The 288,358-nt window shown below is 37.9% G+C and overlaps 3 protein-coding genes across 8 annotated transcripts; 1 reads left to right on the forward strand and 2 right to left on the reverse strand.

Annotated features, from left to right (window-relative positions):
- Positions 1-12,888: 12,888 nt before the first annotated feature.
- Positions 12,889-29,460, reverse strand: KCNJ2 (potassium inwardly rectifying channel subfamily J member 2). Its single transcript, XM_008011959.3, has 2 exons — positions 29,291-29,460; positions 12,889-24,131 (listed from the first exon to the last, which is right to left on the reverse strand). Exon 2 carries the CDS (start codon positions 23,913-23,915, stop codon positions 22,632-22,634), a length of 1,284 nt encoding a protein of 427 aa, XP_008010150.1. The 5' UTR covers positions 23,916-24,131; positions 29,291-29,460; the 3' UTR covers positions 12,889-22,631.
- A 129-nt stretch (positions 29,461-29,589) lies between these two features.
- LOC140708777 (uncharacterized) lies at positions 29,590-34,894 on the forward strand. Its single transcript, XM_073005570.1, has one exon. The coding sequence runs from the start codon at positions 29,593-29,595 to the stop codon at positions 30,154-30,156; it is 564 nt and encodes a 187-aa protein (XP_072861671.1). The 5' UTR covers positions 29,590-29,592; the 3' UTR covers positions 30,157-34,894.
- A 26,486-nt stretch (positions 34,895-61,380) lies between these two features.
- Positions 61,381-232,423, reverse strand: KCNJ16 (potassium inwardly rectifying channel subfamily J member 16). 6 transcript variants are annotated; one of them, XM_008011963.3, is made up of 5 exons: positions 232,257-232,412; positions 229,529-229,593; positions 212,776-212,877; positions 200,775-200,946; positions 61,381-64,985 (listed from the first exon to the last, which is right to left on the reverse strand). In XM_008011963.3, the coding sequence occupies exon 5, from the start codon at positions 64,890-64,892 to the stop codon at positions 63,636-63,638; it is 1,257 nt and encodes a 418-aa protein (XP_008010154.1). In that variant the 5' UTR covers positions 64,893-64,985; positions 200,775-200,946; positions 212,776-212,877; positions 229,529-229,593; positions 232,257-232,412; the 3' UTR covers positions 61,381-63,635. The 6 variants fall into 6 exon arrangements, 4 of the variants coding, with proteins under 4 accessions (XP_008010154.1, XP_072861186.1, XP_008010152.1 ...); XR_012088850.1 differs by lacking the exons at positions 61,381-64,985; positions 200,775-200,946 and adding exons at positions 210,575-210,733; positions 211,687-211,820 and having other exon boundaries at positions 229,529-229,699; positions 232,257-232,423; XR_501003.3 differs by lacking the exons at positions 61,381-64,985; positions 200,775-200,946 and adding exons at positions 210,580-210,733; positions 211,687-211,820 and having other exon boundaries at positions 232,257-232,423.
- Between the last annotated feature and the right edge of the window lie 55,935 nt (positions 232,424-288,358).

A 288,358-nucleotide genomic window follows, 5' to 3' on the forward strand; every position in this document is an offset into this window, starting at 1 on the left:
CTCAATTTCTTCTATAGCTCTCCAAGAATCCAAGGATTTTTTTTTCTTTTTTAAATATCCCAATTTTTTATTACATATTTAATAATTCTTCATCTTCTTCAAACAAAATTTTCAGACAAACGTAAAATGAATCAGAGAATCAGGGCTAGTTCTGGAGAATTGTGGGGTTGATAAAACTTGTCTTGGTCTTTCCTACCATTAAGTCACCTACTAAGTTACCTTCTGCTTCTCTTTGCAGAACACTTGCTGTTGGTTACTGTAAACCTCTGAGTATGTAAATAATGCAGTTCGTGCAAAAAATGCAAGTGTCAAAGGAGGGACTTATGGTCTGGAAGCCATTCAAAAATGTCAAAGAGATAGATTCTTCAATGGTGTGGAAGAGATATAACCTCACAAGATGTTTCTCAGGATCTGGGGTCAGGCGAGGGACTGATGTGTCCCTTGAAAAAAATGTCCATACTAAGCATGGCAGACCAATGGCAACGATCAGTCTCTCTGCCTAGCAGCTGTTTCATTCCTGGCAGATGGAAGGTGAGAGACTAGAAGGAGATAATTTCTCCTTGGTCATTCTCACTTCTGGGAAGGGCTTCACATCAAAACATTCTCTCAGCAGGTTAAACAGTGGATCACCCTGGTTTATGTTCTTTTTGCTTTTGACTATTGGGCATGAGGAGGAGTACCTTAAAGACCTTAATTATGGAACCCAACCCAGCCAACAAAACTCATGAAATAGATGTACTCCTGAAACTGGTATAGTAGTTTAATAACTCAGTTGACAGAAAACCCACAGGACAGACACAAGGAAGTTTTGCCATTGACCAGTGTAGTTGCCTTATTGATCATGCTTACCCTTTGTAGCATAGACTTAAATTGTATGGCAAGAATGTAGTTGGAATGAGTAGAATTCATGCATTTTAGCATTGTAGGATTCTTTATTTTTTGTTTGTTTGTTTCTTTGTTTTGTTTTGTTTGTTTTTTGAGACCGAGTCTTGCTCTGTCACCCAGGCTGGAGTGCAGTGGTGCCATCTTGGCTCACTGCAACCTCCACCTCCCGGGTTTAAGCAATTCTCCTGTCTCAGCCTCCCGAGTAGCTGCGACTACAGGCGTGCACCACCATGCCCAGCTAATTTTTTACACTTTTAATAGATATGGGGTTTTACCATGCTGGCCAGGCTGGTCTTGAACTCCTGACCTTGTGATCCGCCAGCTTTGGCCTCCCAAAGTGCTGGGATTAGAGGTGTGAGCCACCACGTCCGGTCAGCATTACATGATTCTAGGGAGCTGGAAGGTTGAGGAAATCCTACAGTGGAGGATTTATGCCTTGCATAAGTCAGAGGGAATTCAACTGGCTATACTTCCTTGTAATAAACATATCAAAATGCCTGCTTTTGGCTGCTGTATACATCAGCTGTGGGCAGTGATTAACTCCTGGCCTCCTCTACTTCCACTCATGCCATAAGAGGAGGGGAGAAAGAATCTTTACCGGCTGTAAAGTAAGACATATAAAACAAGGCTAACAAAGCACTGTGTGTCAAGTTGCAGCAGGAGCGATGGCAAATACATGGGAATGAGTCAATGTCGGATTAAAACAAAGAATGTAATTCATGGAAATCTCTCCAATGTACATGTTGGGATGTGCTGAACAGTTGACTTGAGTGGATTTGTAGCAGCATGTGAAGGTGATTTACATAAATGTGAGCTCATGCCCAGAACACAGATGTGACTTGCAAATTTACAACCCTGGTATCATGGAAGCTGCACACAGAAGCAAACCCAATTGATAGTAAACAAAACATTACTCCTTTTGCCTGCTGTTAAATATTTAGTGAACTCCAATACTAAGCTGCTAGGATGAGACTTGAATTAGTTAGCCCCACTAGTTGAATTTCTCTGAAGGGCAAAGCCTGTGCCCCCATCCTTACCTGAGAGTGAAAAGATTACATTGTTGCAAATGAGGGTGGTAACTTGGATTCAACTCAAATGGAAGAGTTCAGGAATGCGAACAAAAATAGCAAGTTGAATCAATCTGCATTCTAGAAGCCTATTTGGTGTGTCCACCTACAAATGACCTGCCCACACCTCAAAAATCAAAGTGTATTTGTTCCTCTTCAGTTCCCTCCTCTCTCCTGACTCTGTTTCTTAATTCAGCCATGCTGTGATTTTTCCAGCCACCTTCTCCCTTCCCATGATTTAAACAGATGCTGAGTCATAAACATTTCTCCTCTGCCATGTCTCTGGAATTGATCATTGCCTTTCCTTTTAAAGTTCAAGTCCTTTTCACCCCTCATCTGAAATATTGCCATACACTCATAATTGATCAACCCATTTCCTGTTTTCAACTTTTATCCCTTTAATCAGCTCTATGTTTTGTGTGGGGTTTTTTGTTGTTGATGATTTTATTTTATTTTATTTTGAGATAGGGTCTCCATCTATCACCCAGGTTAGAGTCCAGTGGTGCAATCCTAGCTCACTGCAGCCTTGATTCCTGGGCTCAGGTGATCCCCTTGCTTCAACCTCCTAAGAAGCTGGGACCACAGTTGTGCACCACTATTCCTGGCTAATTTTTGTATTTTTTTTTTTTTTATAGAGATGAAGTTTTCCTATGTTGCCCAGGCCAGTCTCAAACACCTAGGCTCAGGTGATCCACCCACTTCAGCCTCCCAAAGTGCTAAAATTACAGGTGTGAGCCACTGTGCCCAGCCAACTCTATGTATTTGACAATTAAGTTTCCCACAGGGCACTATGGTTATTAAAAAAAAAAAAAAATCTTCTGTCATTGCTCAGAACCTTCTATTTCAGGTTACTTTTCCTTGGCCTACCATTTAAAATCTGCAAGCTACTTTTCCAGTTGCATTCCCCATTAATATCTAAATTTAGCTCCCCTAGAACAGGGTTTCTCAAGGAAGCACTATTTCCATATTGGACTAGATAATTCTTTGTTGTTGGGGTCTGTTCTGTGCATTGTAGAATGTTTAGCAGTATCTCTGTTTTCTAGCCACTAGATGCCAATAGCACCAACTGCCCAGTTGTGACAACCAAAATCATCTTCAAACATTGTGAAATGTTCCCAGGGGGTAAAATTCCTGCCCCAGACAAAATGGGTCTCTTGTGGTTATCAAGATATGCTTTAGGTTTCTCATGTCTACATGTGTGTTTGTAGTGGGCCATTTGCTTGGAACGTCTTCCGTACCACATCTACCTATTAAAGTCATATCCATCATTTGTGGTTTAACACAAGGCTCCTTATTACCAAAGTCCTCTCATTGTTTTAACCACTGTCCCTTAATACAAGTGGTTTCCTTTGGAATGACATAACATTTTACATATTTCTTTTTATTTATTTACTTCTTTATTTACTTTGGGGTTTTCTGGTTTTTTGTTTTTCAACTTTTATTTGAGAATTGGGGTACACATGCAGGTTTGTTACAAAGGTATATCGCATGATGCTGGGGTTTGGTGTGTGAATGTATCTGTCACTCATGTAGTGGGCATAATACCCAATGGGTATTTTTTCAACCTTTGCCCTCTTCGCTTCCTCCCCTCTTGTATTCCCCTGTGTCTGTTGTTCCCATCTTTTTGCCCAACACTTTACATAGTTCTTAAAACATTTATCTTAATTTTTACATTTTTCTTTTAATTTGGCTGCTAAAAAATTAAACACAGAAGCAAAGTTCTGGCCTTTATTTAAATGTGTAAATATTTATAGCCTGACTTATGTAAGCTACTCTATATTTTGAACTTTACTTTCTCATTTTTTTTTTTTTTTTTTTTTTTTTTTTTTTTTTTGCCCCTAACAAGCCTATTGTATCTTCTTGTATGAAATTTTTGTGGGTACATAAGTACTAAAGTAATCGTCCTTATGTAACAATCTCAAAGTTATCTCACTGATACATGCAATTATATGATGCTCTCTTTCATCAAATGTGACAGAAAATAAACCATAGCCTCTTTAGAGAGAGAAAAGAACATACACAAAAACTAGAGCTGGCTGGATTTTAGAAGCCATCTGGTCCTTCATCTTCCCGTTTACTTGAGGTAAAGGGAATAGGAACATTGGAAGGACAAATGGCTTTCCCCAGGCGGTAGATACAGTCTCTTACCCACAGTGCCTGCTCAGAATTTATTGTGTTAGACTAGCTATTCCTCATGTGGGGTCTTCAGACCAGCATCATGTGAACAGCTTGGAAACTTATTCGAAATACAAATCCTCAGGCCCATCCCCAATGTACTGAGTAATCCCAACTCTTTGGGAGGCCAAGGCAGGTGAATCACGAGGTCAGGAGATGGAGACCATCCTGGCTAACAGGGTGAAACCCCCATCTCTACTAAAAATTCAAAAAATTAGCCAGGCGTGGTGGCGGGCACCTGTAGTCCTGGCTACGCAGGAGGCTGAGGCAGGAGAATGGCCTGAACCCGGGAGGCGGAGCTTGCAGTGAGCCGAGATCACACCACTGCACTCCAGCCTGGGCGACAGAGTGAGACTATGTCTCAAAACAAAAACAAAAACAAAACAAAACAAAACAAACCTCTGGGGATAGGGCCCATCTATCTGGGTTTGGTATAGTGTGGGGGTTCTCAAATCTGAGCTTATCAGGATAAGTTGGAGGATCTGTTCATATAGACTGGTTATTTACTATGTGCCATATTTAGTGAAAGTTAAATTGTTGTGGATTCTCAAGACCAGATTGTGAAAGGCAGCTGCACTGAATATCAAATTAACCACCTGACCTATTTCTTGAAATATAAAACTTAATCCAGAGATCCTCTGGTTATACAATAAAACGTTTTACTCTAATATGGTGGTTTCTGTTTCATCTTAAGATAGCATAATAAGTTTGCATCAAGTTTAAAATAAAGAGCTAACATTTATTTGACGTTGATTTTTATCATGTACTACAGGGAGCAGAAATTCTAAGACTAGGAATAGGAAGGCAGGAGAGAGAGTTGAAAGCATGTTAAGCTTTTGTCTTAGTGAGGAAAATAGATATAAATGCTAACAACTCATAGGCATCTTCAGAATGATTTGTTGTGACACAATATAAATATAAGACAGCCACTAAAATAAAAGAAATAATATGTGTATTTATAAGCCAGTAAAAGAAAAAATAAAGGCAAATATGTCAATACAGTAATGAATGGGAAGGAAAGAAAGAAGAAAGGAAAATACAAAACATGTCAGTGTTTATAATTATTGTAAATATTCTTCTGAAATTTTGTATTAAAATAACACACAAAAATGGCATAGAAAGGTAGAAAAATGAAAGAAGACAGAAAAAGTTATACTGGACCAATACCAACAAAACTGAAATAGCATTACCATATTAACATCTGACAAAAAATAATCTCAGACACAAAGTAAAAAGAGGGTTATTTTATTTGGTAAAGTTACAATACTCTGATAAGATTTGACAATCATGAACATGGATGTACCTAATTAAAATATCAATAAAATATACAGGAAGCAGGTGCCATTAAAAATACAAGTAAAAACAGAATATTTAACCATCATGGTAGAGACTTGAACACACTTACCTCAATACTCAAGAGATTAAACAGATAAAAAGTATTTAAAATTTTGAATATTTGAATTATATAGTTAACAGCCATATAGATATTTAAAATGTGTACCTAACAAAAGGGAATGTACTTTAATTTCAAATAGCCATGACATATTTATTAAAGTTGGCCATTAGATTTTAAATAAAATATTTCATATCTTCTGACACAGTTCAATAAAACTAGATAATAAAAATAAAAGGAAAGAGATAGCCTCCTTTCACAAAAATAAAACAAAACAATAAATAAATATCCAACTGGACATATTAAAATGCTGTTTTAAATAATCTTTGGGTTATTAAACTACATAGAAATTTTTGAAAACCATGAGAATGCAACGTGCCAACACCTATGATTTTCATTCAAACGGTACTCAGATGATATTTTAGAGACTTTAGTGAATTTATTATTGAACAAAAAAGAGTATAGGAAATATCAACTATGTGTTCAACTCAACAATCGTGGATAAGAAACAAAAAGTTAAATATTTTCATTGTAGAAAATATTAAAGTGATAAATAAGTTATTGGAGAAGAAAATAAGAATCACCTACAATTATTTTTTTCTTCCCCTGTAATTATAACACATATAATGGACATTATTTTTTTCCTCCCCTGTAATTATAACACGTATAATGAACAAAAAATAAATCAGGACAAATGCCCCAAATTGTGTGATGTCTCTACAGTTTCAGGGCTGAATTTCTCCTTTGATCTTACCAAAGTCACAAGAGAGACTCAAGAATGAGGACTCTGACAATCGCCATGGAGTGCCTTTAGTGTCATGCATGTACACGTATAAGTTGTGTGTGTGTGTGTGTTTGCACCTGCACGTGTTATGGTGAAGTGATGGACAAGTTGAACCTCCTCAAACCTCTTTTCAGGAATACTACTTTCTTTTTAAAAGATTTTTGCAAAGGAAAATACATGATTCATTTTAGCAGATTTGCCAGAAGGATTTCAGTGACATGAATATTTGGTAAAGATTTAGCCTGCAAAATGAAGTCATGAAAACAGCAAAGGAAAAAATATACCAAAAGAAGTACTAGGAAAAGAATCCCCTGAAGTCCATTGAGGAAAAAACCACCTTGGACACAATGTAAGAAAGGAGATTTTCTTATATAAGGAATCCTGATAGAAACACTACTAAACCTCTGCCAAACAGTAGGACACCCTGGTTTGGCTAGAAGTTCTGTGAAAGGCCACCTCCTTCCTCTTGGAAGGCAGTAGTTTTGTTTTTGGTAAATAAAGTCATTTGGTTCAGCAGAGGGCATCTAAAACACTGAAGGCATTTCTTGTCTGGACATTGATTCTACTAGGATGTAGGCCAGAAGATTACACTCTTCTTTTCAGAAGAATGAGAATAAGAAGTGACTAGCATGTCCAAACAAGCTGTGAAATCTTATCCCTCCTGCCCCCTGAATAGAGTCCAATGCCCCAAGATAAAGGAAATCCACTCTGTAATCCGATAGGCTTGTTACTGAGCATTTTGCCAAGAACAACACCTTCCCTTCACGTAGTGCCAGGGTCCAGGTGCATAAACTCCAGCCTAATAAACTCAAATACAAAAAAAAAAAAAAAGAAGTGAAACCTCTTGACATTTGATATAATGTGACTATGGATTTTCTTGGCAAAGATGGAGAGGAATGTGCTTACATGTGTTGCACAAACACTTTACTGTAGGTCTTTTGGCTTGATTGCTAAGGTCAGAGGACAAACACAAAAACCCAAAATTAGGTTACTGTAATTGTTCCCATTCTCTCTCATGCCACTGAGAGCTCTTTGACAAGCCTACCTTTGAATCTCCAACACCTATCATAGTTCTAGTCATTTGACGGTTGGTAAGCATTTTTCAAAATGAGAAAAGCGCTTTGTTGTGGTTGTTATTGTTGTTTGATGGACTTAGGTATTTGTAATTTGGGTAAAAACTGTCTATCTCAGAAAATGAAAAACTGCTACTACAAGTATAAGATAATACATATAGTGCTATATCATTTGTAAAGCACTTTTACATAAACCATTTCCCTTTAAATCTCACAAATTCTGTTTTTGTTTTTATTTTCTAGTGAGCCAAACAAGGCTCAAAATTTTTAAGGAACTTGGGGAAGGCCACTTTTTTTCACAGCCATTTCTCTGTAGAAAATGAATGAGCTTGCATATAACATTTTACTAAGTGGAACTAAATATATTTTACTACAAAATAAAAAGGGGAGACATCAAACCTGCTGCAAAAAACCTGTAGAAGTTCATTTGAGAATTTCTTAGAATTGTAGATTTCCTTAGGAGGAATATACGTTAAATCATACACACGTGTGTGTGCACATGTATATATACATACATATGTACACACATATGTATATGTATGATTACATTTAACATATATGATCAAAATTTTTTCAACAGTTGTGCTACCAAACCAAAAAAGGTGTCGGTGGTCCAGAGGGTTGGACTGGGAAGTAGGTAGGGAACTGGACAGAAGTAATATGTACTGAGCACTCAATTTCCAAAACTTGAAAATTAGTAAAATTCTTCTCTAAGAGTTAGACAGCAAAATCACGGCATGCTGCATCAAAACAGAGATAGACAAGTCCTTTAAAAGACACAATAACAAACACAAAAGATGTGTGCAATCTAAAGAGAAACTGGAGTATACATAAATATATAAAAATCAACTCAAACATTGAAAACATTAACTCAAAATGATTTAAAGATTTAAGTGTAAAACTCAAAGCTATAAAACTACTAGAAGAAAATACAGGGGAAATGCTTCATAATATTGATCTTGGTAAAAATTTTTAACAATAAGATCTCAAAGCACAGGCAACAGAAGCAAAAACGGACAAAGGGAACTACATCTAACTAAAAAGCTTTTGCACAGCAGAGAAAACAATTAACAGAAGGAAGAGACAACCTACAGAATGGGAGAAAATATTTGCAAAGTTTACATCTGTCAAGGGATTAATATTCACTTGTATAAGAAACTTGACAGCAAATATATATATGCTCGAGTTGAGAACCTCAACTCTCCCTCCCTGAGGAGTTTTGGATGGTGTTTTTAAAAAAATCTTTGGCAGGTATGGGGCTGAGAAGCAGGAGGTCACTGATTAGGGCATGGGAGATTAAAAAATTGGGAGATATATATATATATACACACACACACACACACATATATATATATACACACTATATATATATATCTCCCAATTTTAAAATGGGCAAAATATCTTAATAGACTTTTCACAGAAGAAGACATACAAGTGGCCACGAGGTATATGAAGAATACTCAACATCACTAATCATCAGGGAAAGGCAAACCAAGACCACGATGAGATACCACCTCACTCCAGTTAGAATTGTTGTTATCAAAAAAACAAAAGAAAACAAGTGTTGGCGAGTATGTGAAGAAAAGCAACCACTTACACATTGGTAATGGAATTGTAAAATTAGTACAATCACTACATAAATGGTACAGAATTTCCTCAAAAAATTGAAGCTAGAACGACTGTATGATCCAGGAATTCCACTACTGGATATATATCCAAAAGAAATAAAATCAGTGTGTCTAAGAGATATCTGCGTTCCTGTGTTTATTGTACAACTATTTACAATAGTCAAGATATGAAATCAACCTAAGTGTCCAATAACAGATGAATGGATAAAGAAAATGTTCACACACACACACACACACACACACACCATGTAATACTATTTAGCCATTTTAAAAAAATGAAATCTTGTCACTTGTGGCAGCATGGATGGACCTGGAGAGCATCATGCTCAGGAAAATAATCCAGACATGGAAATACAAATACTGCATGATATCACATATATGTGGAATCTAAAATAATAAAAATGAAAGTTAGTATCATAGAAGCAGCAAGTAGAAGAGTGTTTACCAGAGACTAGGGAGGGGTAGTAGCGGTAGGCGAGGATAGGGAGGGATTGATCAATGGGTACAAAGTTATAATTAGATAGGAGAAGTAAGTTCTGGTGTCCATTGCACAGCAGGGTGGCTATGGTTACGAATAAAGTATTGTATATTGCAACATAGCTAGAAGGTGTTATAGGGCTGTTATGTTCAAGTGCTCATCGAGCAGTAACAATTCAATATACCAAGACAGCGGGAGTTGCTGCAGAGAAAGAATTTAATAATCATAGGGGCATCCAAATGAGGAGGTAGGAGAGAACCTCAACTCTACCTCTCTGAGGAGCTTTGGATTGTGTGTGTGTCTCTTTTTTTTAATTATTGTTATTGTACTTTAAGTTCTAGGGTACATGTGCACAATGTGCAGGTTTGTTACATGTGTATACATGTGCCATCTTGGTGTGCTGTACCCATTAACTCATCATTTACATTAGGTATATCTCCTAATGCTATCCCTCCCCCTTCCCCCCACCCCACGACAGGCCCCGGTGTGTGATGTTCCCCTTCCTGTGTCTAAGTGTTCTCTCATTGTTCAATTCCCACCTGTGAGTGAGAACATGCGGTGTTTGGTTTTCTGTTCTTGCAATAGTTTGCTGAGAATGATGGTTTCCAGCTGCATCCATGTCCCTACAAAGGACATGAACTCATCGTTTTTTATGGCTGCACAGTATTCCATGGTGTAAGTTTGGCAAGTATGGCGCTGAGAAACAGGAGGTCACTGATTAGGGCATGGGAAATAAAATCATAAATATGTAGAAACTGCCTTGTTGCACTTAGTTCCTTAGAGGGTTCTTCACACTGTCTGGTGTCAGTGGACCCTTAGAATGCAAGATCTGGAAAACAGCTCTTAATGGAAAACTTGAGGTTTCTTAACATTAAAGAAGTTGTCTGTAGAAGTTAGGAGCTTGTGATGGGGCTACGTGAATTTTAAGTAGTAGGAAGCGAGAAAGAAGTAGGCTCTAGGGAAACCTGGTTAATGCTTAGCCATGCTTCTACTCAAAGCTTATGCTTTTGGTAAGAAAACTGACAATTTAGTTTTATTAATTTTATGAGGACAGTTTTAGGGCTAGGCTTTTAAATGTTCTCATCACAAAGAAATGATAAATACCTGAAGTGATGTATAAGCTAACTACCTTGTTTTGATCATGATACAACATAAATATTTATTGAAACACCAAATTGTACTCCATAATTATGTACAATGACAATGTATCGATTTAACAATTAAAAAAATAAAGATCAAGGAATAAAAAAAAAAAAGGATAAGATGAAATCTCTGGAAAAGGTAAACTTACTTTGTTAGTGGTTTCCTGGGGCCAAGGTGGGGCTGAGAGGGGAGGATTCTCTGAATTGAGGTACAAAATAAATTTGGAAGATGATGGTAATGACTGTGGTAATAGTTACAAGAATGTATAAATTTATCCAAAGCATAGAAATGTCACTTAAATAACTGCATTTTATTGCATGTAAAATATACTATAAAGAGATAATTATATAAAAAATCACAGATGAAACAAGAGAAAGATGTCCAGACCTCTGAAATGTAACTTCAAATGGACTGTGTATATTCACTTATGTAAGTAAAGAATGTTTTAATTAAAAGGGAACAGAGAATGATGATACTAGTTGGCCTTGGAAGTATCTGAAAGAAGAATCCCACAAGCTAAAATGAATAGTGCTGATCCAAGCATTGTTCAGGGTAAGAGAGTTCCATCTGATGATTCAACATGACCAGTTCTTTAGTCTGATTCCCAGTTGAGTTAGATGAAAGATGCTGTCTTTGTTTGCTAACATCCTACAATCCTACAATTAATTCACATGACTTCTCCTTGCTCTATTCCCAAGCACCATGAAAAATTCACAAACAGCAAACATACACTGACTGTAGTCTTCAAGTGTGTGGTTCCCTTAGCATTCATACTTCTCATTGTGAATAAATATTTTAAGTCCATACACCTGGCTCCTAGGGCCAGATGTGCTGATGGAATCAGACGTTTGAGCTTGTGAGACTGGAGGCAAATGCTGGACTGTGTTAATTAAACTTTATTACTTTATATACCTTAGTGGCACAGTTATTGTACAATTTTTCTTTTAATCTGTGGAGTTTTAAAGCTGGCCATTTCTAACAAGGGTCTTGCTAACCACAGGGTTCTTTGTTTTGCCCAGCACCTTATTGGGTTTCAAAAGGCAAAAAGAGTAGATCTCACTCTTGGTGGTGACAGATAAGAGAATGAAATCCCCATAGAAGTCCAACTTGCAAGATAAGTTTGATGTTTCGTGCAGAGTGTGTGCTGAGAACCCCTCTTCCGTCTTCCATATAACGTTTTCTATAAAAACAACATTTCTTAATAATGCATTTTCATGCTATTTTGGAAAAACTCAAAGAGGAGTTGAGTTCTCATTGTGGGTTGATGTGGGGAAAAAACCAAAAAACAATCAACAATAGAACAAAACAAAACAAAAATGCCAGAAAACAATGCATCGGAACTCAAAGACAGGAAGAGGACATGGCTGACATTTAAAGCTTTATTTGAGGAAACTCCTTTTGTGCTTGTTATGTACCTCTAGGTAAAAAGATCTGGAAATTCTAGATTCATTTAAGTAAAATTTTCCCACCTTAAACAGCCAAGGACGTTTTCCAGTTCCATTATTTTTCTTTCTTTCTTTCTTTCTTTCTTTCTTTCTTTCTTTCTTTCTTTCTTTCTTTCTTTCTTTCTTTCTTTCTTTCTTTCTTTTTTTTTTTTTTTTTTTGCAAGCATGTAACTGGTTTCAGTAAGCATTTAAGAAACATGGCCAGTCTAGTTTTACAAACAACACTAGCTGAACCAGCCACATTTTTTACCTGCAGGCTGCCAGCTTTCCAAAAAGGGAAAAATCCTTTCATATTTTACTTATACAAAAGACTTATTTGCCTTGCAGAAAGTCTCAGCCTTGGGTTCTCACATGTAGTCCTCCAAATCAAGAGAACAGACAAGGCATATTCACGAAGAACACATAGGATTATATTTTTGCTCATCGGACACACCTTGTACCTTTGCATTTTCCTTTTTAAGTAAATTCTATATTGCACTCAACTTCATGCAAATCACTAGCAGGAAGTAGCAACCTAAGAACAAGTACATTTCAAATCATGCCAGCACGCAGGTTCAGGATTGCCGTTTCACTAAAGGATACTAGAAAGAAGATGTGTCATTTTCTACAAGCAAATTTAACTCATCAGCCCTTCAGAAGGTATAAAGACCAGAGGCAGACCCTCTAAATTCTAAATTCTAAATTCTAAACCCTATAAATTCTGAATATTTCCCCTAGGTAAATATTGCAATGGGACGACTGTTGAGGTACTCTCCTCCCACCCTCCCCTATTGTGAAAGAAGCTGTTTATTGCAAGTAGCAACAGGATTTCTTTAAAAAAGGATTTTGTTGCCCTTCTCTGCTAATTGCTTTTTTGGCATTCTCCTGTCCACCTCTTTTTATTATCCTGCAAAATGATCATAAACCTATAGAATGTTTTAGACTACAAATGCCAAAAGGCAGAGCAATTTCAGTAAGCCTGGTGAACCCAGATGGCCTGATATGAAGATCCCCTGGAAATAGACTTTGTTAGAAAAGACTCCACATGCAGACGTCAAATGTGAACCAGGGAAAGACAGAAAGGCAGAAAGTCTCACTCCCCTGTCTTGGTAAATCTGGGCCTCACTTCAATTAAAACTGAAGTGAAGACTCCTCCTTGAATGGTTCAAATGTCTTGAAATGGAAGGGAGAAATGAGCTGTAGACTGAGGCAAAAGTACATACTGTATTTATAATCGAACACAGCTTTTTATATAATTACATCCTTGTGCACTTTTTATTTTTGGTTCTTAAACAAAGTCACTCAGATGAAATTAAAGAGTGTGCAGGAGAAGGTGCTTCTATGCTTCCTCCAGTTTCTATAGCAACTCGGGGGCATCTTATTCAGCTGCCTCATTGACTGAGTATGCTCAAGTGATGCTGGCTGCAACTTTAGCGGAGCCTGGAAAAGGCAGGGAGAGTGCTTGGTTGACCTTATGGCCACCAAAAGAACTCATGATAGGACTGAAGAAAACCTCTGACATGTTAATTCAACTTTCCCTCATTTTGTCATATATGGCGCCATCTGAGACTGCTTTTGCCGAGAGTGTTTTGGTAGAAATGTGTGTATATTTGCCTTTGAAATTTCTCTATTGGTAAATAATCTGTTTTTATGCGAAAGTTCCTAATGCAGCTATCTATATAATGTAAAGAAACCTCCTATATACTATTCAACGAGACACTGTCTTTGCAGGACCAAATGAAGAGTTGCTTAACTGGGACTTTAGATGTAAAACTGTATTAGCAAAAATGTAAAAAAACAAAATCCAAGTAAAATGACAAAGTCTGAGACTTGATTCATTTGTTTGTTGCACTAGATTGAATGTTTGCCAAGGGATGTCTTTCTGTCCATGTGTCAGGACTGGGGAAATGCTGAGGCGAAGATGATTCACAGAACTAATAGGAGCAGAATATGAGGTCAGAGCAGTCATTTAGCAGGAGGGAGGGAAAGAACAGAGTTCATGGGAGCAAAGTCCTTACAAGACCAATTTAAACTTTAAGAAGAAATACTTCCAAATTTTAGGTTAAACATTGCATTAGGTAACCATGCTTTATTATTGTAACTTATATTAAGAGTCACTTCTGAGCACTACTAATTACAGCAACAGCAAACAGAGTGGCAGGCAAATGATAGAGAATTAAAAGTGTTTGGGAAGAAGGAAGAAAAGAGGAGAGAAGGGTAGAGGAAGGTAGGAAGAAAAGGAAGGAAGGAGGAAAGGAAGGAGGAAAGAAGAAAGCAAGGGAGGAGGAAAAAAGGAAGGAAGGAAGGAAGAGAGGGAGGGAGGGAGGGATGGGAAAGGGAAGGGAGAGGAGGGGAGGAAGACAAGGAAGGGAAACAAATAGGGAGGGAAGGAAGGAAGCAAGAAAGGAAGAAGGGAGGGAAAGAGGGAGAGAGGAAGGAAGGAAGGAAGGAAGGAAGGAAGGAAGGAAGGAAGGAAGGAGGGGAACATACATGCTATTTTTGAAATGTCTCTGGCTTTGGAATCTCTCTATGCTTAATTTTCTTACATTTCCCTAAACCAAGAAATTGTCATAACATTTTTACCTCACAATTCCATAACTTTTATATTAGTAGAAGCTTGTTTGGGTGTGTATGTTTGTGATCAGAAAGTAGTCTATCAAAACCAAACCAAATATACACAAACATTTAATTTTTCCTTGAGGGACTGTTTGACCTATAGAATTTCCATTGTAAGAGTAAAAAAAAAAATAGACTGTAAAGTAATGTATTCTGATTATGGCTGTGTGTCTATACAAGTATTATGTTTGTAAATAGCTGTTTTTTAACTAAGTTGATTTTAAGGTTATTGTTACTGATATATGGCTAATGGTTTCAAAAGCAGTGACTAGAAGGAGGCTAGGAGGGGAAGAAAATGGTATATATTATATTTTAAAGGTTTTACATATTTTAATTTTAAGATACTTGAAGTTGAGAAAATAGGTTTGTCTCACCAAACTTACAAATTAATATGAATGTTTGCAGATAATGTTTATCTAGAATTCAAGGGTAAACATCAAAACAAAAGGTAGAAGTTACCATCATGAATTAGAAAAGAAAGTGAGAGGGAAGGAAAGCAAGAGAGAGAGAGGAGTTTTTTATTTAAGCCAGGTAAGATTATTTATAGACATTTGAGATGTCCTTCCAAGTTATCATAGCAGAAGGTTGCTTACTTAATCCAAGTCTACTCTCTTGGTGCAGCATATTTTGTAAAGCCTCCTGGGTCATTTGAGCCAAATCAGAACCATTGATAATTAAACAACCAAACCATCTCATTAATTACACGTTCTTTATAGTCACTCATTGGTTGTTTTGTAGGACATGATATTTGCGATCTTAATTATCCAACTTTGTCACTTAAATGTGGTTCCGATTGAGTTCTGGATTTTTCTAAACATAGAATTTAACCTTAACCAAAAAGTTATAAAAAAATTGTCACAAATAAAATATTCAAATGATGTGCTCTGAAAACGATTCCCAATAGGGTGTTTCAAAAATACTTGAATCCACAGTGACTTCCCTGCAAAGATATTTAATCTTCCAAATGAAGATGTCCACACATGGAGGAAAAGAACCGTGAGTCTGTTCAGTGCCTAATAGACCCTAAGTACTCGGTAATTGGTAGTTATTGTTATACACAAACTTTTTATATCTAAAACCCAGTTACTTTTCTTAGTTTTTAAGACAAAATAAATATATAACCATACCACCCATTTTCTAAGTTGTGATTGATTGGAGACCAAGTTCATATAGAAAACTCTGAGTGCCCAGTACTACATAATAATTGCTTAACAAATTTTTGGTTGAGTTGAATAGAATTTTCTAAAGTCAACCTCCTTAATTGCCTCAACCTCTTAGAATATAATCTCGAACCTGAAATAAAAAAGATCTCCGAAAATCAATACAATGAAAATAAAACCCCTGCACTGAAGCCAGGTCGTTTGTGTGTCCTCTGGGCCTTCTGAACCTCCCTGCTATTACCTATGATATTAGTCATAGAGGATTATGTGATATCCTCTCTGATAATCTATATGATATATGATATATGACAAACTTATCATATATGCTATATTATATCATACATGATACAATAACCTAGGTCATAATGGGTTGTTCTGATTTATTTGACACAAAGAGTAAGAAGCAGAAAACAAACTAGTACTAAGGGACTTCTGGCAGTGGACAAAATATTAGCTGCAGGTTTCACGCTAAAAAAAGATTAAAAAGCATATCCCATCAGAAAGAGGTGCACATATTAGCTTGAGTCACATAAGGAAATGTTAAATACTATATATTATCTTTTGAATAAGGCAGATAATTGTACAATATTTTAGAAAACCATTCCTCCAAAACAAAACAAAAAATGCCCTTGAGGCGACAAATTTCAGTTAGTTGGAGAGAGCCATTTCCTAAGTCACTATTCACCATTATTATTCTGTTTAGTAACACTAACGTGCTACCTCTGGTTTACCTTGCTTCAATTCCTGCTTTCCGCATTCTTAACTAGTGGGTCTCCCCCTTTCCCCCAGCCATTCTACTTCTCTACTTTCCAAAGTAGGATGACCGACTCCCTTGGTTTGCCCAGAGCTTTTCCAGTTTCAGCACTGAAAGTCTTGCACTCTGGAAAACCCCTGAGTCCCAGGCAAATCAGGACAGTTGGACACCCAATTCCTAAGCCAGGCATTCTGATACTCTTATTCTACTTGTGCTGTGCAGTACTATCTTGTAATTAGATATTTCTCTTTTTATAAAATCATTATAACAACCCTCAGATAGTGACTAATCATTAGGTCACTCAGCTCCATGGTCTGAAATATTCTGAAGAAACACTGAGGTCCTGAAACAAGCTGATCATGGATTTGGTTCTTTACTTCATTTAAAGCGCATAGAGCTAGCCGTCCTTTATTTATTTATGTGTTTATTTATTCACTCACTCAAATTTGGGCAAACAAATATGATTTATTTAATCAGTTTTGCTAGCTTGAAAATGAACATTTCTAGACAGAAATTTGTTTTTTTCTTTGCGGGTATGACCTGGGAAGCTGCTGCTTCTGAAGGCTAGAGCTTGGAGGTCTTGCCTCACTTGTCACTCAAAACACAGTCCAAGCAAAAGGACTCTGAAATTCCACCCTTGCCTGTTCTTTTTGTATACGTATTTAATAAAATAAAAAATAGAGGCCTTTATAGCATGCAACTCACTGCCTAGCGTTACCATAACCGGTCTTGCTTAATTATCTCCATTGCCCAGAGGATTGTGTTACTCCTTTGGCTGTCATGGGCAGAAAGCAAAAGTGTGAATGTGGTCGGGTGCCTGCAGCTTGGTTAGTAACAGAACTTTGTGGTTTCGCCTGGAGACAGACCTAAACAATTCCTCATTAATTGAAATTAATCTTAAGTTTGAAATTTACCCAAATCCCACAACCAGTGTTTGTAATTAGTCTACTCCTTGTAAGTTGTTCTCTTCTCACCAAACATTAAATGAGGAATTTAGGAACAGGTTATGAACAAGGCAAGAATTCTGCACTAATGTATGCTGTGCAAACAAAAAGGATGTGTTTTCATTACTGAAAAGGATAAAAACTGAAAAGCAGAAAGGCCTTAAATGGTGAAGCTTTTACCAAGCATATGTATGAAAAGGAAGTGCATAGAGTAGTCGCAAAAAACCACCACCTAGTATTGAGTGGCCTCAGTTTAAGTCTCAGCACTAATAATTCATGTATGTACTTGGACAAGGTGCTTAACCTCTCTGAGCCTTAGTTTCTTCATTTCTTTAATGAGGATAATAATACAGTCTATTCCATAGAGTTGCTGTTAAGACTAAATTATTTAGTACTTAGAAAGAATCTAGAGTCATATTTGGAACATAAATAATAATTGCCATATTAAAGAAAAAATAGCAAGGTACAACCCATATTTTAGAATGCAAATTTTCTCTGTATTTCCAACCTTGAAAAACATTTATTTATTTCAAATCTGCCAGAGAAAAAGTGGCATTTCCTTCGGGACTACATATCCTTGGTAGCTTTGTGATCTGAAACGATATATAGTTGAGTGGATAAAACTAGGTTTAGATGCAGGTAAAACCGGAATCCAAATACTACCTCACTGATTCATTAGCTTTAAAATTCATACTCAGTTTCTTCACCTAAAACAGGGGTCAACACACTACTGGCCATGAGCCAAATCTAGCCCGCTGGCTGTAGAAGTTAGTAAAAATTTTTTGAAACACAGCCATACCATTTGTTTTCATACTGTCTGTAACTGCTTTCACATTACAAGGCTGAATTTGCATAGTTGAGACAAAGACCCTCTGGTTCATAAAGCCAAACAATACTTATTGCCTGGCCCTTTACAGAACTTATTTGCCAAGTCTTAATCTATAATACAAAATAATAACATCCTGATTTGGTTTCTGTGGCAATGAGATAAAAATAATATGTAATGCAAGAACTCTACACATAGTTGAGACTCAATAAAGAGTAACTACACATTATCACCCATTAAACAGAGAATGAAAATCTAAACTTCATAATATTTTTGGTTTTTTTTTTTTTTGCTAGTTTATTGGTCTTTTCTACTCCCTTTCTACCTAGGCTCTTGTATCCAAAAAAAAAATATGAGCTTGACTTCCTCAAACTTGAATTAAACTAATCTGCCACCCCACTGCACCTGTCTGTTGAGGCCATTTCTATGGCTCTATTCATCTAACCTCTCAGGGTTTATGTTCTATTGTTTGGGAACATTTACTTTATGGTGTTTCTAGAATAATCATACAGGAAGCCCAAAGATTCTTCCACCAATTTGTTTTCAATTTTTAATTTTTTTATTTAGAAATAATAAAATAAGACATAATATATAAAAATATGTACAATCCATGGTTTGTGCAGTACAATAGGAAGACTTTAGATACAAAAAGACAGCAAATGGGAAAATAATAACTATCACGATTGTCAATGGCTAGGATTGTTCAACTTGCCAGAGCCCAGAGCTGAAACTCAAAATTACTAGAAAAGAGATTCTACTTTGCTGAGGATTAGGGATGGGCAGGTAACTATGCCACACTTTTTTTTTCACCTGAACATTATTAGACACAGAGTGAAAAAGAACTCACTCTACTTCTCAGGACAAGCTTTTGCTTTTACTGAGTGGTTTATTATAAAATATGAAGTGACATTTATTAATTGTAAGGGAAATACGATTTACGGGACAGAGCTCATCAAATAAACATCAAGGGTTGGGGTAGGAGTGTATTGGGAAGAAAGGAAGTAAAGAGAAGAAAGAATGCATTAACAGAATAAAAACAAAGTAAAACAAACTTTTCTAGGAATTTGAAAATGACAACAGTGCTATAGTGACATCCTTAAAATGTCTGATTCAAGTATACTCTTAGAGGGATAGAAAACTACTCCTTTCTCAATAATCAAAATAGAATTCACTTTGTCTACATTTTATTTAAAAATAGGATAACCAGGAATCTATGGCTCCCCCCAAAAATATAGTGCCCTTCCAGATATGGGCAAAAATTCTTTAAAAGGGAATAAATCCTAAGTAAATTCAACAGGGAATCTGCTTGCAATAGAGAAGCAACACACATCTGGGAATCGACCCCAGATATTCACGGTGAGTCCCCTCCATCTGCATTCTAATGACATGTGTACACTAATTAAGGAGACCCAGTCAAGAAGGACAAATATTTTGAAGGTAAAATGCAGCAATCAATGTCGTGCATTACCTGTGTCTTGGCTCTTGACAAAAAAAAAAAAAGAAAGAAAGAAAAAATTGCCATTTAAAGCTTGTAACTGTTAAAATGCTAATAACTAGAAAAAGGTTTCAAATGAACAGTCCATGCTGAAATAAATAACAGAAGAACATAGCAATACGAACCTTATAAGGCTGGTATATATTTGCTAAAACCATGCTAACCCGTAGCATATAGGTACTAGCTCTCAGAAATTGCTGCACTGACATTATACTTTCTATGGCAATTATTTTTCTTTACAGACCTCTATTTACATTTGGCTTTAAATATGAAAATATCTGATAAACTTTATAAAATGTACACTTTAAAAACATAGCTTCTGCAAAATTTTCTTGAAAAAACAAACCTGTGCACCAGAAATTTTATATTTTTTTCTCTTTTTCAGAAATAAGTTGAAAGATTTCCCTCCCTCTTTCTTGCCCCCCCCATACCCACCCCCTTTCAAATTTCTCAAGTCTTTTTAAAGTGACAGCACTCTGTGTTTAGGGGGAGCCTCTTTTGTGGCCACCCCCGTTCTCCACTGTATCTTCATTTAATTTACATATCACTGAATACTCTTTGGTTTGATTATTTTCCTTTGCAAAATGTCATAATAGCAGCAGCTGAAGCCCTCAATATCCTCTCACTGTCAAGAACCAAATTGTTGCCTCTTCTGTAAGTTTTCTTGTCCACTCAATCCCCAATTCCTCCAACTCTTTAAACACCTTCCCAAACCTGCCTTAACATTTGGATCTAAAACAACCACTTGCTTAACATCTCTTTCTCGGTTTCATTGAAAATAACACCTCAGTTTTCAAAGCCATCAAATCTGAAGGCTGAAAACAGCAAAAATTGTCATAGTTTTGCAGGCACGGCATTCAGATATGGCTGTTCAAGAACCAGAGACCATCACAAACATCAGTTTACAAAATATGTGATTCTAGAACAAGCTGTTTTTTAATGGCATACAGAGATATAATACCATAAGAGAGTTGATTTTGAGACTCCAATTAAAAAGAAAAGTCAGTAACCCCAGAATTCACAAATAGGGAATTTTAAATTAAAAAAAAACAAAAAACAAAAAAAGAGTTCCATTATTGAGCTACAGTGAGAAGAAAAAAAAAAGTTTCTAGCAAGGCAGTCAGCCAGGCAAGCGAGGCTTCTGGAAAACAACGTGTCCGTCCTTAGTAACCTGCTCTAGGGCTCCACAGGAGACAATGCTTAGCTCACATTCAATCACAAGTATGCACACAGAAAAGGGAAACAGCCTTTTTAGACCATTATCTCCTTTACTTGTCATTACGTTGTATTTTTATGACTCTCTTTGACCCTAAAATACTGAGACATTTTCATTACTCTCCTCTGCCATAAAAAAAAGCCAAGTTTCCTCTTCCTCCTAAATACTTGATCTGAAGTGCTGCATCAAATTGGCTAGTCCACACCTCCCTGTTTCCCCCCTTTGGCATTCGCCGCCCTATCTGACACTGTCGGACTCACTCCAGACAGACTGATCAGAGGAACAAGCGTGGAGGCCAGGTGTGGCATCTCCTCTAAGGTGAAGGTGGGCTGGCAATGTCCTGACAGTCCAGGCAATTTCAGCAGCAAGGGTTTAAACCCATTTATCTTTCATGCTGGATGGCTCAGTTTTGAGAATGCCAGGATGCCAAGGAGGTCCTATGAAGATCTTATCTTATGAAATGAATTTTGGAATGTGCAAAAGGGAAAGCCCAGAAAAACGTAAGAGTACATCACCATCTCGCACACTACACATGAGCCTGGCCAGCACTGCCTAGCAGGAAAGGATGGATGTTGGTATTGTATGTGTGTGAATTTTACTGCCCCTTTCTTTTTCTTCCTCTTAAAATAAAAAAAAAGTTACATGAAAGGACAAAATTTTAAAAAGCACTACACTGACTAGACTCGGTGAGTATGATGCTCTATTTTCTGAATAAGGTGCAAAATGAACCGGCGGTTCAAGGTCTTGCTGAGGTTCAAAGTTATTGTCACTTGATTTCAAGGCAGCCCATGGGGCTTTGTTTTCTTTTAAGTGTAAGCTCCACTGTGCAAAAATATGCATTATCTTTGGTATTTATTTTAGGTAGTTTAACTTAAAATTTGAGATAACCCATTAACATCATGGAGGAAAAAAAAAACAACAACAACAACCCAGAGGCTACCATTTGGCTAGTGTTACATAATGCCCTTATGTAACAAAGAGAGAGAGAAAAAAAAATCAATTCTAGCAAACAAATTACTGGCCTCAAAAAATCAGGCTCTTGTTTTGGCAGTTAATAGCCAAATACTTGCCACTTTGAAGCGCATCATGAGCTTTCAATCAAGTTCAACACTGACTTTAAAATTACACAGAAGGAAAACTACACTGCAACAAAAATACACATTTGTGTTCATGTAGTTAGCAGCTTTTCAAAAATTAAGGCAGAGTCTTGCCTTTGTTATGCCATTAAAAACATCCTTGTTCCCTAAAGAGAAGCATTCTGGATAAATCAAATACCCAACCAAGGCTTGCCTGCAAGTTCAAGTTTTGGAAAAACACAAAACAAAACATAAAAACCCATAACTTATTCTACAACATCTATGTGCCATTGGGTCACAATGGAGGCATGGTTAGTGCTTTATGCTAATCATGGAGCTTACAGTCTTTCTTTGAAACCATTGTGCTTGCCTCAGTCCCTTGTGGCCGCTTGCTTGACCCATCTTGACCAGTACCGTCATCTGTATAACTGTTTTGGGCCTCTGACCAATAGACCATGTTGTAAAGTAACTATTCCAGAGAAGGAATCAGTCAGTCATATCTCCGACTCTCGCCGTAAGGGCCTGGGCTCTAGAGGTACACTTGCCTGGTTGTGAAGGTCTATGTCAGGGGGTGTGTCCGTACTAGTGCTTTCTGGAACTCCATTTTCACTGTCATCTTCCTCTTTGCTTGTGAGGGCAACTTCATTTTCATAGCAAAATGAATTCGCATTTGAGAGGATATATTTCTTTTCTGCTAAGTCTCTTGCACTACAAAGGGGAGTGTTGGGGACTTCGTAAGTTTTGTGGAACCTGGAATAGTCCACTTTGTAGTAGTGCTTCTCTTCAAAGAGCACAGGCTCATAGCGGTGGCCCCACAGGATTTCATTTGCCAGATAAGAGCTACGGCACTGTGTCGTCATGGCAGTGGCTTCCACCATGCCTTCCAGTATGACCACGATTTCAAAGTCTGCGTTGTCAATGTCCTGTTTACTCAAATCATATAAAGGACTGTCTTCGTCTATTTCATGGACTATAGTGATTGGGGACACCAGAAATATACGATCGATTCCACTGTCAAACCCAACATTGATGTCTATTTGATCCAGAGGGATATACTCCCCTTCAGAAGTGATTCTGGATTTGAGGAGCTGTGCTCGGACATGAGCTTCCACCAAGTGGCTTTTCCGAAGATTGCCCACTCGCCACATCAAACACAGCTTGCCATCTCTCATGGCAATCACAGCATTGTGACTGAAGACGAGAGTCTCGTTTCTCTTCTTTGGCTTTGCCATCTTGGCCATGACTGCACCAATGATGAAAGCATCAATGATGCAGCCCACGATTGACTGGAACACCACCATGAAAACAGCAATTGGGCATTCATCCGTGACACACCTGAAACCATAGCCTATGGTTGTCTGGGTCTCAATGGAGAAGAGGAAGGCGGCCGTGAAGCTGTTGACCTCAGACACACAAGCTTTGCCCTCTTTGGATGCATCCAGGTCCCCATGGAGCAGAGCTATCAACCAAAACACACAGCCAAAAAACAGCCATGACAGGACGAAAGCCAGGCAGAAGATAACCAGCATCCACCGCCAGCGAATGTCCACACACGTGGTGAAGATGTCTGCGAGGTACCGTTGCCCCTTCTCACCCACGTTGATGAACTGAACGTTACAGTGACCATCTTTCTTCACAAAGCGGCTCCTGCACTGTTGTCGGGTGTGGACTTTACTCTTCCCGTTCCCAAAGCCATTTGCAACTGCCATGGTGGCCAACTTCATACCGTCTTCTTCTGAAGAGACAATGCTGTAGCGGTTGGTTCGCACACTGCCCATCGCTTCTGCTGGCGACTCCAGTGCTTCTGCTTTGGAAAACAGTCTGAGTTTTTGCAAAACGCTTTGGAGAAACAGTTTTGAATGTTCGGTGAAGACACACACACACAAAAAATGAGGAGAGATGGGTGTCTCTGGGAGCCTCGGGGTTCTACCAAGGTCTGTCTGCTGACATGCAGAGTTACTTTAATAACTCAGCTGACATCCAGAGAACATGTCCTGCAAGAAAAGAGAGATTGTGCATTACAAAATAAGCCACTCTTAAAGAATTCTACTGTCTAAGACAATACATCCTAACAAAAACACATAATCAGGTAAAGATAAGTATACTTCACATTACATTATAAGGTTTTACATTTCTTTGTATCCTAAGCATGCTTTGTAAACCTTTTATTTAAAAGCATAAAGTCGTTAAACATAGGAGAGTTGTCTGTGACAGTTGTTCAACCAAAATGTCAGGTCAGGTCCCCTTTCCCTTATTTTTGGCCAGGGATCTAGAATATTCTATTTTTCAGGTCTACCTCTTCTCTTATTCTCTTCTTTGGCCTGCCCCACCTGCTACGATCCCTGTTAAGCAGATGAAAGACTGTCTGATCCCAAGGTTTGTCGTAAAATTTTTGGAAAGAGGACATGTTTAGAAATCTTCACGTGGACGCAGTATTGATATTCACTGAGTTGCATGTGCACTACGGGAGAATATGAGAGCCCCTGATGGCAAGGTTGAAATCGGAAGACAGACTCTTTTGTTTAAATGATATAACTAGCAGACCGGATAGGCTGAGGAAATGCTAGAGGACGAAAGTCAGATTCCCACCTACAAATATAATAGTGATGTGGATTTTGGAGTAGGCTTGATTGAGTGTATCCTGAAAACAGAGGGAACTAGTGGACAAAACCTCCTACGATGGTGAATACTGCCCCTATTGCTTATAATCATCTGAAATGGATTCCAGTTTCTGGATACTGTTTGGGCTTGCTTCATCACTTCTCACACTTCAAGCAACCACTATGCAGAAATGCCTGCTAAGTCTCTATTAGTGCAGGTAATTCTGGCTTGAAGACTTTGAAGATGCAGGTTTGCTCTGGGGGATAAAGAGCAATTCTGTTGCCTAGCAATAAGAGTCCTGAAATTCTCCTGAGATGGGGCTGTCATGTGTAATGACAGGCTAGGAAGTAAGCACCATTGTGCCGAAGGACCAGGTCTTTAGCGGATTGAGATAAGGCAGGAACTCATTTCATGTCAGTCCAATGCTGTGTTCTCTCAGACAGAGACAACTGTGTAAGGACAGATCATAAATGCCAGTCCGCTTACTTTCACTTCCAGCGCTGTTATTTGCTACAGGTTCCTATGGAGAAGGCACTCACCTTTACCTAATATGTGCAAATAGTAGTTCTCAGTTTTCTCCAATTGCCTCATTCTTCCCTAGGTAAGAACTATCTATTTACTTTAACTTGCCATCCTCACTCCTAAGAAACTATTTTCCTTGACTAACTAACAAAAAACTAAGAGAAAGTCTAAGGTGCTTTCTTTACCAAATGTGTGATAACAAAACTAATATAAGTTAGAACTGAAAAATAAAGCCCATCCTTAACTTTTCATACAACCAAATCCTTCTGCTATATTAAAGGGGGGCAATGAATAACTCATGAAAGGAGTCAGAGATTTGTTGATGCCTGATAATGAAGACTCCATTTTTTTCTTCTCTAAATCCATTAAGATTACACAGTTAACAGAACCGATTTCAGCCAAGCCAGCTGCAAACAAATAAAGCCATCCATTTACATTGTTTTTGTGTGATCCCTTAAAAAGAGGCAAGGTGCATTGCCTTTGAAAATGCCTTGTTACTGTCTTTTGACTTCTTCTTTATCCAAGTTATTATGCAAGAATGTGCCCCAACACATTTTTCCTGAGATTAGTCATCTATGAAAATTGCAATGTGTGTTACATTTTGGCAGCTTTTGACACCTAAATGATGCTTGGTTTGAAAGTGCCTTTGAATCACTTTATAAAAAGAAGTTACTGTGCTTTCTTAACCTTCCACCTGCTTCAATGTTTTGTCTGCTTCCCTGTGAAGTTTGCACTTGGACCAAAGAAACAAGAATCCTACCCCTCAAGGTTCTAGATCCTGTACATGGACAGCATTTTTCAATCAATTAGTTCATCTCAGTTGCCTCACATTTCTCAACAGACACAGACAGCAACACCACCAAACGCAGGTGTACATTTCAAAAAAAAGGGAGAAGAGCTTCATTTAATGAATGCTTTGTATTCTTGAGTTCTGATTGACTTCAGAACTTTGTATTATAAGCTGACACCAAGAAATTCCCTTTTCATGATTCAAAACAATCCTTCCTTGTGAGTTACCATTAGGGGCCATGAGTAGATAGTCTCAAATTTCTTCTGACTTATTTCTGTACTCCTTCCAGATTAAAACATAACAACCATATGAAATCTAAAGACTGAATTATGACTTTCCAAAAATCTTGACCCCGGGACATTTGTTTGAATTCCACAAATCACACAATACCAGCTTCCTATGAATAGCTTTCCACATTTAGAATCTTGAAAGTGGTCTGGATTGAGAGACTATTATTGCCTTATTTCCATTGCTAATAACAGATTTTGTCCCACATGTGGAGCATCATTTAGATATTTTACCATTTCTTCCTGGAAAGAGAAAAAGAGGAGTTTCGCTTTTTGGTTTGTTTTGTTTTGTTTGGCAAAATGAAAACTTTTGCCACTTCAAATCGATATGCCCCAAAACAGATTTATGTGTGTATGCATGTGCACACACATATACTATGTATTCAGACTTTTTGTGGAGCTGATTACATAGCTAAAAGCTAGAACCTGTCAGGGTTTGATGGGGTAACGATCTTAATGTTTCATGGTAAAAATTGCTTTCACTGTTAACCTGTTAACCTGCCTGAGCGACTTTAAGCGAACAGAAAACTTCCTTGCCCGGTCCTCTCTCACTAGCAATTACCAATTCGTGAACAAGCTGGGAAAAGCTATCATTTAAAAAACAGGGCTTACATGCAACTTTATTTCAAGCATATATTCAGAATAATGTTTTGAGATGCAATCAATTAGGAATAGATGAGAACACTAAGTGATACACATCCAGAGAATTGAAATTTGATTTGATGAACAATGTGTAAATTTCCCTTCCAGCCAAAATATTTAAGGGCCTAGATGTAAATTTCATGGACACAAATAATCATTTTTATCCAGGCCATAACCCATGATGTAGAAAGTATTTTTGGGAAATTGAGAGGTTACATGTGGTGCTGTTCATGTTAAGACTATTTATAGGCTGAGCCAAAATTAAGCATAAGCAATGGAAAAAATAGTTCAGCGCTTTAAACTTAGGTAGATGTTAAAGCAGAAAGAGCTATGGATAAATGTAAGGTCAAGGAGATCACATGGTACAAATGGGGGATCTAAATTGCTTTGACTTATAGAGGTAATACTTCCAATATGGTTTATGAATAACTAAAACAAAATCAAATGAGAGTAAATGTGTCCTGAAACACGGTCATGATGTGCAATGAATAAGAAAGTTTCTAAGGATAGGAAATAAAGATAGCAAAAGAAAATGTACTGGGCTGAGAGGTCTGCTAATGAGTGTTTAGAGCAGCTATTTCCCAGCTGACGCCATACAGACCAGCCTGAGTGTGCTCTGGGCACATGTTGCTATGTGAGCACAACTGCTAGGAAAGCAACCTCTTAGAAGCTCAATAAACATAAGGGAGGAGGAGGGGGAAGAAGGAGAGGAGGGAGGATACCCATCTATCTACGTGAGCCCCATGTCTAACATTTATAGTCAACGACACTTGGCTTGTAGCACTGCTCAGCACCTGCATATGCTGAAAAACAGACATGTTTGGTAAATAAAAATATACACTTAAAAAATTGAAACATCCAATCTGTGCAGGTAGCTCTTTTCAATCTTTCAGGCTACGCAAAAGTCATACAAGGACGCTACAGCTAACCAGAGATTCTGCAACTGAGGAGTCCGAAGGATGTAGAAAAACTGTGTTCTTTTATTTTTTTAAAAAAAGCAAAATTCACAAGAGTTTAGATCAAATATTTCTTATGGAGACCAAGAACATTAAAAAACAAAGTGTCATTAAAATATGAGAAAGGAGGGCAGGAAGCTAAGTAAAATGGTCTTGACCTTATCCTCACCCTTTCCACCATGCTTCAATTAACATCTCTTACCCCTTCTGAGCACCAGGATTTTTTCCAGATAATGGCAAATAGAAATGAAACATTTGGAAGTGAGCAGGAAAACGCTAACAAGTGTACCGATAATGTACATCAGACACACAACAGTGATTGGCGAGAGGAAATCTGGCAGCCTATTGATTATTCATGTGAAAAGAAAACAAATGGCAAAATGCAATATGGATTCTCTGCATATCCAAGGTTTTCAAATAACACCTTATTTCCTAACAAGTAAAATCTGAATTTATGAAAATCGTCAGAATGCACAGCCTTATCCTAGTGATCATCCTATGATATCCTTACCCAGACACAGACATTAAACTGCCCATTTCCTATCCCTGGTTTTTTTTTCCAATTGTCATGATGAATCCATGCTATGATGCAATCATTTTGCAGAATCAAGTCGTTTTGACTATTTTGCTTCCCTAAAACCACACTGTCTTCAAGCCAGGTATTACCATTATTACTAAAAATAACAAATTGATTAAGGGAGAGTGATATGTAATGTGAAAGTTTTGCGATCCTCAGGCTCAAATCCAACTCGGGCTCCCGCTCTTCTTTCAGGAAGGCAACTTTGAGACACTCACTCTGTTTGAAACTCACAGCTATACTTTGAAGCAATGACGAAAAAAACAAAAAACAAACAACAAAAAACAGAAAACAAAAAAACCCGCCAAGGATCAAGAATAGTGCTAAGTCCCAAGATTTGCCAAGGTTTAAGACCAGGGTTCAAGACGCACGCCCAAACCCTCAACCACGTTTTGTTTTGTTTTCTTTTTTTTTTTTCCCCCTTAGACTGAGAACCGAACACAGACACTCTCGCCCTTGCCTCCAAACCCAGTATCTCGCTACAGCTGGTGCACTGGAAGTTATGAGCACAAACAGATGCTGCAGAGAAATCTGTTTCTATTGCTCAACTGTTCCAAGCATGTCTCAGTATTTTTAGCTCTGGGGATGTTCTGGTGCGCACACAAACTATATAGGCATGATCTGGGACTCCGGAGCGTGGGTGAGCGCTACAGCAGTGTGACAGCTGGGCACCTCTGGAGCAGCGGGGCAGGGTAGGGTAGGGGACGGGGCGGCCAGAGTCCATTCCCCAGGACACACCGGCAGCGAGCGAAAAGGAAGAAAACACAGCAGCCCTTACCTGTTGCTGGCGCAGGAGCATGGGGACATGGAGTGGAAGTGGGGGGTACAGAGGCATGTAAGATCCAGTGGTTTGTAAAAAGCGAGTGAGCCAAAGCAAACCAGAATTCCCAAGACCCAGCCTGCCGGCGCCGGGAAGGCTGCGCGCTGGCCAGGGCTCCAGTGCGCTCTGCAATATCCTGGGCTCTTTTGAGGCGGTCCGTGCGACACCGGCTCTCCTGGCCCCGCCCCCGGCCGCTGCCAGCCAATCGCAGCGCTCCTGGCCGCGCGGCCGGCCCCGGGAACCGCGGCGGGGAGGGGAGGATGCTGCGAGGCGTTGCCAGCGGAGGGAACCTGCCGCCGCCTCCTCCCCCTCCACCCTCGGAGCCCGGCCGGGGGAGTCGGCCCCGGGCCGGGGAGAAGGAAGTTGCGGCCCAGCTGGGACAGCAGCAGGTGGGAAGCTCCGCGCCTGGCTGTTGCGGCTGCCTGATTGCAGCCTGGCCTTGGGCAAAGCTTCCTACTCCGTCTGGAGCCCCACACACTTCCCGGTTCCCCCGCTCGGGGGCCGCTTGCCCTGCGTGCTCCTCGAGGGGCCTGCGAGGTGCCAGCGCCGGGGAGAGACATTTACCGCCGGGGCAGGATTGCTCGTCGGCCCCGGCACGTCTCGCTCTCCCTTCCCTCTCTGCCGGAGCCCCTCGGCCCTTGGAAGCCCCCCGGGGAGGCTGCAGCGCCCGGAGAAGCCGCAGAGTCAATGGGGCGAGGGACTGGGGCGGGCGAGCAGAGCACCCAGGATTGAGACGCGCGCAAGTGCGGTCACTGCAGCGCCGCTTGGCTGTTTCTTCTCCCGACAGTTCGCCAATTACTTACAAGGAGCCTAGGCTTCTCTGAAGGGTGGACGGCTCGTTCCCTCTCGCCTTGTCCGCCCTCAATCTCTCCGCCGCCGCCCGGCACGCTTTGCTGATCTAAAATCAGAACAATTAGAGAGTAATGATTTTTTTGGAATAGCAACTCCTACAGACACTCAGATCTGCCCTCGCTTCAGCGCCTCCCAGCCCTCATTCCCAGCAGCCAGGCGAGATCGCGCAGACCCCTAAAAAGCAACTTGTGTTACCCGGGTCTGGATCCTGGAACTTTATAAACTAATCCGTGTGTGTGTGTAAACCGAAGAGTAAGTGCCTATTATTTCTGAGTACTTCGGTGTCCTAACGAAGCTTTGCTTCTAAAGGACAGGATATATTTTAGGAGTCTCCTTCCACTGAGTTTTTAAAATGTTTATTTCCTCGAGCGATCAAATGTGTCTTTTGTGCAGTTTTATTTAAACTTCGAAAGGCCTCCTTGAGTCGCTAAACGAATTCAGCAAACTAGCTGGTATTGTGGACGGCGCAGTCGGGATAGATTTTTGTGTGTAGGAGAGGTGAAACTGACAATTCAAGGAAAGGTTCTGTGCGAGTCCCCACCTCCCATCCTCATATCCACACGTGGCCCCTAGGAGGTGCTGGTGAAATATGGTTGCTTAGGTTTTGCAGATACGCACTTAATCCTGCCTCACCAAGTGTGCCTTTTTTCTTCGCACTGAACAAGGTACTTAAATTAAAAGGGTGTGCAAGAGATGATTCATTCAGTGTAGCTGCTCTGATAGCCAAATGGCGATGTGGTTCCAGTTAATTTGTTGAGATTATACTGTTCACCAAGTCCTGTTACCAACTCTGTTGCCATGAACGTGGGAATAATACCTGCCCCAAGGGAGGTCTTTAACATCTATTGTCATGTGTTATTTATAAACAGCTTGAATTAACACTGTAAAATAGATGGATGTCTAAGAACCTAGGCTGTATAAAAGAACCTGAGGTTAGACAAGATAACTCTATATTAACCAAAGGATAATGAATGAGTTCACCGCTCAGTTCAATAAGCTTCTGAAATATGCTTCCTCCTGGACTTCTAAGAAACAGGCCAAAACTTTAATTATCCTTTAAAACATGTTAAGCCTAAATAGAAAAAGGAAATTAATCACTTATAGATTTTCTCTTCTTTATTATGATTCAGTTGGTGCATCTGTTGGTGGCTAAGAATTTTCCAAACCATGTGAATTCAGAGAGGCAACACTTTTGTTGTTGTTGTTCCAGGTAATGAGCTCTTTTTGAAAACCAGTCACTCGGAAAGGGATGCCATTTTTATGCAACTTGGATTGAAATGGTTTTGCTTTAGTATTCTACTCTAATTAGGATGAATACACCACAGGCCAAAATAGTTTCATATGATAAGAAAATCTTTAAAGAAAGGAACACAGAGTTATTAGGTTATGGTTGGCTGTATAAATTTAGCTGGGCAGGGGGAGGAAGGTCATAATAAATGTATCCTGCTCTCTCTCATTAATTATCAGCATCATTCCCCCAACATTCTCTCCTCCCAAAGACTGAAGGATGTGCAGCAAAGCTTATTTCTTGAAGGAGAAGGTTCGGGAAAAATTAATGATTTTAATTAGAACTTTCCAATCTAAGTAGAATCATTACCTTAATTAGCTAAATAAGGAAGTATGAAGGATGAAATTTTGCAAATGAAATTTTGTAAATGCATGGTAGCATAGAATACCCCCATTGCTTCATTTTAAAAAAAGAAAATATAAATGTATTTTAATTAATAAATGACTTTTCATCATGTCCCTATTAGGAAAATTCTGTCTGCCAATGCTTTCAGTGTTTGAGTTAATACATCTTTTGAAGTGATGTGTGATACAGATTTCTGTATTCAGAGTCTATCTTTTTTGGCTGAATCAGGCCTTATTTAGCAAAAATCCCCATTAGTCTTGGACATGAATGCAATTGGGTGTTGGGATCCATCTGTGGATTAAATTTTTCCAAGGAAATGACAATTATGCTCTTACTGATTCTCTCCACGGTAACCACCTATAATATTAGAGCCAAATATTAGTCACAATCTGGATCTGCAGTCAGATTGTGAATAGCTGTGTGACGCAGAAGGTGATTGTTTCACTAGAAGCACAAATCTTTCCTTTGCATTTATATAAAGATCCCCAACAATTAGACATACTTTCAGACTTCCATTCACCATATATATACAGTTCAATTTCACACTGATAAAAGATGAAACGCTCCTGGCATTTGTATCCACTGGATACTAAAAACCACTTTCTAATCTTCAGAGTAATCATCATTAGCAATAAATAGTAAATAAATCGTTGTCAGATTGCCCGGAAATGTAGACAGGCTGAGTTTGCAATCTGCTGCTATGAGAACAAGCCACGTACTGTGGTATTTTAAGGCACTGTATGTAATCTTATTTATTGGAAAACAGTTTTGGCCTTAAGTTTCACTTACCACATTGGTAATATTTAATCTTCGTATTTTTAAATTCAGTGAACGTATTTGTTGAAATAACTACTTTGTGCTTTGGCTATATGCTAGGTGAGATGAAAGACAGAAGGGTCCTAGGGGGAGCAGTACCTGTTCTTAGGAGTTCAGAATGTCCAACTGAGAAGACAAACAAGGCAGAAGTGAAACATTTAAATGATCAAACAACAATATAAGGCAGCTTATGATTATGCATTAAAATGGATCAAGCAACAATTAGAACAATAATTTTAGAGAGATTTTAAAGAATGGAATGAAGCAGGGTAAGACTTTGTAATGGAAGACTTAATAAATACAACATATTCCTATGTGTAGTGGTATCAAGGATGCTGAGAACACATCAGAAGATAGGAGTGTCTCCTCATTCAATTAATTTCCTAAATGCCCACTATGCCCCAGACCTTTCTATATACAGGTAATCAAGCATATACATTATAAGTTGTTTCTAAGAATAAATGTCAGTTACATGGAAATGAATGAAAGGAACAGTATGTTTTAGTATAACTTTTGATAATTACTCAATATGATTATAATAAACATAAGCTCTTTCATTTTTTACCTGTAATACAGTAGGCCTATCAGGGCACAGTAGAGCCTTTTCTCCTGCATTAAATGACCCTAGACGAAGCTTATTTAAGCCTTTCTGCTTGTTTTTCCTTCTCCATCAATGTGAGCCTTCCGTTCTCATTTTTGCTTCTGATAATGTGCCTTGGATCTGTCAGGCTGTCACCATGCTCTGCCTAATTTGTTGATTCTAATCTGTGCTGGGCTGATAAATTATGTAACCAAGGTTGCTAAAGTAATGTAAAAGCAAATATGATTTAACATATCTAAAGATGCATTTTTGAAATAGTATGAGCAGATGCTGAATTTGGAGTTACCTTCACTTGCTCAACCTCCTTTTCGGGTAAAAAAGCTTCAGGATTTGGATTGATGGCATCTATTTTGCTTCTCAGAGCATTTAAATGGCTTGGTCTTTGTATTTGCTGTTATAAATAGCTGAGGAAAACTTCTGAGTAAGTGAGATACCTGTGTGTTTGCAACTATCCATATGTTTATATGTATACATAAAACAAAATCATCTACTCATTTATTGAGAAAATATTTGAGTGCTTACTTTATCCATTTATTATTATGACCTTCATTTTCCATCAAATGTGTTAAAACCCAAAACAATAAGTGGCGCTGTTCTTTAAGAAGCTCACACTTCCAGAGCCTCCATGTTATTAATTAGTAAATTAACTCTTCTGTCATGCTCTGGAAGACGTCATTTATCTCACATGAGTGAGACAAGTACACTCTGAAAATACCATATTCATTTTAGGGCCAGACCCTACGTTACTGTGTTTCTCGATTCCATGATTACAATGATCATTTCATCTGTGTTTTCTGGGATGCATTAGGTCTCCCAAAGGTAATAAGTTTACAGCTTCGGTTTACCCTCTATAACCACAGATAGCAGTTCCTTAGATCAGGTAGCCTTGCCGTAAGCGCAGGTCATCGGTTAGAAGAGGTGCCAGCTGAGAAAATATCAATCATTATGCACAGACTCATCATTGCTACTGGGAAAAGGCAAGCCTTATAACTGGAAGGGTATAGTATCATCATTTAATCATAGTAATCAAGCAGTAATAAGAAGACTAATAATCAGCTAGGCTGTATGGAGGGTTTTCCAGGAAACAAACACTGCTTTTGTGCTTTACAGGATGTGCTATTCTGATATTCTGTATTGCACGTACATTTGCATGGGAAAATAATGAAGAGGGGGAAGATAGGAAGGAAGGAGGAAGTAGAGGAGACAAGAAAATATTCATTAGAAATTATTGGTTCCAAAGGAGACACAAACACGTTCAGTAGCCACCAGGGAAAGTGAGACTGCCACCAGCATCCATAGTCCCCCTCTACAGCACAGTAAGAAATGCTTTTCAGTGCGAGGCGCCACCATCAGCAAACTGAATCTCATGTTTAAAACACCTGTAAGAATGTCTCTTTGCTTTAGTAATACATCTTTGGAAGATCGTAAGAGTCACGCAACTTGACTTTTTCCAGAACTTATAAAAACAAAACAAAAAATTAAAACAAACAACACAAACTTCAGATAGCCAAAACGAATCACTATTGTAGACATTTATGGAATATGCCACAAGCTACGAAGAAAATGCAAAACATATTTTGACTAACGTCAACAACACTGTAATGATACTCTTGAAAGAAAATGTACATACTTGAATGTCTAGATTTTCAGATGTGGGCTTTAAGAGTTTGTGGATTTTTTTTTTTAAAGAGTATTTTTTGGTATTTTAAAAAATTATTGCTAAAATGATGTATGTCTATTTTGGAAAATGTAAAAGATAAGCATTTTAAAATGTAGAAGAATGTAGGTAAATGTGGAAAATAATATAAATTCATATTCCCACCATTGAAAGATAACCATTATAAATACTTTGATATATCTTACTGCTTTTCCTGTATTTCTGTTTCTATTTTTAAATCTATGTTTTATATCTTTTAAAAATTAACATAATGGGTTTTTTTTAATGATGAGGTCTCACTATATTGACCAGGCTGTTCTCAAACTCCTGGCCTCAAGTGATCCTCAAACTCAGCCTCCCAAAGTGCTGGAATTATAGGCATGAGCCACCGCACCTAGCCTCTATAATTTTAAGATCAATTATGTCATATTTTCAATACATGAGCATCACACTTTTTATATCATGCAAGTATCTGTCATGCTTATTTGAAAGTGTATATTTTAATGCTCACATATATTTTATGAATTATAATTAATTCTCACCTATTCTTACACCTTTACATTCATTTTTTTGTTATTGTTTTTTTACCCTTACAAGTATGCATTTACCTGGCCTTGGAGATTTTTTTATCTTCATATCTTTCTCCATTCGTTATAGATTTCTAGATGTACAATTACTAGGTCAAAGCTTATGAACTCTTAAAGGTGTTTTTTTTTTTTTAATGCAGATTTTTTCTAATGAAATCCCAATGGATTGAATCTTAAGGATGTTCTAAATTATGTGACTTTGCATAGTGGCTGTATTGCCCAGTGGGAAGAGGTTGAGCTTTGGGTCAACTTGACATGTGTTTGCAAACACAACTAGTAACTAGCCACTTACTAGTTGTGAAAGATTGTTATAGGAATTAGAAATAATAAATCTAAAATGCCTAATACTTTGTGATCAACTAATCAAAGGTATCTTTTTATTTTATCACTATTGCTCCTGCCACTAATGATGATGAAAATGATAAAGTGAATAAATCAAACATGTTAACTAGGATAATAAGACATGCATACAACAAGTCTATAAATAAATAACAGAAGTTTATGGAGTGCTTGATTAAGTGCTAAAGTCATAAATGAAGAGGTAAGCATCTGGGGAACTTAGCAACAGATTAGTTCTATATTTGATAGGACAGGTTGGCATGAAACAAAGAAAACAGTAAAATGAATTTCACAATTGATCATCAGAATTTGAATAAATTCATGTATTTAAAGAAATATTAAAATTGAACATTAAACTTGGACCAGAGTTTCGTCTTTCAAGACAAAGATGTTGAGTTGACACTTGATTCTTTGCACAGGGAGAGATCTACAGATGACTGAGCAGAAGGATAGGGTGTGTAAACATGGCTGTTGGAACATTAATCGGACTGTCATTTCTTTGTCCATTGCCTCTGGCTGCAGCCCTACCATCTTATCTTTGCTTCCATTTTTGTTTTCTTAATGTGATTTCCAACATTCCAATTTTTATTTAAAAGGAAATAGAGATACAGAAATTATGTTCCAACTGTTCATGTGAATAGGACCTATACATGTGGACTCCTAACTTGCTGATACCAAATTCAATGTTTATTCCTCTACTTTCTGCAGAGTATAACTTTTCCTAGCATCTCTGCCCAGACAAATCTAGAAACCTAAAATAAGACCTCTGTTTTTCAAAGCCACTTTCTAATTCTCCCCGACAGATCCTCCACATTATTTCTCTCCTAACTCTGAAATATATGAAATTTGAATTTTTGCTCCTTATGCAGGACCCAATTCCAAATGCTTGGCTCAATTTTCATGCTTCCCTGTGCATGAGTTTCTTCCATTTTAAAAATAAATTTGATCAGTATCTACAGGTTTAATTGAATGTTTCCTTTATCATTGACCAGCTTCCATTCTGTAGGCACTTATCCTCAATTGAGATTTAATTTCAGTGTTCCAATAATTTTATGTTTTAATATTCAAAGTCCTAGTGTGTAAGTTACAAATAAATAAAACTTGTATTGCAACTATGCAAAACTAAAATGCTATACCCAACTACTACCAATAACATTAGTGATTTATGATAGCACCATAATATTCATAACATTATATGACTATTAAAAGAAAATGCAAGTTTTCAGGTGAAACTTTTAGCTCCATGACAGACCAGCCTGTAGTTATCAGTATATACAGTTTACAGCTACAAGAACTGACTTTGCTATTTATTGCAGAAAAGTACTCAGTTAAAAGTAAGTATTGTTCCTTCAGCAAAATATTCACTGACCCAAAACTCTTTGTGACATTTTACAATGCACACAGCCTCATGCACGTTTAGACAAGTGGACTTACACTGTCTTATGAGTGCCTGCCCCTAATAAACTACCTCGTAATGCAAAAGTAACATATCTTTCACGACTATTTTGACAAAAGTTTAAAACACATGTGATGAAGTTCAACTTTCAGGAACCAAGGACTGCCAGAAAATATTAGTTTCTACATTATATATGCATTTAGAAGTTTACTTGAAATCTGCCTTTTATAAAGGAATGGTATGAATAAGTGAAACTGTACATTTTTTAAACTTGATTGCCATTAAAGCAGAAATTATAAGGTTGAAAAAAATAGGTGCTTCATGAGATTTTTTTAATGTACTTATTAGGCTCAAATCCAGACATTTCATCTGCGTCATTTGGATTTGAGCTACATACAATTCATTTTAAGTGTTAAAGAAATTTAAATGAATTACTATTATAAGCAAATATTTTTAGAAATTATTTCTAGGATTAGCGATAGAGCAACTCAGAATTTATATCATAGACTTAAATTCTATCACCAGTGTTTCAGCTTCTGATCTTTTTATCACAAAGATCTCATTTCAAAACATGTAGTAATACAAAAGTCTATTCTTTTGTATGGTTTGCATAACTGAGTCACCAAGTTTTAGCAAGGCAGGAACTGACAGTATAAATAATGTTTTGTTTTGTTTTTTTTTGCAATCTGATTGTCATTTCCCTGCATGTAAACAGAAATATGTGAATACTCACATCTTGCCTGTTAAGTCAACTTGGGAAAAAGTTAGGAGAGCTAGCTTTCCCATTTACTGAGATTAAACCTCTTTTATGTGTTAGCACGTGTAAGAATGCTTGAAAAAAAACCTTGAAAAATAATCTGTCCTACCTATCAAAGTCCAAAGCTATTGCTTTTACTGTGTATTATTTTTATATAAAAAAGTAATGCCGCCTTTGCACAGATTAAGTTAAGGAAAGTATATACTTAATAGTTTAATTGGCAGAAAGCAAATTCAAAAAGTATATGAACATGCAGGCACACACTACAGACTCATGCATATACACAATTATATCTGTTGACCCAATGATGACACATCCAAAAACCTCATAAAAAGATGAAGAGGGCTAAGATTTGATTTGCAGTTGATTAATTCTAACAGAAGAGCTGTGGTCAGTTCTAAGACTCTTTGTCGTAACCTGCCTTCATGATCTTGATTTTATGATATTTAGAGTCCAGTTACATTTTGCAATTTAAAAAGTCACCTATTCACTCGTTGCACACATATTTATTATGCACTAAATTATAAAACATTCAAAACAGATACTGGCAGCTCTCAATATTTTTGAAAAGTAGAACAATCTGTAAAGTTCTAAGGCCAAACAGCTTCAACATGTCAGTAAAACATGAGCTAAGTACACATAATTTAAGCAGTTCCTTTAGACTAAAAGACAATGCACATATTATTAAAATTTTCTTTCAGAAGTAATCTGAATATCTACCTGGTCAAAGTATCATTTAGCCCAACAGCTTTAGTCCCCAATGCCGTATCCATAGTTTCAAAATCCAGATAGTATAATGGAAATTTATACAAGTCTCTTTAATCCTGGGTTCAAAATGAATCAATGCTCTTCTCTAAGTGAATTAAACACAGAAATTAGTTTACTCCTCTCTGTATTCTATCTTCTTTCCTTAAGCATTGCTTGCCTTTGTTCCTTTTTTTTCTCTCCATAGTCCATACATTAATTCAAGTCCTACATAAAGGGGATCGGTACCAAAAAATAGCCGGTGATCCACACGGAATGCTCTGAATTATATTACTACCACGATTTAGCATTGAGTTCATTCTGAAAATACAGCTCAAGACCTGCATGATTCCAGCTCCACAGGCTCCACTGAAAAGCATTGCCTATCAAAGCAACACACAGAAAAAGCACCAAACATGCTTGATAATATAAAACCACGCCATACCCCCACAGAATGAGACAATCCAGTCAGCAAGAAAAAAACAATCATTGTTGGAATTATTTCTCCATAATGGAAAGCAATTCTCTGTGAATTGACTTACAGGTCATGACATAAAACCAAAGAAACAAAGAAAGAACTCTAAGCATTGACAGATGTTCTGTGCTCGCTCCTGCCTCCTGAACCCCTCCGAGTCTCCATCAGAAGGCAGCCTGACCTGCAGCCCCTTTCAAGCAACTTAGGAACTGGAGAGCTCTCATACAAAAGGTTTTACCCCTAATTCCACTGAAGACCCCCTCGAACCAAGAAAAAATTTTCTCACAGGAGAATTTAAGAGAGTCTATGGATTCATGCTCGATTTCATAATTTCCTCTCTGTACAAAAACCAGGGTATTTATTTCTCTTACGTAATTTCCAGGGAATCAGTTGCATGACCTGACTTGTATTCTGTTGGTCTACTGAGGGGACCTTACCGTCAGTCACCCTTGGTGAGAACATACCCAAGGGCTGAAATATGACTGCAAAGGAACTTAACAATTCCTGGAAGGAAAAGGGTTAAGAGCCAGTAAAAACAGCATAAATTTACACATGACCTAGTGCGATTACACTTTTATTCTCTTCCTTGGAAGAAACAACAACAATGACAACCTCCATAACTAATGCTTCTGGTCTAAAAAACCTTCTCCCTAAAGGACATGTTTTCACCCACTACCGATGATCTCAACAACTTTCTGGATAGAAAGGACCTATAGACAGAGAGATGTACCTGCCGGTGAGTTTTCTTTCCAAAGGATCTAAAAAGTCCATTCCAGGTCATGGGAAAATCATCTCAACGATTGTGCTGAAGGGAGCAGCCTTGTATGATTGGTTTGTGATGGTTCAATTCAAGCTGACAAGTTCTAGAATGATCATTGTTTTGTCCCAATCTTAAGTTGCTAAGAAGGGAGATGGCTTGAATAGCCAGAGGCCTTGACTCCAGAAAGAACTGTGAGTAGATAAAAGCTACTGCAGTGGCTTCAGTTAAAAAAAAAAAAAAAAAAAAAAAAAAAGCTGGTCCTGATACCATTGCCTTCCATGAGGCAGAGTGCTCTGCCTTTTTCTTTGCAAAATATAGGAAGAGGATTGTCTAAGCAAGTGAAAAGTAGTTGGGGACAAATAAAGGACACGCGTTTTTTTTCCTTTTATAGGTGAGATTAAATGCACCAAAGACTAAACGAAGTCAATACCTCAGTCCTGTCTGTCCTAGCCCTGGCATAGAGGTGTCACTAGGTGAATAAGCTAGTTACAAACTGAGCTCTCAGTATAGGGTTCTCTGGGGCCAGCAGAAAGGGAGCAGACAGGTGGGTTGCAACCTCTCCCTCCTACTATCTCTCAACAACCCAACAATCTCCTTTCCTCTTTGTCTTTCCCTTTCTTCCTCTAGGAATTTGTCATCAGCTGAAGAACAGGGGCATCTGCTGCCACAGAGAGAAGTTGCTCTTTTGCCTTTAGCCATGGATGTATCAGGGTGGTCATGGATTCACCTGGAGAGCCCACAGATGCCACTGACACAGCAGCTGCTCTGACAATAGCCCATCAATGGTACTCTCTTCTCTTTCTCCCTTCTCCTCCTCCTTCCTGCTATCCACACACAAATCCTTCAAGGAAAACCTCTACGATGCTTCCTGACAACAGGGCTGAAATATCTGGAGTAGCAGATACCTTAGAAGGGCTATCTTGGAGACTTCTGAATGAAATTGATGGTATTAGAAGTGCTGATGAAGAACTAATTTAAATGGAAAATGTAGACATCCAGAAAAAAGTAAACATTTAGAGATAGCGTTAATTGGAAGATTTTTATTTTAAAATCCATTCTTAAAAAAAAAACTTCAATTTTTTTGTGTGGAGTGACTTTCCTTGCACCGTACATATGGGCTATTCTAAAATACATCTCTCTCCTTTTATTCATGAAAAATAATACGACGAAGAGAATTACTGATGGAGAAGTATCTGGGTCAGGAAAATGACCCAGAACCGAGATTTACGCTTTACCGGAGAATATCCTTATATTACTAGACCTGTAAAAAAGAAAACTCTGCATTTTTCTAATATATTTAAGTAAGGGCACCACATGTTCCCTTCTGGAAAGAATAATAAGGGTGTGCAAACTGTGTCCACAGGCCAAATCAAGCTCACAACGTATACATACAGCTTGTGAACGAAGAATGTTTTTACATTTTTAAGGTAGCAAAAAAATCAAGAGAGGAATACTATTTTGTGACATTTAAACATTTTATGAAATTCAAATATGTGTATTCATGAATAAAGTTTTATTGGAACACAGCTATGTTCATTCGGTTACAGATTGTCTCTGACTGCTTCCCAGCTGCAACAGCAGAGTTGAGTGGGTGACACAGGGTGTGTATGTGGGCCCATACAATCTAAAACACTTACTATCTGATCCTTTATTTTTAAAAAAGTTTGCTGATTGCTGATCTAGAGTAATGCGATGAAGCATCAGGCTGAATTGAGTAAAAAGGATGTGAGAACTGTCTCTCATTTTGATTCTTGGAGGCTGAGTAAATTTGACTAATTTACTTAAATGTTGGTGCTTCCTCATTAAAGTTGAGATAAAATTCAGGGCCAGGCGCAGTGGCTCACGCCTGTAATCCCAGCACTTTGGGAGGCTGAGGCAGGTGGATCACGAGGTCAGGATTTCAAGACCAGCCTGGCCAAGATAGTGAAACCCCATCTCTACTAAAAATACAAAAATTAGCTGGGTGTGGTGTAGGGCACCTGTAATGCCAGCTACTCAGGAGGCTGAGGCAGAGAATTGCTTGAACCCGGGAGGCAGAGGTTGCAATGAGCTGAGATCATGCCACTGCACTCCAGCTTGGGCGACAGAGCAAGACTCCATCTCAAAAAAAAAAAAAAAAAATTATCTAATTTTTTTTTTTTTAGGATGCACTAAATAATGATTGTAAATATGTACACAAACAATAAATGTGTCTGACTGTGGTGACTCAAGCCTGTAATCTCAGCACTTTGGGAGGCTGAGGTGGAAGGATCACTCAAGCCCACGAGTTCGAGGCCAGCCTGGGCAACCTACAGCAACCCCATCTCTGCAAAAAATAGAAAAATTGGCCATGTTTGGTGGCACGTACCTGTAGTCCCAGCTACTCTAGAGGATGAGGCAGGAGGGTCACTTGAGCCTGGAAGGTCAAGGCTGCAGTGAGCAGTGATCATGCCACCGCATGCCAACCAGGGTGACAGAGCGAGACCCTGTCTCAAAAACAAACAGAATGAAAACCTAATACATGTTATTTTCTGTTCAGACTAATTGTAATTGACATGCTTTGATCAAATGCCCTTACATATTAAGTGGCTTCCAAATGGGTTCATAAAATAGAATGAGAAATATTATTAATATCAGTCAATAAAATCAATGAATGTGAATGATTCCATGAAGATAAACTTTTGACCTATTTTTCGACGCTGTGTATTTTCTTGATTTTTGCAAATCTATCACTAGACTGTTGTAAGCCAGCTGTTCCACAGAGGGATATAGGAGTCTGTAAAGTTTTCAGGCAAATGTTTAACTTTGGGTTGTTTCAACTAAACACATCATGAATTTGATCTCATTGGAGATCATGAAATGCTGCATTTAAGAACTCAAAACACCTTGAATATGATCTCATTAGTGATCATTAAATGTTGCACTTAAGAGTACTTAGTGATTAAAAAGCAACATCAAAAACAATAATTGAATAAACTGGACTATTTTGCAACCAAAATTATATCCTGAAAAGTGTTTAAGAACTTCACTTAATTTTGAATGCATATTGTACTATTGTTTGATTTTATTTCTTTTATTAAAAAATAGATCTGTTTATACCAATGTCTATATTTTTATCTTTTGCTATGTTTGACCTCAGGGCCAGAATTAGGATGAGGTAAATAAGGCACTACACTCCTCAGGTGTAAAATTTAAGAGGCCCAAAAAAAAAAAAAAAAAAAAAAACCCGCCAGTAATCAAGATAAACAATACTGTAATGCACTATCTTTTAAATAAAAAATTATGCAAAATAACTTACAATAAGCAAAATAGATCATGTGTATGTGTGCATATAGATTAGTTGGAGTTGTCTACAATAGAAAACTTCAAAATAACAATATACTAACCCAATAGACATATTTTTCTCTCATGAAAAAACATTTAGAGATGGGTATTCCATGGCCGGATGGGGGCCCCATGGCATTTTGTGAAGGTCAGGCTCCCATATCTTTGCTCCAATATTATACACACACACACACACACACACACACACACACACACACACACAGGCACATACATATGTGTATATAATTTAACAAGTGACATAGTTGATGTGATTATAATTTGTTTTTTTTCTTATGTTTGTTTTCTATTTTTCTCTAAAAATTTGTTATTTCATAATAAGGAAGAAAACCTGATACACTCTATTACTTTACAAATACAAAAGAAATATGATTCCATATTCATTACCTCTTATGTTTGTTTTTTCTTATTAAGGCCATGATGCAGTTTTGATCTTCCATTTGCTTAGGTGGCTACAAAGAATGCTGGTAAATGCTCTTTCAGGGCATGCAGAAGTCATATTTCTCTACTCATTAGGAGAAGAAAATCTTTTATCTGTCTAGAAACAACTAAATCATTCATGTAATATTTTGATTTTTAGCTATTAAATGAGTGAAAGCAGAAATAGTTCTAAACCAACATAAATTCACTAGTGGGAGAGGCTCGGGAAAATTCCCTTGCTTGATTTAACAAGGAAAAATAAAAAGTAGAATGCATATTTTCACCATAATTCATTTTGCAGCTTTTACCACCATGCCTCATAGAAAGCAATTCTTGGTAAACTTTCTCTAGGAACCTAACTACAAAGTCATAAATGACTTGTTCTTACTGGATATTTCTAAAAATTAATAGAAGTTTGTTGATTTCTCCCTGAGCCCCTTTAGACCTACCTTTAAGCCTAATGGAATCTTATTCTGTCAGCGTCAAGTTGTCAGTTTATTTTAATATCAAAAGCTCGGTATTAAACAAGGCTTTTAAAGCTTCTGCTCATTTGAATATTTTCTTTAAAAGCAAGAGGAAAAAACACATCCTATTATTAACTCTCCTGCCCTAGGTTTGTCATTGCACTGTTAATAATATGAAATGCTAAACCCACAGACAGCCCCGGAAAATGAGTGAAAAGCTTCCTGAAAATATTAGTTTTCAGTGAGATCATGTCTGATGGGTTTGCTTACCTGACATGGACTTTTTTAAAAGTTTTCACAACAGTTGCATAATGGGTATGCTTCCATAGAGGACAATTAGCCAATCAAACCATGTGGCAGATGTGGGTAAAAATTTCAGAACAGCTTCGAGGAATCAGTTAAAGTAAAATGCAACAGAGGGGGGGAAATAAAATATGAAGATGAATGGGATTACAAAATAATAAATGATTGCATTTCATGAGAAATTCTAGGAAGGGAATTTATCAAACATTAAAGATAAATAAAACCGACCCACAAATTTTGGTGAAATCTTGATGTTCAGAATCTATTCCAATGAAATAGAAACAGCTATGCTAATTACCTCAGACAAAATGGGATACTTCTGAATCCTTTATATTTTAGGACTAAAAAGTTTTCTTTAAAAAAAGATTCAGTGGCCAGGCATGATAGCTCATACCTGTATTCACAGCACTTTGGGAGGCTGAGGCAGGTGGATCACTTGAGCCCAGGAATTTGAGAACAGCCTGAGCCACACAGTGAGATCTCATCTCTACTAAAAATATTTTTAAAATGGAGCAAGGTGTGATGGCATGTTCCTGTAGTATTAGCTATTTTAGAGGCTGAGGCAAGAGGATTGTTTGAGCCTGGGAGATCAAGGCTGCAGTGAGCAGTGATCATGCCACTGCAGTCCAACCTTGGCAACACAATGAGATCCCATCTCAAAAATAAAATAAAATAAAATAAAATAAAATAAAATAAAATAAAATAAAAAGGGATTTAGTGATTATTGAGGTTAAATACTTATCAGAGCTCTATGGACAAGTTAATTCATTTATCTTATCCTGATTTTAGTCTCCAAACAAAAGAGGGAGTTGAACAAGACCTTCCTTAAGATTCCCTCGTTACTTTTCTCTGTGATATTTTTGGTATAACTAAAATGGCAGAAATTTTGCCTGATGTCATTTGGCCATCTTAATAATTTGATTTACTAGAAATGTAATTGTTAGTATCCATTTTTAAACACTTCTGCATGAATATAAGTCCCCTGGGGGTCATACAATGTAAATGATTATGATAAGAACACAGTTAAATAGAAGTTATTAACTTAATTTGCCCTGACCTGGTGTTTTTAGTCATATAACAACGGCCCCTAACATTTGGGCACTAGGGACTGGTTTCGTGGAAGACCATGTTTCCACAGACAGGAGGGGGCGGTTGTGGGTGATGGTTTCGGGATGATTCAAGCACATTACACTTATCCCTAGAGTCTCATAAGGAGCACATAACCTAGATCCCTCGCCTGCACAGTTCACAATGGAGTTTACACTCCTATGAGAATTGAATGCTGCCCCAATCTCACCGGAAGCAGAGCTCAGGTGACAATACTCGCTCACCTGCCACTCACATTCTGCTGTGTGGCCCAGTTCATAACAGGCCACAGGTCATGGACCAGTACTGGGGGTTGGGGACCCCTGTCCTATAACATTCAACATGACATCACCGTATGATTTCTTCTGTTTGTTTTTTATGTAGTGACTTTAATCTGATATCTCTTAGGGTCCACCCAAAGATGCTATTACTATTATTAGTATCATGATAGTTTTCAGTAGAGTATGCCAAACTAAAGACAACTACTTACTTTCTTTATGGACAGTAATTGCATATCAATTTAAAACCGTGTTTCTCTGTATCTTTTCAATACAATGTTCTTAACATAGATATGGATTTCCTTCATACCGGCTCCTGGAAAAACTTAGTAGACTGGCAGCTTTCATTGCAAATAAGCAGGAAATAAGAAGACAGTGCATTTGATATTTTCAAAAGAGTTTCCTCTGTAAGTATTTGTAAACAAGCATGCCAACAAGTTTTTGCGAGCCTCTGTCTTGCTTATATGCTATGACAGCTAACAAAAATCAATGATTTGCTGTAGCCACCTGATAAACATCAACTTTACTGAAAACTAAATATCCCTCATTCATATATTGTATCAAATATCCCTCATTCACATATAGCAATTAAGTTTATGGCAGTCACAAAAAGTATATTAAGGTAGAGATTTTTTCCACTATAAATGTCTTTTTTTCAATACTTTAAAAATATATTGAACATTGTTCATTGGGACAGTAGCTACAACGCCTGCTCTAACATACGCCCATGCTCCTCTTCTTTATGAATACTTCATTTATTCACTAAAAAGCTATTGTCAGACTAGAATCCATTCCATCCCTTTCTCTCATTCTCACTTTTTTTTTTTAGAACACTAAAAGTGTTCTAAAGGGATATCAAAGAATATATCCCAGAGGAAGGCAGCACTAAATCCATTAAGGAGGCCTGGCATGGCATCTCATGCCTGTGATCCTAGCACTTTGGGAGACTAAGGTAGGAGGATTGCTTGAGCTCATGAATTAGACAACGTAGGGAGACCTTGTCTCTACTTTAAAAAAAAAAAAAAAGAAAAATTGCTTCTACTCTCACTCTCAAAAGTGGGGGACTGGCTTTAAGGGAAAGAACCAGTTTTGACATTGTACACAAGTGTGTAAGAAAAAAACAGCAAATCCATGGATGGAAAAAGTAAGTAAAATTATTATGAAGATGAAGAACTATTTGACTGAAATCTTCATTTCTCAATTGATTGCTATTTATCTCCAGCATCAACCCACATAGCCAGGTGGTTGCTGTTCTAGGACAATTTTAGTTTAAACAGCTCTTGGTTCTCTAGCTCATGTATTCAGCACTTAGTACCTTCTATTATGTCTTAATATGATATACCAGAAAGTTTGTGAAACAGTACATAGACCCATGGGCTAGGATAAGTGTTTCTGATAGAGTCCCAACCACTTTTCCTATTTCCCTTCAACAGTTTTTGTAATATGTGACCAAATAGATAAAAGGATGAAGAGCTGGCACACTGCAGAGACAGTGGATCCTGCTCTGTGTTATACTTAAGTAGCAAGAGGTTCTTCTTGAGCTGTAATGGTGATCTTGTCACGTATTTCCAGATCCTCACAATTAATGTTTCAATGGCAGATAAAATTAGTCATCTCTTTTATTGAATTGTGAGTGCATGTGTCATTCACAAAAATGAAACGTTATATTGGAAAGCTGGATTTTTTTCAACGGATTTAGTTTCTTGGAAACTAAAGTTTATAACAAATGTTATAGATGAAGAGAAACATACAGCCATGCTCAGTCTTATTTACTTTAAAAGTACAGTCTTGGCCGGTGGCTCCCACCTGTAGTCCCAGCACTTTGGGAGGCCGAGGCAGGTAGATCACTTGAGCCCAGAAGATCAAGATCAGTCTGGGCATCATAGTGGACCCTGTCTCTACAAAAATGAGCTAGGCATGGTGGTGCATGCCTGAAGTCATAGCACTTTGGGAGGCTGAGGTGGGTGGATCGCTTGAGCTCAGGAGTTAGAGACCAGTCTGGGCAATATGGCAAAACACTGTCTCTAAAAAATATATAAAAATTAGCTGGGCGTGGTGGCGCACACCTGTAGTCCCAGCTACTTGGGAGGCTGAGGTAGGAGATCACTTGAGCCTGGGAGGTCGAGGCTGCAGTGAGCCAAGATTATGCCACTGCACTCTACCCTGGGTAACAGAGTGATATCCTGTTTCAATTTAAAAAATATTAAAAATACAATTCTGTTGTATTGCCTGACAATCCTATTTAATTGTCCTAATCTATTTAATCTCCTAGTCTCTGACATGAGTATTTGAACCTTTCCTATCTGCGTTCAAACCTCTAACAATATCCTTCACTCTGATCTGTTTACCTTGCTTCTCATTGCACTGAAAAAAAATGGAAGCAGAAAGAACAACTTCAACCTTTAGTTCTCTCTCACCCAACGTGAAATCCACCTCTGCGTCTCTACCTGTGTGTGCTTTTCCCTTTCTGTGTCTGTAGCTTAGATGAGCTCTCACCACTCCCTCTACTTGTAGACGAGATCCCTTCTCATGTATTCAAGGACTCTGCATCTTTAATTATCCTTTCTCTCCTACATTATCTATTTTTTCCTTAGAGAGGGATCATTCCCATCTGTTCATAAACATACTGAACTACCTCCCACTAACAAAAGAAAGCAAAATACAAAGAAAGAAAGAAAAAAAGAAAGCTTCTAATGACCCTATATCTCCCTCCAGCTATTACTTCATTTGTCTTCCTTCCTTAGCATCAAGACTTTTCAAACGTTTTCTCTGCTTTCTCACCTCTCATTCTCATTCTCTATTGAACCATCTTCAGTTAAGCATTTACCCCAGATATTCTTTCCAAAGTATTTGATGCTTGGTTCTGTCACTGACAATCCATCACCTCTCTCTTCCTTGGATCACATTCTTTATTTCGCTTTTAAGTAACCATTCTTCTCTGCCTTTTCCCTTATGTCTTGCAATCATTTGAATATAGTCCCTTCCAAATCTTACGTTAACATTTGATCACCAATGCTGGTAGCGGGGCCTAATGCCTGGTATTTGGGTGATGGGGGCAGATTCCTCATGAATAAAATAATGCCTTTCTATTTACCTATTCATGAGGAATCAACCCCATGGGGAGTGAGTTCTCACTAAGTTCCCATGAGAGCTGGTTGTTAAAAAGAGCCTGGCACCTCCCTCTTGCTCTCTTGCTTTCTCTCTCACCATGCGATCTCTGCATACACCAACTCTCTTCCACCTTCTGCTATGAGTGGAAACAACCTGAGGTTCTCACCGAATGCAGATGGCAGCACTATGCTTCTTGCACAGCCTGCAAAACTGTGAGTCAAATGAACCTCTTTTCTTTGTAAATTGGCTAGCCTCAGGTATTTCTTTATAGCAGCACTAAATGAACTAGGACATGCCTTAACCTCACAGTGTTACAGTGATTCTAGCTCTACCTCACAATCTAATTCCCTATCTCCATTTGATTCCTAGGAGGTGTCATTCAAGCCTATGTCATTATCTATCTATATCTATCTATCTATCTATCTATCTATCTATCTATCTATCAATCAATCATCTACCTATCTACCTACCTACCTATACAGATGGTTTCCAAATGTGTGCATCTTATGGATCTTTCTTTCACAACTCTAAATTCACATATACAGCTTTCTAGTCTTTGTCACCCTTTGAGTATAAAATGGGTATCTGACACATAACCTGGCCAAAACTGAATCTTAATTTTTACTGTCCCCCACCCCCTGCCCCCAGATTCTCAAATTCTTCTTCAGGGCCTTGGCATGAGTTAAGAATTCTGTTTCTTCAGGCATCCACAGGCTTGCTTTCTCTATTCTGGTTATCCGGGTAAATATTACTGAGAGATCTCTATTGACTACCCTACCTAAAATGGCAACTTATCTTTGCACCGGTATGCTTCTTTATTTTTTATTTCATTCCCCTTAATGGTACCTGACATTAAATTGCAGTCATGCATTGCTGAGCATGGAAATATGTTCTCAGAAATCCATCATCAGGTGATTTTTGTCATTGTGAGAACCTCATAGAGTGTACTCGCTCAGAGCTATTAATAGATGATATAGCCTACTACGCACTCTGTGATATGGCCTGTTGCTCCTAGGTTACAAACCTATACAGCATGTTACTGTACTGAATACTGTAGGAGTTTGCAACACAATGGTAAGTATTTGTGCATCTCACTACAGAAAACAGCACATTAAAAATATGGTTTTATAACCGTATAGGACTACTATTGTATATGTGGTCCATTGGTAATGAAACATCATTTGACTTAGCATGAGTAAATATATTTGTTTCTTTACTTTCTGACTCTCCCACTATGTATATATAAACATATGTATATTTATATTTTATACTATATATATATCATACATATATATATTTGAGATGGAGTCGCAAATGGCTGGAGGGCAGTGGCGCAGTCTCAGCTCATTGCAACCTCCGCCTCCCAGGTTCAAGAGATTCTCCTGTCTCAACCTCCCGAGTAGCTGGGATTATAGGTGTGCACCACCACGCCAAGCTAATTTTTTTGTACTTTTTAGTAGAGATGGGTTTCACCATGTTGGCCAGGCTGGTCTCAAACTCCTGACCTAAGGTGATCTACCTGCCTTGGCCTCCCAAAGTGCTGGGATTACAGGTGTGAGCCAATGCACCTGGCTGCTCTTCCACTGTATTTTAAGTTCCGTGAGGGAAATACCTTTTTTTTATTTAGTTCATTATTACCTTCAAAATGTCTGTAAATGATCTGACACATGATATATATGAATGCATGAATTAACGAATTTTATAAAAATCGAGTACTTGTTGAAAATTGTTATCTCACTGACTGCATTAATTTAAGAAAGAAAGAAATATTAAAAAAAGGAAGGAAGACAAAGAAAGAAAAAGGAAAGGAAGGAAGGAAAGAAAGAAGAGAAAGAAAAGAAAGACTACTAAAAGAGACATGATTTACATTGGGAATTATTGTTCATTGCAATGAACTGTGTGTAAGGATATAGAAGATATGAATTCTTGTATCAGATCTACTACTTAATAATTATGTGATTGTAAGTAAGACATCTTCTTCTGAGCCTTTCATTGATAAAGTGGTTAGAAGAAGTACATGGGAGATTCATTTTTAAAATTCTGTGAGTTACATCTGTCACTTATTATACCTATAAATAAGACAGTATTAGAGCATCTTATGATGGTACAGATTGGAATACTAAAAATGTATACATTTCACAGACAACAAAAATAAAAATAAACACCATATATTGGCCATTTACTCTGTGCTAGATTTTGTCTTAAGGGCTTTTACAACATGTCATGTTTCATTTCATTGTCAGAACAATTTTATGAGTTAAGTACTTTAACCCCTAAGTACTTTAACCCCTATTTAACAAGAAACTGAGGCTTAGATGTTTGAGGAGTTTTCCTAAGGCCACACCATTAGTAATCCATTAGTAATTAGATTACTTGACTTCCTAGATTTCAATGTAAATTAAATGAAAGAGTGAAATGGACACAGAAATGGACAGAGAACGAGAGACTAATATGTAGAGAGTAAGAATAAGAAGTAGAAAAAAATCAGAGAAAAGAGAGAAATCGATACATATAAGGTCAAGAAACAAAGAAACAGAGACAAAGAGACAGAGAGATGGATGGAGAGACTTAAAACCAACACTAGCATGGCAGTATATTTGTGAGAATGCATTAAGTTATCTAATACACTACTTCTTTCTTTCTTTCTCTCTCTCTCTCTCTCTCTCTGCCCCCCCTCCTCCTCCTCCTCCACCCAAATTCTACACACACACCCCAACGTACACCCACAGCCACTACTTACAATGACAGAATTATGGAGACTTTGTTGTTTCTAATATTTTTATCTTTAATTAAAAAGAAAAATCACAGCCTTAATCAAATAAGCACTGATGGTATAAGATGGTGGCCATTAAATATCTGAGTTTGTTACAAAATATATTATTTAGTTCCTAGCAGACAGTACTCTATGGGAAGGTGGCCAATCCTACCTTTCTCTGTTCATCACATCTGGATACTGACACAAGTAGGATTTAGAAAACAGAAAAATCCTTTAAACAAATATCACAATTATTTGAAATGCATACAAATTATGAGATTATAATATACATATTTATAAAGCAAATATTCACTCCTGCCATTAAAATCATGTTTATTAAGCTATACCTATATATCCATTAGCGTGATTATTTTAACACAATATTGCTAATCGATGCCTAAATTTTGGCTGCCTTCCCTTGCGGTAAATAGAGTGTTGAATTATCTATTAGATGATGCCATCCAGATTTTCATGTCTATATTTGTAGATTGAGAATGGCAGTCTAAAGAAACTACAATTTTATCTTCTAAATATGTAATCCATGTTGAAGTAGCTGGGGCAAATCCAGTACACGGAATCTATACTTAGAACAATGTTGTTTGTTGCTTTTCAGTGTCTGCTATTTTCTGACTTGAATGGTGTCCATTATATTTTGTTTATCGGTATGATTGACCCCAAGCATTCCAAGTTATTTTTCCAAATATCATTCCATAGCAGTGGGGGATAAATTAAAACTTAATGGATTTACTTCATGGAAAAAACATGTGTTCTCTTGTGACCACAAGGTGGCACAATAGTGACCAAAAATACTCAGCCTTCTAATAGAATTGCAATTACCAGAAGCATTTACATAATTGTTATTATTAATATTGTTATCACTACAATTATGACATTTCACAATTAAATATCACCCCAACCTTTGGGGAAAAGGCAGAGTGCTTTTGTTTATTTTTTGTCTTCTTTCTGCCTGCAACATCATTAATATTTGTTTTTCCTCCAATCTCCAGTCCCACTAGGACAAGCAGGTCCACAGAGTTATCATTTTATTTATTGTTCAAAGGTTTAAAACAAAGAGTAATAACTTAAATAATAAGTTACACTTTTGAAGAAGGATAAACACAACTTAATATTGTTCAATGGATCTAATACTGCTCTCCATTCAGTCTTAATTATTTCATGACCATGCTAACATTTATTTATAACGTAAGAATAAAAATACCATTCCAGAAACTTCGGCTTACACTACAGATTCAGATTTGTCCATTGAAAATTGCTGCTTTTCTGCATCTCATGCCAGGCACAATATTGGAAGAGATCCCAGAATAGCCCAGTGTGCCCTGAATTTATTTTGTGATGGCTTTGTATTGAGAACAGGCCATCTCTCATCATGTTCAGGAGACTGGGAGACCACTGATGCCTGGGAATCTAGGTGTTGCAATGATGGTGAGCTACACTCACTTGAAAGGTATACAAGAGAAACCACCTTTTCCCCAAGTTAAAATGAAATACAGGCTAGCCAGGTACAGTTTGCCATTCATCAAACAAATCACCCACCTGAAGATGCACTCCTTTTCATTATTATTATTATTACTATTACTATTATTATTGAGACAGAGACTCTCACTGTTGGCCAGGCTGGAGTGCAGTGGTGCAATCTCAGCTCACTGCAAGCTCTGCCTCCCGGGTTCATGCCACTCTCCTGCCTCAGCCTCCCGAGTAGCTAGGAATACAGGTGCCCGCCACCACACTCGGCTAATTTTTTTGTATTTTTAGTAGAGACAGGGTTTCACCGTGTTAGCCAGGATGGTCTCGATCTCCTGACCTCATGACCCACCCGCCTGGGCCTCCCAGAGTGCTGGGATTACAGGTGTGAGCCACCACGCCCGGCCCTGATGCATGCACTCCTTTATAATAACATGAAGGGTTAGTAGCATCCATAAATCAGCATTTTTCCCCAACTTCCCTAGATTAAGAATTCTGGTATTTTACAAAATAACATGCATGAGGATGCCTTTTATTAGTTTATATCATGAGTGTAAGGTGTCCCCATTGGAATTTTAGTGTTCTACTACAGTTATTACATTTTTCATGATGCTACTTTCTTCCTGCTATTACAATTGTAAAAGTAATATTTCATCTTTTTTTGAAATCAATTTTTGTGATTTTTTAAACAGCTTCAATTTTCCTGTTTAAAACAGACCCAATTTTAGAAAAGGGCAGTAATAGCAGAACTGAAAACTAAATTCAACAAATATTACTTCAACTGAGTTGTCAAATTATTATCATGGGATGTATAAAGTTGCACAAAGTGTTGTAAAGTTGGAACTTTCCAGCTGAATTCAGATGATGCAGTAATTATGAGAATAGAAAAGACTGCACTAAATTACGTATGTACCTAACCCTGTTCAGTCTGCTGTAACAGAATGCCATAAACTGGATGGCTTATCAACAACAGAAATTTAATTCCTGGAGTTCTGGAGACTTGACAGTCCAAGATCAAGGCAGATTCATGGTCTTGTGAGATTCTACTTTCTGGGTCAGAGGCAGTACCTTCTCACTGTATTTCCACAGGGTAGAAGGGGTGAGTGGTCTCTCTCAGGCCTCTTCTAAAAGGGCACTAATTTTACTCATGAGGCCTCCACCCCCATGAGTTAATCACCTTCCGAAGGCCACACCTCTGGATACCATCGCCTTGGGGGCTTAGGATTTCAACATGAGAATTTGGAGGGGACAGAAACATTTAGACCGTAGTAATATGCCCATGAAATAAAAGCATTGTAAGCCAACAACAAAAAAATCGGGGCTACAAGTAGAGCGAGGAAAAATCAGCACATTTTGTGGCTGTAAAGAACCATAAAGTAATTTAAAGAACATCCATGTCATCAATGTTCAGAAATAGCGGAACAAGGAGGTTAATTTCCCCCAAACCCACAGCTCATTAATGGCAGCCCTGAGATGGAAATCAATTTCCCTTGGGTGCAGGAGAAGAATATGATCTCATATATTAACCTCCATATCAAGATGAAAACATAAGATATTTTTTAAAATTGTGATAATCAGTAGAGCATTACTATCCTACTGCTAATAATGCTTTGGCTTTCAAATTCCTCTAAAATACCTTGATATTTATGGATTATTTTCCATATTTTCCATAATACCTTGATATAATATATATGGAAGAAAACAGAGAATATTCATTTACTGAATAACTCCTATCTGCCAGATAGTTGGATGTGTGTCTGTCTATACATACACATATATACATGTATATTAGCATACACACATATATTTATAGGTATGTTCATATATATGTGTTTGTGTGTAAGGGTATCCTAATATACTCTTTGCAATTAGCCCGTAATATAGTTTGAATGTTTGTTTCCTCCAAAACGCATGCAGGAATTGAATTGCCATTGTAACAGTATTACGAGGTGAAACCTTAGAGAGGTGATGAGGCCATGGAGGCTCTGCCTTCATGAGTGGACTAACGCCTTTATCACAGGAGTGGATTCGTTGTAAAAGGGAGATTTTGTCACCTTTCCTCTCTCTCTATTGCCCTTTCTTGTGTTTCCACCTTCTACCATGGGATGACACAACTAGGAGGCTATCCCTCAATCTTAGACTTCCCAGCCTCCAGAACTGTGAGTCAATAAATTGCTGCTCATTCGGTTGGTGGTATTTTGTTGTAAGCAGCACAATATGGACGGAGAAAGCCCACAGGTAAATATGATTAACTCCATTTACACTCACAAAGAAACTAAGGCTCAATGACAATTAGAAAATTACCCAAGTTCATACAGCTGCCAAGGGGCACACCTTTAAAAAAGGAATCTGAATCCACTTCTGCCTGATTTAATCATGATCTTCCTACAAATGTATGTCATACATTAGAGAAAAAAATGAATCGTTCTTCTCCCATCTCAAATGTGCTCAACACACCTCTTCTTTCCCATCATGAGGTGTGGTTCTGTCTTCTGAGCAGTTTTTGAAAAGCTCTGTGGGATCCACCAGCACATCACAGGCCAGTGAGGTTTTTCAAGTTCAGTGAGTAGCAGCTTAGTTGAGTAGTGATATGTTATTTTGGGATGATAAGCCTGCTCCTCTCAGGACCCCTCCAATTTAACTGGAACATGTTGAACAGTTTGAGAATAACACATGTTATTATGATATGAAGCAGTTAAGTACTTTTGGAAATGGCTTTAATTTAATGCCCAGTAAGTAGATAATGCAGGAGGATTATCCTGTATTATATGCAGTTTGATTTTTCCTCTGTTTGGTGCTATTCACTAAGCCTTAGGTGTATCTGAGTAGAGTAGTATTTTATTCTCAAAACTGTATTTTACTTAATGCTCATGCCTCCCACAATGGAAATGATATATGATATAAATCATCCAAAGTAATTTTGGTCAGATAGTACAGAAACCATTTACACTTGGATTGGGAATAATTTATATTTCTTCTACTAAACCGTTGCATGATTTTTCCTTTTTAATTTTTTGGGTTTTTTTATTAGGTCAATGTTAAAAATTAAGGAATGTAAATTATGAAACACCAAAAGAGATGAGTTTGCTGCTGGCAGTATTAATTGCCTACAGTGTATTAGCATTCATTATGTGCTAGGCATTCTTCTAAGGACCATATAAATATTTTCTCACAACCCTTTGAACAATTGTAAGGTGGGTACTGTTACTTTCTTTACTTCACAGTTGAGAAAACTTGGGCCCAGAGAGGTTAAGTAAATTGCCCAAAGTGACACAGTAAGAAAGTAGTAGAACTAGGCCGGGCGTGGTGGCTCACACCTGTAATCTCAGCACTTTGGGAGGCTGAGGCAAGTGGATCACCCAAGGTCAGGAGTTCAAGACCACCCTGACCAACATGGCAAAACTCCATCTCTACCAAAAATACAAAAAAATTAGCTGGGTGTGGTGGCACCCACCTGTAATCTCAGCTACTTGGGAGGCTGAGGCGGTAGAATCGCTTGAACCTGGGAGGTGGAGGTTGCAGTGAGCCAAGATCGCACCACTGCACTCTAGACTGGGTGACGGAGTGAGACTCCATCTCAAAAAAATAAAATAATAATAATAATTAATTTTTGAAAAAGAAAGTAGTAGAACTAGAATTCAAACTTAAGGCATTTGATTCTTAATTCTGCACCCTTAAATTTGTAGCTTAATACAGAAAGGAAATCTATAGCTAAGGAAACTGAGAATCAGAGACAGCAGCTCAGTTGCTCCAGGTGGCACAGTTAATAAGCAGCTATACCCAGTCCAAGTCTGTGTGATTCCCTCAGGTTGGGCTATCTTCTTCATAGCACTTGTTTCAAGAAGGGAGTACATCCATTTAATGATAAAAATGAAAACAACAACAACAAAAAAACTCCGTTGCTCCAAAAAAAAAAAAAAAATCAAACAAATAAAAAAACCCTGTTGCTCCTTGTGTTTGCTTATTCTTTTAGGCTGGCCCTGCCAAAAGACTAAATATTTCTGCTTCCAAGGTAAAAGGCTTGGTGGCAATAAATCAGTGTACATAGGTGATAGGTGTGCCTCACTGTGCATTAGCATTTCCCTGAAAAGGTGCGAGCTTTTTTTTTTTTTTTTAGTCAATCATTGTTTGTGCACATTTTGAAGACGTTTATCTTCCTTTATCAAGGCTCTTAGCAGCTGCCTCCCACATTTGTTTGTTTTTTTTTTTTTCCTTTGCTTTCCCAGCTTCTCTACTTTTTTTTTTTTTTTTTTTTTTTGAGATGGAGTCTCGCCCAGGCTGGAGTACAGTGGCGTGGTCTGGGCTCACTGCAGCCTCTGCTTCCTGGGTTCCAGCAATTTTCCTGCCTTAGCCTCCTGGGTGGCTGGAATTACAGGTGCATGCCACCACAGACAGCTAATTTTGTATTTTTTAGTAGAGACGGGGTTTCACAACCATGTTGGCCAGGCTGGTCTCAAACTCCTGACTTCAGGTAATCCACCTACCTCGGCCTCCCGAAGTGTTAGGATTACAGGCGTGAGCCACTGTGTCTGCCACTTCTTTAAATACTTAATGATCAACAGTACTTCTAGAAAATACTGTCTTGAAATGATCATTTGTACTATTTACTGATTAAAAAATAGCAATATTTCCACCTTGGGCAGCACCAGGTCTGCTTGTTGCCCCAGGTTGGTCCCCGGTAATTGTGTTTTCTTCTTCTGTCCCTCCATGTCTGTCACTCTTTAGGCAGATAACTCCCGGGTTGGAGGTTTCCTCCTACATAAAAAGGGATCTGATTAAATGAGCTGATATCCTCCTGAGATATCCTAAAAGTCTTTTGTTCTGGAATTGGCAGCTAGCAGAGGTTAGCCTCTGTCCTTACCCCAGCCCCTAAGACTGGCCTCCCTTCCCCAGGCCAACTAGTGTCAGAAAGAATCAACCAGCAGCACAATAAATAATTGATCTTCAACATGTGCTTCTAATTCAAATAAAGGGCATTTAACCACAGTGAGTATCGCATGTGACTGAAGTATTTTATGTGGAAATTTGAAGATTTCTGATAACTTGCTGTAAAGAAGTTTTCACAGTGACTAAATCTCCAGGGCCCTTTCTATCTCAAGTACAAGTTACTTAGACAGTGATTAAAGACCTTTTATAGGCCCCTGTGGTAAGTGATAGCATAGAGGAAAAAAAAAAAAATAGCATTCGTTGGCTATGTAATTTAGCAAGACTTAATCTATTTGTTTGAGTTTTCATCCATCGGGCTTGCTGAAATACTTTAAATAATTAACCTGTTTCTCTGCAGCCTGAAGTATCCCCAGAGTTTCCATTCCAGGCCTGAGATGAGTGATTATCCAGCACAAGATTGCCTTATTTATTTGGAAGACTCTCCATCTCAGTCCCAGCTGCTTTTTCTTGGGACAGCAGACAGACCCTGGACGTGGTATCCTTTTACGTTACAGTATTTAGAAAGTAGAATAAATCAGTGAGATCCAAGAGCAAAAGGCTATAGTTTTCTTTTATTCACTTTATTTTTGTTTTTTTCTACTGTCCCTGCTAGGTGCTCAGCAACTGAATCGATCGAATTTCAAACATGTAGAGGTGTCGACGTAAGTCTCCAAAGTCCGCACAGAGAATCCCAAACCACAAGTTTGGACATTTCCAAGGAAAGAAGCACAGGGTGGCAGGATGAGGCAAGAGGCCTGCTTACTCCAAGCCAAATCTCATGACCCAACCACACAGTCATTAAGAGGAGTGCGTTCAGTTGCTTTAGGAAACCAAGAGCAGTGAAAGAAACACTTGGGAATTTACTGGTAGATAAGGTTTTTCTGATCGAAGAAAAGCTACAAAGTAACGCAGACCAAGGGTGGTTTCTGGGCAGCATTATGATTATGTCTTTTTAGGAAAATGCCCCTTCTTAGGGACCTTACTTGCTGCCTGCCCACAGATTGATCTGAACTGAATCTCGGTTACTAGTTTTCGCTTTCAAAGACCTCCTATCTAGGGGAACATTTGAAAATAATTTACCAAGCACTTCCCTCTGCTGCATAATCTGTCTGTGTGTTCTGTGTTGACGCCAACTTGCATTTTACATGTGGAGCCAAAAACTCTCTTCTCGGGAGCCTGGGTCATACTGCTCCTTTAAAAATGAAAGTGAGAGAGAGAGAGAGAGAGGCCACACTGATTTTAGAATTGAGTCAGGGTTTTGTGATTTATAGTGTACCCAGGGTGAATGGGCGTGGCTTCTAGATATCCACAGGCAAATCTTACCCTAAAAGACACAGGCCTTTGCACACGCCTTGCAGAACATTCACAACAGAAGAATCGAGGCTTGTAACCGATGAGACTCATAGATAGAATATATTAAACGGAGTAGAATCTGGTGCCTAATAATTTACATAAAAGTGGCCCAGAGAATCTACTCAGCACATGTCCTGACCAACTCAGAAATTAGGAAATACAAATATTTAAAGAGAAATCTGGATTCCTCTGTGTGTATTTGAAATCCTCTCAAATATGCTAAATGGATGCAGTTTGGTCTTGGTAAGGGATAGAGGGCCTGAGACAGTATTAGCGGAGTTTGATTTTTTTGCCCAACTTGTGCAGTGCCTGTTTTATCGAGGTTTCTGTGATTTTAGACCATTCACCCTTAGTGAAAGTCCCAATAAAACACAGAATGTAATTATGTTGGGGGGAAGAAAGAAGCAAAAGAGCAGGAGGCCTGGTGAATCCTTTTATCAAGGTAGAAAGAAAGAAAGAAAGAAAGAGAAAGAGAGAGAGAGAGAGAGAGAGAGAGAGAAAGAAAGAAAGAAAGAAAGAAAGAAAGAAAGAAAGAAAGAAAGAAAGAAAGAAAGAAAGAAAGAGAAAGAAAGGAAAAGAAAGAAAGAAAGAAAAGAAAGAAAGAAAGAAAGAAAGAAAGAAAGAAAGAAAGAAAGAAAGAAAGAAAGAAAGAAAGAAAGAAAGAAGGAAGGAAGGAAGGAAGGAAGGAAGGAAGGAAGGAAGGAAGGAAGGAAGGAAGGAAGGAAGGAAGGAAGGGAGGGAGGGAGGGAGGGAGGGATGGAAGGAAGGAAGGAAAGAGAAAGAAAGAAAGAAAAAGCAAGCAAGCAAGCTAGCTAGCTATTTCCACAGTGATTGACTTCATCAACTGTCATGGACAAGCACAAGTTGGACCTAAGTTGTGCATCTTTTTTTTTTTCCTACCAGGCTTGTTTCTGGGATAATTTCCCTTAGATATATTGCTCACTGTGTCAATTATAAATCATATTTATTTTCACTCATGAAAAAGATGTCTAGAGATATGCAATCTAAGGCTGCAGTCTTTCCTACCTTTCTAGTTTCCCTTGTAGGGGTGTCCTTGATTTGCATTCTTACAAGGTGGCTTCAAGAACATAAGCTACCAAGTTAGAAGTCCAGATGGAAAGAAGGGTGAGCAGGGAGAGGAACAGGGCATCTGCCAGCCAAGTCAGCTTAAAAGCTTTCATAAAAGCCGCACCCAAAAATTCCTGCTAACATCTCATGTGCCAGAACTATGCCAGTTAACCCTACCCTCCAGCAACCTGCATCGGGACTGGAAATACAGCTGTAATTTTTTTTTTTTTTTTTTAACCTGAACACATTGTTTTCCAATTAGGAATTTGTTAGGGAAAAGAAGATGATTGGAGAGTCGATGAAATGGAAATTTAAAATATCCAGCTTACTATGTTATTGTGGGGATTAAATCTATGCGTAAATCACTTGATAATACTCACTAATCTGGCGGCACATGAAAATAATATTTTCTTCTCTCTCCCTAGTCTTACTCACTTCTCCAGGGCCCTGTTCAGAAACCAGAGCACACAGTGGAGCAATACCTTGATGCTACAATTTGTTTTTTATCTAATTAACCTCACAGAATAATTTCATTTTGGGGGAAAAAGTAGATGGCATAAGAAGAAATACTCACCCAACTTCTCATTATTGGTAGGGCATTTGAAACTAGAATTGCCATTTTACATAGGACCTGCTCGTGATACTTACAAAAACAACCAACTTTTACTTCAGATATACCTGTTCTACAAGCTTTTAAAAAAAAAAACCATAAAAATGCTTTACAATGCTGCCTATGTTCTATTTATACGAAGCAGCATTCTTATTTTTGGTGCACTGTACCCAATGCTGACCGCGTCAGCAAAGATACCTTATACCACTGAAAATATAGGTATATGTACACACTTTTTGCATTAAGATCTTTATTATTAAGTAACTCACTGGGGTTGTCAAGTATGTTATAATATTACACAGATAATTAGAGATAAATATCACATAGAAATGCTGATTTTACATTCTCTTCTGAGTATAAGCATTTGATGATAGAGGCTCAGAGCACAACAAAATGTATTTCACGGGACATTGATGCCCCATTCTGATATTGACAAGGCAAACATTAGCAGTAGCGGACTCAACAAAGCAAAGCAAGGTGACATGAAACTAGATGTAGGTCAAAGGTAAAACAAGCTAAAAAATGTTTAAGTGTTTTTGTCTATTGTCATGGTGACTGTTTTCTACTTACAAGATTGCAGTACTCTAATTTAGCCAAGTAATTGCTGCTGTACAATCCAAATCTACGGTGTGCATAATTTTTTAAATGGAGTGTGCATTCCTCAAGCAGGACTAAAAATCATCGTACTTGGGTCTCTGATATTAAGCTTCAGAACAGTTTTGCAACTTTTGACCTGAACAAATCTCTTATCCATAAAACAACAGGAATAAAAGATGGCACATGTGCATTTAAAAAGTAACTTTATTACTCCCAGGCCAAAAAAAAAAACACAAGGGAAAAGGAAGGAGAAAGGGAAGAATGGGGGAGGAGGGAAGAAAGGAAAGAAAAACAAAAAAAGAAAAAAAAAAGAAAAGAAACAGAAAGGCACTCTATCTACCTATACCTATATATTTTACTTTTATTTATAATCTTGGACTATGTAATTTCGTTCATTCACTTGTGTGTTTTAATTTAAATTGAGAGACAGAGAAAGAAAGATTTTCCAGAAAAAGCAAAAACTGGGTGTGTGTGTCTGTGTGTGTGTGTATTTAAATGAAATAAATAATAAAAACTGTGTCACATACTTATTGCCAGTGGAGCAACAATGTAAAACAGACACAAAACACATAGAATTCTGAATGTACCTAATATTTCTTTGATTTATAAAATTTAAAGTAACTCTTTACTCATAGGCCACTGGGTGTGGGCTTAAAGTAATCATGATTAACATCTTTTAACATGAAAGTAGAGTATACAACTTTATCTCGTGTTATAAAATTTAAGAAATTTCATTGTACTCAGATTATCCACTTACTGTGCATTAAAATCACTTTAATTGAATTCTATCTCACAAAATCCTTCATTTAAATGGTTGTTCCAAGTTCAATAAAAGAGTTTCTTGCAATCCACCACTTGAGGCATTTGTGTCTTGTACGGTAACCAAGATTAGAAGCATACATAACTGCTTCTGGGCACAAATAAGTATCTCCCTCCCCACCTTCCCCCAAAAAAGGTTCTCTCCTTTATGTAGCAGCCAAAGTTGCAATCTTTCGACACTAGCAAGCTAGCAACAGTTTCTCTCCAAGGGTCTGAGAATGTTTCTCGCTGCTAACCATCCCCTCACCTCATCTATATGATCCTGTCCTTTGGTCACGTCCTGGAAGAAGGTGGGACATGAACATAGAACCTCTCCTTCTCAGAGAACCTAGCAAGGTTACGGTTGCCTTATTTCTGGTCTCCATTTGTTGGAGTCAACCAGAGACTTTAAGAGAGAAATGCTGCTCTAAATACTGTTAACTTTTCTTCGGCCTCATCGGTTAGAGAAAAAATCGCTTCTAGCTCTCATGGATCACTACCTGGGCAAGTGGCAGTGGAATTGGTGGCGTGGACAATTTCTGACAGCCACTAGCTATGCTCACTGAAACGAAGACCATCCAAGTGGCAAACCAAGTGACTTGAACTGGTGAGCTGATTTCACAGTTACATTTCTCAACATTACAGCTTACTGAATGCATCTTTTGCATATCTTGGTTAGATATCATACTTTTTATAGCAAATCTTCATTGTATTATCAATGTTGACATATGTAAAAATGTATTATTTATGCTGTCTTACTTGTCTTTTCATTTTTATTTATTCTAGCCTCCTTCCTGCCTTCATATCCCCATATTTGAATACTACACCTCCAACTGAAGATACAAGTATATAAGATAACAAAAAAGATACATTTTAATCAATTATTAATAGCATTCTTAATACAAAATTGGCTAACAAGAAAAATTTTAATAATCGAGAACTATGGAATTTTTAGATTATCTTTTACCAAGTTCAACTTACTCTACTTACCCAGCATCATCACAAAACATAGCTATAACACTTTCAAAAAAGCCATGTTTACAACAACTTGCCTACGGTGATTGGCTGGAAGATAAAATGATTTAGTGGTAGCCCTCATAATCACAATTTAGGACTACATTTGGGATTCCACAGAGATTCTGTTTAAAGTCAGGAGAGCTTTCTGATAAGGTGTTTCCCTATACTCATGTGCGGCAGAAGTGGTGGTTTCCTCAGGATTTTCACAGCTGCTGACAATGGCAATGGCACTAAATGACCTTCGTCTCGCCTTGGTGTCTGATGCGCAGGATCCTCGAACTGGCGGTGCCTTTTCTATGTGGAGCTGCTGGTCTTTCCAGTCCAATTGCTTGGCACTGCAAAAGGGGGCATATACTTCCACACTTCCTTCAAACTGTAAGCAGTTCACTTTGTAATACTTCCTCTTAACTTCCAAGACATCATTAAACCTATGGCCCCAGAGAATTTCTCGGGGAACATAGGAGCTTCTAGATTGGTGGGATGTTCCAGTGGAATCACCAGTATAGATAAATGTCACCAAAATCTCAAAGTTATCTTTGGCTACTGCTTTGCGGTCAAGGGCATACAGAGGGCTCTCATGGTCAATTTCATGGACAATAGTTACTGGGGTGACCAGGATGATTTGGTCATTGACTAATTTGAGGTCTTTAAATGCCATTGTCATCCTCCCTTCACTGTCTTCTGTGTAGCGGAGAAGTTGGGCTCTAACTGTTCCTTCTACCACGTGGTTTGGCCGAAAATCACCAATGCGCCACATGAGGCAAAGCTTCCCATCTCTCATGCCTATAAGTGCAAAGTAGCTGAAACGAATGGTTTGGGCTCTCTTTCGAGCAGTTGCCATTTTGGCCAAGGCAGCTCCAATGATAAAGGTATTTATGACGCAACTTAAGATGGACTGGAGGATCACCATGAGCACGGCCACAGAGCATTCTTCAGTAACACAGCGATAACCATATCCTATGGTGGTCTGGGTCTCAAGGGAGAACAAAAAGGCCCCTGTGAAAGAATGGACGTTGTCAACACAAGGTGTGATGTCTGGATCATTTAACAGATCGCCATGATGAAGTGCTATGAGCCAAAAGACAGAGCCAAATATCAACCATGAGAGAATATAAGATAAAGAAAATATCAAAAACATATGGCGCCACTTAGTGTCCACAAGAGTGGTGAAGATGTCAACCACATAGCTTCCCCATTCTCCAAAAATGTGCTTGAAGTAGACATTACAGCTGCCATCTTTGTGAAGCAAGCGTCTTCTTGCTCTTCTCTTCTCAGCTATAATGTGCTCTGGTGGGTAGCCTGGGTATTTTGCGTCCACATTGACAATATGATAGCTGCTGCCGTAATAGCTCATTCTTTGCTGTGCCCTTAGGGATCCAGGTGAATTTTGTAGTAGTAAGAATTCTAGATGTGTTGCTATTTCTTGGTTTGGGTTTTCAGTTAGAACCTAAACAACAACAACAACAAAAACAGACTTTTTAGCTTTTGATGTCCACCTTCATAGAAACTTGCCAAATTTGGAGCAGTGTCATACCATCTAAAATAGCTACTACTTCATCTGAACATCAGCGGCACAGTATTGATTACTCATTTCAGTTTAGAATTCAACCAGTCATTATAGAGGTAAAATATGCAATTAGAGAAAATAACATTTTTATATATGAATAAGGCTTGAGTAAACACTGTGATTATCCCAAATGATGCCTCACTAACTTTTCTGACCTGATATAAAAAAAAAATCTGCTTTATTTTTGTAAACTCTTCTTGCATGAGGGTATTTAGAAAACAAAGTAATCGCTAATATGAAAAGGCAAAATACAATTCAGATATGTGTCTAGCAGTCATAAGCTTCCTAACTGTTTAAATCAGGTTTTTCCTTAAAAGAAGGATGCAATAAAGAGTTTCTACTTTCATATCATAATGTAACTTTCAGAATTGTTACTGTTGTAATAGGTAATCCCTCACCTTCAGCACCTGGCGCTTCCTCTCTCTTCCACGGAGGCTTTTCTTCCTTGTGTACTTCCCAGGACAAACAGAACTGACAGGGGCACTACTTCACATTAAACCCATTTCCCCCTAGCTCCAGCTTTAGTCTTGAAAGAAAAGAAAAAAAAAATGCATCTTTCTTAACCTCAGTGGAGCTAAAACTACTCCCAGGTAAGCTTTCAGAAAGGTGTAAAATTGCCTCTGCCTTTGTCTCATAACATTCATCCTTTTTTTTTTTTTTTTTTTTTGACACTGGCAGCTCTTCTCTTTCCTTCTGAATAGAGTCCCAAAAATTTGCCAAAGTTGCTAATCTCGTTTCCCTCTTAAAGGGAGCATACTACAACTGAACCCTTCTCTCTGGCTTGTCAGTATTTTCCTGATACTTTCACAGACGTCCTTAGGCAAAATAATTTTTCTCCTTCCAAATTCAGTCTTGAAAAGATCAAGGCAGAACATGCAGCTCTCAACATTTTTAATCCTTGGTATAATAGGTCAATGGATTTCCCAGCTCAAGTCAAAGTGAAATTTAAAACTGCAACATCAAACTCATCTTGAGTTACTCCTATGCAAAACAAAAAAAAATAGAAGTATTGTAGCCAATTTTAATAGCTTAGTAACTATTAGAATATGGGTTTTACACAGTCTACCTGTGCTAGATGGGATGAAGGGAGTATAATGGGGGGACTCTAGGGAATCTTGCCTCTCTATTGCATAGAAAATGCACTATGAATAAATACTATTCCTGACATAAAGACCCCTTGGAAAGAACCAGGGAAATTCATCACTAAATACGTGTTCAGCACCTTCTCTGCTGCAAAAGGACAGAAAGAGTTAACTTCCCTCCAGTGAAAAAGAATCAATTTTCTTTTCCTCCAGGGATCAGGCCCACGTTACAATAAACTCTTTGTTTAATGCACCACTTATAAGGATGGACTCCATTTAAAGCCAGAAACTCCTGTAAGGCATGTATGGGTTTCTCTCTGTCCTCTACCTGCCTGTCGGCCACTTCAGTCACCCATCGTCCACATCGGTTTTGATCTGTCACATCCTCTCCTTTCTCAGCACTTCAACCAGGTTCTGGCGGAACCAATTGTATAATTCCCGGATGTGACCTGGGGCTGCAAAAATGCTTACTGCACAGTTCAATGTAAAATATTTCCACAAATTTTGTCCACAATAACAACCACGCTTTGGAGGTTTCTATCCGTCTGACTTGTCATTGAACAATATTTTACAAACAGAAGAAGCTGATGTATGGTTCACAGTGTCCACTCTCTCAACTGGTCATAGGAGGCATGAAAATGGAGATAAAGTATAATCAAAGGCCCATATGATTTCAAATTAAAAAGCAGATATGGAGATAGAATTATTTTCTTGTTAAATGTGTCCAACCTAGTTCCTTCAAGCGAACTACACACATGGTGGGAGTCTGAGAGTTAGAAAATACCGTTTCATAAATCAAGAGCTACTGTGTGACTTTGCTCTTTTCTGCTGCCAAAAATAAATAAATAAATAAACAAATAAAAGGTTTTATTTGAAATGGCATTCAGTTGGCATCATTTTGAATTCCAGGGGTACCAGCAACTGTTATAAACAAGCCTCTTTCAAAACACCTTCCAAAGTGAATGAATTTTCAATTAATACAAGTTACAAGTGAACAAATTTGAGTGTGTGGAAAATGTACCGTTGAATAATGTAACAATTTGAGAGATACAAGTTACAACTGAAAATTTGGCCCCAAACTCACCGTGTTTCCTGATGTGGTTTCGTTATTGTGATCATTAACTTCAACTTAGCCAAAGACAAGCATTCAGATTCTGTTTAGGTCTATACACTTATCCTTTTCTTGAATCTCCAACTATATAAATAATGCATTTTTAAAAAGACAGTTGTCTTTAGGCCAAATGATCAATTGTAACCAAATAAATCATATATAATCTGAGCCGTTTCTCAGCCTACCCAATGAGCAAAGAAGTCTATGGAGGCCTTTCTGTCACACTGACTAGACGAAATATTTATTAGTCTCCTAGTTAGTACTTCGTGTTAATTTGAGCTTTTTTCCAACTGTTTACCATTCAATAATAGAGGCTAGCACCTGTTGATTGACTGGAATTTTATATTTACCGTTTGTATTTCTTAGGATTAAAACTCAGCCTTAAAAGTGCTTCGATGCTTTCGTAATTTTCTTGTCGCCATCAATTCCACCATGAGAAAGCATTTGCAACGTTCCTACTTTTGTAATTTTTTGCATGCTGCTCCCTAGACACCGATGGTGGCTATTGAAAGACTTTCCCCTGGGCCTGGAAGCTGCCAGGTGGGTGGTGAATAACTTCCCCCTTCTCAGGCCCAGTCCCAAGGCTCAAGACCACTTGCACCAGCAGCCTGCGTCAGCAAGATAGCAGAAACAGGAAGAGAGGAGCCGGAAGACACGTACCTGCTGAAGACCGAGAGAGAGGCCGTCCTGGTACCGCATAGCAGTTACATCAGGCTAAGACACTTCCTGTTTACAGGAGACTATACAAACCCCTGCCCCTACTCATTTGGTGCTGACGCCATTTTAGGCCTCAGCCCGTCTGCGCCCAGGCGCTCATTAAAACAGCGTGTGGCTCCACACCGCCTTGTGGTGTTTGTCGGTGCGCTTTTGGGGTTCGAACTGATACAACAGCCTTGCAGCTATTTCATTGGTTTAAAGGTTTTTTTTGTTTTTTTGTTTTTTTGTTTTTTTTAATTGCAAATGAAAATTACTATCAACTATCATTACAAAGCTATAGAATATAAAGTTCAAAAGAAAACATTGAATCAGGTAAGGTCTATTCTGCCATATGATAATGACAAAGGTAGTAAAAGCACAGCCATTTCTTTGCCTAGAAATGACTTACAGTTATTTTACAGATGAGGCTAGAGAAGAGGCAGTGCCCTCGGGATGGTGAAGCGTTTCCTCAGAATGCCATCAACGTTTATTAAATGCGCACAGATACTGAGGAAAGCAGCGAGAGACTCCCTGATTTACTCCATCCCACGGGGAGGACTGAGAGAGGGGAAGGTAGAAGGGACAGTAACCCCAACCCTGATAACCACTTTTCTCATATCTTACTCATTGTCTTAAGCTCAGATACAGAAACATTTCTTAAGCTACTGTGACTAGCAGGATCTGCTTTTAGGCTTCAGCTTTCTAAATCTTTGAATGTATTTAAGGAGAAACTTTTAATAATTTAGCACATTTCAAATAAGCTATACACAGCAAGGAACATTCTCAACATAACATGCACATCTTGCTTATTTGTCCCCGTTTCCAATACATAAAAGCATCTCAATTAGACTCATCAATTTTGAAACAATTCCTCTGCCATTTTGCCACCTCCTCTCAAAGTCAGCAACTTACCAGGTAAACTCCTCTTATAGATTGCTCTTCAAAGGTAAGCTCAAACCCAGAGTACCACACAGTGGTTAAGACACTGGTGATAAAACTTGATCTTTCCTGTAGCATCTACTTAACATAATATATTAATATGAATTGTGTGTTTTGTATACTTTGAGATACAAAAAAGGTCTAAAATTTCTTCAAAAAATCCAGTTCTGAATGTCTGTGGTCTTTGAGGTAACAAGTGCCTTCTTTACCACGTAAAGGACCTGAGGTAGCTAATACATGAAGTCCTCAGTATTCAAGTTACTTTCCTGACAACTATAAGATGAGATAAGTTTTGGTGGAAATTTGAGAGCTGATGGGGTGGAGAGTAGAAGAGATGGCCTAATTCTGTATGCAGGTCATTGCCTTTGAAGATAGGCTTAGGTGGAGCTCTGAGGGAGGGAGAGGAGATGGGGGGATGGGACCCAGGGTAGGTGAAGAGTAGGCCAGTAGAGGAAGGTGCAGTTGGATGGTACATTTGGGTGCTGAGAAGCAGAGAGAAAGAGGTATTAAGAGTTAGGACAATGCTGGGCCAAATTAGGCTATGTGGCTATTTTGCTCAAAACCTGTTTTACAACTTTTTGCCTTTGCCTTAGAATTATGCAGGAGCCTGAGGCCTGGAATCCTCCTAAGACATTCAGATCCGCTTAAGTGGAGCTCTTCATTTGGCCACTGAACTCTTGCTTTACCCAGAACCTACTAGATAACTGTCCATGCTTCTCCAAATACTCCCTGACTCTCTAACTTAAGTTTCTCCTTTGGTGACAAGTCAATGGCATTCTCAGGTTTCCTTCTCATCCCCAGAGCAAGTTGTCCTACACCTTTTCTTCCCTTTCTGTTCTCTTCTCCCTCTCAACTCTAACCCTAATCCACCATTTTGGTGAATGTGGATTTTACCCCTCTCCTGATATAACTCTACTATTTCTCCTCCTGAATCAGTTTAAGAAAACCTTGTGCCAGTTTGCTATAGAAAGGGGTTATAATATGTTATGAGCAAAAAACTAACTGAAAGCTGGAGCTGGGAAGAAGTCCAGTGTGACAGCATCACTAATAACATCTGGAGATCCTGTTTCTAGCCCAGTTTTTCCTTAAGTAGTATCTACATCCTGATTATAAATCGTACCTCTCCCCAAATGTTGCTCTGTTTCATAAAGAAGTAGAAGAAATGTGGAATCTGGGATTACGTTTCTCCATAGTTCTGGATCTCAAAATTGCACCAAAACAATATAAATTGTAATTTTAAGTTATCTAGTTTAGAAATCAAATTCCCACAATATTAGTTTGGTGCAAAACTTAAAACCATGATTATTTTGCACCAATCTAATGAATAGTCTAAAATAAAATGGTTTTCGGTATTGCAGAGAGGGCCTGAATTAGGAGGCAGACCCCAGTTCCAGGTCTGCCCTCAACTTCCTGAGCATCTTACAGAATAACTTCTCTGAGCCTCATGGTACTCATTCATGGAATAAGGTCATGATACCTATGTCACCACATTACTGTGAAGTTTGAATGAGATAATGAATGGGAAGCCACCTTTTAATGGGTCAGACGCACAGAAGTCATTCAATAATTACTGCTTGAATCTGAACCCCATTGTCAAAGGCATTCAAACCAGGGGAACTCCATCTTGGAACAGGAGCTGGGTAAAATGAAGCTGAGACCTACTGTGTTGCATCCCCAGGAGGCTAGGCATTCTTAGTCAACAGGATATTTACAGTTAAAAGAATAAGGTAATCATGTTTACTGAACAGACCTACGACCTAACAGACCCAGGAAATGTCCTGATGTCCTGATATCTTAAGAACAAAAGCATTCTTAAACTAAGAATCAGTTTCACTTTAAAGATAATAATATAGATTCTTGCAGAAGACTGTAGTTACACAAAAATTAACAATCCTTTGTCAAAAGCTCTTGTAGTAAATCACATCTCCCCCATGATTTTCTTCCTTTGTTATCTTATATATATAAAAGCATTGCGCCCAAGGTGGGCATGTTCCTCCATCTGGTTTTTTGAATGCTCTGCCCTGTCTATACAGTACCTATTCTTTATTCTTTCATTCTTCTGTTTTCTATGTTTCTTTTCTTTGAGACGGAGTCTTGCTGTGTCTCCAGGCTGGAGCGCAGTGGCATGATCTCGGCTCACTGCAACCTCCACCTCCCGGGTTCAAGTGATTCTCCTGCCTCAGCCTCCCGAGTAGCTGGGACTACAGGTGTGCACCACCACGCCCAGCTAATTTTTTTGTTGTATTTTTAGTACAGACGGGGTTTCACCATGTTGGCCAGGATGGTCTTGATCTCTTGACCTAGTGATCCACCCTCCTTGGCCTCCCAAAGTGCTGGGATTACAGGCGTGAGCCACGACACCCAGCCCATTCCTTTGTTTTCTTAATAAACTTTTTTTCACTTTACTCTGTGGACTGGCCCTGAATTCTTTCTCACACAAGATCCAAGAACCCTCACTTGGGGTCTGGATCAGGACCCTTTTCCAGTAACACCATGAGAGCTGAGTTTCATCCTCTGTAGAATATCAGAACACTTGCTTTCACTCTCTCAAAGGGTGCTCCACTGGCAGAACACTGGCAGAGAGCATGTGGTTCCCAGTATATATTTCTATCTAAGCTCAGAAATGGTACCATTGTTTCCTACCACAAAGCAACCTGGGTTACTTTTCTGTCCTTCCACTAGTTCCTCAAAGCCTCAGGGATAAGGTGACTTCTATTCCTTTCCTCTTTTTTTTTTTTTTTTTTCTTTTTTGAGATAGAGTCTTGCTCTGTCTCCCAGGCATAGTGGCATGATCTTGGCTCACTGCAAGCTCAGCCTCTGAGGTTCACACCATTCTCCTGCCTCATCCTCCCAAGTAGCTGGAACTATAGGCGCCCGCCACCACGCCCAGCTAATTTTTTTTTCTTTTTTAGTAGAGATGGGGTTTCATGATGTTAGCCATGATGGTCTCTATCTCCTGACCTCATGATCTGCCGTCCTTGGCCTCCCACAGTGCTGGGATTACAGGCATGAGCCACTGTGCCCAGTCTTTTTTTTGAAACAGGGTCTTGCTCTGTCACCCAAGTTGGAGTGCAGTGGTGTGATCAGAGCTCACTGCAGCCTCAATCTCATGGGCTCAAGCCATCTTCCCACCTCAGCCTCCCAAGTAAGTAGCTGGGACTATAGATGTGTGCCACTATGCCTGGCTAATTTTTAATTTATTTTTAGAGACAGGGTCCCGCTGTGTTGCCCAGGCTGGTCTTAAACTCCTGACCTCAAGCAGTTCTCCAGCCTCAGCCTCCCAAACTGTTGGATTATGGATGTGAACCACTGTGCCCACCCAACGTTCCTTTCTTTTTACAACCATCACTACATGGGAGATCCCCTGCTCCTTGTTGTCAACACACACATCTGAACAGACACACACACACAAACACACACACATCTATCCAACTCAGTTTAAAAATTTTATTACTATTTGCTCCTTTGCTCTGTATTACTTTAGGAACGAGCCTAAAGGAGACAGGACTGACGAAATTGGCAAAGTTGACAGGTTAAAGAAATCCACAAGGTGTTTATCATGCTTATTCTTTGTCTTAAATTGTGTGTACATGTTTTACTAAGACGGTTCTGAAACTTTCTCTTATTCTTATCTTGAAAATCACCCTGCCCATCCCTGTCTTGGGTGGATGTTAGCCCAAGTTGCTTAGATTTTTTACCTTGAGCTGGATCTGGGTTGGCAAGGAAGTCAGATAACATGGGATCTGATGTTCCTTTAGAAGACCACAGCTCAGTCTCTTTTCGTTGTATAAGGAAAGCACTTCCCCCAACAGCCTCTACATTCCCCATGGGAGTATTTGCTACTAATTATTTTCATTCTTGTTTTCTTTTCATTCATTTTTTAAAAAAACTCGAGTTCCTACTATGTTCCATCCACTTTTAGGCACTGGAAAACAGAATTGCAGCATCTTGGAGTTTACATTGGAGAAGCGGGTATCAACAAACATGAAACATGAAAGCAATACAAAGGAAAAATTTCGGATAGTAATGACTATCATGGAGGACACAAAAGAAAGTGCTACTATGGAGAAGGGCCTGGAGCAAGGAGGGAGGTTATTATTGAACCCGGCCATCGGAGAAGGTTTGGTCAGGGCCTGACATTCAAGTTCAGAGTGAGCTCTTCATTCCTAGCCTTAGGTTAAAATGCTCTCAACTCAGACCTTGCTCCCTATCTTGTTTTGTTTGTTTGAGGTACAGTCACTATCTGGTTGTTAAGGCTCTCACTATTTATAGGTATAACTTGGCTGCAGCCTCCCTCTTTCTAATCTAACTTTAAGACCTGGTTCTCATAAGAAGTTATCATTACAGGAACGCATCTGCATTTTATCATTGAATGCAGGCTTTCCAGATCGCTCACCTGGCTTCACCTGGTTTACATAACAGCCTTTCAACTACATTTATTGCCTCTTTCATCCAGAGTGATCATTTCTGAACCTGAAATGTAAGTATCTCTCCTCCTGCTACCATGGGTACAGTCCAAGCTCCAGAATGTGGTCTAACAGCAGAATAGTCAAAGGGCAGGAATATGAAGATCAAAGACTTGGATTCTCATTATTATTATTATTTTTTTTGCCACATCTTAGCTGCATGGAATCACCATCTGTAAGCCTCATTGTATTTATTTAAATCAAGTGGACAATAGTTGATTTATCTCAAAATTTTTTTTGAGGATTAAATGACATAAAATGAAAGCGCATAATAGCTAACACCTGGGAAGCTGTCTTTTATTTATAGTCATCCTTATCCCTTAACTTTAATAAATCTCGCTCCTGTGATAGCTTATCATACAGGTCTTATCTAGTCTGGGAGAGATGCATATCCAAGCTATAATCTGAAAGAGGAAGAGGAATTAACTCCATAAGAAGAGGAAGCAAAAATGTTTTCCAGGCAGAGAAAACAGTATCTGCAAAGGCTCCATGACTCAAAGGTGCATAGGACATGCTTTCCAAAGACCTGAATGTGGGCATGGGTTGAAATGAGGGAGAATTGAGGCTAGAAAGAGAAATAGAGCCAGAGCATAAAATACCTCATAGGGAAAGATTTGGGTCTTTCTCCCAAGTACAGTGAAAGCTATTGAAGTATTTGAACCAAGGGCATTGCATGATAACTTTTGCATTTGAAAAAAATCATGCTGGCTGTCCACTGGAAAATCAGTTGGGGAAATTTAAGAGCAGAAGGAGGGAGGTAAACCAGAAAGCTATTTCAACAATGAGGTAAGAGATGATCATGACTGAGATTAGGATGAGGCCAGGGAAGATACCAGAAGCCACCTCTCACACGGTGCTTTCTCACCCTTCATGTGCAGAAGGGCCACATGACCTAGGAGTGGCCAAGCAGAACTTCACAAACTAGGCTGAATCTTGAGGAAATGACACAAGAGTTGCTGACTCCTATTATTTAAGGAATGGCAGGCAGTCAAGAGGTCAGTGGTGACAGAGAGAGGCAAGTCACAGCTCCCTAAGAGGCAGTCTCTGAGACAAGATTTTTATTTTGCCTTGCCTCTTGTTTCTGCTCAAATCGGATTCTATCTTCTTATATTTGATGCTATAAGCTAAACTGTTATCTTTTCAATAATATTTTCTTCTGCTGGTGTTAACCAAGGATAATTTTTGTTGCTTGAAAAATAACAACAACAAAAATCAGTTAAAATTTAACTACATGTACCTTTTGAAAAAGTATCCAGGCTGGGCGTGGTGGCTCACACCTGTCATCCCAGCACTTTGGGAGGCCAAGGTGGGTGGATCATCTGAGGTCAGGGGTATGAGACCAACCTGGCCAACGTGGTGAAACACTGTCTCTACTAAAAAAAAATACAAAAATTAGCCAGACATGGTGGCGGGTGCCTGTAGTCCCAGCTACTTGGGAGGCTGAGGCAGGAGAATACTGTGAGCCTGGGAGGCGGAGTTTGCAGTGAGCCGAGATCATGCCACTGCACTCCAGCCTGGGCGACAGAGCGAGACTCCATCCCCCCCAAAAAAAAAGTATCCTATATGCAAGCATATGGTCTCATGACTCCCTTGAATCATCACGCCAACTACCAGCAAGCCCTTTAGTTCACTTCTAAGTAGATGTTAAATCTACTCAATTCTCCCTGTTGTCGAAACCACTATGTCTTCAGTGGGCTATGGCAACAGTTTCCTAAGAGGTCTCCTATTTTTGCCCTTCCTACACGTCAATCTATTTTCTATTCTTTTCTTTTGAGACAGTCTGCCCAGGCTGGAGTGCAGTGGCATAATCTTGGCTCACTGCAACCTCTGCCTAACAGATTCAAGGAATTCTCATATCTCAGCCTCCTGAGTAGCTGGGACAACAGGCACGTGCCACCACACTCAGTTAATTTTTTTGTATTTTTTTTTTTCAGTAGAGAAATGTCTAAGCAGCACAATGTTCACTAGGGGTTTCACTGTGTTGGCCAAACTGGTCTTGAACTTGTGGCCTCAAGTGATCTACTAGCCTCAGCCTCCCAAAGTGCTGGGATTACAGGTGTGACCCACTACACCCAGCCCTCTTTTAAAACAAAGTCAAAACATGTCACTCTTTGCTTAAAACTCTCCAGTTTCATTCCATTGCAATTAATTTGCATAATCTGTATGGTAAGCAGATTGATACATCTAAAATCTGGCCACCTCTCTAAAGTACTTCCTACTACTCTTCTCACCATTCTGTGATAGGTAGAGATCTTCACCGTATCTTCCGCTTTCACTAACAAACACAGGGGTCAGAAAACTGCAGCCTGAGGGCCAAATCTGAGTATTGAGTTGTTTCTGTAAATGAAGTTTCATTGGAATACAGCCAGACCATTGTTTAAGGTCTCTGGCTACATACTGTTCCTGAAAATGTTCAGGAAATGCCACCCCAAAATATGCCACTTTGGTAGCTGATTACATTAAACTGGGGTTTCTGTGGGACAACAGATGCAGGCAGTCTTTCTCTGGGATCCCCTTATCTGCCTAGGGACAGATCCTCCAAAAAGAACTTCTCAATTGTCATTGATACTCCTGCCGTCCTGCAGTTTTATCAACCAGAGATTAACTCATATCCAGAAGGGTAACTGGAAGTTCATGCCACACCCAGACAAACTTTGTCACAGACTGTCACCTCTTCTCCTATGGACCCCATCATCTTTCCCCCAAATCATTTATACCCCCCAACTTGTCTGAATCCCCACTCTCTTCTCTCTTATAAAGAGGGTATAATAAGCTTTTAAGTCTAACTGGTTTCTTGAGTATTCACTTTTCTTTCCTAGAAAAGAAAATGCACTGGATAAATGCATATACACTTTCTCCTGTTAATCTATGATATAGTTTGGATATCTATCCCTGCCCAAATCTCATGAATCTCATGTTGAATTGTAATCCCTAACGCTGAAGGTGGGGATGCCATGGGGTGGGGTGGTTTGGATCATGCAGACAGATCTCTCTTGGCTTGGTGCTGTCTTCATGACAGTGAGTGAGTTCTTGCAAAGTCTGGTGATGTAAAAGTGTGTGGCATCTCTCTTCTCCCCAGACACTTCTCTCTCTCGCTTGCTTCTGCTTTCACCACGTGGAGTGCTTGCTCTCCCTTCACCTTCCTCCATGATTGTAAACTTTCTGAGGCAACCGCAGAAGCAGATGCGGGCACTGTGCTTACTGTCCAGTCTGCATAACTGTGAGCCAATTAAACCTCTTTTCTTTATAAATTACACAGTCTCAGGTATTTATAGCAATGCAAGAACAGCCTAATATAGAAAATTGGTACTGAGAGTGGGGCATTGCTACAAAGACACCTGAAAATATGAAAGCAGCTTTGAAACTGAGTGACAGGCAGAGGTTGCAAGAGTTTGGAGGACTCAGAAGGCAGAAAGATGAGGGAAAGTTTGGAATTGCTTAGTGTTACATGGTTGTGACTAAAATGCCAATGGTGATATGGAAAATGAAGTCCAGGCTGACAAGGTCTCAGATGGAAATAAAGAACTTACTGGGAACTGGAGCAAAGGTGACTCATGCATGTTATGCCTTAGCAAAGAACTTGGCTGCATTGTGCCTCTACCCTAGGGATCTGTGGAAGTGTGAACTTTATAGTGATAATTTAGGTATCTGGTAGAAGAACTTTCTAAGCAGTAAATTGTTCAAGATGCAGCATGGCTGCTTCTAACTGCCTATTTTCAGATGCAAGAGCAAAGAAATGACCTAAATTTGGAACTTATATTTAAAAGGGAAGCAAAATGTAAAAGTTTGGAAAATTTGCAGCCTGGCCACATGGCAGAAAAGAAAAGACTTTTTGGGGAGACAAATTCAAGCAGGCTGTGGAGCAACCACTTGCTAAAGATATGTGCATAACTAAAAGGGAGCCAAGTGCTAATATCTAAGGCAATGGGAAAAAGTCCTCAAAGGAATTTTAGAAATCTTCTAGAAAACCCCTCCCATCACAGGCCTAAAGGACTAGGAGAAAATGGTTTTGTGGGCTGGGCCTAGGGCCCTGCTGCTTTGTGCAGACTTAGAATACTGCTGCCTGCATCCAGGTCACTCCAGCTCCAGCCTTAGCTCAAAGGTCCCCAGATACAGCTTGCTTGAGTTGCTGCTTCAGAGAGTGCAAGTCATAAATCTTGGTGGCTTCTATGTAGTGTTAAGCCTGCAGGTTCACAGAATGCAAGAGTTATGAGGCTTGGTAGCCTCTTACTTGATTTCAGAGGATGTATGGGAAAGCTTGGGTGTCCAGACAGAAGCCTGCTGCAGGGGTGGAGCCTCCACAGAGAACCTGTACTAGGGAAGTGCAGAGGGGAAACATGGGTTGGAGCCCCCACACACAGTCCCCACTGAGGCACTGCCTAGTGGAGATGTGAGAAAGGGTCACCATCCTCCAGACACCAGAAGAGTAGATCCACCAGCAACTTCCACCTTGCGCATGGAAAAGCTACATGCATTCAACAACCTGTGACAGTAGTCTCAGGAACTAAACCCTGCAAAGCCACAGATGTGGAGCTGCCCAAGGCCTTGTGAATCTACCCCTTGCACCAGTGTGCCCCGGATGTGGGCCATGGCATCAAAGGGGATTATTTTGGAGCATTAAGATTTTATAACTGCCCTGCTAAGTTTTAAACTTGTGTGGGGCCTGTAGAGCCTTTATTTTGACTAATTTATTCCTTTTGGAATGGGAATGTTTATCCAATGCCTGTTTGTACAAGGCCCCTATTGTGTCTTGGAAGTAACTAACTTGTTTTTGATTTTACAGGGTCATAGGTGGAAGGGATTTGCCTCGTCTCAAATTAGACTGGAAACTTTTGAGTTAGTACTAGAATAAGTTAAGACTTTTGGGAATTTTGGGGAAGGAATGATTGTGTTTTGCAATCGGAGAAGGAAATAAAATTTGGGGTGGGCTAGGACAGAAGTATATAGTTTGGGTATTTGTCCCCACCCAAATCTCATGTTGAAATATAGGGGGGACCTGGTGGGAGGTGTTTTGATCATGGGGTAGAATCTCTCATGGTGTGGTGCTGTCTTTACGATAGTGAGTTTTCATGAGATCTGGTCATTTAAAAGTCGTGGCACATCCGTCCTCCACTCTATCTCTCACTTGCTCCTGCTTTCACCATGTGATATGCCTGTTCCCCCTTCACTTTCCATCATTTTGTAAGCTTCATGAAGCCCCCCAGAAGCAGGTGCTGGCATTATGCTTCCTGTAGAACCTGCAGAACTGTGACCCAATTAAACCTCTTTTCTTTTTTTTCAGCATGCATTTGTTTATGTATTTTTATTTTTTTCTTTTTTAAAATTATACATTAAGTTCTGGGATACATGTACAGAACATGGAGGTTTGTTACGTAGGTATATACGTGTCATGGTGGTTTGCTGCACCCATGAAACCGTTATCTACATTAGGTATTTCTCCTAGTGCTAAACCTCCTCTAGCCTAGCCCCCAACCCCCGACAGGCCCTGGTGTGTGATGTTCTCCTCCCTGTGTCCATGTGTTCTCATTGTTTTCTTTAAAACAGGTTTAAATTACCTAGGTTTTAAATTACCCAGTCTCAGATATTTATAGCAATGTATGAATGGACTGATACAATCTGCCTCTTGTCAGCTTATTTTGTAGACTCCAGTTCTGAACAATCATAAGTTCTACTGAATTACTGAACTTGAGGCTAGAGGGAACGTCTTTCCTCTGCTACATCACACAAACTTACAAAGTTGAGTAGCTGCATCAGAGGCCATGTGGTCCACAAAGCCTAAAATATTTGCTACCTTAAATATTATCCTAGTTTATTTGAGTCTTTGCAGAAGAGTTTGCCATATCCTGCTCTAAAGCCCAAGGATGTTACTGCCACTGATTAACTTTTTTGTTGATTAGATTGTTCTGTGAAATAAGTTGTAAACTCCATGAGGGCCATGCTTGTCTATTTACCACTATATCCCTAACAGCTAAAGCAATATGTGATGTGTAGGCACTTACTAATTATATTTTGAAGAAATAAATGAATATATAATTGAATAATACAAAGATGATATTTATCCTCAAGGAAATTTCACCCCTCATAAGGTAATCAGTACTCCTAAAACTACAAAAACATCAGTGCTGACAGTTCTCCAAACACCAATTGTCAATTCCTCCCATTTATCCTACGTGTTCCCTGTTGCAGATACCAGCTCATAAACAGAAAACACAAAAGTTATACTATTTGCTTTCACTTATCATCTTCCTCAGGACCGATGATAGATCTCAGTAAGAAATTTTGTATTATTATTATTTTTTCAACTTTTAGATTTGGGGGTACATGTGGAAGTTTGTTATTCAGGTATATTGCGTGATGCTGAGGTTTGGGGTATGAATGATCCTTTCACCCAGGTACTGAGTATAGTGCCCAACAGTTAGTTTTCCAAACCTTGAAGCCCTCCCCACTCTGCCCTCTAGCAGTCCTCTGTGTCTGTTGTTGCCATGTTTATGTTCATGAGTATCCAATGTTTAGCTTCCACTAAGTGGAAGTGAGAACATGCAGTATTTGGTTTTCTGCTCCTGTGTTAATTCACTTAGGATAATGGCCTTCAACTGCATAAATGTTGCTGCAAAGGACATGATTTTGTTCTTTTTTATGGCTGTGTAGTATTCCGTAGCATATATTGACCACATTTTCTTTATCCAGTCCACCATTGATGGGCCCTTAGGTTGATTCTATATCTTTGCTATTGTGAATGGTGCCTTTATCAACATGTGAGTGCATGAAACTTTTGGTGAATGATTTGTTTTCTTTTGAATATATACCCAGTAATAGGATTGCTGGGTTGAATAGTAGTTCTGTTTTAGGTTACTTGAGAAATCTCCAAACTGCTTTCCACAGTGGCTAAACTAATTTACATTCCCACCAACAGTGTGTAAGCATTCCCTTTTCTCGGCAGCCTCACTAACATCGGTTGTTTTTAAACTCATTAATAATGGCTGTTCTCACTGGTGTGAGATGGCATCTCATTGTGGTTTAGGTTTGCATTTCTCTGATGCTTAGTGATAGTGAGGATTTTTTCATGTTTGTTGACTGTATGTCTTCTTTTCAAAGTGTCTGTTCATGTAAAAGCATTTAATTAAATTTGTTAAGTCTATAAGTGAATTACTAGAAATGTGACTCCCCTAATATTAATGTGTGTTGTCATATTGTCACTTTAAAGATCTATTCAAATGTATACTTTTAAACTATTTCTGGAGGTAAGCTAGCTATGTGTGACAGTAGTCTATGAATCTGGTACACCCTCCAATGCAGCAATTCCTTTCTCAGCAGTTTTTTCTAAAGAAATTATTATGGATGAATACAAAGACATGACTACATTGGAGGGCTATTCGTAGTGACAAAATCTGGATGTGAATTAGCTGTTTTATAAATGAGAGGTTGATTTCGTAGGTAACGGTACAATCATATGATTATATATAGCCATTAAAAGTAATGGAGTAGAAGAAAGACAGGAAAAAAATGTGGGCTTTTTAAATGAAAATAAAAACAGGGCTACAAAAAATCTCATAAAATAAATTTTTTAAGTTTAAATATATTTTAAAATGGAGAAAAAACAATGATATACAACAAAATGTTAATTTTGATGTGATTATCTTTCTCCTGTTCACATATTTATATTTTCTAAAATTTAACAGTAAACATGCATGACTTTTGCAGAAAGAAAAACAGGTATTTTCAGTTAATACTTCAAAAAATATTAATTCTGAGGCTTTTGTAAAGGGGAAACAAATCAATAGCAATCTAAAAGCATTTATTGACTGTTTTAAAGGCAGCTATAAATAGCCCAGCGAGGCAGACAGTCATACAGACATTTAAAGTCAGACATTGATGCTGTAATTTTTGCTGGAACAATTTACAGAAACAAATATAGTGACATTTAATTCATCTAAGTAAAACCAGATCTCATTTAAAACAAGGAGGTGGGGGGAAGAGGGAGTCAGATCACATTTGGCCACTGGAGACCAATTGGGGAAATCATGAAAACAGTGGATAAAAATTGGGGATGAAGCAGAGTTAGCATTAAACGGGCATCAAATGCATTTCCCCTTTTTGGTGCCTCCTTTTGTGTCTTCCCCATTCCAAACCATATTAAACTGTTAATACCTTTATTTCTTGGCTTGTATAACAATGTCTGTTTTAAGAATCTTTCTTTTATCTTAGTATTTTCAATAACTTTGGAAAGAAAATGTTAAAAATTGTGCTGTTTTGCAACTTTCCTACTTTAAGGTCTGTATTGCTAGATGTACAAAACTCAAGTAAATGGTTCTTTAAATGACTGAGTTCTGAGGAGGGCAATTACGTATTCATGATGCAGGTTTGCCTAAATAGCTGTCCCTAGCTAGATATTCATAACCTCAAACTACATATTCATAACCTCCAACATCTCATGTAGATACCCCTACAAGCAGTATAGTATAGCGGTGTTTTTTAAAGTGTAGTCAACTATTTGCTTTCAGATTCTAGGGGAGCATCTTAACACTTGTAGATTCTTGAGTTTCACCCCAATCCTGATTTGGTTGGTCCATTATTGATTCTTATGTGTTTTCGAGATTGAGACCTTAAGTTTCAAAAATTGAGACCTAGATTCCAATACATAAGAATTTGAGTTTAAATACCTGCTTGATTGCTAGTAAGACTGTGCACTTTTGCACCAACTAATCAACCTCTTTGAGCCTCTGTTTGCCCATCTGAAAATGCAGATCAGTGGATTGCTATGAGGATGAAAAGAAGCTGTGCTTCCAAACCTCCTTTCATACTAGGTAGTATTGTTTAGTTTTTAATCACAGCGCATGTAGCTATGACTACAGTCTTAGCCAAACCAAATAACGAATGGAAAGTGGAATTATCTTATGCAGATTAATATCATCGTTCAAGTGTTAGATCCAAATGGGGAAGAGAGTTAACTGGCATTTTTCCACGACCATTAATTATAAGATTGGCAATTTCCCAGACTTGTTTCAGAATTCTGTTTAGCATCTAATTGCCTTGACCTTCAGGGAGACATGACAGAACTGCCCAGAAGACCTACAAGTATTGCTAAGAATAGAAGTCATTTTGTACTAGTTACCTGCTTTGTGTTTTTCGACAGAATGACAACACTCTCCATGGTGTTTCTAAATGCCGGGTTACCTATGACTAATCTTGAATGGCTCCCATATAGTTTTGTATGGGAGCTGCTTTGGTCGAACCTAACTGTTCATTTCAAAACAAATGTAATTTATGGAAGGCATATGTGTCATGACTTTTGACCTTCTCAAAATTTGGTATTTATGGTATGCCAACAGAAATCCAACTCCTATCTCTCTGTTGCTCTTTTCCCATTTGTGAGAACTGCTTGCAAACTGTCCTCTTTGGCAATTTACAGGGAGTCTATTTATTAGTCTATTCAATCTGCTGGGAATCACTGAACTCACAGATGTGATTTACTCGTAGACCAGAAACTCCCTGGATAGTGTCTACAATTTCTTTGACCTTTAAGTGATTGAGTTTCTGTTTTAAGCTGTTGCAATGAAAACTCAGGACATCTTTATTGGAAAGGAAAATAAAGTAAGTGTTATTGGCTGATGGCTCAATTCCCATTTTCCCTGTGGATATAGATAAATTACGAAGGTCGTAATATATAAGATAGAAGATCTTCCTAGGAAGATCCAGATAGATAGCATCTTGAGACAATACCTTAAGCTATATGTTGCTTGTCACGTGAGATTAACTTTCTATTAGTGTGTGCCTTCTCAAGGCCTCTTAGCAGGGAAGCATTACCACTTACTACACATAATAGAAGATTTAGAGCGCTGACAGCAGTTAGTGTATTTGATAGAATCTTGAATTTCCATATATCTTTTTTTTTTTAATACTTTCTCTTCCAATCACATTTTTTATTTCCATGATAGTGCTATAGAAGAAGAATGAATCATCCTGTCCTGATTTGGAAGGTTGGAATTTTATTATCTACGAATGTCTATACACACAGCAGCAACCCAAGTTAGTAATATTTTCCTTAAAAAGAGAAGAAAATACAGCTCTTTGAGAATATAGTCTTCTATGGTGGAATAATATCAAAGTGAGAAAGACGCTGCTAGATCCAAAAGAAAGGTGACTAAGGTTAAGACTTTTCCCAGCATTTAAGGAACAAAGGATGCTTCCCTGGTATTTGACTTGGGTGGTTAATTCTTGATTTTCTAGGTAAATGAAGGAAGTTGGTGCCATAGATAAGCCATAAAAGGAAAGTAGTGATAAATCAATTTGCATTTGTCTTGGAATAAATTATATGCTTTGAAAAGAGTGCCCCATTAAAACTGAATTTTTGTTCCCTTGAAATCAAGCTATCAGATGAGAAAGACGTAACCAAGGAGAACATTCTGGGTAGTTGCGCAGAAGGAAGTTTAGGAATTTTAATTTTAATTCCTTGGGCTAATTCTTCCAGCAGATAATCTGCCTAAGAAAATTTGAGTGGTGCTTGCCTTGAACAAATAGGTTTCCTGCATCTACAACATAATTATTTCTTAGCCAAGAATGTGTACGGTATAGCTACATAGAGAAAGATTTCCAATATGTATTTAAAAATCAGTAATTTTCAAAAAACTAGCCAGGCGAGGTGGCGGACACCTGTAGTCCCAGCTACTTGGGAGGCTGAGGCAGGAGAATGGCATAAACCCGGGAGGTGGAGCTTGCAGTGAGTTGAGATCCAGCCACTGCACTCCAGCCTGGGCGACAGAGTGAGACTCCATCTCAAAAAAAAAAAAAAAAAAAAAAAAAAAACCAAAATCAGTGCTTTTAGATACTGATTTAATTAAATATTATTTATAACAATCTTAACTGTAGACCACATGACCTTGTTTTATTTGAGGTTGATTAGAGAAGGGGACAGGGATGAGATGAATATTTTCTCTGGTGATAAAATTACCTTTTGCTTCACCTTAACCACAATGCCATTTGTACTCATAAATGATAGATAATATTTATGAAAAGATCATTCAACTGATGGGTTTGGGAGTACTGCAGAACTTTCAAACACAACTGGAAGGATTATACTATAAACCAACACTATTTTTTTTTTTTTCATTCATAGAGTTCAAGACAGGAGAAAGAAATACTGGCGCTTTAGCTGAGAATTATAAACATCATTGGCATTTGAACTCCCAAATCTCATGTAATTTTCCCCTGGAAACATAGACTGGATGCCCTCATTAAAAAAAATTAGAAACCAGTCCTCAAAGACAGATTGTCAATAACTTGTGAATGTGCCCCTGCCAGATCCCTTATCCAGAAACATTTATGAGAGAAGACATAATAGGCTGAAGGAATATTTGTCCTGTTATTCATATTTGGTTATATGTCACTAAAACTTCGTGAAAACCAAAAGAAGTGCAAGGCCCTGCCCATCAACCCCTAGCCCTCCAGGATTCACAGTTGGTTCTTGGGTGGTCCCAGGGGCACCTGGGTGTGGCAAGACACCGTCTACGCTGTGCCATCAAGCAAAGCAGGCCTCCACTCCCTCTCCTGAGCAGGACCACTCTGATTTCTATTTTTCTTATTTGAACCAAAGAATGTTCTTTATATGAAAGCAACACATTGGGATTGGTGACCGTATTAGTTTTCACGCCGCTGATAAAGACATACTTGAGACTGGGTAATTTGTATACAGAAAAAGAGGTTTAACGGGCTCACAGTTCCACGTGGCTCTGGGGAGGACTCACAATCATGGCATTTCTTACTTGGCAGCAGCAAGAGAGAGAATGAGAGCCAAGTAAAAAAGGGTTTCCCCTTATAAAACCATCAGATCTTGTGAGACTTACTCACTACCATGAGAACAGTATGGGGGAAACTGCCCCATGATTCAAGTATCTCCCATCTGGTCCCTCCCACACACATGGGAATTATGGGAGCTGCAACTGAAGATGAGATTTGGGTGGGGACACAGCCAAACCATATCAGTGACCTTGCCTGTCTGCGGACATATGTACCCCGTTCCTTTCCCCAAAGAGATTTTACTACCAGTTTAATAGAACACTAATCAAAATCTCAGCTATCCAAGCAGTAATGGTCAGGAAGTCTAACAGTACAACCAAGCGTTCAGTGTGGTACAACTTTGAAGGTCCAGCCCGCAGGCAATCTGTGATGCTAATCAAGGTTTTTCTGTGTACTCCCAGCTTCTGCTTTTAGTGACACCTTCCCCTTAGCCCAGCTCCATCTCCTCTATTTTGGGCTCAGTGCTGCGTCACTCTCCGATAATCCTAACAGCCATCTTGAAAAGCAGGTTGTATTATATCTTTTGTGTTTTGCAATTTAACAAGCTAAGTCTTAGGGAAACGAAGCCATTGACTAAATGCCATTGAGTTGGAAAGCAAAAAAACTAGCATTGCAACCCAAGTCTCTATAACTAGTGTGAGTGGTGCATAATGGCTAATGTCACACTCGGGCCCTCAGGTGTGCATATCTTTTGCATACACAGCTTGAACCATGTTTTCTAGAATTAAGGAGATTATATCCTATTCCCTGCAACTCCAGACACCAGGGTTGCAGTGAACTATTTTAGCATCTGAGGTTATCTTTAATTTTTCCTGAGATACATCTACTCACTCTCCTGACAATATCAGCCCTTGATATACACACTGGGGGATGCAAATACAAGTAGCAAGTGACTGTAACAGACCTCCACCAGATCAAACCATTAAGAATCTAAAACATCAGCAAGGAAAGAGGTCAAAGGAAGCCGAGACTTGGGAGGGGTGCTCTGAGTGAGAGCTAATTGAGTGATGCTTTTTCATGCAGAAGAATGTTGCCAGTTGTGGGATTACGTGGCCACGGGGTAGACTGGAAGGAAGGCTTGTTGTCTTCAAACACCCTTTGGAATGAAGCCAAAGTGTTTTAACACAAAAGGAAAAACAATCCAGTGTGGGTGATGTCACAGGGCATCCTGAGGAAAGCAGCAAGCATAAGCTTCCTACTGCGTGGATCCAGAGTACACAGAATTATCTTGGTATTAATTCCTTCTGCAGCCAGAAGCTGGACTCTTATGGAAGAACTAGCTCTCATCATAAAGACTCGATGCTGGAAATTGTGTGTGTGCATGCGCGTGCAAAGTGTGTAGGTGTGTAAGTCTAGTTCCTGATCAGAGAGTTAGAGATCAACATTCCAGTCTCCTCACAGGCTCTAGGTTGTCTGTGAAATCACTGTGAAGAACCAAAGGTGGTTTTCACTGGGTAGACAGAAAATCGTCCTGTTCGCCTCAAGGACACTATCAAGCTGTGATCAGAAATTTGCCTTCTAATATAATAATGGTGATTATTAGATATGGGAAGGATGGGGGTACAGAAGAGTGACCCAAAACAAAAAGCACTTTATGTCAGTGGCAACCTTGCATTAATGAAATGAAGAGACATTCATACTATAACAGATGACGATGGAGAGTCTGTTTGTGATGCCAAATTAGAGAAAAAAGAATGCCTGAGACTGGGAAGCGGAAAAGCACATTTCCATCTTCGTGTCTGGAGAAACTTTACAGGACTGAAGTATGTATTGTCATCACAATGGAGAACTGTTTAAGTAGAAGCAGTGCCTTCCCCTTTGAAGAGGTTATATCTCCTAATAGCGTAGGTCTGGACAGCCAAGTTTCTGGGTCCTTCAGCCTTGGGAGATCTTTGCTGATGGAATACAGTTTTCCCAGCTCCATGCTAGCAAACTGTGGGGCTGGGGAGCCGAGAGGATCATCCCAGTGACTGGCAGCAGTTATTTAGGGAGAAGATAGTCAATCTTCAACTAAGTATTATTAGATCTGACACGTGGATTAAAAAGCAATGTAATGGCCAGACTTCTAAGGTCAAAAGCCAAGAGTTTAGGATTGCCCACTGGAATGTGGCATATTCTGTTCTTGGGGACACATCCAGCTGTGATTGTAAAAGGACAGAAATTCAGTGGAGCTGCTGGAACAGGGAGTAAAGAGGGGCAGGGCTTTAGTTAATCAGCTTAACAGACACCCAGTGAGAGAACAAGGGAAGAGAAAGGGGGGAAACCCCAGTGTTGGGGAAGTTAGGAAAAGGATAATAGGCAGTATGTAGATATCTGTGTAGGTAAGAAGTCTGCATCAAATAGGTATGGCAAAAAAAGTAACTGGGATCCAGATATGGAGCTGGGGTTTAGGACCTCCAAACTGAGGGAGGATAATCAGATAACAATTATCAGCCAGAGAGAAACACTTCTTACGTACCAGGCATTTTATATCCATGAAATGTGTTTAATTCTCCCAGTTACCCTGAGAACAAGGGATCAATATTATCCCCATTTTAAAGATGAAGAATCGAAGCTTAACTAGTTTGGGGTATTTATTCAGGGTCACAGGATAATAAATGTTGGGGAAAAAAACATGAGAAATGTACCTCATTTTATTGCTAAAGTTCTAAGCCTTAGTAATAAAAGGAACTGTTGGACATGGAATCAGAGTAATGGTGGCTATTTGGACCTGAACTCTGGAAAAAATAGAATGCTCAGTCACTAGGACTGGAGCACAGGTTCAGAGCAGAACTCCCTACAAGAAATGCTCACCAAGTCCCCTGAGATGAGTTTTAGAGCCACTCACTTAGGAGTTCTAGGAATGACCCATTCCATGACCTAGAGCAGAGGGGCCTGTGTGTGGAATCAAATGCCCTCAGCTCTAGGGATTGGAGAAACTCACAAGCAGGGAAATTTAGGCAACTGATTATACTAAATAGTTATCAATGTCAAGCTCAGAGGGCTAGCAAAAGTGGGCAAGGGGAAAGGGAGGGAGGAAGGTGAATGGTGTTAAAAATATCTCTTTCCCAGAAAACCAAGGCAAAGATTCAACAAAAATAGTTTTCTAGCCACAGAGAATTCCCAGTGGAAGTAGTGAATGCTGGTTTATTGGGAGATATTTCACATGTGAAATGTAACGTTTGATTCCTGGTACCTCTTTTGTTTAATAGAGGTCACTATAGTGTTGAAGAAGTGGAACAGAGCCCTCCTTCAAAAGTGACAATGGTAGAAGAAGCCACTGGGACACAGCTACTTTAAAGCAGATAATTTGATGTGGCAATTTATAGAGATCAAAATGCAAAATGACTGATTTGTCTTTACTAAACTATGCACACACAAAAGAATGTCCCTAGCCCTAACTTTCATCTTGACCCTCATTACCCCTCATGTCAGCCCATCCCAACATAACTTCCCTGACCTCAACTGCGTGACTGACCTGCAGAGATTGGACTCACCAGACGGGCAAGGCCCGGGGTGGAATGTGGATGTGTGAAATCAGGAAAAAGAAAAAACAGAGAAGAAACTATTAAAGATGATATAGACCTGCTTCTACAAAGCTATTATTGACACCAACTACGCTCCCTGTACTGTAACCTAGATACGCTGAGATAGTCAAAACATGGCCCTGGATCCAATTGGTTCACACCCTTGAATGCAGTAACAAATACTCTGTATTCGTGTAGGAGAGACAGGGGCCCTGCTCTATGATGCTACAAAGAATGGGGCTAGAATCTGCTTACGAATTTTATAGGGATGTAGATTTAATGTCTGTATCATGAAGAATGTTTTTGTTGTTAGTACCTTACGACAGAAACAATCTACTGAGTATTAACTCTGAATTTGGATCAACTTGAAGAATTTCTGGAAGAGTTTCCTGAGTTTGCTAGATGGCTGAACTAGAAAACTATGAAGTTCTCTTTTAACATTAATATTTAAAGGTTTTATATTATGCCATTTTCTTATTAACTGGTAAATAGCACTCCAATTTTATGAGATAAACAGTGGTGAAAGTCTTTCCAAGAAGACTGAAAATAAACAATGTCAGACTTCACCTTCTCAATAAAGTCAAAAGACTTGAGTCTTCTAATTTTTTTAAAAAAAATAATTGTGAGCCATATTTGTCACGCCAACAGGACAGATCATCCTGACCCATGTTTTGGTACTATCTGTGCCTTTGCTCATTGCACTGACTTCTTAATTTTATCTGACCTGTTTTCATTTTCATTTTGTAATTCTGCATATGGCTCAAAGAAAACAAAACACTCAGACTGGATCAAGGATTTTCTGAGCAACAATTGAAAAAAAAATGCAGCTCAGCAGAATGACTACAAGGGAAGTTTCTAAGGATAGAGGTTTCTGTTTCTTACTCCTGTGTTTCAGGGTGCCCCTGAATCTCACTGCGATGTTGGGTGTGTTGCATCTTGAAGGTGACCCAAGCTCAGGTTTTGATGATATGGCTGCTCTTAGGGTCTTATCAGGTTCTTATCGTGACTTGTGATTACAGATGTATTATTAAGTGATGCAAACAAAACAGTGCCTTTACTTTCATCAGTTAGATTAGATTTTTGAGTCAGTCTAGTTTGTTTGAATCTCATCTCCAACATTTACCTATGCGAACTCAGAGCAGTTATTTTACCTCTGTGTTCTCTGTCTTTTTAAAAGGGGCAATTATATAAGAATTAAATCAGATAGCATTGTAAAATACTAGGTATCTCATAAATGTCAGTAGTTTTTTGCCTGAAGCTTAAGCTCTCAAGCAAAATAGGAACTTCTACTTTGGCTGGTTTGAGGCAGCTACTGTGACAATGGTAGAAGAAACCATTAGGAAAAAGCCACTTTAAAGCAGATACTCTGATGTGGCCTCTTAATAAAGATCAAAATGAACATTGTCTCTATTAAACTATGCACACACAAAAGAATGTCTCTGGCCATAACTGTCTTCTCAACCCCCATGACTCCTCATGCCAGCCCGTCCCAACATACCTTCCCTCACCTCATCTGCATGGCTGACCTGCAGAGATTGGGCTCACCAGACAGGCAAGGTCCGGGGTGGAATGTGGATGTCTGAAAGCTGAAGATTAAATATTGCAGGTCAGAAAACCATGGCAGAAGCAGGTCAGGGCTGGTATGAATTGTTAGGGGCACCTTTGAGATTACAACTGTATCCCACCTTCCTCATTGCAAAATTGCAATTGACTTGTATTTTCTTAACTTGAGAGCAAAACATGTATTCTTTGGAGTTGCACAACTTGGTATATTACTGGGAGCTTAGCTCTTAACCCCCTATCACTCTCTATATCAGTTTCTCTCCTCTCTAAAATGGAGCTAACAATAATTGTCTCCATTTACTTTGTGCTCCTTGTGTGCCAGGTACCATATCAAATGAAATTAAATAATATCTAAGATATAGATGCTAGTAAAGGCTTTTGAAAAGGAGGCAGAGAGAAGTTTAGTAATTTGGGGGAAGGTCACACTGCCAATGCACAGACAATTTGGTCTCTACCTTGCCGATTGTAGACTTTCAGAACTTCCAATTTTTTAAAAACAATAATTGTGAGCCATATTTGTCATGCCGACAGGACAGATGATCCTGACCCATGTTTTGGGTCTATGCCTTTACTCGTTGCATTGACTTCTTAATTTTAGCTGACCTGTTTTCATTTTAACTTTGTAATTCTGCATATGGCTCAATGATAACAAAGCACTCAGACTGGTTCAAGGATTTTCTGAGCAACAATTTAAAAAAAAACCCCACTCCATCTGAATTCTCAGGATTACTTCAAGATTCATGGGGAGTTTTTTAAAAGGCAGGGGAGGGATTTTAAACAGAAAAGCTTAACATGTTTCATAAATAAGTCATTTACGGCTAAACCCATGGCCATGCGTCTATGCTGTCTTAGAATTTTCACACAGATAAGTTGCCTTCCTTCAACTTGTGCCACTTCTTCTAGTGAAATGGAAACCTGAAGGCATGGAAAATAGTAGGTGTTGTTTACTCCATAGCAACAGTCCAGATTACAGATTGAAAGAAAGCAATGAGTAGAAGAAAAACATTAAAAGTTCAAAAGCCACGTGCTTTTATACTTAGTCAGATTTCAATGCTTGAAGGGCTTATTATTTATTGAAGTTACCTTTTTACAGTTGTTTTTCTAAAGAGTCTTTACGGCATTTCTGTCTATATTTTTAGTTGTGAAGAGGTAATTAATCCCAAATTGATGACAATGTATTTTATTACACAGTTTCAAATTCCCGATGCTACTTTGCTGTCACTTTGCAACAGTGGAAGAGTGACAAAGACATAACAAAAAAGACAGCTTTATGAATGACTGTTTTCCACAGGAAATGAAAGATTCACCTCTTCCACGTTGCTCCACGTCAGTAAGTTATGTCAGCTGGCTAAGTCATCATCCTTTTAGTCTCTCTCTGTCTCTGAATGTTACTTCCCTTAATGGATCTGCAAATGGCACTGACATTTTTAATCTGTTTGGCTCAGCGTTCCCCAGAGATTATATGAGAGAAAGAAAACCTATTCCCAGGCATAGACCATGCCTCCATAAAGCATGACTACTGAGCCAAAAAAAGCATCATAAAGGTGCTTATTAACAGGGATACATACAAAAAGGATGAGCTGAAGAGAACAGATAAGCAATTAGTTCAGGCTTGGAACACTTTTAACCCATGACACGATCTTACCTTAGTGAAAGATGATGAAGTGCAGATCTGAACCCCATGTCCTTTTCATCTTGTAAGAGTGTCGTAGCTGAGCATCTCAGGGGCCCTTTCCTCTTGGCCCTGTTAGTACCCTTCTGAAGCTGTCAGCACCTACCGCCATGGAGATGAGAAACCCCACAGGAGAATCTCTCTCTTCTTTGCCTTTCCGGATACATTCACCACAGACAAAGGCCACTGAGTTCTCAGCCTCGCTCTAGTGAATCAACACTTTCTTTAACTGGTTCCCATGCCTACGCATAGTAGATAGTCTTGCCAATGGTGGCGGACAGAAAACAAGAATCAAGAATAGCCTTCTTCCATGCCCATTTACATCTTTGTTTTCTGATCAAACCTCTGGAAGCTTATATAATAATAAAAATCTTTTCATATCACAAAAGTGGCCACACATTACCCCTAAATTTCTTACTGTCCTAGAAGGCTGGATTTTCTCTTACTGACACCTCCAGGTCCTGTACAACCTCTTCCAAGTGTGTTCTTCTTAAGTGTAGGTGCTCTGTGATTGTGACAGCACAGATTTTTGTATGCAAATGTACACTTTGTCTGACTGTGTAACCCTATACCTATGGCAAACAGCATCTTGCCCCACATCATTTCATCTGGGTTTCAAGGAAGCATGTGCCCCCAGAAAGACTATCAACAAGCTCAGTAGTGACTCCAAGGACAAAGTGTAGATGTTCTTTCAACATGCTGGTCTTGTTTTGCAGTTTGTTTGTTTGCTTCCTCTAAATTTCAGAGACGGAGGAAGTTTCCTGTTAAGAAGCATTACTGGCCAGGCGCAGTGGCTCAGGCCTGTAATCCCAGCACTCTGGGAGGCTGAGGCAGGAGGATGGTTTCCGCTCAGGAGTTTAAGACCAACCTGGGCAATATAGTGAAATCTCGTCTCTACTAAAAATAAAAAATAAATTAGCTGGGTATAGTAGCATGTGCTGGTAGTCCCAGCTATATGGGAGGCTGAGGTAGGAGGATTGCTCGAACCCAGGAGATCGAGGCTGCAAGTTTGCTAGGATGACACCACTGAACTCCAGCCGTGGTGACAGAGTGAGATCCTGTCTCAATAAATAAATAAAATAAAATAAAAATGAACCATTACTCAATAAATGGCACAGTAAATACTTGTGCTGTTTACTCAGATGATGGAACTGATAGAAAAGGAGTTTTGGAGTGAGGGAATCAATAATTGGTGTTTTATTGTGGAAAATTTGATATGCTTTCTGACAACAAAATGAACATGTCAAGGAGACAATATATTAATCTGGAGTTCAGGGGAGAATTTCAAAATGGAAATATAAAATTGGAAGTTATCAATGTACATAGAGTATTTGCAACCATGAACATGGATGAAACAATACAAGAATCAGAGTAGTTAGAAAGGAGAAGGATTCCAGTGACTAAGGCCTGGGACAGCCTAATTTAAGATTGGGAAAATGAGGAGGCTCTAACTAAGAAGACTGAGAAAAAGAATTGCTTGAAGTAGGAGGAAAAATTGTGACATGTGATATGAAGTAAAAAAAAGTGTTACAAGCAAAAGGCAGTGTGGTCAGGCTTGGTGTCTCACCCCTGTAATCCCAGCACTTTGGGAGACTGAGGCAGGAGGATTGCTTGAGCCCACGAGTTCGCGACCAGCCTGGGCAAAATAGTGAGATGCTGTCTTGACAAAAAATATATATATTTTAAGTATATATATTTATATGTGTATATATATAAATATATATAATATATAAATATATAACATATAAGTATATAATATATATAAATATATAACATATAAATATATAATATATAAATATATAACATAAATATATAATATATAAAAATATATAATATATAAATACATAATATATAAAAATATATAAATATATAATATATAAAAATATATATATAAGCTGGATGGTGGTGCACACATGTAGTCCCAGCTACTTGGGTGACTGAGGCGGGAGGATCATTTGAGCCCAGGAGGTCAAGGCTGCAGTGAGCCCTGATCATGTCACTGCCCTCCAGCCAGAGCAGCAGAGCGAGACCCTGTCTCAAAAGAAACCAAAACCAACCAAATAAAAAAGCAGAAAAGGAAAAAGAAAAAGGCAGTGATCATCGGTGTTAGATACGAACAATAAGTCAAGATAAAGACAAAATTTGACCATTGGATTTCGCAGTGTGATGTCACTAGTGACCTTGATGAAAAATGTCACAACAGAGTTTTGGAGATAAATGCCTGATTTGACTAGGGACAAGTAAAAACAGAGTGACAGGAAGTGTTGGAAGCATGTAGGAAGCCTACAGAGGGTTCCACTGTCAAATGGAGTAGAAAAATGTGGTGATGGATGGGAAGGGATGTGGAGGTCCAACTGGGGTTAATTTTTCAGGGAAATGGTTATTTGTTTTGTTTTAATTTTTCACATAAGATTTTGCCAACTGATTAATTTTTTAAATTAAGTAAATGTCCTGCAATTACTCTTGTGTGTCATTGCCATTAAAAATAGCTACTTTTACAGGTAGCGGTGGCTCACGCCTGTAATCCGAGCACTTTGGGAGGCCGAGGTGGGCAGATCATGAGGTCAGGAGTTTGAGACCAGCCCAGTCAATATGGTGAAACCCCATCTCTACTAAAAATACAAAAATTAGGCAGGTGTGGTGGTGCATGCCTATAGTCCCAGCTACTCGGGAGGCTGAGGCAGAAGAATTGCTTGAACCCAGGAGGCAGAGGTTGCAGTGAGCAGAGATTGTGCCACTACACTCCAGCCTGGGCAACAGAGAGAGACTCCATCTCAAAACAAACAAACAAACAAAAACCCAAAAAATAAAAAACAAAACAAAAGTACTTTTGGTGAACATGAAAAGGCGTCCTGATTGGTTTCGTAGCTTCATTGTAAAATCATGGGGAGAGAATGAAATACTATTTTGAATCAGCCACTGGGTCCTTTGTGCATGTGATGTTACTAACCACTGGTTTCAACTAATCAGGTGAAAATGAATAATTCAATCAACTCTTTTCCATCTTTTTCTCTCTTTTTTTTTCCACATCATGTAAAATACTTCACTTAATTTATTCTTAAATAAAACATTGCTTTTATAATCAGATAAAACAGCATAAACTATAGAAAATATAAATTCTGTGATAATACTTTTCAGTAAACATTAAAATGTCCTAAAATCCACAGTTTAATTGTAATCTAATTCTAAACTACTTATTCACTAAGAACATTGCTTGATGAACAGTGAATGCTTAATACTTAATTCTTTAAAATAATGGATGAGTGGCTGATTAACATGGCACTAAGGAAATCTTCAAGTATTGGTAGCGGGAACCTGTAGTCCCAGCTACTCAGGAAACTGAGGCTGGAGAATTCTTTGAACCTGGGGGGCAGAGGTTGCAGTGAGCTGAGATGGTGCCACCACACTCCAGCCTGGGTGACAGAGCGAGACTCTGTCTCAAAAAAAAAAAAAAAAAAGAAAGAAATCTGCAATTATATATCATTTATCTCAAAAATGATAATTAGCATTAAAACTGTGATATAGGTCTGAGTCTTTTACAAATCAAAAGCAAAAATGAAACACCAGATGGTCAAATTGAGTCCACTTACCCTAGCAGATTGATATATTAATGATAGCTAAAGATAGATAGATATAGTTTTTATATACATATAGTTTTTATATAGCTTTTTTAGTACTATTGAGAAAGTACCTAAATTGTTCTCAACGGAATCATTTTAAATGCACAGAATATTCTAGACCTGGATTTCTCAACCTCAATATTTAGGGCCAGAAAATTTCTTGTTGTGGGGAGATGACCTGTGGTTATGGCATTTAGTTTAACAGCATCCCTAAACTCTTCCCACTAGATGCCAGTATGACCCCAAACCCTAGTAGTGACATCCAAAATTGTGACCAGACATTGCCAGATGTCCCTTGGTGAGCAAAATCACCCCAGGTTGAAAATCAGTCTCTAGACTCAATGAACCAAGTAGACAAGTTTTATTCTTAGTTAGTAGAATGTATAATAGACTATGGATTCACAAAATATATAAATAGCATTTCTTTCATAAAATACAGTAAAGGTGAATTATTTAAGGAGGGGGTAAATGTGTAAAATGTGAACAAAAGGAAGCAATGTTTGTACCACCGAATTTGTGCTGTAGCAAAGCTTATGAAAATATAAACATATAAGTAGAAAGCTGCACTTCAGGAAAAATGGGTAGGGATAAAGCACATTTTCATGGAGGAAGGAGTGCAAATATTGGTTTTTCAGCGAATCGTGTTAAAATTGGTTTAATTTCTTATCTTTAAAGTGAGAGGTGACACAGTGGTTAAGAATTGAGATAAAGTGTCAGTCTGTCAATTAGAATCCCAGGTCTCACTACTTTAACACTTTGTGCCTCAATCCCCTACTCTGTAAAAGGAAAATAATAAAAATATCTTAGCTCTTAGCAGAAGTAAATGAATTCATATTTGTAAAGCACTTAAAACGGTACCAGGCAAAAATAAATGTCATCTAAGTGTTTGTTAAGTCTGATTGGGTGAATATAAAGAGAGATGTACATAGTTCAGTGAGTGAGAGTAATGTTTTCCGGGTGGTAAAAAAAAAAAAAACCAGAAAATAAAAAGTACCAGAGGAATTTACAAGACTGAAGAAATGGGCAGAGAAGCATCAGGTAAGATGAAAGATCTGCAAATGAAAGGCATTGATCTTGGAGAAAAACTGTACCACGATTCTTCTGACAGTCAGTATAATAATCAAACTAATTCAGTAATTTGATATGGTGAAAACAGTTGTCTGACTTATATGTAATACCACATAGGCACTAGGAAATGAACACAATTTTTAATTTTTACCGATTTTTCTTATCCAGCTGAAATTTTTAAGTTGTTCTGTACAGCCTCAGGCCCTGCTGAAATCCTGCCTTCAGATAGACCCAAACAAACTTCACAGGTGCCATTTTTGCCGGCCTGAGGGATTCCTGTTATTCTAACTGCCTGGTTACCATAGGATATAGAGGAAGTGTCTGAAGTTCTCACTGCTAAACGGACTTTCCTCCTGTAGATCTCTCACACGACTTACGATTCTAAAGTTATTTGAATCCCTCTGATGTATTTTCCTTTCTTTGACCAAACTGCACTGTAGTGGAATTGATTATCCTAATAGATTTCAAAATCTGAAATCATAAATAAATCAGTGATGGGTTGGCTAACATGTAGTCCTTCCTCTCAAATTAGTGATCATCATATAATTTTAAAACTTAACAGTGAGGCTTAATAAGGATTTTGGTTTAGGTCACTTTTTTTGTGTGAATTTGAGTGAATTATCTTTTCGTCTCCTTGTATCTACTCCCAAACACACATAGCACCAGGCAAAGACCCTCTGAGGATTGCCAAAATGACTGAGTGAAGTAATGCCATCAGAAGATTCAACCCACAGTATGAATCATGAGAAGGGCATTAACACCCAAGTATTTATTGCCCCAGTTCCTCCACAACACCCCTCAAGATGGCTATCTGTCTCTACTTGAATGTTTTCATGGACTAAGACCTCATTCACTCTCAAAAGCATTCTATTCCTATTTTATGATGACTCGACATTACCCATGAGGAAGTCCTTCCTTAAACGCAGATAAAAATGTGTCTCCTTATAGCTTTCACAAGATCTTCCTGTCCTCATGCTGTCCCCTGAAGCTCTGCAAAGCAAGTCTTGTACTATTCCAGGAGCCTGTTCCTCACATAAACAAACATTTTGTAGTTGCTTCTTTACCTTCTAACCCAGTCTTCATTTCTTGCAGTGAAAAATCTCTAATTCTATTATTTTCCTTAATATCTATAGTGATTATTGAATCTGTCACTTTTGACAGAGAAGAGGGTGGGGACAAATGTGAAAATCATGGATCAGAAGTACAACTGGCATCAATCAATACTGCTGTGATATATGGTCAACTTATTCATAAGAAGTGGAGTGCTGGTGCATTTTAACTGCCTCTCTGGAGGAAATCAAAGGACTGATTTGTAGAGTTTCCCATTTCAGTGGTGTAAATACTCCACGCATGGCTGCTGTCAAGTCACTGATAATGAGGCTTCAGAATGTGGATTTGATAAGAGGTGTAAACAGTTAGCTCTTGTGAGCTAGTAGGAGCTGGCTCAGGCACTTAGAACTTGCTCAACACCTGGTTAATCTTTGAATGTCTTTAAAAAATGTTATATATTTTAATCCATAATTATTGAGGTGCTGTTTGACCAGCCCCATATCAGGCCAGATTCTGTTCAAAATTCTACTTCAAAGCTTCCATTCCATTAAAAATTCAACTTCAAAGCTATGAGTGGAGGAAATATATAAAGTCATAGAAAAAGCCTCTAGCTTCTAATATTTGAGTCAGAAAAAGATTAATCTTTGATGACAGTGCTAGAAATAAAATTGGGCAAAGTTCACATATCAGTGTACATTATTATTAAATTAAATATGTACATTTATATGTACACACACACACATATAAATGCAATTATCATGTATCACTAGGCCATAAAGGTTTTTTTTTAATCAAAGGGAAAAGAAAGATATAAACTGCTGTTTTGTTAAGAGGCATACTGCAAAAATGATTTGTCTCAACATTTTAAATTATTTTCCTAAACTCAGTAAGCATTTAAGTCCTTATGATAAATTAAGAAAATTTTATGAATATTCAAGTTAGAACTGTACTCATGAATAAGATTATTTTTATGTTTAGCCTTTTCCACTCTTGATTGACTCCTAAATTCTTCAAAGCATGAATATGTTTGCTTTTGTTCTCCAGTGAATCCATTCTGCAGTAGTTACTTGTTGAGTCACATTTCCCCAAGGGTGCAATTTACACCCTTACTCTATTCATACTGAACCAAACTCGTTGAGACAAACTGTGTTAGCACTGAATGAGAGTTAGCAGGAAAATTTTTTTAACTTATTACTTGGCTGCGTCATGGGATCTAAAATGGGGAGAAGTATGAGATAAAGCTGGAGTGGTCAGCAGCATCTGGCAAATCATGTTAAAGTATTTGGATTATTCTAGGAAAGCATTAAAGAGCTTTGATCAGGAGACTAACACAATCTGATTAGCATCAAGATAAAACATTGAAGATTTGTATTTAAGATTCTGGCTGCAGTGGTGAGAACAGATTGGCCAGATAAGTGATGGGGAGGTCATGATGGAGGATATTTCATGACCTAGGGAACAGATTCAAGAGGGACTTGGGAGTCACAATCAACAATAATTAGAAATCCATAATGGAGAAAAGCGAAGAAAATGGAGGTGAAGGAGCAGAGTAGAAGGATGGGAAAGAGTCAAGGTTCTTTCCAAGGAAAGAATGGATACAGATGCAATCAAGTCTATGGATGGTAGACAAGAAGTTTGTGATTTTATTTTCCCTGTTAAATAGGGGTAGTGGGTAAAGGAGACAGGAGTAGATATTTGAAGACAATGGAAAATATTTGAAATAGTCACTGTAGAAAAGTTGAAAACTATGCTATATGGGGCTGCGATGAGGGCCTGTTCTTAGTCACATTTCCTCGAGAATCTAATAGAATATGTATGTTTTTAAAAAGCATTCCTGGTGCTCCTGATAGAGCTGCTATTTCTCCATCCTCCTGCTCCTGACCTGCTCCTCTGATTTCTACTGAAACCCACCAAGCAATATAAACACTTTTTAATTTAAAAATTTTAATAAGGTAACTCATTCCATTCTTGGTTCCTAGTTAGACCCCTAGATGGCCTTTCTAACAAAAACAGTGACATTCTCACAAAATACTTGCTCCAAAAATGTTTGCTAGAGACTTCCCAGGACAAATCCTGACATCAGCGGGGAGACAGGAGCGCATGGGTCATGCCACTGACGTGTCCTTTGTGTGGATCCCCGTAATGTAGTCAACGAACAAACCTCCCAGTGAGGTCATGTCTCGTTTGGGGTTGAATGGCTAATTCTGTATCTGTGATCACATTAACAAAAATGCACATAAAATGCCCAGGAATTTTTCCTTTGTGTGATTCTGAAATTAAACTTACACAATGCCATGTCTGCAAAATGAGCATTTCACCATGGAGATTTCTTTGACTGTAATAGGGTTCAAAAGAGAATAGAGAAAATTTAATATGTTAGGACATGTTACCTCTTCAGTTGGCTGTGTCACGTACCTTTCTGTGCTTCTGAAGTATCACATTTTAAATGTAGGTTGGTCTACACTCTAAAAAATAAAGTTTATATCCAAAAACCCTGACCAAGTTACTAGCTGTAACTTGCTCTACTGGTAGAAACTGTTGAGAACACTGAGGCAAAAAGTCTAATATCCATTCATGCTCATTCTGAGATGCTTGATTCCCAATAAAGGAGAAGGTTGCTATCACCTAATTATGAAGACAATGCCTTCATTATTCGCCCCACTTAATGTACATATTGTCACATCAGTAGTACAAGAGATTAATTTAGAAATATAAGCACCTATTATGATGTAATAATCATCATCATCATCTTAGTTAATATTTATTGAATAAGCATTACATATTGGAACTTTGGTAACTGTCTTACAGAAATTATGCTTTAATCGTCAAACAACCTTAGAAGGTAGGTGCTAATGTCACCATAACAATTTTTAAATAAACAAATTAAAACTTAAATAAGTTCATAATACTTTTCCAAGCTTACAAGATGAATAAAAGGTATTGGCGGAATTTCAATGGAAACAATCTAATATCAGAGACCACACATTTCTCAGTGAATAAGGGCAAAATGGACCTAAGAAAATAGAGCCAATTTGAACTGTCCACAGCTAAATGTCATATGACCTCTAAGTAGTTCCACAAAGAAAACAACCACCTCAATCAGACTGTATGCGGGACACTCAGAAGCAGTGAGGCTTTTTGCTGAAATGAACTGGAAAGAGAATTGGGTAATGTAAAATGCCAAATTATCACAGATTTGAGCTAGATCAAAGGGATCTTGACCCAAGTTTGAACCAGCTTCAACACCTTTTTTGGTACCACATTTGATATCCAGTGGCCCTAAATGATTTCCTAAATCTGTACAGGGCTAATCATGCCATTTAAAAGATTCTGTATGGAGATCCTAATAAAGATTGTGGAAATCAACAACGACCATCTGAACCAGAACAAGCAGAGGTTATTTATCCGGAGCTTGCAAGGAAGTCAGGTACTATCACTTTCGTTTGCCAGAGACTCATAGGCAAGCTGAGGAGTGGACAATCTTTATAGTAGAAAAAAAGGGAAAAGCTTCAAGTTTGCCCTGATCAAAAGTTGTTGGCCTGGGGAAGCTGGAGGTAGGCTATGTGGAAGCCGGACATCCTCTATGAATGGTTTGGGGAGCACATTTCCTTTCTCTGGTTGGTTCTAGGTTAGAAGTGAAGGCAAACATAAGGAAAGCTGGGAGTCATTGACCAAGTTCTGACCATTTTGAGCCAATGGCTACAAAGGTTATGATTGGGCTTCCTGGGCTGGTTCCTGCAGAAACTATGGTCAGAGTTGTTTTGTCTTATATGGTCTGGCCAGTATTTATTTGTATATTCAGCCTCTCAAGATAAAAAAAACATAGTATGGTGGTAAATGCTATGTGGGACAGCAGCTTTGCACAAATACATTTCTTAAGCCTGTAGCTCACACCAATACTTACAAATTGAGCTATTTGTGAATTAAACAAACAAAAGTAAATTACTCAGAGGCTCACATAAGTTGAATCAAGAAAATAATATCCAATTGCTCTTTTTTTAAGGGAAACTTGGTTTTCTTAGAAGTCTATTAGCCAACATATTAAAGGTTGGTTGATTTAATTATAATTGAATCTGTCTGCAAAACCCACTGTGACAAATGCTCAGTGATGACTGGTGATGGTTTTCTGTGGACAAATTATACGGCCTTGCAATACAGGATTTGGAGAGCAAGAGTTCCTGCCATTTCTGAGGACTGGTTAACTCTAGCCAGTAAGATGCGTCGTGTTCTTGGAAACATGCTTTGCCTACAGTGCATTTACTTTCAAGTGTAATTCTATGTAGTGCCCTAAGTTGTTTTAAACCTGCAAGGGATAATGGTATAATAAATTTCAGCCCTATCAAATCTACCACCTCGATTTTGTTTAATGACAAATATTAAGAAAATATATATTATCATTCCCCCCACCTTTCACCTCATTAATAAATAAGTGCAATGGATGGTTACGATAATTTAAATACCTCACCTGCCCATCCTTTCATTCTAGATGATATCTGTAGATAAAATACATACTTTTACTAATTGTTAGCAGTTCAAGTTTTTTCAACTTTTACAATTTCTCAAATTTCTAATTGTAACACTAACTACTGTTTTCATCATGTAGATGTTTTCTCTTATAGAAAGATTCAATTGATATTCCCACCTTTCCAACTTCCCTTACCCTCCAAAGCTTGAAACTATTGCTATTCCTGCCATGAAAATAAAGACCTAAAGACAGTCTTGGCCAAAACAGTTGAGACAGTTATTCCATGGAGACAATTCTTGAAGGTTACTTTTATTTTCACTTTGAGTTTTTCCAAAGCCTTAAGTAAATGCAAATGTCACAATTGTTATTTCTCTTTAGGCTATGAATTCTGGAAAATATAAAGGAAGCTTCAGAACACAGGGCTGTCTGGGGCACAGGAGACATTATGGAAGAAAACCTGAGTCATGAGACGTTGCGTCAATACCAAGTCCCAATTTAAACCAAGTTTATAGGATAAATATTTTTGACAATGCTTCATGTCTTTCACCTTTCCTAATCCATGGTTAATTCTTCCCCTTATTTGCTCTTTTTATTTGTTTTTTTCCTTACTCCTTGTGAAACACGTTCTATTTTGTTTGTTATCTGTACTAAGATCGCCTGCTTGCTGACACCTAAGCATATTCCAATAGTTATGGCAAATTACAGAACAATCGGTCATGCCTCTTGAAAAGAATGGAAGATTTAAATAATAAGTAGAAAAATAAGTGCTTCCATGTGGTATTATTTTAACTCCCCATAATGGCCATAAAAAACTAAATGCACAGTAAAAGAAAGAATTATTAGTAAGAAAATGAAAACAAAGTCATCCTTCATTTCACTTTGTTTCTCTACTCTTTTCTAAGGAAAGCATGGACTCTCCTAGAGTCTCTCATTTTCTGGTCATCACTATCTATCATGGGTTAGATTGTGTCCCGCAAAAAGAAATTTTGAAGTTCTAACTCCTAGTACCTGCAAATGAGACGTGATTTGGAAATAGGGTCTTTGCAGATGTAATCAAGTTAAGATAAAGTCATTAGACTGGGTCCCAATCCAATATGACTGGTGTCCTTACTGGAGATCTGGACACAGACACATACACAGAGAAGTTCATGTGAAGATGAAGGCAGACTTTGGAATTGCACTGCTACAGGGAAGGAATGCCTGGTGCTAGTGGAAGCTAAAAGTGGAAAGGGGACATTCTCCCTTAGAGGCTTCAGAGGGAGCCAGGCCCTCCCAACACTACACCTTGGCTCAGACTTCTAGCCTCTTGAACTGTGAGAAAATACATTTCTGTTGTTTGATGCCACCCAGTTTACAATACTTTGTCATAGCAGCCTTAGACAAATAATACTGTAGAGCATCCACACTTGCATCCAAAAGGTTATTTCACCTCTTTTAGATTTTCTTCCACTTCTTCCTTTCTGAGGAATATTTTACTAACTTTCGACCTTTGCAAATTGATGGATGTGTCGGTTAATTTTATGTGTCAGCTTGGCTGGTGAAGGGTTGGCCAGATAGCTGGTAAAACATTACTTCTGGGTGTGTCTTGAGGATGTCTGGCATTTGAGATTAGCAACTGAGTCAGTAGACTGAGTAAAGAAGAATGCCCTCGCTAATGTGAGGGGCATTATGCAATCTGTTGAAAGGTCTGGATGGAACAAAATGGTGGAGAAAGGACAAACTTTTTTTTCTTTTTCTGGAGATGGGGCATCCATCTTCTGCCCTCAGCCATCAGAGCTTCAGGTTTTTGGACCTTTGGACTTCACATAAAATTTATACCGTTGGCTCCCATAATTCTGAGACCTTCTTAATCAGACTGAATTTCAGCACGGTTTTTCTAGTTCTCCAGTTGCAGATGGCATATTGTGGGACTTCTTAGCCTACGTAATTGAATAAGTCAATTTCCATTATGAATCTCCTCTTATCTATCTATCTATCCATCCATCGATCCATTGATCTATCTATCAATCATCTATCTATCATCTATCTATCTATTGGTTTTGTTTCTCTAGAGAACCTTGACTAATACAATGGACTAGTACATATTTCAATTATTTTGAACTGTAAAACCAACTGCCTCTTACATAACTCATGCTCTGAGTTTGTTTTTCAGAAATGTCATTCTCAGGTTGTAAAACATCCCATGGTCAGGAAGTGATAAAAATCTTAAAATGTTCTTTGACTTCACATGGTATCTACAGATCACTGCATGCATATTTTCTTGGAGGAAGGTAAACTTGCATATATGGTTTATTCTATAATTGTAAATATACAGGCTAAAAGTAGAAAACACTTATGTAAAAGATGTGATTTGAGTCATTTTGATCTTATATGGAAACTAAGACTCATAAAACAATAAAAACAAAATGAAAAGCAAAATTAGGAACTTGGTATGGTTCATCCCAATGTGCTTTTAGATAGATGTTTTAGGATTCTGTTATTTATAATGCAAAACAAATTTTAGACTTTTGGTGTTGTGTAACATTCGTTTTTCTGTCTTATGAATGAGGCTTAGCTTATACAACGCAAATAACCACAACCCCCTTCCAACCCAATAAATTACAGCTCTCACCCAAGCTGTCACAGGACATGGAATGTTAACATTCAGTTACATAGATTGATGAACTCCACACTCCTCAATTAAATGTAAATATTGCCCTGGAAATAAGGGAGAGGTGACGCTTGGTAAAGTAGATCAGGATGATTCAAAGGTATATGCTCAATTCAAGCAAAGCAGCCCCTGAGTGTCTAATGAAGCCTTACCTAGGTAATAGCAAGAAACTAAAGGCTTATCTGGGACAATAGCAGAAAACTATATTCTGCAACCAGTAGAATAGATACAATAGAAACATCAGAGGAGGGGTGTGTGTTTGTGTGTGTGTGTGTGTGTGTGTGTGTACTAGGACAAAGTGGGGTGCTGATGGAAGGAGCACTCCAAACAAATACTGCATGTTTACTTGTTTGCAGCAAATCCTATCAAGGAGAAAATCCCATTATTTATCATTCCTAAGCCTAAATGTTGATGCTTTGACCCTTGTAAATACGTACTATTCCACAGGCCTATCCTGCACCGTGCTGGAGGAGGGTAGCTGGTTGTTAGCAAATTTATGATGTATAAGACATGATTCTAGTCCACAGGAAGTTAGTAAGCTATTTAGAAGGCAAGATATAACAAACAGGAAATTATCTTATCACTTAAATTGTGTTTTGACTTCAATTTTATTTTAGTTAATGGTCAAATGAGTGGGAAATGGTCACAGATGATGGTCAAATGAGTAGGAGAGGAAGTAGACAGCATGAATGAGTTCTGAGAAGGACCTACTCACGATTGGTGTAATTCTTCTGGAAAGGTGTCATGTAAAGGGTAAATTGGGCTATCACTTTGAAAGGCACGCTTAGATGGATAAAAGTCAAGTAGGGGAGAACTTATATTCTCCAGATGGAAGAAAGAAATAAGGCATTTTTGTAAAGTGGGAAGGCTGGTGTCATATAAGAGAAGTGGAGACAGAGAAGGCCAAAATATCAACCTGGGTCAAAACTGGGAAAACATTCACCAGTTAGGCTAAAAATTTTGAATCTTTGTTTCTTAGCCACACATGTCCTAAAGAATACTTCTAAGCAATATTTTTGTTACATTTCTGGCAATTGAGCTAGACAAAATGGTTGACACTTTCATTTTTCAGGTGATCTAAGTGGTTTAGCAGTATTGTGCACTATTTCATATATCCCTGCTAACCCGGGTAGATGAATCAAAAACTACTGAAGAGAAACTGTAGAGCCTAATCATTCAAAATGATACTCTTGGGTTTTTAAATGTCTATCATATGAACTTACTAAATGCACCCAATGCATTGGCAACACATTCAGTAAGTAGGACTCTGTGCCAGAATGAGGTTCATAATTTAGGCTAGAAAAGAAAAGTACCTGGGAAAATAATGTCCAAGTGTTTCCATTGACCTCAATTACCCAAATAATGTGTGCAATGTTATCCAGCCAAAATGTAACAAAGGTGATCTGTTTTCTACTAGCTAAAGGTCTGTGGGATGACAGTGTTTGTAGGTCAGCTTTTCTCCTTATCTTAGAGTTTTCAAGCCTGCAGAATTTTCTTTAAAGGGAAAAACAAAAAACCCAGAACAATTACCCCCATTCAATTACAAAATCACCGCCATCAGCCCTTCCATCCCTGTCCCTTAGGACAGAAGCAGAAACAGCAGGTTCTGCCTAGATCCCAGCTGCCCTATTTTACCAGCACAAATACTTTGGCAGGAAGGTAAGTAAGTGATTAAATCTGGGGTGGAGGCTAAAAAAATTAATGCTTGGGCAAATGATTTAACAGTGTCCTTGAGGTGCAGTGAAACAGCTGAGCCTGGATGGAAGTGGATTACACTAGTTTCCCCATCAAGATCCCCTCTTTTAAAGCAGCAGTGCATAATTTAAGCTTGGACCCACAGTGGTGGAAGCAGTTATTGCCAGGGTTACAAAGTGTTAGCAGGATCTGCCTTTATCTTGAGTGTGATATAATTAGAGATTCTAAACAGAGTTAGTCAGAGCTGTGTGTTCTCTGTAAATACTGGAGTAACTAACTTTTAATCTTTTTATGTACATATAAATTTGATAAACAGAGATGTGGTAACCTTTTGAAAAAATGTCCCATGCGGTTGTAAGTCTAGTTTATAGCTAAATATTTTCCCTCCTTCCTAGCAAGTTAAGATTATTTAATAGAGTGCCCTTGGGTTATAGACTACAGCAACTATGGAAACCCTGTAGTTTTATGCTTCAGTAACTGCAGGCATTATGTTTTTTTTCACTGGCTCCCTCAAGTCACAAATTCCACCTTTGGGAACTATTAAAGCACACAAACAAACAAACTAACAAACACTTTAAATGGCTTTGGGTGATGTTTTTCAACTTCAGGAATCTGGAAATGCTGAGAGTTAAATAAAAGTAAACATACTGCTTCTCTCCTTTCTAGTAATGAAAACTCATTTGCAAATTATGCAAGACTCTTAAATAATTTACAAATAAAAACTTACAGGGCCAACCGAAGTGGCTGAGACCCCAAAATTCCTGCTGTAGAACAGTCCCCAGAAAAAGAGTGAAATAATTGAGGATAGCGTGGCCCCAAGCATATGGCATGGTACCTGGCACAGAGTTGATACATAACAACAACTGTATGAATTGAAACCATTTATAGGTTCAGGAAGAGGACATACAGGGATAAGAAGAAGAAATTGGCTTGACTTGCCTGTTCGTACCCCTGTGTTCCACATAGCAACGTAAGACCAAAGTAGCTGGTTACAACATGAGAAAAGCAAAAGAAAGAAAATTTTCGTATGTTCTGGTGGAAATGAGACTAAAAACCTTTTCTCATTAAGTTTTAAAATCGACTTTAACTTTTTAAAAGTCAATTTTCAATTCAATTCAATTTTAAATTGAATCGACTTTTTAAACTGAGGACTTTTATATTACCAAGCCATATTAGACCTATGTATTTTAAGTCATTTATAAGTCATAGGACTGAAATTGGCCACTGGGCGAAACTACTGGGGTACAATGGTCAGAATCACACAAATAAACGGGTCATGCCACCTCCTTAATTTTTTTCCTAAGGTTCCTCGTTAGAAAAAAAAAAAAAAAATCACTTGACTTGACTTTATTTGATTTCTTTTCAATGGCAGCCACTAACCATTTTGAACATAGCCAAAGTGTACCATAAATTACCCAAGAGAGGTAACTTTTCTTTCCATAGAGGACAAAATTTATTGAATAATTTGGAATTAACTCTGGTGACAAGCTTTAATCCCCTGGGAATGTTACCATTTCTAAAGTGCCTGTTATGAGTTAGTTGTTTCAATTTCATTGCCTCAATATCCCTAAGACAGGGGTCCTCAACCCCCAGGGCAGGGACCAGTACCAGTCCATGGCCTGTTAGGAACCGGGTCGCACAGCAGGAGGTGAACAGCATGGCCAGCAAGCGAGCATTACCGCCTGAGCTCCTCGTCCTGTCAGATCAGCGCCAGCATTAGATTCTCATAGAAGCACGAACCCTATTGTGAACTGCACATCTGAGGGATCTAGGTTGTGGCTCCTTATGAGAATCTAACCAATGCCTGATGATCTGAGATGGAACAGTTTCATCCCCCCTCTCTCCTCCATCCATGACAAAATTGTCTTCTACAAAACCAGTCCCTGGTGCCAAAAGGGTTGGAAACCGCTGCCCGAAGAGCTCTTTATCACAGCTGTCATTGATCCAACTTGAAAAGAAAATAGAAGTTTTGTAGTGGTAAGGTGCCTTGGCCTAGACCACTGGTTTTCCAACTTTTTTCTTTTTCTTTTACTTTTTCCTTTTCTTTTTCTTTTTTTTTTTTTTTTTTGAGACAGAGTCTTGCTCTATCGCCTAGGCTGGAGTGCAGTGGCGTGGTGTGATCTCAGCTTCACTGCAACCTCTGCCTCCGGGGTTTAAGCGATTCACCTGTTTTAGTGTTTGACATTTCCTTTTACATAATCGCAGCTGTTAAACTAAAGATCAGATCATACATTGTCATATTCTTGTTATTCTTCTTTTGTTCATTGTTGGTACTTTTCTGATTTGATTCCTTATGAAAATAACAAATAACATTTGTAGTAGCACTTTGGAACTTAAATAAGCCTTTTATATCAATTGTCACATTTTGTTATTTATTCATTTATTTATTTATTTATTTAGAGACAGAGTCTCACTATGTCATCCAGGCTGGAGTGCAGTGGCACAATCTTGGCTCACCACAACCTCTACCTCCCGGGTTCAAGCGATTCTCCTGTCTCAGCCTCCCCAGTAGCTGGGATTACAAGCGCCTGCCACCACATCCGGCTGATTTTATTTTTGTATTTTTAGTAGAGACAGGGTTTCACCATGTTGGCCAGGCTGATCTCAAACTCTTGACCTCAAATGACCCCCCACCTTGGCCTCCCAAAGTGCTGGAATTTTAGGTATGAGCTACCGTGACTGGCCTCCTTAAGATTTTTCTCTGACAGAAGTAAAAGAGGAAAGAGGACACTGTAGTGGTTGGATAGTAAATGAAAGAAAAACAGATGCTGGAATTGAAACCCTAGAATTTGAGTTTCCCTATCTGTCATATACTAACACATCGCTTAATTTACCTGAGTCTTAGTATTCCTATTGCCATAATAAGAATTCTACTACTACTTACTCTCACTACTCTCACAGAGTTGTTTTAAAGATAATGTCTGTAATCCCAGCACTTTGGGAGGCTGAGGCAGCTGGATCACCTGAGGTCAGGAGTTCGAGACCAGCCTGACCAACATGGAAAAACCCTGTCTCTACTAAAAATACAAAAAAAAAAAAAAAATTAGCCAGGTGTGGTGGCGGGTGGCTGTAATCCCAGCTACTCAGGAGGCTGAGGCAGGAGAATCGCTTGAACCCTGGAGGTGGAGTTTGCAATGAGCCGAGATTGCGCCATTGCACTCCAGCCTAGGCGACAGAGTGAAACTCTGTATCAAAATAAATAAATAAATAAATAAATAAATAAATAAATAAATAATACAATGTGACAATTGATGTAAAAGGCTTAAGTTCCAAAGTGCTACCACAAATATTGTTTGTTATTTTCATCAGGAATCAAATCAGAAATTGTACCAACAGTGCACAAAACAATAACAAAAAGATGCCAGTGTATGATCTGATCTTTAGTTTAAAAGCTGCAATTACGTAAAAGGAAACACTAAAACGAGGTTTATAAGGACCTTCAGAAGCCCAGTCATCCTCAACGTGAATGCACTAATCGTTTCTAGGATAGGAAAACTGCCACATTTTTTCCCAACTTAAATAGTAAACATCCTATTTCTTCAAGAGGCATTCTTCCATGGATGTTGGAAAAAAATGATGAATAAATAACCTTTTTTATAAAATAATTTCTTGATCAGTAAACAATCTTAACAGCTTTTTGTCTTAAGCAGTGCAGTTTTCTTTTATTCACAGAACACTGAAAATATTTTACCTTTAAAACAATTTTCTTGGGCTCACCTCTGGCTTTTGTTTGATACTTTTTCTGAAAATATGCATTCGACTTCACTAGTAATATGTGTTCTGAACCAACGAAATGCAGAATTTACTATGCAATAAATGGCCAGCAAAATATTTTAGTGGATGACTTCAGACCATTGTTACTCTTCATTAACTAATTATAAGAAAAAATAAAAATTAAGATTGCTTCTACTTTCTCACGAAAATTCTCATTGTTAAGTATTTCCATATCAAGAGCAATGTTTCTAACAAATCAATATTTGTATAATATTTATATTATCTTGAATTAATTAAGTAAATACTTTTTAAACTAAAGAAACCTGTCAAGGCCTATTGGGCTCTAATTTTACTGACATTTTCCCCATCAAATAAATGCTGTCACAGTTCGATATTTGGTATAAAAGGCAACGAACTTCCATCTGTCATTAGGACCATAAAGAATGGTTGCCTTTTTCCCCATTAATAAAACATTACTTTCCTTAGATTTGGTATTATCCTTGCTCAATGGAGTGAAATCTTTATTGATTTCTGTTGGTAAAGTTCTGTTTGTGTTTATTGATTTTGATGGAAATAACAAATTCTTATGCTGGAACATCTAGTGTTCTACCCATTGAATAAAGTGAAGATCTTCTCTGTGGTTTGCTTTTTTTATTCCTTACATGCTTTGATAGAGAAAGAAGAAGTTAGTGGTTGATGTGTGAAATGGAATACTTCAATAAAATCAACCATCAGAGGCATAGAGCAGAATCGAGGTGGTAGGGTTTCATTCTCCTTTATTATTTCAATGCCTGAGGATTTCTCAGAATTTAACTTGGAGTTATGTACAAAGGTGTCTTGACTAGTGGGTATGTAATCCAAAGAATGTGTTCATATAACTTAGCATCCCCAGTGATAACACAGATATGAATTTATGGGGAATCAAGGTTCTTTTTTTTTTTTCTCATACCATTGCTTTTTTATTTGCATACGTTTAAGGGGTGCAGGTGCAGTTTTTTTTTAATTATTATTTTACTTTAAGTTCTAGGGTACATGTGCACAACGTGCAGGTTTGTTGCATATGTATACATGTGCCATGTTGGTGTGCTGCACCCGTTAACTCGTCATTTACATTAGGTATATCTCCTAATGCTATCGCTCCCCACTCCCCCTACCCCCTGGCAGACCCCGGTGTGTGATGTTCCCCACCCTGTGTCCATGTGTTCTCATTGTTCAGGAATGGAGGGTCTTTAGAGGACATACACTACTGGTTAAAAGTTCATGCCTTTACTACAATGACTACCTAGTTCAAATCTAGCTATGTCATTTACTGACTGTGTGACTTCAGAACATCATGACCTCTCGGGGCTTCTGTTTTCTTATCGTAAAAAAAAATAAAGTCTGTTATGAAGACTCAATCAATATTTTTAAAGCATTTAGAACGGTGCATGGCACATGTTTAGAACCCTGTGTTGTGAAATTAAAAAATAAAGGGAAAATGTCATGTCTGCTGTAAAATGACACGCGTTCCTTTGTTATTGGCGGGCGAGCATTGTGTAAATGTCTCCCTGTCGTTGCATACGGTACATGAAAGATTCAGAAATACTTTCTTTTTGTGACTTTGATGACAGAACATTTGAGAGGTGGAAATAAACCCTTTAGCAAGATGATGATGTCACCTGTCATTGTGACACTATCTTCATGATACAGAGAAAACATGGAGTCTTTGAAATACACAAAGTCTACTCAACTAAGTAGCCTTGAAGGAAGATAAGCTGAGGTAGAAGATTATGATGAAAGCATTGGCCAAACACAATCTAAGAAAGAAATAGAACAAAAATTTATAGAAGATGGTGCCAATAAGCAAGTAGTTTTCACAATATAGGTTTGGTATAAACATCTGAGGGTCTATTTCCTATCTTTAAATTTTATTATTATTATCAGTGATCAAGGAATTTTACTAGTGTTTCTTAATGTATCTCTGTCATTTTCCTCAGCTTAAAGGAGAGATAAGCTACATGAAAGCAGGGCAAACACCTGTGGAAAGTGGTTGGTGGATTAGCAAAATCAGCATAATTCCATGAGCAAAAGGATTGGGGTTAGTGTAGGGGACCTGGTTGCTATCCATTCAGCACCACCGCTCTACCAAAGGAAATGAAGCAAAGACCAGGGAATCTTACAGAATCCAAACTTATTAAAATGTCTACCATGAATGGATTCCTTTGTGTTTTGCTTTTAAAAATAGAGGTAATCAAACATCAGATAGTCAACACGAGACTCTGAAAAATTATTAAAAGTTTAACACTTCCAAAGCTCGTTTGTGTGTATTAATCTCATTTTATGTGTGTTAAAGAAGCAAGCCATTCTATCACAACACGCATCAGGTGGATTATGACTCTCTCCTACCACTTAGTGTACTCTTTGATGGCAGGAACTACGTCTCTATCACTTGTTTCATATTCTGAATGGACATGTCAGAGGTGATATATTTGGATTGTACCAGTTTAACTAACTGAGACTACATGTCTCAGAATTCCATTCCCTTCATAGTTTCAGACCATGGGAGTCATTTTGCATGACTTACGTAAAGTGGAAGTGAACCAGTAGCCAATTCTTTTCACAACAAGTCACTGTAGTGCACGAGGTGCTCAGGTGGCCCATGCAGTTTGTCACTGATACACTGACACATTATGGATTGGCAGGTGAGCCCACTGTGCCTACACATCCTGCTGCTCTCCTCTTTCAGTTTCTATGGCTCCCGTGTTACAGAGGGAGGGTGCTGTGCTGCTGGCCACCCCTGTTATCCGGTTGGAGGCTCGAAAGCCATGGGACACCAACGTGGGTTTCATTTCATCCTGGTGGCTTCTAGCTAATCCTCACTGGTTTCAATACGGTATCTTCCGCCACTTCACACCCCTATGTCCTTCCAGCTGCCTGCCCTACAATTCAGACTCCAGTGCCAGACACAGGGATAACATCTTCACATAGACTATGTGACCAACTGTGTAAAGTCAAATTTTTAGGATATGTTTTTTATATATATACACACACACACACACACACACAGTCGTGTGTCACTTAACAATGAGAATATATTCTGTCAAATGCATCATTAGACAATTCTGATGCTGTGTGAACATCATAGAGTGTATATACACAAACCTAGATGGTATAACCTACTACACACCTAGGCTGTATGGTATAGCCTGTTACTCCTGAGCTACGAGCCTGGACAGCATGTGACTGTACTTAATGCTGTACACAGTTGTAGCATCATGTATGCACCCCATCGTTGAACAAACTGTCATTGTGCAGCACATGGCTATACACATCCACATGTGTATATGTATGTATATACACACATACACACAATACAGGTTGATCATAACTCTCTGTCTATATAGTATATATCTAATACATATATATAACATATAGATATATACACATACCATTTTGGACTTCTCCTTTTCACCTGCTATATATATTATATTATATGTCTCTTTACATATTTAATATATATAATATATATAATCCCAGCTACTCGAGAAGCTGAGGCAAGAGAATTGCTTGAATCTGGGAGGTGGAGGTTGCAGTAAGCTGAGATCATGCCACTGCACCCTAGCCTGGACAACAGAGCAAGATTCCATCTCAATAATAGATATACATATTCTCCAAGCAGTTCTGCTTCTCTAATCAAACCTTGACTGTTCGAACCTATTAACTGTTTGTTGAGGGAATGTGTAAATGAATGAGGGAAATATCTTTATTTTATAGATGAAGAAACTGATGATGGAGCATTACTTACTTTCAGATAATAATAAATGTATAATAATAGGAAGACAGCAACTCCTGACTTTGGGCCCAGTGTTCTTTCTACTGATCCACAAATGCCTCTTTTAGTCTATCTTACTTATCCCCCAGTATAGAGAAGAACCGAGTCTTTGTAGGTGAATTTCTACTACAATCATAAGCACTCCATCCAGGTGTGAAAAGATGTTCCAGCCACTGACTCCATAAAGACAGTGGCAGCAAGTTAATACCAATGTATAAAGCACAGGGAATGGGCAACTTCAAAAGAGGGGAGAGCCTTGACAAACAATTACCATGTTTTTGGTGTTAGTTGTAGTTCCATTTCTTGGAAATACCTACCTTACCTGTGAACCAAGGGTCTTTGATAAGTAGGAAAACACTAACTAGCTTCTTTTATCTCTTCTCTGCTCTCCACATGTTCAATTAAATTCTCCTCCCTAGAATCAGTCCCAGGTAACTGGGAAAGAGTTCAGTATTAGAACTATAGTTTCAAGTGATTTGGGGGCCTAGAAATGGACACTAAAAACATTCTCCCATTTAAGTTACTCCCTAGGTCATACTCACTTTTGTATTCCATTTCACCCCCTGCCACTCTGCTTTTATCTTCACACCAAAAACCTTACACTCTGAACACTGAACTTCTCACATTTCCCCAAGTCTGTTAGGCTCTTTATAATCAGGCAGACTTTTCTTCCTTCTAGCTAAAACCTAAGTACTGTATTACTTCCACAAAAAAACTTCCCTTGATTTCCCAGGCACAGTTATTTCTTCTGTCAGTGGCCTCCTTTGCTAGGCTTTGATTTTCCCAATGTCAGGGAGCTGATGGACTAATCTTTACCTGCCCTACTGGCCAATAGAATGAGTCACACTGCACCTCTACCTAGAAGAAAGGAAAGAACATTTGCTCAATTCATGAAGCCAAAGTGTAAAAGACAACAACCTTCTGTTTACTGAGTGGCAGCATGGTCACTGAATGCTACTATTTCGATGTCTAAAATAACCAGGTCCACAATATTGTATTAATGGTATAGCAATTATCATGGTATTACTTTGTGAACAATTAATCAGACACTTATTTTATAGAAACACACACACGCACATACAGAGCATAGTGACTCTGAACAACTAACGTCTCGAGGACACAATTTTGGACTTCTCCCTCTCACCTGTTAACTCTGCTAACTCTGTACCCCTGTGCTTCTGATGCACAAGCTGCCCCAACAGAGCACAACTAAATTCCATACACAACTCGAGAAACAGTACCCGCTGCTTACAAGAGCAAAAACAGGGATGAGCTAACTCAATAGTACAGAAACACACAAACAATATTCTGCCTACAGCAATATAATGCATACAAACATTGTCCTGATTTCTATTGTACTTGATTCCTGTGTGTGGAAAGTGCATTTTGCTTCTCTTTGGTTTTGTTTGGGTCTGTGATTTGCTTTGTTTAGTTTTTTCTCTCTGAATGTTTCTTTAGCTTTTAACCTCCAAGCGCAAATGGCCTAATCTTATCTTCAGCTCAATATTGTTATCTAATACAGTTAAATAAAATTTTAGTCATGAGGAAATGAAACCACCTCCTATTCCCATAAAGCCTAAATTTAAATGTGTGTAAATCATAAGGCTTAGATAATTTGTTCAAATTAGCCACACCACGTACTCCTTGGGCGTGAGGTTGAACCACCCACAAATTGGCTCAATTCTGATCCAAAGGAAAGGCAAGTTGAAAAATAAAGAGGGTTCTTGATATGACAGTCCTGGTGCATAACTCATCATCTCTAACACTCTGGCACTTTCCCAAATTTTGGTTGCAAGTCTGGGAAGGATTTTGCTTTCTCAATAAAATAAATAAATAGAACTCAATAAGAGACTGCAAGAACACTAACAGGTCAGTTAAGAACCGAATTCATTCATCAGATATGGCTAAGTGTGCCTTGCGCTTGCTGACTGGTGAGAGTTACTAAGTCCTAGGTTAGCAGACCACATGTGCTGTCTTCAGTATAGGAAAACCTTGAATCAGAGATCTAGCGAACAATTTTGTGGTCCAGCCATTAGGCCAGGTACCTTGTTTTGTGAGCTTACTTTAGATTATTTTCCCAAAGTAGAGATAGAATGTCCTGAATTACCCATTGTTCGGCTCAGCCTCACATGAGATGAGGAGAGCGCATAGTTGTGAAAAGACTGGCCACGTTTGTGGGTGAGTAGATATTTTTCTGGGGCAGAGCCAACTAACTAATCAAGTAGTAACCAAACCCAGGAATTTTCCCTCACAAGATTCATCCTTTAATAGTACTTCTCAAAATTTTCCATTAGAAAAAATAAACCTTTCAAAGCAGAAGAGAAATGAGTACATTACCCCTATTACTACCCCAAATCTGGGGGTATTTGAGGATATAAGACAAATGACTGTGCCTCAGCTCAAAATATTCCACAGTCTTATGATATTTTTTATTTTAGTCTTAAATATAAATATATATTTATTGTTGGATGTATATTCATACCTGCATTATGAAAATAATTTTTAAAGTGTTTATCAGTAAAATTACTTAGTTCTTTTACTCCCCATCCAAGTTATTGAGTGAAATTAATGCTTCTAAAAGGTATACGATGTTATTCTCATGGTTTCTCAGAGATCTTGGTATGTTGCTACTACTGTAAACACAGTTATTCAGAGGCAGGACTCATATATGTGAACTGCATGGAAACATGGAGGAAATTATATAACAGTCAAAATATATGATATGGATAGTGATTTTAATGGAAGAGGAAGCAATGTCACAGTGTCTCAAAAATAACTTACTCTTTACCTCAATTTAAAAAAATCATTTTCTCTTTAACCAAGTTGCATTACAAAAAAGCCATAGCATTAAAAATGCTGTATTGCCAGATGTGGTAGCTCACACCCGTAATCCCAGCGCTTTGGGAAGCCGAAGTGGGTGGGTTACTTGAGGCTAGGAGTTTAAGACCAGCCTGGCCAACACGGTGAAAATGCATTTCTACTAAAAATACAAAAATTAGCCGGGCGTGGTGGTGGGTGCCTGTAATCCCAGCTACTTGGTAAGCTGAGGCAAAAGAATTGCTTGAACCTGGGAGGCGGAGGTTGCAGTGAGCTGAGATCGTGCCACTGCACTCTAGCCTGGGCAACAGAGTGAGACTCCATCTAAAAATAAATAAAAATAAATAATAAAATAAAAATGCTGTACTAAATTAATGGATGCTTCCATATGCAAATGATGGCATTTTTAGGCAGCTCCATTTATGAAATTTAATATTTATATGATTACTAAAGTATGATTCTTAATTTCTCTTACAGAAATGGAAGCTTGAAACATATAATGTCTAATAACTGGATGGCAAAAGACAATCAGGATGAAGTTGGATTCTGTTATCGTGATGTTTAATTTTATGTGTCAACTTAGCTAGGCTATGGTACCCAGTTGTTTGATAAAACACCCATCTGGATATTGCTAGGAAGATACATATTAGATGTGAGGAACATTTCTCATCTGTAGACTTTCAGAAAAGCAGATTATTATCCTCCATCATGTAGATGGGTCTTATCTAATCGGTTGCAACCCTTAAGAGCCTGGGAAAGGAGTTCTGCTTCAAAAGTGTAACATACAAATTCCGTCCAAGTTTCCTATTCAGGCATACTCTGCAGATTTGAACTCAGTACTGCAATGTCAACTCGTACTAGAATTTCTACCAGCCCGCCCTACAGATTTCATACTTGCCAGCCATCATAATTGCTTTAGCCAATTCCTTAAGATCTCTCTGTGTTTTTCTCCCTCTCGCTCTCCTGTATCCTGTTTCTTCTGTTTCTCTAGAGATCCTTGACTAATAACCAAACGTTAGGAGAAGAAAAAGACCGTTTTAAGAGAACTGTCAGAGTGAGTTTCTGACAGTGGAAAATCTTGTAATAGAGTTCATAGTGAAAATGGTATTTCAGTGTCTAAAAGTTCTTAATTCCACAAGCATGCCCGGGACAATATTAACCTGCCTCAAACCTGGCTATCATCCTCTTGCCTTCCTGGAAAGAAGTTCAATTGGTTGGTGTGCTAATTGTACCTTAGGTTATGATGGTGCTGGACCATTGCATGGCTCTTAATTATTTACAGACATGCCTTTTTCTGCCAGGCTGGGGGCAGGGACCAGGTCTTTGTTATCTTTGTCCCTAGACTGTCCAGTACAGTGGCACTTAATAAATGTTTATTGATTGCGTGAGAACATGGCTCTGATTTAAAATGGGATATAATAAAAAATTAAAATTTACCTAAATAAGAAGTGTTTTTGGTCATGTTTGCTAGAACACACATTTTTCTTAAAAAAAATAAAATAAAAAAGATAAGTGAATATTTGTTTCTCACTTAAAAGGAGAGCAAATCTTACAAAATACAATCTGAAGTCATGTAACCATTTGGAGTCTTTAAAGCTATTTTTGTATAAGGAAAATAAAATTAGGAATGGAGGTGATCTTTCTGGAACATGATAAGGTAAAAATCTCCTTTTTTATGCAGAGTTGTTGGATAAATCTAATTTGGGACTGTTTCTTCCCCAGATGATTGACTTTTTAAAATTTTCTTATACACCTGTCAGCAGTTTCAGATCTAGTTTTAGGAGGGGGAGAATGCAAAGCCATGGTAGCTGGTAAAAGCTGCATTTAATAGTGAGAAGCCTCTATTAGAACGTTGTGTTTTGCATCCGAATCCTTGATTTCAGAGTAGAACTTTCTGGAGCAAGGTGAGGGAAAAAATCTGATCCTATCTTTTTCATTTAAAAGCAGCTATACAAAAAATAAAGTCATCTACCCCTTGTGTTTAACAGAGTGAAAGAACTGCAAAGCCTAGAGTCCACAGGGCCTAAAGCATGATGATAAAAAGAATTCTCCTCCTGGTCTGCAGAGACTAACCAGCTAAGAAAACAAAATGTAACTATCTTTGTACAGGAAAGCATTCTTCAGGCAATGCATTTCAGAGTACCTCATGCAATGCATTTCAGATAAACCATCATTTTGTTTTTCTGAAGCTGGGCCTTTGGGCCTAAAAAATTTATCCAAGAATCAGCTATTTGAGTTTACTTTCACTTCCCATAGACATTTCAGAAGATGAGTCTTATTACCATGGTTTCCAGCAAGGGGACCATTTGGAGATGCCAAAGCTGATGGATGGACTCACCAAAATTCAAGGGAAAAAACAAAATAAAACAAAACAAAACAAAAACCACCTAATAAGGAAAGAGGCATTTGGAGAAAGACTTCTAATTATTTTTACTGTACATGAAATCTACTTTTACTTAGATTTCTTAGTCGCCTGTCTCTTGACAACATCTGGTTTGAGCTACAGAGGGCCTGGCTTCTGTGTTGAGATTTGTGTTTCCCTTACAAGTTTCATGTTGGTGAGCATGTTCTTAGCCTCAGCACAGCCTTGATGTTCAGAAACCTTTTTCTTTACTCCATTGGGTACACTGGAGGAGCCTGTCTTCATTTGCTCTCATGCTTACGCTAATTCTGCTCATTCTCACATCTACATCTTGTTCACTTCTTTCATCAGCCTGTCATCCACAATACTCCTCTCTCTCCACCTGTCTAAATCTACACTTCCCATGGTCTTTTCTAACCTCCAAAACCTTCTCTGACACTTGTAGCTTGCAGAATCGTATCTGTATTGGCAAAAATTATGGCACATCTAAATGACCTCACGGATTCCTTGCTACTCTCGCTCCTGCAATTTTGCTTCAGCCACACTGGCCTCTGCTGTTTTTGTTAACTTGCCAGGCACACCTCAGCTTTAGGGCTGTTCCATCTGCCTGAACTGCTCTTCTCCAAGGATTCTACATGGCTCACTTCCTTGCCACCTCCAGGTCTTGGACTAAATATCACCCCCTTAGTGAAGACTTCTTTGATAGTTCCATTTATCATTGGAAAATGTTGGGAGGTACCTTTGAAAATGGCTCCCAATGATCTTCTTCTGCTGGAACTCAAGTTCTTATATAAGGACAAGTGGTGGGTTTTACTAATTTAACAGAGAATACCTGGATTGTTTTGGTGCCAAATATTGACTTTCAATATCCTTTACATATTTTGCCTCAAATTATACATTTTTTCCATTTCTAATTTTCAATTAATTTATATCGAAGTCTTAACTTGTACTCACCACTAAGCTATATAATAGAAGAAACATGTATTTTTCAATATCCTCGAAGACTCTTGTTCTCTCCCAAGTTGAAATTCTTGTTGAAAAAAACATATCAAAATCAAACATTGAATTCCCCTCCCAATGCAGTCTTTTCTTCCAGTTTCAAATGTTATCAGGGTCTTGTTGTGTATGAAACTAATAATCTTAGATTTATCACAATTATCATGTTCTAAAAATAAACTTAAGCAGGATTACATCTCTTAGTTACTCAAGCTCTCTCTCTCTCTCTCTTTCTCTTTCTCTCTTGCTTTTGACTTGAATTGAACTCTGGACCTTGTTCACTTTTAAATTCTTTTTGGCTGAATTTCAGGAATTCCTTGAATGTATTCTGCAAAACAGCTGTGGTTTGGGTACTTCATGTTCCTTTATTGGTTAAAATCTGACATAAAGAGTGGCTGGTCTACACTTCCCATACTAAAGTAACAAAGATGCATTCATGTATTTTTTTTATTCTTAAGAATCTGGCTCTCACTAGCCATAGGAGTAATATTTAGCAGAAATACTCTAGTACTCTTTTCCTAAAGACCTTTCAGTCCATATAATACGCAAGATTCATCTGGCTTATAGAAAAGTTATTATTTACTACATAAATATAACAACAAGGGAAACTGTTCAATTATATATGTTAGAGAATTCATGGCACCCAGAGAGCAAAGTTTTACAAGCTCACACTTTTCTGAATAAATACTCAAAATAAAATTTTAAGATTTTAATTGATAAGAGGAAAAAAAAGCTTTAGAGGGATTAAGGTGAAAACAAAAGGAGAAAATTCTTCACTTTCAATTTATGTTAAAATAAATCCAGAAAAAGTGGATCTTTTATTTCCTTTCAATGATTATACACAACTATAAAAACAAGTCAATGTATATTTTCTCTGAGCGTTTTAAGGGAGGGGGCATAAAATACATATTTTTCAATATTTGCAGTTATATGTTCATAAGTGCATAAAGATGCAATAATCTGGTTCTGAAAGACATGACAGAATACTCCATATGGTATGAATATAATAAAGCCACTTTTAGACATTTACAAATATAATAGCAGGCAAGGGCTGTTTAACAGACTCCGTAAATACCAATGTGAGACTACTTTTGATCAAAGCTTCAAAATAATTTAAGGACACACTGTTTGATTCCTACTTAAAGCAGCTGGATAAAAAGTTATCTTCATTGCATTTAATTGATCATTAATATTTACATTTGCTGGAAACAGAGCATTGCTGCTCTCCAAACACAGATGCCAGCAAGAGCAAAACATAGACTGAATGACGCTGTATCCATAGCAATAATAGCACTTACCTTTATTCACTGTCCCCACAGAGAATCTATGAGCTAGGTGCTCTCAGCTGGGCAATGGTAAGAATGCTCTTTAGTTAATAATAAAGGAAAGAAAAGCTCCAGACACCAAGAACCTGAGTTAACCATTGACACTGGTTTGTTCCTACAGTTCCTCCCTGGGATCTACATAGGTAGCCCCTGGCATCTTATCAAGCAAGCCATAGCCAGTCAGCTGTGGCAGCGATTACCTCACCACCTCTGTACCGCTGGAGGAGGTACAGTGTGAAGGTCACCCAAGTATATCCTGACCAAGTTTTTACTTGATCAGGGATACAAAGGAAGAAGATTTGCTGGGCCAGAAATACGCTCAACGATGCCAGTAAGTGACTCAGATATTTACAAACAGGATTGTTGAGAGGTGACCTATGGAAATGCCCATGCTAGTTTTCAGACTCTGTTGGAACAGTACAAATAAATCCTTTTCATCAGAACTGTTTGTCTACATCTTAGCAGCTGAGGATTGGGATTGCATGCTGATGAAAAGTGAGACAGGCTAATGACAGGTAGTTAAGCATCCATTCATTCTTTTATTTACCAAACCTTTAATGGTTATTTGTCCTGTGCTGCACAGTTCCACAGAACTGGAGTTCACAGCTGATGAGCCCTCTGACTAATCAACATGGATGGCAGAAACTGGGGTTGGAAAGTCTTCTTTTCCTCAATGCCAGGAATCAGAGACTGAGATGGCGAATGCAATGCACGCTGTGGTATGGGTTTTGCCTGGCAGTAAGTCCTAATGGGTTAAATAAAATGGTGAGGTGGTCATGTGGTCAGTGATCTCCAGGAGGTAGAAAAGTGAGTGATCAAGGAAGAGGTACGTTTATAATGCTACAATCAAGAGAAAGAGCCAGAAAATGTGAAAAGCACCCATAGGGAACTAAAGAAATAACCACCCGAAGCTCTTCAGAACCTGGGGGAGTTGTGTCCAGGAGTGTTCAACAGAAGTGTTAATGCTAACGAGGAATTAGTTTTTCCCTTACTCCAAAGAGCAGTGGCAGCCAGGGGATCTAGGGAACCGCGTCAGGCTTGGTTAACACTGCAAATTTAAGAGGACTCTTCTAGGTTCTTGCTGTTTGAGGGCTGTTAGAGTTTTGTTTCCATTTTTAAAAGCATACACACTTGAGGAAGTGGACTTCTATGTTGGCACCACCACTTACTAGCTGTGTGACACTGAGAAGCTGCTTAACCTTTCTGCTACTCCATTTTCTCATCTGTCAAATGGGGATGATAATAGCAACAACGACGACACCTACCACAGATAGATAATTCGTGTTCCCAACTCTTAGCTGTCACTAAGGTATTCACATTCTGATAGGAAGACCTGTTTTGCAGCTTGTTACACAATATCTGCAGAAGAGTTTGAACACCCCAAGGGACCTATCTTTTCATTCATCAATAAATCTCAGGTAAGCCGTGAATACAGAGGTTGCCTTTTCTGTAAAAAAAAAAAAAAAAAAAAAATTGAAGACTAAACAAATGCCTACATTTCCATGACAATTGCAGCAACTCTCATTGTGGTTTATCCATGATGTTATTCAATATTATCACTTAACGCTGCTCGATTACTGCCTTGTTTGAAAGCACAGCACACTTTGTTAGAGTTCTATCCCAAAAGACTTTTTAAAAAAACCACAAAAATTGACACAATGCCCTCTGCTCTGCAAAGACAATGCAGGAAAGGTGATTTCGTGTGGGTGAGCGTTTGGATTGATCTGAGAAGATGAGGCATCTAAACACAGTGTAAAAACAGACCATGGAGAAGAGCAAGACAGGAGGCAAGATGGGGAAACTGGATGGATTCCCAACTCCAACTGAGTCAGATCGTCATTGCGTGGCTTCATTCCTTTGTTTGAAGTAAATTCCCAGAATATCAGACACACCCATACTCACGTTAAGTAGAAAAACACTTTCTAAAGCCAAATAAATAAAAATGATATCTGGATTGGCTTTTCTGTTACATGTCTATGCCTCCTCAGTCTACCTTAACTGAAAATTAACTTCATTGAAGTTCAGCTTTTGTGAACTTTAATCCTCCCCCAAACAGAAAGAGAAACTGAGGCAAATTGAAGCGGCATGTTCAAGATTTGTCAAATTACAAGAATTTGTTACTTGAATGTAGAAGTCTAAGTGATAAATAATTGTCTTTTTCAATAATCTGTAATGTATTGCTGTTCTGAGATTTCAGTATTGGCCTAAGAGGAAGTTACATTGTACAAAGGGGTTACTTATTAGAGAGAACACTCTAACTCCGGCATTGGAAGACTGACTTGCTCCCAGTTTTTGTAAGGACTCCAAGCTAAGAATGGTTTTCACAATTAAAAATAGTGGGGGGAAAATTAAAAGAAGAATATTTGTGACATGAAAATTGTATGAAATTCACATTTCTGTGTCTATAAATCATGTTTACTGGTACACAGGCCTATCCTTTTTTTTTTTTTTTTTTTTACTTACTGTCAATGAAGGCTTCATATTACACAACAGAATTCAGTGACCTTCAAGACCTCAACAGAGACTGTGGTCCTTAAAGCCTAAAATATTTTGCATCTGGCCCTTTACAGAAAAAAAAAAAAGAAAAAAAATCTAGCTAAGCCATAAAATCCACTCTTCTCCAAAGGAAGGTTCCTCTTTTCTGATTAATGATTTTCCTCTCACCGTTAAGTCCAAGTCAACTGCATTTCTATGACTTAAAATCCTATCTTTCCTTCAATATTCCTTTTACTAACTCTTTCCTTGCCTACTATAAATATCAATAAATAATTTCAAAAATAATAATAAAGAATAATACTCTTTAAAGGCACTATGTTTTTCATTCTATATTATTTTAGCTTTTAGTTGTACGTCTTATTTCCTTTACTAAATTCTAAATATTAATGGGTAGGAACTTACTAAATCTTATTCATCTTTTTTTTTTTTAATTTTTAATTTTTGTGTGTTTTCAGATGGGGTTTTCCTGTGTTGTCCAGGCTGGTCTTGAACTCCTGGACTCAGGCAATCCTCCCGCTTCAGCCTCCGGAGTAGCTGGGACTATAGGCATGTGTCATCGTGCTTGACTCCCTCATTCATCTTTGAGTCCAACCAAGTGACTAACAGAAAGCTAGAATTCAGTACTAATAATACTAAGCGATGAATGCTTTTCTGAATTAAGCAAACAAACATATTAGGAAAATAAACCTGTTTGTCTTTTAGAGGTTTCTTCACCTTTTTCTTCAGTTTACTGTCTTAATGAGCTTCCCTATCACTGTCCATCATCCATCTCTCCTGAGTCCCAAGACCCTCTTGCTGCCCTGATACCACAGCCTTACTAGGTTGTGCCCGAGTTGCCCTCTTGCTTCAGAATCCCAGTTCTCAAAATGTTCCTCTGAAGTGTCTCGATCACTTGAAGAGCTCTGTGTGTTTTATTGTGTTTCAAACCCTCCAGACCATATGGAATCAGAGGCAGAAGGAAAAGGGGGAAAAGAGCCAACTTGAATTTTCTTCCTCAAGGAGAAATTTTCCAAAGATTGAAATGAAAATTCCCATTCAGCATTTTCCTAAGACGATGTACTGTACTTCAACAATTATTTAAATAAAATGGATGAAATTGGCTGTATCATTTGAAAGAATCTGATACATTGAATCATGCTACATTATCTCTCCCAGAGTGGGGAAAATGGAAAGAATACCTTAAAAAATCTTTCCTGGATGTTTAAGTTATATAGATTTATTGTAGATGCTATGAATAAGAGTGCAAAGAGGGCAGTAAAAAACAATCACAAGTCTCAATTTTCTTTTGTCAAATTATTTCCAGTCATTTTCTTTACTGTCTTAAGATAAAGTTGAGATTCAGTCAGATTTACAATTTTGAATCTTGCTTTTTAACCCTAGTCAAGGAGCTCTTGTCTGAATGCAAAGGAATGCATTTCCAACCATGGAATTCCCAACATGCAGGAGCTTTGAGTGAAGCAGATTTTTAGAGCATGTGTACTGGCTTTTTAGTACTCTCCAATCACAGCCACATTGACTGATACGATCTACGCTATGTTTTGGGGATTACTTGAAACCATACCTTGAGAGAGCTTTATAAACTATCATGTATCCACCAGATGTGACCCAGCATTTGAAGGGCATCCCCAAGTAATAGGTAAATTCTATCCTTCTGCAAGAAGTGCTTATAAATTGAAAAGTTATCCTTCTCCAAAAAAAAAAAAAGAAAAAAAAAATGCTTTGCATGGGAATAGGAATTGTGTCGAAGGTAACTGATTTCATTTCAAAACATGCCCTCATTTTAAAGGCTAGTTTGCTCTTATTAACTCTTTTGCTATCCAAGGAGAGATTTCAAATAATTACTTGGATACTTCAAGCCCCAAACTCATAACTGGTTTCATTACCACATTGACTATTTTATTAGGAGATACTTAAAGGAGATTAATCTGCCTTTATCACATCCTCAGTTCTTCACTTTTCATAGAAGGCATAATCCTTTTCTTCCCAACTTGTGCTCTTTCAAAGCTCAGGAATGAATTGCAAAAATGAATATTCTTATTGCCTCACTCCCTTCCAAGATAGCTTTTTCTAATGCTTTTCTTCCCCCTAAAATAAGAATTAAAAGTGATATTTCTTTTGACAGCTGGTAACTAATCCCACCTTAGCAGGAAGGAGAACAGGAAGCCAGCAAAGGAATTTTCCATTCCCGTCTCTTTTAATTTTCCCCCACATCAGGTATTTTTCAAAATCTAGACATTTCCCATGAGTCTGTATATCTTCTTGTTTTGTCTACCAGAGTCACGTGTTCTTCAACTTATCCTCCGCTGATGAGAAACCTGACTGAGTTTATGTTTGTATTTGGAGGAGGGAGAAATTGAGAACTTTTGAATCTCCAAAGGGAATATATTGAAATGTGATGCCTTTGCTTATGCAAACAGACTTTTTTCCTTTTGTAAAGATAAAGTTCACACAGCTAGTCCATCAAACCACAAATCAGAATGTCTCATGTTGTAACAAGAGCTACAGCTTTGATTCCTACAATAAGTCTCTTTTGGTCTGCCTGGCTGCCTTTCTCTATTCCTTTCCCATCTCTCTCCCTCCTTTTTTTTTCTCCCTCCCATCCTTCCTTCATTCCTTCCATTTTTTCTTCTGTTTAATTTAAGGACTCTGTATTTTACTATGCTCCAAGCCCTCCAAAATGCATATAAGGTGCAGAAGATAAAGGAAAAATAATTAACTCAAATTTGTTTTTCCAAGGAGCAATTCAGTTCAGCATTTTCAAAAAGAAAACAATGTATTCGATTTTTTAATGAGGATTTTTTAAAATGATGAGATTAGTTTTCTTTTCTTTTTTTTTTTTTTTTTGAGACGGAGTCTTGCTCTGTGCCCCAGGCTGGAGTGCAGTGGCGCGATCTCGGCTCACTGCAAGCTCCGCCTCCCGGGTTTACACCATTCTCCTGCCTCAGCCTCCCGAGTAGCTGGGACTACAGGCGCCTGCCACCACGCCCGGCTAATTTTCTTGTATTTTTAGTAGAGACGGGGTTTCACTGTGTTAGCCAGGATGGTCTCGATCTCCTGACCTCGTGATCCGCCCGTCTCGGCCTCCCAAAGTGCTGGGATTACAGGCTTGAGCCACCGCGCCCGGCCGAGATTAGTTTTCTAAAGCTAATGGCTTGCACAAAATGTGACCGAAAGGTATTTATATAACTTTTTGTCATTTCAAATGAAACAATGTATCTAAGATGATGTCTACTGTAACATGTTCAGTTACATATACTAATAACATCTCTCTAAAACTGAAGCAGACTTTTTCTGAAATGTGTATCTGAACCATATATGGCACAAATTTGCCTGGAAGACAGTAGGTGAGAGGGGAGGGGTGAAAAAATGAGGAGTAAGTTAGAAGGAATAAGTTAATGAGTGCTGGAAGTAGCTGGTAGAGGGAGAGCTAAGCAGAAGGAAATGGAATAAAATGTCCTTATGTTATTTAATAGCTGACAAAAGTAAGCAAAAGAGGAGAAACGGAGTCACAGAGAGTTCTGAATTTTCTTTATCAGAGTATGCGGGGGTACTTATTCTGAAGATTTTTCGCTTCTTCAGAAGGAAATTCTTCAATGGCATCAATTAGGTAGAAGCAGCCAAGCATAGGGGCAACATCACTAGAGAAAAATCAGAAAATGGAATTCTCCTGCGAACAGAACTAACCAGATGTTTGACCCTTGTCGAGACACTGTTTCTTTGGATCTTAGTTTTCTACTGTGCAAAATAAAACGGTTGGATGCCCTCTATTATCTCTTCTAAATGTACAATTGTTTTCTTTCTTTTCTGCATATTACAATAAAATGAAACTACATAAATAAGGACATAAATTTTGTCTTATTTTTCTTCCACACAGAATACTCAAAGTTTGGCACAGGGCTCAGACCCATAACATGTGATCAATAAATATATATTTAAGGAATCAATGAATCTATGTAAGATGCTATATTTATACAAAGGCAAAAAGACTGACACATTGTTTCTTTTTTAAAAAAATTAATGTAGCCATTTGAATATTTAGTATAGGTGGTTGAACTGGATTCATGTAGACACAGTCTATTTGACAACAAAAAAATATAGTCACACTTATATAGTCTTATAATTTCATATGCTATTGCCCAAATGTAAGTGTTCTCATTATTACTCTTCAGAATGGAACCGTTGGGTATATTTTTGCATATCTTCATCTCATTGTCATCTATACAGGTTACTAATATTACATTGATTAAAATATAGATCTAGGTAGGCTAGAATGAAAAGAGTTACTGTTCATATTTTACCAGTTCAGAAATCCTGAATTTGGTTGTGGATTTGTATTGTGCTGCACGGAGATAAAATAGAACTTCAATTTTCTTTTTTTCCTTCTTTTTTTTTTAGCCCCCAACAAATTGACTGGCTATATTTATAATGTTCAGTTGTTTCAATAGCTTGTAAACCACAATCCAACTTAGGAAAGAACACACTTCATGTTTTAACTATTTGCTTTGATTTGTGCATGAGACAAAAAAAATGAATGAGCCAAACTTAACAAAATTGTATAGACAAATGACTGCATACAACTATTCTAGAGAATTTATTTTGCATTTATGATTTCCTTTATCCTAATCTCTGCATTTCAAAAAACATAATACACTCTCTGTCACACACATGAACACACACATACACACACCCCACACACTACTATTTCAGATATATACATATTAAGGATTGGGAGAAAGATAAGAGGTTAGGTGCAGGTATGTTTAATTCACATTAAAACATTAAAATCTTTGCAAGTGTGTTTATATAATGCTAAAATAACAAGATGGCAAATTAAAATATTTTTATTTAGCATTTGATTTATATATTATCAAATACGTAAATATTTAGTGCTCCGTAAACTAAGCACCTGGGTGATAAATTATTTACTTCTAATAAAGATGCTTTAATGTTATATCAAATGGGCTATATATTATCTAATTCCAAGCCTAAACCACTACCATTTAAAAATTTAATGAAAATGAATTGGATATGAAAACAGTTCAATCTATGTTACAGAATAAAACTATAATAGACAAAAATAGCACCCTCAAAGATTATGTTTAATATTATCCCAAATAGGTAAATAAAATACATGAGTTTTAGTGATTTACAAAACAGGTCTTTTAAAGTAAATTTAGAACAAATAAAATCAATGGTTTATCCACAAAGTATTTTAAAAAGGTCAGTGTTACAGATCATTACATTTCTAATACTGAATTTAGAATGGGGTTTAAATGAATTTGTTTTCTCCTCTTATGCAGATTGATATCTCTGTGGAGGGAGGGGTGATAGAAAAAAACACACAACAGTGCATGCACATGTGTGTGATGTGTGCATGTGTCTGCTTTAACTGAAAAACTAGGAAACTAATGAAATAACACTCTAGTTGTTTAAATGAATAGAATGTTCTCGAGCAGGTAAAATGTTAGGCTTTATTGAAAGTGAGAAATAGGACTGTTAGCCCTGCATTTCCGATTTCTGAGCCCACCAATTTTTCTTTGCCTGCCCACAGAGCCAAAAGCCATATAATATCCCAGCAGAACAGAACATGTAAGGTTAACCTTCTCCTTCCACTTGAACCAATTTTCACAAAATGGAATCTAGTGGAAACACACACACACACACACACGGCTCCCCAAATGCACATTGAAAAGTAATCCATTAATGACTTGGGTAACTCAGCTTCACTTTCCTATGGCCTTAATGAAAAGGCCAGTTCATTCCATTAGGAAATCAGTGAGATGAATCGTAATGAAAAACTGTGAAATTCTGCCAGGATTTAGCAAAGGCCATGAATAGCCCAGCTTAAAAGTTGAATTTCTTGTTTTCCTTCCTGTGTGGCTCTCTTTGAAAAGACAAGAAAATGGTACATTTGGGCTTCGGAAAATCCATCACAGAGTATGAGGCACTGCCAACTGGTTAGGTTCATCCTAGGTAAATAAAAACCATGGGGGCATTAGGAATACAATGACCAGAGGACAAATTTGAAAAAAAAAGACAGAGCAGCACGTTGAGATTTTCTTGCTACTGTAGTGAGGGTGCAGAAGAGATCCTATTTCATAGAAAATAGCACTGGCAGGGCTCAGAGTCCTGGCACATTAAGTGTTTGGTGTCTCGTGTGCTTGTCACCCATGTGTTCTTTTCTGCCAGCACACTGCTCTCAGTGAGTTACGCTGTTAGTTCCACTATAACGTGACATAGTGGTCCTCAAAATTACCATACTATGCATCATCCTCAGTAAAAATCACAGGACTTTCAACAAAACAGAATTGGGAGCATAACACTCAACAATGTTACCAGAAGCACATTTTTTAAAAAGATAAGGACCTTGGCTAAGCATGGTGGCTCATGCCTGTAATCCCAGCACTTTGAGAGGCCGAGGTGGGAGGATCACTTGAGGCCAGGAGTTTGAGACCAGCCTGGGCAACATAGGCAGACTCCCTCTCTACAAAACATAAAAAATTTAGCTGGGCATGATGGTGCCTGTGGTCCCAGCTGCTCAAGAGGATGAAGCGGGAGGATCCCTTGAGCCCAGGAGTTTGAGGCTACGGTGAGCTAAGATCTTATCACTGCACTCCAGCTTTGGGAACACAGTGAGACTCTTCCTCTTAAAAAATTAAAAATAAAAAAATATGACAATAAATAATAAAAAATAAGAACCTAATGAAAAGGGTAGCATAGTTTTGCACATGGTCATTGTTAAGAAATGCATAGATACTATAATAAATACGACATTTTGCCTTGAAAAAACTGAAGTTTACTCATGGAAGTGGGCACCGGAAGAAACGTTTGCTGTTTTTGAGTTATCGTGAAGTTGTCTGAAATCTGATGGAAACTTGTAACACCAGGATGGGTGAGCTTATACTGCACTGTGAACTGAGGTGGCTGGGAGATGATTGATTTTCTGCGTGTATTCTTACACAGATCAATTGAGCTGGGTGCAGATTTTATTGCATTTACTCTCAGAGGCAAAATTTCACATTGGCAAATAGAAAGTTGGCTCAAATTTTATGCTATGCTCAAGCAGACACATGTTCAAATTGTTCCCTCCTATATCAAGTGGATTGGAAGTAATTTGCATTTTAAAAACAAGTCTTATAGTATAATTGACTCTATTCTTGGATTATAACTATTTAATGCCTAAACAGTCAAATGAAGAGTGAAACTTTTTTTTTTAAACTCCATGGAGATTGTCAAAAACCTGTTTGGTGTTTTGCAGACATACAAATAATTCTACTTTTATATTTTTCACCTTTCCACAGTAATACTGTATATACGGTAGCCAAAGAAGTTGTTCAAGAGTTTATTTTATTCTTATACATGGAGTGCCTTACTGACTAGATTATGCTATCCTTCCAACTCATCTTCCATCTTTTATCCTAGACTTCAATTTTTAATTCTGCTATTTGTTTCAGATCTCAGTTATACCATTCTAGAGCATATCAGCTCACCAGTGTTACACTCCAGGAATTTATCTTACCCTTGAAACATTCTTTCCTTTTTGTTCATCTAAAGTTAGATTTGGTTGCTGTGGTGGTGGTTCTTGTGTTGTGGGCTTTTTTCCCTCAATTCTGTGGCACCAGTTCACTTACATAAAACACCCAAAGTAAATGCTTTTCAATATATCTCATCTGGTTTTTCAGCCATGTGCAGATTTACAATCTTCTCTGTCTAGGAATCTCACTTTTCCTAAAGTATTTTACAAGGATCCAATGTATATATAAAACAACAGGAACACCCACACCACGCTTGGCCTCTTTTCCATCATGTTTTTAATGTTAACCAAAGAAAACAACCTATAAAACACGCACACACGTATGTACACGGCAGATTTTCTTGTAAACATCCCTTCCATGATTAAATTGATTCCTGAGGAATTGGCTAAGATTACCAGTACCAAAGGTCATTTTCAAAACTTCCTGTGTCCCTGAAAATGTTTTGTGTTAATAATATGCATTAGTTTTATAGCCACTTAAGAATATCCCTTTTATGTCAAAGCAGAAACAGAGAGCCAAGATGAAAACAAGGAGAAAATCCCAACACCTCTATAGAATCAAACGAATATCAACTTTTGAAAATAAAAGCAGAGTTTTGAAAGACCCACTAACAGATTCAGTCTCTTGATATTTTATCTCAAGGCCTACAGACAGAAAGCAACGGGAAGCTGTCCCATTCAGGGACAGAACCCATGAATTGATCTGGACAGGATGATAGATGAGGAACAGGGGAGAAAGTCAGGGCTAGGATCTCTCTCACACACACACAGACACACACAAAAACAGAGGAAACAAATGCTCAATGTTCATAAACTTCCCAAACAAGATTACTTTGCCATTTTTAAAAAAGAAAATAAGGCTGGGCACGGTGGCTCACGCCTGTAATCCCAGCACTTTGGGAGGCTGAGACTGGCGGATCACCTGAGGTCGGGAGTTCAAGATCAGTCTGACCAACATGAAGAAACCCTGTCTCTATTAGAAATACAAAATTAGCCAGGCGTAGTGGCGCATGCCTGTAATCCCAGCTACTCAGGAGGCTGAGGCAGGAGAATCGCTTGAACCCAGGAGGAGGAGGATGAGGTGAGCTGAGATCGCATCATTGCACTCCAGCCTGGGCAAAAAGAGTGACACTACGTCGCAAAAAAAAAAAAAAAAAAAAAAAAAAAAAAAAGAAAGAAAGAAAGAAAGAAAGAAAGAAAGAAAGAAAGAAAGAAAAGAAAAGAAAAGAAAAAGAAAAAAAACTTTAGAGAACTTTTAAAACTTCACAACATTTAGGAATTTTTTAAAAAAGTATAAATCAGTAAATATCTATCTATCAACCACCCCTGGTCCTTCCTGGGGAACTTTGCTTGTCCTGCCAAATGAGTATAGTATGTGAATGCGATACTTGCTTTCTAGAATTGAAAGGAAATCGGTATATGTTTCATACAGGGAGACAAGATTTCATTGATGTCTTACCTATATTCTTCGAAGACAAATGTTTCCATTCCCTTTATGAAAGCAATATATTTTGCTTTGTCAGAATGACAAATTGAAATACGAAACACAATTCACTTCCATAAACCATAGATGGCTAGAGAGTCACTTTTCTTTTTTTCTTGAATACTAGAAATTATCAAAACCTGAAGTTTGATTGAGTAACTATCCCACATCTCCCAAGATTGCTCATGAGCTTTCTAAAGTTTTAGGCAGACAAGGGGAATTTTTTTTTTTTTTAATCAGATTCTTTTTAAAATGGGAACTCAAATTACCAATGCCCTACCCTTATTGGGTTACTGTTGTCATATGCTACATGAGAGACTTTGTCTCATATGATTGTAATTACCAACATAACCAAGCTATTAGAGTACTGCATCATGGCTGGCCTATAATACTGCCTAAAGTGATTTATCAAAAAAAAAAAAAAGAAAGAAAGAAAAAGAGCTACAGATAAATGAGCTATAAGGATTCCAGAGGCAGAAACTTTGAATTGTACTGTGTATTCGATTTGGTAGCCTGGTCTGAAGCCCACTCATTTGGTCCAGCTCAGATATCAGTATTTGGAGGAGAGCAAAAAACAGTGTAATCAGCCCAAAGTACTCATGTCTTCTCAGTTCTAAGCTTGTGACAGGTGACATGTGTATAGATCCTTGGGACAGAAGGGGTAAGAAATGAGAAGAGCCTCGTGGTGAGAAAAGCCAGCTGAAACTCCTAAATATAAATGCAAGTTGTTTGAGTAAAAAAGGGGAGTCAGTGGGAGACAATTCCACAAGGAAATTATCATGTCGAGCTATGAATAGCAGCTATCTCCTATGTAGCATTTGCTAAGTGTCAGGCAGTCTGCTACGTGCCTTGTGTGTGTTATCTTGCTTAATCCTTCTAACCCTCCTTGCAAGTAAATACAAAATCATCACTCCTATTTTACAAATATAAATATTAGCCCGAAAAAGTTAACCTCAAAGGCACACGGCTAGTAAGGGTGCCAGGTTCTCTTCATCAGCGTTCTCCCTCCCACTCCCATCCTTTTGCATATGGTACCTGGGGCAGCCTAGAAATGACCTGGTCGGTGTCTTTAATCTAAGCAAGAAATGTACTCTGGACTTAAAATTATTTTTTAAGGTGTTCTGTAAAGAGGAAAATGCACATTGGCAGAGCCCAGCTATTGACTGAATGTTAATTTTCCTAGATGTTGCAATTATTTTGAAAGGAAGTAGGAAGCAGCAGGAGCCAAACTTCCTTTAAGTCTCATCTTCACCATGAGTGGGCCAACGCGTTGTGTTAGTCATTTTTCTTCCTTCAACTCTCACCATTTCTTAAAAACCTTTCTTTTCCTCTGAGTGTTGGAACAGGGCTTATGTTGTCACCGAAGTCATCTGCAGGGTTAGTCGCGAGAAAACACCAATCTCTCTTGAAATAAGCACGCTTACTGGAGGTCACACAGGGCACTTGATTCATTTCCTGGAACGATTTTGAGCCCTTGAAACTGATACTGATTTGGAAGTGCCTGGATGTTCTGAACACCCAAACCACAGTATCATTGTAAAAAAAGAAAGTCAAGAACTGGTTCTATGGGATTACCCTATTGGCACTTTCATTTGACACTATAAAGAACAGGTTGAAATTTAAGAACTTGAGAAGATCTCAGTAAAGACAAAGAATTATGAGGTTGGAAAGGGATGTTCATTCTCACTTCAAAGTCTGCAGGAAAAGTTGCCCAGCTTCATTTGTTCCTTAACTATATTTTAATGACAACAATCCTGTATGGTGACTTCCCCAGAGGGTTACTTCCAGTCAAACAATGTCAATTATAAGTTTTAAATCTCACGAGACTGTTTACTTTAGCATTCAATTACCCAAGCTATGTTACTAAATGTTATTATATTTATTTATTTATTGAGACAGAGTCTTGCTCTGTCGCCCAGGCTGGAGTGCAATGGCACAATCTTGGCTCACTGCAAGCTCCGCCTCCTGGGTTCTTGCTATTCTCCTGCCTCAGCCTCCCAAGTAGCTGGGATTACAGGCGCCCGCCATGCCCGGTTAATTTTTCGTATTTTCGGTAGAGACGGGGTTTCACCTTGTTAGCCAGGATGGTCTCGATCTCCTGACCTCGTGATCCGCCCGCCTCGGCCTCCCAAAGTGCTGGGATTACAGGCGTGAGCCACCGTGCCTGGCTAACTCATTGTACTCATGGGTAAAATGACCAAATTTCATGAGGAAAAAATAGATCAGGATATATGGTCCAGGCAAATATGTTTCTGGTTTGTGAGCTCATTTCCAAAGAAACTACATTTAATTATCCCTTTGATGGACTGCTTTTATTAAAAAAACACCTGAGGGAATATAGGCAAACTGCCATAGAAAACCTGATTTCATGGTAATGGGGCATCTTTCCGAAGCATGAAACAAAAATAACTGTCACCATTTTGAAAAACCTTAAAGGCTTAGCAACCTCAATATTCTACCATTTTTATTTATTTTTAAAAATTTTAGTTTATTTTTTTTTTCAAGACAGAGTTTTGCTCTTGTTGCCCAGGCTGGAGTGCAATGGTGCAATCTCAGCTCACTTCAACCTCCGCCTCCTGGGTTCAAGCAATTCTCCTGCCTCAGCCTCCTGAGTAGCTAGGATTACAGGCATGTGCCACCAGGTCTGGCTAATTTTGTATTTTTTAGTAAAGATGGGGTTTCACCATGTTGGTTGGGCTGGTCTTGAACTCTTGATCTCAGGTGATCCACCCGTCTCAGCCTTCCAAAGTGCTGGGATTACAGGGATGAGCCACCATGCCCAGCTATTACCTTACTTTTTTTAAAGGAAGAAGAAAAAGAAGAAAAGAAGGAAGGGAGGAAGGGAGGAACGAAGGAAGGAGGAAGGAAGGAAGGAAGGAAGGAAAGAAGGAAGGAAGGAAGGAAGGAAGGAAGGAAGGAAGGAAGGAAGGAAGGAAGGAAGGAAGGAAGGAAAGAAGGAAGGAAAGAAGGGAAAGAAGAAGGGAAAGAAGGAAAGAAAAAAGCTACTTATCACCTTGAAAGTTAGAAATACATTAACATTTACATTTCAAGTGAAAGTAACTGAGTTAAAAGATGTGATAATATTTTTAACATTAGCTACTAGTTACAATATTTTGAAACTCATGCAAGTTTGCTTTGAAAACACAAAGGATTCTCATGTATTAACCCGTTAACACACGTAAGTCCACTTCAAATTTTTCTTTTTAATTCTGTCTATATAATCTATTTTCTACTATTCAGGATCATCAGTGTGGAATGTTAGAGAGTCAGAGAACTAGAATTCAGAATTAGAGTTAGAATTTTGTCACGTCTAGTAGGCATAATCCAGTGTAATCCAGTTTCACTCCAAATTCGTTTCAATTTTGTCCTCTACTTTCTTGCAGTACTTTGGTCCATGCATTTCAGGAAGGTGGGTTTTTACAAATCATCAGGAGGGAGAAAAAGCCTGGAGGACCAAGAGAACAAAATCTGCTCTATCCTAGAAAAACTGTCCTCTTTCTCTTTTTCTTTCTTGTCTTTGTCTTCTCTTGGCCCAGTGATCCCTTGTAAATTTCCTAAAAGTCTGGCTGAGGTCTAGATAGAATTTCAAAATACATACACACAACGGCGGCCATTGAGGTGGGAATCTCCACACCTTAAACCTTACAAGAATCATTTATAATAAGAATAGATACTTAGAGATTTGAGTGAAAGTTTGTTGTTAAACTGTTGAGTCATTTCCAGAAGGCAGACTTTATTTCTTCTTACTTCTACATCACTGAATTAATTTAATCTACCTGAGACCAGAACTCATGAAGATTCGAGGTCTATAGTCTCACACCATCTACTGTTCCCCGGTTTTACATTTAAAAGGCTCAGCTGCTCCACCCTGCTCCAGTCTCAGTTAAAATGAAAGGTTCGTCATGGGGCTAGAACACATCTTTAGTATGAAAATATTTGGGCAAAATTTGTATTGTGTATCTCTTACATATGGATTAGTTTGTTTGCCTAATTGAAAAGGTCTAAAGCCTAGAACCATTACATATACTGAACCAGTCACTTACTAGAGACCCGTGCATCTTTCATAACCTCACTCCTGCTCCTTCCCAGGCAAAATGTGCTTCCAGAGCACATTGTTCAGGCTCAAGTATCACATTTGTAACTACAAATTCTGATGATTTCTTTGCATATCTCTCTTCCCCCATCATACTATGAACTCCTCAAGGTCCCGTCTTTATCATCTTCGTATCTACCACCCACCCTCCTGTCTTTCTAAGCCTTCATGGTAACTGAGAGGAAACAGGTGCTCAATATGTACTTCTTAAATACAGACAAAAACAAATGAAGAAAGGACCTTTGGTTGTCCTACCTGTGAGTTAATGCCTGTTCTTAAGACAAACCTGAGCGTATGTTATTTCGCAACTATAGCTGGCCCTCTGTATCCATGGGTTGTGCATGCAGATTCAACCAACCTCAGAGCAAAAATATTAAAACAAAATAAAATAAAAACAAAAATACAACAAAATAATACAAATAAAAAACAACACAGTAAAACATCTATTTATATAGCATTTCCATTGTAAGTAATCCGGCGATGATTTTTTTAAAAAGTGGGAGGATGTGTGTAGGCTATACATAAGTAATATGCCATTTTATGAGTGACTTGGATCCTGAAATTTTAAAGTCACCAAGGGCCCTGGAACCAATCTTCCATAGATACTAAGAGATGACTGTATCCTTTCTCAGAAATTGGGCAGACACTGTGAGATAGAAATTTCTTCCTCAGTCTGATTTTGTCTAATCTTTTTACTATGCCATGAAGGCAAAGCTATAAGCTTCTCATTTGCTGAAGGCAAGCCTGCTTTTTGACTGCATTTTGCAGCCTGCCCTCTGCTCTTCAATTACTCTCATCACACAAAAACACAACGTCATACTTTGGTATGGTTACATCACTGCAAGAGAATCCACATTTTCCCAGTCTATTAAAAATGACATTTATTATTTATTGGTTCTATTCAAGATTAATAGGCTTTGAAGGCCTACTATGTTGCTCTCAGGACTCAGAAAAATAAAATGACATCTCAATCAATGGTTGGTTGTTGCAGTTAGATACCTTCCAAGACTTTAAAAGAATTAAATGAAGACCAACTTTTCTTTAGAATTCTGGCTGATAAATCTAAACTTTCCTATTGCAGCCATGATTTTGTGGTAGGATTAAAATGATCAAACTGGATAGTCTGAATTTCAGAAATCAATCACTCCTGTTTGTGCAAGAATTCCAAGGAAGGAAAAATGCTGCAGAGGTCAGAGGACTCATGGTAAGAGAGAAAAGTCCACAGACCCAGTTTCAAAGATCCACCCCCACTATAAGTGTGATATTCAGCAACAAGACACCTGCATCTGGAGAAGAAAGAGGCTTTTAGAGAGTCAGCTGAAAAAGAGTAGCAAAACCCCAAAATGAAATTGCCTTTGCACCTTTAAGTCTTAAGTAGTAACTGAGAGTTTGTAAGTGTCATTGACAACATTGAGTGGAGGGATATTATGAAGTTGCATTTTTCAATTTTCTCCAGTTGCAAAAGAAAATGTAACAGCTGAATCATAAGTCAGGGCTACAGTACTGCCAACAGAGTATGAAAGCAATCTAAAGGGTTTTGCTTCTGTGCATGACCCAGCAACTCCAATAGTGAGAAGTTAGAATGGTAAATTTCCTAACAGCTGAAGCCTCTGTCAGAGTAAAGGCAACACCTGACTGATGCATTATCTTCCTACTGAGGCTCTGCATTTCAGAAAAAATTTCAAGTATTTGCTCAGGTAAGTGAGTCTCTCAGACTGAGAGAGAGCCATACATCTCAGGACTTTTAACTCCAGAAATATTTTTAAAAGTAAGAAACACTTTTAGAGGTTTCAGAGAGGTGGGCTACCTAAGCTCTGTTTCTTACCAGCACAACAACATCACCAGATCTTCTGCAATATTAAGATGAAAATATATTAAGACAAAAGATATTATTATCTGGGAGGCATTGGAAGAATCACAGACTCCATCAATTGGTGGCTAGTAATGTTAAATTTACCACCACCACCACCACCAATATAAACAAACAAAACAGTTTCATAGACCTCTCTTACTTGGGTTGGTGTATTATTCTCTGACTACTTAAATGCTAATACATTCATCTTTTAAAATCTCTCCTGTAAAGTTCATCTGTAATAGAAGAGATAAATGTAACACGGTGAGCCTTCAGCATTCATGGTAAACGCTAAGGGTTGATACTGATTAGAAACTTACCAAAAATTATGGGAAGAGTCTCTTGATGAAATAAAATTTGAGCTTTTAATTCAATTAAATTTAGCTTGTAAATTAAGAATAATTGGGACTTGCTTTAAGGTTTTTAGGTGGAACTTCAGGTCATGTTTCTGTTGATTTAACAAATGACATAGAAGCTCTTATTTTTCAAATACATTTTCCCTCCTGGGTCTCTAGCTCTTTAAGGATTAACTGTTTAAAATGATCTAATCTTCCTACTTGCAGACAGAGACTTAGCTCTAATAATATGATTAATTTGTTTCTCTATCAAATAATAACATGAAAAATATTAGATTCAGGGAATAAACTCTAAAGTCTAATAGTTTAAAGATATAATCAGATATATACTATATAAAATAATCCTGTCATTAGATATACCTCTCATTTTAAAATATAATAAAACTTGTAGTTTAAAAACCTAAAATCAGCCCCATGAAACATGTTAGAAGCTTGGAAGTTGCTGCCACAAGTCAAAGTGAAACTGCCTTTGCAAAAAATCTTAAGTGAGGAAATTATGTCAGTGAAACAGATCAGACCTAACTGACCCCATCTTCCTTCTAACCTTGAAACTGTCTTTGTTCATGCCGGGGTGTAGGCCGAACTAGCCTTGGGAAGGAATTTGTAGTTTAAACGCTGAAATAAAAGGGATAACAGCCCTTTCCTGAAAAGCCCCTTCTTGCCTGGGGACCAGTCTGCCTTTGTAGGACTAACAAATTAGCTACAAGATTAGAAATGACGGTTTAGGGGCCATGCAGCCTCTGACTGCAAGAGTCTGAACCTCCCCAGAATCGCTCCTGGGAATAACATCACTGTAGTAAAGTCTAAGATCAGTGTTTGAGCTATTTACAGACCCTGCATTCTGATGTAGCATATGACACCACCCAGATGACACCACCCGGACTGATAATACAGCTCAGCCAGTTCTGCAATCCCACCCAGGAATGTAAGCCAGCAAGAACTCACTTCGACCTCCTGCGAGTTTACCTTCAACGCAACCAACCAGTACTCCCAACAAACTATCCTTAAAAACTCTGATCGAGGAGACTGATTTGAGTAATAATAAAACTCCGATCTCCTGCATAGCCGACTCTGCTTGAATTACTCTTCCTCTATTGCAGTTCCACTGTCCTGATACGCCGGCCCTGTCCAGGCAGTAGGCAAGGTGAACCCTTGATTACAAAAGGATGAAGAAACTGAAGAATCAACAACTCTTAGATCGATCAGAGAAGCGAGGGCACAGGGCAAACCGCTGCCTTCAAAATTGGATAAGTCAAGAGGTGAATAAAAAAAAAAAAAAAAAAAAAATCACAGCTTAGTAGAACAGAAACCTCCAAGGGAATCAGTTTTGAGTAGGAAAACCTGAAATGCAATTGATGAATTTCTGGAGGTCAGTGTAAACAAGTCCAAAAGACAAAACTCCAGGGAGATCCAGTCCTGGAGTGGGTGGTTGAGGGGAGGAGAGACACACTTCTGAGTTTTGCCTCTAGGAGTTACACCAAGTTCTCACGGTAAATATTGGCAAAAAAATTTTAAAAATTAAAAATCCCCTCATGGTTCTGGCATGGGAAAGGGAAAGGAGGCATTTTGACATCACTGGAGAGCATTCTTGTCTTCTTAATAAGATTTCTCATCAGGAGAATCTAGTTAATTAGTTAACTCCTATACTGGGAGAAAATTTTTGCCAAAGACATATCTGATAAAGGACTATTATTCAATATATACAAAGAACTCTTAAATCTCAACAATAAGAAAACAATCTGTTTGAAAAAATAAGCCAAAGACTTAACAGCCACCTTATCAAACAGCCACCTATCATATGCTTTTTCATAAGCATATGAAAAAACACTCCATATCGTATGTCATTAGAGAAATACAAATTTAAAAAATTTGATGCCACTCTATACTTATTAGAATGATCAAAATCCAGAATGCTGACATTAAATGCTGGGGAAAATGTGGAGCAACAGGAACTCTGATTTATTGCTGGTGCCAACACAAAATGGTACAGCCACTTTGGAAGACAGATTGGTGGTTTCCTGTAAAACTAAATATACTCTTACCATATAATCCTGCAATTGAGCCCCTCGATATTTACCCAAAGGGGATGAAAACTTATGTCACATAAAAATCTGTACTCAAATGTTTATAGTAGCTTTATTGATAATTTCTAAAAATTCAAAGCAACCAAGATGTCCTTCAGTAGGTGAATGGATAAAGAATGGTACATGTAGACAATAAAATATTATTCAGCACTAGAAAGAAACGGGCTTTCAAATCATACTAAGTGGTAGAGGAAACTTAAATGCATATTACTAAGTAAAAGAAACCCATCTGAAAATTCTATGTACTGCATGACTCCAACTATATGAGATTTTGGAAAACAGAAAAAAGATCAGTGTTTTCCACGAGTTAGGGGAGTATGAACAGGCAAAGCCCAGGGTATTTTTAAGGCAGTGAAACAACTCTATATGATACTATTATGATGGATAGATGCCATTATAAATTTGTCCAAACCCATAGAATGTATAACACTAAGTGTGAATGCTAATGTAAAACTGTGGACTTTGATAGTGATATGTCAGCGTAGGTTCATCAGTTACAGCAAAGGTACCCCTTTGGTGGGGATGTTTGATAACACGAGATGCTATGAATGTTTGAGGGCAGGAGATATGCAGGAAATCTGTGTACCTCGCACTTCATTTTGCTACAAACCTAAAATGGTTCTAAAAACTAAAGACTATTCAAAAAAAAAACAAAAACAAAAACCAATCATTCATGATGGCTTCTTCAGTCAAAGGAAAACAGCAAAAGTGTAAAATGTTAGTGTTACATATGAATGTTAAATGCATAGGTTGTCAGACAGACTTTCAAGTGTCATTTCTTCTCTATGAGCCTCAGTTTCCTCATGTTTTAAATGTAGAACCTGGTTCAAAATGATCTTTAATTGTGATATAGCTCAACCTGAAGCAATTAATTACAAAAATGAATACTCAGAAACAAACCGTACTAATATTTATTCCAAAGACAATAATACAGGCACTATACTTCAGACAGAAGCATCTAGACCAAAGCTGATAGCATTAATTTAATACAATAGATAGAAAAGGAAATCTTGTTTGGTATTATACCAAAAACGTTAAGTTTTTTACTTACCTACTCACAGGCTTAAACTTTCTTGCTTCAGCCCTTTCTTTAAGTTTCTCTTGTTATCTCTGGCTCAGAAAAGCACTTTTCCTACTCTGCTTAATCTCTCTTATCCCCTTTTATCAGAATCTTGGTCTGATGTCCAGTCCAGTTGGTCTCTTAGGACACCTAGATATCTGTGAAATTCTAAAGCTGATATTATGCTGACACAATGTTCAACAAATGTTCTCTCCTTCAGCCAAACCACATGATCACCAAATATTTGGGGAGAAACACACATGAGATAGATGCATTCAAGGAAACAACATCAAAGCATCCATTACTTAATCTTTCTCTTGCCCTGGAGATTCACACCCTGTTTGCCAACACAGGCAGCCTCTGAGCTTCAAGTTGACTTACAAGTTGACAATGTGGATTTTACGGAGTCCAAGATTCAGAAATAATCACAGACGATGTCTTTCACATCTCGATACCCCTTAACGTTCAAACACATAACGCACATTGCTATTTTACAATCCTATAAAACTCTTATCCATCTTTTTTGTGCCTCACACAGGTTTCATCAGCAACTCATCTCGAAGTCTTGGCCAGATATCATAGTTATTTATCATATGCCAACTCTTTGCTCTTATCATACTTTTATTTTACACCTGCAATATTGTAATATAATTACATTTACACATGTTTGTGTCTCCTCACAGACTGGAAGAACCTCGATGATAAGACCTATGGCTGAGTCTTTGTCTAAATCCTTCATAGAACCTATTAGAGTGTCTGGCAAATAGGAGGTCCAGATAAAATATTTTTAGAGCTATTAAATGCATTAAAATGTGAATTAAGCAACAGATCCCTCTACTTAGAAGAACCTTCAAAGGCTAAGAGGTAATTTGCCTTTAATCCCTCCAGCAATGTTGTGTTATCCATTCAGCATTAACATTGAGCACCTCTATGTGTTACTAGTTCTTTCAGTGATGTAGAAAACCACAAAAATTTATTGAAAAATGGAAAAATGAGTCAGAAAAATGCAGATACACATTATGTCCCAGGATGTGAAGAATGCTCATTATAACACATGTCAACTCTCAGGTTATTCCATAAGTGTCATTCACTTCTGATCCAAGTTTAAGTAACAGTAATCCAAAATTAAGTAACCAAATTTAAGTATGAGAAAGTGACAACATGACTGTAAAATTCAAATAAGAGAATAGATCTATTAGGATGTCTAAGAAAAAAAGGGGAATTAGAGTCATGCAAGTGAGTTGAATTGTTGGGTGCTAAAATATTATAAACTCGTAACAATTAAGTCAATGATGAAGAAGCCAGATTATACCAGCAGATACCTCTAAAACACTAGGTTTCCCTGAAGCAAATTCTAAAAAGTGGAATAGCAAAATATTTGATAAAGAGCACACCACACACTGAGAAAGGAATGTATATTCAGTAACAATGATTGCAGTAGTTGCCTAGCTATTAATTATTATTATTATTGGGTTTTTTTTTTTGAGACAAGAGTCTCCCTTTGTTGCCCAAACCAGAGTGCAGTGGTGTGATCTTGACTCACTGCAACCTCTACCTCCCAGATTGTTCAAGCAGTTCTAGCGCCTCAGCCTCTGGAGTAGCTGGGATTACAAGCACATACGACCATGTCCGGCTAATTTTTTGTATTTTTAGTAGAGACAGGGTTTCACCATGTTGCCCAAGCTGGTCTTGAACACTTGAGCTCAGGCAATCCACATGCCTTGGCCTCCCAAAGTGCTAGGATTATAGGCATGAGCTACCATGTCCGTCCAGTAATTGCCTAGCTATTTAGACAATAAATCAGTTTAGACACTATCTCTGTACTATACACCAAAATAACATCCAAAGAAATTTTTCAAATTAAACCATAATGAAGTTCAAATAAAATAGAGGTAAAAGTGTATTTGATCACCAGATAGGTAGTGACCATTTAAGCGAGGATGGAAATGTGCCTTCACTATCATTATCATACGTAGTATTTATTGAACATTTTCTGTGTGCTAGGTAATGTGTACAGTGATTTCTTTACATGCTGTTCTCATTGGGTTCTCAAAGCAAGAATGTGATGTCGATACTCTTAGTGACTCCATTTTAGCAATGTGGAAGTTGAGGCACAGGGAGTTTTAGTAACTTGCGAAAGGTTACATGGCCAGGAACTGGAAGGATTACGGTATGAACCTGGACCATCTGATTCTAGAAATTGCACTTTTAAATTTTTACCATCTAAAATATGTACGGTGGAAATAAAATTGGAGAGGAAAAGACAAAATGATAAGAGAAAAAACAAACAGACACATGGGCCAAGATAGAAATGAAAATATTAAAATAGAAATATGAAAGGAAAATAAATGTAAAAAATGTTGAATTTTTGTAACCTGCCATGGGCACACAAACCTAATACATTGAGATATCTTTTTTAAAGAAACATAAAATTCATGCAGTCTTTTTGTTTGTTTGTTTTCCTTTACAAATGATTGTACTTAGAACTAGTAAGATCTTAGGGAGGGATTACTTAGGCATTGCCAAACTGCTTTCCAGAAATGACACACCTATTTACATGCCCAAGTGGCAAAAGAAGAAAAAGGCTTAAAAATATTTACAGCTTTTGACCTAGAAATTCCACTTCTAGGAAACTATTCTAAGGATAATTTTGGAAATGCAGACAAAGTTTTAACCATAGAGATGTTTGTTGAAATTTTTTATTAGAATAGAGAAATGTGAGGAATCATCTAAATTCCCAGCAATAAGAAAATGGCTGAGTACATGACACTTATACTATAGCCAAGAGGTTGGCAAACTATGGTCTGTGGGCCAAAGTCCAGACCACTGAATATTTATCTATTTTTACCTGCTTTTGTGAATAAAGTTTTATGCAAACACAGCCCTGTTCTTTCATTTATATATGGTCTATGGTTGCTTTCATGATTCAAGGCGAGAGTTGACTAGTTGCTGCAGAGATTGTATAGCTTGCAAAGACTAAGTTATTTATTATCTGGACCTGTCCAGTAAAATGTTGCCGATCCCTGTTGTCGCCAGCCAGTTATATTTTTATTTTTTTAAAAAAGGTTAATGGCGAGGATTAAATGTGAAATCTGTAACCTTAAATTAAATAGAAACCTATTTATTCTGATCTATTAACACAATGATTACTTTGTGATCATGATGCCAATAATAATAAAGGTGTGGTACAAAAACATTGGTATTTCACAATAGCCAATTTTACAAGGTAGTGGGTTTATATTATGATTGTAAACTTACTTAAGCTCAAATATCTTTTCTGGTAATTTTTTTCTTAGTACTAATAATTCTGACACTGTGTATCATATCTTTTCGCCTCTACACAACCAGTACTGCACAAACATTCATCTGTGATAACTTATGAAATTTAAATATCCAGAGGCCAGCAAAGCTACTGCCAATATGATGTCATTTATTTTATTAAGGACAACTTTTTTGCCCAGCTGACTTCCTGATCCAATGACTATCCTTTTTCGTGGTGCATCAAATTCTGAAATTAGCTGACTGACCTATTGGGTAACCATTGCCTGGAAAATTGGGTCCCTGTACCACTATGCTTGTTTTTGGGATCTTGAGAAATTACAAAGATGACGGTAGACCCTCCCTAGTTGCTCCACCTTTTAAAACAAACAATGCCTTCCAGCTAATAAATCAGCAGGAAGGAGCTGACAGGACAGAGATCTGTGTTCACTTCTCTAAGTTGTTTTTGTCTGGTTCAGAAATCATTAGCACCTGATAGTAGTTTCAACGTTCACCGAGTGGGAAGGGAAGGGGTAATTCCCAGGCCAGCTTTCTGTCAGATAGGAGACAATTCTATGCAGACAATACTTTGAAGATAAAAAGATTTGCAAACTTCCTTTTTTTTTTTTTTTTTTAACTTTTTAAATATGAGACAGGATCTTGCTATGTTGCCCAGGCTGGTCTTGAATTCTTGGGCTCATGCAATCCTCCCAACTCCTCAGCCTCTCAATTAGCTGGGATTAGAGGCACTTGCCACCATGCCTGGCTCTGTGGCTTGCAAATGTTCAAATACTATGCACCAGGGCCTTAACAGAATTGCTAATGTAGTTGTCATAGTAGTTCCATAGTAGAAACAACAGCAAAACCTTCAAGAACAATAATTAATTACTAATTACTTTTTAAAAATTGGAGAAAATAGTATTGTACCAAAGAGTAAAGAAGACAAACTAGAATTTCTATTAAAGAATTGCCTCTTTCAGGAGGTGCCTATATTATTCACAATTGCTTCCTAATAACTGAACTAGGAAACGAGAAATCAAAATTGGCTCTGAATTCAACTATTTCTGTAATAATACAAAATACATCCATCATATTTGGGAATAGATATTACATTTTATTTGTTTAGGGGATTGGATATGAACAATACTGAATGTTTAACTTCTAGTTTGTTTATTTGTTTATTTATTTTTTTTAAATAAGCCTACGCTCTATTCTTCCTTTAAATGTTTTTTGTGTACTTAATGTGTTACAAATACAGAGTATTTGTAATACTCTGTAATTTACAAATTGTAAATACTCTGTATTCGTAATACGTATGGCGAATCCAGAAAGTAAGAAATTACAACCTTATTTGTTAGGAAATTCAAAGTCCAGAGAGAGATAACAAGTAACAACAGGAAAAGGAGGACAATAAGTGAAAACTTGGCTGTATAACCAAAAGCTAAGAGGAGAGGTGGGGAAAAGTTCACAGGTAACTTAAGGTGGTTCTTCAGGACAAAAGAAGAATTCTTTGGGTAGTCAGGGTAAGAGAGGTCCTTTCAGGTAGAAAGAAACCATGTGAAAAAGCAGAAAGCAGGAAATGGCTCTGAGTAGCCAGATTCCGTGGGAACTGTGAGAGACTTCAAAGAAAGCCTGGAGGTATATGAAATGTAGGATTGCAAAGAGCTCTATGTGCTGAGATAAGGAGACTGGATTTATCCTCCAGGCAGTGGAAAGCCGATTACGTTTTTTTCTAACATTTTAGAAGTATCAATCAGGCAACACTGGAGAGGATGGATTAAAAGTTCAGAGGAGAATCGGGGGCAGAGGCTGGTAGGATGTCATGGCAATAATAGAGAAGAGAGATGATAAAGCTTATTAATGTGATGAGCAGAAAAGCAATTATATGAAATATTTAGAACAGCAGTGGCCGACAGAATTCTAACGAAAGCCACATATGTAAGTTTTAATTTGCTGTTAACCACATTGAGAAAGTAAAACCAAGTGTATGCAATTAATTATAATAATGCATTTTATTTAACCTAATAGATAAAAAATACTGTCCTTGTAACATGTAATTGATACAAAAATCATCAGTGAGATATTGTACATCCTTTTTAGGTACTAAGTTTTCAAAATCCAGTGTATACTTTAAACTTAGAGCACATCTCAGTTTTGGCTAGCCACATTTCAAATGCTCAATCACCACATGTTAGTGACTGCCATTTTGGACAGTGCCGATTTAGAAAATAGAATCTGTGAGACACACGGGTCAATTGGATAAATGATGAAAATAAAAGAATAATATCTACCATTCATTGAGTACTAAATATGAGATAGGATAATAATCATATATTATCTCATTTACACTCATACAATCCTGTCAGGTAGAATTTTTTTGACACCATAACAGGCTTAAAGAGATTAACTAGATGAAAATCACCTAACTTGCGGTGACAAAAGTTGAACAAAGGTCTGTGGAATGGGATAGCTCAGACTCTTAACCACCAGACAATACTGCCTTTGAATACTTGTAAAAGTGGAAAGAGGAATTGAGGTTGATTCTGATCACGCTAGCATGAAAAGGCTGATTGACAGATAATCATACCACTTATGGCTATTGCTGTTAAGTGAGAAATCACAGGTATAAAAGAGTAAGCTGTTTTTAGAGTTGTTGACTGAAAAATATTATTTCCTCCTACTGTTTGTTTATTGGCTATTGTGCCAAACTAGAGTATAAAATCTCCGAGTACAGATATTATTGTCTGTTTGTTATTGTTGTATGACAAGTGCCTAGAATAGTGGCAAGCATTCTGTTGGTATGCAAAAAATATTAAATAAATAAATGGGTGTATGGATAGATGGATGGATGAATTAATATCCGTAAGATACCACTAATGAGAAAATTGGTGAAAATTTCAGGTAGGAAATAAAGATTTAGGAATGACCATATTTAGGAGATAGTTAAACATGGGATATTGACTAAGAGCTCACATAAAAAACATAAATACTGAGAAGAAAAGGGAACCACGGTGGATGTTAACCCAAGGGGGTTTTGGAGAAAAATGAAAATGGAGAAAGAAACTAGGAAATGCAATTCAGAGAAGTAGAGTAAATAAAGGAAATAATCATATTGAGAAACTCAAGAGAGGTGAGACTTTCAGAAGGGAATATGCTTCCATGTCCAATAAAGAATTGATGTCAACTCTATAGAGATTGTGGTGAGTCCACTGGGTTTGGCAAGATGAAGTTCATTGGCTGCTTCATAAGGCTTGTTTTGCTGGAAAAGAAAGAACAAGAAACAGGTCGCTCCCGGTTGAAGAATTAACTGCAGTCTGACAATTGAGAAAATGAATAAAGATACTTGACTGTGCATTGACTGACTGGAAGCAAAACAATTTCAAAAATGAGAGATTGGTTAAATAAAGTACACCCTTATTAGTAAAGCAGACATAATTCTTGTAAGCTTCCATTCGGGTATACAAAGAAGTTGCTTTATTTTTCAACCCAATTTTTTTTCTTTTACAATAAGAAAGCAATCCATTCTGGAAATTCCCCTTCCTCACCCTTGCAGTCATTTCTAAGTTACTGAATTCTTCAGTAAAATAGGGAGATGGGAGAGAGAGAGGAGAAGGATAAGGCAACTGGTCATTGGTTGGCATCTGTGGGTATATGCTCCATGTGTTTATTATTCAGTCTTACTCTTGGCTGTGGTTGTCTCTTTTCCCTCCGTTATTGAGATGTCCACATGCTTGTCTGGTCCTGAATGCTGCCACTGCAGATTTCTCATGTGATGTGCCCTTGGCTCAGGTTCCCTTCATTTTGGCCAACACATTTGTGTTCATCTGACACCCACGTCCCTTACAAAAGCACAGAAAAGTTTGACCCTTCTCCCAGACCAGTCTGCAGCCACAGATGTCCTGGGACTGCACCAGATTCTCTCTGCCTCACTTTTATTGCTGCTCAACTCTTATGATGGTGGTGTTGGGAATTTGGGAATGCCATGCCCAATTGCTCTCTATTCTCAGATCACATCATTTAGGGATTCTCTATCTTCCCTACCCCCTAGGTTGAGTATGAAAGGGGCATAACACAAGCCTGCTTATTTCCAACTCTCAATCCCTTGCTTATAAGATCCTAGTTATGGGCTGGATGCGGTGGTTCATGCCCGTAATCCCAGAACTTTGGGAGGCCAAGGCAGGTGTATCACTTGAGGTTGGGAGTTCGAGACCAACCTGACTAACATGGTGAAACCCTGTCTCTACTAAAAAAAAATACAAAATTAGTCAGGCATCGTGGCACGTGCCTGTAATCCCAGTTACTGAGGAGGCTGAGGCAGGAGAATCACTTGAACCCAGGAGGCGGAGTTTGCGGTGAGCCGAGATCACGCCATTGCACTCCAGCCTAGGCAACAAGAGCAAAACTCCATCTCAAAAAAAAAAAAGAAAAGAAAAATCCTAGTTGTGGTTCCATGAACACTACCCACAGTTATGGCATAAAATTTTCAACACTAGATTCCTGAAATACTCATAAACTCAACATTTCCTTTCTGCTCTCTCTAGTTCCTCTACTTTGAGTTATGAAAGTGCCTTTTTTAAATGCTGCCTATGCTTCTTCAGTAACACATTTAGGTTAAGAATATTAAGTCTGGTATATATGGAGAGACTGAGAAGGAGGTGGTGATGAGCAGGTGCAAGGGTATTAGATGGTGTCAGGGAGGGTGTACAGGAGGAAACACGTTAGTTCATACTTCAAAATATTATTCAGCTACACCATGGAATACAATTTACCCACTAGCAATGGCATTGTAGATTGAAATGGAATGTAACTCAACTATCTTCCAACAATTAAAAATGTAACATTTATATTATAAAATAACGTGAACAGTATAGGACCATTTTATGCTTCCAAAGTACCTATATGCATAGAGGTATCCTATAAATATATAAAAGTTGATAACAATGATCATCTCTAGTTATTAATATATGGTGGTGCCTTCTGACTTCTTCTCTGTATTCCTGTATCTCTCTCTTCTATGACTATTCTATTTTTTAATTTTATATAAGGAGCATGTTTTCCTTTGCAATAAAAACATCCTCAGTTTTCATTTTTTTCAAAGCTGTGGAAGGCAGAAGAGTGATGGGTAGTAGCTGGAAGCAGATGCAAGGTCAAAGGAGGGTTTGTTTGGAATTGCAGAAATTTGTTCATGTTTATAACTGAAAGGAAGGAGCCAGTAGAGAAGGAAAGGCTGAAGATATGGAGAAAAAGGGGGTCATTGTTGGGGCAAGGTCTTAAAGAAAAACAGAGGGTATGCAATGTAGGATCAAGAGTACAACTGGAAGGATGGCTATCATCCCGAAAAGAAGCACTTCTTTCTTTAAGAGAGAGAAAAACAGATGTATTTGTATCCCTAAACATTTATAGGAGAGCAGAAACAGTACCAGGGAGCATAAGGAAGCCACGTGAGAGTTCATCCTCCTGGGGATGAGGACGGGCCTCTCTAAAAAGGGTTTGAGACAAATAGCTTGCCAGACCTTCTACGAGAATAGAAGAGCTCACTGAAGACAAGGAAATCTTTGCCCTAATTGCCCAATCATACTGAATGAGCAGTTGTAGTAGGACCTCTACATTTTAAAGGCACCAAGCCACACATCTGTAAAATTTTCTCTGGCTGTGCTCAAAGATCTGAGTAGAGGAGCAGAGAGAGATTCAGACTCCAAATTTTCAGGGCAGAGGTATTCAAATAAATGGGGTGAAAGGGTTCGAGTTTGTCAGGATGCTTCATAAATTTAGTAATAGCCAAATAATATATTTGAAGCCCTTGAAAAATGAAAAGCCAAGAGGCAGCTCAAAATTATTTTTGTCTTCTGTTTCAGTCACTTAGGTCACTTCTCTTTAGAATCATGAAAGTGTCCAGTAAATAACCAGCTCCTTTTTCTAAACAATCTTCTCCCCTAGGAAGCACAAAAGCAGATTCTTGCTTTTCAAAGAAAACAATCATCTTTTCTAGGAATTTTGGACCTCAGAGTAATCCATAAAATAGTTATTGCAATACACTGGCTTCTTATTATTCTTAGGATTCTTTCTCTCAGCATCAAAGGAAGAAACCTCCAGATCAGGTTATGACCTTCCTAATCAGAAAGAACAATGTCTTCCTTTGCAGTTGATGCTTATAAGTCTTCCACCACACTTTCCTGTGGCCTATTGTAATTTTCACATACCATAATCTCTCAGTGATCCTGCCTTTCTAATAGGGGTTTCAGTTTTATCTTCTCAGAGAGAACAACACAATCTAGGAGCTATCTAATTCTTTAGCTTTTGCATTTTTCCCTTCTTAGCATTGGAGTTATTCCAGAAAACAGCTCTAGTCAAAAGGACTATTTACATCTATCATCGGACATTATTATTGAGGAAAAACAACTGCATGCAGACACTGCAGTGCCTTTCACGTGCATAGAAATGATCATCATGAAAAAGCACTGTTTCAAAGATATGAATGGTCGTGAAGAAACCTGTAAACCCAGGTTTAAATTCAGGAGCCGTCTTTACTTTCTCTTATTCATGGTAAGCCCTATTGAAAAATTGGGAACAATACTTTACATCACTTATTATTTACACAATTCTTTCCCCAAGTATTCAATGATTTTCTACTACCTGTCTCTATCAATCAAACTTTAGTCTGCACGCAGAATGTGGATGATTCACTGGACCCTGTTTCTAACCTCTCAGCCTATTTTTCAAACCCTTGGAGCCAGCTAAGCAGCTTTGCTCATGATTCCTCATACAGGTCTCAAGTAATGTTGCTCAACACCTTTGCTCTTGCTGATGGCTCTCCCTACCCACTCTCCACTTACCCTCTTACTCAATGCAAGACACCTTCTCTAGGGACCTCTGCAATTAGCCATCTTCTGTGATCACTGGTATCTCTGGACAATTTGAACACAGAACCCTCTGGGATCCTTTTAAAAATACACATTCCCAAATGGTGGTTACCAGAGGCTTGGGCTGATAAGATGGATAGAGAGGTGTTAGTCAAAGGCTACAACATTTCAATTAGGAGGAATAAGTTCAAGACATGTATTGTACAACATGGTGTCTATAGTAAATAACAATATGTTGTATTCCTGAAAATTGCTAAGAGTATATTGTGTTTTCAAACCCCCAAAAATGACATGTGAAGTAATGCATAGGTTAGTTAGCTTAATTGAGTCATTCCACAATGTATACATATTTCAAAAAACTTGTTATTCATGATAAATACATGCATTTTTTACCTCTAGTAGAATAAACAAATAAAATGAAAAAATAAAAAAATAAAATGAAACAACCTAGTAACCATACATTAAAAAAAAAAAAAATTCCCAGAATCTCATGACTGGCACATCTAAGTCTATAGTCCAACGTGTTTCCTCAACTTCAATGTGCTTATGAATCATACAGGAAAATTACTAAATATGCGATTCTGATTCACTAGGTCTTTGACGGGGCTGGCAATCCAACACTTCGAACAAGTTTTCAGGCAATGCCAATGCTGTTGGTCCTCAGTTCACACTGACTAGCAAGGGGATAGTGTAAGACTAGGGAAGTTGTACTATTATTTTTTTTTCCCAAACAATTTTGATGCAACCAGCCTGGGAACAATTAATCAATGTGCATTTAGGAACTACCACTCCCTATTCTTCTGGCTGTTGGCATGTGCTCTCCTGTTCCATTGCAGTTATTTATCTATATATAGGTTTGACTTGTATCCTCCACTGTCCTGTAAATTAGTGAAAAGTGCAAGGATATTTGATACCCCTTCAGACTCCTCCATTGAGCAGAACGTCCACAGAGTCAGCGGCCAATTAATATATGTTAAAAAAAAATGAATGTTGCTGCTGCTTGATATTAAATTATTGGACAGAAAGTGATTTCAGGCCAGGCTCCGTGGCTCACGCCTGTATTCCCAGCACTTTGGGAGGCCAAGGCGAGCAGATTGCCTGAGTTCAGGAGTTCGAAACCAACCTGACCAATATGGTGAAACCCTGTCTCTACTAAAAATACAAAAATTAGCCAGGTGTGGTGGTGGGCACCTGTAATCCCAGCTACTTGGGAGACTGAGGCAGGAGAATTGCTTGAACCCGGGATGTGGAGGTTGCAGTGAGCCGAGATTGTGCCACTGCACTCCAGCCTGGGCAACAGAGCAAGACTCTGTCTGAAAAAAAAAAAAAAAGAAGAAGAAAGAAAGTGACTTCAAAGAGGCTGCCATAATAAATGCTAAATGCAGAGTGAAAATGAGAAATGATTTTAAATTTGAGATTTTATTTGAATTTTAACATACGCAGCTTCCATTAAGTAGGAAGGATGTCCACAGAGTCAACAGCCAATTGAAAGGATACATATTAAAATCCATGGCTTGGCCTCTCTGGTGACACCTCGCCATGTTTCTCTGCCATATTTATTATTCATCTGGCCTTGCATTTGTCTTAGTTACAAGGGGCCTTGTTTCCTTCTTCTTACACCTGATTTCAGGATGCTGAGGTCACACCCTCTGCTTTTCAAGTTCCCTGCATTACACTGTACCTTGTTTTGAACACCTGAAATGCATAAAATCTAGGGTTAACATGGATTTTATGTTGTCCTTTGGGGCAGGAAAATATAAAACCTGAGCTCCAGGAATTGCATATTTCCTGTTTTTATTGGTCATAAAGCTTTCATAGTGGGGCAGGTGGCACAAACAGAAACAAAATCGACTAAATCCTAGCACGTCTCTTTCCCAGATGAGGGCTAGCCTCTCCTTCCATATGAAACCTTATTAAGACACCTGCACAGAAAACCCACTGCAGTGCTCAAGCCCATTTTAAGTATGCAATTCAACGGTTTTTAGTAAAGTACCTAGTGGTGGTGCATCTGTCTCACTATAATCCAGATTTATAATGTTTCAATCATCACAATAAGATCCCTCAGGCCCCTTCATAGTTAATGCCTGTTTCCACCTCAATTCCAGGTAACCACTAATCTATTTTCTGCCTCTATAGAGTTGTATTTTCAGGACTTTGCACACAAGTGGAATCATACTATTACACGATATTTTGTACCTGGCTTATTTCACTTAGCATAATGCATTCAAGGTTCACCCACATCATAGCCTGAATCAGTGCTTTATCTTATTATTGCTGAATAGTATTTCATTGTATGAAAATACCACATTTTATTTCTCCCTTCACTAGTTAATGCACATTTGAGTTGGCTCCACTTTTTGTCTATTATGAATAATGCTGCTATGAACATGCATGTATATGTTGTTTTGTGGACATATGTTTTCATTTCTTGGGTAGAATTTCATTTCTGGGTTATGTGATAAATGTGTTTCACTGATTAAGAAACTGCCAAAGTGTTTTCCAAAATGGCTGTACTATTTCACGTTTCTTTCAACGGTGTGTGAGGCTTCTGTTTCTCTGCATCCTCAACAATTGTCATTGTCTACTTTTTTGTTATCACCATCCTTGTGGATGTGAGATAGAACCTCATTGTGGCTTAAACTTGCATTTCCCTAATGACTAAGATATTGGGCTTTTTTTTTTTTTTTTATGTGCTTACTGATCATTCGTATATCTTCTTTGGTGAAAAGTTTCAATAGAGTTACTTTCTTCTTAATGTAAAATTGTCATAGTGCTTCTTATTTCAACTGATTTCATTTATATGTGGATGACAACGTAAAACATGCAAAGACCAACCATTCTCCAAATAGAAAAGGGCTGAATAGGCCAGGCACTGCGGCTCATGCCTGTAATCCCAGCACTTTGGGAGGCTGAGGTGGGTGGATCACCTGAGGTCAGGAGTTCAAGAGCAGCCTGGCCAACATGGTAAAACCCCGTCTCTACTAAAAATACAAAATACTAGCCGGCCGTGGTGGTGCATGCCTGTAATCCCAGCTACTAGGGAGGCTGAGATAGGAGAATCAATTGAACTAGGGAGGTGGCGGTAGCAGCGGGCTGAGATTGCGCCATTGTATTCCAACATGGGCGAGAAGAGCAAAACTCTGTCTCAAAAAAACAAAAACAAAAACAAAAACAAAAAGGATGAATAATATTAATAGTAGATATAACAATAAATACATTTTAGGAAATGTATGTTTCAGGAAATGTAATTACTGAAGCATTACTAAAGCATTACTAAAAACTAAAAACTGAAATGGTTCAGTTTTTTTTTTTTTTTCTTTTTCTTAACTCTCTTTGCCACCCCTCAGTCCTACCCTCTATAAACCTAAATACCATGGTAAGCTATTACAGCATTGGGAACAGATGGTGAAGGTTTCCATAAAAAAGAAAGGGAAACAGACCTGTCTGAAGTAAGGTAAGTAAACACAGAGCACATGAGTGGTGAGAACTAAAATAGAGTGTTAAGTGCAAATTAAAAATAGCATGATTACTCAACTTGCTTTGGGAAAAAAAATCTTTTTAGAAAATGGCTAATAGAAAGTGTGCATAAATCAAAAAATTTTAAAAAGTCTTTGGAACATGGCCATACAACATTATTGGGGACAATAAGTAAAACATTCAGCAACAGTAAAGCAGAGTGGAAGAAATTATCTAGATAATTTAGTAACAATTCAAACTTTTATAAGGGAATGCTTTTTGTCTTATTTTGTCTTTATGAAAATAAAAATAAAAAACTGTTGATGTAAATTAAACAAGAGGATAATTATTATTCTCTTTTCCAGTTCTATTTTATGGATAGTCACAAATATTAAAAGGAAGCCAGATTTTCTTCTTCTTTGAGTTTCTTCTATTAATGGAAAGAGAAAATACGGAGTAATCGCTATTGTTACCGACAACACAGGTTATTGCCTTGAACTGAGCCAGAAGACTCTTAGTTTGCTTATTGCTGTTATTAATGTTGTAGCTTTTGTTCTTTATTTATTTGTTTTTCTGATTTAATATCCATATTTTGGAAAAAATACATAAGACTTACTTTAATTTCCATATCCTCTTCACAAAATAGAATAGAAAATGTAAAGCCTTCTCTGTGTGATAGAAGAATGTTTTTTCAGTCTTTGAAATCATGTGTTGTCTTTGGAAGGAACTTCTGTTACTCTTCTAATCACCAATTTAGATCATCACAGGCTTTGTGGAGTGACTATATATACATGTCATGTGTGAACAGCATTAAACGATGGTTATTATTAATGTCACCTTACCTTTGTGGGGTTTCCAATGTACAATACTTTCATACACATTGCCTCACATAATAATATATACCTCACAGTATAATTACGGGAGTTATTATACCCACTTACAGATTTAAAAATTGAGACTCACAGAACTTAACTAGCCAAAGAAATACAACCAGCAAGCAAGGATGCCAAGCTTTAAACTCTGCTTCATCTGATTCCAAATGCTGCACACTTCCAAGATACAACTTTCAGTTTACAGCTAGAAGAGTTCTTCAGAAGAAGCATTAGGATAATAATACAATATTAATTACTAATTTTAATAATTTACATTTGCATACATAAGTAATTACATTTCTAAGAGGTACAAATAGAGAAACATTTTACAGATGTTTCTTTTCATTAAAATCTTAGCGGTGAACAGAATATTTTGAAGTAAAAAATCTAGAAAGACAGAATAAGAGTTAGTATTTGCATCTCCCAAGAACCGACCTGCCTTACTCCAATTCCTGTGTTTATATCCGCATTTTATTTCTCTCTGGGAACATGCAAATGAAAAGTGAATACAAGCATACAGGAAATGCAGATGAATAACTTAACCAGGAAACCCAGACGTGGTGTATAGGCCTTGAAATTCCACTGTTGGGCTTATTTAGTTTGTCTTATTGGAGGCAGTGTTCTTAATTCCATTCTTGGCCACACCACTTTCACCTATGAGTGAGACCCACATGAACAGAGAGACCACAAAACAAAGTAAATTTCTTGGGCAGAAGCCATCTTCACCAGACTCTAGTAGGACCAGTTCTACCGAACTACTTTAGAATTCTTCCCCCTGGCAGCAGACAAGGGAAGTGAGGAAGGACTGGATACAACTGGAAAATAGTCTAGCTGGCTTTAGGATATGAGACCAAGGTCAACCTTTCCTATCCTTTGGGGTAAAGCCCACCCACTCAATTTTCAGGAGAGATGATGGAGGGTCCACTTCATCCCTTGAGCCATGGAGATGGTGGCAGTGTGGCAGAACAGGAGGAGCTCAAACAGCCTTAACCTTATGAACTTCGTGACTCCTTACTTAGCTTCAGCCTTGCCTTAGAAGGTAGTTGTAAAGATCAAATGGGAATATTCTTTGTGCAGTGACAGGCACACTCTCATTAAATGTGGGGTCTCTTCCTTTTCTATGTGAAAACCAGGTGTAGCATAAAACCTCAAGTATGGTACATTTGAAAGAGAATAAGAAAGGAGGAAAAGAAAGGAGATAGAAGAGGCAGTTACAATGATAAGAAAGTTGGTGTTTCAGGTAACTCATTGATAAATATACGTGAGATATATATATATATATATACACACACACAAACATTTGGTATAAAATTTAGGGGTAGTATCAAGGCTGGCATAAGCACATGATTTAGTTCTTGCTAATATTCTTACTTCATCTTCTAACACTCATTCTCCTTGTCTGAATACCTTGCCTTTTCTTGGAAGAGGATATTACTTAGGATAGCAAGTTCAAAGATTTTTTCTATCCAGAAAATTCTGCTGTCACTTATCCACATAATCTTACTCTCACTAAATCTACATCTGATTGTATACCATGCAGCTTCTTTGATCACCTATTTAAAATAGAAATTCCTGATATCACTGGCAGTGTCTTTTTCTTCTCCTTGTCGCAAGCTTTCCAATGCACTTACAATGACCTGATAAAATATATTTACATTATAACATATATATATACATATTTGTCTATTTGTTTATTATGTCTCCACTCCCATCTTCTCCATGTTACCCTAATATTCCAGGACTGGAAAAAGAACATTGTCTTGTTTATTTCTGTATCTATAGACCCTAGACTAATGCCTTGCACATAGTAGTCGCTCAATAAATACTTGCTAAGTGCATGAACAAATATTTACTTCTTCATTTCAGACTCTAAACTAGGAAAAGTGTGCATTTCAACAAGCCTAAACCCACATATGTAATGCATTTTGCAAGCCTTACTTAAAAGTAATTTCATGAAGTTATGTAAATATGTACAAGGGAGTGCAATGCTTTATCATTGGCCATGAAATCCTGGCAGAAAACTAACATTGTATTTCCATGTTGAAGGCCTTCCTGTGTGGTCACCAGCTTCTATGTTATCAGTTCATAGGAGTCTACACCTTTTTCCTTTGAGTCACTTCCTATGAGCTGCACATTTGATTACGGTAATTAAAGAAAACGTCTTCCTATGTGAAATAAGGTGTAAGAAAACAATCAAAAAAGTAAAATGGTGAGAACATTTCTCTGAGCAAAAGCAATTTCCCCTTTGAAAGTGTTCTCTATTATGGTCTCTGTGGAGTCATCTATTTTCAGTCTATTACTTCTCAATGATGAAGAACAAACTCATCTCAGGGAACTAAAATACCAAGATAAGTCACAAAGGTCACAATTGGTAGTCCTTGTCAATCAAAATTCATAAGGTACAATTTCATTAAAATGAACTCACAACAGTAACTTCCAGAGAGCTAGTAAGTTTCTTTAGGAAGAAGACTGCTCCTCTTGTATTGTATGATATTAACAGCATAACATATTAAAAAGGCATCTTCCAGAATAACATAAAAAAGACATCTTCCAAGGTTCTTCTTTACAGAATTTAGTTTAATAAGATCCTGAGGATTCTACATCCAGTATCTCCAGAAACTTATGCAATTTCCAAATGATTCTTTTTACTTAGAATTATGTTCGATCATTTAACACACAGTTGGAACCTTTGTTGCGTACATTACACTGTGCACTGTTAAAATTTTAATTATAATGTTAAAAATCAAGAACCTTTGCATACAAATCACTGTGTCAGGTGCGGCTAAAAAAACGATGATGATCAAGGTATGGTTTCCTATTTCAAAGGGTACCCAACTTAAGTGGTATGGACCATCAAAATATATATTATCTATATAGCAAGAAAGCATAATAATACTACCAGGAAGTGGATGATAAAAGGAAATGAATGTCTCAGACACAATTGGCTAGAAAAACAGGGAGAAGAGGAGGAGATGTCGTTTTCAGGCTATGGCAGGTAAATGCCTTATCTTGGTCACCATCCCAATTGAGGGTGGAGGGAAAAAAATTTCTTTTGCCCTTTGATCCCAGTTGGCTCACATTAGCAAAACCATAAACTACTCTAGTTACGATCTCTAGAAAAGCTTTCTCATCTGAGCACATATTGCTTTGGGCACACAAATGATACTATTTAGCAGTAGATGCATATGTGATAAATTACTTTTATAAACTTTCACATGAGAGAACTTAGCTGTTCTCTACCTTTTTCGTCCATCAATAAGGATAGTACCTGCAAATGGAATGCATTACTAGATTCTGAAAGAAGCTAATCCTTGGGCTTGGTTAGTGTTGACTCTTTGCTTGCTCAAAGGGATTAAACATGAAAGTATCTCAAGAAGTAATGATATGCAAAAGTATGTTTCCATCCCCATTTTGGGGGGAGAAAAATGGTAGAGAAGCATCAGTCACACTTTGTGTCTTTGTGAGAGACAAAAAGTATAAAATCTGATTTCCCAGCATCTAAACATCCTTTGAATATGAAGCGAAATGATAAGCAAGAGAAGCATATCATTTATCATCTAAACCTGAATACATTTTGGAATAAAGGGAGCACTATTAATCATTACTCCTGAACAACAGACTAAAATCATGGCTATTGCTGCACACCAGGACTTGTGGTTACTCAAAGGATAGGTAGAGGTTGATATGGTTTGGCTCTGTGTCCCGACCCAAATTTCACCTTGACTTATAATAATCCCCACATGTCAAGTGTGGGATCAGGTGTGGATAATTGAATCATGGGGGCAGTTTCCCCCATGAGGTTCTCATGATAGTGAGTTCTCAGGAGATCTGATGGTTTTATAAAGGGCTTTTCCCCTTTGTCTGGCACTTTTTTCTCCTGCCACCATGTGAAGAAGGACTTGCTTGTTTCCCTTTCCACCATGATTGCAAGTTTCCTAAGGCCTCCCCAGCCACGCTGAACTGTAAGTCAATTAAAACTCTTTTTTTTTTTTTTGAGACAGAGTCTCACTCTGTCACCCAGGCTGGAGTGCAGTGGTTGGATCTCAGCTCCTGCAAGCTCCGCCTCCCGGGTTTATGCCATTCTCCTGCCTCAGCCTCCCCAAGTAGCTGGGACTACAGTGGCCCACCACCTCACCTGGCTAGTTTTTTGTATTTTTTAGTAGAGATGGGGTTTCACCGTGTTAGCCAGGATGATCTTGATCTCCTGACCTCGTGACCCACCCGTCTCAGCCTCCCAAAGTGCTGGGATTACAGGCTTGAGCCACTGCGCCCGGCCTAAAACTCTTTTCTTTATAAATCACCCAGCCGCAGGTATGTCCTTATAGCAGTGTGAGAATAGACTAATACAGAGGTGGAAATATACTTTGTACTATAAAACAAAAGGAGCATCCAGTATATTTTGCCTTTTCCTCTGGTGATACGATTTGGCTGTTTCCCCACCCAAATTTCATTTTGAATTGTAGCTCCCATAATTCCCATGTGTTGTGGAAGGGAGCTGGTGGGAGATAATGGAATCATTGAGGCAGTTTCCCCCAATATTCTGGTGGTAGTGAGTAAATTTCATGAGATCTGATGGTTTTATAAGGGGTAACCCCTTTCACTTGGCTCTCATTCTCTCTTGTCTGCCACCATGTAAGATGTGCCTTTCGCCTTCTGCCATGATTGTGAGGCCTCTCCAGTCATGTGGAACTGTGAGCCCATCAAACCTCTTTTTCTTTATAAATTACCCAGTCTCAGGTATGTCTGTGTCAGCAGCATGAAAACGGCCTAATACATCTGGGAACCTAGACCCTGGACATATTAACAGCTCAACTAATCTGAAGCTGTGGCCTGCATTTGAAACTGAAGAAAAAAGGAAGAGAAGTGAAGGTATAGAGTCAGGATTTTTTTCACTGTAATCTGGAGATTCCCAGTGGCATAACAACAGATATTTAGAGACAGTGGATACTGGCAGAGCAGCAGCCAGTGTCGGGGTGAAGGCACAAGAGACAGCAATATCAAAGGTTTGTTTGTGAACGGTAATACCATGAAGTCCATTGGGGACTCCTTGGCTGCACCTTTTCTTCCTTGATTTCTCCTTGAGTCTGGTTCTCCAGCTTGAATCTGAGCGCTATTATAGATCTGATCAGCAATCCCTTTTCTGCTTAAGTTAACCAGAGTGGGTTTGTTGGTTTCTGTTCCAAACAAGAATTCTGACTAGAACTAGTATGTTAGATTCCATAGATGATGATGAAGATGATGATTTTTCTCTTGACCATTCTAAATTGAGTGCCTCACTTATTAACTGGGGATTGCACTGACAATATAATAGCATTTCTCTAATGATATCTTTTGATTTTTAAATACTTTACTAAAAATAAGTAAGAATTTTGTAACCTAAATCCTTTCCCTTTCTAGTCTTCTAAAAAAAGAAATCAATAGGGGCATTATGAAAGAAAGAGCCTGAGATATTTTAAGAAGTCACATACTGCTCAGTTGAAATAAAATATTCAAGCTTTTGAGGCCCTTGTCAAATTATTTACCTTCATTTTTAGATGTAGCAGCTGAAGTACTGAAATAAACAAATATTCATTTGGAAGATTACAGATGGCGAATATTAACTGCTGTGTATATCAAATTTTTAATGGAGCTTTATAATTATAGTTAATGGATTTCGTAATTGCTAGGGGCCTAGGGAAATGGAGAAATGTAAAGGATGCTAGAAAGCCAAGGAAGATAAATATTTGTTGGGATGGAGATATATAACACACTCATTGAAGTTTTCTAATTTAGGAGAATATGAAAGGAGAGCATGTGGTCCTTGTCTATGAATTGGAGATCCCATAATAATAATGCAAAATCCACAATTTTCTACCAGAAGACCTCAGTTGGACTAGTTAGAATCAGAACTTCTATTAATTTGGTTTAGGAGTCCGTGAATTACTGGGAACCACCTGATATTGCTGCAAAATGCATGAGGGGAGCTGAAGCAGTATGAGTGACCTCTTTTTAAAGAGAATGGAAAGGGAATAGCCCTAGAGCCCTGTAATTAGATTTGATCTGCCTTAGGACACATTCTGCTTATTCGGATAACAGCTTGGGACCCAATTCAACTTCTTGTGAATGGCTATTAAAGATGGGAGACCTAGCAGCTGCCAAGCTATGATCCAAGGTTAATTACCAAGCATTCTTTCCATCACATATCATGTCCAGCACAAGGGGAAAAACCTAAACTATAAGACAATATTGCTTTGAGACCCAGGGTGGAAAATTAGGATATAATGAGCATTTGGTACCACTTGTTCCTTCCCAATCCATTGAAGCTACATAAGTAGAACTTTTTTTTTTCCTAAGAGATTATTAAGAGTGTAGAATTGGGTTGGCTAATGAAAATGGGCTAAAAAGAAGCGGAAAAAATAATTTCCTTACTCAAGTATCCCTCTAGTTAACTTAAACTCTATTTGAAACAATACATTACCTTACCACATACATTTTTTTTGACATAATTAATAGTCACAAAATTTAAATAGAGGACTTGCAACATCCTCCTGGGATTGTCTCAGAGGTGACTCGCTGTACAGAGCAAAAGACAAAGAATAAAGATGGCTGACTAGACACAGCTAGGAAGAACTTCTCCCATCTAAAGCCATCAGACTACCAAGCAGACCAGCATACTCCAAATAGAGATTCTTCTGAAAGAATGTGCTGAGAGTGGATGAAGAGACAATGCAGACACAGGAGCTGATGAAGGAGGAAGTTGGGAACCCTGTGTGCAATTGACGAACACCAGAACTCATTCCTGACCCTAGCCACTCCTAAGGATAGTAGTGAGTGAAATAACTGCAGTGCAACCTACTCTTGCCACAGATCTCCCGTGTCCTAGCTGCAGATCTTATTACCCCTGTGGACATGTAAGTTGACAGCGAGATCTGCCTGGAGAGTCGGCAGAGACAGAGCCTGAATCTATGCAGAGCCCAGGGAGTTTGGTGTAGGGATAGCTGCAAAGGAAATCAGCAATAGGTGCCTATCTCCCAAGGGTCTCTATACTCCCCCAGCTGGCTCTGACCTTTGCTAACAGTCAGGCCTGCAGACAGCAGGGTTGTGGAACCAGAGTGAGTAAGATCTATGTGCCCCCTTGTCTGCCAGTCCCTCCTGGAGTCCTACCTGGAGGCTCCTTTGGGAGTGGAGACCCAGTGCGGCCTCCACTGCTCTGCTGGAGCACATTTGCGAGTGACCACTGCCATAGCACTTTTACCAGCAGCCCCCAGCCACCGGCTGGCATGCTTTTTTTCCAGTTAGCTCCTGCTATCACACTGGAGCACTTTCATTGGCAGCCCCCAAGGGAGTGCTTTTGTCAGTAGCCTGGGAGCACCTTGGGCCCCCTAGCACAGCTAATGCTTGATTTTGAGGGGCCAGAGGACAAAGCTATCAGTCCAGCCCCAGCCCCCTGGATTTAGAGAATGTAACCCAGGAATGCGGAACTGAGCCTTGGCCCTCTGAAGGCATCTAGAAATGAAGCCAACCTACCATACCTCAAGGGAAATGAAGAACGTAAAAACAAAGAGTCCCATCCAAAGGATAGCAACTTAAAAGAATAAAGTTATATTAGTTCTCACAGAACTCAAGCAACTCTAAAAGCCAGAGTGTCTTCTAATCTCCAAACAATGACAGTAGTTCCCTAGCAATTGTCTTTAACCAGATTGAAATGGCTGAAATGACAGATACAGAATTCAGAATCCAGACAGCAAAGAAACTCAGTAAGATACAGAAGGTTGAAACCCCATTCAACGGCAACAGTAAAACAATCCAAGAGTTGAAAGATAAAACAGCCACCTTAAGAAAGAACAAAACAACTTCTGGATTTGAACAATTTACTATAGGAATTTCAGAATTCAATTGGAAGCATTAACAACAGAATAGGCCAAGCTAAGGGAAAAATCTCAGAGCTTGAAGACCATTCCTTTGAATCAACACAGGTAGACAAGAATAAAGAAAAAAGAATCAGAAAAAGGAAAGAAAAAACACCCTGATTTAAGAAATGTGAGAGACTGTGTAAAGAGATCAAACATATGGACTCATTTGGCATTTATGAAAGAGAAGGAGAAAGAGTAAGCAACTTAGAAAATGCATTGAGTATATGGTCCATGAAAATGTTCTCAATATCACCAAAGAGGTCAACATGCAAATTCAAAAAATTCAGAAAGCTTTTGTGAGATACTATACAAGACAACCATCCCTGAGGCACATAGTCATCAGATTCACCAAGGTCAACACAAAAGAAAAAATCTTAAAGGCAGCTAGGGAGAAGGGGCATGCCACTTACAAAGAGAACCCAGTCAGGCTAACAGTGGATCTTTCAGCAGAAACCTCACAAGCCAAGAGAGATTGGGGGCCTATTTTCAGCATCTATAAGGAACAGAAATTTAAACCAAGATTTCATATTCTGCCAATCTAAGCTTCATAAGTTAAGGAGAAATAAAATCCTTTCAGACAAGCAAATGTTAAAGGAATTCATTATCACTAGAACTGCCTGAAAAGAAGTCCTTAAAGGAGTGCTAAACAATGAAAGAAATGAAACGAAAGGTACCTGCCACCATAAAACACGTAAGTACATAGCCGATGGACACTATAAAGCAACCGCACAATCAGATCTACTTAACAACCAGCTAACAACACAATGACAGAATCAAATTCTCACTTATCAGTATTAACTCTGAATGTAAATGGGACAATGCCCCATTTTAAGTGGGACACGAACACTTAAAAGGCATAGAGTGGCAAGTTGAAAAAAGAAGCAAAACCTTTCTGTCTGCTGTCTTCAAGAGACTTGTCTCAGCTGTAATGACACTGATAAGCTCAAAGGAAAAGATTTCAGAAATATATATCATGCAAATTGAAAAAAAGAGCAAGAGTTGCTATTTTTATATCAGATATAACAGACTTTAAGCCAACAGTGATCAAAAAGGACAAAGAAGAGCATTATATAATAATAAAGGGTTTGATTCAACAAAGTAACTATCCTAAATATATATGCACTCAACATTGTAACACCCAGATTTATAAAACAATTTCCTGGAGACCTATGGAGAGACTTAGATAACCACACAATAATAATGGGAGACTTCAACATCCCACTGACAGGATTAAACAAATTATTGAGGCAGATAATTAATAAAACTATTCTGGACTTAAACTCAACACTTGAACAATTGGACCTAATAGACACAGAACATTCTATCAAACCATAAGAGAATATACATTCTTCTTATCTGCACATCACAGATATTCTAAGATTTACCTCCTGCTTGGCTGTAAAGCAAATCTCAAAGAGTCAAAAAAAAAAAAAAAAAAAAAATAGAAATCATACCAAACATACTCTTGGACCACAGTGCAATAAAACAGAAATCAATAACAAGAAGGTATCTCAAAACCATACAATTACCTGGAAATTAAACAAGCTGCTCCTGAATGACTTAGGATAAAGAATAAAACTAAGATAGAAATCAAAAAGTTCTTTGAAACTAATGAAAACAGAGACAACACACCAAACTCTTTGGTAGATAGCTAAAGTAGTATTAAGAGGAAAGCTTACAGTGCCCAATGCTTACATCAAGAAGTTAGAAGGATCTCAAATTAACCAACCTAACATTGCACCTGGAAGTACTGGAAAAGCTAGAGCAAACTAACTCCAAAGCTAGCAGAAGAAAAGAAATCACCAAAATCAGAGAAGGACTGAGCAAAATTGAGATGAGAAAATTCATGAGAAAATCAACAAAACCAAAAGTTTGTCCTTTGAAAGAATAAACAAGATTAATAGACCATTACCTAGATTAACAAAGAAGAGAGATTCAAATAAGCATAATCAGAAATGACAAAGTGATATTACCACTTCTTCACAGAAATGCAAAAAAAAAAAAACCTCAGAGACTATTATGAACTTTTCTATGCAGACAAACTAAAAAGCCTAGAATAAATGAATAAATTCCTGGAAACACACAATCTCCCAAGAGTTAACCAGGAAGAAATTAAAATCCTGAACAGACCAATAACAAGTTCCAAAATTGAATCAGTAATAAAAACCTACCAAACAAAAAAATCCCTGGACTAGATGGATTCACAGCTGAATTCTACCAGACATATAAATAAGAGCTAGTACCAATTCTACTGAAAATATTTAAAAATAATAATAATAATGAGAAGAAATATCCTGCTAACTCATTCTATAAAGCCAGCATCATTCTGACATCAAAGCCTGGCATAGATGCAACAAAAATGAAAAGTTCAGGCCAATGTCTCTGATAAACAAAGATGTAAAAATTCTCAACAAAATACTAACAAACCAAATCCAGCAGTACCTCAAAAAGTTAATTCACCATGATCAATTAAGCTTTATTCCCGGGATGCAGTACTGATTCAAGATATGCAAATCCTTATAGATGCTGGATATTAGACCTTTGTCAGATGCATAGTTTACAAAAATTTTCTCCCATTCTGTAGGTTGTTCACTCTTTTGATAATTTCCTTTACTGTGTAGCAGAGGCTCTTTAACTTTAATTAGAACCTATTTGTCCATTCTTGTTTGTGTTACAATTGCTTTTGGTGCCTTTATCATGAAATGTTTGCCATTCGTATGTCTAGAGGGATGTTGCCTAGATTTTATCCCAGGGTTTTTAAAGTTTTGAATTTTACATTTAAGTCTTTAATCTATCTTGAGTTAATTTTTGTATAGGGTTTGAGGAAGGGGTCCAATTTCTGCATATGGCTAACCAGTCATCCCAGCACCATTTATTGAATAGGGAATCCTTCCCCCATTGCTTGTTTCTGTCAGATTTTTTGAAGATCGAATAGTCGTAGGAGTGTGGCCCTATTTCTTAATTCTCTATTCTGTTCCATTGGTCTATGTGTCTGTTTTTGTACCAATACTATGCTTTTTTGGTTACTGTAGCCCTGAAGTCTAATATCCAGCATGTGTAAGGAACTTAAACATATTGTTATGAAAAAAAAAAAAAGAAAAACCTTAGAAAGTGGGCAAAGGACAAAGTGAATGAACACTTTTCAAAAGAAGACAGACATGTGGCCAACAAACATATGAAAAAAAGCTCAACATCACTGGTCATCAGAGAAATGGGTATCAAAACCACAATGAGATACCATCTCACACCAGTCAGAATGGCTATTATTAATAACAGATGCTGACGAGGTTGTGAAGAAAAAGGAATCCTTATATACTGTTGGTGGGAGTGTAAATTAGTTCAGCCATGGTAGAAAGCCATGTGGCGATTCCTCAGAGAGCTAAAAACAGAACTACCATTCGACCCAACAGTCCCATACCTAGGTCTATATCCAGAGGAATATAAATCATTCTACCATAAAGACACATACACGTGTATGTTCATTGCAGCACTGTTTGCAACAGCAAAGACATGGAATCAACCTAAATGCCCATAGAACTATAAACAGACATATTAGTATAAAACTTTATTCTGAAGAATGATGGAGTATAAATGGGTCAGACTCTATCTTCACCTGAGTGCCAACATACAACGGGAGAACAACTCTTATTCTGCTTCCAATCACGTGTGTCTGCCTGCAAAAGGGGAGGTTGCTTTGTTTGGTTTGTTTAGTTTTGAATTAGTAGAGTTTTTGTTTTGTTGTTTTGTTTATTGACACAAGGAAATATACCTCTATTTCTCTTCTCAGTGTTATTGTTCTAATTCTCTCCAGCTCCAGGTAGACAAAGCGTGTATTACAAAAGACAACTGGAACCAATGACATGCTCTAGATTAAAAAAAATATATGATATCTCTTTTAGATTGAGGCAACAGGGCAAGATTAAAGATTGGAATTAACCAGTGCATTAGGCAACACCAATCAGAAATCGTTTCTCTTATCTCTAAATAAGTCCTAGTTGGAATTCATTTTTGCAGTAGACAGAAATAAAAAATTGTCACATTGAACCTATAGCTTCAGAAATCTGGCTGATTTATCCACTTAGTCAAGGAAATCATGAAAGACATTGCAATGTGAGAAATCAGCATGTCTATTCATTGACGTTCAGCAGCCTGGGAAATAATTATATACTTACCTCAGAAAATAAAGCTGCCTGAGGCTGGGCACAGTGGCTCACGCCTGTAATCCCAGCACTTTGGGAGGCCGAGGTGGGCGGATCATGAAGTCAGGAGGTCGAGACCATCCTGGCTAACACGGTGAAACCCTGTCTCCACTAAAAGTACAAAAAATTAGCCGGGCATGGTGGCGGGTGCCTGTAGTCCCAGCTACTCGGGAGGCTGAGGCAGGAGAATGGCGTGAACCCGGGAGGTGGAGCTTGCAGTGAGCCAAGATCACACCACTGCACTCCAGCCTGGGCAACTGAGCGAGACTCCGTCTCAAATAAAAAAACAAAAATAAAAACAAAAAAAAAGTTGCCTGGACTCGACTGAGACCTGCCAGTCCTTTCCCGTTGCACATCACTACAGAGGGCATTGGAGGCCTGTGCTGCTGTATGGAACAGTAGTTGTTTAAAGATGCAATATTTCCTTTGCAATCTTTGTGTAATGTTTGTGCATTCCTCACCCCTTTCTCCAACGTTCTCAACTTGTATATACAGATTACTATAAGCTGCATTATGAAATCAGATGAGGTTATGCCCTCCAGACAGTACAAAATAATTCCTTTTACAGATAACCCTCGAGAGTTTCTTTATACATGTATAAGATTTACTTCACATGATATAAAGTCATACAGATGATTTTTTTTTCTCTCACAAAAGAAAACAGTATTAAAACCAGAAAGAGTATATTTGTTGTTTTCTGTAACTGCAGTGTTTTCTGCCTTCATATCGGATGTCTCATTAAAAGACACAACTCTGAAGAGCTCACTTTAAATACTACTATCTGCTGAAAGCAATGAAATAGGCAGATCAAGCTGGAAACCCTTTAGTGCTTTTAAGTCTGTTCAATGTGGGGTCAAGTGGATGCTACAGACCCTGATTTCAGCAAACTGATTATTTCTGTCAAGGACTACACTTCTTGTCTGGCTCATAGCTCTCTTTCCTGGGGACAATGATGGCAGACTGATTATTTTCTGAGTGACTGAAAAGTTTAGGTTTTTATTGTGGCCCACGTGAGATTCTATTACTATCTTAGGTGACAAAAGGATGATGAAGTTTCCACTGGATAAATTCACTATTCTGTGGTCATGTATTTTATGTAGTATTACCAAAAAAAGGATACAACAAAGGTATATCCTTCAAAATAAAAACTATTTTAAAAGGAAATTTTAAATTGATCCTTAAAAACCTGTTGTTTTAGGACATGAATCAGCTTAGATTGTTATAGATTAACCTAGATTGCTCTGTGAAATCTTTACCTTAAACACTCATTTTTACATAACCTCAGAAGTCAGCCAGCTCAACTTCTTTATTTTACATGAGAAAAAAAAAAAAAACAGTATCAGGAAGGTAAACCACCTCACTCAGAGTCAAAGAGAAAATCTAAACTGCATTTGCACCATCCTTTATCCACATGGTTGTTACCAAAATTCAAAGGAGAAATAAGATGAGAATAAATGGTAAGAGAAAGTTCATGAATACATTTCACGGGCAGATCAATCTTCTCACTTTGGTTATTCAGTAGAATTTCTCAACATAAAATTAGCTACTGTTAACCACGTTCTAATTCCTCAGTTCCCTAATTTAGGGAGAAGAAACTGAAAATACATGGTTTCTCAATTCAATTTTGGTGGAAGACCTGTAGTAAATAAAACCAAACTATAAAACATAATGAAGATGACATCAAGCTCTCTGGCATAAATACTTGCAGGTAGCTCTTTGCGTGCCATTTAAAGAATCTTAGAATGAGATATGAATTTATGAGAAAATATTTATCAGGAAGGTGTTATTAGGAAGGCAAGTTATGAGAATCTGTACCCAAAAAGAATCTGATTTAAGAAATGGATGTATGAATATTTTTGCAGGAAAGGATTTTTGTTATCTACTGTAACTACAGGATTAGCACACAGCAATTTCAAATCAGCCTATGGCCATGATTTTTCTAGGCAAATCATAATTAAATTATAAAGCATTTAATATTAAAACCTGATGGACAAAATTGCTGTGAGAAAATTAATCCAGAGCTTCGTTAAAGTCAAGATAGATCACATATATTTTATGTCCTTTAGCAACCATATCTGTCAGTCAGTCACAGATGACTAAAATCATTCAGCTACAGATATTTGGAGGCGGCAGAGACTCAAGAGATTAGTCTGGATGGTTTGAACTCATTCAGTGCAAAGAGACAAGGAAAGTGGCATATCTATCAACGGAGCTGCTGTTGAACAGGGCTTGGGAATTACTGCACTGCTAGGAAACCAGGCAACTTTATAAAAGAGAATTAATTATGCCATGATTCATAGTCACTGGCTGTACTATAAATACTTTTATGGAAGTGTTTTTCTTTTCCTTTTTCCTTCCCTTTTTTTTTTTCCCCCAGAAAGGCTGTGTGGATGAGTATTGCTTCCAGGATTCACATATTAACATCTAAAAATCATAGAATGTTAGAGCTGGAGGAGTCTTTAGATTTTGCCCAAGGTCCTTCACCAGCATTTTACAGGTGAGGAAACTGGAGCCCAGAAAGATTAAGAAGATTTCTGGAGGTCATAGAGTTAGTTCCTGGCAGGCTGCAAGCTGAATCCCTAAATCCCAGAGCAGACCGCATTCCACTACACCTTGTCATTTTCCAGTGCGGGCAAGAGAAGCGCCCTGGACAGGGCACTGTTTCCTACAATTAGACTTCAGCCCCAGAACCGTCTAATGCTGGAGAACCTGAAGAATTTTCTTCGCAAAGTTCACTGGTATTTCTGATCATTAATTTAATGAGAAGGTATTTTTAGCTTTTCTCCTCTCCCATGTGCATTCTTCCAACTTGCTTTCAGAGCCGCCAGCCTCAAGCTTACAGGACAGAATAACGTTAATATGTTTCTTTTAATTTAAGCAAATCATTTCAGTAATCCTTTAGAGAAGTCCTTAAATGCATAAAGCATTGTGAATGCAGATATGAATAAAATGGAATTCCTCTCTCTAAGTAGCTTACAGGCTATTGTAGAACAGAGAATAGTAGGTTTCATCAAGGAAGGTGGTAGCAGAGACATGTGAGAAGCTAGAATAAATAAGCACTACTGTCAGACCTTATTAAGAATCAGACGGATTTAACCTCAAGGTATTGCTTGCCCACTTCCTAGCTATGAGAGAAAGAGCAATTTACTTAAATGTGTTTTGCCTCAATAGCTTCTTCCGTAAAGTGGGGGTAACTAGTAGCTACCTTCTAAGGTTGTCATGGAGATTTCATGAGGCAATGTATGTTCTTGCAAAGGGCACATGGTAAAGACGCAATGTGTGGTTGTTATTATTAATATATATATTTTTTGAGACAGAGTCTCACTCTGTCACTCAGGCCAGAGTGCAATGGCATGATCTCCGCTCACTGCAGCCTCCACCTCCTGGGTTCAAGTGATTCTCCTGCCTCAGCCTCCTGAGTAGCTAGGATTACAGCCACGCACCACCACTTTCAGCTAATTTTTTTTGTAGTTTTAGTAGAGACGGGGTTTCACCCTGTTGGTCAGGCTGGTCTTGAACTCCTGACCTTGTGATCTGCCTGCCTCAGCCTCCCAATGTTATTATTAATATCAATTGCACATACCTAGAATGCAAAATTAACTGGGAAAAGCACAAGCTGAGACTGTGGAGTAGAGTAGATAGGAAGTTACTGACTGTCAGGAAGACACAATAGAGGAGGTGACCTTGAGAAATGGTTAGGATGCCAATAGGTAGAGATGTAGGGGAAATACATTCCAAACAAATTTAAAACACATATCTAGCACCGAGTCAGGACGAGTATGGACACTTTGATCTTAGGACATAAGAGGAACAGAAATAAATGAGGCTAAAAAGGGAGGCTAGGACCAAGATCCAAACCCATAGAAAGTCTTTTTGTGTCTAGGAACTTTTGCATAGTTATGAAATTATCTCTTTTATTGTTTCGACATTAGAGCTATCTAATCAAATTCCAATTATCTGACCTTCCCCTTATGTACACAGAGATAGCAAAGCCTCAGCCCTTGCTTCCTCATCCCTAATCATGACTGCTCTGATCTAAGATGCCTTAAGATTTACCTAATGCCTGTTGACTTAGGAGCCCAGGATTAAAAAGGATGCTACAAAATGTCACAGTCAAGAACTGCCCGAGGTCCCATGATGAATAAATGTAATGTGGTGTCCTGGATGGGATCCTGGGACAGAAAAAGGACATTAGGGATGTCCAACAGACATCCGAATAAAGCACAGACTTTAGTTAACATTAAACTATTAATATTGATCCATTAATTGTGGCAAACTTACCGTACTAACATCAGCTATTAAAAATAGGATAACTGAGTGCATAGCTTATAGGAAGCCTTTGTGTTACTTTCACAATTTTTTTCTGTAAATCAAAATTTATTCTAAATTTAAAAGTTTACTTTTAAAAAGGATGTAGCCCTCAGCCTCCCGGGTAGCTGGCATTACAGGCACTCGCCACCATGCCTGTTTCTAATTTTTTTTTTTTTTTTTTTTAAATAGAGATGGGGTTTTCACCATGTTGACCGGGCTGCTCTCGAACTCCTGACCTCAGGTGATCCGCCCACCTCGGCCTCCCAAAGTGCTGGGATTACAGGCGTGAGACACTGAGCCCAGAGAATCGTTTGAACCCGGGAGGCAGAGGCTGCCATGAGCCGAGATCACGCCACTGCACTCAAGCCTGGGAACAGAGCTAGACTGTGTCTCAAAAAAAAATTAATAAAAATAAATAAATAAAAAGGATGTAACATTTGAAAGGGGAAAAATTGTTCCTGGGCAGACTTATATTATCTTCCTTAACTTGCTGGTCTGGTGTATGCTTACCAAAGAAAACCTTCTAAACTACTCTTTCAACTGTTCCTTTTGAAATACAGATGTTTTAACATGGAAAAAACATAAAAATATTTTTAAACAGAACTCATCGTAGCAAATTATTTGAATAATCCCCCCATACTTTTTTCTTTCAGAAGATTCTTCAATTTAACTGCTTTTAATTACATCCAGTTGCACCGGCCCCTATCAAGTTGCTTTAAACAGCCCTTCTAGTCAACAGAGCTACAGAGAAAAACCTTGGTTGACACAGGTCACTAGGATGCAGGTGCAAGTCATAGATATGAGATTCTTGTGCATGGGCCAGTAGAACAGCTTTGGGGCTCGTTGGTTGTGGGTCGCAGAGCACAGAGAAAGGGGAGGTGGGAGAATCATCTCAGTTTTGTTAGATAAGTGGTTCTCAACTAGGGGCAATTGCCTGAACCTTAGGAATATCTGGTAAGGTCTGGAGATACTGGGTGGGGGAAAGAGAGGAAATTGCCACAGATATTTAGTAGATAGAGGCCAGAGATACCGCCAAAGACTCTCCAGTGCTCAAGCCAGCCCAGTCCCCAAAGAATTCATATCTAGCCCAATATGTAAATAGTGCCAAAGTTGAAGAAGGGGAAATCATGCATTTGCTTCCATTTTCTTTTCTTTTTTTTTTTTTTTTTTTTTTGAGACACAGTCTCACTCTGTCACCCAGGCTAGAGTTCAGTGGTGCGATCTCAGCTCACCACAATCCCTGCCTCCCGGGTTCAAACAATTCTCCTGCCTCAGCCTCCTGAGTAGCTGGGATTACAGGTGCCCACCACCATGCCCGGCTGATTTTTATATTTTTAGTAGAGACAGGGTTTCACCATGTTGGCCAGGCTGTTCTGGAACTCCTGACCTCATGTAATCCACCCGCCTCAGCCTCCCAAAGTGCTGATATTTATAGCTGTGAGCTACTGTTCCCGGCCTTGCTTCCATTTTCTATCCCCCAAAGAAATTAATGACTATCTGAATTTATAAGCAATTCATATTCTTGCAAATCCTAGGAAAGATGGCTACTCAGCCATTGTTACTATGAACCTCTTGTTAGGGAAAATGCTTGTAGAACATTGACCTTGGGTCAGGTCTCACATCCTCCTGGTCCATCTTTTACTAGGACCATGGGCAGCCAGCCAGCAGCAGTGTGATCTGACAGCCCCTTATTTAAGCCAAAACATCCACACAGTGCAACGATTATAAAAACATTCCCAGCACCAACACACATGAATCCTGGATGCTCTAGGGAGTTACTGCCCCATGGGCCAACACTTGAACATTGGAGATGGAAGCTAGTGAATAAATACCCTTTTCTTCTTTCAGATGGGCAATTCTAAGCTACATTACACCCAGTTGCTTAGAGGAACACTGTAGGGCCAGGCAATGGAACTGTTGTGCCCGATGGAGATTAACTTAAGAATGTTCCTATTAATTGACTTCTCTGTCATCCTTGACTCATTTTCTCCAGTTCTCCACTCCTTGTATCTGAAATTGCCTCCAAAAATGAGCTGTCCACATACAGCCCTTGCCCCCGGCTTTGCTTTCTGAGAAACTTAGGCTAAGAACTTGTTCTTTAAGATATTCATCAAATATTTTCCCCTTGAGTAGTAGATTTGGATTACTACAGGTTGCTCAGACTCTCTCAGCCCTGGTTGCAAGTAATAATAATAATAATAAATATTAACAATAACAAAAGTAGTTATTTATGGTAGTCTTCCTTACAGAAAAAGAAACTGAGCTTCATACTGTTTGAAACTTGCCCTAGCAGCGAGCCAGGATTTGATCCCACTCGGCCTGAGCTCAAAATTCTTACCACACACAATGGCTAGAAGTTTTCCCAGAAGCAATACAATGTCTGGGTAGAATGTCTAAGAACAAAATATTTTATTCTAAAAAAACAACCTTATTACTATATCCTGACCCACTTGACTTTCATGGATATAATGCAAAGTCTAATGGAAAGGATATTTACCATCGTGTTGGAATTTCAAGTGTGGCGTGTCTATATATATATAGTTATTGATTATAATTGTAGGACAGCAAAGTGGGTAGAAGACGGGTCAGTATAGAAAACACTGAACATATGTCTAATGACTGTGTGTATGTGTGTGTGCGTGTTTATAAAAGTGTGTGTGTGTACGTGTATATTTGTATGTGTCTGTGTGAGAGAGAGAGACAGGGAGCTTTGCACCTCAAGCTCTGAAGCCTAAAGATAAATTATAATTAGTTTTTGTAGCTCACTGCTTTGTATTTTCAGAGCTGTCACACTTCATTTGTGAGAACACTCCAGAGCTTTCTCCAGCTGCTGATTCCAAACCAGCTTCACAGTGAGTGAGATGGTACAGACAGGGAAGTGGCTTTGCCTTTACAAAATTATGAAATACTAATACCCTTCATAATATAACGGTGGTTATCTACAAATAGTGGTGCTCTTTAATTCATGTGTGTGTGTGTGTGTGTATATGATGAAATAGCCACAGTTAAGGCTGCCAGGGCACTAGTGTTTGAATCAGGAAACCTAAATGTAACTTTCCTTAATCGTTTACTATAGCCCTAAATAATAATGAGTGGAGTTAGTTGTAGTGGTACTAGCAGTAATTACAATAAACACATACTTTATGTGTCATTTTGCTAAATGCAGCATTTACATTACTTCATTTCAATTATCTCAACAACCTCAGGTAGCGAATACTATTATTATCACTATTTATCAGATGAGTTATTAATTAAGTGTACAGAAGTTAACTTATCTGAAGAGGCATGGCCAACATATAGGATACTCAGGACCCAAATCAGAAGTCTCAATGTCCCTAACTGTTTGTCATTCTGCAACTCTACAGAACTCTCTGAGCCTCCATTGTCTTACCCATGAAATGGAGCTAGTAATACTTTCTCCATGCAGGTGTTCTTGTAGTAAGAATATTTATTTTATGGAAGGTGGAGAGGGGAAAAGTGGTGCCAGGGGCTTAACTAGAAACTATTCCATGGAACCCACAACTCGGTCTGCCATTTTGGGGCATCACTTTTAGCAGCCAAAAATGTTTGTACAAGATATATTTGAAGCATAGTCGATTATGCTCAAATTAACAACCTGCCTTTATACTTGGTAAAAATTACTCCTTAAGATGACCAAAAAGTCCTGTGTGTTCTGGCTCCTGCTTTTCTCTCTACTCCACCTCCTCGTTCACTCCATCCAGGCATCTTAGCCTTTTTGATTTTTCTAAAGTACCCCAACCTTAGCCAGAGCTCCAGAACTTTACCATTCACAGCTGCTGGATCTGGGAAGACTTTCAGCAAGGTCAGACAGGTTGAAAATGTAGACATGGAGTTTGTTCTGTTGGTCCCCTCAGATGACCAAGCCCACATAAGTCGTACACAATACTTCTTCCGAAAAACCTCTTTAGTCTGGTTAATTACCATGTTAGACCTGGGCAAGAAGGGTTGCTGTCCTGAGCTTAAAAGTGTAGAAAGCCTCACTCTGTCCTCCCATCAGCTTCAGTCCCTTCTACAGGGCTAGGGATCTACAGGGTGAAAGGAGCCTATGCCCTCCTGGTATCCACAACCTCTCCCCTTTAGACCAAAATGACTAAGATTTTTCTCCTTAAATGTTCCTGAACCTGCTTCCAGGACCTACACAGGCCTCTTCTTTTTCCCTAAATTTGACCTTCAGATGCTGAGGAGTCACACCACAGGTGTACCCACCCTCTGGGCTCCAGAGGTTACCAAGGGGTGGCTGAGAGTAGGATGTGGACAGAGTTTCGATGTTTGGACTAGGATATCTAGTCCATATCCTAGAACCTTGGAGGCTTCTTACATGGTAGGAAGGACCCAGGGATGAGAAGAGATTGGGGAACAGGCCTAGGGATGGGGTTAGCTCTCCTTTATGCTGCCATGTGCCAACAAAAAATTTCAAGGAAGGCAAGAATTCTAAATTCAAAGCAGGCTTTCCAGGTTGTTATGAAGGCAACGTGTCAAGGTGTGAGAATAGAAAATATTGTATTAACAGTTTGTCAGTTAGATTTATAACTTTTAACTATTTAGATGAGGGTGTGTGGGTCACCATTTGTACTGTCACTATGAGGCCCAAAGATGTTTAGGGGAGGGCCTGCGTTCTGTTTACATGCTGTGAAGGCCTTTCCTCAATCTTTAAACAAGAGGTTCCCTTTTGTCCTTCAGATGCCTGGATACATGTTATCTTCTGAGAAAGGCCACCTCTGACTGCTCTGTTCTTCCAGTACAAGTTTTTCCAGTACAAGCAAGCCATTCCTGTGTCTTTTCTCTATTTTATCCACAGACCTCATTTATTTCCTTGCTTTTTATACCTTTATGCCTGAATGGATGCTCCTTGGAAGCAAATTTTCCTTCTTTACTGTTTCATTCCTAGTGTCTATAACATAAAATAAGTGTTCCACAAATACTTGTATGATGAAAGAATAATAGAATATGAATCTAATAGATACGTTAAGAAAATACATTCATATATGTGCACTTTTACCTTAAATAGTAATAATAAGCAGTTTTAACGTGTCTGATGCTTTTCTAATGCCAGTGCACAATGCCTTCCTGTTTATTTTGGGCCTCTTGGGTAGCCAGCTAACTAGAGAGCTCATACCACTAAATAACTATTGTGAGAATGGAGCAGGAAAGAGAGGCAGTAGATACAGGATTCATCCATTTGTATTATGTTAAATACAATGGTTATCGCACTATTTTACCCATTCTTTTCCTGAATCCAAGGCAAATAAACAAACTATGCAAAGAAATCAAACATGACTTCCTTTTGGTCCTATAAGAAGATTGTTCATGCTATGCTTGTTAGAAGAGTTACATGTATACCCATTATCTTCGAAGACTAGAGAAAATATCAAGGAAACGCATTTCAATAATGATATGGTCAAGATATACATAGAGTTTCTTATATTAATAATAAAAAGTTCACTTTCTGAAAAAATGCACACATTGTTTAAGATCTTCACACAGTTTATATATTTTAATCACTCCATAATTATAGAATTATTTTAAATAATAGCAATAATTAGACTTGTAGTATTTAATGTCAATATTTCCACAAATTATATTTAAGTAAATAAGTATATTGTGAAAGGAGAGGGATTCAGGATAAGGGGTATGTTCAAAAATCTATTTTTTTTTTCATTGTTGAAATAAAAATCTCCCATCTCAAAATCTTTGTAAAAGGATATCCATGGAAAAAAGAACCTATTACTTTATTCTCCAGTCAAAATTAAAACTGGTACGCAATGGCCACATCTTCTATTTATATAAAACACAGCTTTTAACATAGACTAATTTTCGTCTGTTAAAAATGAAATTGAGATTCAGTAAAGATGGTTTCAAATGCAGTACGTTAAATCTATTGTTTTAAATATACCAGGTCATGCATGCTCTCTGTTTTCCCTCCAACCCATTTCACTCCCCTTCTTTCTCCTTTTGAACTGCTGACCTGAGTTAGTAGCCAAACATAATAATACAGTGTTTGATTCTCTGGAAACCCATAAAATTACAAACCAGCAACCACTAGGATGTTGGCAGAATTTCTGTGGACAGCAACCAGCATGGTACTTTTTTTCTGTTTGAAATGAAGCTGTACATTGCAATTTTTGACACAGTACCAAGGAAGGCAATAGCGTCCACCATATGTCGCCCCCACCACCCAAGTCTTTTGACTACTTGAGGTGGGGAGAGAGAATTCATCTATTTAAAACACAAATGCCTTCTCTTGTAGCTTTTACTATGTAAAGCTGCTTTTTTTTTTTTTTTTTTTACTTTTTAATTTTTATTAAGCAGCAATGGAATTTTATAGTACTATGCTAAGTGCGACAGAAGATAAACATATAAATAGAACATACCGCTACATGCCTTCAAGAAAAACAAAATCTAATAAAATCTAAAATCTAATGGGACCTTTAAATTTTACTGGAAATTAGAGACTCTTTCTTGTCACTGCAACAGGAATATTTGATTAGTCGTACAGTTGCACTCAAATGATACACACACACTCAAAAAAGACAAATTTTCGGTTCCAGAACTAAAGAGGCAACTCAAGTCAGAGAGGTAAGCTTATGAATGGATACACTAGGAACTCTAGAATCTGAGACTAGAGATAGATCATAGAGACTAGAGGCTGACATTTTAATTAATATGGAGGCTGCATGGATCTAGCATTTGATTGAGAATTAGAACAGAGGCCCTTACATCAGATAGGTTAGGGCTAGCTTTGACCCACTACAAGAGATGTGCTAGATAAAACCTAATCAATGGTCCATGAATATGGCATTAAAAATGCACATATCTGCCTGTGATCTTCCTAGTAGGAGGAGACAATTAAGTCTTTCATTGGAAATAAAACATTTCAGACCAGCACCATATATCAATATGGGGTAAAGTTTATGTTACTTACATGGAACTTGTTTCCCCAACTTGAGAAATCGACATAAAGACAGGTCACAAGCCCTTGAAATTTCAGGAGCAAACTGCAGAGCAAACTGAAAGCACACACAGTTTCACTGAGAAAAATAAAACAACAACCTCTGCTGAAGATGTCCACAATAAAAAAATGATAAACTGCCCAAAGAAACAATACATGAGGTCGGATCAACAAACAGGGATATTAGTATACATAAAATTTGAAGTAATAGAATCATGTAAGAAGACTGTAACACAGATATAAGTCAAATAATTAAGGATATAAAATAATCAAAACACAAAGACAAAAATAAACAGATTTGGGGAAAGACCGGGAAGTCCAGAATTAAGATATGTGATCAAAGCAAGAAAAATGATCATTGGACAAATTAAACTGCTGTTGAAATGAGAATTAGTAATCTGGAAAATGGAACTGGGAAGTTATTCAGAATACAGTACAAAGAGAAAAGGAAATTCAGAATATAAAACATTAACAGAAATAAGGACAGAATAAGGAAGTACGAAAATGTCTAATAGAAATTATAACAGGAGAAAGTAGAGAGAACAGAGAATAAAAGAAATATTTAAATAGAGAGTAGCTGGAAATTTTTCAGAATTGCTGGAGATTTTAAATACAGCCAGACATGTGGTTTTAAAAAGAGACTCAGGAACTTTTGAGCCCAGTGGTAGAATGGACTAATATACCTGCGAATAACAATTAGAAGCTAAGCAAAATGTAAAAAACATTTTGAAGGCACTGTAAAGTGAGGAAACAAGCGGAAAGCAGGGGGCTTTGGATCTTTGAAAGGAGGAAATTACACTGGGTGAGAGTCCCATTTAGCACAGTATCTTCCCCAGAGGGCCTCCTGCATTCTGTGTAGTATGAAGTAGCTGAGACTTGTCACACTGCATGCACAATTTAATTCAAGATGAAGTATAAACAAGAATGTAAAAAAAGCTAAATCTAAAACAGCTCTAGAAGACAGAGAATGCCTTCCCTACCCAGTATAGACAAGACAGGATGTGAAAACATTATGAAGAAAATGGATAAATCAGACTTCATCAAAATTAGAACATCTTCTCTTCAAAGAGCACCAGTAAGAAAAATGAAAATGTAAACCATGGTCCAGGAGAAAATATTTATAATTTATCAATTTGAAGAAAGCACTATATTCAGAATATATAAAGAACTGCTTGTGGCTATACAAATTTTTCTATTTTGTGTTACATTCATTTTGGCGGTTTGTATCTTTCAAGGAATGTGTTCATTTCATCTAAGTGTCAGATTGATTGGCATAAAGGTATTCAAGATATTCCATTACTATCTTTTTTTTCTGGTTGCATTCAATAGCTACACAATACAGTCTTTATAAGGGCAAAGTGAATGTTTGTCAAGTGTTTTAGTCCATTTTGTGTTGCTATACAGGAATATCTCAGACTGGGTAATTTATTTTAAAAAGAGGCCTATTTGGCTGATGGTTCTCCAGGTGGTAAAAGCATGGCACCTGCATCTGCTTGACTTCCGGTGGAAGCCAGAAACCAGAAAGGAAGCCAGAAAGGAAGGTTTTACTCATGGCAGAAGGAGAAGGGGAAGCAGGCATGTCTCGTGACGGAAGAGGGAGCAAAAGAGAGATGGAGGCAATCCCAGGCTCTTTTTTAACAACCAGATCTCCCGTGAACTCATTATCATGGGGAGGGCACCGAGCCATTCATGAGGGATCTGCCCCAATGTCCAAAACACCTCCCACCAGGCCCTACCTCCAACATTGGGGATCACATTTCAACATGAGATTTGGAAAGGATACACATCAAAACATATTATGCCCCTGGCGCTCCAAATTTCATGTCCTTCTCACATTGTAAAATACAACCATCCATTCTCAATAGCCTCCCAAAATCTTAACTCATTCCAGCATGAGCCTGAAGCAAGTTCCTTCCACCTATGAGCCTATAAAGATCAAACACAAGTTAGGTACTCCCAAAATAAAATGGTGACACAGGCATTGGGAAAACATCCTCATTCTAACAGGGATAAATTAGCCAAAAGGAAAAGGCAACAAGCCCTACACAAGTCCAAAACCCAGCAGGGCAGACTCAAAATCTTAAAGCTCCCAAATGATCCTGGACTCCATGTCCCACATCCTGGGCACACTGATACGCAGGGTAGGCTCCCAAGGCCTTTGTGCAGCTCTGGCCCTGCGGCTTTGATAGGTGCAGCTTATATGACTGTTTTCAAAGATTGGAGTCTGGTGCCTGTAGCTTTTCCATGCTGAGGTTGTAAGCTGCTGCTGGCTCTTCTATTCTGGGGTCTGCAGGACAGCAGCCTTCTTCCCACAGCTCTACTAGGCAGTGCCCCATTGAGGACTCTATCTGGAGGCTGCAACCTCATATCTCCCCTTGGCATTGCCCTAGCAGAGGCTGTCTGTGGGGGCTCTGCCCCTGTGGCAGACTTCTGCCTGGGCACCCAGGCTTTCTCATACCTCCTGTGAAATCTAAATGGAAGCTGCCAAGCATCTCTTGCTCGTGTATTCTGTGCACTTGCAGACTTAACACCATGTGGAAGCCACCAAGGCTTATGGTTTACACCCTCCAGGGCAGAAGCCTGAGCTGTGTCTAAGGTCTTTAAGCCATAGCTGGAGCTAGAGCAGCAAGGATGTAGGGAGCGGCCTCTTAAGGTGACAAAGGACAGTGGCATCCCAGGCCTGGCACCTGAAACTATTCTTTCCTCCTACGCCTCTGGGTCTGTGTTGGGAAAAACTGTCCAGAAGACATCTGAAATGCCTTCCAAACCGTTGTCCCAATGTCTTGACTATTAGCGTTTTGCTCCCATTCAGTCATGCCCATCTCTCTAGCAAATAGTTGCTCTGCAGTCTGCGTGTATTCCTCTCCTGAAAATTCTCTTTCCTTCTTTATCATGTGATCAGGCTGCAAATCTTTAAAACTTTTATGCTCGGCATCCCTTTTAACTAGAAGTTCCAACTTTAAGTCATGTCTTTGCTCCCATATCTGGTCATGGGCTATTAAAAACAGCTGCACCACATATTGAATGCTTTACTTTAGAAATTTCTTCCACCAGATACCCTAGGTCATCATTCTTAAGCTTGACCTTCCATAAATCCGTAGAGCATAGACACAACACGGTCAAGGTCTTTGCTATGTCTTAAGAAGAATGGTCTTTATTCCTGGTCCCAATAAATTCCTCATTTCCATCTGAGACCTCCTCAGTCTGGCCTCCACTGTTCATATTTCTACCACCATTTTGGTCACAATCACTTAAAAAGTCTCTAAGAATTTCCAAACTTTCTCTCATCTTCCTGTCTTCTTCTGAGCCTTCCAAATTCCTACGACATCTGCCTGTTTCCCTGCTTCAAAGTTGCTTCCACACTTACAGGTCTTTTACAGCAATGCCTCACTCCTCAGTATGAATTTTCTGTTTACTGTTTTTTGTTGCTATAAAGGATGTAACCGATACTGGATAATTTATAAAGAGAGGAAGTCTGTTTGGCTCATGGTTCTGTAGGCTATACAAGCACAGAACATTTATCCGCTCAACTTCTGGTGAAACCTCAGTAAGCTTTTACTTATGGTGGAAGGCAAAGTGGGGAGCAGGCATCCCACATGATGAGAGAGGGAGCAAGAGATAGGAGAGCTCCTAAACTCTTTTTAACAACCAGATCTCATGTGCACTCATTAGACGGGGAAGGCACAGAGCCATTCATGAGGGATCTGGCCCCGTAATTCGACATCCCATGAGAGCCCACATCCAACATTAGAGATCACATTTCAACATGAGATTTGGAGGGGACACACATCCCAACCACACCACCAAAATAAACTATATACTGGATCATATGAACCAAACACCATATGCAGGGTAATAAAACAAGTCTTAATAACTTTCAAAGGTTTGAAATCATACATTGCATGTTTTTTTAAATCTCTTCTTCTCTTTTCTTTTTTTTTTTTTGAGGTGGAGTCTCCCTCTGTCACCAAGGCTGGAGTACAGTGGCATGATCTCTGCTTACTGCAACCTCCACCTCCTGGGTTCAAGTGATTCTCCTGCCTCAGCCTCCTGAGTAGCTGGGATTACAGGTACCTGCCACCATGCCCCACCTAATTTTTTGTATTTTTTAGCAGAGACACGGTTGGTCTCAAACTCCTGACCTCAAGTGATCTACCTGACTCGGCCTCTCAAAGTGCTGGCATTACAGGTGTGAGGCACCGTGCCCGACCAATACATTGCATGTTCTGTGACAACAATGAAATTAAATTGAAAAGCAATAGTCATAATAACAAAATATCTAGGTATCTAGAAAAATCAAAATATTTGATAATTAATTAACAGCCCTCTAAATAACCCATGGATCAAATAAAAAATAGCAAAATTAACTAGAAAATATATTGAAATAAAATTAAAGAAGACGTAATATATCAAAAATTGAGAGATGTAGCTAAAGCAGAGCTTAGAGGAAAATGTATGTTCTTAAATGCTTAATATCAATGTTTAAGCATTGAATACTTAAAATCAATGCCTAAGAATTTAAAATGATTAAAATCAATAATCTAAGTTCCAGCTTAAGAAGCCAGAAAAGCAAGAGCCAAAACAACACAAGGTAAATAGAAAAAAGAAAATAATAAACATAAGAATGGAATTCAATGAAATAGAAAACAAAAAGGGGAAAAAATAGATAAAGCCAAAAGTTGGCTCTTTGAAAAATGTAATAAAATTAATAAACCTCTAGCTAATAATTAATCTATTTAAACAAAATGAATTTCTAATTAAACATATTCCCATAAAGAAATTTCCTGGCTCAAGTGACTTTACTTAGCAATTCTGAATAAAGATTTTTTATGTTCATTGCATGAGAAGTTTCAATATTAAAACAGAAATGTTCTACCCAATTGATCCATAGATTTCAATGCTATCCCAGCCTACATCCCAACAAATTTTTCTGAGAAGTTGATACACTGATTCTAAAATTTATATGGCCATCAGAAGAACCTGGAAGAGCAAATATATATATTTAAAAAGTTCAAAGACTTAAATCACCAGATTTTAACTTGTAATATAAAGCTATAATAACTCAGATAACATAGTATTGGTATAAAGATAGATACAGATATCAACAAAACAGAACAGAAAGTACAAAAAATAGATTCATATATGCAGTCAATTGATTTTCTACAAAGGTGTCAAGGTATTTCATCAGAGGAAAAGATGACTTTTGTTACAAATTGTGCTGAAACAACTATCTATTTTAAAATAAAATTTAAAAAACTCAAGGCTTATCACACATCATACACAAAAACAACTCAAAATAGATAACAGGCCACAATGTTAAGAACTGAAACTGTAAAATTTCTACAACAGCTATTAAATCTTAGTGGTAAGTGCAGAGGTGTCTAATACAAATTTGTATACTATTCTATAATATTCTGAATGTTGAAACATTCCACTGTATAATTTAACTTCAAAACGTTTCTTGTTATCTTCCTTAATTTCTGAGCCAATTTTGGGTATGCCTAGCTTATTTCTTTCTTAGAAAATGTATTCTTCAGGCTTCAACTTTTCTGTCTTATTCTAAAAGTACTTTTCTTGGAAGATCACAGTTCTTCTCTGGTCTCTCTCCCCATTTGGTCAAAGATCCTCACACAACTCAGGAATTATTAGCCCCGAGCTTCAGATTTATTTTGCCTACTTTCAATTGGATATCTTCACCTCAATGACACATGGACAAATAGAATTCATTATAACCCTAATCTAAAAAACATCCTCCTTCATGTCTCCATCTTTTCTATTTTGGCTTAATGGCTTTATATAGCTTGGCTTGTCTAGAAACCCAAGAGGTCTCTAGACTTACTTTTACCTTTTATCACAACATTCAAAGAGTCATCAAATAATGTTGATTTCATCTCCAAGGTTTTATTGAATATTTTCACCTTTCACATTTCTGCTGAAATATTGGTTTTCTACCATACCCTGAATATATACCCTATATGGTCTATTGGGGTCATGTTGCCCCATATATATGACCTGATATTATCTGTGCTGCCACTAGATCTATCTTCTATCACAATCTGATGGTAAACTACTGGTTTGCCCCATCTCAGACACTTCCACACCTAACACTCCAACCTTGCAAAACTACACCCTTATCCACTAAATATGAATTTCATGCTCCAACATGGTGTTCTATTTAAAAAGTTTTCTTCCTTTCACTACCTACCAAATGCCAATTCACCCTTTTAGCTCTCTGTTCAATTTCTCCTTCATAAAATCTTCTTTGCTTCCTTAGACAGATTGAGCTACTTTCTTTTCTATTCCCATAGTATGTTTTTGTGAATATTTCTAACAATAGTACTTGTCACACTATATATTTATTATTGCTTGTCTACCTCTCTTTTTGATGGAATTTGAGCTTATCACAGGCAAAACCTAAGTTTTACTTTAAATAATTACTAGCACAGTGCTTGCAGCATAATCAATACTCAAAATACATTGAATACATTGATATAAATGGATGAATTAAGAAACAGAAGAAGTTTTTTTATTGTTCTTCTAAAGACATCTCTACCTCCAAGTCAAAAATACTGCTTTCCATTCACTTTGAAGATCATACTCACTGAGATATTTTCATGGATGAAGGTCTTTAAACTTCAGTTATCATGGAAAAGAGAAGATAACTTAACATTTATTTTACCTTCTGTAGACATTCCAGTAAGATAGATGGTTTACCTACATGATCTCATTTAGTCCTCAGAGTGGACTTTTAAGATATTGTTAGTTTTCGGAGTAGCTAACCGAATTAGTTAAATCAGGCTTGGTTATGAGTAACAGAAAATATAACAGTGACTCAAACAATCGTCATGGACTTAAGGTCCTTCAATCTTGCTACACTACTACTCTCTACACCTTGGTCCAAACTGAGTATTGCACCCCTGAAGGGAGGAGAAAAGAAAGGGAAAAGAATATGTCTCTTCCTTCCAGGAAGTTACACCATTGCTTTTATTTATATATCACTGGCCGAACTTTGTTACCAGTGCACACTAACTGCCAAGGAATCTTGGCAGAATTGTCTTATTTAAGATATTTCTAATCCTACCTAAAACTCTGGGGATTTATTGCTAAAGAATAAGGCAAAAACTCAGATTTTTCATGATTAAATTGTAATATCTACCTTGATAAAGTCAGACTTCAGAACAAATTCCTGAAAGCTGGTGGTCCTTGGTCCTGACCAGTCTTATTTATTCAGAGGCATCATGTTTTGCTAAGCCCTTTCCTTTTTTGTTCAATAGTGAACGTTTATTTTAATTTATATGTTTTGGATGCTTGTGCGCTTAGCACATGAAAATATTTATGGGGTCAGAAATAAAGAAAATCAAAACTGTTTGATGTCTGAAAAGCCTTGAGTTAATTTCACAACAATTTTTCATCTTCTTTTAAAGCATGAAATCACTCTTTGCTGAGTTTTGTGTTCCCCGCCCCCCCCCCCCCCCCCGTTTTTTTAAGTCACAAAATTGAAAAACTCCAATACAGTTTGAGGGCTCCCAAGTGAACTCCCTTAGGATGAGAAAAATTGGGAATTGACTAAGAAATCCAAATTAAACTTAAATAATTTGTTTTATTAAGAAACATTCATCCTTTTTGAATTCCTCACAACCAAGTAAAATAGTGAGATACTCATGGTTCTCATTTGTGTTGTTTTAAATCACTATTTTGAAAAATGAAGATCAAAAAGCTAAATCTGGTTAAAATTTCCTCAAACCAGGAAATCTCATCAGGTATCAAACACAGAAGTCTTACGAAAACCATGTTTCATCTCAAGCAAGAGCTTTATGCAATTCTTGCAAGAAAGATGTAAGGAAGACCACTTTATTAGTGTTGAAACAAAGAAATTGGAATGTGGTCCTAATTGTGAACAGACTCCTTAACATGCCATCAATTCGGACAAAACGGAACTGGAGGTCAATGATCTTCTTTTGGTGGTGAGCTACGTAGCATGAGCTGCCTGGGAAGGGTGAGAGAATAGATAACTAACTTTACGTTGTTATCTGTAGTCTGTCGTCCGCTGACTTGCTTACTTTTTTAAAGCATGGCCTACATGGGAAGTGTCTTAACATATTCCATGCAGCATAAAATAAAAGACCTTCATGAAGCCAGTCAACATCCAGACATTATTTTCAACTTTTTCTTGGATTAGGATTAAGACATCAATCAATGCTATAGGTTATCAGAGAGAATGATAATTCTTTTTTTTTTTCCTTTTTTCTTTTTTTTTCTTTTTTTTTTTTTTTTGGAGACAGAGTCTCACTCTGTCACCTGGGCTGGAGTGCAGTGGCGTGATCTTGGCTTACTGCAAGCTCCACCTCCTGGGTTCACTCCATTCTCCCACCTCAGCCTCCCGAGTAGCTGGGACTACCGGCGCCAGCCACCGCGCCTGACTAACTTTTTGTATTTTTAGTAGAGGCAGGGTTTCACCATGTTAGCCAGGATGGTCTCAATCTTCTGACCTCGTGATCCGCCCACCTCGGCCTCCCAAAGTGCTGGGATTACAGGTGTGAGCCACCGTGCCCTGCCAGAGAATGAAAATTCTTAATGAATTGGAGGCAGAATAACATATTCCCAATTGACCGGGTGCAGTGGCTCATGCTTGTAATCCCAGCACTTTGGGAGGCCAAAGTGGGTGGATCACCTGAGGTCAGGAGTTCAAGACCAGCCTGACCAACATGGTGAAACCCCATCTCTACTAAAAGTACAAAAAATTAGCCAGGCATGGTGGCGGGCACGTGTAATCCCAGTTAATCAGGAGGCTGAGTCAGGAGGATCGCTTGAACTTGGGAGGCGGAGGTTGCAGTGAGCCGAGATCACGCCATTGTGCTCCAGCCTGGACAACAAAGGTGAAACTCTGTCTCAAATACTTACACATATACACACACGTATGTATATGTATGTACACATATGTATATGTATGTACATATGTGTACATGTATGTATATATGTACATATGTGTATATGTGTGTGTATATATATTCCCAATAATGCCCATGTCCTAATCTCCAGAATCGGGGAATATGTTATATTACATGACAAAGGGAAATTAAGATAGCAGATGGAATCAAGGTGGTTGATGAGCTGATTATCCTGGACTATCCAGGTGTGTTCACCATGATCACAGTGTTCTTAACAAGAAAGGCAGAGGAGTCAGCATCAGAGTGCTGTAATGTGAGATGAAGGACAACTGGCTGGCCACTGCTGACTTTGAATATGGAAGAGGGTCATGAGCCAAGGAATGCAGAAAGTTGCTAACCACTGAAAAGGCAAGAAGACAGATTAACTCCCATAGCCTCCAGAAAAGAACGCAGCACCGCCAACACCTTGATTTTAGCTCAGTGAAGCCCACTTCAGACTTCTGATCTACAAAAATATAAGTTAATAGGTTTAGGTTTTTCAAATCCATTAAGTTTGTAGTAATTTGTTACCGCAGCAACAGGAACTGAATAGGTCCTTAATACACCCCCTTAGTGTTTTTTTTTTTTTAATGAATTCCTGCACAGACTCTCATCTAGGATGGAAAAATTGATTCTTGTCATTCTAAGTCCTTTCTCAAAGGTGTAGATAACTCCTAACTCCAGTGCACTCCAAAGTACTCCAAAACTACTCCAGAGTAGTTTTGCCTGGCTAAATAATTGTTAACATATCTGTTACATATTCATAGTCTGTTCCTAAAAGATACACTGTTCTTACCTAGTGTCCCCCCAGGATCTAACAAGCAAGCAGCACTTCTCATTTCTATATATTATCTTCAAATAAACAAATTAATGCTTGTTACCTAAAATTTTATAGCTAACTGAAATCTTCAAGCAGTTCCCAGAATTTCAACTTGTGGAGTACTAAGTGCTTCTGAGTTACACACTTGAGCAACAAAACTGAAAATGTCTGAGGCCACCCAGTTGACACTGGGATTTCTTAGCACTGCCTTTTTATGCTTTCAAAATCAACTTTAATTACCAGTTGAAATTCAGCCCAATTTGAAAGTGTGCAGTAATTGGTATGTAAACAAGTCCAAGGCGAAGATTTTTAACTACTGAATGCTATAAATACCAAATTAAAGCTGCTGGGGAGAGCGCGAATTCTGTTCATTTAAGCTGATGAATCTCCACTGCCTAGAAAAGTGTTAGGAATCTGATAAACATTAAATATGTGTTTGTGGAGTTAACAAGTGGTCTAACCCTGTTCTCCTGAGACTTGGTGATCCACTGATCATTATTAAGTTGAAGTATGAGGCAACTAGAGGTACTTGGTGGATGTGCAGCAGAAAGTAGGTACATGGCCCAAAGACCAGTGGAAGTACACAGAAAAATACCCACCAAAAGCACTCTATGTGAGGCAGCTATATTTAATGAAGAATCAAGGCCAGACGAGGCGGCTCATGCCTGTAATCCCAGCACTTTGGGAGGCTGAGAGCCAGGAGGATCACCTAAGCCCGGGAGTTTGAGGCTACAGTGAGTTGTGATTGTGCTACTGCACTCAGCCTGGGTGACAGAGTGAGATATTGTCTCAAAAAAATAAAAGAAAGGAAGAAAGAAAGAAAGAAAGAAAGAAAGAAAGAAAGAAAGAAAGAAAGAAAGAAAGAAAGAAAGAAGGAAAGAAAGAAAGAAAGAAAGAAAGAAAGAAAGAAAGAAAGAAGAAAGAAAGAAAGAGAGAGAAAGAGAGAGAGAAAGAAAGAAAGAAAGAAAGAAAGAAAGAAAGAAAGAAAGAAAGAGAGAGAGAGAGAGAGAAAGAAAGAAAGAAAGAAAGAGAGAAAGAGAAAGAGAGAAAGAGAGAAAGAGGGAAGGAGGGAAGGAGGGAAGGAAGGAAGGAAGGAAGGAAGGAAGGAAGGAAGGAAGGAAGGAAGGAAGGAAGCAAGGAAGGAAGCAAGGAAGGAAGCAAGGAAGGAAATAAATGAAGCCTAGCATTCCTCTGCTCTTCCTAGCATCAACTTCTCCTCAGTTTTCTTAGAAATGATTGTAAACATTAGTTGTAGCTATTTTACTGGATTTCAATTCCAGTTACAAAATGAAATATTGTGGATGAAATCTTTGGTGTTTCTATTCATATATCTTTCTTTATTTAAAAATTTACATATAGTAAAATTCACTCTCTGTGGTTTACAGATCCACGGGATTTGATTCACAATGGTTTTAGCACTTCCAAAAATCCCACACATTCTCCTTTGTCAGTCAACTCGTCCTCCATTCCAAATCCCAGGCAACCATTGATCTGTTCTTTCCTCATCATTTTTTTGCCGTTTCCAGAATGTCATATAAATTGAATCATTCGTATACATGTAGCTTCTTGGGTCTATTTTGCTTCACTTAGAAGAAAGCATTTGGGATTCACCCCTGTTGCTTAGTCAGTTAATTTAATTGCATGGATATCCCATGATTTGTTTATCCATTCAACAATTGAAAAACATTTGGTGAGAATGATGGTTTCCAGCTTCATCCATGTCTCTACAAAGGACATGAACTCATCCTTTTTTATGACTGCATAGTATTCCATGGTGTTTATGTGCCACATTTACTTAATCCAGTCTATCATTGATGGACATTTGGGTTGGTTCCAAGTCTTTACTATTGTAAATAGTGCCACAATAAACATACATGTGCATGTGTCTTTATGTCAGCATGATTTATAATCCTTTGGGTATGTACCCAGGGATGGGATGGCTGGGTCAAATGATATTTCTAGTTCTGGATCCTTGAGGAATCGCCACACTGTCTTCCACAATGGTTAAACTAGTTTACAGTCCCACCAGCAGTGTAAAAGTGTTCCTATTTCTCCACATCCTCTCCAGCACCTGTTGTTCCCTGACTTTTTAATGATCACCATTCTAACTGGTGTGAGATGGTATCTCATTGTGGTTTTGATTTGCATTTCTCTGATGGTGAGTGATGATAAGCATTTTTTCATGTGTCTGTTGGCTGCATAAATGTCTTCTTTTGAGAAGTGGCTGTTCATATCCTTCACCCACTTTTTGATGGGGTTGTTTGTTTTTTTCTTGTAAATTTGTTTGAGTTCCTTGTAGATTCTGGATATTAGCCCTTTGTCAGATGAGTAGATTCTAAAAATTTTCTCCCATTCTGTAGGTTGCCTGTTCACTCTGATGGTAGTTTCTTTTGCTGTGCAGAAGCTATTTAGTTTAATTAGATCTCATTTGTCAATTCTGGCTTTTGTTGCCATTGTTTTTGGTGTTTTAGACATGAAGTCCTTGCCCATGCCTATGTCCTGAATGATATTGCCTAGGTTTTCTTCTAGGGTTTTTATAGTTTTAGGTCTGGGTTCCTTTGGTTTAGTCCCTCTTCTGGCCCTCTTCCCTCTTCTGGCCCCTGTGAGCAATCTGCCTATCTCACCAACAACCCAGTCAGATCTCTCTTATTTTCCTGTGCTCTAGAGTAAACTGTCTCAAATTTTTAAAATTTGCATCCTTTTTGGTATCAAGTCTGCAAATAGTTTGTTTAAAAGCCAGGCCATTATTTGGAAAAATAAACTCAAAGTTACCATGCTGTTCATAGCAGCATTTTCTTAATACGTGAAGAGCAGCAATAATCAAAATGAGAAGGATGAAGACTTTAAGAAAATGGAATAGTTTTAAAGCACCAAACACTATCACAGGGCACTTAGGGTATTAAAATTTCCATCCAACACAGTTCATTTAATACTACCCAGTCAGTGCCACATGAATTACCCCTTCTGTTATTTTTCTTATTAAAGTTATCTCAATTAAGTCGTTTTCTCCAAACTTTGAACTTTTAAGGCAAAAGAGAAAGATAAAATCTGTGGGTTCCTTTTGTAACAAGTTATGTTCCTTCCTAATGAATTTTCCATGACATCTGTTTAGGAAAATCTCAGAAGATACCAAAATGAGATAATGATGGGGTTTTATATTTATCAAAGGCAGCCTTACCCCCATGCACAAATACACTAACTCCCCATTGCATGGTAGGACGCTTTTGTGTGCCCAGAGGCACCGTCAGTGAAAGGAAACTGGTTCTAATGAAAAAGATCTTGCTAAATCCTCCTTGCTAAAAGCTGGAGCCATATGAGCTTGACTTTTCTGATATTTCTATCAATTTGGCCTCACTTTTGTTTTTGATATATATATACACACACACACACATATATATACACATGTATACATATCAACATATATATATGAACACACACATATATTCATACATACATGTGTATGAATATATGTGTACATATATAAATACATATTTTATACACACACACACACACACAAACACTTTTGCCTTACTTGTTCTGCTTTCAGGTTGAACTTGAGAACACATTTAAGGAAGTTCTCAGCAATAAGGTATTTTCAGAGAAGGACTCTTCAGGATGCAGGAAAATGAGACTTCATTTTTGATTTTTTTTTTTTTTTTTTTTTTTTTTTTTTTTTTTTTGAGATGGAGTTTCACTCTTGTTGCTCAGGCTGGAGTGCAATGGCATGATATCGGCTCACTGCAACCTCTGTCTCCTGTGTTCAAGCAATTCTTCTGCCTCAGCCTCCCGAGTAGCTGGGATTACAGGCACGCACCACAACGCCCAGCTAATTTTTGTACTTTTAGTAGAAATGGGGCTTCGTCATGTTGGTCAGGCTGGTCTTGAACTCCTGACCTCACGTGATCCACCTGCCTCAGCCTCCCAAAGTGCTGGGATTGCAGGCGTGAGCCACTGCGCCCAGCCGAGACTTTATTTTTTGAATGTTTTATACTTGTTCTCAAGTAGTGCCTGACTCAGGCAGAGGCTTTTGTCACCAGTCATAAAGTGATGAGAACCCTTTAGGTTGAGAATACTATAACTGGCACTCTGGGAAATCGAATAGCTTTAATGAGATATGTGCTTTGCTTGCTAAGTTTTTTCAAATGCTACTTAATTTATTATTTAATAGAGAATCTGAAGATCTATAGGTCTGTAATCTAAAGAGTGATTATTAAGACACGTAGTGTCCATTTCTTTCTTTATAACCACCATAGCAGGAAATTCTTTGATCTTAATTTTAACCACAAATTCTCTGGAAATACAAATCATGCTGGTCTCTGGTAATATTTTAAGATGTTTATGTATGTATTTCCCTATTTAAGATGAGGATATATCAGAGTCACTTCAGCCTATAAGTTCATCCAGCTCTTACTGAGAATAATGTTCTTGTTTTTCCTCAATCTCTTCTCCACAATATCAGTTCCCCAGGTGCTCCCCTGTTATTTGTTTCTCTCATTCTCTAAGTGTTTTCATTTGCTCCTTGACCTTCAGTAATCTCCTTCCATTAGTTACACCAGCACATCCAAACCTATGCCTCAGGCTGTGGCATTTTACCTTCAATTCAGTCTTGATTTCCCAATTGACTAAAGACCTGAAGAACCGAGTGTTTTGCTGGTACCACAAACACTTGTAAAAATGAATTCTCCACCACCTGGCATTAAACCAGTGTCTCCTTCAGATTCATCTCTTCCTGCTAAATGATGCTCCATTGGTCCAGACACTCAGATACCCAAGCTCTTGTCTTTTGGACTCCTCTCTCAACATCTATACTCAGAAAATATCTATACACAGTTTGATTGTATTTTGTTTTCCCACAATGTATTTTACTTTAATATTTTCATTGCTGTGTACTCAGTATCATCAAGTGATATACATTAATTAATCCAGGCATTAAGTAAGAGGCTTAATTATATCAGCACTTGGCAATCCATCCACATCCCAACCATCTTAATGGCTACAAGACAAGTTTGCCAAAATTCTACTTTAACAGGTTATTTTCCTACCCCCAAACACCAAATAGTTCCATTCATATAAAGTCTAGAAAGTCAAAGTTCTGACAACTTTACTCAAGGCTCAAGGAAGGTTGACCTGTACTTTTTCAAGGCTTGTATCTTGCTACTTCCTTATATGCACCCCATACCCCAGCAAAACTTTTGCTTTCAAATCCCCAGCATGGCATATTTTCAGCTGCCATACCTTTGTCTATATTCTGTCCATCTACAATTGTTGTCCAACTTAGTCACCTAAGGAAATCTAATCTTTCCCTTTAGAATGTGTGCTCCACTTTGATGTACATTAGAATAAACTAAAATGATTGTTAACAATTCAGATTTTCTTACCCAATCTCAGAATTTTGATTGAAAAAGTTAGAGGAAGGACCCAAGAGTCTACATTTTTAACAAATCCACTTGAGTGATTCTCATACAGATGGTCATGGGACCAAAAACATTTGAAAAACATTGTAAGGACCAAAAATATGGACTGTTTAAAGTTTTCTTAGATTACTGGTTACTGGTTAAAAACTATTTCTTTTTTTAGGAATACATCAAGCATCTTTATTACATCTAAAAGGAAGTGAATTCACTACCAGACAGCAGCCTGAATTAGCATATTGATTCCATCCCGAATTAATTAACTAAGGTCTGTGACACTCTTTTGTAGTCTGTAAAATGTAGTAAATAATAGTACCCGCTTAATAACATTGTTTTAAGCTATGAGAAGCACTTGGCCTGCGTCTGGCACAGAGAAAAAATTACATATTAACTATTTTTGCATTTCTTACCATAGGTTCCTAGACACAAAATATTTTTATGGCTTTGGATTATAATCCTGGCCTCCCTTTTCAGTCCCTGTCAAACATCAGGTTTATTTTTGAACACGCCCTTTCTCCTTAACCAATCATAAAAGTTCCCACAAAGTGGTGATGATGTTTATAGAGTGTGCATTGAAGAAAAAAAAAAAAAACTCAGGTCAGGTGTGATAGCTTACACCTGTAATCCCAGCACTTTGGGAGGTCCTAAGTAACTAATTGAGTTCTGGTGGAGGTAAGTAGGCAAATGCATTTTCTTCATTGAAAATCAAATAAAACCAAGTGTACAAAGTACAGCTTAAAACTAAGGATCCCTATGAATAGTATCTGAGTTGGGTTCTTACCTTTATAAAACTCAGAGGAGTAGATTTTCAGGCATGACATCCTGTGTCCTACTTTTACGGTAGAACAGGAAGTAGACTAACAGAGAGGAACTCTATGGGGCCCATGAGCTGGCAAACAAACAAACAAAATGACTCTATGTCTAGGAATGGTATTCATACTCCAAAGTCCTTGGTCCATCCAGGATATCTTGTGTCTGTAATGTCAAAACTAATAAGAGAAAGGAATGAAGACAAAGTCCAGAAGTCTGACAGCTGCTTATTTCCTATTGGAAGCCATGATAACTCATGCCTGTGTGATTAAAACAAATGGTTGAGACATCTCAATGATGTCCTATGGATCAGACAGCAGTGACCAAATATTGATACCAGAATACAATGAAATAGTCCTATAAACCAGCCATACCAAGATTTCAAAATTACTGATTTAATCCCGTATATTTTCCCAATTGTCAACACTCAACATTGGATACCCAGCCAAACGTCTTTTTGGTTATCTTTAAAAATCAAACACTTTATACTTCCCTGAGTGTTTGTTCCATAATCTCACATGTTTTTACTTAGATTTTCCTGATAGAGTGCCTATTTTTTAAAATCTTAGCTTTATCCAATATTCATACTTATCTTTTTCCATCACATTGCAGTAACTCTCCATCAGTGTTGTAAAATTTGCTTCTGCATTGTTGCTTTTTCTACCACAGATGTATATTAAGACATTACTAAATTCAGAAATTAACTCTGAGATCCTGTTGCAAATGTACCCATCTTGCTGCTTTTGACCCCATACACATCTTTTGGCTAAGAGTAAGAGGGAAAGAAGAAAACCAATGCTCTTATTCATTCCAGAATAAACAATATTTATAATCCCAGACCTGTGGGAAGCATTTCCAAGAAATACGGATCATCACATTGGCTCTCATTACCAGAACTGTGCAAGGCAAAGGAAGCCCCTCAAAACACACTGAATTATCAAATGGGAAAAAGGTCACATTTACTGGCAAAGAGTCATTCTTTTCCTCACTCATTCAACAACCATGTTTTGATTATACCTTATGAACAAACTGCTGTGCTCGTATAACATTAACTCTTTGGGTGGCATATCTGTCAGTGTCCCAGCAAGGAAAGAAAAAGGCCATACTCAACGGACTTGAGGAAGATTTAATAAAGAAACCACTAGCAAAATTATGGGAAGAGTTCAGAGAAATCAAAAACAAGAGGCAAAAACTACAACACAGTGGTAGCCTAGGGCTAGTAATACCGAAATTGTTATTATCCCTAGGCCTAAATGACAAAGGAAGAGAGATGTTACTGGATCCTGGCAGGAGAGACTCCTGTAGAGGAACTGCCATAAAGAGAAGATAATGTTCGGGAGAGGGACACAGGCAGCCTCAGTTGACCCCACAGAGAGAGGCTTAGGGGTTAGACAAAGTGACCTTACTCTTCTCTCTTCAATTGTAGGCTCCCACGGCTGAACACAACTGGGTTTCAGAAGACTTAATGGAGCCTGTACAGGTCAGCCTTCCAGGGTGCAGAGCAAGATGGAGAGTGATAGAGTAGATACAGAAGAGCAATCCCAAGATAGCTCACCCAGAGGACAACACTCACTCTGACTACCCAACTTCATTGAAACTAAAAGAAACTTCATCTTGCTTTAGAGGAAAATAATCTTGGCCAGATATCCAGTTTGGGCTGATAAATAGACTGCTGTGTATATTTTACACTTTGCAGAGATGTGGCAGATACCTAAAATCTGTGTTTAATGAACTGAATAAAAATACTCTGATGTATATATTTAACTTCCAGATACCTAATAATGAATAGTGTGGTGCACAGATTCTAAGGAAGCCCCCATGATCCCTGCTTCCAGGTGTCCATGCCTTTGTGAAATCTGCTCCTCTTGAGTGTAGGCAGGATCTGAGACTAGCCTCTAACCCATAAAATTGCAAAGGTAATAGGCTGTCACTACTGTGATTATGTCATTCATATAATAAAGGTGCTGATGTCACTCCTGTGATTATATTGCGTTACATAAAGCTGCCCTGCTAGCAGGCTCATACTGGAGACTTTCTCTCTTGCTGGCTTTGAAGGAATGACCTGCCTTGATGTGAGAGGTTTGGGGAGAGAGCCACGTGGCAGGGAACTGTGGGCAGCCTCTTGGAACTCCTGGCTAACAGTCAGCACAAAGCCAGAAACCTCAGTTTATAACCATAAAATGATGAATCCTGCCAACAACCTGAGTGGGTCTTATAGTGGATCCATCCCCCAGTCAAGTTTTCAGATGAGAACCCAGCTCTGGCCAAGAGCCTTTGCTGTTGTTCTTGGAATTCATTGTGGGGCTTTTTTTTCGGTTTTATGGAGACGTAGTTGACAAATTAAATTGTAAAAATTTAAAATATACAATGTGATGATCGGATATATAGAAATACTGTGATAGGATTACTACAATTAAGTTAATTAACTGTGTTAGGCTATTCTTGCATTGTTGTAAAGAAATAACTGAGGGCTGGGCATGGTGGCACATGCCTGTAATCCCAATACTTTTAGGGGGCCGAGGTGAGCACATTACTTGAGGTCAGGAGTTCGAGATTAGCCTGGCAACCCCATCTCTACTAAAAATACAAAAAAAAAAAAAAAAAAAAAATAGCCAGGTATGGTGGTGGGCACCTGTAATCCCAGCTACTCGGGAGGGTAAGGCAGGTTTCACTTGAACCTGGAAGGTAGAGGTTGCAGTGAGCCAAGATTGTGCCATGCACTCCAGATCAGAGACAGAGTGAGATTCCATCTAAAAAAAAAAAAGAAAAAGAAAAAGAAAAAGAAAAGAAATAGCTGAGACTTGATAATTTATAAAGAGAAGAGGTTTAATTTGCTCACAGTTCTGCAGGCTCTACAAGAATGACATTGGCATCTGCTCAGCTTCTGGGGAGGCCTCCGGGAACTTTTACTCAAGGCTGAAGGCAAAGCTGAAACAGGCACATCTCATGGCCAGAGCAGGAACAAGAGAGACAATGTGTAGGGGAAGATGCCACACACTTTCAAACCACCGATCTCATGAGAAATGAGAACTCACTCACTATCGTAAGGACAGTACGAAACACCTCTAGCACTGAGGATCACAATTCAACATGAAATTTGGTGGGAACATATATTCAAAATAACACATCCATCACCTCACATAGTTACCGTGTGTGTGTGTGTGTGTGTGTGTGTATGTGTAGCGAGAACATTTAAGATCTACAATTTTAGCAAATTTCAAGTATAGGATACAGTATTAACTATAGTTACCATGCTATACATCAGGGATGTAGAACTTAGTTATATCTGAAAGTTCGTACCCTGTGACCAACATCTCCTCATTTCCCCACCCCCACCCCCGGCAACCACCATTCTACTTTTTATTTCTTTGAGTTTGACTTTTTTAGATTTCACATATAAATGAGATCATACAGTATTTTTCTTTCTCTGCTTGACTTATTTCACTAAGCATAATGCCCTCAAGTTTCATCCATGTTGTTGCAAATGGCAGAATTTCCTTTTTGTTCAATCTGGCAGACACCTCGATTCTAGATGGATCCTTTCCAAAAGACCCAGCTAAGCCACACCTAGACCCCTTACCTACAGAACCTGTGAGATAATAAATGTGTCTTGTTTTAAGTCATAAAGTTTGGTAATTTGTTATGTAACAATAGAAACTAATATAAATATTTCATTTTTCCATATTGCATTATTGAACCCCTTATAATTAATATTCTCTCACATTCCTAGAACTGGGACTTGTGGCTCAGGTATTATTTTATTCAATATCTATGTAGGACTTTACCACTTACAAACTATTTTCCTAAGTCTTAAATCAACTGTTCATTGAGATAAGCCCATATTATTAGTCTCAGATAAAGGATAAAGAAACAGAGGCTGTGAAGTTTGAACTGACGTACCCAAGGTTAAATACTAAATGGCAAATTTTGGCTTTTGTCCCTTGACCTCTGACTACAATTCCCAGTTTCTTCCACTCTGCTGCACTGCCTTTTTAAATTTAGTTCCAGATGATTAAAATAGTGCTAACAAGCCACACCTTCAGTCCTTAGAAGGACCAGCTGCATTAATCCAGCTCCTCAGAATGGCAAAATGCCTTCTCTTCCTCTCAAAAATAGGTATGTTACTGGCTACACGATGAAAATTATCTGCCAGTAGGAAAATTCCCATGGAAAATTCAAAGTCTCCTTTGGTTAATCATGGCTCAGCAGCGCATCCTTACCTAAAAATCACGGTTTGAATTGCAGTTAGGAGTGTTACTAGAAGCAGCAGCAGCAGCAAAGACATAAGCTAACATTCAGAAACACTTACTGCATAGTCTACCCAAGCTTAATTGTTTATTCCTTAAAATAGCCGAAAATGAAAGGACTTTGGCAAAATCCCTTATGATAAAAGCCCAGACTCAAAACCTTATTAGAGATCAAAGCAGATGGCAATATTAGTTAACAGATTTTTTTTTTTTTTTTTGTAAACTGCTCTCTGCTTAAAAAAATGTTTAAAAGTAATGCAAAAGACCTACAATTTACCTCTTTGTGAATGGCCAGCGGTGGAATTCTATCTGTGAGGTCTGCTGTTGGTTTGATCCAAAGAACATTGAATGGCAAATGGCGTACATGACAATCTCTTTTGAAATGGAGCACAGCGTTTTCTACGATGGAGATCAAAGGTGCTCGTACAACAAGTCATCAAAGTGGGCACCTGTAATAATATAAAAAAGAGTGATTGAAGTTTTCCCACCCTTGCGTTTCACATTAGTCCATTTGAATAGTCATCATTAACATTTCTCCCCATATTTGTCTCTTTACTTAGACCTATCAGTATCATTAGAGCTATGAGAGCTTAAGAATAATTTTATAACAAATAAGATTGTTTAATGTTGCCAAACATTTAATAAGCTTTTAGAAAATATTCTGGGCCGGGCGCAGTGGCTCACGCCTTAGTCCCAGCACTTTGGGAGGCCGAGGCGGGTGTATCACGAGGTCAGGAGTTCGAGACCAGCCTGACCAACACGGTGAAACCCCGTCTCTACTAAAAATACAAAAATTAGCCAGGCATGGTGGCGGGCACCTGTAATCCCAGCTACTCGGGAGGCTGAGGCAGGAGAATTGCTTGAACCCGGAAGGCAGATGTTGCAGTGAACCGAGATCATGCTATTGCACTCCAGCCTGGGTGACAGAGCGAGACTCCGTCTCAAAAAAAAAAAAAAAAAAAGAAAGAAAAGAAAATATTCTGTTTTAGTTTGGCTCAAAATTTGGCCCAAGATGAGAGAATTTGTTTGATTGTTGGTTGCTTGTTTTTCTGAACCTACATTTTAAAAGATAGCAGCTTTGGAAATAAAGTTTGATCCTATGATTCAATCTTAGAATGCTCTTGCTGTGTGTCTGTGTGTCTTTTATCAGGGCCCTTGATTAGAAAGAGAAGAGAATGGAGCCCTTTTTGTTCCATCTCTCCCTGTTATTATATTCATTATGAATCTTTCCCTTTCTTTCTGCCAATTAGGACCGGTCCCAATATGGCGGGACCTCCAGAGTACTACCGCTGTCTCTCATGCACGACTCTTTCCAGAAATCCCTTGACTTGAAATTCAATCCTTTTTTTAAAATGAGAAAATACAGTACCACTGAATCCCAAAGCATTTATATTTAAAGCTTCCATGACCTAAAGCCTTATCAAGAGAAAATGAGAATGATACTATTTTTACCCCTACCTAAACACATAAGCTCACGGCATGCCAAATATTTTAAATATTTAGCCCTTGTTTCTTGACCTCGTGCAGAGTAGCTTCTTATCATAGTGTCACTTCAGGAGAATCAGGCAGAGGGACTTGGGTTCTAGTCCTGACTTCACATTTACAAACTCTGAACAAAATTCAATATATTATATATTATGTACCTCTTTTAAGGCTGTTTTCTAATCTATAAAATAGTAATAATAATCATGGCTTCTTGAGGCTGCTGTAAGGGTTGAATGAATAGTATAGAAGGCCTTAACCCATCATCTGAGACATGGGGAGTCATTTAAAGGTGTTATTATTTCATGACTGAAAATAGCATATTTTTCTCCAGTTGCCTTGTTCAAGTATTCCGTGAGTTCCCTTTGGTTTTCCCTCTTTCTTATTTGACTAACTTTGCTATAAACATCTGGACACTGTATCTGAATTGTACAAAGGAAAGGCAAAGAATTGAAAAGGGACCAATTTATTCTAGTCATAAATTTACTTTGGAAATTAGGTTTATCTTCATTGATTAATGATGCGGGTTCAGGACACACTACTCTAAAATACGTCACCTTGACACTTGAGAAGACTGTAGAAGTAAGATCTCTCTGACCTTCTCCCAGTCCTTCCCCTTTGCAGGAGGTCATAAAAACTAGGAAGAGTTTGTCAGAGCTCAGAAACCAATACCCCCAAAATATGCCATTTTTATGTTTATAGAGCACCCTTGATGTAACTAACTCCATTTTAGAAAAAGTTTCCATTTTATATTTCATAGGACACTTTGCCTTCAAGGGTAAGATATTTTGCTTAATAAACAAAAAAATAAAGACTGCATCTAACCACAAGGGTAAGATGTTTTGCTTAATAATCAAAAAAATAAAGACTGCATCTAACCAGATAAGGACACAAACCAAGTACACTCTTCCACAATCAGTTCTCACCAGAGGACTCTTTAACCATAAAGGAGCATGCCTTCAGCAGCTCAGATAGGCCATCTTAACTGACACCACCTTCCAGTAACTTGTGCTAAGAACTCAGCATCTGCCACCAAAGACTCTGCCATATCAAAGACTCATCCTTGCAATATCCAGGGACTTTCAGGCCCAAACCAGGACTCCTTTTACTGCTTTGCTCCCCCTGGATCGGTTCATTAATGCTTTCTCCTCTTTTTCCTTTTGATGTTAAATATTACTTTTTTGTTGTGGAATGTTTAATCTATAACATTTACACAAGTATACTATTATGTATGGTTTGCAATATTGACAGACTTGTGGAGTGGCCTGAGCCTGTGTGTCTGCAGTACTGACTACTAAGTGAACGGGAAGTACTAAAACCTCCGGGAGAACTCATTGTAACTCATGACTTTTGTGATTGAAACAGTGTTAATAAAAGCCTGACATTGTCAAAAGACACAAATATGTGTAGAACTGGTTATCTCTAACCTTTCACTGCTCATGACAGACATGCTGAAATGAAGAAGTTTCAAGGTCTCTCTGACAAACTTCCCTCCATACCATCCCTCTCACAGAAGATGAAGTCTCCTTTATCTGCCTGAGATCCAGACCCACCAAGCAGAATAATTGTTTTTTCTTCCTCTCCTTGTTATCTCACTACCTATTGCAGAAAAGACCAAGAATGTAACTGCACCTGAGCAGATCCTTTGACACGTATAATGATGGTCTCCAAGAATTATTAAAATTCCAAAGAGAACTACTACTTATAAGTTAATATCTTTTCCTGGATCCATTCATTCTCCCTAGTAATTCTTTCAACAGAATTCTTCTTCTCTCCCCTCCCATAATGTTTTTTTAGGATCCAAGCCCCCATTCTTTCTGTAGCCTCAAGATGGTATACACAATTTTCCACTTCATTGGGAGGTAAGATCTTTATTCTGAAGTCTCTCATGCACACATTAAATAAATTCGTATGTATTTTCTCCTATTACTCAATCTACCTTATGTCAGTGATTTTTCAGCAAACCTTTTGGGGACCAAGGGCCTTGGCTTCCATAGTTATGGTGCCTTGGGCAAAATCACCAAAGTCTTTCTGTTCTTCTGGAAGCCTCAGTAAAAAGACCCAGGAACTTAAGAAGCCAGCAAAAGGGGTAAGAATTTCTTACCAGCTATGGTCCTGCTCTCTCTTTTGGTCAGTCCAGTAGAGTAGATGGTAAAAATTACTGTTTCTCTCCTCTGCAAGGTTTTTATTACTGGGTAAAAGGGGCCTGTGTGACTAGTCTTGGGGTATAGCAACTCTAGAGTACTTTTTGGCATTTTGTGATATGAATATTTATATTGTTTGATCTCTTTCTTTCAAGAAATATTTTTGTTTGTCTTTATGTGTTCTGTCATAAAGAGGGGTACTGGTTGAGGTTCCCTCTCCTCTTGTTTGTGTCCTTGAGAACTCGACCTGTGATCAAGTGAGCTCTTTCTCTCTTGGTTCCCACCATCCGTGGGGCATGATTTCTGGGTCAGGTCAGATGGCCAGTCTGAAAATGGCTGGGAATCCAAGACTTTTTCTGTTTCAAATGTGTCAAGCTTGTCATAAGAAGTGCCATTCATAAGCAGCTTTTGTCATCTTGACCTGTGCTGCCTGGTTAGTGCTGAGCAAGTCAATCCCAGAAGGGCCTACCCAATGTGACAGATTAACTGGTCTGTGACTCATAGCCCCCAACAAATTTGGGGGTTACAGGAGGCAAATACTATTTTTAACTGTCTATAGCAAAAAGAGTCTTTCACTATCTCAGCCTATTTCTGGGAAAATGGGGGAATCTTTGATCTTTGGAATCACTTCTTGTCTAAGAAAGGGTGTTGGATTGAGTTGCTATTGGAACTAAATACATCATTGAAAATTCAATGGCCAAAAGATCCATTCCTTAAATTAGACTCCTAAAAAATGAGAAATAAAATAAAATAAAATTTTAGAGATCCCTTATTCCAAACAATAGGAAGTTGGTATTAAAAGAATCATATTAATGTCATGGCAAACCTTAAAAATTATTTCAACTAAAGAGCAAAATCTGAGATAAAACAAAGTTACACTCACGCAGGCCACTTTGGATTCCATGCAACATTCACAGTGGACACTGCTCATTTTGTAGTCTGTTGATTACAATTCCCACTGTGGCTTAGGTTAGCTTTCTGCTCAGGGAATTGCTCCCTCTTGGTTTGATATTTGTGTGACTCTTGGGATACCAATTCATTACTAATCTTTTTCCCTTCCTTGGACAGTATTTGATTTCCTGTCTTCTTCCATCTGTGGGAGGTACACAAGGTTTTGGGGTCTTTGTGTGTAGATGAACGGCTGAGAAGCTGAGAACCTAGAGAAGATGGTTGGACAGACATATGAGTTGTACTCCATTTTTAGCTGGTGAAACCCTCCTTTATTTAAGCTGTCTTTAGAATGGTTCTGGATTTTGTGCAAAGGCCATAAATATCAGCTGATTGTCTTGGCTAAAAACTGATAATAGGATACTTGAAAAGATGTTTTAAAGAATTTTAAGGTTAAAACTCAACTTAATTAAAAGCTAATATCCACGCTATATATTATATAGTGTACTATATATATAGGATATATATACGTATATACAATTATATATAATTAAAAGCTGATATCCAAGCCAAGTCACATATATGTGTGTATATGTATATTTTACACACACATATACACACCCCCACACACACATATATATAAATACACACATATTTTTAAGGATTTTCTGCTTTTCTCTTTAAATTCTGTTTCTGGGAATTTTTTTTTTTTTTTTTTTTTTTTTTTTTTTTTTGGTGAATAAAACTCTCCGCCTCCCACCCCCAAAACAAAAACAAAAACAAAAACATGTGTTTGTATGTTTGTCTGTTTAAGTGCTGCTAATAAAGACATACCCAAGACTGGGTAATTTATTAAGGAAAGAGGTTTAATGAACTCACAGTTCCACATGGCTGGGGAGGCCTCATAATCATAGTGGAAGGCAAATGAGGAGTAAAGTCACATCTTACATGGTGGCAGGCAAGAGAGAGCTTGTATGGGGAAGTCCCATTTATAAAACCATCAGACTCATAAGACTTATTCACTACCATGAGTACAGTATGGGGGAAGCTGCCCCCATGATCCAGTTATCTCCACCTGGCCCCACCCTTGACACATGGGGATTATTACAATTCAAGGTGAGATTTGGGTGGGGAGAAAACCAAACCATATCATTCAGCCCCTGGACCCTCCCGAATCTCATGTTCTCACATTTAAAACCAATCATGCCTTCCCAGCAGCCCCGCAAAGTCTTAACTCATTTCAGTATTAACTCAAAAGTTCACAGTCCAAAGTATCATCAGAGACAAGGCAAGTCCCTTCCACTTATGAGTCTGTAAAATCAAAAGGAAGTGAGTTACTTCCTAGATATAATGGGGGTACAGGCAGTGGGTAAATATACCTGTTCCAAATGGGAGAAATTGGCCAAAACAAAAGGGCTACAGACTTCGTGCAAGTATGAAATCCTAAAGGGCAGTCATTAAATCTTAAAGCTCCAAAATGATCTGCTTTGACTTCATATCTCACATCCAGGTCATGCTGATACAAGAGGTGGGCTCCCACAGCCTTGGGCAGTTCCTCCCCTGTGGCTTTGCAGGGTACAGCCCCCATCCTGGCTGCTTTCAGGGGCTAGTGTTGAGTGTCTGCAGCTTTTCCAGGAGCATAATGCAAGCTGTTGGTGGATCTACCATTCTGGAGTATGGAGGATGGCGGCCCTCTTCTCACAGCTCTACAAGGCAGTGCCCCACTGGGGACTCTCTTTGGGGCCTCCAACCCAACATTTCTCTTCCATACTGCCCTAGCAGAGGTTCTTCATGAGGGCCCCAACTCTGCAGCAAACTTCTGCTTGGATATCCAGATGAGAGGCATGCAATGCATATAATCATCACATCAGGGTAAATGGAGTATTCATCTCCTTAAGCATTTATCCTTTGTGTTACAAACAATCCAATTATATTCTTTTAGTTATTTGAAAATGTACAATTAAATTATTTTGACTATAGTAACCCTGTTTTGCTATCAAATACCAGGTATTATTCATTCTTTTTTTTTTTTTTTTTTTTTTTTTAACCCATTAGCTATCTTCATCTTCCCTACCAACCCCAACTACACTTCCCAGCCTCTGGTAACCATCTCTCTACACTCTATGTATGCAAATTCAATCATTTTAAATTTTAGCTCTCACAAATAAGTGAGAACATGTGATCTTTGTCTTTCTATACCTGGCTTATTCCACTTAACATAATGATCTCTGGTTCCATCCATGTTGTTGCAAATGACAGGATCTCATGCTTTTCCATGGCTAAATAATACTCCATTTTGTGTAAGTACCACACACACTTTCTTTATCCATTCATCTGTTGATTGACACTGATATTGCCTCCAAATCTTGACTATTTTGAATGGTGTTTCAGCTAATATGGGAGTGCAGGTGTCTCTTCAATATATTGATTTCCCTTCTTTTGATCATATACCTAGGGATTGTATTGCTGGATCATATGGCAGCTCTATTTTTAGTTTTTTGAGGAAGCTCCAAACTATTCTTCAGAGTGGTTATACTAATCTATATTCCCCCAGTGTACCAGTGTTCACTTTTCTCCACATCCTCTCCAGCATTTGTTATTGCCTGTCTTTTGGATATGGACAAGTGGGGTCAAATCAAGTTTAAAAGCTTCTGCAGAATGAAGGGAACAATAAACAAAGTGAAAAGACAATGTGCAGAGTGGGAGAAATTATTCGCAAACTACTCATCTGATGAAGGATTAATAATTAGAATATATAAGCAGCCCAAACAATTTTACAGGAAAAAATCTAATAATTTGATTTAAAAATGGGCAGAAGATTTGAATAGACATTGCTCAAAAGAAGACATACAAATGTCAAACAGGCATATGAAAAGGCATTCAATATCATTGATTATCAAAGAAAAGCAAATCAAAACTAAAATGAGATATCATCTCTCCCCAGTTCAAATCATTTGCTCATTTTGTTTATAAATTTTCTAATTTAATTGCTTTTTTAAATTAGTCAAGTGCAGTAGTGAGAAGGGGGAAGAGCAGAACAAGAAGTAAGATCTGTAACGAACTGTGAACAATCAATTGAGATACTTCGCTATCTTCAGACTGCCCTGCTTATTTTTCTTTTAATGTTCAGTTTGAGAGTTCTTTGTGTATTCCAAGTAGAAGCCCTATGTTGAATCTTGTGATTTGCAAACATTTCCCTCTAGTCTGTAGATTAACTTTAGATTAAATTTTCATTCTCTAAATGTAGCCTTTCACAGAGCAAAAGTTTTTAATTTTTGTAAAGTCCAATAGAGTAATTATATTCTCTTATGAGTTGTGCTTTTGGTGTCATATCTAAGAACTTCTCATCTAGCCCTACTTCCTAAAATTTTTCTTGTTTTATACTAAAGTCTTTTAGTTTTATATTTTATATTTAAAACTATACTACACTTTGAATTACTTTTTGAATGAAGTAGTAGGTTTAGGTTGAGATTAAATTATTTGCCCTTGGATATCTAATTGCTTTAACATCATCTGTTGAAAGAACTGTTCTTCCACTGAACCGCTTTTACAGCCTTTTCAAAAATCAGCTGGGTATATTTGTGTTGTTTAGTTTTGGGTTCTCTCTTCTGTTCCATTGATCTATGAGTCTATCCCCCAACCAATATCAAAATCTCTTGATTACTGTAGCCGTATAGTAAGTCTTAATGTTGGATGTAATAATCCACCCCACTTTATTCACTTTCAAAGTTATTTTACTTAGTCCATGACCTGTGCCTTGAGACATAATTTTTAAAATAAATTTTACCATATCTGCAAAAAAATTTTTTGGAATTTTGATATGAATTGAATTGCACCTGTTAATGAAGTTGAAAAGGACTGACATCTTTATTATGTTGATTCTTTCTATCCATTACAAGGTCATCTCTCCATTTATTTAAAAGTCCTTTGCATTTGTTCCTTTGGGTTCTGTAATTTTTGGCATAGAGGACCTATGTGTACATTGTTAGATTTGTACCTAATTATTTCTCTCTTTTTTGAAATAATTGTAAATAGTCTTGTATTTTTAATTGTGTTTTCCACATCTTCATTGCTAGGATATAAAAATATGATTTATTTTCGTATGTTGGTCTTGTATCCTGTGATCTTGTTAAACTTACATATTAGTTCTGGGAGTGTTTAAAAGATTGCTTGGAATTTTCTATGTATACAATTATGTCATTTGAAATAGAAACAGTTAAATTTTTTTTCTATTCAAACTGGCTATAGTTTGAATGCATCCCCCAAAGTTTTTGTGTTGGAAACTTAATCCCCAATGCAACAGCGTTAAGAAGTGGAACCTTTAAGAGGTGATTAGGTCATGAGGACTCTGAATGTATTAATGATGTATTGCAGAAGTGACTTAATTATCTCAGGAGTGGGCTCTGGATAAAAAGGATGAGTTTGGCTCCCTCATATCATCCCTTCTCCATCCCTCTCTCTCTTTCTCTCTTGTACCCTTGCCCTTTTGCCTTCTGCCATGGGATGATGCAGCAAGAAGACCCTCACCAGACGCAGGCCCCTGCACCTTGAACTTCTGAGCCTCCAAAATTGTAGGAAATAAACAATTTTCTTAATAAATTATCCAGTCTGTGGCATTCTGTTATAGCAACACAAAATTAACTAACATAAATTTCAGTGTCTTTATTTCTACTGTGTGCCTTATTGCACCAGTGAGAACTTCCAGCACTATGTGGAATGAGAGTGATGAGAGCAAACATCTTCGCCTGGTCCTGATCTTAGGGGGAACTGATTCAGATTCTCACCATTATGTATAATGATAGCTTTTGTGTTTTCTGTAAATGATCTTTATCAATTTGAGGATATATTTCCCTCTATTACTTATTTTTAGAGAGGTTCTTTAAAATTATAGATGTTGAATTTTGTCATAGATTTGATCTTCATCAGCTGATATGATCATGTGATTAGCCTGTTAATATAGTAGATTATAATGGCTTACTTTCAAATATTTAAAAGCACTGCATACCTGGAATAAATCCCAGTTGGCTATGGTGCATAATTTTTTTTACATATTTGCTGGATTCAAGTTGCTAATATTTTGTTTAGAAATGTTATGTCTAATTTCATGTTATATATAGATCTTGTACTGTCTTCCTCTTGTACTATCTTTGGTTATAATATCAAGGTAATTTTGGCCTCATATAATGACTTGGAAAGATGCTGTAAAGAATTTCTATTTTTTGGAAGATGCTGCTACATCTTCCAAAAAGAATCAGTGTAAACCCTCTTTAAATGTTCGGGAGAACTCTAAATATTGGAGTGACTTGGATCTTGGCCATAAAACCTTGATTCTTTTCTATCTACATTCTGCCCTCAGGAAATTTAACTTTAGTCTATTTTAAAATATGTTTCACCTGCCAATAAATCCCAAATTTATATCCCCAGCTCCATTCCGTTGCGCTTAGAATAAATCAAACTTTCCCAACCATAGGGTATCAAATTCCTCACTGGCCTCATTTTTAACCAGTTCTTAAGTTAGGTCCCTGTTTGTCTGCTAGGGTTGCATAACGAATGACCATAGGTTGAGTGGTTGAAACACCAGAAATTTATTTTCTCACAGCTCTGAGCAAGGCTAGAAGTCCAAGATGAGGGTGCCAGCAGGGCTGGTTTTTGTTCTGGTGAGATCTTCCTTCCTGCTTTGCATATGGCCTCCTTCTCACTGTGTCCTCACATGGTCTTTTCTCTATGCATGAAGAGAGAGAGAGAGAGAGAGAGAGAGAGAGAGAGAGAGAGAGAGAGAGAGAGAGAGATCTGGTGTCTTTTCTTATAAGAACACCCATCATATCATATTAGTGCCCTGCTCTTAGTCTTCTTTTAATCTTAGTTACCTCCTTAAAGGCCATATCTCTAATGCAGTAACAGTGGGGATTAGGGCTTCAACATATACATTTTTAAGAAACACAGTACAGTCCCTAGCAGGACCTACTCTTACTTCCTAGAGTCTATACACCTTGATTTTCTTCTCTAAATCAAGGACACCCAGCTCATTCCTGTCTTAGGAATATGATTTTGTGATTGCAATTCCTGAAGCTGTCTTTCCCTGAATCAACATGTTTGGATCATTTTTATTTATTATATCTCAGCTCAAATGGAATCTCTCTAGTGAGTATCATGCCCTGACAGCCCAAGCCAAAGTTTTCTCTACATCTTGGTCATTGTTTTCTATCCCATTGCCTTGTTTAATTTTCCTTATATAACTTACTGCGATCTAAATTATCTTTTTCTCTTTATTGGTTTACATTCTTTGTGCCTCTGTCTCTAACACTAAGATATAAGCTTCATGAGGACAAGAACTGTTTCTTTGGTTCACCTCTATATTCTGTGTCCCTTGTCCCATTTCTGGTACATGGTAAAGGACAAAAAAAAAAAATTTGATAAAGTTTGAATGAGTGGGTTTGATGTAGTTAATGCAGGCATCTTGCATGGGACCTATTCAATATATGGGTTTCAATGTGCTTCATGGTCTTACAAAGTCCCGAGAAATGAGCCATGAATAAGAACCTCTGGCTTGTATTTATATTTTCAAAAAGATTAGTGAAAATAACTTTATAATTTGTTGATTGTAGAAAATACATCTAAGGACTTTAAATTCCTATTTCCTAGGGTTCAAGGGGAAAAAATGATAGCAATACTAACCATCTTAATTTCCTCTAGTTTCCCAGATCAGAAATGAAGACAAATAGCACAACTTCATTCTTTGGATTCTTCCTTTCTAATTTATCATCCAGAAAGTGCAAAGGACAATGGATATTCATCTCCACATATACAATCTAAACAGTGCATGTGAAAGGAGAAGAGAAGAAAAATATATACATATACCACATTATTTTCAAAAAGGAATCGTATTCCTTACCCACAGAGTGTCCTCCATTGTGAATTTTATGATTAATCATCCATGCACCTGAATGTAATTGACTTTGTTAGTACTTTACTTATATTTCGCTTCCCTTTACCTGCAAGATAGTTGTTAATGGATGAAATTTGCTCTAAGTGAGGTGATAGGGCTTCAATCTTTGAATAAAATTGGGATTCATAGGAAATTTACATTTGCATCTTTCAGAGTTATCAAATAGTCAGGGGCTTGTAAAGAGCACAGAATGTCACTTAGATTGAAGTCAAAAAAATAGCTTATTTTTCTTATGCTGCATAAGAGATTTAAACTTTTAAGAGATTATCTACATGAGAAGCTTTGGTAAAAATTTCAATGCTTTCTTGAAAACACATGATCAGAAATGCTGAGGAAAGATACAAAATCTTTGCTGGGTGTTCATTTTCAGGTTATTAAACTCTTAAATCATGTATTTTTAAATGATTTATGTTTGTGGAAATTTCAGTAATGAAATAAAATTCAGAAACATCTGCTTCAACAAGCACATTCTCCTGAATTCAGAAAACTGAAATAATTCGTGAGCCAAGTCTATGTTCACATATTTTCTATTTCAAATGTAAATTAAATATAACACTTGGGAGATTATGAAGAATATAATTTGGCCCGGAGAAAGTGGCTGCCTCAATTGAACATTCTTTCTTAGACTGAAGCTGCGTCCATGTTCCTCGGTAGGCACCCAGAACAACTCAGGTCACTGTGTGATTTCCTAAAATCAGGAGATCTTTTGCATGGCATGCTCCCTCAGAGTGAATAATGGTTGGCTTCTGGAGCTAGATGTTTTCAGGACAATTTTTTTCTAACACATCATAAAAATGCAACCCCATCTTCTTACTTACCTTAAGCACATTTCATGTCAGATTCATGGCTTTGTTTCCACATATTGCTTTCCTAACTACTTCTCCCGTGAGGGGCGAACCCTCTCCTCATGATCAATATACCTATAGCATGGAAGGAAGAAAAACAAAGGTGTTGGAAGCAGAAGATGGAAAACCCATCCTGATGAGACAGTTGTTGGCTAGTTCTTGAAGACAGCTGTACATAAGACTGTATTACCAGCAGATATATTTTAAAATAGTGACATGATCACACATGAAGCTGGCCCAGCAAAATACTGTTCCTGCACTAAGATCCAAGATCCCCTGAGTGACGTAGAAAAGGAAAGAAATTGTTTCTATCGATAATGAACAGACAGTCAACACATTAAAATAGGTTTTCAAAACATAACAGACACACAGGGTATGCTTTAAGAGTTATAAAATAGAAAAAAAAATATGTTTAAGCCAATCTTCAGTTTCTTTTAGTAGACTAATCAAAGAGCTTAGAGAATTGCATATGAATGACAAAAAACTATATATAAGAGAATATAAATATATATACAGGCATATATCCTAGATAACTAACATATTAAGCCTTAGAAGTAGTAAAGTATTATTATTTTGCAAGATTGACAATAATGATTCTGATCCAAGGGCTATTTTCCCCCCAGAGGCCATTTGACAATGTCAGGATACATTTTTGGTTGTCATGATTGAGGTGGGGCTTGGAGAAGCTACTGGCATCCAGTCAAAAGAGGCCAAGGATGCCACTAAACATTCTGCAATGCACAGGACACTCCCTCACCCACATAAAGAATATTCTGACTCAAAATGGCAATAAAGTCAAGACTGAAAAAACCTGATTTAGACATATCACTTGGGCAGACCTACAAATGGACTTTTAAGAAGTCTTAAGTCTATGGCTGAGTTTATTTAGGGGAAAATATCAGATACCTGCAGCTAAATAAAGAACACTTTTTTCCACCTCAGTTCTCAAAAAACTCAGTCAATACATTCTTGTTCCCACTGCCACATCATAAAAGATATGTTTGTTTATTGAATTTCCTAGATGAGGGAGAATAAGAAAATTTCAAGTTATCTCAATCATTTCCAGAGGACCTCAGCAACTAGGACATCATACCTCTTATCTGAGGAAAAAAAGAAGGCAAACATTTCAGGACTTTCCTTTTTTTTTTTTTTTTTTTTGGCTAAAACGGAAATGCTACAAATGCATTCACTTTCAAACTGAGATGCAAGGGCATTTTATAAGTCTTTTGAATGCCTCTCCAAATTTTTCAGGAGTTGCTACATTGAAAGGCTATAAACTTAGTTGCAATAAAATAGACATTATTTTTAATTGTTTCCTCTCAGCCTTATCACATATATGTACAAAAAAGAGTGGCATGGAAAATTATTATTTACAGTTCTGAACAGCTTTCATACTGTCATCATTCTATAATGTAAGGTGTTTCTGCATTGAAAGAAAATATACTGGGGCAGCAATGTGAGGAAAGAAAAGCTACAAACTACCAGGTGTTCTTGAAACCTTGTACAGATACTTATGCAAATAATGTGTATGTTTTGTAACTTCACTGATTCCAGGTATCATTATCCATGTGGAAGACTAGGCCAGAAGAACTTGTCTCCAACTTTGAAGGTCAGTGTTAACCTCACCACATCCAGGCTCTCTGAACATTGAGGCTGCCTAAAGAATAGTTCCAGGAACTTATCCAATTTGATTTGCTTTTCCAATATTAAATTTGAATTTTTTAACTGAACATGCCAATTCCTACAAAAAAACAGCATAAGAAAAGAAAACCAGGGTTTCTTGCACTAAATATCTGGGGATGCCAAACATGCCCATCAATGAGTTGGACCAAAAATCTCTGAGCTTGAAGCTTTGTAAATAGATAATTATTTTAGCTGGGCTGATTTTTTTTTTTTTTTTGTCTGTGAGTTCCCCTTGTTCCATCTAAACTTTTGGCATTCTAAATGTGTATTATGCAAGTTAGTTCACTTGATAATAATGACTGCACTATACATCTTATTTGACTGATTGGCTCTGTACTTAAAGAAACTGTATGAATGTTCCGTTTTCAGCCATGTATAGTCACAGTATACATTATCAGGGTGATACTCAACTGAACTGCAAATACAATCTTAGAAGTTTTACTGTTGTAAAAGATTGGGAATCACAGGAATGCAGTGATCTGAAACTATTAGCCATGGTATTATGTCTTGTTTGCTTTCATATACAAATTAAAACAAAGCAGACCAACAACTGCAAGAAGAAAATAATACGATATAAATAAATTTGGTAAACCTAGCAAACAAGTAATTTTCTATTTTTTGGCATTGTCACTTCTCTCCTTACCTTTGTTTATTACTAAAAATGATACTGTGTTCCCAATGAATTTCAGAATAAAGAACAAAGTGAGTGACGTAAAGTACAGATAATACTGTATCGTACAATATGTGAAAATTGTTTTACAATGATTGGTTTCTTTTCATTCAGACTTCAAACAAGGGCACCAAACAAGACCTTCAAGGTTCAGAACAAAGTCAGTGTTGACTGATTTTGAAAGACATACAAAATTTGAAAGACAATAAAATCAAAAGACAATAGCATTTTTTTATTACTGAAATATAAAGAAATATACAACTGAACATTCATGTTAGAAATGTTTAATCACAAAAAGATGATATTCACAGTTATTCCCATTAATTTATTTCTATGGAATCTTTGCTGTGTAATTTGTATCTTGGTTACTGATTTTCATTTGACTGAAAAATAATCAGAATACATTTTTTAAAACCACCCATTGAGGTTCTTTCACATGAGAGGCAAATAATTTAATGATGACTTTCTAGCATAAGCTGCATTCCAAGATATTTGACCTGTTACCCCACATGGGACCTGTATATTCTCCCTCAAAATATGTCTTTGGTCTCAAGACACAGTCACAGGAGCACCAGGTGAATGTGTGGGAATGGTTCATGCCAAGACACTTTCAGTCCTGGGAATGTGATCCAAATCACACACCATTAGCTGCTTGGGAGTCGCTGTCATCTTTCTGTAAGCATAATAGCAGATTCAATCTGATATTGAAACTCATGAGGCTGATAAAGCCCTTTTCTGCAGCAACATGCTAACTAGAAGAAAACAGATCAGGACTTGGGTGTAGCAACTTGAAAAGAGAAATAAAACATGTTGGGACATACTTGATTGTTTCAAAGACTTTGAACAGAAGAATTCACCCACATATTGGGTTGTAGCAGGATTAATTAGTAAAGCTGCTATAACAAAGCATACTTAGAAGAAAATGATGTATGGCAATCTCCCTCTCATTTTCCTGTTATATACACATAAAAACAGACAAAAGAGCGCAGGTGCCCCACGGTTCTAAGTGTCTTTGTTCACTTTATGCTAAAAATGTATCAGGAGGGAATGCATCCTTCATTTTCAGTTAGTTATAGTTCGTTTTTATTTTTATTTTTCATAATGGACTTTTATTAATCATCTGCTATATTTTGAATAATTTATCTCACTAAATTCATCACATAAAGGAGGAAGCCATGGATCTGACAGCTTAGGGTGACAGGCTAAGTCTTGTGTTAGAATTGCATGAATATTTTTCTTTCCACTATTCCAGAGCTACTTTCAAACAGGTTAAAATTACCTTTCTAAGCCCTTTGTCTTCTTCACAGAGGATATTTTTCTGTATCATTGTGGAGCTTGTTTGTGCATGGAGAAAACTGTAACCTTCTGGTGAATTACATTAAGAAATTAAATATAAACCTAACTCATACAAACACCAACAGCAAATGGAAGGCAACTAACCTTGGTGAGCCCTGCTAGATATTTTACTTCCCAACATCCCTTTAATTTCTGTCCTTGTTTCAGAAGTGAAAAAAAAAAAACAGATGTTTGGGGAGATTCAGAAGTCTGTGGAAGTTGAAGGTGTTAATAAATGATACTCAGGTCTGCTTTATTCCCAAGTCTCTTCTTTTCTTTCTACACCACAAATTCTCCTTTGTAAAACTAAAAAAGGGTAACAATAATTCCTGGATGCCTTGTTCTGGCAGAGGCACTAACATACATCATAGAGCAACCAGTTACTTGGCGATCTCCTTGGACTTTAGAAGCCTGCTCTCCCTTTGTCCAATCCACAGCATTGCCCAATTGCCCACACCATTGAAATCTTACAAATGTTTTTCCGTTTGTGGATTTTGAGAATTTCAACATTGAAATTTTATCTAACTGTTGATAGTACTATAGTATGTGTTTACAAAAAAAAAAAAATTATTTTAAAAAATGGAATTCATTTGGGTTTCTTCATTATATTCCTATAGATTTTTTTTTTCCTGCAGAAACCCAGTAATAGAACCTAGTCCTTCTCTGGCAAGTCCCCATCATACATTTGGTACTTGTTCTTTAAAAAGGAACAACCATTAAGGGTAATAAGAATGGGACTAAATGTCTTCTATGAAAAGATTCTGGAGACGGTGTCAGTGCTTTCTTAAAACATTTCCTTAACATTCCTTACAAAATATTGTGTTTTAAGGCAATAGCACACCATATGAAGCAAAATTGTAGTAAAAAGCTTTTATTTTGTTATCTTCTTAAAGTGCAAGAAAGGTAAAGACAATTGTTAAAAACAGAGTCAAGCCTACCGATGCATAAAGCTGTGGTTTGAAATTCTGATAAAAACAATTTTCATCATGCTGCATCAGCTAACTTTAAACTCATAAGTGTCCTTGATCTAAGTCTAAATAAAAATAAAATGCTTCAGAAAAAAAACACCCAGTATTAATAGTTCTTCTGAAACATTTTTAATTTTTTCCATCTGGTTACTTCCAAGAAAAACTATTCAGGATTTCCAAGTAATGAAGAATCAAGCTAGGTAAGTCCTACTCACAGAATTTCAGAAAAACTACCAGAGGGAATAAAAAGTGCTCTTAAATTTTAAAGGCACAAGTTTTTCCCCACCAACTCTAGCACACTTCATGACCTTATAACCAAGGTCATGCAAATAGACGATCCACCGGAACAAATTATCACAATGGCTATGCAATGTCTCTAGCTTTTTATGACAGTGTTGGCCAAAGCAGGCTAGATGGCAATAAGAAAAACTAGAATTTTTGTATGGCTAATTTTCAATCATACCCAGACTCTGTTACCTTAACAAGCACAAATATCCACACAGTAAATTATCCATTTCACATTTATATTCTTCGGATAATTAAAGGCATTATTTTTACAAAGAGAAAAAAAAGTTCCTCTTTGATTCTCTATTAAAAGCTCAAAAGTTGGGAATGAGCAAGAAATAGGAAATGCCTATTCCAATAAGTAATGAAATTCTTTATCTAAAACTGCCTTTGTATCCTCTTCCACCCATGCATGCAATTGACGTCATCATTGTCACAACTTAGCTGGATTATCCAATTTATTGCACATATATTCTACTTTATAAGTAACTGCAAATGACAATGTTTCTAAATTTGCTATCACTGCATGACAAGAACACCACTTCTTTCAAATTTATATAACTTTTGACTCACATACCTGCAAGCATATCTGTCTATCTATCAATCAATCAATCAATCAATCATCTATCTACCTACGTCCCTATATATCTGTGTAGAAGTCATTTAAAATTTGTATCAATGTTATGGGAAAACACTATTATTTTCTGTATTAATGAATGAAAACATTGAGTCACAAAAGGTGAAGTAATTTGCTAAAGGTACTACAACTAATAAATGGTGAAACTTGGAATCAAAATTCTGTGATCTGACTCCAAAAGTCGAAGTCTTTAACCACTTGTAATTTTGACTCTCATTATATGTATGTACTCTATTACAGCAATTAATGTATAAAGCAATTTTTAACTTCTGCACAGTCGTGCATCCCTTTTTGACGAGGATACATTCTGAGAAATTTATCATTAGGCGATGATGTTATCTAAACATCATAGTGTGTACTCACAAAAAACCCAGATGGCAAAACCTGTATAGCGGGTTGCTGCTCTTAAAACTGTAGGCAATTGCAACACAGGGGTAAATATTTGTGTATCTAAACATAGAAAAACTACAGTAAAAATACACTATTGTAATCTTACAGGGTCACTGTTGTATCTACAGTTTATTGTTGATGAAACAAAATTATGTGATACATAACTGTGTATGTTTATTGCCCTAATAGTTTGTAGGCTCCTCAAAGAAAGAAACATTTTCATTTCTACATAACAAGCAGCTATTACAGGCGCTAGCACACAGGTAAAAGAGGTATTTTTAAATAACTATGTAAATGGTCAACTAAACTAGTCACATTAAAGTCATTTTTGTTTCTCTGATAGCTCTGGATTTTCAAAGTTGAAAAAAATACTATTTGTCAAAGTCAGCCTACCAAATGGTTCTCCCAGTGATCCTTATCTCCTAATATTGTATAGTCCTTCCATATACTGTATCACAGTTTGTGTGACCAACAGAATATGGCAGAATTGATGGTTGGTACTTCTGACATTAAGTTATAAAGGGCTGAAGCTTCCCTTTTGGACCTCTCTCTGAGATTTCTCATCCTGGGAGAAACCAGCTGCCAGGTCTTGAGGAACACTCAGGCAGCACTGTGGAGAGACCCATGTGGTGAGGAACTAGAGCCTCTGGATAACACTCAGCAGAAACTGAGGCCTTCCAACAACCCCACGAGTGATACTAAAAACAGATCTCCCAGCTCCAGTCAAGCCTTCAGACGACTGCAGCCTGGTAACAGCTTGAATGCAACCTCACAAGAGACACTGAGCTACAAGCAGCCAGCCAATCCACTCTTGGATAATAATAAATGTTTGTTGTTTCAAGCTGCTAAGTTTTGTAGTAACTTGTTACAGAGCAATATGTAATTATCATACATTAATATTAAGAGTGAGATGGTGGCAAAATACCAACCCACAATGTGGAAGTGGCTTTAGAACTGAGCAATGGGCTTTGCGGAAAGGGTTAGTGACAGCCTGTAGTGCCTTGAACACACCGTCAATAGAAGTCTTGTGTTTTTTCCTAAAGCTACAGGTGAGGGCTCACAGGTAAATGAAGTAAATGTTGGAAACGAGAGAAAGAGGGGTCTCATTATGTTGTAGTAAAAAAAAATAGTAATGCTTTTGCCTGAAGTTATGTGGGAAGTAGAAAAAGTACTCAATGAACTGAGTGATCAATAAAGATATATAGATATCAATAAAAATACATAGATAGATATCATTTCAGCAAGTGATAGTTACATTAATTACTGTTGTAACACTGTAAAAGAAATCTTTAACAGGAAGACAAAAGGGCCACTTCCATGGTAGATTTTGATACTCTTCAAAATATTTACTGCCTCACATTGAGATATCCTTTTCTCTTGAGGAATAGTTTTTACACCTTCATCCTGTTAAACTCTGACATATATATGTGACTTGCCTTAGCCAATGAAATATGAGTGTGGGAGTGGCAAACACAAGTTTTAAGAGCTAGAACATGCTTCACTATTTTTATTTTCCCTATGATGCAATAAATAGATAAGATTTACTCCATTAGTCTGGGTCCTGGAACGAAGATTTCTAAAACCAGTCAGCAATGGGGATGTAATGTAAGCAAGAAATATATGTTTGTGGTTATAAGCCACTGTCATTTGTTTCCTAACCTAGTGTCTCCTGACAGGTTCAATTTCAGACAAGAGGCAGAATTGGAGGATCAGGAGTACTTTGACTCATGGACCATTGGAAGAAGACTCTACAGATAGATAATATTGCAGAGACAGGGGCATCATGGTGTATGAGATCATAAGAGAATTGTGGATGTCTCAAATGTAATGCAGAAATTAGAGCAGAAGCTCTAACCCAGCTGCCATAAATTATAAATCAGTGCTTATAGTTGTACGATATGATACTCAGATCTTACTGTTTTCTAGCAAAACTTGATTATCACTTGATGTGGTTTGTCTGTGTCCCCACCCAAAATCTCATCTTGAATTGTTGTCCCTATAATCCCCACATGTCAAGGGAGAGACCAGGTGGAGGTAATTGAATCATGGGGTTAGTTTCCCCCATGCTTTTCTCTTGATGGTGAGTGAGTTCTCACAAGATCTGATGGTTTTATAAGGGGCTCATCCCCCTTAGCTCAGCACTTCTCCTTCCTTCCACTTTGTAAAGAAGGTGCTTTGCTTCCTCTTCACCTTCCGCCATGATTGTAAGTTTCCTGAGGCTTTCCAGCCATGCTGTGAGTCAATCACACCTCTTTTCCTATGTAAATTACCCAGTATCAGCCAGTTCTTTATAGCGGTATGAAAACAAACTAATATGCCACTGAACTCCAATTCCTAAAAATGTGAAATGTCAGTAACCTGCTACTTCCCAACTCTATGTTCATTTTAAAATAGTTGACCACAAGGTTCCAGACAAAATTCACCATCTTTTAAGTAATAAAGAATTAATGAAAGAAAATTCTCAAATATTATATTTAATAGGTTTTAATTTGGGGGGGTTATTTTTTAGTCATTTATCCATGTATAAGTTAGTTTGACCAGGTCAGCTATTCCACCTTAAGAAAATTTGCCCGCCTATTATGATAAGGAGTCACTGAATTATGAGGAATAGAATAATATGCCCCAATTCTACATTACAGAGTTAACAATGACAGTATTTTAGAAGATGAAGGTTAAGTCCATGAAAGCACAAGGAAGGAGATCACTGGAATAGTTTAAGGGAGATGTGTTGCATTCATAACCCAAGAAAATAGAGAAGTAGGAAGAGACATTAAAGAGAAAAGAAGTGGGAGAATGTAGTCATTGGGTGGAAATGTTTATGACAACATTGTAGGAATATGAAGTACAATATGTATCACTTGTGTGAAATTAAATTTTTATTCAGGAATGGTCACTCCATTCTTTCTCATCTTTCTGAGAGGAATAGGCATTAGCAACACTTGGGCATGTAACATACAATAATGGGGTGGGAATTACCTATGTTCCAGGCCTAGGCCTTAAGTGGCATAATTTTTTTTTTTCTCTCATCATCTTTGGGATTTCTCATCCCACATCATGAGAACATTCCCCATGCAGCTGAGTAGTCTCAAAAGATGAGAACACTTGGAGCAAAACTGATCTGAACACGTGGCTGGAACCCAAGACCAGCTGATCTCAGCCAAGATCAGCCAAATGTACCCTTCCCACTCAGCTGCCCTAAGTCAGAAATCAATGCTTACTGTTGTGTGACACTCAGATCTTAATGTTTTCTAGCAACACTTGATTGATACACCACTGAAATTTTTAAAAATCAGAAATATCAATGACCTACTACTCCCAATTCTATGTTCATTTTTAAATAGTTGACCACAAGGTTCCAGACAAAATTCACCATCTTTTAAGTAATAAAGAGTTAATGGAAGAAAATCCTCAAATATTGCATTTAAAGTGTTTTTATTGTGGGGTTTACTTTTAGTTGTTTATCCACGTGTAACTATGAAGAAAGACATATAGTTGCACTTGTTCAAATTTCACCTCAAATCTGAGAATATGGATTTTAAAAATTATTTTAAGTTATCACAAGAAGCAACAGCATAAAGCCATAAAAGCAGTACATATGTAAATGATAGTTTTACTTAGTCTTTAAGAAACAAGCTTAGGTGAATCAGTTATATGTTTCTAGGATATGGTCTTGTCCAAAACCCATTAGAAGAAGCACTTTTTAATTTTCAACCTTTACATCATTTTTAAAAGTTCTTTTTGGCTCTCTTATTGGTTTGAAATAAGGCACATCATGTTTTCATCTTTATTAGTGCAAATAAGAGCAAATAAAAGAGTGATAATATATAGGGAGAGAGTTTATTTGCAAACTTTTAAAAGTAGTTTACTTTAATACCCAATTCATTTGCAGATTATAGTCTAGATAATAAGAGCACATCAAAAACTGTAATAAAAATTATCGAACGGTTTGCAAGATATATTCTCTTGTTTGAATTAAGCCTACTTCAGGGGGTCGTGATGTTTCCCTTTTTATCTAAATGCTCATAACCTGGATAATAGCCCTGGTTTGTTTCTGAAATACTTTATTTGGGTTTTGTAATTTGACAGAAATGGACTACAAAGAAAGCAAACTGAACTGCTATAATGTATGTCTAAAATCTATGCCAATGATACCCAGGTGATGCAAAGGTTACTAGAGAATGCCAACTGACTGGAATGAGCACTGAATTGATGGGTTAACACAATATCTTGGGAAAACAATTTTGTCTGTGATATATGAGGAAGTCTCAATTTGGTGCAACTTTCTGTTTAGATGTCCTAAATGTTTGTGGGTTGGTGTCACCAATATATTGCCCCTCTACTGTTCAGCTTTTTTAGTTTGTTTTTAATTATGGAAGTAATATAACAGCATTATGAGAAGATTACAAATAATGTAAAAGAGATTTTAAATCATTTTAACATCACTCCTATTTTCACTTTTGTGTGTCCTTTTCAGTCTTTTAATAGAGTTTTTTAATTCATTACTAAGTGCCAGGCAATGCTTTAGTGCATGTAAGTCTCACGAAAACAATAGAAAGTATTATCTTCTTTTTAGAGAGATGAGTTGGAGACTTTCAATAATGTCCTTAAGGTTACCGAGCTACCAAGTTCCATGGCTGTGATAGACGACTAGTTGTTTGATTTCCTGACCTAGACCCCTTAAATATGTATCTTATGTAGTTATAAACATAGTGTAAATACAATTTTATGTCCTATTTTTCCAACTCAATGTTGTATTATATTTTCATGCACAAAAGCATAGTTTGTTATTTTAGCAGGTTGGTTTTCTTTAATTTAGATATGCCCTAACTTTCTTAACTATTCTTCTATTATGAGATATTGGATGATTTTCAAATTCCCATTTTCAAGTTTTATAGTTTTCAAATTAACACTATAATTACTATCTTAATGCATCGAGCTTTTACATAATTTAGTCGCTTCTGTTTTCTTCCCCTAGAGGCTAAAAGGTTTGGAAATTCTGAAGATTTTTTAAAATGTGTAACATCTAAATGGGACTTTTCCATTGTCTCAGTTTGGGCTACGATTTCAAAGCTCAAAAGTGTATGTGATAATTACTGTACCTTCCGAAGAGAGATGCCTGATCTTTTAAATGTGAGCAGCAAAAGGGTTTTCCCAAAACAGATTCAGTTGCTCTTAGTCCTTCACCTACCTTCCCTTATACAACAAAAAGTAAGTATTCATTAGCAGAGTTGATCAACTACTTTTTTGGAACAGTTGTCAGCATTGTTCAGTATTTCTCTTTCCCTCCTCCATGCTTTCTTAACTAACCTCAGGCCAAGAAAGGGAATTTAGATCTTGATATCTGAGGGATGTGGAAAACAAAGAGGCCAGCTCTTGCTTGCAAAATTTAAAGACAGGAGATTGGTGGGAAATAGTCCTGATGGCTGAACACGGAGAAAAAGTGGAGCCAGTGTGGACCCTACAGAGGGTAGTGAGGCATGAATTACCTGGAAAGGATCCCAGCATGTGACTTACGTGCAAGGGCTAAAAGACAACAGCACTAAGAGGCTACAGGAAGATTACTCAAGAAGCAGGGGTTCAGGTGGATGTCATTCGTAGCCAGCTAGTTGGGACACTGCCCAAGTTAGTGAATAATATAGCAGATTGTTTTCCCTGGCTTTTTCGAAGAACCTACAAAATATTCTCAGTAGGAAAACATCATTTAGGTATCTGCCTGGCTCCGGATTATAACTGTGTTGATTGATAAATAACTTTTCAACCTTGGTTTCTCATATCTACCCAACATCACTAAGAGGGGGTCAAGAAATAACATCTTGAGTAAGGGAAGATGAAGGAATAAAGTGGAAAAATAATGAAGTATCTACTTTCCTTACTGTAATTTTCCAAGTACCACATCAGGGGTCCAGGGGAGAAGCTTAAAAGAGGATGAGACAATAAAAGATTTTGTGGTTTTGTTTTGTTTCTTAAGTTTGACTAGGCTTTTGTACATCAGCTCTACTGGTAACCTAAAGATTGATTTATCAGAAGTTTTTGTCCAGGGGCAAGGATGGAAAATTCAACACAGAATTTAACAGGCTGTTGCAGAAGAAAAATACAATCATTTCACAATTTCACCCACTAAATTCAGGTTATTCAATCAACAAATACACACATTTTCAGGTTGCATTCTAAAACAGTTTTACAAATTTATAATATCATCAGCAATGAAGGATAATCAGTCTGATGATATTCTCGCTAGCTTTAAACATTCTATTTCTGTATTTACCATAATTTGACATGTGAAATAGGATCTTAATTTATGATACTTTCTTATTATCATAATTAAACAGTTTTCATTGGCATATCTGCTATTTTATTTGCTCATTTATACATTTACTATAACATCGACCAATAAATTATTGTTAATTATGCTAATTATTTTCTTATAAATTTGCATGAGGCATTAAGAGAGGAACTCAATCCCCTATTTAATGTAACCATCACTGTAATATGTGGCTTGCCTTTCAACAGAAAATAATTTTTTTACATTAGAAATTTTTTAATGTATTGAAATTTCAACTGTCAATTTTTTCTTTAATTTCAAACTCTTAGGAAGGAAATGTCTATTTGTTTCTTTATTCTTTTGTCATGAGATTTCTAATGTTTAAATGTTTGATTTATTTTCCATCTAAAGTTTATTTGTATAAAGCTCAGAATCCGATCAGCATGAGTTGAGTATAACAAATTGGCTGGAAAGAACCTGTTGTTTGCAGGATATTTCAAGTTTCATCAATATTCATATTATATAAATATTTTAAAGCCCAATTATTCTCTCTCTAGCAAAGGCTGAAGTGACTTTTAACAATAGATTTTCTTTCCAGAAAAGAAAAAAAAAATCCAAACAATTTCTCCCTTTGTAAGTATAGGACTGCCTAAGCTCAGTCTCTCTTTTTCTGCCACATTCACCCTCTTCCTCCCACCCTCACCACAATTAGAATTTACACACCATCCATTGTCAGGGATGCAAACTCCTCTACAGTTTGTTAATGTCCAAGAAAGGCCATCACCTCTGAATCATTTTTTCCCCCCACACATAAATCCTTGGGCCAACAAAGAAAAGTGGTGTTTTTCCATTTCCATAATTCCTGTTATTTTAAGTCTATCCCTTAACCAAAGTGGCTTTTTGGTTTTTTTTCCTTGATAACTCACAGGTTCAAATGTAAAAATTTATTATTACAAGGAACAATTATGAGGTTCAAAGCATACTGTGTGCATTCCATGCTCCTAGCTTCTGGTACTGATATACGGAATAAAATATTTGTGGTTGTCTATTCGCATGAAGTGGATGGGATCCAACCACTGGTGGTGAGAGGCTTAATGAATGTCTGCCTTCGTCAGACCCAACAGGGATCTAGCATCATGGGAGGTTGCCCAAGTGCCATATTGCAGGCATCTCAAAAACAAACTTTTGACCATTTAACTTATTCTTTCCAGTTACTCTTCAACGTCAACAATAACAACCACCAAAGAGGAAAAAATGGCTTTGCTTCTTTTCTTACTTTAAACATTGTCCCGGATTTTAAGATTTCAAGATCTCTTCCCCAAAACATGGAACTAGAGAAACTACTGACCTTTTTGAACACCTTTGGGTTTTGCTTCTTCAGTGCAGCATGTTCAGTATATTTTTGTTTTTGCTTTTTTTTGAGATGAAGTCTCGCTCTTGTCCCCCAGGCTGGAGTGCAATGGCACAATCTTGGCTCACCGCAACCTCCCTCTCCTGGGTTCAAACGATTCTCCTGCCTCAGCCTCCCGAGTAGCTGGGATTACAAGCGCCTGCCACCACGCCTGACTAATTTTTGTATTTTTTAGTAGAGATGGGGCTTCACCATGTTGGCCAGGCTAGTCTCGAACTCCTGACCTCAGATGATCTGCCCGCCTCGGCTTCCCAAAGTCCTGGGATTACAGACATGAGCCACTGCACCTGACCATGTTCAGCATTTTGATAACTCCCTGCTCATAAAGTCTTCCTCATTTGATGAGATACTTCATTTACATGGTTAAACGAAACAAAAACAAAAACAAAACACAACATTCTTAATAGTTGCTATTTTCTTGCTGTCTCTGTTTACTTTCTTTTTTTTTAATAAGACTACGACATAGTAGTTCCCTCTTCTGTGCTCCTATATAATGTTTGTAACTGCATAATAGAACAAAAAATGTATTTTACTTACTTGTGTGTATGTTTGCCTCATCTGGAATACTGAGAGCTTTTTGAGGTTACAGATATATCCAGTGCTTTTTATTTGCATAGCACATAACATAAAGTCCAATACATAATAGGTAGTCAATAATGCACTTAAGTAAATGAATTACCTCTGATTTGTGTATGATACTTGGAATGCCTCAAGATTTTTAAACCATCTGCACATTGATATCATACTATCAACAGATCTTTTGCTGTTAAATGTTCAATTAACTATCAATAATAGCTCTTAATACTCTAAGCAATACTGTCCGACAATATAGCCGAATTTGGCATACCCAGATACTTAGTTTTGTGCTTTTTGGTGTGACAGAGACTGCACATATGCACTAAAATCCATTGGCATTTCCCACTGGGCACACACACGCGCGCGCACACACACACACACAAATACATTTTCTATCACACTTTGCAATTAAATATGGCCATATGACTTAATTGTGACCAACAGAATGTGGGCAGAAAAGATGTTAATCAATTTCAGGCCCATTTTATCACAATACCCCACAAGTGATCCTTGTGGCTTTTTTCCATTTGTCCCTGTAAAGGGAAGGATCTGAGAACCTATAATGCAGCCTTAGGATAAAGATCAGATTAAGGAAATGAATATTCACAAATGTTATTTCAGATAGCCTCATGGAGACTGATAGATGAGGCTGGAACAATGAAGGTCCAGGTCATGTTGTTTCATGGCAAAACATATGGTAAAACCATTTCATACATTAAATAGAAAGGCACAATACACCTCATGAGCCTATAAGCCTGTAGTGTTTGGACCTGAGGACAAGAGATTGATAGGAGAGTAACAGTGCCTATTTGCTACTATTGGCCTTTCTTAGCAATATATTACAAGAAAGAGATGAGCACAGAGAAAAACAGACTTATTTTGAAGTAGAAATTGAAGTGGATATGTATCCAGAGAGCAATAACTTTTAGAGTTAATAAACCTGAGTGCTTCTGCATCCTAATTAAGATAAATTGGAAAAGGCTCTGAATGACAACAATCAAATAACATTATTGGTAAAAAACAGACAATTTAATATAAAGATTAGATTAACGAAACAGTATTCAAAAATATTATTTCAGATAGCTTCAGGGAGGTTGGGAGTGGTTTAGAAGGTTATAGGTGAGGAAGCAAAAAATAAATCAGTCATGAGAATTATCACAATGAGAAAACTTCAAATGTAGTTATTGGTACATGGAATTGACTAGAAGCAAGACAATTTAAATGTCTATTAGTTTGGGGAAAATTGTTTCCCTAAGGATTCTATGAGCATGGACTAAAAATACTGACTTCTTAAGCTTTAAGATTAGTACCGGGTCCCCCAACTTTTATCAGCACCAGACATAATCCCCAACTCCCACTTCCTGAAGGTCATGGGAAAGACAGACAAAGAAGAATCTCTCAGAGGCTGGAATCAGCAACCATGGAGAACACTGAAGAAAGGAGATTCTAGGGAGCATAATTTAGGAATAAATAAAAGATTTTTTTTCCAGCCAAATAATAGGACCCTTAATATCTGCCTAGCAGGATTTCAAAATTGCTATGGTTCAGTAACAGCTGCATGCCTCTCATTTTTTCCTTTGCCAAACAGGTGCCTAAAATGTTTTCCTGTATCTATGTATTGTCCCTGCATGATATGTGTATGCGTGTGTGTGTGTGTGTGTGTGTGTAAATATATATCATTTATAGGTTCAAATAAGCCACTTCAGTTCTGGTCTAGAGAGATGAGCATCACTCAAGGATCCGGGACTTTGAGTTTTATGCAATGACTTGTTGGGACCTTTAGTTTCCCACCTTCAGAAAGGACACCTGTGTTCCATGTGTGGCAGGAAAAATGGAATAGACGCTTGGTGAACAAAAGGACAGAATTGGCACAGACTGACTAGCTCTCCATCAAATGTATTTTCTTCATGTTCTAAGCACTTAGATAGACTGCATTTCCTAACGTCCACTGTACTTAGGTATAGTCACATAACTAAGTATTGTCAATGAAATATAGGTAGTAATAATTTTCACTGCCTCCAAGCCTGGTGTATAAAACCACACACACAAAAACCTCTCTCTCTTTCTTCATGTATTAACTGAACAGGGAAGGCTATCAAGCTCAGTAGGAAGGCAGATACAGAAGATGAAAGGAACCTGAGTCCCTGAATAGTCACTCAGAGGATTGCTCTACCAGAAACTCCAGATGTGAATAACAGATAAACATATTATTTAGTTAAGCCATTGCTATTTGTAGCTTTTCTCTTACACTCTGTGTTAAGCAGAATGACAACACACCCTCAAAGATGTCCACTTCCTCATCTTTGGAACTTGTGAATATATTAAGTTATATGGCTGAATGGGGGAAATTAAGGTTGTAATGGAATTTAGGTTGCTTGACAGCTGATCTTAGAAGAGACAGGTTATCCTGGGTTATCCAGATAGGCTCAATGTAATTACACGGTCCTTAAAAATGGAAGAAGGAGCAGCAGAGGAGATGAGAGTGATGCCATATCAGGACTCAACTCACTGTTGCTGGCTCTGAAGATGGAAGACAGGGGATAAATGCCAAGGAATGCAGGTAGCCTCTAGGATCTGGAAAAGACAAGGAAATGGATTCTCCCTTAGAGTCTCCAGCAGGCAAGGTAGCCCAGTCAACACCTTGATTTTGGTCCAGTGAAAAACACTTCAGACATCTAACCTAAGATCTAGAAGATAATAAATTTGTATTATTTAACCCTCTAAGTTTGTGGTAATTTGCTACAGCAGCAATAGAAAACTAATACACAGCCATTAACATTACATTTATTAAGTTTAAATTACATGGCATTGTATAAATCCCTCATGCATCTCCTCCTTTCAGCCCATCAAAACATATTCTCAGATTGTTAGTTCATATTCAGCATAAATTTCTATATAACATAAAATTAATACCTTCCAAAGAGATTTGAACTTTAGGGGGAAATCAAGTATTATAGTTAACACATAAATCTCTACCAGATGGAAATTCAATCTGGCCTAGAGACTGGGAGAATTATTTTTGCATCTGAATGGCAACATATAGTTCTCTTAGTTTACCTGCCAATGTTCCAGAACTATGCTTTCTCTGATTTTAGATTACCATTTGTTAAGGAGTAAGGAAGATGGCTGGGTGCGGTGGCTCACACTTGTAATCCCAGCACTTTGGGAGGCTGAAGCAGGTGGATCACCTGAGGTTGGGAGTTCAAGACCAGCCTGACCAACAAGGAGAAACCCTGTCTCTACTAAAAAAAAAAAAAAAAAATTAACCAGGCATGGTGGCACATGCCTGTAATCCCAGCTACTTGGTTGGGAGGCTGAGGCAGGAGAATCACTTGAACCCGGGAGGCAGAGGTTGCAGTGAGCCGAGATGTGCCATTGCATCTCCAGCCTGGGTGACAAGAGTGAGACTCCATCAAAACAAAAACATAAACATAAACAAACAAACAAACAAAAACAGAGTAAGGAAGCTACTAAGACTGGGGAATTGAGCTCTAGGATATCTAAGCAACAACAGAGATAGGTTATCTGAAAACAGAAAAATTACTTAACCACTCTGGCTTGTTTTCCTTTCTCCAAGATGAAAGCCATTAGTGTTACACTAACTGGTCTGGTAGATCTCTCTCGGTTCTAAGCTGCTATAAAGCAGATGAGTCTATATTTCTCTAGTGGCTCCCACACAAATTAGTTTATTAGCAAATATACATTTTTACATGTTTGACTTTTTCCCACTCTAAATGTTCTCATAACTGATATGCCACTAAGAAGAAATGTGACAATAGTGGGTAGTGACAGAATGACCATGCAAGTATTCAAATTCCTTCTTCACTTAATTGTCAACTGGTTAGGAGAAATGGAATAACTTCCTCTTCTGATGGAGGGAAAAACTGACCAAGGTATTGTACATAAAGTTTCATCAGCAGACATCAGACTTGGTTCATACACGTGGTAGTAACAATCAAGCAAAGATGGAGGAAAGACAATAGACAGCATCTGGGAAATGGTACTGAGAAAGAAGTGGGACACAAAATCTCCATTAGCAGAGAGACAACAGCAGTCTTTGTGCGGTTTACTGTTATAAAATTCTGAATAGGAATTCTGTTTCACAGCTGTTACAAGAGAATTGAAATACAACTGTGTCCAATAATTGAAAAGCAGCTGTTCATTCGCCATGTCTAAAAACAATTATATAGGAGAAATTGGCTTGGCAGTACAGCAAAAAAAAAAAAAAAAAAAAAAAAAAAAAATTGTGTCATTACTTTTAATTGCCAAAGTGGGGAAGCAATCCGACAGTGGAATACGAAATTGTATGACATCATGAAATCTACTTTTCTGATAGTTGAAAAAATGGTTAACATTTTCTCTGCCTGATATGCTCTCTGAAGGCAGGAAGGAGTCCCAGTTCATCTCTTATAGGCCCTTGGAGAGAGCATTGTGATGCCAGTTTCATTTGTCTATTTTTCCTCCATATATGTACACATAGTGTGCACATAACTGATATGTTTTCTTAAGACTTCCCTTTACAGTAGCTATTTCCCACTCTGCTGCAGACGAACAACAACAGAAAACTAAAGGGAAATCAGTGTGAGTCCTGAAAGTTGTGCCCTGCAGTGGGGATTCCGCATGAAACACAAAGACAGGACACAAAATATGCTACTTTTCAAGTCACATTTACAAGACTTCTCTTTTATCGTAATTCATTCACCAAAAATACAATTGCATAGTCCTTTAGCATTCTGCAGTATTTCTCAGCACCAGCAAAGAGGCAGTAAGGACTTTTTCACCAAGAGCCAAGAATAAAGAGAGTTTGTAGCCCTCTATGAGGATCTGGTCACTCTGAACAGTCAAGTAATCATGGGAAGTTTATTGTCAATGCTCGGGTAGCAACCCTTTCGACTATGTGATGACCTGCTTTTTTGCTTGCTTTCTATTAAAAAACTGTATTTGATTCTGTGCAAATTCATAAACCAAACACAAAATTCAGGGGTTAAACAGTTCAGTAAACAGATGAGACAGACATGCTAATGTACTGGAAACACGCTATTTAAATTCAGACTAGTTAAACAGGATGCCCTTTTGTCACTGACCAAATTGTTAAATTGGTGCCTTGGCAAGAGCCTTTTGTACTCATCTGAAGATTCCCGGGATCCAAACCTCTGTGGTATTAAAACAAACAGAGTAAATATTTTCCTTGAAGTTTACATCCAAGATCTAAATATTTCCAAGCATGTCAAACTCACTTTTCTCCACCGCTCCCTGCAGGGTCCATGTAGTCTTCGGCTGCCAAAGAACCCAGTTGAACTTGCCTTGGGAGGGGCCTCATCCCTGAAGACAGGCAAAGCTCAGAGCCAGAAGCAGAGTGTCCTGCAGCTGTGCTGCTCTGCTTGGCAGAAGGAACTCACGCAGCAGCAGGTGTGCTATCTGCTGACTTCAACACACAGAGAGGGGGGAAGGCTCTGTCCTTGCTGCTTGCTCCCTGAGCTTGAATATCTGCCATTCCCTTTTACCTATTTGCAAAGAAGTGCCAAGAACCTACCCTGGGAAACCTGCATTTCTCTTCATTAGCTTTAAGGGTGTAAGTCAGCTTTCTAGCTACATAACTTTTAGCTCTACTTAAGCTAGTTACATCTGCAAAATATAGTGATTCCTCTGCAGAATCTAGCACAGAATATTAACAAATTGTGTTTCTCCTCTGTCTCTGTCTCCTTTGTTTCATATTGTTTTCCATCCAACATGCAGCTGAAGTTCTCTTGGAAAGAGAATACATAGAATCACAAATGAGTACCATGTCAGTATTTTTTTGGACCCTGTATCTTGGGGACTTACTCTGAAAGTGTCCCAGCATAATTGCAAAGACAATGCTCTGCTTTTTTGTTTTTTCTTCTTTTGTAGTTACTGACAGTAAATTTTCAAAGTGCCATCTCAAATTCAGTGTAATTGAACTCAACCAGAACTAGTGAATATAACTGTAGGTATCAATACCTTTGCCTTTAAACTCAATGAGGTACTTCAAAGTACCTCATCCCATCTCTAAGAAACGCACTTACATTTACCTGGAGTTACCTAATATGAATGAGCCCGGTGCTGCACTGGCCAGACCTTCCTTCACTGAAGAACCTGTTGCTCTTCAGCTGTAGGCAGATGGCCATAAGCTGGCTGCCCTTCCAAGGACTGCCTCTGTTATAGAGAGCAGCCTTGCCCGAGGACACACCCCTTTACAGGCAGCCCACACCCAAAAACTGATCAAGGAGGGAGTGTAAGGGCCTGTTCATTGCAACTCATCTTGAGAAAATGCTGAAGGGTCATTCGAGCTCTAGAAATCTCTATGAGATTCACAGAAGTTGTGCTGGGTCTCCATGGAAGCGCAACTTCTTTCTCTGCCCTGTCTGCTTCCTTCCCCTACCTCGAGAGGTGTTGATTCCAAGGATGCACCTTAATTAACATAATGAGCTCTTAATTTCATCTCAGAATCTGCTTCCCAGGAACCCTAATCTTTGCCACAGAGGCTCATACGAAGCCCATTTTGTGGGGAGTCATGTCTGTGTTTGATGCAGGCATCCTATCAGTCAAGTATTTGATTAAATGGGTACAATGTATACATTTATATCCATAGTAAAATGGAAAAGAATATCTACTCCCATCTTGGTAGAATATATAGTCAAGTTAGAGAGATAGTATAAATATATGAAAAGGTAACTCATTATATAATAAATGATAAGTACCAAATGGTTACATGGCATTAGGACTTATCAGAAGGGAAGACTGGTTTTAGGACAAAGTAGTTGCTGGTTCTTTGAGGAGCAGTAAGTTTATTGTAAACCCATTATTATCTGCAGACTGTTCTTCTATGAAAGTCAACTCCTCAAGACATACAAGAGTCTTCACCCTAGAAATGAGATTGATTCTGAGTAGCCTTCCTGCTGCTCTGTACCTCATGATGAAACTGCCGGACAACTCACAATGGCAGTAGGTCAAAAACATACTTCCATAAATACTTTTTCCACGAGATCTGCTATAGTTGGCCCTCTTCTTCCTGGGTCGCTTAGGTTCCCAGGGACTCTCCACTTTCCCCATTCAAACTCCAAAGCATTGACACATAGTGAAGTTGCCTTGCCCTTCTTCTGGCTGAGCTGGTTTGCAGGGTTGGCCCTGCCAATGCAAATCCCCAAAGCTAGGTCTTGCTCTCACCTGTCTTGACCTTGCCTTTCTTGGTACCTTCATTGTTTCCATTTCTACTTCTAAGTTCTCATCTCCATTTTGCCACCTCTAGATTCTATCAACCCCCTGTGATCTCCCATCTCCAGTGTAGAACTAACAGAATTTGCTCTGCCTTTTTACAAAATCACAGTCCAACATGGAGGCCTTGGGCAAATCATTCAATCTCCTTCATCTTCAGTAGTCTCATTTACAAAATGAGGATACTAATTCCTACCTCCTGTAGATGAGAATGATAATGATTAATGAACTGACTTGAAAGCAGGAGTCTTCTGGGAAGAGGTAAAAACAAAACATAAACATAAAATCCTTGCAAAAGCCATTACCTAGATTTACTGTATACCAAGCACTGCGTAAAGTGTTATATCATAATATATAACCCTCCAGTAGAAATTCCAAGGAACTGTGACAAAAAGCTGTGTCACTTGGGAATTAAAATGTGATTTATCTTTGGTTACTCTGACTCTATTCCAGATGTAATCTGAAACAACTCCCTGCCCATTCTTGCACAAGATCTCTTTCCTTTCTTCTTTTTCATTCTCAATCCTACCCCATCCTAAGTTAAGCCTTAGCAATTTATAACTCATCTAAAATGCTGCCTGATTGATTTTCACGACTCTGATTTGAATGTATCTGCATAATTCCCCTGCCCCCCTCGGGCTTGGAGCCAGGTGGAGAATAGCTTCAGGTGGGAACTGTCCTATCTGCTAGGATTGGGGCTCTTGTTATCCATAGTAGAAATAATAGCAACAAGACCTGAAGTGGTATCCTGGAGCAAGGCCAGCATCAAAGCTGCGATAAAAAACAAGATTGCTAATCTGAGGAGGACATAAAGCATAGAACGTGGGCCAATACTAAATCAAAACAGAGCATAAATAAGGACAACCAACGAACAAGCTATACCTAAACACATATGAAAAGGTTAAGTGGGAACTATTTTTAAAGAGGAGAACATATGACTTTTTAAACACTTGCAAAAGTCATGCAACCATCATTACAACCTAATTTCAGAACATTTTTATCACCTCAAGAAAAAAAACCCATATCCATCAGCAGTCACTCCCTGTTTCCCCCTTGCCCCAGCTTCTGGCTACCCCTACTCTGCTTTCTGTCTCTATACATTTGCCTATTCCGGACAATGTGCTTTGGCTTCTGGTTGGCATTGTTCTGCTGGATGTATTGAAAGAAACTGAAATGGGGTGCATTCTTTCCTGTATGCCTCCATCAATAATTCACCTCATGTGTTACTCTGATTTTGCTATCCCTTTCATCAAGATTTTAACACCCTCTTCTCTTCTCTTCCCCTCCCTTTACACAACTGTTTCCATTGCTCCTTTGTTTCACATTAAGATGCTTCATCATAAATTCCATCCAACAATTTTGCACCCCCCTACTTCCACATGTGCCCTTTAATAGGAATCCGAAGTGTACATATTATTTAAGACTAGATCTAATGCCACCTCCTCCACCATGTTTCCCTAGATCAATCCAAGAAGTTAGCTCTTTTTCTTTTATGACCTCCATCTTCTGGAGGACTCTGCACCATTCCTTGGTGGGTACAAATATGCACTCCTCTGCTGTAGTTATTTCTCCCCCTTGACTGAAAGTTTCTTAATTAATGGTACCATGTTTCTTTCTCACCCACTATTGTGAGCATATAGTAAGTGCTTGCTGAATAAATATACAAACAAAAAGGAAATTGCATGAAATACCCTAAATAACCCCCACTTAGATAACTGTTACATAGAATTCTGGAATTAAAGACCAAAATAATACTACCATATAACAATACAGTGATTTGACTAGATACTTCTAAACTTTGGATACAATAAAATGTGTTAGCGAGCATTATAAATTGTTGGAATACACTGAACGGCACCTAAATTAATGGGAAACTTGTCACTTAAAAATAATATAATCATTAATTTTAAAGTGAATGAAGATCATTTGCCCAGTGACTTCCGATTGTTATTCTACTGAGATTTAGATTCTGATAAAATGTGTAATGAAGAATCTGTATTCAATAGTTTCTCCTCTTTTCAAGCTATCTTCCTCAACGCCTCCATTCTATTTCCCTTATGTGAAAATGATAATACATTGCCACAATAATTATTCCTGTACACACACAGATCCACTTATAACCTTCATTTTTCTCAACACAATTTGTCAGCCTGTCTTCCCAGCGAGTGTGCTTTGAAAGTGTGAAGTTCAAACAGGTTTCTTTCTTTTGACACACATCTTAAAAGGTCATTAATTAATTTATTGTGCAAACATTTAATGGAAATCCTGTCTTATGTGAAGCACAGTGTTATAAAAAATAACATGCTGTACTTTTTAGTAGAGCGAGGTGGCGGGTGCCTGTAGTCCCAGCTACTCGGGAGGCTGAGGCAGGAGAATGGCGTAAACCCGAGAGGCGGAGCTTGCAGTGAGCTGAGATCCGGCCACTGCACTCCAGCCCAGGCAACAGAGCCAGACTCCATCTCAAAAAAAATAAATAAATAAAATAAAATAACATGCTGGCCAGGCGCGGTGGCTCAAGCCTGTAATCCCAGCACTTTGGGAGGCCAAGACGGGCGGATCACAAGGTCAGGAGATCGAGATCATCCTGGCTAACACGGTGAAACCCTGTCTCTACTAAAAATACAAAAAATTAGCTGGGCATGATGGTGGGCGCTTGTAGTCCCAGCTACTCGGGAGACTGAGGCAAGAGAATGGCGTGAACCCAGGAGGTGGAGTTTGCAGTGAGCCGAGGTCATACCACTGCACTCCAGCCCGGGGGACAGAGCGAGACTCCATCTCAAAAAAAAAAAAAAAATAATAATACGCTAAGGCCTCTGTCTTTATGGTTCACATGGTTTTGTAGTGGATCAAGATGCTTAAACATAAGTTAAAGAGAGATGCATGCAGAAAAGAGGTTTAGGTAAAGTGTCTGTGACTTCAGAAAGTGTTTGGATGGTGAAAAGATTGAGCTGTAATAAAACTGTCTTTTGACATGCTTGCTTTTATCTGATGGACCTATGAATCTGATCAATTTTCCTTTTTGGTCTGCCTGCTAGGAATCTCAGAACCATTTTTTTGTGGTCCACCTTTAACTATAGTATAATTTGACCTACAGTATAAATTTAATGCATTGATGGAGTCCCTTACTTTTTCTTATTTTGCCACTTCAATTTTTTCTTTGTCTACTTTTTGGGTTTTATTTATTTTTACTTTTATGTATCTCTTCAAGCTACATAAAATACGTGTGTGTGTGTGTGTGTGTGTGTGTGTGTGTATTTTTTTTTTTTTTTTTTTTTTTTTTGAGATGGAGTCTCGCTCTGTTGCCCAGGCTGGAGTGTAGAGGCATGATCTCGGCTCACAGGAACCTCCGCCCCCTGGGTTCATACAATTCTCCTGCCTCAGCCTCCGGAGTAGCTGGGACTGCAGGCATGCACCACCACACCCGGCTAATACATGTATGTATATTTTTAATGATGTGAGACATAAGTACTGACTAAAAATAATTCTGAAAAAGGCATACTAAAGAGAGCTATAGAATTGCTTTATTGTTTGACCCTCTTCACCCTGAGTGTGTGTGTGTGTATATATATTTGTACCCAAGACTGGGCAATTTACAAAAGAAAGTGTACAAAAGAAAGTTTAATGGACTCACAATTCCACATGGCTGGGGAGGCCTCACAATCATAGTGGAAAGTGAAAGGCACTTCTCACATGGTGGCAGACAAGAGAAGAGAACTTGTGCAGGAAAACTCCCCTTTATAAAACCATCAGATCTCATGAGACTTATTCACTATCACAAGACTATCAAGGGAAAGACCTACCTCCGTGATTCAATTACCTCCCACCGGGTGCCTCCCACAACACATGGGAACTGTGGGAGCTACAATTCAAGATAAGAGTTGGGTGGGGACACAGACAAACCATATCATTAATTTTGTATACATTTAAGGGGTACAAGGGCAGTTTTGTTACATGTATAGATTCCACAGTGGTGGAGACTAGGCTTTTAGTGTAACCACCACCTGAAAAATATACATTGTATACATTAAGTAATTCCTCATTCATCACCCCCTTCCCATGCTCCCACTCTTCCAAGTCTCCAATGTCTATTATTCCACACTCATGTACATGTGTACCCATTATTTAGACCCCACTTACAAGTGAGAACATGCACCTCCACATATGACTATTTTTTTTTATTTATTTTATTTTTTGGTGAAATGACCTCTCACTATGCTGCCTAGTTTTGTCTCGAACTTGTGAGCTCAATTGATCCTCCTGCCTTGGCCTCCCAAACTGCTAGGATTACAGGCATGAGCCCTCATGCCCAGCCCCACATTTTCTTTATCTTTAGTTTTATTCTATTGTGATGGTTAATATTGAATGTCAATTTGATTAGATTGAAGGATGCAAATTATTGTTACTGGGTGTGTCTGTGAGGGTGTTGCCAAAGGAGATTAACATTTGAGTCAGTGGAATAAGAGAGGCAGACCCATCCTCAATCTGGGTGGGCACCATCTAATCAGTTGCCAGCATGGCTAGGATACAAGCAGGCAGAGGAACCTGGAAGGACTTGACTGGCTGAGTCTTCTGGCCTCCATCTTTCTCCCATGCTAGATGCTTTCTGCCCTTAAATGTCAGACTCCAAGTTTTTCAGCATTTGGGCTCTCGGACTTACACCAGTGATCTGCCAGGGGTTCTCAGGTCTTCAGCCACAGACTGAAGTCTGTGCTATTGGCTTTCCTACAGATGAGGTTTTGGGACTTGCACTGGCTTCCTGGCTCCTCAGCTTGCAGACATCCTATTGTGAGACTTCACCTTGTTATCGTGAGTCAATTCTCCTAATAAACCTCTTTCATATATTCATTTATCCTATTAGTTCTGCCCCTTTAGAGAATCCTGACTAACACAGCTATCTGTCGTCTGTTGACGGACACTTAGGCTGATTCCATATCTTTGCTATTGTGAATAGTGCTTCGATAAACATACAAATGCAGGTATCTTTTTGATATAATGATGTCTTTTCCGTTGGGTAGATACCTGGTAGTGGGATTGCTGGATCTAATGGTATTATGTTATATTTTTAGTTCTTTGAGAAATCTCCATACTGTTTTCCACAGAAGCTATACTAATTTGCATTCATTAAAATGATCACACTGCCCAAAGCAATCCACAGATTCAACGCAAGTTCTATAGAAATACCAACATCATTTTTTTTTACAGACTTAGAAAAAACAATCCCAAAATTGATATAAAAACATAAAAGAGCCTGAATGAGCAATTATTTTTTCTGTCATCATACCATTCACCTGAAAAATTGCAAAGGTTATTAATTAGAGAGGAAATACTTTTATATACTTATTCATGGTGTACTGATTCAGATAGCCTAATTTGAATTGTTTGGTATAATCATAAAGATATATTTGAATGAAAAGCAAAATAACCAATTCTAGCAAATGAAAACACTAAATATGCTATCTATGGTCCCTTTTTTCTAGCACTGAAATACCAATCTGTATCAAGTTAATTAACAAAAAGGTAATCTACGTAAAAGGAAAAGGTAATCTATATAGATGTAACTTACATTAACATGTCTTGAGTGAATCATTGAGTAAACAATATTTTCTGAGTCCACATTACTATTTAGAGTACACTGGCTAGATATTTTGCATACATTATTCAATTTGATCCTCAGATCAGTCTTAAAGGCATACATTATTTTTCTCATCTTAGAAAGAATAAACTGGTTTATAATGAAATTTATATTAGTAATAGAAGCCCTGTTCTCAATGTTTTGCATGAGTTAATTCTTTAATCCTCTCACAAAACCAATGTGGTCAGATCTATTTTTTTTTTATTCTCATTTTATAAATGAAGAAATAAGGAACAGAGATGTTACATAAATCATCCCATGCTATACAGTTACTCATGAAGCTGGGTTCAAACCCCAGCAGTCTGAGTCCAGAGTGTTTACCCTGAATTAACTAATTTCCCCAAACTGATTTTACTAAACAAATGGCAGACATTCATGTTTTACACTAAAATTTATACCATGTTGCCTTAGGATTCAGTTCAAACCACACATCTACTATCTACATCTTTTCTGTTGGTTTCAGACAGAATTTGTTACTTCTTTTCCTGGGTTTCCCTGGAGATAGATAGATAGAAAACAGATAAGAGATAGACAGATAGGTATAAAAAGTAGAATAAATACAAGTATACATGAACAGCACTTTCTATATTTTCTTTTAATATGTATACGTACCTTTTTAAAATAAGATTTCCTTAAAAGTAGGGATTACTTAATGAAATCTCTCTTTTAAAATTAAATGTATTTTAAAAACATAAATAAGTCAATGAGTGAATAAAATAAAAACTTCACAACATATACATTTGGCCCATTAAAATTTCATCAGTACCTGAAATCCTGCAATGAAAGATTTATTATTTTGGCTTAAATTCTTTTATCGCTTGGAAAGAAAAGATTCTGACAAGAATTGCTATATCAATTCATATCTGTCTTTAATATTTTCTTATAAACACATTTACTAGAGCTTTTCCTAAGAATAATTTTGATGAAGCAAAATACAGACAGAACAAGAACACACTACATCTTTCATAAGGTCACCAGAGAGAACCATGGATAGAAGTTAAGGACAATTGAGGTGGATACCAGGAAATTAATTCTGAAGACTATAACTTTTGGGAGGAAATCTTGACTTTCTTAACATTCTCAAATCTTATCCAAAGAAATATCATCTACAAATAAAATTCTTTTCTGAGTAAGGAAAGTAAGGAATGACAAATTGGGGGGTATTAGGTAGATTAAAGTCAACAGACTCATAAGATTTCAAGTTGTTATAACCTGCTGTCCAAACCTGACCTGGGCAACAGAATCAGCTACGGGCACTTGAAAAGAATATCTTACCTGTGTCCCAGTACATTTCATTTAAATCTCTATATGCTAAAAAAATAAAAATAAAAATATGGCCGGGGGCCGTGGCTCACGTCTGTAATCTCAGCACTTTGGGAGGCCGAGGCAGGTGTATTACGAGGTCAAGAGATCAAGAACATCCTGGCCAACATGGTGAAACCCCGTCTCTACTAAAAATACAAAAATTAGCTGGGCATGGTGGTGCGTGCCTGTAGTCCCAGCTATCTGGGAGGCTGAGACAGGAGAATCGCTTGCAGCAGGGAGGTGGGTGTAGTGAGCCAAGATCACGCCACTGCATTCCAGCCTGGCAACAAAGCAAGACTCTGTCTCAAAATAAATAAATAAATAAATAAATAAATAAATAAATAAATAAAAATAAAAAATAAAAAAAAATAAGAAACAAAAACACCCAAGAAACTGCCCCATGTGATTCTAACATAAGAAGTTTGGTGACAGAAAGCAGACCTATGTTTACACACCAATGCTTTAGACTGAGTTTCACCACCCTCTTATTGATAGCCTACCCAACACGGACGGGGGTTGGGCTACCTCTTCAAATATCTCCCAGCCTTCTAATGTCAATTTCAAGCCATCAAGACCCATGGTAGTGGTACTGTTGGTGGTATATGTTGCACCAGGGCCAGACTCATGGGTATGCAACCTGTGCCGTCACACAGAGCCCTACAGTTAGAAAGGTCCTGTGTGTGGTCTAATGATCTACTATCACTTTTTTTGGAATTCTTAATAATTTTAACAAAGCCCTTCTCTCTCTATATAATATAATATAGTATAATATAATATAATATATACAATATAATTTTTTTTTGCATTGGGCCTCACAATTACATAGCCAATCTAGGTGGCTCTCATTAAAGGGTAGGGGGATAGGTGGAACATTGGTGGACAATAATCATTAGCAAATTTTTGAGCCAATCAATTAGATGAATAATGTAGTCACTAGTTAGGTGTTACTACATATCCAAAGGATTCTTGAACGAGTCAATTCATTTAGCGGACTTTATCTTGATCTTTAGAAAGAAAAGAGAATATTGGCGTTGATGACCCCTAATACCCTACCCTGTTCTAGTACTGTGGCAGAAATTGCTGTATGTTCAGCAAAACCTGTTTCCTTTTGTTCCTCGACACACAGCAAGACTACATGTCCCAGCTTCCCATGCAGATGAATGTTGCCACGTGTATTAATTCATTAGGGCTGCCCTAACAAAGTATCGCAGACCGATACTGTGTTAAGCAAGAGAAATTTATTTTCTCAAAATTTTGGAGGCTAGAATTCTGAGATCAAGGTAGTGGAAGGGCTGGTTGGTTTCTTAAGATCTCTCTCCTTGGCTTGTAGATGGCTGACTTCTACCTATGTCTTCACATGGTCTTTCCTCCATACCCATCTGCGTCCAAATTTCTTCTTCTCAGGACACCAGTTATATTGAATTAGGTTCCACCTAATAACTTCCATTTTAACTTAAGTACCTCTTTAAAGGTCCTGTCTCCAAGTACTGTACAGTCATGTTTTGAAGTACTGGGAGTTAGGACTTCAACATATGACCCTGGGGGAATAAAAGTCAACCCAATACATCATACAATGGAGTTTTGACCAATAAAACACGGGCAGGAGTCACAAATACCACTTTCAGTTCAATTCTACATACACATTATACACACAGTCCTTTCATCTCTTTTTCTCTTTCCAGATGACCAGGATAGAGACCACCCTCCAGGCAATCTTGAAAGCCATGTGGTAAAACCACACAATAGAAGGATCATGGATCCCTGAGTCACTACTTGGAGAAGAGCCAGTCCACCAGAAATGCCCACACAGAAATATGATATGAATGAGAAATAAGTGATTATTGTTTTAGGCTCTGCAATTTGGGGGATTTTGTGTTGTAACAGCTACACTATCATACCTAAAATAATCAATCAATGAGGACTCAGAGAAATCAAAGTATCATATTTGCTTTACCTCAAGTAAGCAATTACTAGTTAATAAGCATTTACTCAGTGTTCAGATCTGTTCTCGATGCTGTAAATTACAAAGAAATAAAAAGCACAGTGTCTCATTTCAATATTGCTCATAAGGCACAGACCATAAAGACGCCATTAAATGCTGAAGTGTGGAGAAGTACCTCTATTTGACAGTTTTTTAAAGCAGTTGATCTATGAAGCCTGAAGGATGAGCCATGAAAGGCTTTGTTTGATGAGCTGAACCTTGACCTTCAAGGTAGCCTGGGAGGGATTTAGGTAAGTGATAGGTATCCCAGCAGGGAGGATGATCATGAGCAGAAAGTCAATGTAAGAAAATAAAAATAAAAAGCCAGGCATAAGTGGGAAACTGTGAAAATTCTGCCCAACAGAAGCAGGGAATCCCACTGAGCAGTGCTGGGTAATAAAGAAAAGCACCAAGTCCCAGCCAGACTCAGGACAGACTAGAGAGCTAGGCAATTATTTTAAGCTGGTTTACTTCAGTATAATCCAGCCTCCAACTTGATTGGGAAAATCCTTCAGAAAATTATCGTGTCTTTTTCTTTCGAGCTTTTACTTGGTGTCTTTTTTCCTTGAACACTTTTTTTCCAGGGTCTGTGAACAGACACTAGTAGAGAGTTAGAACGCACACTCCCCTTTGCCCCTCCCAAAATGGCTTATGACCTCACTTGTCTTTTGTTTTTATTATTTTTATTCTACTATCAGTCTGGTTTCTCACACACATTTTAATCTTGGAGGTTTTCCAAAACTTTTCCTTATTTAGAAATGAATTCCTCCCTTTCCTCATAGATAATGTAACTGGGGTTAATTTGGAATTAAATAAAATATCATCATCATCATCATCACTCCTTGCTTCCATTGGTGGCTACTTTAACTGTCTTGCTTCCCTCTTCTGTGGGCCATTTGTTAGAAGACTCTAGCCAGCATTTCCTGCAGCACTCAGTAATGCCACAGTAATAGTTTTTCCATTGAAAAATACCACCAAGCACAATATTTCCAATGGAAATACCACAAGAACAGTGTTTCCACTGAGCATACCGCAAGTAGAGTGCTTTTGTGGTATCTAAATTTTGAGATGAACTCGTAATGCTCATCTTGGATTCATTATAACTACAGCCCCTACTCTCTGGAAAGCACTGAAACGGGGATGGAATTTTTATTTGTAGTTAAAAAAATTCAATAAAAATAAAAGTTAGATGATGCCAAGGCAATTTTGCACTTGCTTATGTGAGTAAAATATAAATAGATTTAGCAAGTAAAAGAAGGGGGAAAAACTTTATAAAAATGTGCAGAGAGGCTTAACAGCTGGGAAAGCAAGGATATGTGTATATGTGTGTGCGTGTGAGAGATAACATTTAAAACAGCTCAGCAGCTGGTAAAGCAACAACCTGTAAAAACACTTAACATTTACAGCCACTCAGTGGCTGGAAAACCAACTTCTCGTAAAATCGATTTAACATTTTTGTCGCTGGTGAAGACATTTAATGCATGCATGTTTATATATCTGTGTTTATACTGTAGCCCCATGGACTTCAGTGGGTTTTAACAATCATAAACTGGAAGAGAACATTTGAAACTATGGAAGGCATATAATATTTTTGCACCATTGGCCATAATAATGGCTATCAACACATATAGAGCTCTTTTAGATATGTTGGTAAGTGGGCCTAGAGTCCAATCAATGATAGTCCCTTCGTTAACTTTTGTATTTGTACCATCTCACTGATCTGTAGTGCCCTACTTTAAAAAGTCATTAAAAACAAATTCCAGTTGGAAGCATTCTCTTATTTTCCAGGAGTTGAAGAGTAAGCCTCTTAGATCCTGATCTGCCTGCAGTTTGGCAAACAAAGTTATCTGTCAGGATAGTCCAATTTTTTCATTTCCCTTGTTATGTCTTAAATCAATTCAGTTAAAGAGGGTTACGATTTTCTAATTTTTTTTTTCTTTCAGCTGGTTTGGTTTGGTTTGGTTTAGTTTTATTTTTTCTCTGCTTAGTTTCAGGTAATGAACTCAATTACCAACTGGTCAAAGACAATTCCTTTTTTTGGTGGGGGTTGGGGTGGACAATTTTAAAAAGTAAACGGAATTTTTTTAAATGTTCTTAAAACTTCTAAAGTTAATAATCCTGGAGCAAGTGATAGTGAAAAGATGCTAACATGCTAACACATAGGCCACTATTTGATAGATACGTGACCTTGGAGATAGAAAAGTCACAACATCTTGAACCCTCAAGTTGCTATTTTCAGAATATAAATCATCATACCTGCTTTTTTACCCACCTGTCCAGATTATTTTGAGGCTCAAATGATATAATATGTAGAAATACGTATGTTCAGTTGATGGCAAAGTACTAGTCATAAAATATTATTTTGAAAATCAATAATAAAACTGTAACTCTCAAGCTTCAAACATTGAAAACTTAAGCACATTTTAAGTAAAGCTTAATCAAAATTATAATGATGTATATGGTTCTAGACTCCCATTAAGTGACCATTTTTTAAATCCCTCTGGAGGATAAAAGTTAGAGAAACTGGAAAATTAAGAGGTAATAGGTTGGTGCAAACATAATTACAGGTTTTGTCATATTAAAAGTAATGGCAAAACTCGTAATTACCTTTGCTCCAACCTAACAGATGAGCAAAAAATGATTCACTCTGAATCCAGGTGAGCATTTTCATCTGCTTCCTTCTCTAACCAGAGCCCACCCCTGAACAGATGCATTCATGTGGACAATTGCTCATTCAGCTATTTCACACCCATTTCATTTTACTTAGGGGTTAAATCCTTTTTGTTGTTTGTTTGGAGAAAGAATTCGTGTTTATTTACAACAGTGTTTTCTAAAAGCAACGCTGAGAGGAATAAGATCCTAGACTATTGCAACATTTCACTATGTTGGAGCAAGTATGATGGAGCTGCTGCTCTTCTTCTTTCTTCTTCTTCTTCTTCTTCCTCCTCCTCCTTCCTCCTCCTTCCTCTTCCTTCCTCCTCCTTCTTCCTTCTTTCTCCTTCTTCTTCTTCTCCTTCACCTTCTCCCTCTTCTTCTTCCTCCTCCTCCTATTTTTCTTCTTCTTCCTTCTCCTCCTCTTCTTATTTTTCTTCTTCTTCCTCCTCTTCCTCCTCCTCTTTCTCCTCTTTTTCCTTCTCCTTCTCCCAAGGATAGAACTAGACAAAAAAAGGACTGCAAACTCCTTTCTCCTACAACTAATGGAATGGAATCCAAATGACATTGTTACATTTAGTGTTATGATCTTAACTAAGGATTTGCCCCTGAAAATGAATAGAAATCCCTTAACAGATAAATAGAGAACTGAAATTTCAATTCTAACAATTCCCTGAATTTCTAGGCCACTGACTTGTCCAGATTAAAAAAAAAAAAAACTCATTAAAGTTTAAAATATAATAGACTTTAAGACTAGAACCTCTAATTCTAGCCAAGTATGCCCAAATCCATCCCCCTTTGATTGACTTTATAATTGAATTAGGTTCAAGTGGTAGTGCAAATAAAACATGTAAAGGAAAATAAAAGTTATAAAATGTTAGTCATTTGGGAGATCTCCATAGAAGCCTTAATCGCTTTTAACCGGGTGGAAATAAAACCAAGATTTGGAGAGGGCTGCATTGAACTTGCCCATAACCTCATAAAGATACATATTGTGTGTTCAAGAATAGGAATGCATTTAAAATTCATATCAAGAAAAGAGCAAACAGTAATGCCTTAGTGGTGAAGCTTGGATATTTTAACCTCATAGAAAACAACAACAACAAAAAGAAGAATATTTTAAAAAGTTTAAACTAGAAGGGTGTGAGTTAATGCCACAAAAAGTCTTAGCAAATACCTGGGTTCTAGGTCCCTAGGCAGAGTTTCCACAGGACCCCAAACTGCTATTCTTTCTTCCCTCCCTGGTGATATCCAAATAGTGCAGGTTAACCACAGACCCCAGCAATGTGCAGTCATCTTTCCTGTGAGTAAGTGACAAGGCCTTTGATAATAAAGAGACATCCAGCCTGGAGTGGTGGCTCACGCCTATAATCCTAGCTCTTTGGGAGGCTAAGGTGGGCAGATCACTTGAGGTCAGGAGTTTGAGACCAGCCTGGCCAACATGGAGAAACCCAGTCTGTGTTGAAAAAAATACAAAAATGAGCCAGAAATTGGTAGAACCTGGGAGGCAGAGGCCACAGTAAACTGAGATCGTGCCACTGCACTCCAGTCTGGGCAACAGAGTGAGACTCCTTCTCAAAAAGAAGAAGGAGAAGGAGAAGGAGGAGGAGGAGGAGGAGAAGGAGAAGGAGAAGGAGAAGGAGAAGGAGAAGGAGAAGAAGGAGGAGAAGAGATGTCCAAAGCTCAAAAATTATAAACAAGAAAAATCAAGAGCTACTATGGCTGAATCAGAAGGAAATGAGAATGGAGAGTCAGTAGTGCACCTGGCCCCAGCTTCTTCCCATTCTATTGCTACTAAAGCCAGAGAGAGCCTCCTTTAGACACATGAATGCATTAGGTAATGGGTTAATTATACTTAGGCTTCCTAGATAGATGTTATAAAATAGTATATTCTTGGAGGAACTAAATTTAAAAGGTAGAGGAATATGGAAGATGCTTGTATCCTCTTATCGATACTTCTATGACTTAAGGGAAAATAAAACTGTCATTATAGACAGGATATAAGTAATCAATGTTTGCTAATGATTTATAATTAGTTTAATATCCCACATCTCAAACTTAAAGCATTCAAAAAAATCTAAATGCTGGCCAGGCACAGTAGCTCATGCCTGTAATTCCAGCACTTTGGTAGGCCAAAGCAGGTGGATCTCCTGACCTGAGGTCAGGAGTTTGAGACCAGCCTGACAAACCTGGTAAAACCCCATCTCTACTAAAAATAAAAAACAAAACAAAAATGTGCATGGTGTGTTGGTGGGTACCTGTAATCCCAGCTACTCAGGAGGCTGAGGCAGGAGAATCACTTGAACCCAGGAGGTGGAGGTTGCAGTGAGCCAAGATCGCACCATTGCACTCCAACTTGGGTGACAGAATGAGACTCTGTTAAGAATTAAAAAAAGGGCCGGGCGCGGTGGCTCAAGCCTGTAATCCCAGCACTTTGGGAGGCCGAGACGGGCGGATCACGAGGTTAGGAGATCGAGACCATCCTGGCTAACACGGTGAAACCCCGTCTCTACTAAAAAATACAAAAAATTAGCCGGGCGAGGTGCGGGCGCCTGTAGTCCCAGCTACTCGGGAGGCTGAGGCAGGAGAATGGCGTGAACCCGGGAGGCGGAGCTTACAGTGAGCTGAGATCCGGTCACTGCACTCCAGCCTGGGCGACAGAAAGAGACTCTGCCTCAAAAAAAAAAAAAAAAAAAAGAATTAAAAAAAAAAAAATCTAAATGGTAAATAAAATGTTATTGAACAAAACAGGTAACGTATCCACTTGATGAATTGTTCTTAATTTATATATGTTTTTACTACTGGCCAACAGATTTAACATAAGCGAGGTACAGAGAGGAAGGCAATTGGCAGTATAAAAATACGAGGATAAGAAATAGCAAGAGGCTTCAGTAAAGATACAGTTGGATCTGGGGGAGAGAAAAAAAAGCAGCTTAAAAAAAAAAGAAGAAAAGGGCAGGGGAGAGCAGAGGAGAAACTTCTGGAAAAAGATACTCTCTTGGCAAGATGAATGGAAAATAAAACTGCAGAATGAAAGACTGCTTAAAGAGCAGTCCCTAATCTTCTGCCAACACAGGCTAATTTGTATTTCTGGAACTAGCAGAAAGGATGTCAGCTGAAGCTCATGTTAGAGTCACCTTGTAGCAAATGTTCCACTGCACATGTGCAGTCAAGAGGGAGTGGGACGAGTTTAGGTTTCACAGAGTGAAGAATGACTTCAGGAACTCCAAACATCCCATTCCTGAGCTTCAGCTTCAGAACATATGCTCTCTCTTTCTAATTGCACATAGGAAATAAAGAGAACAGGGTCTGGGCTGTCAATTAAAATCTAAATTTGGCTCCATGTGAAGAGAAATAGCAACCATCCAGCTGTAAATGCTTCTTTAATGAGGTATGAAGAACTAAGCTTGTCACCAAGAAAAAATTTCCAGTGGAGAATTCTAAGAATTGAAAGAGGTGAACAAGCTACGCACACTCCAGATTACCATTCTCATTCTTCAATTTGTTTTGGTTACTGTGAAAAGGAATCAGTTTAGTTTCTTCTTTTTCCACATTGTTTTCCATGTCATGATGATGACTATTAGATTGTAGTTCCCTAGAAAGTAACTCTTCCTTTGGTCTTTCTTTCCTCCTTTCTGCCTTTCCTTATAGCCTTCTTCTTCTTTCTCCTGCCCATCTTTACAGCTTTCTTGTAAACTCCATTGAAAGTATAGAAAAAACAGTTTGCTGAATTTTCACAAAATAAGCCTGCAAGCATAATCAGCACTCAGATCACAAAATAGGAAATTTCTAACACTGCAGAAGTTCTGGATGTCCCCTTCCAGTTACTACCAAAGGTCATCATTGTTCTGAGTTATAATAACATAGATAAAAGCTGCCTACATTTGAACTTTATAGAATGAGAAACATCTAGTCTACTATCTTCTGGGTCTGGCTTCATTTTGTCTGCCATTATGTTTGTAGGCATAATCCATGTTGCTGCCTGTCACAATAATTTGTTCATGCTTATTCTCCATTGCATGAACATACAGCAACTTTATTTATAGACGCTTCTATTAAAAATTATCACACACATTTTTTGGTGAACATGTGTATGTACATCTTTTGGGTATATCCTTTTGGTGAACATGTGTGTGTACATCTTCTGGGATATACTTAGAGAAATAGACTTGCTGAATTATAAAATATAATTTTCTCAGCTTTAGCTTTAATAACCATTTGAACGCCCTCTTTGTCAAGTTCTTATTCAAACTTTATGCTCCCTTTTCTATTGCATGTTTGCCCTTTTACTCTCTTAATGGTTTATTTTGAATGAACAGAGTTGTAATTTAACATAGGTTGATTTACCCACCTTCCCCCCCTTTTATGGTAAAGGAGCTTTTTGGGCCTCATTTTAAAAAGCTTTGCCAACTTGAAGATCACAAAAATACCTTCCCATTTCTTCTTCTTGAAGCTTATTTATTTTTAGATTTAGACCTGCATTTCATCTAGAATTGACTTTTGTGTACAGGGTGAGGTAGAGGGTGGAGTAGAGACAATTGCCTTCACGTAGTCAGCAGGACAGAGAACTGAGGCCACCTGTGACGTGACATAACTATTTGTTCCAGGGAATTCTTATAAACCAATTTCTCCCTGAAAAATACTTTCTTTATGGATGAGAGTATCTCTTCTGTCATGATAATTGATTTCTCAACAGGGCAAGCAGCTCATGTATCAAAAATCACTTTCCTTATCTATACTTATTTCAAGCCTGTCTTTGTGTTGACCAATCCTAAATTCCTATGAATCTGAATTTTCCTAATCTCAGTCCATTCCTAGTCTTGAAGCATCTTGCTTTAACCACTTAGACCCAAACCCAAAGTCCCAAATACTTCTCTCTGACTTTTGTCAAACAGAATCTAATAAACTTTGCTCAATCAATGAGTTTTTTGGTGTTTTTTTTAGGAGTTGACAACAGAGAAGAAAGATGTTTATCTACTTAGAACACTAAATCGATTTAGGCCCAATAATTGAAAAGGCCACTCTTTCTAAACTCTCCTGCAGTCTCACCTTTGTAAGAAATCAAATAACTGTAAACGTGTGTTTTTTTATAGGCTTCTCATTTTGTTCTATTTGTCTACCTTATACCAATACCACACTTTCAAAAATATTGCAGCATTATTACTCTTAATATCTGAAACTATGCATCCCCAACTTGGTGGTTGTTCTTTGAGATTTTCTTGGTTGTTTTTGGCCCTTTGCATTTCCAAATAAATTTTGGAATCGGCTTACCAGTTTTCAGAAAGTACCTCCAGTGATTGCATTCCACCTATTGATCCGTTTAGGATGAATCATAATCTGTAAACTATTGATTCTTCCAAATATGTATGTATTGATTTAGGTCTTCTTTATTTCTCTTGCTAATGTTTTCCAGTTTTCTATATAGACATTTTGTACATTATTCCTAAATATTTTGTTTTGGTTCAATTATAAATGGTATCTTTTTTATTTTATTTGTATCCAGAGACCTTGATAAAATAGCTTCTTAATGTAAATTCTTTATCTGTAGATTTTTATGTACTGTCTACTCACACAGTCATGCTTTTGTGAATAAAAACAATTTCCTGTTTCTCCAGTCTCCCTGTGTGTATGTGTAAAAACTTTCTGTTGGCAAAGTGGCATTTTTTCTTATTGCAGTAGGTTTGATCAATGTGTTTTGGGTAATCTTTTGTGGAATTTACAGTTGACAGAGGCAAGGTTTATCTAGTTCCTTTGAATTTCCATTTATAAAATCTGGGATTAGAAACAGAAGACCTTAGTTCAAGTGTGTTATAAGATAATTTTCAGAAGGATAAAATTATGACTTTCATGAAAATATACAATAAACATGTGCATCAATTTTTTAATTAACTCATTAACTAATGAGGAAACTCATAAGATGTTAAAATCAGTCCAAAAGAAAATCTAAACACAGATGCAAATACAGGTAATCACAAGTTCTGAAATAATGTTTGTTAATAGATGCATAATGGATCACTATCTACCAGTAAAAACAGATAATATTTGAATTATCTATTCCACAGGGTAGAAGTCAATTATAAATCTGCTAGACAAAACTTATTTGCATGTCAACACACAAGAATCATTTGTGTTCCTTTCAGTTTTCCATAATTTACAGAGTTGTAAAGTGGCTGAGTCGATAAAAGGCTCAGATTCCTTTACAAAAACCACTCAGTATTTCATTGAAAGAACACCCACAGATCACATGTCCACTTTCAAATCATTTATGGTTGTACCTGACAAATACAAAGAATATATGATTTGCAATGTAAATTAACATCTTTGAATATCAACTTTTCCAACTGTAAAATGAGAATAATAATTTTATCTCACAGGGTATTATGAAGATTCAGTGAGATGATAATCATGAATATAATGAAAATGTATACAGATATATAAACACAAACCTATTATTTAAATCTACGATAATAGTTATCCTTACAATAACATATTTACTGTAAGTGATACAAATTCAAACTTATTTCAGTTCTCCATTAGGCTGCCACATATTCCTCATTACAGCTTTTTCAAGTCCATAAAAATTCTCCCTTACTGTTTGCAATTCTTATTCTATTTGTCCATATAGAAACACCTTTGAGTAATAAACTAAGGATACTTCCTGCGGAGCAAGGCATGATTAATGAAATTAATGTGTATTGAGAATGATTATGACCCAACTGTTGTGTTAGGGTTCCTACGCATGCTGTTTAATTTAATTCTTACAACAATCCTGTAAGATCTTTTCCTTCATTGTAAAGAAGGAGAAACTAAAGATTAGCAAGTTTAAGTATTTATTATGAAATAATTAGTTGAGTTGTTTTATAAATGAAGGCTATACAATGTCAAAGTGCATTTCATTTCCCTGTGCTTTGTACAGGGAAACTAAAAGAAGGTGAATTCGTAAACATTGAATGTCCTTATGCCCTTTCAATTAAAGCAAATTAAACCAATCTAAGTACCTTCTAATTTCCTTCTCCTTGAAAAGAAGACATACACTGTTTGAAATTTCAAGTCACTTTGGGTAGAGAATAACCTTAAATTGCCAAAAGGAGATCTAGTAGACCCAAATCCTGCAGAATCTTTCTTTGCCTTCTCATTACCAGGAATGCAGCTGATTCTCAATAAGTGTATTTCTGAAGTAATTGCTAAGTTCAAAAAACATGTTTCTAGTTATCATTTGCTAATATACTGATTCCCAACTTATTCTGTTGGTTTAAATAGGACGTATTTCTTAACATATATTAGCTAGAGAAATCCGCATAGAATTATGAAAGGACTATACTAGTAAAATGTTGATCAGAGTTCAAATATTATAGTTCTTTATTTTAATATTTCTGCCACTTTGGCTTATAAATGTCTATAGTGATACTGTAATGAATTCTAGAAGATGGTTTTATAGACAGAGACCTAGACATACAGATGTAGCTATAGATATATACACAAATAGTCCTGTATATTGACATATACACATACATATATACATATAAGATTACAGGTTATCTTAGAATTCTACAGAATGCCTTCAACTCCTTCAGTCAGTACCAGTCATTTTTATGAGGATTCTAGAAGTCAAGTTAAAAGTTCTACTTTTATTTTTATTTCCATGAAGAAGAATAAAGTAAATGTTAATGTCTTTTCCAATTGACTAAATTACTGTCCAAATGAGAAATAAAAGGCAGCTGGTTGATGGGCATTGTCCCCATTATTTAATGGTGTGGGAGCTTCATAATAACAATAACAGGGTCATAGTCTATGATGCTAAAATACACCATAAATATCACACAAATTCCTTTATACTGTATATTCCTTCTGATCATAAGAGCTGTTTGTGGCCTGGCATGGTGGCTCACGCCTGTAATCTCAGCACTTTGGGAGGCTGAGGCAGGTGGATCATCTGAGGTCAGGAGTTCAAGACCAGCCTGGTCAACATGGCGAAACCCCGTCTCTACTAAAAAATACCAAAAAAAAAAAAAGAAAAAAAAGAAAAAAAAATACAGCTGGGCATGGTGGCCACTGCCTGTAATCCCAGCTACTCGAGATTACAGGAGAATCGCTTGAATCCAGGAGGTGGAGGTTGCAGTGAGCTGAGAACACGCCACTGTACTCCAGCCTGGGCAAAAGAGTGAGGCTGTCTCAAAAAATAAATAAATAAATACATAAATAAATAAAAGAGCAGCTTGCACCCTCTGAAGCAGCAGCACAGGCTGTACCTGGACCCGTGAGACATGGCTGGAGCTGGAGTGGCTGGGATGCAGGAAGCAGTGTCCTGAGGCTGCGCAGGGAAGCAGGGCCCAGGCCCAGCCAATGAAACCATTTTTCTCTCCTAGGCTTCTGGGCCTGTGATGGGAGAGGCTGCTGCAAAGGTCTCTGAAATGCCTTTGAGGCCCTCTGCCAATTGCCTTGGCTATCAGCATTTGTCTTCATTTTAGCTATAAAAATCTTTGTGGCCAGCTAGAATATCCTCCCCTGAAAGTTGGGTTTTCTTTTCTATCACATGGCCAGGGTGCAAATTTTCCAAACTTTTATGCTGTGCTTCCCTTTTAAATATAAGTTCCAGTTTGGGGTCATTTTCTTTTGCTCATGCCTATGAGAATAGGTTGTCAGAAGTGGTCAGGCCACATCTTGAATGCTTTGCTGCTTAGAAATTTCTTCTTGCTAGATACACTAAATCATCACTCTCAAGTTCAAAGTTACACAGATCCCTAGAGCAGGGACACAATGCAGTCAACCTCTTTGCTAAAAGTGATCTTTGGTCCAGTACCCAATAAGTTCCTCATCTCCATCTCAGACCTCTTCAGCTTGAACTTAATTTTCCATATTACTATCAGCATTTTGGTCACAATTTAACAAGTCTCTAGGGAGTTCCAAATTTTTCCTCATCTTTCTATCTCTGCCCATTACCCAGTTCCAAAGCCACTTCCACATGTCCAGGTATCATTATAGCAATGCCCCATCTTTGATACCAGTTCTCTATATTAGTCCATTCTCATCTTGCTATAAAGAAATACCTGAGACTGGGTAATTTATAAACAAAAGAGATTGAATTGACTCATCGTTCTGCAGCCTGTACAGGAAGCATGATACTGGCATCTACTCAGCTTCCAGGGGCAGGAGGCTCAGGAAACTTACAACCATGACAGAAGGCAAAGGGGGGGCCAGTAATTTACATGGCCAGAGCAGAAGAAAGAGAGAGAGGGGAGAGGTGACACACACCTTTAAACAACCAGATCTCATGAGAACTCTATCAAAAGAACACCATGAAAGGGATGGTTCTAAATCATTCAGGAGAACTCCATCCCCATGATCCAATCATCTCCCACCAGGCCCCTCCACCAACACTGAGGATTATAATTCGACATGAGATTTGGGCAGGGACACACATCCTAAACCATATCAATTAAGTTTTCTTTTATAGTAATTAAAAGTAACAAAAGATGAGTCTTATGTTCCTTCATTTATTTCCTTTCCAGTTCCCTTTATTTCTTTGTTCAGGTTGAAGTTTCAGTCTCATATCATATTCCTTCTGCTTATGGAATCTATTTATTTATTTATTTATTGAGACAGAGTCTTGCTCATTCACCCAGGCTGGAGTGCAGTGGCGTGACCTTGGCTCACTGCAAGCTCCGCCTACCAGGTTCATGTCATTCTCCTGCCTCAGCCTCTCAAGTTAGCTGGGACTACAGGCACCCGCCACCACACCCGGCTAATTTTTTTGTGTGTGTTTTTAGTCAAGACAGGGTTTCACCATGTTAGCCAGGATGGGTCTCGATCTCCTGACCTCGTGATCTGCCCATTTTGGCCTCCCAAAATGCTGGGATGACAGGCGTGAGCCACCACGCCCGGCCAGAATCTTTTTTAAAGTTACTGGAGTGCAGGTCTCCTCACAATAAAGTCTTTCCTTTTGTTTGAGAAGATCATTATTTCTCCTAATATTAAAAAGATACTTTTTCTAGGTAAAGAATTCTTGGTTGACAAGTTTGTTTGTTGCCTGTGAGCACTTTAAAAATACCACTCTGTTGTCTTCTACCTTTCATGGTTTGTAATGAGAAGTCTACGTTAATTCTTCTGTTTATTTAACTGTTTAATGTCTCACTTTTCTCCAAATATCTTTAAGGTTTTTCCTTTATAGTTAGTTTTCTGCAGTTTGAATATGATATGCTCAGGGGTGTGTGTGTGTGTGTGTGTGTGTGTATGCATGCACCCCTCTCTCTCTTTCTTTCTCTTTCTCACTCATGTTAAAATTTTATTCTGGTTGGTGTTTTCTAAGCTTGTTGGATCTGTTTTGGTGTCTATCATTTATTTTAGAAAATTCTCAGCCATTATTTCTTTACAAATATTTTATGCCCCATTTTCTTGATTGTTTCCTTCTTGAATTTTTATTATGTATATGTTTTGTCATTTGATATTGCCACACAGCTCTTCCATGCTTTATTCTGTTTTATTTTATCTATGTATTTTTCTACTCTATCTTTTCTCTTTGTGTTATAGTTTTGGAAATTTCTCTTGATCTATCTTCAGGTTCACTGATTCTGTTCTTGTCTATTGGTGAACCTATCTATATGGGGTAAAAAGTGTCCCCCACTCAGTTCATGTTCATTGCATTACCTTGGAATATGACCTTATTTGGAAATACTGTTTTTGCCGATCTAATGCATCAAGATGAAGTCATTCTGAAGTAAGTTGGCCTTTAATCTGATATGACTGATGTACTTATAAGAAGAGGTGAAGAAATAGATACAGACAGGAAAGCACCAAGTACAAACACAAAAAGCACACAGGAAGATAGCCATCTGACAATAGAGGCAGAGACTGAAGTTATGCCTTCACAAGCCAAGAAACACCAAGGATGGCAGGCTACCATGCCAGCATGCATCCAAGAATGTCCTATGAATAAAGATGGAGTCAGATATTGGAGTGATGTGTCTCTAAGTTAAAGAACACCAAGGATGTTGGCAACCATCAGAAGTTAAGAGAGCCATAGAACAGATTCTCTTGAGTCCCAAAGAAAAAACAATAATAACCCTACAGACACTTGATTTTTGGACTTGGGCCTCTAGAGCAGTAAGAGAATAAATACCTGTAGTTTTAAGCCACCTACTTTGTGGCATTTTGTTATAGTAGCTCTAGGAAATTAATACAGTGTCAAAGATAGTCCTTATCTTTTTTTACTGTTTTTCCTTTTTAGTATTTCCATTTGATTCTTATAGTTTCCATCTCTCTTTTGAAATCATCCATCTTATGTCACATTTTTATTTTATATTAACCATATTTATTTTAAATTGCATTGATTAGTTATAACATTTGTGTCATATCTAAGTCTGGTTGTATTAATTATGTTTTCTCTTGGCAGTGCATTAGGTGGAGTTTTGTTTGTTTCATTATTTTTAGTATGTCTTATAATTTTTTCTTGAAAGCGCCACATCTTGTGAAGGACAGAAGAAACTAGCATAAATAGCGTTTTTATGCTTAGAAGGGCTTGTTTTTCTTCTGCTGGAACTTTAGCATGGATTTTGAGTCAATCTATGGCAGGACTGAAGTAGGCTTGGGGTTTGTTCTTGCTGTGGTTCTCCTTAGTGTACCCCAGCATCAATTTCCTCTAGCATTATTTTGCATTTAGGTGATGGCTAGTTTGTCAGAGTTTACTTTTTTTCCTCAATTTCGGTTCCATTGTCAGCTTTAAGTCTTTCTTTTGCAGTGTGCCTCAGAGAGCATCTCTCTCCATGTTTTTGACCCTCTTCCTGCACTATTCCACTGTACTTGTGATTCAATTCTTATTAACCTGGTTGAGTGGGATGAGGCATTCTTATTTTTATTATTGCTATCATCATCATCATCATCATTATTGTTTTGAGATAATAATATCTCACTATGTTGCCCAGATTCAAACTCCCGGACTCAAGGGATCTTCCCAAACAGCTGGGACTTCAGGCACATCCCACCGTGCCTGGCATTCTTATTGTTTTTAATAAGCCTCAGGCTTTGGTCAGCATTATGTTCTTGTTCTTGGATCTTGTGAATATGACCTTCTCAGTGCTTCTGATCCACCCTCAGCTCTTATTCCCAGTTTATCTTCCTGTCCCTTTCCCAGGATTAGAGATATAAGTTTTGGGGTGTGTGTCTGTGTGTGTGCGCTTCTATTTCCTCCCCTTAGCTGTAATAGTTTTAACCAATGACCTAAATTAGAAGTGCTTCTTGCCTTCCTTCCCCCTCCTGAAGTAAAGCTCTTGTTGCATCAGTGAAAAGTGAGTGTTCATGCCCCTCCTACATTGACTGCTGCTCTCCTCCCTTGGTGGCCTGCACAATGAGAAATCCTTTCTTAGGACTTTCACCAATCTTCTTGTGAGTATCCAGTGAAGTCCATGGACAAGCTCCTGCCAGATGGTGTGAACTCTTCCTCTATTGGCAACCTCTAGGGCCTCTGTACTCTCTCTAGCTTATATTATACTTGGTCTCCCCTAATGCACGAACAATTCTAGCTGACTTCTTCTTAGCTGTTTCTTGTTTTATCTGTCCCATGTAAGCAAGTACTTGGGTATATAGTGGCCGCGTTTGGTGGCTCATGCCTGTGATCCCAGCATTTTGGGAAGCCAAGAGAGGAAGATTGCTCGAGCCCAGGAATTCAAGAGAAGCCTGGGCATGGTGGTGGATGCCTATAGTCCCCGCTTCTCAGGAGGCTGAGGTGAGAGGATCGCTTTGGCCCAGGAGATCTAGACTGCAGTGAGCCATAATCACACCACTGCACTCCAGCCTGAGCAGCAGAGAAAGACCTTATCTCAAGAAAAAAAGAAAAAAGCACATATATATAGTGCCCAAGAAAGTGCCAAATTCTGTGCTAATCAGAGGATTCAACAGCAAATCTTATAGTGGAAAACAATCTTGAAAGTTATTGTAATTACTTACTAAGACAATCCTGCTTTAATGCACATAGTGATTTATTCAATTTTTTAAATTTAGACTTATTAGATTTTAAAAATATATGACTTAACTGTATACCTTTGATATTTTATATAAAGTCAATGAATCAGAAAACAATAGTTCCTAAAATTTGTCTGGAATTTATGACAATCTTACTTAACGGTCCATTAAATAATTACCTACTCTGTTCTCTAGTAGAGATTTCTATGGTAACAATCCTGCCCAGCAATTATATAGCTTATTCTTAAATACTCCCAATGTTGAAAAGTACATTTGCTTCCAAATCATCATCATGCAATTTTTGCAGGACTCAATGGGGCATGGAATCATTTAGGATTCTAATAGGAATAACATATACCTTTCTTTATCAATCCATATTCCAGGGTAACCTATAATTGTTAAATTATAATTGCTGATCTATATTTACCTATAATTGTTAAATGACTATGATGTTCATCTCTTGCACCAGTCCTAGCCTCTGCCAAGTAGAATAAGCATTCAACTACTCATCTCTCCACTGTAGCTAGCAAAGTTCCATATGGGTAGGACTGCTAGAGGTTTTACCCCCGTTCCCAAAACCTTCAGTTTGAAAAAACCATCACAAATACTTTATACCCAAATAATTATTCATTGCTCATTGACTCACATATCTGCTTTCCATAGTTGAGCTTTTCATTGAGTTTTACACTCTTGTATCCAACTGCTCGATGCACATGTTGGTGATTTTTATGAGAATCTCAGCATTCTTCCTCCTTCATTTTTATTTCAATCAATGGAATCAATGTTCCCTGAGCTGGAGACCAGATACCCATTGTAAGGCAGCCTTGTCCCTCAAGGGAACATTGAATCATAGTCTTGGTTATGCTACCTCTTAAATGCTTAACTATTTTTCAACTTCATCTTCATTCTTTTGCCCCAAGCTTGAGTTGGAGGACTACCACCCAACTGATCTCTTTGCTTTCGGCCTTGTCAACCTCAAATTGTCTTTCACACTCTTCAATAACCACATCTTGGGAATGACCTTGATCATAACCTTTCTCTATCAATGACTATAGGATAAAACCAAGCTCCTTAGCATGACATAAAAATTGCTTTCAGGTATTCCCACTATCTATATTCCACTCATGTCTATGCTACTTCCTGTGCTACTTCCTGCCTTAAATTTATATCCAAATATCCAACAAATGTCAGTCTTTCCCATTCCTTGACACAAGCACACATACACATCTCGCATGCTTATTCACAATTTTTTTTCCTTTGCTTATGTCACTTTTAACTACAGTAGTTTCTCACTTCTTTACTCTTTCTCTCTTTTTTGAGACAGGGTCTTGCTCTGTTGTACAGGCTGAGAGCAGTGGCACAATCATGGCTCACTGCAGCCTCAATCTCCTGGGCTCAAGCAATCCTCTGGCCTCAACTTTCTGAGTAACTGGGACTACCGGCATGTACCATCACATTGCTGTTTTGGTTTGTTTTTGTTTGTTTTTCACAGAGATGGGATCTTGTGATGTTGCCCAGATTGATCTCAAACTCCTGAGCTGAAGGGATCATCCTCACCTTCAGTTCATGCCTGTAATCCCACCAAAGCACTGGGATTGCAGGCATGAGTCACAACTTCTGGCCACTTTACTCTTATTAATCCTCTTTCTAGTTTTAGTACAAGTGTCATTTCCTCTAGGAAGCCTTTCTTGATTGTTCTAAATTAAGTTAGGTAGCCCCTCCATAGCATTTTGATATTTGACATTTATGCCTCTGCCACCTCCCTTTTTAGATTAAATGCACTTCTCAAGAATAAGGATATCTCTCTTTCTTTCTTTCTTTTCTTTCTTTCTTTCTTTTCTTTCTCTCTCTTTCTCTCTTTCTTTCTCTCTCTCTCTCCCTCCCTCCCTCCCTCCTTCCCTCCCTCCCTCCTTCCCTCCTTCCCTCCTTCCCTCCTTCCTTCCTTCCTTCCTTCCTTCCTTCCTTCCTTCCTTCCTTCCTTTCTTCCTTTCTTCCTTCCTTCCTTCTGACAGAGTCTTCTTCTGTCAGCCAGGCTAGAGTGCAGTGGTGTAATCATGGCTCACTGCAGCCTCAAACTCCTGGGATCAAGTGATCATCCTGCCTCAGTTTTCTGAATAGCTCGTACTCTAGGTATAAGCCATCATGCCCACTTGACTAATTTTTAAAAAATATTTTTGTAGAGATGTGGTCTCTCTATGTAGCCCAGGCTGGAAGAAGGAGATTATTTCTGATATAATCTTTATCATCTCCGAGTCTACCATGGTACTTATAGTAAAAACTCAGCAGATTTTTGTTGTTGAGTGAAACAACTTCTGCAACTCTTGAATATTTATGGGGTAGTCATCCTTCTTTCCCAACCAGATTCTATCCAAACTGGTCTCTTATATTCCCAGGATTTCTCTGGTCTGTCAGCCCCAGAGTGCTGGATCCTGGAGGGATCCTTCTCTGTATTCCAGCTTATGATCTTCTCTCTTTTCCACGTCTCTAGAGTCCAGAAATTTCTGAAGATCTGTGCTTTGTTTTTGACAGAATTTCCCTTGTGATCTCGGTTCGTAACTGTCCCTCCAGCACTATACACCATGGTTAGATGTTCTTTGTTTTCAACATCTGCCCCAGTACTAGAGCTTCTGATCCTTGCTGAGCTTTGGCTTCTTTTGTTCCTTGTCCTCTCTTCCCAATGCCATCAGAACTGCAATCATTTTCCTGCCATCCCAGTAGTCTCCTGCTAAAGTCCATAGCTTGATTCTCTGATCCTCTAAAATTACCACATGTATTAGTCCATTTTCACACTGCTGATAAAGACATACCCGAGACTGGGTATGTCTTTACAAAAGAAAGAAGTTTAATAGGCTCACAGTTACACATGGCTGGGGAAGCCTCACAATCATGGCAGAAGATGAAAGGCACATCTCACATGGTAGCAGACCAGAGAAGAGAGCTTGTGCAGGGAAACTCCCCTTTTTAAAACTATCAGATCTTGCAAGACTTATTCACTATCATGGGAATACCATGGGAAAGACCCGCCCCCATGATTCATTTACCTCCCACCAGGTTACTCCCACACCACATGGAAATTGTGGGAGTTACAATTCAAGACGAGATTTGGGTGGGACACAACCAAACCATATCACCACATAACTGGCACCACACCGCCACACATAGAGCTAATCCTAGATGTCATGCCTATGGAGGCACCCTTAGCAGCCAATGTGAAAAACCACATCTTCCGTACCTGTCATCAACCAAACTTTTCTTAATTTAAAAGTCGTGATAGCTTTTGGAGGCCTCTATCTTTTCTAACTTCCCACAGAAAACCTTCAGTATTGCCAAACAAATCTGCCTCAACCATAAATTACACTTAACATTATCTACATAACCCTGGTTAAATCAGCATGAGTAGGCACTTGAAACCTTGAAACATAAATTGGTTTTACACCTGGATTTGCTCTGAGAATATGGGCAGTTTGTTTTTTGTTTTTTTTTTTTTGTTTTTTTTTTTTTGCAATCTGCTTGTGTCCTACCTTTCCAAGTTACAGGGGTGTAAAACTGTGGTCACTTTTATGGACTAGTTTATGTGGGTGGTAATTAGGCTTCCTGTGGAAGTAGTTTCTCTGGCTTAGAGTCTGGGTGAGAGATGAATTTCCAACATTAATTAATCATCTGAGCATTCTTGTTATAATGTTAGGAGTCTCTAATATTGTTAGCAACCAGCCCATATGTTAGGAAAAAATAACAGCTTTTAGGACTAATCTATTTCTACCACAAGATATATCTTAAAAGATGTATTGAAAATTTATTACTTATTTCCAAAATGCCTGCAAAGAAATAACTTTAATGTTTAATTCATATGTGAATAGGACTATTTATTAGTATGAGATTACTCCCTCCTGATTCCAGACAATTTAGTTGTTGGTTAATAGTCTCTTTTTACTGCATCTTCAGTATTTCACCCTTATTAAAGAAAGAAATACCAAACACACATAATGAAAAGTTATGTGCTCTAGCAGCTTGTTTTTGTCCATTCCTTGTTTCATATCCACCTGTAGCATGTGTTCTTTTGGGTAACTATGGTCAATGTTCTCTGATCGCTTTTGGTGAAACAGACTTTCACTAGGGAGACCAACTTGCTCCACACACAAGTTTTCAGAGCTCAAGTTACCAGAGAATTTTAATATCACAACTATTCAACACATTCTGTGATCTTATCAGAGCCATGAGATTTCACAGCCTGAAAAAACTCTCAAGATCACCTAACACACTATCCATTTCTTAGATCAAGATATTCAGGAAGGTGAAGTGACTTGTGCAATAAGCTGGTGGCAGGAATAAGAACTCTTCTCAGGGCCAGGCATGGTGACTCATGCCTGTAATCTCAACACTTTGGGAGGCAGAGGTGGGTGGATCACTTGAGAGTAGGAGTTCAAGAGCAGACTGGGCAACACAGGGAGACCCCATCTTTACTAAAAAATTAGCCAGATGTGGTGTTACATACCTGTAGTCTTTGCTACTCAGAAGGCTGACATGGGAGGATTGCTTGAGCCCAGGAGGTTGAGGCTGCAGTGAACCACAATCCTGCAACTGCGCTCCAGCCTGGGTGAGAAAGCGAGACCCTGTCTCAAAAAAGAAACCAAAGAAAGAAAATTTCTTAGATCTCCTGACCTACCTACATCCCTTGTAATTCATTTATTTTTTTTATCCATTCACTTTTCTATACAAATACTTGCTAAGTACTACTTCATGAAGTGGACCCTTCCAGAGCTACGAAAAGATGAGCAAGAGAGATGTGACTCCTGCCTTCTTTACCTGTGCATTCTAGTTAATTTGGCTAAACACATAATATTGGTTTCTCCATCAATCACAATGGAAATGTAGGTTTATAATACATGATGAGGTCAATGAACTCTTAAGACTTCTTACAGCACAGATAAGGATCCACTCAGAACTATTGCCTTTTGTGGATACATTGCCCTCACTCCTTCTAAAACATAACACTCTCTCTCCATTTTCCAATTCTAACCTTGAATAAATCCCCATTATACTATAGCTTCCAACTAGCATGTAATCCTCTCATCTAATTAAGAACTTATTTGGGGCAAGGACTACCATACTACTGGTCCAAACAGTCACAACAAGTAAATAAGAACATTTTGCCAGGGATGAAAGTTCACCTCCCTTTATACAGTGGTTCTCAGTGGGTGGGCAGTTTTGCCCTGCAAGAGACATTTAGCAATGTCTGGAAACATTTTGGGTTGTTACAACTGGGGAAGGGTGCTACTGGCATCTAGAGAGGGGAGACCAGGGATGCTGCTGAACATCTTACAATGCACAGAACAGCCTTCCTCCCTGCAACAAAGCATCATGCAACCACAAATGTCAGTTATGTCCAGGTCGAGAAACTCTAGGAGCCATCTACAGAAGAAACCCGGAAGTGGAATCATGCAGTATTTGTCATTTTGGGACTGCCTATTTCACTTAGCACAGTGTCCTCTGGGTTCATCCATGTTGTTACAAATGGTAGAATTTTCTTTATCTGAAATAGTCAAACTTATAGAAGCAGAGGACAGGACGGTGGTTGCCAGGATCTGGAAGGGAGGCGGAAGTGGAGAGTTGTTCAATGGGTGTAAAGTTTTAGTTATGCAGAATGAATAAATTCTAGAGATATGATGTACAACACAGTGCCCTCTATTTCACCAACATGGCACTATGTAATCAAAAATTTGTTAAGAGGTTAGATCTCATATTAAGTGTTCTCACACACGCTTGCAAAAACACAAAGCTGAACAATAAAACGATTGGAGGTGATAGATACATTTAATATTCTGATGATATCGGGGAATATGCATATATTCAAACTCACCAAATTGTATATACTAAACGTGTAATTTTGGGGGGATATCAATTATACCTCAATAAAGCTGTTAAAACCAAGTCACCTGTAACCCATGAAGCACAACTGTCCCTTCAGACTCACTCAGGATAATTCATTTCAATAGAATCAAATGCAAAGCCTTTAGATAATCTTCAATCACCTTAATTGTTCTAGATTCTTCCCTAACAAGGAACTGGAATATGTTATTTCACTCAAATATATACTCATATAAAATAAAGAACTCTAACCATTAGCATGCAGTTTCTGTGCCATCATTAAATTTCTTGGTAGTCTTCAATAACTTATGAAACTATTATTAATATTAGCACATTTTTGGTTTTCAGTGTGAATAAATAAATTACAGGTTCAATGACTATCACATATAACAAAGATACCTTCCCTGCAAATCTGGAAAAGAATTTCATAGGAAACCAAAAATAAATAAAGTATAAATTCTCCCTGCAGAAAAAAGATAATCTCATTTTAAAATATTTTAAATCAATCCAAGATATGAAAGACTAAGGTATATGCTCTAAATATTATCAGTTCAGCTTTTTTACTACTCAAAACCTTTATGTCCTCTTTAACAAAAATATTAACAAAACTATAGTGTCATGGCAATATAATTAACAAAAATTAGTTATTTTAACCCAATAGCTAAGGGAGCAAATAATTGTCACATAAATATCTCACCCAGTAAAAAGTACGATACGCATAATCATAACAACCATCCCTTACTGAAGTCCAATCCTGTCTCCTTCATGGTCTCCAAAACTAAGGCTCATAACTTTGAGAAGTAGGTTATTATTTTTACCAGTTGAATTATAACAATATAGGTTTGTTAAACAGATTGACTAATGTATTCGTTCATTTTCACACCACTATAAAGATACTACCTGGAGATTGGGTAATTTATAAACAAAAGAGGTTTAGTTGACTCTCAGTTCCACATGACTGGGGGGCCTCAGGAAACTTACAATCATGGTAGAAGGCAAAGGAGAAGCAGGCACCTTCTTCACAAGGTAGTAGGAGACAGCGAGAGTGAGTAAGTGCCACACTTTTAAAACCATCAGCTCTTGTGAGAACTCACTCACTATCAGGAGCACAGCATGGGGGAAATGGCCACCATGATCTAATCTCCGTCTACCAGGTCCCTCTCTCGGTACATGCATATTACCGTCTCGATGAGATTTGGGTGAGGACACAGAGCCAAACTATATCAACTAACATGCCCATGTCATACCAAAGGAAAACCAAATCCAGCTAAACCTAGCTCAAAGTTTCACAGCACTTTCTCTACATCCCAGTGTTCCCAGAACTTCCCTTGCAGGTAAAGTCTCATCTCTTGCCATTAGCATTTTACAGAAGCCAAAAAGACCTCATCTGTTCACCTTTCCTCAATTCTTAAGTTGCTTTTACACATCCCATGCTCTTTCTTAAGAGGCTTCAGGCCAAAGCAGACTAAAAAAATAAAAGTCTAACAGGGCCAGGTATCTAACTGAGTTCAGTCATATTAATTCACCAAACACCGCTTCATTTTGTGTCTACCTTCTTCAGACTGGATGACACCATCTGATTAGGAATACTAGCTGGACCCATCCCATTCAGCCAGTGACCTAGAATTGCCTTTGATCAAAAGCAAACGTGGTTTGTGGAACTGACTGTTTTTAGATGCCAAAAAACAAATACAATGATTTTTTTGGAGCTAGACAAACACTGGGAACGCTTACTAGCAACCACAAAGTTAGTGTATTTGATCTTCCATGTTTGACGTCAAGACAAGGTTTTTAAATATCCTAGTGTTTGGCTTGCTCTCAATTTAACATTTGAGATGTTTATAGATATTATAGTTAATAATGTTGACACATACAAGGAGAGGGGATCACTTATATGAAGAAAACATGCAGTTTTAAATAACAAACAAGTATGAAGTGCAGTACTTTTCAACCCTGACACACAACAGGCAGTAACAGGGGAGACTATTCTTTAAAAATGCAAATGCCTGATTCCCACCCAAGACCAATTAAATTAGAATCCCTGGGAGTGAATCAAATTCGGGAAGCAGTGTTATTGTTTTTAAATTTCTGGGATTGATTATAATGGACAACAAGTGTTGAAAATGACATCAGAGAAGGTTCGAGACTCGTAATTTGCGTGCACATATCTGTTCTGATATTACCACCTGCATAGACTTTGATGAAACCCATAAATTCTACACCTTTATTTTCCTTACCAATAATGCGGCACAAATGGCACATATCACTTATTGGTGTTATAAGGATTAAGGCGAGATATGAAATGCACCTGCCACATAATAAGGGGTCAATAGTGTATCGTCATTCTAAGATTCAAACATTCTACTCATATTCTATTAAAATTAAAGAACTTTATTTCTGAAATAAGAGAAGAGAGCATTCTTAAGAGGCCTAACTCATGAACTGCTCATCTGTTTCTGTTTTCCTTCTCTCACCGGGTGAGCGATCAGGAAATCCACTCTGCTTTCAGTTAATTTGAAATCAAGTCACTTTGCATTGAAGAACAAAAAAGAAAGGTGCTAACTCTGTGTTTATGCGATTTCTGGGCCAGAGGCAGAACACTTTGAGCATTCCCTTATCATATATGCTCTTTTCACAATCCTGAACAAAATAATCCCCTATTAACCACAGAATCAGCAGTGGGTAATGACTGCATCCAAATATTTTCTACAAAGTGACTGCTGACGATGAAACTAGAAGAATGCTAAGCACTTTGCACTCTTTCATTCATTAGGTCCCCACATTATCGTAGATATATCATAGGTATGAGTTCAATTTCACCAACAAACTTCTACCAATTAGAAAGGGGCATATTCTGCATCTGAAGCCATATTTCTTTGATGCACAAACCCATTCTCTTAACAAATCAGTCACACCTTGAATTAAAAGAAATACAACACAGGAAGAATAAAATGCCCACAAGTCAACATCTTGCCTCCTAGGTTTTCTGCTTCATGGGTAAGCTAACCTATGCATTTATGGCTCTGTAGTGGTAGGAGTTCTCAAGTTTGTACGAAATGATCTCCAGGGATGATTATTAATATGCATATTTCCAGGTTTTCTCTGTTAGACATCCACAAACCTGAAGACTGAGACAGGAGCTCTGAACCTGCATTTATAGCATTCATTTTGGGTATCTCTAAGACATTTTATTTTATTATATTTGCTTTAAGAAATACCTTTCTAAATGATATTCTATAGATTTTATTTTATTGGTTGAAACTTACTGTCATAAAACAAAAGCCTCAGGTCAAAGTGGTCCTGCTATCTTCTTTTGTAAATAAAGTTTTATTAGAACACAGTCCCTCCTATTTCTGCATCATCTATGCATGGTTTTATGACTGCACAGTTGATAAACACAACTGTGTTTTATTTCTGCACAACGCAAGCAGAAAATATATTCTATCTGGACACTTAAAGTTTACCAGACCCTGTCCTAAAATGACTCTACTGCTACATTTTGGCAAAAGTGTGGGGCACTGATTAATTTGGAAATATTTTCTATATCTAACATCATCTGAGTTGTTCAGCTTCTGGGATTCAACGAGTATATAAAAAACGTATGTTATTCATGAAAACCTTGTCATTCATTGTGTCGTGGAAAATGCTTGTCCGACAAGTACCTAGATGAATTATATTATCTCCTTTTCCTACTTTTTGATTAGCTGCAAATTCAAAGACAAGGGAAATAGACTTTTCTCTAACCCTAAGACCAAGAAAAGCAGGTGTTCTCATCAAATCTGCAAGACAAATGGAGAAAAATCTGAAGAATCCATTATAATTCCTTTTAATTTATTTATTTGAAAAAAAAAAAAAGTTAGTAAAGGCACAGACCTTTCCCTGTTGCCATACACTTAAAAAAAAACCAAAAAAAAAATCAAGACTGAGGAGAAGAGCCAGTTGACATTGGTAAGAGGTGACTCCTTCCAATTGCTGACTATTAGGAAAGTTAACCCACCTCTTCCTTCCCAACCCATCATTATGTAAAGGAAATAGTTGCCACATTATATCAAGTTCCTTTGGACCAGAGAGGGAGAAAGGGACAAATCATCAAGTCAGAGAAAAGAAAAGAAGACGAGTAAGAAGCAGTCAAGTGACCAGAAGGTTGTAGTTTGAAGTATCAGAGAAAGACAATGACCAAGAAGATAAAGATCAATTTCCATTCAGAGACTATAAATGAGGACCTGACATGGTATAGGCATGCAAAGGATGCTCAATGTTTGTTGAATGAATGCACTTAGAAAAATAAAGTTGAGTTGAGGGTTCCAAAGAGAAAAGTAATGCAAGGAGCTTAAAGAAGGAAAATAAAAACATTATTTTTACACATAATCATGGAGTATCATATGAATGATCTCTAAGTATTTTCCCACTAGGGAAAATAAAAGCCCAAATTCCTCACTTCGAGCTCAGTTTCCTGGAAGAGCTAAAGGCTTGACCAGGTCTAGACTACATTTTATGTGCAGACCTTTGCCAGCTCCTCTGGCATAAGTGGCTGGGTTCCAGTGACTGCCGTTGCTCTCTCCACATTGGCTTGGTGTGTGCAGATTTCACCATCTGGTTCAACAGGAAGTATGTACTGTTTGCAGGATGCTATTGAGCTATTTTTAACAACTAAGCTACATACAGGTATTTATGACTCTAGATCCGATTTGGAGAAACAAAATATTTGCCAATGTGAGTGCAACAAATATTTTTAACAGCCAACCATATGGCCTTGAGATGGAAATGGTCAGGGTGAACAACTGGAATAAGGCTCTTTCCTCAACACTGCAAAAGTCATCGTTTCCTTTTGCCAGGCTGTAGTGTCAGAGACTGAGAAATGGTCATTGCCTGGCAGAAGTGGGGCTCTTACCTGGAAGAAACGGTACTGATTTTTAAACACTATTTTTCATACCAAGGGGCTCATAGAGATCCTGTTTTTGTGTATATGAGAACTCAGAATCCTACAACGTTTGTGTTAGTCTTCTCCAGGGAACTGATAGGATGTGTGTGTGTGTGTGTGTATGTGTAAAGACATTTATAAGGAATTTTGTTTCACATGATTATGGAGGCTGGCAAGTCCAAAATCTGCAGACCGGTGTCACAGTTTGGCTACAAAGAACAGACTCTGCTGCAGAAACAGGAAGAGCTGATGTCTCAGTTCAAAGGCCATGGGGCAGGAGAATTATCTCTTACTTGGAAGAGGATCAGGATAATGGTCAATTAAATGGACTAGATGAGACCCATTCACATTAGGGAGGGTAATCAGCCTTATTCAGTCTATCAATTTAAATACTAATTTCATCCAAAAACACCCTCATCAAAATACTCAAAATAATGTTTGACAAAATATCTGGGCACTCTGTGGCCCAGTCAAGTCAAGTAAATGTGTGAAATTAAACATTACAGGGTTCATGCCAATTGGATGGTCAAGTAAGTGTTCTGGGCCCAATGCTGGGGCATATTGTTTAACCTCAGCAGAAACTTTGATTTTTGTATTGTAACCCACAACCAAACCATTAAAAAATGGATATTTTGAAAACAGTTTAGCCAATTTACACTCCATGAGGTGATACAGAACATATAAACAGAACATATGAACATTTTCAGAGGTTTTTCAATCTTTGTCTTTTTTTTCTCCTTAATATTCAATACAACTAAATTTGAATAGTTTGTTGTTTTTTACACTCTTTGGGCTCTCTTACCGCTATACATTTTTCATGCTGTCCTCATAGTTTAGAAGACTCTATCCTACGTTTCTAGATAGATTATTCATTTCTTGGTTCATTCAGATTTGCAACTCAAATATTCATTTCTCCACTAAGAAACTTCTGCACTTCTTCACTAAAAAACAAAAACAAAACAATTCTGACTGCATTGAAATACCACATATTATATTTCTACCTTTTGAATTCCATTTTTCTTTTTCTTTTTTCTTCTTTGATTTTTTTTTAATATCCAAACTAAGTCTGTAAGCACTTCGAGAACAGAGATACTATATCTGTATATCTGTATATCTTTTCCAAGACCCAGCAGAGTGCCCTAAACCTAAGTACTCAATGAACATTGAATGGGTAAATGAATAAATAAATGTGAGTGAAAATGAAGTGAAAGAATGTTTTTCACTAAGCAGTTATCTTAATAAAATGTCACAAGTTTCCTTGATTTTCTTTTCATCCTCTGACTTGCATATGCCTCATGAATCTTGGCAAAGTTTTGGAAGCCATTCAGCCTGCCAGTTACTACAACTGCATAATCTTACCCACCCTTGCCATGTCCATCCTAAGTAACCATCAGAAATGTCTGTTTAACATTTTCATATTGCAACACAAGAGATAGCATATTTCACATCTGGTGAAATGAACTCATATAAAATCCATCTATGTCTCTTTAATTGGGTTATTTTGACCTTCAAGACATTCAGGCACATCTCCTACAACTAGCTGTGTTCAGTTAAAGGAATGTAAATTATAAAATTATAAGGACACATCTATTTGTCTTTTAAGTTTTTCAGATTCATGTTAAACTTTTAATTATCTGACAATATACTATTTTAAGTGTCCTCTTACTGCTTTTGAAAGCAAAGAGAAGATGCAAGGTCTCCTAATTCTTATATATAAGCAAGACACCCACAAGGACATGAGAACTATCTTCATTAAGTTTCATTGGAAATTGAGGTTCTAATTTAATATTGAAGGTGCACTGGTGGCAGTACCAGAGGATTAAGGGAAATTATTCCTAGAATAAAACGATGGAAATTTCATTATCCACCTGATTTTGATCTTTGCTACCACTGAGCTAAATGAGAGAGTGTGAGAGAATATATATCCGTCCAGTTAGACATACATATTAGCTGTAACTGCAACTCATTCTGAATACATTTTCCAAGAACATCATAGGTTCTAGGTAGAGAATGATGTTAATTGCAGGGGCTCTCACATCATACCTTGAGGCACCTCAAGGTAGTGAGAAAAACATTAACCTGACTCAACCAATCCTCCCTGCATCTTTGAATTTACAACATTGAGGAAATTAATGTAAAATGAATCATCAGAAAAATGAGAGAAAATCCCTGAGACCTTGGGTTATGCAAATATCTTTTAAATTAAAAGATAATGCATAAAGAAAAAAATTGATATACTGGACTTCAGTAAATTTTTTCTTAATGTCTGCTTTTTAAAGGACATAGTTAAGAAAATGAAAAGCCAAGGCATTGACTGGGAGAAAAATCTATGCAAAATACTCATGCAATAAAGTTCTTTATCCAAAATATATTTGAACTTTTATCCAAAATAAATTTAAAATCTCTCAAAACTCAAAAATATTTTAAAAAACCCAATGAGAAATGGGCAAGAGATTTGAACCGTTATTTAACTATAGAAAATATAGAGAGGAAAAATAAGTACATAAAAATGCTAAGTATCATTATTTTTTAGGGAAATGTAAACAATTAAAGCCATGATGAGCTACCACTACACATGCAATTAGAATTCGACAACAAGAGGCCGAGCGTGGTGGCTGAAGCCTGTAATCCCAGCACTGTGAAATGCCAAGCTGGGCTGATCACTGAGGTCAAGATTTCAAGACCAGCCTGGCCAATGTTGTGAAACCCTGTCCCTACGAAAAATACAAAATTTAGTCAGGCGTGGTAACACAAACTTGTAATTCCAGCTACTTGGGAGGCTGAGGCTGGAGAATCGCTTGAACCCGGGAGGTGGAGGTTGCAGACAGCCCAGATTGTGCCACTGCACTCCACCCTGGGCATCAGAGCAAGACTCTATCTCTAAATAAATAAATAGTTAAAAAATAAAGAATTCTACAACAGGAGAATAACCATAACAAGTGTTGGTAAGGATGTGGTGCTGTTGGAACTCTTATATAGGGTAAAAATCTAACATGATATAACCACTTCATGAAACAGTTTGGCAGTTTATGAGAAAGAGCAACATACACATACTGTATGATCTAACCATTCTACTCTTTGTATATACCAAATATAAATTTAAAATATGTCCATACAAAAATTTGTGCCACATTTTCATAGCAGCTTTATTTGAAATAATTAATAGTTGGAAATAATCCAAAGGTGATTACACAGGTGAGTGGATAAACAAAATTGTGAAATACCCATGCAATGCACTATGACTCAGCAATAAAATCCACTATTGATACATGCAACAACATGGGTGAATATGAAAATATTAATGCTGAAGAAAAGAGGTCAGTCAAAAAAGACTACAGATCTTATCATTCCATTTGTATAAAATTCTAGAAAATGCTGTAGGATAGAAGGCATATCAGTGATTGTCTAAAGATGTGGGAGGGAAGGAGAGTTAGGAAGGGAAATTGTTTATATCCCTTTATAATCCATAGAGGAAACAAGGACATTTTGTGGGTGATGATTATGCTAATTCCTATATCGTGGTGGTTTCATTGATGTATAAATATGTCAAAACTTAGTACATATATGTATGTTAAAATTTATATCATGTATAGCACAGTGCAACTGTTAATATAATAAAAGATAATATTTGGGAGTTTTGGACTCAGGAATAATACATCCAGCCTACAAATTTTAGTGTTCGTGAAGCACAGGAATATATGAAGAACAGATACGTATAAAAATGTTTGAAAGGAATAAATAAGGCTGGAGACAAAACTGATGATAAATATCCTTTAAAATAAAAAGTGAATGAGATCAAATGTTTTTAAAAAGAAAACAGGAGAAGAGACGTGATGTGAAATTCAGGGAAGGTGATTTTTGAAATGACTCAGAAACTGTTGTTGGCAGTGCATGCTTATAAATGATTTTTAATCAAAATGTAGAAAACTAAAGACAGATATGAAAGGTCATTCCTGCTCTGTTGACAACAATAAAAGACAAGACCCAAACCAACAAAAACAAAAACCCAGCATACTTCTGAATGGGCTTAGCAAGGAGTGATGGACTAAAGGAAGCTTTGGTGAACTGAATTCCAGAGAGAAACAAGCCCTGCATAAGTGAGCTAGAGTCACAGCAGCTTCCACACCTGCAGAAAGGCTCCTGGGTTGGGTACAAACACAAGGAGGAGCAGGTGCCTTGTAGACAAGGGATCCCTTTGGAGGGATGAGGAGAAATCAGCTACCTTACTTAACAGTGGGGGCTAGTGGAAAAAAAAAAAAAAAAAAGAAATCCTAAAGAGTCTCAAACACAAAAACAAATCCTTTAACCTGACAATAGCTCCATCCCAGCTGCAAATTGTGTGTGGGGGGAAACAAAAAAAAAGCAGTAATGGAGAGCGGGCTAAAGGGCAAAGAGAGCTCACACAGTCCTGTGCATTCTTGCAGTGCTTGGATTCCAAAGTCCTGCCAGAATGGAATCTAAAGGTGAAATAGTATGTCAAACACCCCCGACACCATAAAAGGTAATAATATTGGTGGAGCTTTAGGGTTGTGGCTTGCCACAGATGAAAAAAAATCTAATAAGAGCTATGGCTCCCAGCCCCACTTTAGGAGGAATTCAAATGATGAACCCCTCACCTTAACCAAAGAGAATGAAGAGACTGGCAACTCCTTGATAAATGATATGCACAAATGATTTTTTTAAAGATTCTTTAGTCTCCGCCATTCTTTTATATAAAATTTTCAAATGCAATAAAAAATGATGACACATTGAAAGGAACAAGAAAATGTAACCCTTAAGTTGAAATCAAGGAAGAGTAGTCAGTAGAATGAGAATCACATGTGACTCAGTCATCAGAATTAACAGATAAGTTAAAAAAAAAAAAAAAAAACTAAAGATACAAAATAATTTATGAGAAAAGATGAGAGTAATAAATAGAGTATTTCAGGAAAGAAATGGAAACTAAAAATGAACTGAATGGAAATTCTAGAACTTAAAAATATATTTGTTTGAACGAGCTATTCACAGCATAAATGCTGAATAAGAAAGCATCACTGCAGTTGAAAATAAATCAATGGAAATTGCCAAAAGTAAAGAATAGAGACACAGATGTTTTAAAAAGATAATCGGAACATCAGTGACCTGTGCGGTAATGTCAAACAGTTCAACATACAGAAGATGAGAGATAAAACGGAGGAGAAAAGAAAAAATATTTGAAGAATTGATCAAAATTTTCTACATTTGATGAAAAATATTAACACAGTTCAAAAAGTTTCAAGAATGTAAGCAGAATAAATACAAAGTAAATCAGATCTAGGCAAGTTGCTGAAATGCAATGATAAAAAATCTTTTTTTTTTTTTCAACTTTTAATTTCAAGAGTACAAGTGCAGGTTTGTCAACTAGGTAAACCTGTGTCATGGGGGTTTATTGTACAGATTATTTCATTCCCCACGTGTTAAGCCTAGTAACCATTAGCTGTTTTTCCTGATCCTCTCCCTCCTCCCATCTTTCATCTTCTGAAAGGCCCCTGTCTTGTTCCTCTCTATGTGTCCCGTGTTCTCATCATTCAGCTTCCACTCATAGAATTGAGAACATGCAGTATTTGGTTTTCTGTTTCTGTGTTAGCTAAGGATGATGGCCTCCAGTTCCATCCGTGTCCCTGAAAAGAACATGTTCTCATTCTTTTTTATGGCTGCATAGGATTCCATGGTGTACATGTACCACATTTTCTTTATCCAGCCTATCATTGATGGGCATTTAGGTTGACTCCGTGTCTTTGCTATTGTGAACAGTGCTGCAATAAACATATGCATACATGTGTCTTTATAACAGAATGATTTATATTCCTTTGGGTATACACTCAGTAGTGGGATTGCTGGGTCAGACAGTATTTCTGTTTTTAGGTCTTTGAGGAATCACCACACTGTCTTCCACACTGGCTGAACTAATTTACACTCCCACAACAGAGTATGAGCATCCCCTTTTCTCCACAATCTCACCAGCATCTGTTATTTTTTTGACTTTTTAATAGTAGCCATTCTAACTGGAATGAGATGGTATCTCATTGTGGTTTTGATTTGCATTTCTCTAATGATCAGTGATGTTAAGCATTTTTTCATATGATTGTTGGTCATATGTATGTGATAAAGGAAAAATTTTAAAAGCAGCTAAGGAGGAAATCTATATTTTACATACAGAGGAACTCTGATAGCAATAACCATATTGTCACTCATCAGAAACAAGGCTAGCCAGAAGATAATGAAACAACAATATGAACATGCCAAAGCAGAGAGGAGGAAAAACAAAACAAAACTTTGTCATTCTAGAATTCCATGTCTAGCTAAGAGAACCTTCAAAAAGGAAGGCAAATTGAAGATATTTCATATAAACAAAACTTGAGCAAACCTGTCACCAGTCTACCTGAAGTACAAAACATATACAGGAGTTTTTTCAGGCTCATGGGAGCTCATACTGGTGGAAAACCAGGCACTGGAAATACTTAATAGGTGAATAAAGATAGAAAATTTTTTTCTTTTGTTAAAGGTAGCTTACTGTTCTAAAGCAAAAATAGCAACAATGTACTATGGGGCTTACACCATATGTAAAGTTAATTAAATCAGTAAATAAGTAAATTCAGTAAGTAAATAAAATTTGTTGTAAATTAATGACAACAGTAGCACAATGGATAGAGGTGAAGTGTAGGTGACAATATACAATGTAATGATAATTAATGACAGATGAGAATAAATTAATTGTGCATATTGTAATTTTGACAACAAATACAGAGAGAGAGAGAGAACAGACAGGAAAAACAGGCACCTTAAAAATTTAAAGCAAAGAAAATGAGGCTAATAACCTAGTAGATGAGATAAAATGGAAGATTAGAAATATGGGATTCATGGCCGGGCGTGGTGACTCACACTTGTAATTCTAACACTTTGGGAGGCCGAGATGGGTAGATCACGTGAGGTCAGGAGTTTGAGACCAGCCTGGCCAACATGGTGAAACCCCGTCTCTACTAAAAATACAAAAATTAGCTGGGTGTGGTGACGCATGCCTGTAGTCCCAGCTACTTGGGAGGCTGAGGCAGGAGAATCGCTTCAACCTGGGAGGTGGAGGTTGTGATGAGCCGAGATCGTGCCACTGCACTCCAGCCCCAGCAACAGAGTGAGATTTCATTTCCCCCCGCCCGGAAAAAAAGGAAAGAAAGAAATACACGATTCATCCAAATGTAAGACTCTAGCTCATTAGTTTCTAATAATTTTTATAACTAAAAACATTGTACGTCACTCGAATTTATACTCAACTCATCAAAAATACTGATGATTTGACAATTCATTAGAAGCCTTTTAAATCCTTTGGCTTTTCTGAGGTACACAGAATAATGTGTTAATTTGTTTATGAATCCAAATTCTAAAATATGCAAGCAGAACTCTGACTTTCTACTACATGTCCTAGGAAATGGAAGTGACTTTACAGGCAAGCAAGTCCCTCACAAGATCTACTAATGCTACATCTCGGTAAAATAGATCTCATCATGGTTTAATCCTTTTCCTATTTGGTATTAGGAGGGGAAAAGTACGGTTTTGATTATTTCTTTTTAAGTTGTTCTTTGGGAGGGCACCAACATCTTATTCCCAGAAAATGGATAAAATACATCCAACTGTAGGCACTTTTTTCCTACATAAATTGAATTGTGGCTTATTTGATTTACAAAATTTTTAAAGGAAAAAAAGACAAATACACTGTAGCTACAAAACTAGTTTTTAAAGGATTGAAGGGAAGTAGCCTCAGAATAACCCTAAATGTTCTTTTGATGGTGCCTTCCCAAGGAAAGTTTTTAAAAAATAAATAATTGTATATGTATTTGGTTAGTGCAAAAGCTGATTGTCTTTTCAGACATCCTTCTTGATGTGGTTGGAAATTGGAACAAGTTTGGAAAGCAATTTGACATTTTACAGCTTAGATATTTCCTCCTTTGCTTTCTACTTTCAGAAATGGAACGCTTCATGATAGAGAGAACAGCCAGAGGCATGAAATTCAACCAGGAATAAATATCTTAAACTACAGGTAGCCTGTACCCTTCTGAATTATATCTCTTCATATGTTTTGTGCATTTCCTTCCCTTGTCATTCTATCCAATTTCCTTTGAAATGTATAGCAGGGCACGACAAAGAAAATGTTTTACAGTATTTCCAAAGGTACCAGTGAAAAATATGTTTTGTATATTCACTACTGTACTTTGATTTTTTTGGTTGAACCAGGAAAATTACACTGAGTTGGTGGTTTTTCTGTTTTGTTTTGGTACAAAATTACTCTTTCCAAACAAGACAAGAGGAGATGAAAGAAAACGATGTTCTATTAACGTAGTATTATTCCTTTAAATAATCATCAGAAGAAATGTCTAAAGTGTTTGTGGGGAAGTAAAAATTGCACCCTACATTACTGAGGATTTTGCATGCCAGAAAGCTTAACTTACTTACCATCCCATTCAAATACCAAACAAGAACCCATGGAAAATGTTCAACTTCTGCAAGGGGAAAGTCAATTTCAGTGATTGAATGGGCCAGGGACTTGTCCAGTTTTTGTTACTGCAACCAAAATGTACTGCAGATGTGTCTTTTTTATGTTAGCAAGGCCTTTCTTTCTAGTACTTGAGCAGATTTAACTGAGCCATGAAGCTCTTTCAAGGATTTCTCCCTGTCAAGTATTCCAGTTGCTTCATTGAGAACAAAAGCGGTGAGTTAGCATTCCTTTATAACCTCAGCATGTGTCTGCCCATCCAAGGGCCAGCCAAAACCATCTCTTCACACCTTCCTTAAAAAAAGGTTTTTTAAGAAGAAAATAATGGAATTTATCATATTTTTTAAACCTAATGAATGAGAACATATTTGTTATTAAAATTATTCCACTGAGCTACATGGATAACACTAAAATAGTAACGTGATAACAATAACCACATTTTGCTCCATACTTTATTCTAGAATACATTTGCTTTGTTTCTCAACACTCCTCCGTTTTACAGACGATTGAATGAAACCTCGGGGAGGTAAAGCAACTTACTTACCCAACCAAGTTCATAAGTGGCAAAGGCTGGACTGGTCCTTCAATGTGTCCAATTCCAAAGCCTGTGCTTAAATTGAAATTTAATGCAGAAACTCCAATCACCTTGATATGTTCTTATACTTTGTAGAGACTAACAGCCTGTTTAGATTAGGACAAACCATCAAATGTCACAAGATAGAATTTCCATTTTATCCATGAGAAATTAAAGAATTTTTAACTTATCGTATTTCCTGCTTTAATTGCATCCGATTCTGATTGCTCCATTTTTCTGTTTCCACTTTGTATAAATATACACATTCTGCAGTGCAGAGAAATTAACTCAGACTCAGTTCATTTAGAATTTGTGATAATTTGACTGAGACTGGATGGGTTTAAATTAACTTTCCTATTATCTATGAAAAAAGAACTTTTGAAGAAAGCTAATACTATGAAAATGGTTTCCTGAAGTTTAATCTACCTAAGAAAATATAGCAATTCTCAAGAACCTGGCAGCTACAATTTGCATATAAATGATTAGTTCTCAAATATCTCATATGAAGTTATCAAAGATGGTTCCAAAACCTTGTCAGCACTCAAATATTAGTTCAAGTTACCCTAAAGAACTTTCAAAAATAAAAATTAAAGAGGTCACCTATAAAAACACAAGCTGTCCCCATTCCCAATTATTTTCAATTGGTAAAAGTGTTTTACAAATTCACTTGTTCTCTATGTTGCTTGTTTTCAAGTCATGTCTTGTGACCATCTTTGGAATTAGTGTGTGTAGCCTCTAAAAAGCAGGAGTAGGTACTTTTAAAAATTTTACTGAGACATAACAATTGTATATATTTAAGGGTTACAGGATTTGTTTTGTTTTTTTGTTTTTTTGGTAGAGACAGAGTTTCGCTATGTTGCCCAGGCTGGTCTCAAACTTCTAGCCTCAAGTGATTCTCCCGCCTCAGTCTTCCAAAGTGCTGGGATTACAGGCCAGAGCCACCATCCCCAGCCCACATGTGACATTTTGATACACACATACAATGTATAATGATTCAATCTAAGTAACTGGAATATCCATCATCTCAAACATTTATCATTTATTTCTTAAGAACTTTCTCATTTATTAAGAACATTCCAAATCGTTTCTTATGAGTGATCTTGTTTGTTTTCATTTGTTTTAACCTAAGAATTTGACTAAGAGACAAAGATTCTAATCAGGCTCTGCTTTTAATGCAGTTAGAATTCAGGCAAATTATTTTGTCCCTAAATTTATTTCCAGTAAAAATAGATAAACTACCCAACTTACATGCAGTGGAAGAAATAAATGATATTAAGCAAATGAAACAATTTAACACTGGACCTGGCATATTAGTAACAGCATCATGAGGGAGAGTTTGCTTCTCTCCATCCTTCCCTTGTACACTATACAAATCTCAGCATCCACGTGCAAGAAAGATGGTTGTACCGTGACTGATCTACAAGTGCCAGATGATGTATCTACCACCTGGTGGCTGGCTGTGTCTTCCTCCCTGTCTCAGTTCAAGCCCTGTCTTGCCCCTTCTCTGTCCCAAACATGCCCTCTGGAAAGGACTCTCAACGACTCAGAAGGGTCTCGGAGTCTTCGAGAAAGAACAAATCGTAGGTTCTAGAACTAAAATATAACGGCGAAAATGTAGTGATACAATCATGGAGGAATTCCTGACAAAGCTGTTCCCCTGTTCTAAAGTTCAGGTCCCAGGCACCATGGAAAAATGAGGAAAGGGAAGCATGAAACTAAGCCATTTCAGGGAAAAGCATTATTCTTTTGCTGCCTGGGACCCCGGGGGCTGTGATAGAAACTGGATCTTTCCTCTTGAGGCAGGCCTAAGGGATTGGTTAAGTCGTGACCATGCACATCCTGCCAATCAGATGAGAGTTTGATAATGAGGTTCAGTCTGCAAACCCTCCCCCTACCTTATTTTTTATTTTTATTTTTTTTAGACATGGTCTCATTCTGTCACCAGGCTGGAGTGCAATGGCACAATCTCTAGCTCACTGCAGCCTCCTCCTGGATTCCAGTGATTCTCAGGTTCTTAGTAAATCCCAAGTAGCTGGGTCTACAGGCGTACGCTACCATGGCCGATTAATTTTTTTGTATTTTTAGTACAGACAGGGTTTCACCATGTTGGCCAGGTTGGTCTTGAACTCCTGGCCTCAAGTGATCTGCCTGCCTGGGCCTCACAAAGTGCTGCGATTACAGGTGTAAGCCAGCTGTACCTGGCTTCTGCAACCTTTTTAAACAGACACTTTCAGAATCTGGGAAGTGTTGTTCATGCCATTGTTATCAGGATGCATGGCAGATTCATGAAGAAGTTTATAAAGATGTAGACACACAATGTGATTTGTGCTTCAAAATTCTGGGATGTATGCATAAGGACAGACATTAGGATGAGTCAAGGAGAGCTTATTTTCATGTCAATTTGAACAATTAGGAAACCTGCCAGTGAAGTTATAAAAGCTGCTCTTCCCTAGGGTAAGTAGCCAATAGGAATAGGGTAAAAGGCAGCAGACTAGAAATCAGATGCTTATAGGACGTCGTTCACATTAAGCTTTGCAATCAATGTAATCGCACTGAGGTAGGAACTATTATCATCACCATGTTCATCCTCCTTCCTCCATCCATCCTCCTGTATCATCATCATCATTGTCATATTTGATCTACAGACAACATGGTGAAGAATTCAAGACCTTGAATCCTGTAAGCCATAAGCTCAAATTCCTGTGGCTGGCACTGTAAGAACACTTCGGGTTTAAAGAGGGCAGGCCTGGCATTTGAACTTGCTTCTGTCAATCATCACAGCTATGTCTGTGGGTACACTGGATACTGTCTTACAACATCAGTTTTCTCTGAAACATCAGAGGCTTCATGGAGAGAATAAATGCACAAGATCTGCAACTGTGTCTCACACAAAGAAGATACCCAAGGAAATATTCTTTCCACTTATGCTCACCCCCGCTAGCTGCCTTTTTCTCTTCCAGTGCACAGAAGAATTGTGAAAGGAACAGGAGTTGACGGCATACAATAGTATTGCTGCCAATGCTCAAAGTTTGGAGGCCCAGTCTTCCTCTTTAAAACACTCAAGGAGAGTAAGAAAAGAGATTGTATAAACAGCTCTGATTTTCCTGTCTCTTGCTGCACTTCTGAATTTCACCAGTAAAGAAGTCCGAGAGCCAGTGCAAACTGAAACTGCTTTCTGATCTGTGATCCAGCACAAACACAGGGACCAAATTATATTTCCAACCAATCAATCCAGGTCCTCTGAAAAGGAAAAGCATTTCCCTAGACTGATGAATGAACTCAAATTAAAAGAGAATGCTTTACATTGACAGGTGAGCCAAGGAATTCACAAACCACAAGACAGGGCAAAAGTGTCTACCCCCAGGATAACCCTGATCCGCTCTCAAAGCATGAAAGAAAAGATGTAGTACAATGCTTTCAAAGAGCAATTTTAAGGTACCTTTATAAGGGACTGAGTATCTACAGACATCTTTAAATAGAAACATCGGGACCTCAAGAAACGTAATTTATCATATCCATTTTTGTCTATAAAAAGGATTCTTTGGCAGTCTGCCACAAAATCAACATATTCATATCACTCGGGATCTATTAATCTGACAAAATGTCAGCAATACAGAATGATTTGGGGCAGATATTTGGCAGCAAACATAAATACCTCCAGACTAATGTGTGGAGTTGGTGGTGGGGTGAAGGAAGATTCTGTTGGAATCTTTATAAGCTCAAATATCTGGCACTTAAAAAATTTTCCTACTTGGCTACCTACAGAGGAATAATATTAGTAGGACCATTTGTACAGAAAGATACGCTGCTTAGCTCTTTTCAAAAATTTTTGTGGCCGAGTGCGGTGGCTCACGCCTGTAATCCCAACATTTTGGGAGGCCGAGGTGGGTGGATCACCTGAGGTCAGGAGTTCGAGACCAGCCTGGCCAACATGGTGAAACTCTGTCTCTACTAAAAATACAAAACCTAGCAGGGCATGCTGATGGGTGCCTGTAATCTGAATTGCTTGGAAGGGTGAGGACGGAGAATCTCTTTAACCCTGGAGGCAGAGGTTGCAGTGGGCCAAGATCTCACCACTGCACTCCAGCCTGGGCAACAAAGCAAGATTCTGTCTCAAAAAAAAAAAAAAAAAAGTAAAACCTAGAATGTTACATAATAATTGCAGTAAAATCAGAATGTAAAAATATCCAAAAACTAAAATGAAACAACCTGCAATACAACTAATCCAGAAGTAACAACTATTGTCATTTTGGTGTATATCCTTCCAGACAGTTTTATATGTGTAACTATCTAGATTTCATTATTTATTACTAATGAGTCACCATATGTGTCTTATAAAAATGGAATCTTACTATATATACTCTTCTTCAACTAGCCACTCAAGACCATCATAGAAAACAGAAAATTCAAATAAATGAAAAAGAAAATGTTTTAATTCATCCAGTTCTCCAGTACTTGGTATCTGTCTTCTCTAATATTTTCAACACATTTTTAACACGTTGACTAAAATATTTTGTATAAATGTCATTATTCTATAAGACATGTTGTGTTACCTTACTTCCTCATTAACCCTAAACAATCTTTCATGTCAAAAAACATGAGTATATGTTATCATTGTTGAGGGGCTACTAGTCCATCCTTGAATAATTTTTGCATTTTTGGAAAAGATTTTTAGGTCAGAAAATATATAATTCACCCTCTACAAAACACTATCAGATAGCAAGCATTTCCCCATCACCTAGCTAGTGTTGGACCCTATCATTCATTTTTATCATTGTCAGTTTCATAGAAGAAAAATGCTAAGTGTTTGCTAAATAAATCAAAATTCACCCCAAAAGATGTCCATGTTCATATGTTTAACACATGCTTCTACAGCCTTTACTGCTTTAATTCCAATAAAATGCTTTTGTACCCAAGCATCGTTCTAATACTCAACAGCTATTGATTAATCTAGTTCTCTTAACAACCTGGTAAGATAGGTGTCGTGATAATTTTCTCCATTTGATAGATGGGGAAACCAAAGTATGAAAAGCTGAGGTGACTAGATCGGGAGGATACAGCTAGTAAGCAAGGGAGCTGGAATTCAGATCAGGCAGCTTCTGACATTTACCTCCAAATTTTGACACTTGGGCCCCTCACCCTTGTCCTTGGAGCAAACAAAATCTCTTCACAAACTGATCTCTTTTAGCATCAGCAAAGCACTTACCGAATATTCCTCAGTGAATTTTCCCTTAAATGACGATATGGTTTGTCTGTGTCCCACCCAAATCTCATCTTGAATTGTAGCTCCCATAATCCCCATGTGTTGTGGGAGGGACACCATGGGAGGTAATTGAATCATGAGAGCAGGTTTTCCCCATGTTGTTCTCATTAGAGTCAGTAAGTCTCCCGAGATCTGATGATTTTAAAAAGGGCAGTTCCCCTGCACACGCTCTCATGCCTGCCACTGTGTAAGACGTGACTTTGTTCCTCCTTTGCCTTCCGCCATGATTGTGAGGCCTCCCCAGCCATGTGGAACTGTGAGTCCATCAAACCTCTTTTTATAAATTACCCGGTCTCCAGTATTTCTTCATAGCAGTATGACAATGGACTAATACATGTGATAACAATGTCCTAAGACCACAAGGGAAGCTTGGAAAGTAAACAGCGGACAAAAATGACGATGATGACTATGATTGGGTTACAAAATGATAAATTACCCCTGGGACTGGGTTACTGTCACTCTCAGCAAAATTCAGGGTTCTGTTTCCAAATAAAAAGTCAGAGTTGTAGCGATGGCTGTTGAGTAACCAAGAAAAGGTGTCTGCCACCACGGGTGGCAGACAGTGTTCAGTGTCAGTGCTCAGTGTCAGCAGTGACAGGTGCACATCTTCTTCTGGCCTGGGCTGCAGTGACAGCAACAGTGGACAGTGGTGGCAAACAGAAAGAGGAGTCTCTATCCAAGAACACAGGGTCCTCCAGCTCAAGAAGAACATATCAGAGTTTTGGTTCCAGTTTCAGGATGAATGAAAATGGGACTGGCCTTTTGGTATAAGCCAGTTCTATGCTGTGTGTGCAACAGCCCAAATGGAGGAATGGGACTCTCACAGAGTATGGAGAGCCTGAGAAAGGGCAGACCCGGAGATGAATCACACTAGTACATGGAAAGGCTAGAATGGCACACAGCAGAAGTACCACCAGTGAGACATTAAACTGGCAATAAAGGCAGTGTCCTAAATGTTATGCTAAACTAAAGACAAAACCAAGAATCAGAATCTATGTAGATGGTTCGAGGATGACATTCAGAAGCCTAAACTTGGCTGAGTGTAAGAAGAGACATGTCTTATGTTCAGATATTTAAATGGGCCAGAGAGAGAATTTTAATGTACGTACAAGGCACAGGTCAAAATCTTGGGTCTTCAATGTATAGGAGAAAGGAAGTACAGGAGAATTCCAAGCAGGAACAGCATCTCAAGTTCAAAGACAGGTACATCTGCATACTAATGTAGACCAGAGCTGTGTGTCTACTGTCTTAGATCGTCAATAACCAATAAAGTCTAGATAACATGAGCTCCTTTCCAGGGCAAGGCAGGGCTCTGCAGATGGGCAGCAGGGCTTCCTCCCAGGGAATGTTCTTCTTACTCAGTGCTCACCTGCACCCATGTGCTTGCTGAGGCTCCTGTAGGTTGCAAGGCTGGATGACTTATTCAAATGATGCAGACTTTTCAAAGCTGTGAGCTGGAATTCACTGCAGTGTCCTTTTCATTTGCACTCTCACCTGCTCAGTCTTACATAAAACCTGATTACACAAACCTATTTTGCTATTCAAGGTGCAATCTGCTGCCCAAAGCCCTAAGGAGTTTTCTTCATGCTTAACCAGTAAGGAACTAAGGAACTTAAGCAAATAGATTAATGAAATGATATGCCTCTTTCTCCAATCTTAGGTCATTAAAGCTATATAGTAACTAAACAAATATAATTATGGCAAGATCTTTGAGCCTGAGTCAGAAAGAAAATCCAGATCCTAAAGAGGCATACACACAAACACACATGCACACACATACACACACACACACACACAAACCTGTACATACACTTTTGCTAATTTAAGCCAGCAGGGACGCTTTTCTTCTGTCACTCACCCTTCCATACTTTACTTTTAACCTTTAAAAGATCAAAATATGTTTCTTATTGGAAAATGTAAAAATAAATCCATAGAAATGTCCCCCATGATTGAAAACAGAAGCTGGCCATTAACACATCCTCGTTGGAAAATAAAAGAAAAAAAAAAAACTAATGGAAAGTCAAATGAAATGGAACACCACCAATGCATTTTATCAACTGCATGTTGAGAAACCACACCCAACACATTTTATCAAAGGAATGACAGACACGCTGGACTGTTAATTACCTACAGGTTTCTCTTCTAAATTTATATCCCTCCTGGGACAAAGGCTGAATGAAGAATATGCTGGCAACAGAGAGAGTGGTGGGGAGGAAGGTGGGTTAGCCAGTGACTCAAAAATCCATGAACCTTCATTTCTTCATCTCTAAATGAGCCAAAAACCAACATGCCTACATAGAGTGGAGTTGGTACAATATTGGCAAGGTTATGTTCTTACAATCAAAACAACCTGCTATCAGCCCTGAGGTTGGCTTATTTTTGTTGTTTTGCCTCCAGTTCTAAAGAAAAGTCAAGGGAAAAAAGAAGTCATGAAAGTCTAGATTAGTCTCATGAGAGCCACACATAGCTTATTTTTACTCTATTCTGTCTCTACTACTTGGGGACTAATCTTGGTTCCAGAGGAGCCAAAAAAAAAAAGTCATTCATTCCTTCATAAAGTCATTCATTCCTTTTCTTTCTTTCTTTTTTCTTTTTCTTTTCTTTCTTCCTTTCTCTCCTTCCTTCCTTCTTTCCCTCCCTCCCTCCTTCCTTTCTCTTTCCCTCCCTCCCTCCTTTCCTTCCTTCCTTTCCTTCCTTCCCTCCTTCTTTCTTTCCCTCCCTCCCTCCCTTCTTTCCTTCTTTCTCTTTCCTTCCCTCTCTCCCTCCCTCCCTTTCTTCCTTCCTTCCTTCTTTCCTTCGTTCCTTTCTCATTCTCTCTCTTTTTCCTGAATTCCCAGAAATAAGCAGAATTTAAAAATCAAAGTAAGAATGACAATGGTCTTTTGAGGATATTTATTTATGGTTGATAACAACAGCAACTTTTGCCAATGGCTGTGAATTTGGGGAAGAGTGCAGCTGAAAAGCTGAGCAAAAAGAACAGTGTTTATACATGTGGGTGAATGCGGGTGTGTGGTGCAGGGAGAAGACAAGGAAGGAGAAAGTGATATAAAAATCTTGCTCATTGCGGATCTATAATTAGTATTCTTTCAAACAATGGAGTCTAACAGAAGGTGTTAAGCCTGGGGGGCACTGGAGTTTTGTTCTGCAAACATCTCTTTATCCATCATGGTTAGCATTATTACCAATGCACACTCTAACTGGTTTTTGGAACATAATGTGAGAAATTCCTTGAGAATATCTGATAATTGCAATCATAAGGAAGTGTGAAATATGGATTTTTTATGGAAAACCACAGCACACTTCATTTTTCCTCCCTTCTGGGAGGGAGGGAGAGACATCTAACTCTCAAAGTGACTTGATTCTAAGGTCAGGAAGAAGTTTTCTGTCATTTCTCCTTTCAGACAGACCTGTACAAGTATCTCTCAATTTTTCCTCTTAAGAAGGGGAGGCTCTGTGGGCTCTGCTCTGTCTGGGTTTATCAGGTTGGCCTCTTGCTTGGAGCAGATATAGCTTCCATCAGTGGGAGCGGGAAGTTGGGCGCCGTGGGATGGAAGCAAAAAAGGCGCAGCCAACAACAACAGTGGAACTTTGTGTCAACACTGTCCTGTGCTGATGTGAATGAAATATAAATATTGCGCAGTAAGCCCTTTTTTAAAATTCTTCAAAATATTACACTCTTACATTACGGATGGCTACGTGGAGGCAGCAGCCTTCTGTTTCATCCCAGCAGAAGTTAATAGTAGTCCAGGAGCTGGAAAACCAACTTCAGAAACACTTAATGTTTAGATCCACTTAGTGGTTGGAAAAAACAACTTTAGAAAAAAAAAAATGTTTAAGAGCTGCTCCAGCAAGTGGAAACAGCAATTCCTTGTAAACAAATCTTTAACATGAAGCTATTTCTCAGTGGCGGAAAACCTAACTTCATAAAGTTGGATTTCTGAGATTTTTTTTTTCAGCTCCTCGGAGACTACAAAAGTAACCACATTCTGTCAGTCGATGCGTCAAGTAAACAAATGCGAACGAGAGATTTTTCCATATCCTATGTCAACTAATTGTGTGTTGGATAAAGCACATGTGAATCTTAGATGCATGTTAACTGTGGGGAAAATCATAAAGAAAATTAGTTATGATAAAAAGCATGCATGCTTTCAGCTCCGTAAGCTACTCCATGAGGGACATGGACAGTTTTAAATGTGATGTAAGCAATTTGGGGGCTGTTTCCAGATGTATCTCTCCCTTTCCAGCTACCATAGTAGTTCTAATTAACCATGTCAGTCCTGAAGTACTGGATCTGACTGCAAGTTGAAAATTCTCTGCTCCTCCCACTACCAGAACCCAGAGAAGCAGGGCGGTGTCATGAGACAGGCCAGACCGCAATTAAGAAATCATGCCCCTAACCCCTGTCTCTATGCACAATAGAAACAATTCAGGTTTATACATTGAATGGCACTAGGAT

Source organism: Chlorocebus sabaeus, chromosome 16, assembly GCF_047675955.1.
Source record: "Chlorocebus sabaeus isolate Y175 chromosome 16, mChlSab1.0.hap1, whole genome shotgun sequence".
Taxonomy (NCBI): domain Eukaryota; kingdom Metazoa; phylum Chordata; class Mammalia; order Primates; family Cercopithecidae; genus Chlorocebus; species Chlorocebus sabaeus.

Excerpts from the sequence above, each read along its gene's own strand:
- KCNJ2 (XM_008011959.3), bottom strand. The coding sequence starts at position 23,915 with ATGGGCAGTGTGCGAACCAACCGCTACAGCATTGTCTCTTCAGAAGAA.
- LOC140708777 (XM_073005570.1), top strand. The coding sequence starts at position 29,593 with ATGCTGCGAGGCGTTGCCAGCGGAGGGAACCTGCCGCCGCCTCCTCCC.
- KCNJ16 (XM_073005085.1), bottom strand. The coding sequence starts at position 64,892 with ATGAGCTATTACGGCAGCAGCTATCATATTGTCAATGTGGACGCAAAA.